This window comes from Oncorhynchus tshawytscha, linkage group LG21, assembly GCF_018296145.1.
Source record: "Oncorhynchus tshawytscha isolate Ot180627B linkage group LG21, Otsh_v2.0, whole genome shotgun sequence".
NCBI classification, from domain to species: Eukaryota; Metazoa; Chordata; class Actinopteri; order Salmoniformes; family Salmonidae; genus Oncorhynchus; species Oncorhynchus tshawytscha.
This window is the reverse complement of record NC_056449.1, coordinates 15,545,826-15,834,183: the sequence shown is the minus strand read 5'-3', so window position 1 is coordinate 15,834,183 and position 288,358 is coordinate 15,545,826. Positions and strand designations below refer to the sequence as shown.

The 288,358-nt window shown below is 42.4% G+C and overlaps 8 protein-coding genes across 17 annotated transcripts in view; 5 read left to right on the top strand and 3 right to left on the bottom strand.

Moving 5' to 3' along the window:
- Nucleotides 1-15,488, top strand: part of LOC112221032 (alpha-1,3-mannosyl-glycoprotein 4-beta-N-acetylglucosaminyltransferase B) — a 169,547-nt gene extending 154,059 nt beyond the window's left edge. The window contains exons 12-15 of one of the 2 annotated variants that reach the window (XM_042303147.1): nucleotides 7,268-7,331; nucleotides 10,678-10,765; nucleotides 12,943-13,055; nucleotides 13,276-15,488. In XM_042303147.1, coding sequence (XP_042159081.1) covers nucleotides 7,268-7,331; nucleotides 10,678-10,765; nucleotides 12,943-13,055; nucleotides 13,276-13,299 — 289 coding nt within the window. In that variant the 3' untranslated portion in view covers nucleotides 13,300-15,488. Of the gene's footprint in view, nucleotides 1-7,252; nucleotides 7,332-10,677; nucleotides 10,766-12,942; nucleotides 13,056-13,275 lie in introns of both variants that reach the window. The other variant, XM_024383097.2, reaches the window with a different exon arrangement.
- A 1,102-nt stretch (nucleotides 15,489-16,590) lies between these two features.
- Nucleotides 16,591-39,398, top strand: LOC112221031 (calnexin). Of its 3 annotated transcripts, none has more exons than XM_042303146.1 (14): nucleotides 16,591-16,694; nucleotides 26,557-26,787; nucleotides 28,020-28,093; nucleotides 28,411-28,469; nucleotides 29,417-29,640; nucleotides 30,369-30,561; nucleotides 30,764-30,953; nucleotides 31,425-31,538; nucleotides 32,192-32,348; nucleotides 33,295-33,510; nucleotides 35,566-35,685; nucleotides 35,919-36,039; nucleotides 36,209-36,345; nucleotides 36,568-39,398. In XM_042303146.1, the coding sequence occupies exons 2-14, from the start codon at nucleotides 26,560-26,562 to the stop codon at nucleotides 36,625-36,627; spliced, it is 1,893 nt and encodes a 630-aa protein (XP_042159080.1). In that variant the 5' UTR covers nucleotides 16,591-16,694; nucleotides 26,557-26,559; the 3' UTR covers nucleotides 36,628-39,398. The 3 variants fall into 3 exon arrangements, with proteins under 3 accessions (XP_042159080.1, XP_024238864.1, XP_042159079.1); XM_024383096.2 differs by having other exon boundaries at nucleotides 36,206-36,345; XM_042303145.1 differs by lacking the exon at nucleotides 16,591-16,694 and adding an exon at nucleotides 16,949-17,091 and having other exon boundaries at nucleotides 36,206-36,345.
- Nucleotides 39,399-44,404: 5,006 nt separating this feature from the next.
- Nucleotides 44,405-65,354, top strand: LOC112221030 (mastermind-like protein 1). 2 transcript variants are annotated; one of them, XM_024383092.2, is made up of 5 exons: nucleotides 44,405-46,126; nucleotides 58,423-59,814; nucleotides 62,301-62,513; nucleotides 62,939-63,077; nucleotides 64,032-65,354. In XM_024383092.2, the coding sequence occupies exons 1-5, from the start codon at nucleotides 45,809-45,811 to the stop codon at nucleotides 65,096-65,098; spliced, it is 3,129 nt and encodes a 1,042-aa protein (XP_024238860.1). In that variant the 5' UTR covers nucleotides 44,405-45,808; the 3' UTR covers nucleotides 65,099-65,354. The 2 variants fall into 2 exon arrangements, with proteins under 2 accessions (XP_024238860.1, XP_024238858.1); XM_024383090.2 differs by having other exon boundaries at nucleotides 44,411-46,126; nucleotides 58,417-59,814.
- Nucleotides 65,355-104,313: 38,959 nt separating this feature from the next.
- Nucleotides 104,314-125,253, top strand: LOC112221027 (protocadherin-12). Its single transcript, XM_024383087.2, has 4 exons — nucleotides 104,314-107,827; nucleotides 109,944-110,035; nucleotides 112,307-112,455; nucleotides 123,253-125,253. Exons 1-4 carry the CDS (start codon nucleotides 104,906-104,908, stop codon nucleotides 123,657-123,659), a joined length of 3,570 nt encoding a protein of 1,189 aa, XP_024238855.1. The 5' UTR covers nucleotides 104,314-104,905; the 3' UTR covers nucleotides 123,660-125,253.
- An 801-nt stretch (nucleotides 125,254-126,054) lies between these two features.
- On the bottom strand, nucleotides 126,055-141,566 carry guf1 (GTP binding elongation factor GUF1). Of its 2 annotated transcripts, none has more exons than XM_024383088.1 (17): nucleotides 141,083-141,566; nucleotides 140,643-140,754; nucleotides 137,469-137,617; nucleotides 135,824-135,904; nucleotides 135,630-135,707; nucleotides 135,476-135,559; nucleotides 135,326-135,390; nucleotides 134,897-135,100; nucleotides 134,516-134,655; nucleotides 134,236-134,359; nucleotides 133,824-133,956; nucleotides 129,946-130,089; nucleotides 129,662-129,795; nucleotides 129,177-129,278; nucleotides 128,773-128,892; nucleotides 128,632-128,668; nucleotides 126,055-126,425 (listed from the first exon to the last, which is right to left on the bottom strand). In XM_024383088.1, exons 1-17 carry the CDS (start codon nucleotides 141,284-141,286, stop codon nucleotides 126,291-126,293), a joined length of 2,046 nt encoding a protein of 681 aa, XP_024238856.1. In that variant the 5' UTR covers nucleotides 141,287-141,566; the 3' UTR covers nucleotides 126,055-126,290. The 2 variants fall into 2 exon arrangements, with proteins under 2 accessions (XP_024238856.1, XP_024238857.1); XM_024383089.1 differs by having other exon boundaries at nucleotides 134,897-135,034.
- A 23,935-nt stretch (nucleotides 141,567-165,501) lies between these two features.
- On the bottom strand, nucleotides 165,502-227,972 carry LOC112221026 (gamma-aminobutyric acid receptor subunit alpha-2). Of its 3 annotated transcripts, none has more exons than XM_024383084.1 (10): nucleotides 227,683-227,972; nucleotides 227,081-227,165; nucleotides 225,949-226,064; nucleotides 211,232-211,299; nucleotides 206,960-207,180; nucleotides 202,471-202,553; nucleotides 199,073-199,216; nucleotides 191,260-191,412; nucleotides 180,086-180,288; nucleotides 165,502-166,582 (listed from the first exon to the last, which is right to left on the bottom strand). In XM_024383084.1, exons 2-10 carry the CDS (start codon nucleotides 227,149-227,151, stop codon nucleotides 166,274-166,276), a joined length of 1,368 nt encoding a protein of 455 aa, XP_024238852.1. In that variant the 5' UTR covers nucleotides 227,152-227,165; nucleotides 227,683-227,972; the 3' UTR covers nucleotides 165,502-166,273. The 3 variants fall into 3 exon arrangements, with proteins under 3 accessions (XP_024238852.1, XP_024238854.1, XP_024238853.1); XM_024383085.1 differs by lacking the exon at nucleotides 165,502-166,582 and adding an exon at nucleotides 179,781-179,969; XM_024383086.2 differs by lacking the exons at nucleotides 225,949-226,064; nucleotides 227,081-227,165; nucleotides 227,683-227,972 and adding exons at nucleotides 214,758-214,846; nucleotides 215,030-216,133.
- Nucleotides 227,973-232,045: 4,073 nt separating this feature from the next.
- LOC112221025 (gamma-aminobutyric acid receptor subunit alpha-6-like) lies at nucleotides 232,046-256,407 on the bottom strand. Of its 2 annotated transcripts, XR_002948966.2 has the most exons (10): nucleotides 255,650-256,407; nucleotides 255,298-255,416; nucleotides 254,167-254,234; nucleotides 253,799-254,019; nucleotides 253,497-253,579; nucleotides 251,300-251,443; nucleotides 250,838-250,990; nucleotides 247,160-247,416; nucleotides 236,955-237,091; nucleotides 232,046-233,550 (listed from the first exon to the last, which is right to left on the bottom strand). XR_002948966.2 is itself a non-coding variant. In XM_024383083.2 (9 exons), exons 1-9 carry the CDS (start codon nucleotides 255,733-255,735, stop codon nucleotides 244,838-244,840), a joined length of 1,665 nt encoding a protein of 554 aa, XP_024238851.1. In that variant the 5' UTR covers nucleotides 255,736-256,385; the 3' UTR covers nucleotides 241,770-244,837. The 2 variants fall into 2 exon arrangements, 1 of the variants encoding a protein (XP_024238851.1); XM_024383083.2 differs by lacking the exons at nucleotides 232,046-233,550; nucleotides 236,955-237,091 and adding an exon at nucleotides 241,770-245,371 and having other exon boundaries at nucleotides 255,650-256,385.
- A 30,709-nt stretch (nucleotides 256,408-287,116) lies between these two features.
- LOC112221024 (AP-1 complex-associated regulatory protein) overlaps nucleotides 287,117-288,358 on the top strand; it is an 8,771-nt gene continuing 7,529 nt past the window's right edge. The window contains exon 1 of one of the 2 annotated variants that reach the window (XM_024383081.2): nucleotides 287,117-287,572. In XM_024383081.2, the coding sequence (XP_024238849.1) occupies nucleotides 287,502-287,572 (71 nt within the window). In that variant the 5' untranslated portion in view covers nucleotides 287,117-287,501. The remainder of the gene's footprint in view (nucleotides 287,573-288,358) is intronic. The other variant, XM_024383082.2, reaches the window with a different exon arrangement.

Here is a 288,358-nt window from a genome sequence, read left to right as displayed (position 1 = left end):
TCACCACTGTCTTCTAATGGTCACGCTGTCTCTCTGTGGTCACCAGTGTCCTCTAATGGTGACGCTGTGTCTCTGTGGTCACCATTGTCCTCTAATGGTGACCCTGTGGCTCTGTGGTCACCACTGTCTTCTAGTGGTGACGCTGTCACCACTATCTACCACTATCTTCTAGTGGTGATGCTGTGGCTCTTTGTTCACCAGTGTCTTCTAATGGTGACGCTATGGCTCTGTGGTCACCACTGTCTTCTAATGGTGACGCTGTTTCTCTGTGGTCACCAGTGTCTTCTAGTGGTGACGCTGTGGCTCTGTGGTCACCAGTGTCTTCTAATGGTGACGCTGTGGCTCTGTTGTCACCACTGTCTTCTAGTGGTGATGCTGTGTCTCTGTGGTCACCGGTGTCTTATAATGGTGACACTGTGGCTCTGTGGTCACCAGTGTCTTCTAATGGTGATGCTGTGTGTCTGTGGTCACCACTGTCTTCTAGTGGTGACGTTGTGGCTCTGTGGTCACCACTGTCTTCTAGTGGTGACGCTGTGTCTCTGTGGTCACCAGTGTCTTATAATGGTGACACTGTGGCTCTGTGGTCACCACTGTCTTCTAGTGGTGACGCTGTGGCTCTGTGGTCACCACTGTCCTCTAGTGGTGACGTTGTGGCTCTGTGGTCACCACTGTCTTCTAGTGGTGACGCTGTATCTCTGTGGTCACCAGTGTCTTCTAATGGTGACGCTGTGGCTCTGTGGTCAACACTGTCTTCTAGTGGTGACGCTATGGCTCTGTGGTCAACACTGTCTTCTAATGGTGACGCTGTGTCTCTGTGGTCACCATTGTCTTCTAATGGTGACGCTGTGGCTCTGTGTTCACCACTGTCTTCTAATGGTCACGCTGTGTCTCTGTGGTCACCAGTGTCCTCTAATGGTGACGCTGTGTCTCTGTGGTCACCATTGTCCTCTAATGGTGACCCTGTGGCTCTGTGGTCACCACTGTCATCTAGTGGTGACGCTGTGGCTCTGTGGTCACCACTGTCTTCTCGTGGTGACACTGTGTCTCTGTGATCACCAGTGTCTTCTAATGGTGACGCTGTGGCTCTGTGGTCACCACTGTCTTCTAATGGTGACGCTGTGTCTCTGTGGTCACAAGTGTCCAATAATGGTGACGCTGTGGCTCTGTGGTCACCACTGTCTTCTAGTGGTGACGCTGTGGCTCTGTGGTTACCACTGTCTTCTAGTGTTGACGCTGTAGCTCTGTGGTCACCACTGTCTTCTAGTGGTGACGCTGTGGCTCTGTGGTCACCAGTGACTTCTAGTGGTGACGCTGTGTCTCTGTGGTCACCAGTGTCTTCTAGTGGTGGCTCTGTGGCTCTGTGGTCACCAGGGTCTTCTAGTGGTGACGCTGTGTCTCTGTGGTCACCAGTGTCTTCTCGTGTTGACGCTGTGTCTCTGTGGTCACCATTGTCTTCTAATGGTGACGCTGTGTCTCTGTGGTCACCAGTGTCTTCTAATGGTGACGCTGTGGCTCTGTGGTCACCACTGTCTTCTAATGGTGACGCTGTTTCTCTGTGGTCACCAGTGTCTTCTAGTGGTGACGCTGTGGCTCTGTGGTCACCAGTGTCTTCTAATGGTGACGCTGTGGCTCTGTTTTCACCACTGTCTTCTCTTCTAGTGGTGATGCTGTGTCTCTGTGGTCACCAGTGTCTTCTAATGGTGACACTGTGGCTCTGTGGTCACCAGTGTCTTCTAATGGTGATGCCAGTGTCACCACTGTCTTCTAATGGTGACGCTGTGGCTCTGTGGTCACCACTGTCTTCTAGTGGTGATCGCTGTGTCTCTGTCTTCTAGTGGTCACCTGTGGTGTCTTCTAATGGCAACGCTGTGTCAATGTGGTCACCAGTGTCTTCTAGTGGTGACGCTGTGGCTCTGTGGTCACCACTGTCTTCTAGTGGTGACGTTGTGGCTCTGTGGTCACCACTGTCTTCTAGTGGTGACGCTGTGTCTCTGTGGTCACCAGTGTCCTCTAATGGTGACACTGTGGCTCTGTGGTCACCACTGTCTTCTAATGGTTACGCTGTGTCTCTGTGGTCACCAGTGTCCTCTAATGGTGATGCTGTGTCTCTGTGGTCACCACTGTCTTCTAGTGGTGACACTGTGTCTCTGTGGTCACCAGTGTCTTCTCGTGGTGATGCTGTGTCTCTGTGGTCACCAGTGTCTTCTAATGGTGACGCTGTGGCTCTGTGGTCACCACTGTCTTCTAATGGTGACGCTGTGTCTCTGTGGTCACCAGTGTCTTCTAATGGTGACGCTGTGGCTCTGTTTTCACCACTGTCTTCTAGTGGTGATGCTGTGTCTCTGTGGTCACCGGTGTCTTATAATGGTGACACTGTGGCTCTGTGGTCACCAGTGTCTTCTAATGGTGATGCTGTGGCTCTGTGGTCACCACTGTCTTCTAGTGGTGACGTTGTGGCTCTGTGGTCACCACTGTCTTCTAGTGTTCCGCTGTGTCTCTGTGGTCACCTTTGTCTTCTAATGGCAACGCTGTGTCAATGTGGTCACCAGTGTCTTCTAGTGGTGACGCTGTGGCTCTGTGGTCACCACTGTCTTCTAATGGTGACGCTGTGGCTCTGTTGTCACCACTGTCTTCTAGTGGTGATGCTGTGTCTCTGTGTTCACCAGTGTCTTATAATGGTGACACTGTGGCTCTGTGGTCACCAGTGTCTTCTAATGGTGACGCTGTGGCTCTGTGGTCACCACTGTCTTCTAATGGTGACGCTGTGGCTCTGTGGTCAACACTGTCTTCTAATGGTGACGCTGTGGCTCTGTTGTCACCACTGTCTTCTAGTGGTGATGCTGTGTCTCTGTGGTCACCAGTGTCTTATAATGGTGACACTGTGGCTCTGTGGTCACCAGTGTCTTCTAATGGTGACGCTGTGGCTCTGTGGTCACCACTGTCTTCTAATGGTGACGCTGTGGCTCTGTGGTCAACACTGTCTTCTAATGGTGACGCTGTGGCTCTGTTGTCACCACTGTCTTCTAGTGGTGATGCTGTGTCTCTGTGGTCACCAGTGTCTTATAATGGTGACACTGTGGCTCTGTGGTCACCAGTGTCTTCTAATGGTGACGCTGTGGCTCTGTGGTCACCACTGTCTTCTAATGGTGACGCTGTGGCTCTGTGGTCACCAGTGACTTCTAATGGTGACGCTGTGGCTCTGTGGTCACCAGTGTCTTCTAACGGTGACGCTGTGGCTCTGTGGTCACCAGTGTCTTCTAATGGTTACGCTGTAGCTCTGTGGTCAACACTGTCTTCTAATGGTGACGCTGTGTCTCTGTGGTCGCCAGTGTTCTCTAATGGTGATGCTGTGTCTCTGTGGTCGCCACTGTCTTCTAGTGGTGACGCTGTGTCTCTGTGGTTACCACTGTCTTCCAGTGGTGACGCTGTGTCTCTGTTGTCACCTCTGTCTTCTAGTGGTTTCGCTGTGTCTCTGTGGTCACCAGTGTCTTCTAATGGCAACGCTGTGTCTCTGTGGTCACCACTGTCCTCTAATGGTGACACTGTGGCTCTGTGGTCACCATTGTCTTCTAATGGTTACGCTGTGTCTCTGTGGTCACCAGTGTCCTCTAATAGTGATGCTGTGTCTCTGTGGTCACCACTGTCTTCTAGTGGTGACGCTGTGTCTCTGTGGTCACCAGTGTCTTCTCGTGGTGACGCTGTGTCTCTGTGGTCACCAGTGTCTTCTCGTGGTGACGCTGTGGCTCTGTGGTCACCAGTGACTTCTAATGGTGACGCTGTGGCTCTGTGGTCACCAGTGTCTTCTAACGGTGACGCTGTGGCTCTGTGGTCACCAGTGTCTTCTAATTTTGACACTGTGGCTCTGTGGTCACCAGTGTCTTCTAATGGTGACGCTGTGGCTCTGTGGTCACCACTGTCTTCTAATGGTGACGCTGTGTCTCTGTGGTCGCCAGTGTTCTCTAATGGTGACGCTGTGTCTCTGTGGTCACCACTGTCTTCTCGTGGTGACGCTGTGTCTCTGTGGTTACCACTGTCTTCCAGTGGTGACGCTGTGTCTCTGTTGTCACCTCTGTCTTCTAGTTGTTTCGCTGTGTCTCTGTGGTCACCAGTGTCTTCTAATGGCAACGCTGTGTCTCTGTGGTCACCAGTGTCTTCTAGTGGTGACGCTGTGTCTCTGTGGTCACCAGTGTCTTCTCGTGTTGACGCTGTGTCTCTGTGGTCACCAGTGTCTTCTAATGGTGACGCTGTGGCTCTGTGGTCACCACTGTCTTCTAATGGTGACGCTGTGGCTCTGTTGTCACCACTGTCTTCTAGTGGTGATGCTGTGGCTCTGTGTTCACCAGTGTCTTCTTATGGTGACGCTATGGCTCTGTGGTCACCACTGTCTTCTAATGGTGATGCTGTTTCTCTGTGGTCACCAGTGTCTTCTAGTGGTGACGCTGTGGCTCTGTGGTCACCAGTGTCTTCTAATGGTGACGCTGTGGCTCTGTTTTCACCACTGTCTTCTAGTGGTGATGCTGTGTCTCTGTGGTCACCGGTGTCTTATAATGGTGACACTGTGTCTCTGTGGTCACCAGTGTCTTCTAATGGTGACGCTGTGGCTCTGTGGTCACCACTGTCTTCTAATGGTGACGCTGTGTCTCTGTGGTCACAAGTGTCCAATAATGGTGATGCTGTGGCTCTGTGGTCACCACTGTCTTCTAGTGGTGACGCTGTGGCTCTGTGGTCACCACTGTCTTCTAGTGTTGACGCTGTAGCTCTGTGGTCACCAATGTCTTCTAGTGGTGACGCTGTGTCTCTATGGTCACCAGTGTCTTATAATGGTGACACTGTGGCTCTGTGGTCACCAGTGTCTTCTAATGGTGACGCTGTGGCTCTGTGGTCACCACTGTCTTCTAATGGTGACGCTGTGGCTCTGTGGTCACCAGTGACTTCTAATGGTGACGCTGTGGCTCTGTGGTCACCAGTGTCTTCTAGTGTTGACGCTGTAGCTCTGTGGTCACCAATGTCTTCTAGTGGTGACGCTGTGTCTCTATGGTCACCAGTGTCTTATAATGGTGACACTGTGGCTCTGTGGTCACCAGTGTCTTCTAATGGTGACGCTGTGGCTCTGTGGTCACCACTGTCTTCTAATGGTGACGCTGTGGCTCTGTGGTCACCAGTGACTTCTAATGGTGACGCTGTGGCTCTGTGGCCACCAGTGTCTTCTAACGGTGACGCTGTGGCTCTGTGGTCACCAGTGTCTTCTAATTTTGACGCTGTGGCTCTGTGGACACCACTGTCTTCTAATGGTGACGCTGTGGCTCTGTGGCCACCAGTGTCTTCTAACGGTGACGCTGTGGCTCTGTGGTCACCAGTGTCTTCTAATTTTGACGCTGTGGCTCTGTGGACACCACTGTCTTCTAATGGTGACGCTGTGGCTCTGTGGTCACCAGTGTCTTCTAATTTTGACGCTGTGGCTCTGTGTTCACCAGTGTCTTCTAATGGTGAAGCTGTGGCTCTGTGGTCACCAGTGTCTTCTAATTTTGACGCTGTGGCTCTGTGGTCACCTCAGTAGCTCTTTTGGTGGGTGTGGTCCAGACTGCTGTACTTGGTGGAACTTGCATTTGGACAAAGCAAAATGTAGAGGGAGTTTGAACTGGGTGACTGGCTGGCTGGCTGATGATGATGATGATGATCATATGAGCCTGAGCAATGGAGCAAAAGGACCAGCTGTATCCCCACTTTCAAAATAGGGGTGCACCCCCATTTTTTTCATCTTGAAAATGATAATGATCCATTGGGTAATTTATCATGTTCAATGATTAGTAGTGTTTTGAGCTAGTATATATTAAAATAGATATGGCCATTTTATATATGATATAATCATTAACAGATTGCTTTTAAAACCCTGTCCCCCGTTGCCTCAAGATGAATCATTTTGACCACTGGACAGTTTTGCCTATCTCACACGCGCCACTGTGTTGGTTCAGTGCAGTTAGAAAGCACTAGTTGCACCACTGGTGTATAAAATGAAAAACCACCTGCAAAAGAAAATTGTTAATCTATTTTGTTGTGCTGTTGTTACATGCATATCGTTGTTTCATGTCCGATGGTGTTGATTCAATGGTGTTGTTCCATATCTTTTGAGTTCCGTGCACCATGAGCAAATTCATTGTATCGTTTGACTTTGCCTGTTAGAACCATGATGAGCACGGGCATGTTTGATTAGGCTTCACTGTATCATAGACTCTGACTCTGAGTAGCCTTCCATCAGTCTACCAAAGGTTACACCTTAGCAGAAAACGTCAAGTTCTGTAGCTCGAGGCCTGTCAATGAGTAGCTTGCAATTGAGAAATAATCAGTAGGGCTAATATATCATGATTGAATCTGTGAAATAACCCCCGCCCCCGCCCCCATTCTGCATTTTGTCACATTTCTTTTCCCAACATCAATCAGTTAAGTCAAATAGTTCAAATGTTTTCATTCAGTAACATTCATTCATTCAGTAACATTCATTCATTCAGTAACATTCATTCATTCAGTAACATTTCTGGGTGAGCCCATTTGCAAGCACATCGTGGACGCTTTGCGGTTACATATGGAGCCAAGCTGTCTTTATGTGCCTATGTGCCAAATGAAAAAGCACAGGATAATATGTATTTCGATAAAACAAACAGCTCTGCTTGACTTGGTAAGTAATATTGAACAAACAAACCATTTCTAGTCTTTGCATCAAATATGTATGCTGCTGAGACTAGTTCATTTTAAACATTTTCATGGCACCAAATAAAAAAGTCCCTTTTAGAAGAAAAGTGTGCACCCATTATGATGATGATGATCGTGGTGGATCAATTTGTGTTGAATATCAAATTGACATCTCCCCATTTGTTATTCTCTCTCTCTATCTATCTATCTATCTATCTATCTATCTATCTATCTATCTATCTATCTATCTATCTATCTATCTATCTCTCTCTCTCTCTCTCTCTCTCTCTCTCTCTCTCTCTCTCTCTCTCTCTCTCTCTCTCTCTCTCTCTCTCTCTCTCTCTGTGTCTCTCTCTCTCGCTGTGTCTCTTTGTTCTTCTCTCTCTCTCTCTCTCTCTCTCTCTCTCTCTCTCTCTCTCTCTCTCTCTCTCTCTCTCGCTGTGTCTATCTATCTATCTATCTATCTATCTACTCTCTCTCTCTCTCTCTCTCTCTCTCTCTCTCTCTCTCTCTCTCTCTATATATATATATATATATATATATATATCTCTCTCTATCTTTCAAGGTATTTCTTCCGTAGCGGGAACATTGAGCACCCAGGGGACAAGCTGTTCAACACCACTGTGGAGGTGCTGCCTTTTGACGTGAGTCTCACCGCTATTTACCCGATTCAATCCCAGCACATTATTACCATTACATAACCTTTACCATATATTATCTTGCAATATGAGGCTCGCCACTATAAGCCTGATTCATCCTGTCCCAGGATTGTCAGTACATAGACCTTTACTATAGTAATATCACTGGAAATATATGTAATTACAGTGATTTATACAATGGGTGGATGTAATCCTGAATGCTGATTGAGCATTCCAGCCAGTGTCTATTCCACAAGTTACCACCGCTAAAATGCCTATTTACTCTGTGCCATCTGACTGCGCAATCCACTGTCTCTCAGCCCAGCCAGGCAATATGTGAACGTGATCTCCGCTATAAAAAAGCATCTAGACATTATCTCACATTTCTTTTAGACTAACATTTAGTTTTCAACACCAGAGATTTGTATACACCTTGCTCTCTACCTCTCTGACATTTGCAACATTATTTCAATATTCAAATTCGATCTCCAGCTGTCCCATAGTAATGAACGTATCAGGAGTCGGAACGAGACAGATATGCAGGCATGCAGCTTTTCTCAGTCAGTTGATATCATGAAACAGCTAGCATCATTTTCATGGATATATACAAAGAAATGTCAATTGAAAAAAGGTCAAACAAAACGAAGTACAGCTAGTTTACAGTCTTTCCAGCTTCGGTTTGAAGTGATTGTGTTAGCGGTACTGTTGGCTAGCTCCTCTGAACAACAGTGATTGTGTTAGCTGTGTTGTTGGCTAGCTCCTCTGAACAACAGTGTCCTGATGAGAGAGTCCATTTTCTATGCCAGGCTAAATCGTGCCTCATTGTTATGTATCCAAATAAATTTCACTAAGAAACAGCTTAAACTAATGCAAATGCAGCTACTTTGTTATTATTCTGTCTGTACTCTTTGACTTGACCGTAAGTTACCATAGTTAACTAGCCAGTATGGCAATTGAACGAACGAACGACTGGGTCGGGTCTCTGGCAACCGAACCGATAGAACGAATGACCAGCCGGCTTGAGTAGCAACCATGGTAATTATACCATGGCATTGTTGAATACTACTTTCTGATTGACTTGAAGGGCACTCTAGAGCGTGCATTATTTCCTTAAAACGCACAGAATATTTGCATGGTAGAATTCAACGGCTATAGTTCATTTTTACATGTTTTGTTTGAGCTGCTTTTGAAAGCAAAAGTCGAATTGAAAACAGTATTTTCGATGTTCATAATAGCCAGCTAGGACTGATGGTTTGGTTAGCTAAACTAGCAAGTCTGTTTGTTTAGTTACCAAGGCAACTACTGTAGCAATCTAGTAAACTTGCTAGATACTTCAGTGGATGTTGAACACATTTCTATCTGCAAATGTTCAAAGTTCTAGTGGCAAACGTGTTAAATTATAACCATGGTATGAAAGGGACAGTCAACTCGAGGCTCTATGCGTTCTCTGGAAAATAATGCAACTCCGTGGAAAGTCCGCTAACGCCTTGTTCAATATCCCTTACATATACCGAGTATACCAAACACTAGGAACACCCCCTTTGCCCTCAGAACAGCCTCTATTTGTCGGGCTATGGACTCTGCAAGGTGTCGAAAGCGTTCTACAAGGATGTACTGTTACATACAGGGTCTCAAGATCATATACTTTCAGGAGATCTCTATTCTTTTGTGTTATTTCTATTGAGATACAGCCCATCTCATGGAAAGCAACACTGGATACATCACTCTTCCTCAAGTGGAAAGATATATAAAGACATGTGAAGTCAGCTTCCATCTGGTTGACATAGAAGCACATAAGCCATGTTTTAGGGCGAGCACCCACAGTGTTAAGCCCCAGAGGACACAGAGAAGAGATGAGAAGAGATGAGAAATGACTCAAGACAGAGTGAGATTCTCTCTCTCTCAAAAAAAAGAGAGTACGAGAGAGATATTGTGGAGAAAGAAACAGAAAAAGAGGACTCCCGGGCGGTGGTAATCAAATCAGTCTCCCGCCGGCCACGGTTTGAGAGCTTTCGCCTTAAAGAATATTTCACCCGGCAGGGTGGCTAGGCGAGGTGGGGATTTCAGATTAGGTTCCGCAAACTGACGCTCGCCTTGACAGATTAATAGCTGGATTGTTTTCCCCCTCTCTCTCCTCCCGCTCTGTCTATCTCTATTTTATTATTTATTTTCCCTCCTTCACTCATTCAATCTCCCCCTACACCTGACTGTCATTGAGACCCTGTGATGCTGCAATAGGGTGGAGGTGTTTCTGTTTTTGTTGTTGTTCCTCCTATGGGAAGAAGAATATGAGTAGAAGTGTTGATGATGAGTAGAAGTGTTACATGTCTTTAGAGTCATAACAAGTTATGCTGGTCTTAGAATGGAGAAGAAAGGATTGAGGAAAGAAAGGTAAGGAAAGACAGAGAGAATAAAGATGAGGAAAGATAAGAAAACAAGAAGATGATGCGAGAGAGAGAGAGAGAGACGCTGTCAGGTGCAGTTAAACGGCGGGAAATGTCATATTTTTACAGTGTAGCGTACAGATGTACAGTAGGATCTTAATTTGATCACTGTTGTATTACTGAGAGTACAGATGAGCTTTGTGATTTACATAAATTCACTGAAAACCTACACTAACACACGGTTATACTAACAGTATTGCACTTTTTATGGAGCTTACTTTATGTAGCAAATAGCCTAACCACCGATCAAGCAACATTATGCACTAAACGTTCAAATCTTGTTGCTGCAGGATTATTTTGCTGTGACAATATAGGTCAAATTAAGATCCTACATCTGTAATTACTTGTGTGATTGGGCATGCATTGATTTCTATTTAGAGGACCAACAGAAAGGGAAAATCCTGCCACAAAAGGTCAGCTTGTTTTCCCTCCTGTCCTTTCTCCTTCATTGCTTTAGATAAGCGAGTCAAACAGATATTTCTCCAACAGTATCAATTGCTATGACCCAGCAGCAACACTAAAGAGTCCCGCTGTATTAATTATGATGACCCATTGATATCGTTCTCACTTTTATGTTGTAAGACGAGGTCAAAGTTGGGTTGATCTGAGTTCACGACTAGTGCGGTGAGGTGTGTGTGTGTGTGCGCGCATGTGTGTGTGTGTATGATTTACTAACTGAATTTGGAGATTAAAGGAGGTCAGTAGCAAGGAGTTTGCTGTTGTCAATGCATTGGTTGATGATGTATACAGTAGATTTTAGCTGTGATCTGAGTGCAGATCAAACAGGATTTCTGCCTGCATTGATCTTGGTTGTGTGTGTGTGTGTGTGTGTGTGTGTGTGCATTCGGCAAGCGTATATGTGTTCCTGTGTTGTGTTCCTCACACACCTCTCTCTCTGTCTCCTACAGAATATCCAATCAGAAAAAGAGGCCTTGAAAGAGGGGAGAGAGAAAACACCAAAGTACCACAGAACAGAGGACGGCTTTATCAGAATAGGTGAGTATTTTGCTTTCCGTAGCAAAAATGTTGTTACTGTACCCTCTAATGAAAATGACCCAGAATGAAATTAGCGCCGTGCTACCATGGACATGTTTCAATAGGTGGTTATTAGTACTGGGGATGTATTTACCAGAAGTGTTAAGAACTAGTACTGCAGAAAGAATCACCCAAAGCCAAACAAAGGACTCCACTGTCATAAAAATGATGTCATCTTTTTAGAGAATCCAACACTGTACTCCCTGCCAAAATATCCCTCCAAAATTCTTTCCCTTTTGTTTTCATCCATCCTTTCGTCAGTCCCCTTCATCTAACAAAACCTTGTGCCAGATTCTAACCGGTACTGGCAAACAGGAATAGTTCACATGGACTAACAGGCCCTGACAAATTACACACGCACAAACACAAACACAACACACATACGCTCATACACAGGCCCCTGACGAATCCATCTCACTCAATTACTGAGCGCTCCAACACATGATTAGCTGCTGCACCGTCTAGGACTTTCACAGGAGGACGGGAGGAGTAGATAAGGACTGCCTTCACAGTTTTTAGAGGACCTTAGGTGCTCTTTCTGAAATTGCGTGAAGTGCAAGACAAGTGTTGCACCGGTGCGATTTAAAACGATAGCATGGTACTCATTGAAAATAATTGGATTTAATGACACTACAGTGTTTTATATCCTATTGAAAAAGCAGGGTGGGTAAAATGTAGTTAACATGAGGTAGAAATAAGGGTTTGAGCTCAATTCCATTACAACTGAATCAGTGGCAGTGTTAGATACACCATCGTTCCTTCCTTCATCAGAGATCTGAGGAGTGGATTTGTTATGCAATAGGGCAGAGACCTTGCTTTCATGTACACTATTATCTATCCAATGACATACAGATGGTTGATTCATTCAATGAAGGAAGGAAGGAAGGAAGGAAGGAAGGAAGGAAGGAAGGAAGGAAGGAAGGAAGGAAGTAGACAGCGAGTGAGGATGCGTGTTCTGAGTAGTCAAACACGTCCCCAGGCCAGTGATTACTGTCCGTAACACAGAGACAGGCTTTCATCCCCTTGAAAGAGGTACTCCTTCTGACAGCATATAAATTACTACAAGCGCTCCTGCTCATTCATAAATATTTCAAGGGGGAATCAATATCAATCTGGCACAGTAGTCAATTAATTGTGCGATATTGCTATCAAATGTTCACCAGGTTCTTCTCCCTCCAGCTCTACTTTCAGGCGTAGTGTAACCTAAACCATAGAACTCACTCTATCACTGTGTCACTCTATCACTGTGTAAGATTGATACGAGAGAGAATTCATTGTGTATAGTTAGCATTTCAGTAGTAGATCAACAAAGAAGGCATAGCAAGCTGAATGCATGGTATGGTCATATTTGATACCAGCGCCTTGCCTTGAACCAATTGAAATGTCAACACAACATATCTTGTATCTAATGTGCTCTCTGTTAGAATTTAGGAGCACATGCAGTATTTATTGAGGTACAAATGAAATACAATGCTTCATCATGACTACAGTGTTTACTGACAAAGTCAATAGACCCTTTTTCAGTACACGACGCACAGATGCGTGCGACTCTTGGCTGCAGTAAGCAAGCCATCGCCATCTGCGCCCATTCAACATAGCCTAGATTTAAGTTGTTATTACTTCTAAACAAAATAACTTTTGCCGATTCTCGTACGCTTACAATTATGTTTTGATTCTTGCTTGAACAGTCACTAAGATTCTGTTTGGTTGTGATCTTTGCAAAATAACTATTTTGGATACAGCAGTTGTTTGCTAGAATGCCAACGCTCATTGATATACTGTAGCCTGTAGCAAAAGCTAGCCAAAGAGCCACTTTACTGGCTGAAGTTTAAGTGTTTTTTAAGTATAATGCAGCTGATTTGCGATGATGACACAAACATTACATTAAGCAGGACATTCAAACGAGCTTTAAAATCCAATTATAATCCAATTACAATCCATAAACAACATGTAAATGGAGGCTTTTTTGGCCAGTCGCTGGCATTCTATAAGAACTCCCCCTTGTTCTGCCACCAGCTCGCACGCGTCGCCCTCACAATGTTTGTAAACACAGAAATGGTTCTATAGATGTCCAGCCACAGTCTATTGGTTATGTTGGTCTGATATATCGATCCTCTCTCTCTCTCTCTGACCTCTAGGAGTGTTCCATAATGGGATCGCCGAGGGAGAGGTGGATCCCACATTCGGGCCCCTGGAAGCCCTTCGTCTCTCTGTGATCACAGACTGCCCCGTCTGGGTCATCCTGAGCGAGGTAAGCCGGCCCAGCCATCACCCGCTCACCACAGAGCCTTGGAAGCCTTGTCTTATAAAGAATCCCTTGTATTTTAGGCAACTTAAAGTGTTGGTTCACTGAAAAATCTAAAATGGTCAGATGTTTTCAGGCTTCAAAGTGGTCTAATGTAAAGTAGAATATATGCCTCAACCAGATAGAATATGATTTTGTCTCAAATGCTATTCCTCTTGCACTTCAGATATTCATCAAGAAAGCAGAGTGAATGTCAACACCCCGCAGCAATACCTCAGTCATCCGTTCGACCGTTCGACAGAGGAACGGAGCCTTTGAAAGCTATACTCATTCCCTGGCTTTTGGCAATTAGTTTCTCGAGCGTAGTCGGAGTGCGCCATCTGTTGGCGAGATCTTGCCATCGCAGGGTCCTTCTGAGACTGTCAACTCAATCCACGGTTGACAGACCGTGTGGGAAGATCTTCCCAGACACGTGTAATCGGAGAACGGGCCCTGCGTGAACGACACAAAGACGACGCTGTATTTAGGAAACTGTATTTATGTGTACATAAAGGTTTATGTTTTAAATAATTGTAATTACACTGGTAATTGTCAAATAGCTCGCAAGATTGTTTAGCTCCTTTTGATGACATTATGACAATGAAATGTTGCTGCTTCGGAATCAAAGACTTGGCCTACAACGTTACCAAGATACAGGTATGTCTGAATTGTGCAACTTCAATAACTGATAATCATGTTTGACAAATGTTACTGGTTTTACCCAAATGTATTCCCAGTAGGCAGAATCTACCGCACACTCATAGCTGATTTGTGAAGGTACTGGAGGCAAAAGGCAAAACTGGAGAAGCAGGAAATAGTCTCCGCACACAAAAATGTATTTAATTGTGGCTGAGCTTTCGGGCAGTCGATCAAATGTATTCAGAAAATACCTATGTATGTGGATATAGGCCTAATATGCATATTTATGTAACACAATCATATGAATGATCTCTATTATGTGTGTTGATATGTATTTAGTGAGTGTCCACAAAAGTCAGTCAGAAAAGTAGCCTAGGCCTATACAGTGTAGATGGAAATAAAACTTTAGCCAGAAAGTACACACATGTCTAATGTTTGAATAAAATATCTTTATATGGTCAATTCTAAAGCTAGAAGTCAATGTAGGCACATTATGATTATGGTTCCTACATCTGTTTGAGATTTTATTTCATGAACCATCTTCCCTAACATTGTTTTTTCCCCTTCTCTGCCTATCAATTTGCCTTAATGTGACATGAAGTTAACCAGGTTGTGGGGATAAATCAATGTAAGGCAAGGCCAGACACAAGCTACTCAATTGCATTAGCTAGGGAACTGGAAAAGACAGCGGCCTCCATAATACAGGAAACATATCTGATTTACAGGAAACATATCTTTTGGATTTTCTATGTCTGCCACATATCAGATACACAAGGTTAGTTGTAATCCAAGGAGCCACATATCAGATACACACGTGGAGTAATTGTCTGGACTAGTCGGATGTAAGAGAAATATGTAGCTCTAATCAATGCATGAAGAATCATCTTTACTTCTCAGTAGAATCTATGTTTCTCATAATGACCATGAAGAAGTCTAGGAAGGACCCCTCTCTTCCCCTCAAGTGAGGTCTCATGAGAGAGTGAAACTGTCCAATATATGACAACCCCTCTCATTCCACATGTTCTGCACTACTACTATAATGAATTGATGGTGGAATTTATTAAAGTACTGTAATTGTCCTGACACCAGACTTATACATCTTCCAAACAGGCTCTGTGACGGCAAGGGCCAAACTCAAGTTCTATGTATTGCTAGGTGCAAAGTATTTTGCAGTTAAAGGGACACATTCATTTGCTTTTGCATACTTGGATCCAAAAAACATTCCTTTATCAGAGCCCAACCGAAAAACCATTGAAAGCCCTTGACCGAAATCTAAAGAGTTGTCGGCACAGAACAGGAGTATGGGATTTCAGCCAATACAAGTGTACTGAAAGAGAAATTCAACTTGGGGACTTAACTCAGAAGCGAGGCCGCTTTTTTATCGAATACAGAATGCAACATTGATTCCGATTCTGCTCAATGTTAACACAGTTTCTCAGCAACAACTGACCTAAACTTGTTTTCCATTCATTGGGGTGTGCACTCCAGTAAACAAGCTGTTTTAGGAGCCCCTTCGTTGCTATCGGTATGGCCACTATACAGTAGCAGGTGCGTAGGTGCATTAAGTCAATGTAGGGCTATGGATAGAAAAATCTGAACTGTACCCAATGAGCTAAGAAGGAGAACGAGTTTTCTTTTCATGTAAGGTGCACTGGAATGCATTGCTATTATATGTTGTATTTTGTATAATTTAGATAAACTATATTTAATGATGTTATCTATCCATTCTGTGAATTGTAATAAAGACGGAATTTCAATTGACATGGGTTTGTTTTTGTTTCAAGTTATTTGCTCTGGTCAATTCAATAAAAATCAGAGTAATCTCGTGTGAATTAGTCTGCTTTTGTGAAAGTTAGGCTACGCTACTTTTCTGGTACCAAATCACATGTACATGGGTCACATTCCTAGCATATTTCATTCATGGACCATATGACTGCAAAGTCCCATTGATATTTTGACACCATAGGCTTTGGTGCTCGGTAGAATGCAAGTGAGCCTATGTGTAGCTATGACATTGGGCTAGATAGAATTGGAGTGCCCGTTTTCTGCAATTCAACTTTGAAAGGCAATGTCCACATTTACTGTAAACGCTGCATAAACTATGTCGGCTCAATCGGAAATTACTTTTAGAAATGTCCATTGAGCTATAGTTCCTTCCGCAGGTCGGATTGAATGCATCTCTAGGCCATAAGGTTTTGTGATAATATTGTAGGGTAGGCTATTTGATATTTTCATTTAGCAGCATACAGTCAGGGCACTTCAGAAAACAGGATGTATAGAACACAGCATTCATTTTCAAACATGATCATCCATACAATATAAAGCGCTTTGAGCACATGTAAAAGCACTACATAAATCCAGTCCATTATTATGGGGTTCAAACACCCCCAAATTTGACCAGGATGGGGGCATGCAATTAGCCTTTGTTGTTGTTTATGATCAGAAAAAAAGAACTGTATCCAAATGAATGCATCTATCAACAAATATGTAATTATATTGTACATTATTGAATAAGCCTACACCATATTCAATAAACCTCACATTCAGAATAATCACATTGGCGCTTTAGTTGATAAATTAATATGTAAAGAGTTTTACTATTTTATTTGAACTTCACAAAGTACATAAATCATTAATTGATCATAAACTACAACAATCATCAATCATTTTCGCTGCTGCAAATTTATATTTGAGCCTTGTCTGACTATAACCAATCGGCATGCATTTCCTCTTAGAGCTGGACAAATCATCGCCGTCCACGAGGTTGAGATTGGGGGCGGAGACCATTCATTGTGATGAGCGTGTAGTACAAGCAATCAAATTCCTATAATTCCCGGGAAATATCAACGTTTTCAAGTTAGCAACCAATCAGCAAGTTGAGAAGGTGGAGCTACTAATCCAGTATGCATGCCCCAAAGCCACACGTGATCCGGCTGTAGTTCCAAGTGGTCACATCGGAATCAGGAGGTAAGTAATGACGAACAAATATCACTTCTTACAAACATAAGTCGCTAAATTATAATGTCAGTCTAAATTGACATAGGATACTCAGCTGTTTGCATACAGGCCAGTATCGTTTAATTGCAATACTGAATAAGATCAAGAACCCATGCGTGGTCTTAGCATAGACCCACTAGCTGACGGCCAGCTAGCAAGCTAATTTAGCCTAGTTAGCAATTAAGATAACAAATTAATGTAATTGTTCCGTTTATTGTCATGTAACACCGTCAGTTGCACACTTTGCCCGTGTGTTCATTTTGCCGACATTTTGTGTAAGACAAGTTGGACAGGCTAACGTTACCTAACTTGGCTACATGGGAGGCATCGAACGTGGATAGCAAGCGATACCAGCCTCGAGTTAAAAGTAAGGAAAATGACATTGCCTATTAGTTACAATAACGTTCCGACATTTTCACAAACTATATTGTAGTTGACTAACACTAGAAATCAGTAAAAAAAGATGTGGTGATGCAGCAGTGTGTGTCATGGTGCGAAACCAATATGGCTATTTAAATATCGTACACAAGTAAATGAATGGACTCATGATAAGCATTCTGCCCTAACTGTAGCTATGTCCTTTTTCGTGTGGTAATTGTAATCGCGTTTCCTGTGTTGGATATAGTGGGTAACATTAGCATACTCCCTTCAAAAGGGGATTATCAAGATGAGTACTATAGCTAGCTACAGATAATATTATGTGAAATAATGTCCCTTAGGAGCATGAAGCCTGCTTGTAGGAATTGCTACGTGTTTTATAGGAAAACCTTGTTACCCCTGTTCTACCATGGAAACGGGTATTACTGGCAAAGCACTTAGAAGTCAGACCAGTTTTACAAACCCACTTCCGCCACTGAATGAAACCAGAAAGTGCAACGGCTAGATAGAGGTCATACAGCGCCCTCTTGGAAATGTGGCTTTTACAGTTTGCTTATCTAACGGAATTGGTTAGCTTTGGGACACATCAGAAGTCTTGTATTGGTTGGACTCCCTGAGTTGTGCATAGATCTGGTGGCTGGCGACCGAAAATAACCATATCACAACATTGCCAGCTTCACCCCTCCCCCCAATTTATGTTCTGCCACCAAGGCACATGTGTAATTTCTAGGAACTCGACTTACCAGATGTAAAGTGAAATGTTAACCTCGGTATGAAATAAATGTCTGAATCCAACTTTTGTCTGAACTGCACCATATTCCTCCTGTGTGTGTAGTGCTTGGTCTAATTGCAGGAATATGGTGCAGTTCGGAGAACAATTGGATTCGGGCGCTTATTTGATAGCGAGGGACACTTCACTTTATATCTGGTAAATCGAGGAAACGTTTTTGGGGGGTGGGGCCGGCTATATTGTGATAGGGTTATTTTCCGTTGCCACCCACCAGAAGGATGCAGAACTCAGGGTTTCCAACCAATACAGACTCCCGATGTTTCCCAAAGCTAGAATTGGTGTGTCTTATTGAATGGTTAGCTATTGTGAGAAATGTAATTGGTATTCTATATAAATCAATTATCTGAATGGGCGTAGGAAGTTGGACATTTGTTGTTATACCTTGTTAAATAGTAACTTCTCAGTTCTCTGGTGGGTAATATTTAAAACAGATCTGTTATGTTTTAAGATTGGACATAAGAAGATAATTGCACTTTAAATCCATACTTGTTGACAATTTAGTAACTAATGTTGAATGGCACAATAGACTGATACACATGCTTTAAAATATAATATTAGCTTTTACATAATCTTCTTACATCTTGCATTATCTTTTTTGAGATGGTCAAGGCCCCGAAAGGCACATTGGGGGGGGGGCCTTTGGGTCCTAATCTTATCTGCTTCAACCCAGGGCGCACCCCTTCCCAGATCCCTACAGTATGACCTAGACAGGGCTTCACAGCACAGAGTTTGCTTTCCAGTATCAGATGCTGCATGTTTCTTATCCATGAGAGGACACTCTGTGAAAGCACAGTTCGACATCTTGCACAAGATGTCTCCTACTTAGATGGTATACACTGAGAGAACCATATGACCTCAGCATTAGAAGACAGCATTGTTTTCCCCAAGTACAGCGTGAACTGGATGGAATGAATTCAGAAGACTGGCTGACAGATAACACTCCTTGCTGTGTTGCTTGAGCACTGATTGATTAGTCTACAGTCACCTCCCCTCCTTTTATCTATCTATCTGCTCTGCTCTCAAGGACATGTGACCACTGAAGCATGATGTGAATGGGGGAAGGCTGTCCACTTGGCAGCACAACTAGGGTCTCCCCTCATGTGTGTGTGTGGTGTTTTGTTTGCCTGCATGACGTCTCCAGCCTTTGTTGAGAAAGTTACATTTGGCACTACTCTCACATTTATCCTTCTGGCCCTCCCACCCCTGGACCACAAAACGCCCCGCACCTGTCCTAGGCTGCAAGCACCCTTCAAGCTCCTGTATCCCCCAAACAGAGCGACTGTGGGTTAGGGCTGGGCGATATATCGAATGAATTAGAATTTGTTTTTGCGCGATATTCCAAATTCTTGTATTGCAAGAATCAAGGTTATTTTCCGATTTTTATGAGTTTGGTTTGTCTGCTTGTTCTCATGTTGTATTTTTGGGAGTCATTGTCCCAAAGGCGGGAAGGCAGGCGAAAAGCTTAGATCCAAAATCAGCCTATAGAAACACATTGGCCTTATTTTGGACAGATCTTTATGGTTTACACATACACACCAGGCCCTTTCCCCTGCCTCTCACGTCAAACAATTTTAAGAGATCACATCCTTCTCTCTGACAAGTGGTTTCAACTTGCTATTTGAGGTTTGGTTAAACAGAATGGGTCATATGGACAATAACTCATTGAGATATTATTCTACTGTAATAGTAACTTTTCTAACAATACCCTTTGTCTGAACTGCTCAAATTATGCTCAGAGCAGACACTACTAAAACAATATCAATATCAATATGACAACCCCTCTTGTGCCACATGTTCTGCACTACTACTATAATGAATTGATGATGGAATTTATTAAAGTACTGTAATTGTCGTGACATCAGACTTATACATCTTCCAAATAGACTCTGGAAAATCAATGTTCAGTTTGTCGCTCACAGCATTAGGGTTACCGGTAGCAGCATTTTAGCCAAAGACTGTTATATTAGCTATCTAGTATGTGTTTTTATAAATATGCAATAAGCATAAAATACAATCCTATAAGGAATTGGCAACTTGTTCTCATTCTGAGAAGTAAAGTACACTACATGACCAAAAGTCATCGGCATTCATATGGAGTTAGTCCCCCATTTGCTGCTATAACTGCTTTTACTCTTGGAAGGCTTTCCATTAGATGTTGCAACATTGCTGTGGGAACTTGCTTCCATTCAGCCACCAGCATTAGTGAGGTCAGGTACTGATGTTGGGCGATTAGGCTTGGCTCGCAGTTGGCGTTATAATTCATCGCAAAGGTATTAAATGGGATTGAGGTCAGTCAAGTTCTTTCACACCGATCTCGACAAACCATTTCTGTATGGACTGCGCTTTGTGCAAGGGGGCATTGTCATGCTAAAACAGGGAAAGGTCTTCTCTGAACTGTTGCCACAAGGTTGGAAGCACAGAATCATCTAGAATGTCATTGTATGCGGTAGCGGTAACATTTCCCTTCACTGCAACTAAGGGATTTAGGCCGAACCATGAAAAACGGCCATATACCTGTATTCCTTCTCCACCAAACTTTACAGTTGGTGCTATGCATTCGAGTAGGTTGTCTGTTGGACTGCCAGATGGTGAAGCATGACTCATCACTCCAGAGAACATGTTTCCACTGCTCCAGAGTCCAATGGCGGTGAGCTTTACACCACTCCAGCTGACACTTGCATGCGCATGGTGATCTTAGGCTTTTATGCGGCTGCTCAGCCACGGAAACCCATTTCATGAAGTTCCCGACAAACTGTTGGTGTGCAGATGTTGCTTCCAGAGGCAGTTTGCAACTCGGTAGTGAGAGTTGCAACTGAGGACAGACAATGTTAATGCGCTACATTCCAACTCTGCGGTTCTGTGAGCTTGTGTGGCCTACCACTTCGCGGCTGAGCCGTTGTTGCTCCTAGACCTTTCCACTTCACAATAACCGCACTTACAGTTGACCGAAAATCTGGGCAGGGCAGAAATTTGATGAAAGGTGGCATCCTATGAAGGTGCCACATTGAAAGTCACTGAGCTCTTCAGTAAGTCCATTCTACTGTCAATGTTGGTCTATAGACATTTCATGGCTGTGTGCTCAATTTTATTCACCTGTCAGAAACGGTATATGGCTAAAATAGCTGTATCCACAAATTTGAAGGGGTATCCACATACTTTAGTGTATATATATATATATATATAAGTCTAGTTTACTTGATTTCAACATCTGAACAAAGTGGACAGGCTAACATGCTTTTCAAACAGAGACAACTTCAACCTTGTTGGCTAGTAAATAGATCCAAGTTGGCTAAACTTGAAATATAAAGATTAGCTGGCCAATCACTATCACGTGGGCTTGAGAGATTGTTGATGAGACCTGTGTTAATTTTCTATAGCCTAATGCCTGCTACAAGAAGTTGGGCATTATTAGTGAATGTGCATTATGCATGGTTCTGATTAAATTTGTAACAAAGGGCATTTTCATAGACTTGAAAGCCAGATCAGTGATATTGCCCAAGCCGAACTGTGGACCTTGCAAGTCAACTACAACCCCATTGCCTCACCCACTCCCAAAAGTCTTATATCTTAACCCCTTACTTGGTCATCAAGAAGATACATGCATGGTGCTTTGGTGGTGAGCTTCCCTCTGGTTATCCCCTCTCTGTTGGCAGCCTGACTTGTTGCAGGGAAACACCCTAGTCACAGTTTACAAACAGACGCATGGCAGAGCCCTCTGTTAGAGAACACACCAGCTGTCGTGTAGACAGACACCGCCAGGACCATCACCGGGCCTGAAGGTGTCCCTCTTGGCTAGTGAAAGCAAAGTGGTGACAGTGTTTCTTCTATGTATGAAAAGCTGTGAAGGGAAAGTTGAGATTAATATCTCTTTAGGCACTGCGTGGTCATCACTAGTTAACACAGCCACAAATTCATAATTATGCCTAACACCTCCTATTTCTACAAATGTTTTTTGTTTTCCAAAATGTTTACGATATAGCAAATTTTCTCTTTGTGGCTGTGCGAACTAGTGACAACCACCCTGCGTGGCTGTTGCCTGGCTACCCAAACCCCTTGCTACACGCTAGTGCCGATTTATGATTAAATCGAATATTGTGATATCTGACGTTGATGGTATATGTTGCAGCAAGACTAAACTCCATTTAAAATGTACAAATCCTAAACTGCAGTTTTATCAGCATGTTTAAATTTAATTAACTAAGCCTTATTTTTTTAACAACATGAAGATTATTTAATGAGAATGCGACTAATATTGTAAATACGCACAAATTGTACTTAACATTGTCATTAATGGAACAAAACGATTATATTGGGTATGGTGATATTGGGAGCAGCATATCATAGTAGATGTCCACCAACGGTTTCTTCTCTGGAATAAGTCAGGATTTTAGTACCTCCCGACGATTTGTACATTTCGCACGCGCACACACACAGGCTGTGTTCGCAGCTCCCCTGATTTGTCCCCTCAGGACACTCCTTAAGGGATATGGTTTTAGAGGTGATGTGTCCCTTGGGGGGGGGGGTTGGTTATTTGGACAGATGGGAGTTGATTGGGGGGATGGGTGTATACCTCTCACCCACCTTCAAGGATTTTTGTCCAGCTACTCCAGTGATTTTTCTTTTCACATGTATAATCGGGTGAATAATGTCGGCAGTCAAGTCTACAGCCGGTGGTCCTGTAAAAAACGGTGCACTGAACGATCGCCGTACCAACGTTAGGTCCACATTCGGTGCAATGTGTGCGAGCATTTAGAATGCACATATGACCTGCAGAACAAGCTCAATAGAGATACTGAATAGGAGTTGTGATGAGAACGGTAGTACTGGAGTATTAATCTTCATACCACATATGGACAGTAGTGCATTATAGTTATCTTGACCTAATAACCATTTTGTTTAGACTGTCTGGGCTAGTTACCACCATTACTGCTGTGCCATGGGAAGTGCTAGCCGGTGGTGCTACTGATGCTAATACCACGTGGGGTTAAGCTATGTACATGGTACGTATAGTGTGCGATTGCATGCAAGCGTGTAGGTGCTGGTAATCTCCCGACAAAAAGACAATTGGTAACTTTGGTTTGTGTGTTAATGGACTTCGGTTAGATCCCTCTATATTATGACTTGATTTTAGATTAAATTATGGTTGAAAAAAATACACTGCTCAAAAAATAAAGGGAACACTTAAACAACACAATGTAACTCCAGGTCAATCACACTTCTGTGAAATCAAACTGTCCACTTAGGAAGCAACACTGATTGACAATACATTCCACATGCTGTTGTGCAAATGGAATAGACAACAGATGGAAATTATAGGCAATTAGCAAGACACCCCCAATAAAGGAGTGGTTCTGCAGGTGGTGACCACAGACCACTTCTCAGTTCCTATGCGTCCTAGCTGATGTTTTGGTCACTTTTGAATGCTGGCGGTGCTTTCACTCTAGTGGTAGCATGACAACGAGTCTACAACCCACACAAGTGGCTCAGGTAGTGCAGCTCATCCAGGATGGAACATCAATGCGAGCTGTGGCAAGAAGGTTTGCTGTGTCTGTCAGCGTAGTGTCCAGAGCATGGAGGCGCTACCAGGAGACAGGCCAGTACATCAGGAGACGTGGAGGAGGCCGTAGGAGGGCAACAACCCAGCAGCAGGACCGCTACCTCCGCCTTTGTGCAAGGAGGAGCAGGAGGAGCACTGCCAGAGCCCTGCAAAATGACCTCCAGCAGGCCACAAATGTGCATGTGTCTGCTCAAACGGTCAGAAACCGACTCCATGAGGGTGGTATGAGGGCCCGGCGTCCACAGGTGGGGGTTGTGCTTACAGCCCAAGACCGGTGCTAGAGAACACCAAGATTGGCAAATTCGCCACTGGCGTCCTGTGCTCTTCACAGATAAAAGCAGGTTCACACTGAGCACATGTGACAGTCTGGAGACGCCGTGGAGAACGTTCTGCCTGCAACATTCTCCAACATGACCGGTTTGGCGGTGGGTCAGTCATGGTGTTGGATGGCATTTCTTTGGGGGGCCGCAGGTAGCCCAGAGGTAGCCTGACTGCCATTAGGTACCGAGATGAGATCCTCAGACCCCTTGTGAGACCATATGCTGGTGCGGTTGGCCCTGGGTTCCTCCTAATGCAAGACAATGCTAGACATTATGTGGCTGGAGTGTCAGCAGTTCCTGCAAGAGGAAGGCATTGATGCTATGGACTGGCCCGCCCATTCCCCAGACCTGAATCCAATTGAGCACATCTGGGACATCCTGTCTCGCTCCATCCACCAACGCCATGTTGCACCACAGACTGTCCAGGAGTTGGCGGATGCTTTAGTCCAGGTCTGGGAGGAGATCCCTCAGGAGACCATCCTCCACCTCATCAGGAGCATGACCAGGCGTTGTAGGGAGGTCATACAGGCACGTGGAGGCCACACACACTACTGAGCCTCATTTTGACTTGTTTTAAGGACATTACATCAAAGTTGGATCAGCCTGTAGTGTGGTTTTCCACTTTAATTTTGAGTGACTCCAAATCCAGACCTCCATGGGTTGATAAATTTGATTTCCATTGATCATTTTTGTGTGATTTTGTTAGCACATTCAACTATGTAAAGAAAAAAGTATTTAATAAGAATATTTCATTCAGATCTAGGACGTGTTATTTTAGTGTTCCCTTTATTTTTTGTGCAGTGTATATCAGTTGTATACTGCATGTGGTAATGTGGCCCTAATAGTACTCTTACATACTCACTCTCTCTGTGGCCAGCCCCACTTATTTGGCTAATGGTATCAGAACATGCTGAAGGGTGAGAGTAGGGGGGATTTATGAAGGCACAAATTGCAATCTCATTGGCTTTATCCGATTAGAGAAGACAACCCAATCCCGAATCAATCCTTTCCCCCTAGGCACTAGCGAAGATCTGAGAGGATTGGATAGGTATAAGGGCTCAGACACAGCAATAGCGTTTCCTGGCCGAGAGTACTTATAACCGCTGAACGCAATTTGAAAACGAATGCACACTGATTTAACATGCAGAATTGTTTGAAAAAAGTTGGCAGTCTACTGCGGATGGTCCCTAAAACGCGATTGGCAGACACAAGCTAGATCCACATTCAGTGCGACATGTGTTAGCCTTAAGAAACATTTTTATAATAATCTGATAATTCGGCAGAATATTTGCCATATTGCTTACACTTATGTAGTCCACTCCAGTAGATGGGTGGTAGGGCAGGATACGGGTTGATTTGGGACTGTCGGAGGAACATATGTCTGTGTGCACACAGTCTGTCCTAAATGATTTGTATTGTGTCGTAAATTGCCTGTGAATAATATGAAAGTTAAATATGTGTCGTGTATAAACTCAGTGGGTGTTATATGGCCTGCTAGTGTAATCTCATTGGGACTGATCGCATTAGGGGAAAGGCTAAGGCTGCATATCCCTCAGGCACCCCTCTCGTCGCTATGGCAATGGGTGCCAGGGAGGCTCTGGGTAACGGCATGGTGACCATGTGCCTGGAAACGGTCAGAGGGTGTGTGCATTCTGCAGGCATGGAAAGGATAAATGTTTAAAACCTTAGGAGGGAACCTAGTAGTATTAATGGACCATTTTGGTTCCAGGAACTTTCAATTATAGTCCTTATAAGACCGGGGTTGTCGGTTTGATTCCTGCATGGACCACCTATTCCGCTAGTTTTTTTTATGTTCTAATAGGATAAAAAGCTCTATGTAATTTGACACAATGGCCACCTGCTTTGGAAGTAACCTTTTTTCTCCAGCTCAGCGATATGTTGACTTGAATTGTCACTCGCCCACACATTTCTGGTGTCTCATGTAGTCCAGTCTCTCACATATTCTTCCTCCCCTGTTTCCTTCCTTTAAAAAAAAATCTTGTTTATCCCCTTTACTCTTTATTTAATGGCTGCATTTTCTCTGCTGTCATTTCCCTTTCTCCGTCACATCCCTTCCATCTTTCTTGCCCTACCCATAGCTTCCACCGTTTGAAATCAGCCTTTACTCTTCGTCATTTTGATGTGAAAGGAACGGATGGGTGTAACTAAGCAATAATACTTTAACTCCGCTCCTCCTCCCTAGCCCTCGAGGTAAGGTGGCTAGCAATCTGAAATGGCTAAGGAAGGAATTCAATAGGAATCAGTGTTTTCCCCCATATTCATTACCGGTATGTCATAAAAAAATATATATTTCTGCCAAGGTGTGCTTTTAAATGGATAATCTGTTAGAGGCATTCAGCTCTTACCCTAAAAGGTCTGAAGCCTGCTAATTTTCTGTTCTACCTGATGATTAATTGCACCCACCTGGTGTCCCAGGTCTAAATCAGTCTGTGATGATAGGTGAACAATTAAAAAATGCAGTGGAACTGACTTGGCGGTCCAGAGTTGAGTTTGAGGGGTCTAGGGGAACAGCTAACGCTAGTAGCAATGAAACCCCACTACCCTTGCCGCCACTGCAGAAAAAAATCCTAGGGTGAAACATTGGGAATCTGAATGTAGATGCAAACAGGAAGTGGGGATCTGTTAATTAGCCAAAGTAATTAGTAGGCTCGAGTCAGCAAGACTATCACTGTTATCTGCCATACTTATTAAAGCACTTATGGACAGCTGAGGCAACCGCTCACATTTTCTCCTAGTTTATGAATTGATCTCTCTCCTCTCCCCTAGACAATGGAGTTGAATGTGAGGTGTGTTGTGCTGCTGGCCGTGGGCCTGTGCTCCACCCTGCTACTGACCACAGTGGCCGCCCACCAGGAGGAGGAGCCTATCATGGAGCTGGCGGAAGACATGGGCGTGGAGGACGAGCTGGAGGACCTGGGCCTTGGGGAGGAGCTTCTGGATGGGGAGGTGGAGCCAGAGGATGCAGACACACCACCGGGACCGCCTCCAGCCCCTAAAGTAAGTATCCTATTGACCTAGACCAGTGTGTATGAAGTTAGAGTTTTAGTGGTTAGATAGTGTAGCTCCTCTCTTTCCCTCCAGCATACCCACATTGTGACAGCCAAGGAGGAGAGGTTATGCCAACATGGCTGCTCACTGTTCCCCTCAAGGATAAATGGATCATAATTTAGTGTACTGCTTGGATATACTCTGCATCGACTCAAAGGGAGTGCCTCACTTGTACACATACATACCAACCGACCAATTTTCACTAGTCAAATGTCCATTGTGAATGGGCTGTAGAGTGAATGGGAGGTTTGAGCTCATTTTTTTATGACCTGGGTCTTAACCAAAATATCACAGATGAGACGAATTGTTCACCTGCCACTTTAAGGGTGGGAGGTTACCGTGGTTGTGCAACTACAGTCATGTTTGTGCCTGTGAGATTGAGTCTGACTACTAGAAGTGTTGTCTTCTCTTCCCTAGCAGTTGAAACTCAAACATAGAAAAACAACCTAGCTTGTGAACAGAACAATGTAAATAGCCAATAAACACAAGGACAAAGTCTCACTTAAACTTTAGTTTAAATTAAATTAGACTAACTTTTATGCTTGTGCACAGAGCTTCTAAAAATGAATCTTTCACTCAGCTCTACACATACGCACAGCCCCCAGCCAGGCAGTGCTGCAGCGCAAGGTGGAATAGTCTATATTGGATTTGTAGTTCTTTGACTTTTTACAATTAAATTACCAACTAACAAAATGGCAGAAATACTTACAAAACAACAGCTTCTGCATTATTTATTTTACTATAAATTTGATCATACTTTACTATTTTTATTCACACATGCGAGTGAAAGGCTCACTGAAGCCCTGAACACCAGCCACCGTGGCTGGTGAAATAGACATCTTACACGCCAATGCCAAAACCTACCTGCAGGTGGCGGGTGTTCATTTTAGACCCTGTTTCTACATAAAGGATATGGCTAACGCCAGAGTCATGAGACATTTCCAGTGGTGAATATCTCTGACTAGCCTAACTTCAGTAGAGGTAGGGAGGCATTTAAAAAACTCTTGAGGTGATACATTGACTAGCAATGTGACTTGAAGGTTTGCTATCTGACTGACCCATGTCCTCCCATTGCTCTTGCATAGGACACACACACACACACACACACACGTGTCCTGGTTGGCACACTGGGCAGTGGACGAGCTGACCCACTGACCCCTCTGCTCTCCGCTCCTCTCTAGGTGACCTACAAAGCTCCCGAGCCCATGGGGGAACACTTCTTCGCCGAGTCCTTTGACAGGGGGACCCTAGACAGGTGAGAACTCATTAAACTTTGAAACAGTGCTGTTAAACACAGGCATTATTATATACAGTCATTTGTAATGCAAATTACATCTACACCAAGGAAGATATATTGAAATATGCTGTGCCGAAATAACATGGGTGTTTATAAACTGCATTTATTGTCTTCTATGCCACACTGTGCTGTTTGAGTGCTCACTATAGGACCAGCTGCCATTTTGACCTAAATACGAACCCAGCCCCAAGGTCATTCCCCCAGGGGCTGTCCCTCTGGTGTCCAGGTGCTACCCTGTTTACTTGACTCAAGTCAATTTGCTTCTCCTGTTTCAGCTGGGTCCTCTCAAAGGCCAAGAAGGAGGACATTGATGAGGATATCGCCAAGTATGATGGTAGGCACTAAGACAGTTATGGCCCTGGTCAGAGAGGACCTTTTTAGTCTAGCAGCCAGTGGTGGGTAGATAAAAAAAATAAAAAAAAAATTTTAAATCTACCAGCCACCCATTTTTTGTACTTTTTTTGTAAATATTTTTCCCCGCATTAATTGCACAAAAAAACAGCAGTTATTTTTTGCGGATGAGCGTGCTTTTTAATGTTTCTAAATCAATGAATGTGTTACTAGTAAGATGTCATCTGGTATATTGCTCAATTTAATTTAATATGTTGTGAACTGAGTCTCTTTAACCAAAATAGAGATGAGACAATTTCAGCTGCCCCTTTAAGGTGTGCCTTTTGAAAATTTGTCTTCGCTAGCAGTGGAAGCAAACTCAAACATTGAAAAACAGCCTGACTTGTGAACAAAACAATGTAAATATCCAAGAAACACATGTAGAAATTCTTATTGTAGTAGTTACACCAACTTTTATACCTGTGTAGATAGCTTCTAAAAACAAATCTTTTAGCACTTCACTCACAGCCCCCCAGCCAGGTGGTATAGCTATAACATTAGGATAAAAAAATGTTGGTGCTCTGCCAGATATGAAACAAAACGGCAGAAATACTTTGAAAACAGCTACTGCAGCAAATGCCCATACTTGACTTTTTACTATTTTTATATAAAATGCTCTCACTTTAGTGGCCCAAGTGTGACCACCTGCTAACATGGCTTGTGAATGAGAGATTCTTACCTGCCAATGCTAAAATCTACCTGCATTTGGTGGGCGGTGTTAAATTTAGGCCAGGTCTCTGACACATTGTATTAAGTAGGGCACAACATAGCAAATCATTTTACAAACAGAAACCAACAATTTGTGTTTGGTGCTTAATGAATACAACCTAGCTTTGGCTCCATTCAGGCAGTTATCAAGTGAGTATATTCACATATTTGACCTCCTTGCAGGTAAATGGGAGGTGGAGGACATGAAAGACAGCAAGCTGCCTGGAGACAAAGGCCTGGTCCTCAAGTCACGTGCTAAGCACCACGCCATCTCAGCCCAGCTCCTCAGACCCTTCATCTTCGACACCAAACCCCTCATCGTCCAGTATGAGGTCAACTTCCAGCAGGGGATCGACTGTGGCGGTGCCTACGTCAAACTGCTCTCCCAGACCCCAGACCTTAACCTGGTAAGCCACACGTCTGCACCAAAGATTTTTATAACGAACCCAAGATAGACCACAGCCTGTCGTTTCGGATGGGAACAAATTAGTCATAGTGGGCAGAACAAGAAACTAGGGGGACGACGCCAAGGACACGAAGCCAAGGCACGTTATAGCATGTTTTCGTTAAGGAATAGCTACTTTGCGAAGTGCGTGTGCAATAACTCGATGCACCCTTGGACTCATTCTAAAAACCAATTTTTGAATCATTATAATAATAAAATAAATAGTGTACTTTTCCAAATGGTTAAATCTACAAAACTTAGTCCACTCTCTTTGTAAAATATTATAGTTTTGGGAAACAGGAAACTGTATTGAGATCAAATGTTTCATCGGTGAGAATCTGCAGAAGATCAGCCAAAATCCATCTCGCTCCATCTCCCACTGCCAGCCACTTGGCTTCCTCTCACCACCATATTTGGTAGTAAGTGGAGATGCCAAGCGGATGCTTCATATTTATACATCCAGTGAAATATCTGGCTCATTATTCTATCCGTGCACCATGCAATCTAAGACACTCTCAGAAAACACAAAATAACCTCTCAAAAGTGCTCTGTTTATGTAGAAGACCCCTTAGCTTGGTCTTCATTTAAAATGTACCAATGTAGACGGCCTGGAAGTCCAGTAGCCAGTTACACATTCCATAATGCTCTAATCCAGAGCCACAGTAAATGTATATTTGTCCTTCCCACCAGGATGAGTTTGTTGACAAGACTCCCTACACCATCATGTTCGGACCAGACAAGTGTGGCGAGGACTACAAGCTGCACTTCATATTCCGCCACAAGAACCCCAAGACTGGCGAGTACGAGGAGAAGCACGCCAAGAAGCCTGACGCAGACCTGCGCACCTACTACACTGACAAGAAGACCCACCTTTACACACTGGGTAAGACATTTCAACATGTTCTCAGGCACCATTCAGGTATCCTTGCTGTTGTAACTGGTGCGATGTCACTTAACGATCACATAGAAATGTATTGTGTAGGACACACGATCGTATGCCTGTTAGATTAGGGAATAGTGCTCGTTTTTCTTGTTAAATTTCTATTAGTTCCTCTAACCATTTCTGTCTCTCTCCCGCCTCCTAGTGGTGAACCCAGACAACAGCTTTGAGGTGCTGGTAGACCAGACAGTGGTGAACAGTGGTAACCTGCTGACAGACATGACCCCACCCATCAATCCTGCCGCAGAGATCGAGGACCCCGACGACCACAAGCCAGAGGACTGGGACGAGAGGCCCAAGATCCAGGACCCTGACGCAGTCAAACCTGAGGACTGGTAAGGGCCTGTGTGTAAGCGGGAGAGAGGCTATTTCAGCAGGTTAGTGTAATGGATGTGAAACGGCTAGCTTAGTTAGCGGTGGTGCGCGCTAAATAGAGTTTCAATCGGTGACGTCACTTGCTCTGAGACCTTGAAGTAGTAGTTCCCCTTGCTCTGCAAGGGCTGCGGCTTTTGTGGAGCGATGGGTAACGATGCTTCGTGGGTGACTGTTGTTGATGTATACAGAGGGTCCCTGGTTCACGCCCGGGTATGGGCGAGGGGACGGTCTAAAGTTATACTGTTACATTAGCTTACATGTAAATTACACAGCATGTGCATGTTTCAAATGTAGTTGGATTGTTTTGACATGGGATAATAGGTGTGTGTCCTGTGGACAGTTCTATGTTTGTGCCAGGTGTGGGGGTCTGTGTTAGTGTGGGGGTGCTGTGTTAGTGCGTGTACCCTCTAATTCACCCGCCTGCCCCACAGGGATGAGGATGCACCAAAACAGATCCCAGATGAGGATGCAGTGAAGCCAGACGGCTGGCTGGATGATCAGCCAGAGTACACCAGTGACCCCGACGCAGTCAAGCCCGAGGACTGGTAACTACCATACCGTCGCATTCAGCTCACCCCGCTATCTTGAAACACTCTCAAACTGCTGTCTCTCTCCCCTCTACCATAGTACTCCATCGCTTCTGTCTTTCTCCTCTTTCTCTACCTTCATCTACCACCTCTGTCTTCTTTCTCCCCTTCGTCTGGTCTCTCCCCTTCATATACCACCTCCCCTCCGTCTTCTCTTCCCTCATGTTGTATCCTCATCTAGGTCAGCCCACTTGTGTGTTGGAAGCTAATTGCTAGCCTTTGCGGCAGCTCCTCTTCTCTGTGAAGAGAGTGGACTTCCTGGTGAGAGGAGCTAATTTCACAAGGCATGCTTTGCCTCAGGACAGCCAGGCCTGGTTTTTGGGCTGCGACGAGCTGCTTTTTCACTGCTTTGATGTCTCACTTCTGTGGCGGAAATTAAATTAGAGCCGGTAGAGAAGAGCTAGAGGAACGGGACACAGTGGAAAGAGGGCGGAGACCAATGTTGAGATACGGGCTAATGACCCCTTTTCGAGGTCCTCTAAATGCAGTCTCTTTTCTTTCTCTTGTTCTTTGCTTTCTTACACCCATAGTAACTTGCAACCGTATACCATCATTTTGTACACTGTATGACTGCGTCTGTGACATTGTCGTAACTTGTTCTTTTTCTCCAGGGATGAGGACATGGATGGCGAGTGGGAGGCCCCTCAGATCCCGAACGCCCTCTGTGAGACCGCGCCCGGCTGCGGTGCATGGCAACGGCCCATGATTGACAACCCCAACTACAAGGGCAAGTGGAAGGCCCCAATGATCGACAATCCCAACTACCAGGTAACCCTTCACACCTTCCAACGTGTACCATGTACCAAAGCATCAGCCTCTTTAGGAACATGCTTCACCCCAGTGAAGTGTGTAGCCTAAATAACATGCACACAATAGTTTCACTTGCTCTTCCAGAATTTGCCAACTATTTGTACACTATATATACAAAAGTATGTGGACACCCCTTTAAACTAGTGGATATGGCCATTTCAGCCACACCCATTGTATAAAATCGAGCACACAGCCAGGCAATCTGTAAAGTTTGGAGGAGGAATGATGGTCTGAGGCTGTTTTTCGGGCTAGGCCCCTTAGTTCTAGTGAAGGGATATCTTAACACTACAGCATACAAATATGCAGTTCTGTGCTTTCAACAATGTGGCAACAGCTTGGGGAAGGCACTTTCCTGTTTCAGCATTACAATGCCCCCTTGCAAAAAGCGAGGTCTATACAGAAATGGTTTGTCGACATTCGTGTGAAAGAACTGACTGGCCTGCACAGAACTGACTGGCCTGCACAGAGCCCTGACCTCAACTCCATCAAACACCTTTGGATGAACTGGAACTCCTAATGCTCTTGTGGCTGAATGGAATCAAGTCCCTATAAGAATGTTCCAACATCTAGTGGAAATCCTTCCCAGAAGAGTAGAGGCTGTTATAGCAGCAAAGGGGGGAACCAACTCCATATTAATGCCCATGATTTTGGAAGTAGATGTTTGACGAGCTGGTGTCCACAGACCTTTGGTCATGTGGTGTATGTATTGATGAGAGCTTATTTATATTATCTTGAATAGTAACTTTATTTCATGTGTTTAAGAAAATGTCCTACCCTTTTTTTTTTTTCTGAGCTGTCATTGCAGACAAATCCCAATGTACATACTTCGAATCCTAACATAATTGTAATGCACACAGTACAGTGTACTCTACTCTCAATGTAACTCCACCTCTCCTTCCCCCAGGGTGTGTGGAAGCCCAGGAAGATTGCCAATCCGGACTTCTTCGAGGACCTCCATCCCTTCAGGATGACCCCCTTCAATGCCGTGGGCCTGGAGCTGTGGTCCATGTCCAGCGACATCTTCTTCGATAACTTCTTCATCACCAACGAGCGGCACACGGCCGAGCGCTGGGCCAATGACGGCTGGGGTTTGAAGAAAGCTGCTGAGGGAGCCGCTGAGGTGGGTACAACTGCACATACACAGACACTGATATACTTGTACGCCTACACTTGAATGCTTCATGTGGATCATGAAGCATACTTAATTTGGATCTCACGTGAAACGTAACTGTTTTTGCAAGAAAAGCGTGAAGATGGTGTACACAGGACCCGTGTAGAGGTATGTTGAGAGGTCGCATAATAGTTAGGACGGGCGAGTACTCACGCCTCGTTGATAAAACAAAAAAATATGCTGACATTTGATAATGACACCACATACATTTCCTTAACTGGCAGGACCACTCTTCTATCCTAACCATAACACTTTCAACAGCTCTTTTGGATTCCTGTTGCATCTAAGAAGTAGAGTACAGCAAGATCTTAATTTTCCCAATGGATGTTTGTGCAACTACCGGACCTGTCCTTGTAGCCAGTGACTTCTCTGAAACCTCTCCATGGAGCTATGCAGATATTTTCTGCGTTACATGAAGTCTCTAGCCTCTGGGGTTAGCAATAAAGTAAATCCAGACTAAACTAGAGTTGACGTGTTGTCCAACCACAGACTTAGAATCAGGGGCCGTCTGTATGAAGTGTTGTCTCAGAATGGGAGCGCTGATCAAGTATTAGCCCCCGTCCCCGTAATCTTATTCATCTTTATTCAGAGAATATCAGTGGTTAGTGGTGATTTCTCTGCCTGTGTGTTCTCATGGGGACACCAGAATAGACACACTCCCCACACCCTTCAGAGGAATGCTACTGGTTAGCGTGGCTATCTGTTCCGTGTGACGCGTAAAAACCCTGGCCTGCTCCGCCCATAAGTGGAAACAGACATACACATGGTGTTCTAGGGAGAGAGAGAGGCCAAGCTGAGCAGTAACAGTGGAACAGTCACTCACCATGCTACAGCTACTCCTCTGTATGAGTTGGATTTAGTTGAAAAGCTTCCTGGGCTAGCCTAGCATGACTCTTACCCGGTCCCTTTCTTGAGGTAGCCTAGCATGACTGTTACCCAGAGGAAGAGTGTAGCCTGAAGTGGCTGGTGCATTCTTGCACCGCTAGAGTACACTGTTTCATAGAGCCAAACGTACAGCTGGGGCTGTGGACTATTAAGAAGCAGTGGCCCTGCTTCTCACATGCGTAGGTGGTCTCGCTCCATTGCAGTTGAGGCAAAATAAGCTTGTGTGCAGTAGAGTTGTGAGTCCAGTTGGGATGATGTTGGCTCGTACCCAAGGATTAGCTGTTAGTTTGGTTGCCTCTCGTCTAAATCCCTGCAGCCCCAGACCTATGCTGCCTTTTATTCCTAAAGATGAATTCCTGGGATGCCTGGCATGTTGGGCTTAATGGTCCTCTCTATACATCTAGGCTTCTCGCTCTCTCTTAGCGGTCTCCGCTCTCTCTTAGCGGTCTCCGCTCTCTCTTAGCGGTCTCCGCTCTCTCTTAGCGGTCTCCGCTCTCTCTTAGCGGTCTCGCACACGGCTGTACTAGCTACATACCCCTCACAGTGAACCGTTGGAGTTGGATGCACACCCTCCCGTGATCTGTCATTGTTCTCCCATAGTATGCAAGACTTAGGTTAGGACTTAATGAATGATCAAACTAAGGGTTTCTTTTGACTGAGATTGAACAAAAGCAAGAGTCTTTTTGTTTTATCAAGTGCACAAGTATGTTGCACAAGTATGCACTGTGAAACAGGAAACCCCTAGCCCTTAATGAAGACTCTCAGGAAGTGAGTGAGATGTGTAAAGAAACCCTCAATAACTTAAGATTCTTTTTTTTTTTTTTTTTTTTACACAATACATATTTAGGATTCATATGAAAGATACAGGAGTGAAGGTTTTTTTTTTGTGGTCGACTTGGTATTGACCTTTTCCGACCGTTTCTTAATGCCCCATACCCAACACTTTGGTATACCAGCCATATTGTGGCAAACTTGTTACAAAGAACTACTTTCAACGGCACCCCCAATAGTGCATATGTAATCCATACCCTGCTGGTGATGTAGTTAATGTTGGTTGGTTGTGGTCGTTGGTTCCCAGATCTTGACCATTCCGTGACTGTGTTCTCCCATCTCCTCTAGCCCGGGCTGGTAAACCAAATGATGACTGCAGCAGACGAGCGTCCCTGGTTGTGGGTGGTCTATGTGCTGACTGTGGCCGTGCCCCTCATCCTCATCATTGTCTTCTTCTGCACCGGGAAGGTGAGGGACCACAGACCATTTTAAGGTTTCATCTCAATAGTGTCTAATTTATTATGAAAAATTACTCCCACACACATTTACCTCTGCATGGTCATTTGTCAACAGTTCGGTCAAGTCGTCAAGACTTTCAGTAAATGTCGGGAGTAAAATCCTCAATGGATGACTAAGTGATGTCATCAGAGACAATGTTTTGATCTGTGTTAATGTGTATCTTTTTTCTCTCTCCCCAACAGAAGGCGGTGGCTCCAGCTGCAGCTGACTACAAGAAGACAGACGAGCCTCAGCCAGACGTGAAGGAGGAGGAAGAGGAGAAGGCTGAGGAGGACCAAGTCAAGGAGGAGAAGAGCCAGCCAGGTTAGGACTCATTGGCTCGGTCTTCCTCTCTGTCTGTTTTGTAGCTTCACAAATGTATGTCAAGACGGTGTCATTTCACTTGACAATGCGTGCTGCCTTGCCTCACCTGGGGGTATTTCACAATGGTCTCAGTAAAAGTGAACTCTGTGTTGGTTGGTTTCCATAGCAGCAGCGGGGAAGAAGAGTGATGCAGAGGACAGCCCTGCAGAGAAGGAAGGGGAAGGGGAAGGGGAAGAGGAGGAGGAGGAGGAGGAAGAAGAGGCAGCAGTGAATGAGGAAGAGGAAGAGGAGGCGGCAACTGATCAGGTACGGGACAGTAAGGCAAGTCTTGGTAAGCATGTGGTTTGTTGTGATGACAAATCAGAGCTTGCCACTTTTGTAGAAAGAGCATTGTAAAAGTACTGTTGGTAACTTCTGAGGTAAAAATGGCTTTAGAAATAATTGTGACTGGGTTGATTGTGTTAATTTAATCGTTCAGAGTAGAAATAATGATGACCCAAATCTCCCTCTCATTCCCGCTCTCTCCAGAAACAAGAAGATGATGTCCTCAGGAGGTCCCCTAGAAACACAAAAGGGAGAAAGGACTGAAGTGGCTGCCACAACCCTGGATCTTCTGATTTAAACCAACTGGCCTGACCCCCCCCAGCTCCCTTTATTAACCACCGCCTCTGGCTGTCTTCTCCACACCTCCCCCTCCCAGGACGATGAAGTGATCTCCCTCGTCAGGATCAACAGAAAACAATCATGACTGCCTCCAATATGGAAGTGTGGATTCCAGTATGGTGAAGACTGAGTTGTTGGTGTAGAAAGGGGCTTTTTTGAACAGCGAAGAAAGAATAAATTGATTTCCCATACCATTCTGTAACAGTGCAGCAGACACTAACCTAGGGACCCCACCTTGTCTCCTCTTCTCCTCCCACCCCAACACCCTATGCTTCTGCTAATCAGCCCCCCATTCATCCATCCCGCAGATCTAGACAGTATTTATCAACCGGTGAATCTGGGCAACACTACAGCTCGTAGGTTTTAGCCATTTTCCCCCTCAATGTCTTCTTGCTTGGTCCAGTTTAACAGTCCCATGTGTTTTGTATGTGTCAGAGGAGTAGATAGACTTAACATGAGCATTTCTGTTGAAGGTCGACAAAAAAAAACATGTAATTTGGATGTCTTGTCTGCTTTTAACACTGCAGTTGTGGTTTTGGGGGGGTTTCAAGAGACAAACGTTCCCATGATAAACAGGTCTCCTCGACATTTCATTCCATGTGGCTTCCACCACCTTCAAAAAAAAAAGTGTGTTTAGTTGTAGAGAGCTGGGATTAAGGGGGGGTCCATTGTACATGCTTAGTTCCCCGCAGAACTGTGGGGCGGGCAAAGTTTTTGAAACGGAGAGAGAGCTTAGTAAACGGGCTTCGATAGATTAGATTCTGTGCTGCGTTACACAGCCCTAGAGAGAAAGGTTTGCTGAACGTTTTTCTTCTGTGAATGTACTGTGATGTTTCTTTTAATACTTTGTACATGTCTTTTTTCATTTGTTTTTGATCTATAATGTAGGGATATAGTGTAAGTGTACATTAACAAATATTTGTGAGGGAGGGAGTATGTGAGGCTGGTGCTCGGAGGGGTGACAGTTGGTTGCCGGCAGGCTTCACGGAGATGCCAAGGTTTTCATACTGATGTCCTTGCTCCTGCTGACTCATCAAGAGAAGATGGAGAAAAAAAAATCCTGGCTCAGCTCACGCATCCTCCTTCCTCATTGGTGGGATAATTCAGTCTCCCGCCTGGCTATTGGTAGCTGAGTAAGTAAGCACATCCTGTGACTGCATTTCCTAAGTCAAAAGCAACAGCAGCAGAATATAACACAGATCTTTAAGACTTTTACTCTTATGTTTCTCATGACAGTTTGAGTCTTACAAGAGTCATAAAGAGTACTCTCAGGGTGTCAGACAAGCTTCCCCCCCTCACTACTTTCTCACTGAATGATTCATTGATGTCTTTTGCTTTTAAACTTAATCTCATACGACATGAAAAAGGAACTAAGGAGGAAAGATTGGAACTGCCTACAGTATTTTACGTTCCTTGTTTCTTTCTCCCATTCTTGTGAACCTGTCCATGCTGTTTTCAGAACATCATAAAAAGCAGTGGAAGTCAAAAGCCATTAGAGGTTTGTCTCATATACAAAAAAAAGAGTTGGCACTTTTCAAGGTAACTGAGGCTACCACAAACGCATACTAGGTCATTTGCTGTCGCTGTCTGTCTGCATGGAATCCTGGTCAAGTTTTGTGGTCTCAGATTCCTTAGTGGTGAATGTCGGTCAGTCATGTTTGGAATCCTACAATTCTTATTCTCCGGTGTCTGATCGAGCGAGGTGAATGGGGATTGGTTCTCCCGACAAAACTCTAGGCTGCATGTGATTGGGTGATGAGGATCCACAGCAGCTGTTGGTTGATTGGGCATTCATCTACTACAGTACATTTTGGAGGGCAGGGAGGAAAAGGTAGAACTTACGATGTTACTCACAAAACAGAAATAAACAGATTTCATTAAGAGATTGGAGGTTGGCAGTGTGTTTTTCCTGTATTGGTCTCATGGTTTTGTGTGGTGTGGCTGGGGGTCGTCACCTCTGAAATTTAGTTGGCATGTACAGCTTCCGCCTTGAGGAAATAGACCTCCATTTCTCATTGTTTTCTTTCTTATTGTGAAATGACCTGTGTCATGGGGTATATGCGATGTAGCTAGTTCCCACTGCAACCTGGTTAATGTTTCTTTATGGTACCATTGCTACAGGGTTTGTGTGAGGCTTAGATAAAATATGAGGTGGGAGACCGAGACACCTAGTTGGCGTTTTCAAGAAAATGAAAAGGTCAGAACTACACTTTTATGAATATTCCTAAAGACATGCAGCTTTCCTTTACACTCTTTCTGGCTACCTTTTTCATTTGAGTCTACAAAGTTCTTATTATTTTACCTTTTTATTTGGTTCTACCTAAAGCTGCCTAGATAAGACTCCTAGACTGAACAGTGCACTGTAATGTACCTTACATATATCTCAGCTTTCCTGTGTGACAATACTCTCTGATGGGTCACCGAAATGAATGGGTTTAACCTAACTTAATCCTGTACACTAGAGATAAAATGAACTATAAAGAGTTACCTTTGGTTATCACGGTTGAAATTTAATGTCACATCATGGATAAAGTTGAATAATTGTTTAGTGGTGGCTTTAAAAACTGTGATCACAAATAGCCATGTGAATATGGGTCACAGACTGCTCCTCTGACCCATGTCTGTTATAAATGCAGTCATCTATGAATGGGGACGCCATTTTCTTTTGATGAATAAAAAGGCCTAATAGAAACTGACTGGGAGCCCGAGTGTTTCATTGCTGCCTGTCACTTGGTATTAATCGACATTTCACCGAGCAGATATTATGCCCAGGCTGTTTGATGCTGCATATTTTAAAACTACAGTGCATTTGGAAAGTATTCAGATCCCTTGCAAACTTAAAAAATAAACTGAAATATTAGATTTACATAGGTATTCAGACCCTTTACTCAGTACTTTGTTGACGCACCTTTGGCAGCCATTACAGCCTCAAGTCTTCTTGGGTATGATGCTACAAGCTTGGCACACCTGTATTTGGGGACTGTTTCTGTGGACCTTCAATGCTGCTGACATTTTTCGTGACCCTTCCCCAGATCTGTGTCTTGACACAATTGGAGTTCTACAAACAATTCCTTTGACCTCATGGCTTGGTTTCTGCTCTGACAGCGCTGTCAACTGTAGGACCTTATATAGATGGGTGTGTGCCTTTCCAAATCATGTCCAATCAATTGAATTTACCACAGGTGGACTTCAATCAAGTTGTAGAAACATCTGAAGGATGATCAATGGAAACAGGATGCACCTGAGCTCAATTTAGAGTCTTAGAAAAGGGTCTGAATACTTGTAAACAATGTGTTTCTGTTTTTTATTTTCAATACATATGTTAACATTTCTAAAACCATGTTTTTGTGTTTTCATTATGGGGTATTGTGTGTAGATTGATTAAATAAGTTTAAGGGAAAGTGGAAAAAGGGAAGGGGTCTGATTACTTTCTGAATACACTACATTTTTTGCTCACTGCACATTTCTAGTTGGTTGTACTATTTTTATTTGCATGTGTGTGTGTGTGTGTGTGTGTGTGTGTGTGTGATTAATGTAATATGAACAGTATTCGTACATGTAATGAATATATGAACTATGTTCATATTTAAAGCTTGTCAGCTATAATTCAGTTTAAAATCTAATTCAAAAGAGATCTATGTTTTGAATCAATGGTCTCGCATTCAGAGCCATTTCTACATCTATGGCACTAGAGGTAAAACACATCTGCTGTTCAAGTAATTGTAACCTGTATTGTAACCAGACCGCATGATCACATGCTATCAGCGCTTGAAGACTGATTAGAGATGCTTAAGGGTGCATTTGACCCTGAACAAAATGATAAGGAGGCTTCTTTACAGAATCAATTTGCCACAACTTTTCCTGAATGGTTTAAAATATACCCTAGTGTAACAAACTGTTATGCCCTGTTGCCTCCAGTCTAGAGTCAAGCTATTTTGGGAAGCCAGATGAACATATTTCAATTGTGTAATCTAATCACTTTATTGGCTCATTCATCCCCCTCCTCTCCCCTGTAACTATTCCCCAGGTCGTTGCTGTAAATGAGAATGTGTTCTCAGTCAACTTACCTGGTAAAATAAAAATGTCACATAATAGGTGGTTCAACTGAGGGCTTGGCAGGGGTTGGGAGAGTTCTATCAGTGCTACAGTGACCTCCATAAAATAGCTTTGTTTCTGTTTCCTCTACAGATTTAGGATTTGGTTATAGTGGGGTTTTCCAGAGGGGATCCACATAGAGAATGATCACACAATGTAGCCTGGTTCCTGTCTCTGTACAGCTGGCCAATCCTGTCATTTGTAGAGGGGCAAGTTAAAAAGACTGGTATACAGACTACAATCAACAGTATTTTGCAATGTGACTAGACTATAACCTGGGACAAGAAACTAAGAGGAACAATATGATAAATATAGTCCTGGCCTTAGTCAATGTTTTTCTTCTTCAATTCAGTTGCATTAATAAGACGCAGTTGCATTAATTGTATTGCATTAGGCATGCTTTATTCCAAATTGCGCATGCGCATCCCCATTGGTAGTGATTGGTTGGCCTTCTTCCCGCCCTGCAGTGAAACAGAATTGAGCAATCGGGAAAGATGTATAATGTTGACCAGGTAAACATTTAATGCCACATGTTTCTACAGTTCCTTTTGATTTATTGTACATTATGTAATGTTAAGACCATAATACTGTCAGTTTATTTTATTAGTCTAGTTTTATATTTATATTTAAAATAATTCAAAGCTCGATATGAGTAAATCCCTTTGCTGATTATTAACACATTTTGGTAGTTACTGTATCGAACAAACAAGCAATGATTTTGTAGCTAAACCCAGTGATTAATGTGAGCCGGAACAGGATCCTGCCCCTCTCGGACTGTTTTGTTCCGGAACCTATTTATGCCGGATCCGGTACTTCTCAAGGCATGAAAAAATAATTGTCACTTTTTGCAATGTGAAAATTCTAATAAAAGCAATCAAAGTTCATTCGTGTTTCCTCTTCCTTAATTAGCCTGCCACCACAAAAAAATGTAATGTCAGAAAGTAGATTTTCAGCCCGGGCCTAATATTCTAAGAGTTGATTCGGTTTAGACAGGCCCGGGTTTATGGTTTGCGCAACATTTGTAACCTGTTTGAGACCAATGCCTGTTGGTGGCTGTGTGAGAAGCGCGCCAGTATCTCTCGCATAACTAGAATGAAATTCACTATTTAGGATCTTTCTCCCACTCTGCTCTGATAGACTTGAGCCTGCAACTGTCATCTTTCCAGCGTTGCACTTCATCATTTATTTCCTAATAGAATCATAGCCGCAGCACCTTTGATAAATTGAAATAGATTTGCCAAAGTTATAGAATTACGGCTGTCTGTTCAGAAATAAATGTAATAATTAATTAATAATAAATATCCCACTACACAACGAGAAGGCCTATCATTTTGCCAAAGAGTATCAATTGCTTCGTTCTTTTTTTAAATTGCCAAACTGTGGATTGTGGCCCAATAACAAGGAATAGCCTACAGTCGGGAACGCGCGTCGGGGAAAAAAATAGCATGCAGAGACAAAACAGGCCTTTCGCAATATTTCATACACATTCTAGGGAAAACACAGGTTGGAAAGCTAATGTCTCCTGCTGAAAACTGAAGACTATGCTGTAGGCTCCCCAAAATATTTTATCAACGTCCAAATATTGTTTTGAGAGAGAGAGAGGTTTTTAGCACGAGCGCATCGGCTATCACCAGCGAATGTGCTGCGCATCATTGGGTGAGTCAGTGAAACTGGAAAGCATTTTAAGGACTATAATTTCCTCCTCACATTGTAGCCACACGCCTAGGCTATTGATGGATTCAAGACATGGACGTTTTTATTGGTCTCAGATTATATTTGTCAGTGTCAAAGTAGCCTGCCATTTAAATTTTTGTGTTCATGAAAAAAATATTCTACCAAAGTCTCCAATCCCTAGGCTACTAAAAATGTTCACAATATGTGCAACTTCTGTAAGTGCCTCTAGTCGACAGCTCCATGCCACTACGCAAATGCGATGATTGAAGGTGTTAGCTACCCGGAACGCATTTCCGGTACCTCAGAAGTCCCCAGGTTGCACCCTCTCGCGCTCACTTTTTGTTCCCGCACCTCCCGATTTACAAATTAAGCACTGGCTAAACCTGTCATTGTGCAAACAAGCATGGTTTACCCGTGTGTGTGGCTCATAGAAAATTGTTTAAACATGGGTAGCTAACACCTTCAATTGGAATTCTAGCGCTCCGAATTTACTGATTATGCATGCATTGCGGATTACAAAAAACGACCTAATCAATTAGCTGCAATAATATTGTAATCAGATTATACATATTTTAGAAAAACTAGATTGACTTTTTCATGGATTCCTAAATTCAGAAAGGATGTTTGCGAAAAAAACACCTTTCTGTTTTTTAATGACATTCAATTCAGCATTGGAAAAAGGCGCAAATTAATGTTTGTTCCACCTAAACGAGACTGACCACAGGTTAGAGACCATTTTGATGACACCAAATGCATTTGATGGATACTTTTTGTCTTATTCTAATGCCTTTTAAGGGGAAAGTAATCAAAAAGTAACAAAATAAACTGATTACATTACTGAGTTTGGGTAATACAAAAGTTATGTTACTTATGTTACTGACAGATTACATTTAGAAAATAACTAACCAAATCCCGATTGTCAGACGTGCATAGCTGCCATCAAAGAGTGGGCCACCAACAAACAAACAGGAGCAAATATAGCCCACAACATTTACACAAATATCTTGACCATCGTTCAGGATCCAAGCACTTCTGCCCGTGCTTCCGATGGCCTCATTCCATCCCACTTTTGACACCAGTGTAGCGAACAATGAACTCTGGGGTGTATTAGCCGGATTCCGTTGCCAAACGTTTTTGCTACGGTCTGTGACTGATGAATACACCCCTGGTCTCGCAACCCGTGGGCAAACTTCATGTTTACCATAAGGGCTACTACATTATTGCCTTCTTTCAAATCAAATTGTATTCATCACAGGCTTTGTAAACAACAGGTGTAGACTAAAAGTGAAATGCTTACTTACGGGCCCTTCTCAACAATGCAGAGTGAATTTTTTTTTGAGAAGTAATAATAAATACACAATGAGTAACGATAACTTGTCTGTATATATACACGGGCCGATGTGCAGGGGGCACGCGGTAATTGAGGTACATGTACATATAACTAGGAATAAAGTGACTAGGCAACAGGAGAGATAATAAACAGTAGCAGCAGCATAAGTGATGTGTCAAAAAAGGGTCCGTTTTATGGCTTGGGGGTAGAAGCTGTTCACGGTCCTGTTGGTTCCAGACTTGGTGCATCCGTACTGCTTGCCCTGCGGAGAGCAATTCGCCACACTTCTCTATACCAAGTCCCTGACATTTACATGCCTCTCTGATGGACTCACAGGTGCCATCGAACTTCTGACACCAGTGTAGCGATTTGATGTACCTACTTATCAGTTACAACACATTCTTCCAATAAAGAGTGTGTATTCGTTAGTTGAGCTTACTTGAAGTCTGACTGACTGCCATACTTTCATAAGTTTTCAAAGGATACAAGGTTGTACATTTTAACTGTAAATTCATGCAAATGCCACGGGCTCTCTCTGTATTGTTTGTTTTCACTGTCAATCGTTACAATGAGGTGGGGACAGCTACAAAGTATCTTTGGCGACACTACTGTCTTGCAAAGCATAAGGTTAGAGAAAAAGTAAAGGAAAAAAACTTGTTCCAAAATGGCGACGAAGATCTGCCTGTCCATTGGAAAACAATAGAAATAGCAAAGAGGGGCAGAGTTTGATTGTTGTCGCAATTTGTTTTTGTTTTGCATTTGACCTAACTGCATCAGATTCGGGTTGTGTGTTTCTAGCTATATGCAGTACTGGACGAAGTAGTCTGGGTATCATGCTTTGTTATAGTTGGTTTTCAAGCTAGCTAGCTAACACCGTTACATCCGTATATTGTTGCAGTTGGCTGCTAGCTATCAAGTCACATTATTTGGATCTACACCGAGGATCAGCTCGCCAGGCAGAACACAGGAAACATTTGACTTGCAAGTCAAGTTGTGCGCACTTTTGTTATTACCAAGCAAACATTTTTAGTGTTTTGTAGGTCGGTGGTAATCGGTAACTTGACGTTTTATCCTGCCTAGCTAGCATAAGTTAATTGCCGGAGTAAGTTACTGTAGCTACAGTAGTTAGCTAGCTTAGTAGAAACACTCAGCGTCACTTGGTTTCGCTAGCTAACTTCATGGCTAACGTTAGCTAGTTAACGGTAACTGAATTTCACAATGAGACTGGTGTGTTTGTTGTAGCTAACAGGTAGCTAACCAACTACGTAAAGTTGGGTAAGTAGTCAGTAAGATGTTTTAAAATATTAATTGTTGGTAATGTAAACTATAATCTTACACGGTGAAATGTTTGTTCTAGCTAATACGGTTCAGTTTTGCGATGGCTAGCTAAATGTTAGATAGCTACTGTAGCGGCTAAAGTGAAAGTTATGGGCTTTTCTCGCACAAACTTTGGATGTTTGACCAGAGGAATGTTAGGAAGTCCCATACTAGCATTTTAGTGAGCAGCTAGCTCACGGTAACTTGGCTAGATTAGTGTCTCAACTAATGATATTTGACGTGCGTATCTGTGATACAATTCATTTATATACTATATTAAAGATACGTTAGTTTAATTTATACTTTTTAATTCATATAGACAAGGCGTGAATGAGCTTTTGCGAATTTGTCTAACTAGCCAATGTTGGGGCCTTTAGCTAGTTAGCTAGCTAACGTTAGCCAGACAGTTATTAGTGGCAATATTTTTCATGATGTGATAGATACGGTGCACTATCTACCTTGCTGGCTAGGCAGTTGAACAATATTTTATTAATCGTCTTTTTCGTGCGTTTTCCGACTGTTGTGACTGAAGTCTATTAGTAAGACAAAGGTCGACTATGGAAGCAGTAACGTTAGTTGACACTCTGTAAAAGGGTACCGGGTATAGACGCCCACCCTGAAAAGGAGCAAATTCAGCATTTTATCCGGACTGCCGAAACCTGAGTCCAGAGTTTAAAACACTCTTTATTGATGATGGCCGATTTTGTAGTGCCGCGACACAGTGCGGTGATGGAGCGACTCCGCCGTCGAATCGAGCTCTTCAGGAGGCATAACACCAGCTGCGAGAACCGCTACGACAACACAGCGAGGGAGCGGCTGGAGATGGAACGGCAGCAGACCTTTGCACTGCACCAACGGTGCCTGCAAACCAAGGCCAAGCGGTCGAGTAAGCACAGACAGCCAACATCCGACCAAGCAGTTCAGAGAGGGTCAGGGACCGGGGGCAACAACGCAGACTTAGGGGATGGTGGGACGCCCGAGCAGAGCAGAAACAGCACCTTGATTGCGGTAAGTGAACATTTCATAAAGTGGATGCAAATGCACCACAAATCTGATAACAGCTTCATGGCAGTTATTTTATTTGCCGCATTCATGCGTTAAATTAGTATTTTTCATGTGCAGTGATTGCAAGTCAAGGAAAGAGCATTATTTGCTATCATTTGCAGTGATTACCACGAGTTGTAGCCAGTATCATGTGTACTCCTGTGTGCATTCTGGGTGGCTGCTGTCACATGTTCTCATTGTTGTCCTGCTGTGTTTACTAGGCAGCCTTTGGCATGCTGGGGCACAATGTTCACATTTTTTTTTGCTGTGGTGAAACTCATTTTTCCCGCTATATTAGTTAAAACATAAATGTTAATATAACAAAATATGGAAAGGACTTTTTCAACAAGGCATACTGTCGAGGTTGTCTCACAGTGAGGTGTCCACTAGAGTTGTCCATGTATTGTTGGCACTGAAGTTCATGTTTAGTCACAGCCATTTTGTAGAGTTGTCATGGATCTCTAAGTTATCGGAATGCTGATAGCACAGCCAAAGTGGGATAAACAAGTCTCAAGAAGGCTGAGTCATATTAATGCTTCTCTCTCTTGTGGCTCAGAAAAGTAGCAAAGTATTCAGTGAGTGCTCACACAGAGAACATTCTCTAATGATATCTAGGCTTGTTTCTTTCTTCATCAATCTTCCAGTTGTCCAATGGACTTATAATCAACTATCGTGGGAAAAAAGCTGCTGCCTCCATTGTTTTCAGTGTTGATTAGGCTCTATCGGGCGTTGGGGGAAATTTCTGTTTGCTCAAGTTACCTCTACTGACCCTGTAGTAATTATCCCTGGCATATGTTATACTCGAGGGAAACCAAAAAGTGAAAAGGAACAATTGAATTACACATGGCAACTTAGCGACCTCTTGTATTTACAGTCTTGTATTTACATGTGTTGTGGAGATAAGGAAAGTAGGATAGAATACATTTTCATGCAGTTTGGTTGTCTTGTCAGTCTGACCTACCACAGCAGTATCCATTTGGACAGTTTTTTTGTTGTTGCCATGAACCCCACCTGAAGCATTTTGCCTCTGTGACCCCTCTTAACAATGGAATCTGCATTAGGGGAAACGGTGTCACTGTCCACCACAGCACATTTGGTATTGTTTTTGATTTGTGGACGAAACAGAGAAGAGTTCCATTGAGAAGTCTGGCAAAAAAATTGCTGTCCATATTCTGCTCTTCTATTGTACGTGCAATTAAGTCAGGGGGTGGGCAGTGTTTGTTGTTTGCAGTAACTTTGTTGTTATAATATTCCAAATTGACAGGACAGTTTCACTATTAAGGATTCTAGCTTTAAGTCTCTTAGAAATATAAACCGTTTTTTTTACACAAACCAGGCTTCAGTCACAGCCCAGTAGGAATTGACCGCCTCCCACCATTTGGGCAACAGCTGCATTGGGACAATATAACTACCCTCTGAATGAATGATGACTCAGGGGTATTAGAAAAAACAACTCCACCCCCAGCCTAATGCTCTGAGCCTCTGACTCATTGCTCTGTGCCCTTTCCTGATCCACATAATGCAATGCCACGGTATAGCTGTGTGTGTATCAAGCCACAGGGCAGAACTTGACTCTCCATTCCGTTGTTGATGAACCCTATAACCTAGGAGTAATGTCACTTACTAAAACTGATCTAAATTCCATTCATGAATAGCAGTGCTAGCTAGCCCACTAGTGACTGGCACTGGGTTAGCAAGCTACTTAGCCTATCATCACTCTGTGCCATATTAACAAGGCTCAGCTCCAGCCTGGCCAGTCAGTATGAGGTTAAAGCTTGTCCTATAAACTGTCCCCCCAGCCTTTAGTTAGACCGGCCCGCTGCTCCGTTCCACTCCTGCACATCCCAGGGAGGCCCATTGTGGCCACGCCGGTGGCTTCAAAGGCAAAACGGACGCTATATCTTAGCTCTGGGTCCAGGGTTTGGAATTCGGCATGCTCCCCTCCATGGTCCAGGCACTAGCTCTTTTGTTGTAGGGCTTCCTCTGTCTATACACATGTTAATTAGTTTCATGTGACTTGGGTCTGTGGTAGGTGGGGTAATGGCGATGATTGCTCAGAAGAAGAGGTGGGGGAGGCAGAGAGGTTGGAGTGAAAGGGTGAAGACAGAGACCAGTTTTTCAGGTTCATAAAGCACTGGAGTGAGTCACTAGACTGGCTTTTCTCTCCTCCAGGGGAGTGATGGGGTTAGAGACGAGGCTAGATCAGATGAGCCGCGCACACACTCCTCTCTCTCTAAAGCCAAACAGCTCGGCACAGCCAGCGCACAAAGTGTGAGAGACCAGATCAAAGGAGCGGTGAGCTGCCTATGTTGTCAGCGGTGGAACTAACATACTTTTAACTCCTTTGCAGATATGAAACAGACAATCCTATCAGTCAAAAATATAAAAATCCCAGTTTATGTTACAAAACCAACTTTATAGGAGGTTTTAAAGTAGGTTCTGTTTGACTCAACATTCCATGACATACATTAACGCATTGTTGGCAGAATAGATGGTTGCAGTTCAATGCCTGATTTTTAATAGAATTCACTGATACATTTCTTGGTAGTCCCAAAAAATATTACTGTCAGGTTGTAAATCACAGCTGGCCTGGTACATTGTTTGTTGCCTCCATTCGGGGGGGGGGGTGTAAGTAAGGCTGGAAAGTTAAATACAATCAGACTAGCAAGGGCAATGTGTCATAATGTGGCTAAAAGGCTACCCTATCTATTTATGTAGCAAGCTAAAAACACGTAGCCTAATGTTAGCTAGCTAGCTGCTATGAGGATGTCAAGTCATTGGAGGAGTGGGTGAGTGACTTTTTCCGCTCATATCATTTTTCGGTGGCTATACACAGCTAGAGATGCAGGTGTCATTTGGTTACCAAGTAAGAATTTGAACAACTGTTATCCAGTTAGCTAGCATATCTCTCGTGTTTGCAACTTCATTCTAGCTGCTCTGATTTCAGAGCACTCTTGTTTGAATGTGCCAGAGCGCAGAATAACTGATGAATTTGCAAATTCGCAACACCTGCTGAATATGACCGGTGTCAGTAAACGTAGGAAAAAATTAAGTTAGTCACAAACGCTCTAGCTAACATGTAAACAGCCTAACCAGCTCTGCTAGGGTGAGTAAAATTATCGGTGAGGTGTTCTCTCATTTGTGTTGAAGTAGCTTGCTAGCCAACTTTAGCCAGTTAGATTGGGTGCTTGGTTGGGACAAGCAGGCAAGCTGTAGAAGGAAGAGTAGGCTACAATTCCCCGTTATCAGTCCAATTTTTACGGCCAACTAGGTGAAATTTTGAGTGGGATCATCTCATGATCCGACGTTAGATTTGAGCACATCTTGCTTTGGCTAGCATTAGTTGTTGATGTGCATAACTGAGGGGGGGAAAGCCTACCTTTTCATGGTTGTTTGATGAATAGGACTGAAAAATGCGTTCTAATGCTCTAAAGTCGCAGCTGCCTGAAAACACAGTCAATTGTGTGATGGCGGGCTTGTGTGGCAAATGGCTTGTTTGCATAAATTCCTACTGTAGCTCTGATTGGCTATGGTGCACCGGTCTGCGTAGACCCTGGTCCTGAACATGTCTCTGCAGTGCGCATTGCATGGAGTGTGGGGGGGAAAGTAAGATAAAAATCAATACATAATTGTAAATGGTAGCCTAGTGGTTAGAGCATTGGGCCAGTAATTGAAAGGTTGCTGGATCGAATCCCCTAGCTGACAAGGTAAAAATCTATCGTTCTGCCCCTGAGGAAGGCAGTTAACCCACTGTTCCCTGGGCACCAAAGATGTGAAATGTTGATTTAAGGCAGCACCCGCACACCTCTCTGATTCAGAGGGGTTGGGCTAAATGCGTAAGACACATTTCAGTAGAATACATTCAGTTGGACTATCTGACTAGGTATCTCCCTTTCCCCAAATAAGGTATCCAAACAATAATGAAAACCCTGTAGCAGTAATATATATATATACATATAAACTCATCAAAAAAAGAAACATCCTCTCACTGTCAACTGTTTATTTTCAGCAAACTTAACAAATGTTTGTATGAACGTATAAGATTCAACAACTGAGACAGAAACTGAACAAGTTCCACAGACGTGACTAACAGAAATGGTATAATGTGTCCCTGAACAAAGGGGGGTCAAAATCAACAATTGGTATCTGGTGTGGCCACCAGCTGCATTAAAACTGCAGTGCATCTTCTCATGGACTGCACCAGATTTGGCAGTCCTTGCTGTGAGATGTTACCCCACTCTTCCGCCAAGGCACCTGCAAGTTCCCGGACATTTCTGGGGGGAATGGCCCTAGCCCTCACCCTCCATCCGAGCTCTTCGCTGGCCATGGCAGAACACTGACATTCCTGTCTTGCAGGAAATCACGCACAGAACGAGCAGTATGGTTGGTGGCATTGTCATGCTGGAGGGTCATGTCAGGATGAGTCTGCAGGAAGGGTACCACATGAGGGAGGAGGATGTCTTCCCTGTAACGCTCAGCGTTGAGATTGCCTGCAATGACAACAAGCTCAGTCCGATGACGCTCTGACACACCGCCCCAGACCATGACGGACCCTCCACCTCAAATCTATCCCTTCGACGATAAACGCAAATCCAACCATCGGCTGAACCAAAACAGTGACTCGTCAGTGAAGAGCACTTTTTGCCAGTCCTGTCTGGTTCAGCGACGGGGGGTTTGTACTAGAGGTCGACCGATTAATCGGAATGGCCGATTTAATTAGGGCCGATTTCATGTTTTCATAACGATCGGAAATCGGCATTTCCGATTGTCTGTTAACGCAAATGCCTGTTACGCAAATGCAGTAAGCCAAGGTAAGTTGCTAGCTAGCATTACATTTCTTATAAAAAAGAATCAATCATAATCACTAGTTAATTACACATGGTTGATGATATTACTAGATATTATCTAGCGTGTCCGGTGGTGCATATAATCTGACTGAGCATACAAGTATCTAAGTATCTGACTGAGCGGTGGTAGGCAGAAGCAGGCGTGTAAACATGAATTCAAATAGCACTTTCGTGCGTTTTGCCAGCAGCTCTTCGTTGTGCGTCAAGCATTGCGCTGTTTATGACTTCAAACCTATCAACTCCCGAGATGAGGCTGGTGTGACCGAAGTGAAATGGCTGGCTAGTTAACGCGCGCTAATAGCGTTTCAAACTTCACTCGCTCTGAGCCTTGGGGTGGTTGTTTCCCTTGCTCTGCATGGGTAACGCTGCTTCAATGTGGTGGCTGTTGTCGTTGTGTTGCTGGTTTGATCCCAGAGAGGAGAGGGACGGAAGCTATACTGTTACACTGGCAATACTAAAGTGCCTATAAGCACATCCAATCCAAGGTTAATGAAATACAAATGGTATAGATGGAAATAGTCCTAGAATAACTACAACCTAAAACTTCTTACCTGGGAATATTGGAGACTCATGTTAAAAGGAACCACCAGCTTTCATATGTTCTCATGTTCTGAGCAAGGAACTGAAACGTTAGCTTTCTTACATAGCACATATTGCACTTTTACGTTCTTCTGCAACACTTTGTTTTTGCATTATTTAAACCACATTGAACATGTTTCATTATCTACTTGAGGCTAAATTGATTTTATTGATGTATTATAGTTAGTTAAAATAAGTGATAATTCAGTATTGTTGTAATTGTCATTATTACAAATACATATTTTTTTAATCGGCCGATTTAATCGGCACCGTCCTTTTTGGTCCTCCAATAATCGGTATAGGCGTTAAATCATAATCGGCCGACCTCTAGTTTGTACCCATAGGCAACATTGTTGCCGGTGATGTCTAGTGAGGACTTGCCTTACAACAGGCCTACAAGCCCTCAGTCCAGCCTCTCTCAGCCTATTGCAGACAGTCTGAGCACTGATGGAGGGATAGTGCTTTCATGGTGTACTTCGGGCGGTTGTTGTTGCCATCTTGTACCTGTCAAACTGTGGTCCTATACACTGACTCTGTGTGCAATGAATGCAAGAGAAGTGACACAATTTCACCTGGTTAATATTGCCTGCTAACCTGGGTTTCTTTTAGCTAAATATGCAGGTTTAAAAATATATACTTCTGTGTATTGCTTTTAAGAAAGGCATTGATGTTCATGGTTAGGTACACATTGGAGCAACGATACACACCGCATCGAGTATATGCAACGCAGGACACACTAGATAATATCTAGTAATATCATCAACCATGTGTAGTTAACTAGTGATTATGATTGATTGATTGTTTTTCATAAGTTTAATGCTAGCTAGCAACTTACCGTGGCTTACTACATTCACGTAACACGCAGGCTCCTCGTGGAGTGCAATGAGAGGCAGGTGGTTAGAGCATTGGACTAGTTAACTGTAGATTGAATCCCCCGAGCTGACACGGTGAACATCTGTCGTTCTGCCGCTGAACGAGGCAGTCAACCCACCGTTCCTAGGCCGTCATTGAAAATAAGAATGTGTTCTTAACTTCTTGCGTCGAGCCATCCCGGATCCGGGATCGTGAATACAGCCTCAAGCTCATTACCATAACGCAACGTTAACTATTCATGAAAATCGCAAATGAAATGAAATTAATATGCTAGCTCTCAAGCTTAGCCTTTTGTTAACAACACTGTCATCTTAGATTTTCAAAATATGCTTCTCAACCATAGCAAAACAAGCATTTGTGTAACAGCTAGCGCAGCTAGCGTAGCATTTAGCATTAGCATCAGCAGGCAGCATTTTCACAAAAACCAGAATCATTCAAATAAAATCATTACCTTTGAAGAACTTCAGATGTTTTCAATGAGGAGACTCTCAGTTAGATAGCAAATGCTCAGTTTTTCCTGAAAGATTATTTGTTTAGGAGAAATTGCTCTGTTTGGTGTGTCACATTTGGCTACCAAAAAAACCCGAAAATTCAGTCTTCAAAACGCCGAACTTTTTTCCAAATTAACTCCATAATAGCGACTGAAACATGGTAAACGTTGTTTAGAATCAATCCTCGAGGTGTTTTTCACATCTCTTCATGATATATCGTTCGTTGAAAGCCTCCTCTCAATCACTGGATGACTGCGTGCAGCTTGTAGATTACGCACCAATTTAGACAAAGGACACCGGGCGGACCCCTGGTAAATGTAGTCTCTTATGGCCAATCTTCCAATGATATGCCTACAAATACGTCACAATGCTGCAGACACCTTGGAGATACGATAGAAAGGGCAGGCTCATTCCCGGTGCATTCACAGCCATATAAGGAGACAATGGAAAACAGAGCTTCAAAAATTCTGCCCATTTCCTGGTTGAAGTTTCTTCTTGGTTTCGCCTGTAGCATGAGTTCTGTGGCACTCACAGATAATATCTTTGCAGTTTTAGAAACCTTAGTGTTTTCTTTCCAAAGCTGCCAAATATATGCATAGTCGAGCATCTTTTCGTGACAAAATATTGCGCTTAAAACGGGCACGTTTTTTTATCCATAAATTAAAAGAGCGCCCCCTATATCCAAGAAGTTAACTGACTTGCCTAGTTAAATAAAGATTTAAATAAAGGCGTAAAAAAACAGATTGTTGTGAACTTGAAATCGGCCCTAATTAATCGGCCATTCCAATATAATTGGTCGACCTCTAGTTTAAACCCTTTACAATGAAGATCTGTGAAGTTATTTGGATTTTTACGAATTATCTTTGAAAGACAGGGTCCTGAAAAGGGGCTGTTTCTTTTTTTGCTGAGTTTACATGCATGCGTACGTACACCGATAAATAAATGCCTTTTACTCCGGTGTCTCTTAATTGTACAAACGCACTCTCTTTTTCCCACTCTATTTCTTGGCATAGAATTTTCGCAAATACTTTAGAATGTTTAGGAATTAAGTTTTCTAAGAATTTGTGGAAATGTTATAATTACCATATCTAAATGCTCACTTGTCAAATGTTTTTGTGTCATTCCTCCTGGGTCTATATGAACACATGTTAATGAAATGTCATGTTGTTAAAATGCTGTCAGTTCTACTTTAAAGGTGCACAGTACTATACAGGCGTGATTACACAATCTGCACAGATTGTCCCAGTACATTCAAATATCTCCGCACAGGAGGGTAAACCTGAGGGGATCTGGTTGCGTAGGATGTCAGTCTGGGGTTCGGCCTCTGCATTCGGATGAGATGAGCGTACATTTCGTTGGCTAGTGTTTCTGTCATAGCCTGGCAAAATAATGGAGAAATTACTCTAGTAGGGCTTTCCCCAACAAAACAAAAATCTTGTTTGACCGAAAGTCATCTGTTAAGCTTACTGTTTGATGAAATAAGACAGAAATGCCTCAAGAGGGAGCCAGAGATCTAGAAGATAAAAACCTTAACCTGACCCAACCATTCTCCTGCAGGCTTTCTCAGATTCTGCCATTACTCTCCTGGAGTTGCCTGTAATAAGCTACACGAAGAGTCGACAATCTTTCTCATGTGGAAGGGCAATTTATCATATGCACATTTTCGTGGAACAGTTCCATTTAATTTATAATAATGTCTTCATATCGCAATCATTGTCATGTGGTTAAATCAAAATTCTATCTAAATGAAAATGATACAAACCTATAAAGTAACTTCTATTGCCATTGTCAACTATGTAAAAATAGCCTACATAAAGCCAACAAGTAAAAACATTACAGCCTGTAGGTAGAAAATATCCTGATTTAAAAATATATATATATATATTACCTATCAATCACAATGGCTAAGCATGGCCTTTCTGCAATGAACTTGAAACATTGTATTAACTTTGGTCCACCCTAAGCTTGTGCTAGCGAACTTGCTATGTTGTTTAAAATATTCTGGGACCTCAGTTTCCTGTGCCAGTGAGCTCGGGACAGACACCGCTGTTGGCTATTTGCGCAAGGGATGAGAAGCAGTGTTTGACTTGGGAAGGAGCTTTCCGAAGCTGAGTACTGGCACCTCAGCATTTCTACTGCTTGAGCTCCTGTTCCTCTTATAGAATATGAACTAAAACGTATTGTGAAGCTCCTGCACCTAAATATAAACGGTACCAACAATTAAAATGAGTACCGGAACCTATGTCGAGCACTGATAAGTAAGCAGGTAGGCCTATTTTATGTTTCCATTGGATCAGAGCACAGCATTTTCCCCTTGTCATGCTGAGTGGTTGTCAAAAGGGAGAGAGCTGGAAATAGTTCCTCAATGTATTTTTTAAAATTATTATTTTATTTTATAAATATTGTCATTCTCAATGGCTGTATGTTAAAACAAACTTTTGTTTTCTTGCAGTTTGAGGTGAAGAAAACAACATTACTTTGAGAAGCTCCATAGCTCATTGGTGGTGGTGCATTGAGCCAATCAGAAATACTATCAGATCCCCAAATGTCACATTTTTTTATGCCTACATTTGCTTGCGGGCCTGGTATCCTATATGCCTACTTCTATCCGTAATCGGGTGCCCGTCAAACAAGACCATCACTAAATTGGCAACTCGGAAAAGGAATTAAATAAACCAAAACTTGTTTTTCACAAGTGTAGAATAGGTTGTGCGCTCTACAAACAATGTATCCATTCCGACAATGAGAACGGTAAAAAGACAGGAATAATATATTGAATGCGTTAACAGAAATTACCGTAACCAAACAAACCGTAACCAAACAAACATTGTAGATTAGGAATTAATGGTAAATGTAATACTGGTGATTATATGTAATGGGCAATTGATATACACTAACATTCAAATGCAAACAATTCACAAAATGAAGTTATGAAACAATGAATGCGCACAAATTGGCAGGAGAGTGCCCATTCTGGAGAGGGCAGCGTATTGTGCATCTGGGTGCTGCATGGTCTATCAGACGTCTGCATTAACCATGCAGCATTTGGTGATGTGGCCTCTGCGGAAGTCAGGGCATTCATACTACTTGCGCTTTGCAAAGAAGATGGAGCTGTTGTCAAGGAAGTGAGTTTGTGTTTTATACAGGATGTACAGCCCCCAACCTACCACCAATCAGTCATGTCAATGCGAAGCTATATAGAAACCTCCGCTTTGTTACAACATTTGGGAGTCGCATGGAGATGCAGAACGAGCATCTGGAGGCTCCACGATCGCATCATACACACAAAAACGTATTGAACCTGCTTTGTGAAATAGGCTACAACCCAGTGCTGCGATCAGGTCCCGCCATCCATGTAATCCTTATTAATTATGATCTAAAAAGCAAAACTGATCCTAGATCAGCACTCTTGCTGGATGAATATGAGTCAAGAGCTGCGTAAAGCTCTCCTAAAAACCCATGTCAAGTTTGACTGCAGACTGTATACCTTATGGCAAGCTGCCAGTCCAGTCACAGGAAGCTAACCTAAGCAAAGTCATAAGGTTGCATTACTGCCCTCATAAGGTTCTGTGTCTGAATCCATCAGAGACGCTTATACTTTGCACTCCTGGTCTGTTTCTCACCACTGGGGATAAGTAGCCGCTTAATTATTTGTCACAATTTTAATTTCTATAGACATCGATGGGCTTAATATTTTAAATGGGTAACTTGCCTCAACACAGTGATAAAAGTTGAGTGGGGTTTTATTTTCCTTGTGAAGCAGTGTAATGTTTACAGGACCGTTAAGCATATCTTCATGCTAGCTGTACCCATAGACTTCCAGTCTTTTTGGTAAGCTAGTTAGCAATGGCTTGCAAAACTGCTTCTAACGCAGATACATTAAGTTAATCTGACTCTATCTGTTTTTAAAGGGCAACTGAATGCACAAAACAACTTCTCTGAAGTTGAAAATGGCCTATGTGGCTTCGATATTAGTCAAACATTTACTCCAGTGTCAAAATTGACTTAAGTTTAAATAGGCTAATTTGTCCAAGTCAGTATTTTCCAAAACTGAGTTTTATGAGAATTTTGTTATGAGGTTGTCACAACCTAACCCACAAGATGGTTGTGATTGGATTACAACACCGATTGTAACGCCTATGGAGAATTGTCATGCATGGAGAACAGTCTGCGGTGATTGTGCTCTATCCAAACATAGCAGCACCTACCGTGAGACTCACCTGCCCATTTACGCGGTGGCTCGGATTGTTTGCATGAAACAACAGGTTGCCAAAGTTTAATAGTGATCCCTTGAGTCTGCCACTTTTGGGTAAAATGAGGATAGCGACGATGCGCACTTACATCCCAACTGCCATTTGTCAATATTCCAAAATTATAAACTCATTTGCAAGCATCTTGCGTCCCGCTGCAACATGTTCTATGACATGATTCACTATGAAACACTGCCATACAGAAGCACACTCTGGCAAAATACTTATTTTTCATGCAATTTAAAAATTTTAAACTTAAAACCACCTTAACTAGATGTAAAATTGTGCAACTAAAATGTCCTCGGCAAAATGTGTAAATTAATTTGATTTCTTGATTTGTCTTCGATTAATTATGACTATTTTGAGGAAGTGGTAGTGGCTATGTTGTTGCTACCGTACTTCAAGAGTGACAAACAACAGTAACTGCCAGGGTATGCTAAAGCCAACAAAACACACCCACATCAAACCTCACCCCCCCCAAGACTCATATCTCATATTTCATAATGAGCAGCAGAAAAACGCATGCGGAATCATTGAGTTCAGTGTTTCCCTTATGATTTTTTTTCAGCAGCGGAGAAAGCTAGTTTCCTACAATTCTACACATTTTGATGTGTTCTGTTATCTGTGTGACTCAAACATTATTCACAAAATTCATGGAGGCCCCCAAGCCATGACATTTTTAAAAACATTTTTCATTCTCCCTGACTGTAGTTTTACATTTTGGTGGTTATTAGTTCTCAAAAAGATGATCTTATAAATATATAGTTATAAATGTATTCATTTTAAAATGATAGTTTGAACCATGTTTTGAGGCTATACAGTCAGATTACATGTATATTATTTACAAACAGAGAAAAACAAGCTAATATTTTGGATTCTGTTGGGGTATGACAGTTGAACTAAGCTCATGATGCTTTTTATAAGTTATATTCAAGAATCAATGGATATATTTTGTTAATTTCGAAGTTTAAAAAAATGGATGTAACTAAGGATTCCTGCTTAAAATATATATTTTTTTACATCTCCGCTCATTTCATTTACATTTCAGTCATTTAGCAGAAGCTCATATCCAGAGCCACTTTCAGTAAAGAGTACATTTTCGTACTAGTCCCCCGTGGGAATCGAACCCACAACCCTGGTGTCGCAGGTGCCATGTTCTACCAACTGAGCCACATGGGGACATTATATATTTGTTGACTTGTTATTTACTCTAGTTGCAGGAGTCAGTGAAGAGGAAGCTGGAAAGCACTGGCTCCCCTGGTCAGGTCAACGGCTTCAGCGATGGCTATCCCCCGTCCAAAAAGGCTTGCCTAGACAACAGCTCGTCCAATGGCGGCATCCCCCCTCGCTCACCCCTGGACTCCAAGCATGGCATTGGCGCCGACTCTCTCATACCCAATGGTGGAGAACATGGTGGAACCGCCGCTGGGGAGCAGGAGTTCCGGCTCAAAGAGATGAAGCAGGAGCCCATGGATGACATTCTCCCCTGCATGTTGCCGTCAGGGGGCGGAGCCAGCAACAGCCTCTTCCCTGACCTCAACCTCAATGAGCAGGAGTGGACGGAGCTCATGGAGGAGCTCAACCGCTCGGTTGCCTATGAGGACATCCAGGACATCCTCAACGACGGTTTCGAGGACCGCAAGGACCCTCCGGATCTGGCCGGACCCACCCCTGGGACGGGCGCACAGTCTGGCGGTACGTCACAGGGAGGCCTCCTGCTTCCAGAACTGGCCAGTGTCAAGGCAGAGTTCTCCCCGGTCTCTACCGCCTTCGAGCAGGACTCGTGCGCCGGCTCACCCCACGCCAGGCCCAAGTCATCGGGGCCGCCCATGCAGCACTCCGCCAGCTTCCTGGCAGCGGCCACCTCCACCGTCTCCTCCCCGACCCTGCCCCAGCCCCTCAGCCAGCAGCCTCCCCCATCCAGGCAGCTCCCTCCCCAGAACCACCGCCTTCCCTCGGGGCCTGTCTCCAAAGACCTGTCCCCTGCCCAGCAGCTCCAGCAGCTAGCTGCCCAGCAGCAGAGAGCCCAGCAGATGCAGTCCCAGCTCCAACAGCAGCAACATGCTCAGAAACAGCAGCAAGCCCAAAAACAACAACAGCAGCAAGCCCCCAAATTCCACCCCCCTGTGTCCCACCCCTGCCGTCCATCTTGGCCACCCCAGTCGGCCCCGTCTCAGAGCCCCCTAGGGGGAGCTTACGGCCTGGAGAAGCCCACCAGCCCCTCCCTATACCCCCAGGACTTCCCAAATAACCCCAAGCCCCAGCTGATGATGCCCGGACAGCCCAACAAGGGCTCACCCAAAGCCGTGGCCGGCGGGTACCTGCAGCCCGGAGGCCCCCACACCAACATGCTGGGCCACACTGCTCAAGGACCAGGGGCTCCGCTTAGCCACCCTGCAGCAGCAGGCCCTGGGGGTCTGGGCTCTGCCATGCTCAACTACAGCAACACCAAGCCCCTGTCCCACTATGAGGCTGCGGCCCAGGGGCCACAGCAGGGCCCCCCCAGTGCCCAGAGCCAGAACAAGGCAGTGCTGCTGTCGCTCCTCAGACAGCAGCAGCAGATGAAGCAGAAGCAAGGCCTGTCCTTCAGACCACAGCTACCCCACGGGCAGGTAAGAATACAGCTCACCTTGAACTTTATCACAAGACTGCTCATTGTGTAACCATTACTTTTATGTGACCAAGTTTGATATGAAGCAGGCTTAAAAAGGCTTCATTATAAGAGTCCTGGGTGGCGCAACATTAAAGTACTGCAGTGCTGGGGCGCCACTACAGTCTGGGATTTGATGTCACAACAGGCCGTGACCGGGAGCCACAGGACGGTATACAATTGGCCCAGTGCCGTCCGGTGTAAGGGAGGGTTTACCCGGTGGGGCTTTCCTTGGCTCATCGTGCTCTACTGACTCCTTGTGACAGGGCCAGGCACCTGCAAGTTGACTCCGGTCGTCAGTCCAGCGGTGTTTCCTCCGACACTTTGGTGGGGCTGACATCCGGGTTAAGCGCGCAGTGTGATAAGAAGTAGGTGGTCAGATGGGTCATGTTTCGGAGGATGCATGACTCGACATTCACCTCTCCCGAGCCTGTTGAGTTGCAGAGATGAGCCAAGAGACCTAATTTGGGGAGAAAACAGGGTACAAGAATATGCTTGTGGTTATACCACTCTGAACACGCCTGTTCACAGTCAGGCCTGGTTAGAAACGGGACAGGAGATCACCTGGGAATACCAGGTGCCGCAATACATTTTATTTTTATAAGAGTCAAGGATCCACATGGAAAGATCAAGTGTTAGGCTATATTGGTATTCTGAATAACTGTTAAAAAGTTAAGAGGTCAACAAGTGCATATGAAAGGCTTACACTTACATTACTTGGTTATGGTCATCACCCAAGCCTAACATAATTTCACACTGCTTGACTGGGAGAATAGAGCTATTAACATTTCCAACAGGGGGAAGGCCCAAAGCATGTTTTATACTGGCATCAGCGAATAGCATTACAACTGAGGCACAAAGAACATTCCAAGGCCATGTTGTGTACAAAAACACACACACACACACACACACTACTCCAGTGCTACGACGCTGGTGAATGAGGGAGTATAATTTTGAAGCCAAACAATAAGGGCTTGTTAAAAATGAGCAATGGAGTCGTCTGGCTTGCCCTTTTAGTTTGAAAGAACGGCTCCAAATAAAGACTTGTCAAGAACCACACCAACCACACCATGTCAAGAACCACACCAATGGATAGCATAGTTTTAATTATATTTGGTAATATATATGTCAACATGTAATTTCTGGGTAACAATTAAGTACATGACTGTGACTACAATGGGAAACAAAAATAGCTTCTTAGCGAAGAGACATTTCTCAAGCACAAACTTCTAGGACTGTCTGGGAGTAGTAGGGAGGGGAAAACTGAAAACTAACTGTTATTGGCATAGCAGTTTGGAACTTTCTCTTTCTTATTTGTCTATTAATAAATGTACCCCCTGGTGATGTCACCAGGCAGCCCAAAACTCCATCCCACCAAAACATTGGTCTTTTCAAACAGCTCTTATAGTAAAAGGGCATTGTCATTTTCACAGTTTTATTCCAACCTCCATAGTGTGGAAATGTATATGAAACACAGAAAAATCGTGTTTTTGACTGCACTCGGCCTTTAAGGCATACTGCATGTAGGCTGATAGTTGATGGTGGATCTAAGGCCTAGCAGGCTTTTTATGTTAGTCAACAAACACAACCCACACACTGTCCTTGTAGCTTATATTTTGGTCCTACAAGTCTGGCATGGGCCCCACGGTTTGAGGGGACAGTGTGTGTGTCTGGGTCAAGCAGCTGGTTGCTAAGGAGCTGGCATGCAGTCTCCCATGGGGGGTTGGATGGTGGTGGAGGGGGGGAACCAGGGAGGGGACAACCACGACAAAGCAGCCTTTCATGCAGCCCCCTCTACCTCGCCTGTCCTCCACAATAGTATATTTTAGGAGCAGCCCCCCCGTACAGTTTCTTAACCCACTTGGGGTTTTCCCTCTCGCGAGAAGGGGCTCTCTGATCCATTCTTGCTCTTCCTACCCTCTCTTCTCCTCTCCCTGACTCAACTGTGTTCTGCGGTGTGTGTGTGTGGACCCAAAATATCCCCCGGCCGGAGCTAGAGGCCTGAGGCTAGCCCCTGAGAACTCTGGCCAACTTTCCAGATGTTTCTATGGCGAGATGGTTAGCACACTGGCTGAGGCTAACACTGCCAATATGGAGCTGTGGTTCTCACAGCTGGTCAAGGAAAGCACTTGTATGAGGACATAAACTAACTTATGAACTTTCAAACTGAAGTTGTACAACCGCGGTCTTCATTTAAAGCTGTGTTGATTAGGGACATAACTAGTTTTTTTTATGTAAAGCCTAAGCTTTTTATTTGAATGATTTTTTTTCCTTTGCGTTACATCAAACCTTGGTTTTTGCTTTACATCAAATGTTATTTCTGAACATATTCCCCCCACTTGTTTGACAAGGCCCCTAAAGCCTTACCTCAGACTGGACGCTGTCTCTCTTCCTCTGGTTGACATTAGTGGAATAACTATACGATTTTCCCCAATTTCAATTTTGCAGGAACAGAACGCATACCCTGCCGCACCGCACGGCCCTGGACCTGGCAACGCCATGGCCCCCCAGCTGGGGGGGCCCGGCAACGGCATGGCGGGAAACCTCGGCAACGTGGCCTACCTGTCGGGGCAGGCGGCGGTGAAGCAGCAGCAGCAGCTGATGGAGCAGCAGAAACAGTTCCTACTGGGCCAGAGGCAGCAGCTGATCATGGCCCAACAGGTTAATACCCGGGGTCAAGGGTCATCTACTGTTGGTAGAATTTGGGTCTTGGATCAGGGTCTAGGAGCAGCATACCCCACCCTCAATCCTAATGACAAAATACAAAGAGATCAGACTTCCTGGCTCATTCACATGATTGGTTTCAACTTGCCCATTTGCTATGTAAAGTCTGAGACAGGATCTCTGTCTGTTCTACCTGACTGGGCCTGCTAGTGCTGCATAGCCCTACATGTTGTCTATTAGTAACATATATACACAAGGGCGAGCAATTTGTTTGCATGTAGAAGTGGTTATATGACTGGCAGTTTCACAGTAGGTGTTTTCCATCTCTGGTCCTTGTCCAAGAGAATGTATGGGAGGAATTTCAGTCACCGGTGTATGCTTGTATGACACAATCATGCTCTAATATGTTTTCTGTGTTTCAGGAAAAACAGCGTCAGCAGCAAGAGCAGCAGCTCCAGAGGCACCTGACCCGTCCCCCTCCCCAGTACCAGGACCAACAGAACCAGCAACCTGGCGCACAGAACAACCCCTTCCAGCAGCAGCAGGCTGCCCAGTTTACAAGTAAATGAGAACCTACGTCAACACGTTACATCCAATGTAGCGTAACCCCCCCCAACCCCCCTAGACACTCCAAGGTCTTAAAATGGCTTGTAGGGCTCTAATCCAATCCTCTACCTGAGTTCTGGCATAAGTGTACAGACGTTCACTTCCCTTTATGGATTTCAGATTATTGAATTGTCTAATGTAGTTTCCTCATGTTTAGCCATATTGTTTTTATTCATTACACTAGGGCAGTGAATTTGTTTCTTGATGACCCAAAAAGTTTTGGAATTTACCTTCAACCCTGGTAAATAAACAGGCACAACCCAGTCGCTTTCCACAGCCCGAAACAAATCAACCATGACCTATGTAAAGAGCAGGTCTATATAGGTTAGGGGGTAAGAGGGCGATTTTGGAAGCACAGCTATACTCTTTACCACTGCTTGCACTTCCCTTTGCTATTGAATAGGCACCTTTTTTTTTACATGTCTGGTCATGGGCCAGAAGGTTTGCTTCGATGATGTAACTCACACAGAACAACTTTGTTTGGCAGTACACTAATATTACCTCGTCAATGCAAATGCTTCTTACCGTATGATTCATTTGAATGGTAAACCAGTAATGAGGTCTGTGTTCTCTCGTTGCTGAATACATTTGCCCTTTGTTCTGTGTCTTTGGAGAGAACAGCTGCTGTCTCAATGCTCGCTGTCCTTTTTACCTCATAATGGCATGAACTTATTGTGGTAGCTAGACCGTATCAGTTCCTTCCTGCTATCTGCATTCATGAAAACTAATGACACAGATATGGAGACATGGAAAGCCATTTAAGTATATTGAGAGAGACTTGGTCTTCTCCTATAATGAGTTTATTGATTAAGATTGAATTATAAAAACATGTGTAACTATTATGCAAAGGTTAGCTTTTCAATTTGTCACGTTTTTGTGACTCACTTCTTCTTTTGCTTCTCCCTGCAGGTTCGTCACAGCCATTGAGCAACGTTGGTACGCTGGGAGGCCCCGCCCCCGGAGCTCAGCGAATTTTCCCCCAGGCGCAACAAGGCATGATTGGTATGACCATGGGCCAACAGGGTGGTACTGGCCCCACCCCTGGTGTCCCTCCTCCCTCCAGCCAGGCAGACATGAGCCTCGCCTCCTGTGTGGGTGTTATGGACTCTGCCTTACAGCATCAGGTACTCTACAGCAACATGAACATGCACCCCTCCCAGCAAAGTTCCATGCAGAGGCAGCCTGTAGGTAATATGGGTGCCTCCTACCGACAGAACATGCTATCCCAGCAGCAACACCTTAAAAACCAGCCCAACGCCGCCCTGTTGAAACAACAGCAGCAGCAGCAGTTAGCCAGGCTACCCGGCTCCATGCCTGGCGGCAACATGCCCAGTGTTATGCCCAACGCCATGCAGAGCACCCAGAGCCAATCTTGGCAGCAGCAGGGCATGCAGCAAGCTATGGGTGCCCAGCAACCTCCCTCCAGCAACGGAGGTCTCCCGCCCAATGCCTTTGCCAACCCCAACGCCTTCCACATGCAGCAACAGACCCACATACCAAACAAGATGCCTGTTGGCAACACCCCCTTTGGCGCCAATGCCAACGGCAGGCCCATGGGCGCCATGAACCCTGCCCAGCAACAGATGATGCAGCAGGCCCAGCAAAGGACTGCAGCCAACCCTCAAGTTTCCCTTGGGCAGCCCTTAGGCCCAGGGCAAGTCTTACCCAATCAGCAACAGCAGCAGGGTTCCCAAGGCCAGGGGGTGTTGCCCGACCTGGGTGCCTTTGGTCAGCCGCAGGGGGGGCGTTTGGTCAGCCAGGTGCTCCAGTGCAGACAGCAGGGCTACCAGGTCAACAGAACTGCTAACCAACAACAACAGCAGCAGCAGTTGCCGTTTATCTACAACACTGGGTCAGGGGCTAGCAGTTTGCCCAGCTTCCCTGGAGAGAGTGACCTGGTGGACTCTCTGCTGAAAGAACGCAGCACGCAGGAGTGGATGGACGATCTGGATGAGCTCTTAGCTAGCCACCACTGATGAGTTTTAATGAACAGGAGAGTCTCAATAGTCTGTGGTGGCTTCCTCTTCTCCATCTGTGCCAATGTTAGAGCCGGATGGTTGAGAGCAAGTGTCTGCTAGGCATCCGTCTTCCATGTTGTGTTCACCTTGCCTTTTCAGATCAGTAGATTAAGACTGAGAGGAGCTGGGGAGAGGAAGCCTTCAGGCAAGTGAGATTCATCTGATGAGTTGGTGAGATGGAATGTTGGTGTATGTGTTCCAAGCCAATTGCCAATGAAAGGCAGGAACAGATAGGGTTACTAATGGAATCCTGTTACTTTTCTGACATGGTTAAGAGACGGTCATCCTCAGTATTGTGTGTACTGTGTATATAAGTTCAGGAGAATGATTGGATGGGAATAATGGTGTGCAGGACCAAAACCCCTGTGTGGATTCCTATTGGAGTATTTCCCCAGGACTGGGAGACAAATAGAAAGAACTCTGCTACTATTATTACTACTACTGAACCAGTGACTCAGTACTAAACCACTGAATCAAGGGTGAATCAAATGTCGCGCACACACACTTTGTCTACGCTTACCACAGTAGAGGTGCTTATTTTGGTTTCATTGCCCCCCTATCCGTCCTCTGCTTTGTTAGAAGTTGCGGCCTTAAATGCAAATGAATGCTCCTTAATGTAGTAGAGGTGACCTAGTAACACAGTCCTTCATGTCAAATGTTGGTATTGATATTGCTAATAAATAGACGTGTGTTGTTAACAGTTGTGCCAGTGCCCATGACTGTTCCTCTGTTAGTTGTGCAATGACCCCCCCCCCCCAATGGAGGCAGGTTACAAATGTAAAGTGACAAATGGGAACAGAGTCCCAACACCACCCAAATACACCTTTGAATGATGCTTGTATCATGTTTATAAAATGGTCTCCCTTTAGGTTCGTTACCATGTTTGACCAGGTTACCCTAAAATCACTGTCTTTAAACATTCGGTCCATTGTCATTTTAATAACCAAGCTATAAGATCATGTATGGATAGTGGACATTATTGCCTTCAGACACATTGCAGACAATCTTTTTCCATTCCCTTGAACGACAGTACAGCCAGATACTTAAGTTGAGATGTTTGAATTTGTTCATCCTCTTTTGTGTCAGGGGCTCCTTGTACATTTTTCGCTATATTTTTTTGTATGTATGCATTTTCTGATTTGTTCTGAAGATAGATCTTATTTTTATATGTATATTGCAGCGGATTTTTGTAAGTAATTCATACTTTTAATATGGTTCTCTGTAAAACAAGAGTATTATGTAAATATAGTTATTTAGAAACGGACCCTGTGTTTTGTCTTAGTTTTGTGTGTGTGTGTGTGTGAATTGTAATTGACAAGCATTATAATATTAAGTGCCAATGTAAGGTGTGAGTAGAACAGTGTGTTCCTATGTATCCCATTCCACTTAGTCATGATGATGATTTGACTTTCTTCCATCTGTTTTCTTGTCCTTCCTTGTAATTATTTTTGCATCCTATATCACAGGAATGGGCAGCTTCCAGTCTTCGGGGGCCTGACTGAGGAGCCTGACACATTTCTGTCCCAACCTTAAAACTCTGGACTCAAAATCAACTGTTCATGGTCTCCGGTTTAGAATGGAATTAATGAACTGAACCAGATGTGCTGGGGAAAGGTGTCACTGACACTAATCAGGACCCAGAGTACTGGAGTTGCCCATCCCTGATACACTCCCCTACGTATTTGTTTCTGAGCACTTCTACATTAATGTGGATGCTCCCATGATTACGGATCATCCTGAATAATGATGAGTGCGAAAGTTAGATGCACAAATATCATACCCCCACGGCAAACTTTTTTGGGGGGAGGGGGGTGTTTTATTATCTGTGCCTCAGACGTTCTCACTCATCATTATTTGTTATTTATTCATGGTTCTCTGGATGGTAGCATCCACATTAATGTAGAAGTGCTAAGAAACATACTCTACCCTTAGTGACAATGCATCCAACAAGTTTGTAGTCACAAACTTGATGTAGTCTGTGTGTTAGGAATATAGGCCCGAATACTTAAATTATTGACTAAATTTAACACCCTATGTGCATTTGTCCAAATAACTATGACACCTTAAAATGGGGGGGGCTGGATACATAATGCTTTAATTTCTTAAACGGTAAAACATATGTATGGAAATACCCTAAAATAAAAGGTGACATTCTTTACTGTCACCTCATGAAATGTTTGATCTCAAATTCTGGAGTACAGAGTGAAATTAAATGTGTAGGAGAGTATATAGCATTTACTCTATGCTGATATATATTCCATTTTATTGGTCACATTTACACATGGTGAGTAGATGATAATGCCAGTGTAGCAAAATGCTTGTGCTTCTAGTTCTGACTATGCAGTAAAATCTAACAAGTAATCTAACAAATTCACAACTACTACCTTATACACACATGTAAAGGGATGAATATGTACATATAAATATATGGATGAGTGATGGCGTGCGGCATAGGCAAGATGCAGTCGATGGTATAGAATACAGTATATACATATGAGATGAGTAATATAGGATATGTAGACATTATTAAAGTGGTTTTATTTAAGTGACTAGTGATACCTCTATGTGAACATTATTAAAGTGGTGTTTTTTTAATGACTAGTGATACCTTTTATTAAGTCTGTTTATTTAAGTGGCTAGAGATTTGAGTCTATGTTGGCAGCAGCCTCTGTTAGTGATGGCTGTTTAACAGTCTGGTCTTGAGATAGAAGCTGTTTTTTCAGTCTCTCGGTCCCAGCTTTGATGCACCTCTACTGACCTTGCCTTCTGGATGATAGCAGGGTGAACAGGCAGTGGCTCGGGTGGTTGTTGTCCTTGATTGTCTTTTTAGCCTTCCTTTGACATCGGGTGCTGTAGGTGTCCTGGAAGGCAGGTAGTTTGCCCCCGGTGATGCGTTGTGCAGACCTCACTACTAGAGGTCGACCGATTTTATGATTTTTCAACGCTGATACCGATTATTGGCGGACCAAAAAAAGCCCATACCGATTTAATCGGCCAATTTTTTTTTTTTTTTCATGTATTAGTAATAATGACAATTTACAACAATACTGAATGTACACTTATTTTTACTTAATATAATACATCAATAAAATCAATTTAGCCTCAAATAAAATGAAACATGTTCAATTTGGTTTAAATAATGCAAAAACAAAGTGTTGGAGAAGAAAGTAAAAGTGCAATATGTGCCATGTAAAAAAGCTAATGTTTAAGTTCCTTGCTCAGAACATGAGAATATATGAAAGCTGGTGGTTCCTTTTAGCAGGAGTCTTCAATATTCCCAGGTAAGAAGTTTTAGGTTGTAGTTATTATAGGACAATTTCTCTCTATACGATTTGTATTTAGTATACCTTTGACTATTGGATGTTCTTATAGGCACTTTAGTATTGCCAGTGCAACAGTATAGCTTCCGTCCCTCTCCTCGCCCCTACCTGGGCTCGAGCCAGGAACACATCGACAACAGCCACCCTCGAAGCAGCGTTACCCATGCAGAGCAAGGGGAACAACTACTCCCAAGTCTCAGAGCGAGTGACGTTTGAAACGCTATTATCGCGCACCCTGCTAACTAGCAAGGCATTTCACATCAGTTACACCAGCCTAATATCGGGAGTTGATAGGCTTGAAGTCATGAACAGCTCAATGCTTCAAGCATTGCAAAGAACTGCTGGCAAAACGCACAGAAGTGCTGTTTGAATGAATGCTTACGAGCCTGCTGGTGCCTACCATCGCTCAGTCAGACTGCTCTATCAAATCATAGACTTAATTATAACATAATAACACACAGAAATACGAGCCTTAGGTCATTAATATGGTCGAATCCGGAAACTATCATCTCGAAAACAAGATGTTTATTCTTTCAGTGAAATACGGAACCGTTCTGTATTTTATCTAACGGGTGGCATCCATAAGTCTAAATTTTCCTGTTACATTGCACAACCTTCAATGTTGTGTTATAATTACGTAATATTCTGGCAAATTAGGCAGCCCAAACTGTTGCATATACACTGACTGTGTGCAATGACCGCAAGAGAAGTGACACAATTTCACCTGGTTAATATTGCCTGCTAACCTGGATTTCTTTAAGCAAAATATGCAGATTTAAAAAATATACTTCTGTGTATTGATTTTAAGAAAGGCATTGATGTTTATGGTTTGGTACAGTCGATTGTGCTTTTTTCGCAAATGCGCTTTTGTTAAATCATCCCCCGTTTGGCGAAGTTGACTGTCTTTGTTTGGAAGAAATAGTCTTCACACAGTTCACAACGAGCCAGGTTAGCAGGCAATATTAACTAAATATGCAGGTTTAAAAATATATACTTGTGTATTGATTTTAAGAAAGGCATTGATGTTTATGGTTAGGTACATATTGGAGCAAGACAGTCCTTTTTTGCGTATAAGCACCGCATCGATTATATGCAACGCAGGACACGCTAGATAAACTAGTAATATCATCAACCATGTGTAGTTAACTAGTGATTATGATTGATTGTTTTTTATAAGAAATGTAATGCTAGTTAGGAACTTAACTTGCCTTCTTACTGCATTCGTGTAACAGGCAGTCTCCTCGTGCAATGTAATCAGGTGGTTCGAAAGTTGGACTAGTTAACTGTAAGGTTGCAAGATTGAATGCCCGAGCTAACAAGGTAAAAATCTGTCATTCTGCCCCTGAACAAGGCAGTTAACCCACCTTTCCTAGGCCGTCATTGAAAATAAGAATGTGTTCTTAACTGACTTGCCTAGTTAAATAAAGGTGTAAAAAATACAATTTAAAAAATCTTCCAAATCGGTGTCCAAAACTACCGATTTCCGATTGTTATGAAAACTTTTAATCGGTCGACCTCTACGCACTACCCTCTGGAAAGCCTTGCGGTTGAGGGCGGTGCAATTGTGTTTTAGATGACAAGCCAAATTTCTTCAGCCTCCTGAGGTTGAAGAGGTGCTGTTGCGCTGCCTTTACCAAGCTGTCTGTGTGGGTGGACCATTTCAGTTTGTCTGTGATTTGTACGCCGAGGAACTTAACTTTCCACCCTCTCCACTACTGTCCCGTCAATGTAGATAGGGGGCTGCTCCATCTGCTGTTTCCTAAAGTCCACGATCATCTACTTTCTTTTGTTGACGTTGAGTGAGAGGTTATTTTCCTGACGCCACATTCGGGAGGGCCCTCACCATCTCCCTATAGGCCTACCACTAGTGTCGTCTGCAAACTTGATGATTGAGTTGGAAGCGTGCATGTCCACGCAGTCATGAGTGAACAGGGAGTACAGTGCTGTGAACGCACCCTTGTGGGGCCGCAGTGTTGAGTATCAGCAGGGTGGAGATGTTATTTCCTACCTTCACCACCTGGGGGCGGCCCATCAAAGTCCAGGACCCAGTTGGACTGGGCGGGGTCAAGACCCCCGGGTCTCGAGCTTAATGATGAGTTTGCAGGGTTCTATGGTGTTAAATGCTGAGCTGTAGGCAATGAACAACATTCTTACATAGGTATTCCTCTTGTCCAGATGGGTTAGGGCAGTGTGATGGCGATTGCATCGTCAGTGGACCTATTGGGGCGGTAAGTAAACTGTAGTGGGTCTAGGGTATCAGGTAGGGTGGTGATATAGACCTTGACTAGTCTCTCAAAGCACTTCATGATGACAAAAGTGCAATGGGGCGATAGTCATTTAGTTCAGTTACCTTCGCTTTCTTGGGAACAGGAACAATGGTGGCCATCTTGAAGTATGTGGTAACAGACTGGGATAGGGATTGGTTGAATATGTCCATAAACGCCAGCCAGCTGGTCTGCGCATGCTCTGAAGACGCGGCTAGGGATGCCGTCTGGGCCGGCAGCCTTGCGAGTGTCAACACATTTTAAATGTTTTACTCGCGTTGGCCACGGAGAAGAGCCCACAGGCTTTGGTAGCGGACTGTGTCAGTGGCACTGTTGTCCTCAAAGCGAGCAGATAAGTTGTTTTCATTTGTCTGGGAGCAAAACGTTGGTGTCTGCAATGGGGCTGGATTTCTTTTTTTCTTTTTGTAATATAGCATAGATAAATATGCTTAGACATGAAACCGTCTGCTCCTTGACCATTGCACTGGGCTACCAGGGGTGTAATCATTATGCCGATTCTGTTGCAAAACTTTCAAGTGGAAGGAGCGTAATGAACCAGGGAGGGACATGCCTACATTTATCCAATAGAAACTCATTTTAGTTGCAAAATGGAGGTAACTGTTTGGACTAATGATCAAACCCCTGACGAAGCATTGGATAATAAATTACCCACATGATCCAGGCCACTCAAAGACCGCAGCCTCTCGCACAGAGTTGACACCTATCGGTCCCCTCAGTCAGGGAAAGAGCATCTAAACACCAGGCTGGAAAGACACACTTCTTAGCTCTTAAGACATGCAGGATCAGGTAGTGCTCATTGCAGGAGTAACAGTGTTGGGTGTGTTAGAGCAAGGTAATTTGTTCACTAGACATTGCACAAAGTGTTTACATTGTGGGCATGGCTACCTGCAGACTAAGGTGTGTGTGTGTATTTGGGGCAGCTTCTCACAACAGGTGACCTACGCCAGACGCACATATTTAGTCTCAGCGCCCAGCACCTCAGGACCGCCAGAGTTTCAGAGGGTCTTTAGAGCTCAGTCAGTCTGATAAAGCTGGTAGATCAGAAATATTTACTAATGTCTTCACCTTACCGACATATCATTTAAGCAATGACCTGACGTGTCATTCTTCACCACCACTCCGAAATTAATGGCACTTGAGAAATGACTTAGTGTTGAGAAATACCCTAGAGAAATGACCTAGTCTTGGGAAATGTCCTAGTCTTATCAAACACTTGGGGAGCATTATACTAGTGTGGGTTGGTATTTAGTTTTTGCAATCTTGGTTTCATCAGACCAGAGAATCTTGTTTCTTATGGTCTGAGAGTCTTTCGGGGAATTTTGGCAAACTCCAAGTGGGTTGTTATGTGCCTTTTTACTGAGGAGTGCCTTCCGTCTGGCAACTCTACCATAAAGGCACCTCAGTATAAGGCACATGACAGCCCGCTTGGAGTTTTCCAAAAGGCCCCTAAAGACTCACAGACCATAAGAAACAAGATTCTCTGGTCTGATGAAACCAAGATTGAACACTTTGGCCTGAATGCTAAGCATCACGTCTGGAGGAAACCTGGCACCATCCTTACAGTGAGGCATGGTTGTGGCAGCATCATGCTGTGGGGATGTTTTTAAGAGGCAGGGACTGGGAGACTAGTCAGGACTGAGGGAAAGATGAACAGAGCAAACTACAGAGAGATCCTTGATGAAAACCTGCTCCAGAGCGCTCAGGACCTCAGACTGGGCCGTAGATTCCCTTTCCAACAGGACAACAACCATAAGCACACAGCCAAGACAATGCAGGAGTGGCTTCGGGACAAGTCTCTAAATGTTCCTGAGTGGCACAGACAGAGCCCGGACTTGAACCCGATCGAACATCTCTGGAGACCTGAAAATAGCTGTGCAGCAACGCACGCAATCCAATCTGACAGAGCTTGAGAGGATCTGCAGAGAAGAATGGGAGAAACTACCCAAATACAGGTGTGCTAAGCTTGTAGCATCATACCCAAGAAGACTGGGCTGTAATCGCTGCCAAAGGTGCTTTATCAAAGTACTGAGTGAAGGGTCTGAATACTTATGTAAATGTGATATTTATTTTTTAAATTATTATTAAATTAGCAAGAATATTTAAAAAAAAACAGGTTTGCATTGTAATTTTCAGATGTTGTGTGTAGATTCATAAGGGGAAAAAACAATTATATAAATGTTATTTTAAGGCTGTAATGTAACAATGTGGAAAAAGTCAAGGGGTCTGAATATTTTACCAATGCACTGTATGCCATACTTATGATCTCTGAGTGAGAGTGACTAACAAATTAAATGGGGGCCCACTGTAGGTCAGCGCCCCTGGGCACGTGCACGGTCAGTATTCTGCCGTGATCACTGGCTATACTAACTTACCACTCTAAAAATGTTTAGCTGACATGGCTAATTGACTGACTGTCCATGACTGACAAAACAAGAAAAACTGCTGATGCGCAACCAAATTTCCAACTTCCACCTTGTGTATTCTACCAGCGGTATAAAGTACTTAAGTAATACTTTAAAGTGTTTTTACTTAAGTGTTTTGGGGTGAGGGGGGTATCTGTACTTTACTATTTATATTTGACTGCTTTTACTTCACCACATTCCTAAAGAATAATTAATGTAATTTTTACTCCATACATTTTCCCTGACACCTAAAAGTACGTGTTACATTTTAAATGCTAAAATGGTCCAATTCACACACTTATAAAGAGAAAATCCTTGGTCCTCCCTACTGCCTCTGATCTGGCAGACTCATGAAAAATGTGTAAATCATTTGAGTGTTGGAGTGTCCAGGCTGGTTTGCTTAATATAAGCAATTTCAAATGATTTATACTTAAGTATATTTTTGCAATTACATTTACTTTTGATACTTAAGTATATTTAAAACCAAATACTTTTTTACTTTTAGTGAAGTCGTATTTTACGGGTGACTTTCACTTTGACTTGAGTCATTTTCTAGTGAGGTATCTTTTACTTTTACTCAAGTATGACAAATGGGTGCTTTTTCTATCACTATTCTACTATTCTAACTCTCAACAGTAAGTTAAGATACTGACTGAGTTCCTAAAAATACATGTTTTTTTGGGGTCGGGCTAAGCGACCACTTATGTCGCTTATGCCTGGAGCTAGCCCTGAGCTGGAGGCTCAAACAGTTCCTCAAATGCCACTTTCCCCTTATCTTTCCCATAGGAAACTTTTAGAAAAGTTGTAATCTCATATTCTGTTCAAGACAAATAAATTTTGTCATGTGTTTAGTCAATATACTTCAAACACACATCATCCACTCATTCATTGTGCATTAATCAATATACTTCAAACACACATCATCCACTCATTCATTGTGCATTAATCCGGAGGCGGTGCTCCTAGTGGCCGGGGACTAATGCAGGGAAACTCAAATCAGTTTCTCACTGAGCTAAAGGGTAGAGCTGCCGTTTCAAGGAGTGGGACTCTAACCCGGAAGCTTATAAGAAATCCCACTATGCCCTCTGACCAACCATCAAATAAGCAAACCGTCACTACAGGACTAAGATCGAATCATACTACCCAGGCTCTGATGCTCGTCGGATGTGGCAGGGCTTGCAAACTATTACAGACTTCAAAGGGAAGCACAGCCATGAGCTGCCCAGTGATACGAACCTTCCACACAAGCTTAATTACTTCTATGCTCGCTTCGAGGTAAGTAACACTGAAACATGCATGAGAGCACCAGCTGTTGCGGATGACTGTGATCACACTCTCCGTTGTCTTTACTGTCAATTTCAACATGTCCCTGGCTGAGTCTGTAATACCAACATGTTTCAAGCAGACCACCGTAGTCCCTGTGTCCAAGAACACTAAGGTAATCTGCATAAAATGACTGCCGACCTGTGGCACTCACGTCTGTAGCCATGAAGTGCTTTGAAAGGCTGGTCATGGTTCACATCAACACCATTACCCCAAAAACCCTAGACCCACTCTAATTTGCATACCGCCACAACAGATCCACAGATGATGCAATCTCTATTGCACTTGTAACAGTATAGACTTTATGTCCGTCCCCTCGCCCCGACCTGGGTGCGAACCAGGGACGCTCTGCACATGTCAACAGTCACCCTCGAAGCATCGTTACCCATCGCTCCACAAAAGCCGCGGCACTTGCAGAGCAAGGGGAACCACTACTTCAAGGTCTCGGAGCAAGTGACGCCACCGATTGAAACGCTATTTAGCGCACACCACCACTAACTAGCTAGCCGTTTCACATCCGTTGCACACTCAACACTGCCCTTTCCCACCTGGACAAAAGGAACACCTATGTGAGAATGCTATTCATTGACTACAGCTCAATGTTCAACACCATAGTGCAATCTAAGCTCATCACTAAGCTAAGGACCCTGGGACTAAACACCTCCCTCTGCAACTGGATCCTGGACTTCCTGACGGGCCGCCCCTAGGTGGTAAGGGTAGGGTACAACACATCTGCCATGCTCATCCTCAGTCCCCTCCTGTACTCCGTGTTCACTCATGACTGCATGGCCAGGCACGACTTCAACACCATCATCAAGTTTGCCGATGACACAACAACGATGAGACAGCCTATAAGGAAGGAGGTCAGAGACCTGGTTGTGTGGTGCCAGGACAGCATCTCTCCCTCAACGTGATCAAGACAAAGGAGATGATTGTGGACTACCTGAAAAGGAGGACCGATCACGCCCCCATTCTCATTGACAGGGCTGTAGTGGAGCAGGTTGAGAGCTTCAAGTTCCTTGGTGTCCACATCACCAACAGTCTATCATGATCCAAACACACTGAGACAGTCGTGAAGAGGGCACGACAAAGCCTATACCCCCTCAGGAGACTGAAAAGCTCCTCAGATCCTCAAAAGGTTCTATAGCTGTACCATCGAGAACATCCTGACTTGTTGCATCACTGCCTGGTATGGCAACTGCTCGGCCTCTGACCGCAAGGCACTACAGAGGGTAGTGCGTACGGCTCAGTACATCACTGTGGCCAAGCTTCCTGCCATCCAGAACCTCTATATCATCAGGCAGTGTCAGAGGAAGGCCAAAAAATGGTCAGACTCCAGCCACCCTAGTCATACTGTTCTCTCTGCTACCGCACGGCAAGCGGCACCGGAGCGCCGAGTCTTGGTCCAAAAGGCTTCTTAACAGTTTCTCCCCCCAAGCCATAAGACTCCTGAACAGCTAATCAAAGGGCTACCCAGACACCTCTTTTACGCTGCTGCTACTTACTGTTTATAATCTGTGCATAGTCACTTTAACTTTACGTGCATGTACATATTACCTCAATTACCTCATCTAACCGATGCCCCCGCACATTGACTCTGTACTGGTCACCCTGTATATAGCCTTGCTTGTTATTTTACTGCTGCTGTTTTATTTATTTGTAACTTGCTTCTATTTTAAATTTTTTACGTCACTTATTTAAAAAAAACAATTATTCACTTCTTAATGCATTGTTGGTTAAGGGCTTATAAGTAAGCATTTCACTGTAAGGTCTACACCTGTTGTATTCAGCATTTCACTGTAAGGTCTACACCTGTTGTATTCAGCATTTCACTGTAAGGTCTACACCTATTGTATTCAACATTTCACTGTAAGGTCTACACCTATTGTATTCGACGCATGTGACAAATACAATTTGATTTGATTCTGAATTATTGTTCAATAATTCACTAAAATATATCTTTCTTGCTCTCCCTCTCCCCCTCCTTATCTCCCTCCGACTAGCCCCTCTGTATTTCAGTGCTAAGGTTCTGTGGGTTCTGATCGGGTTCTCCACACTGGCGATTCTGTATTCTGTGTGTCGATTCTACCTGGGTCTGGACCTTACCCAGCGCTCCAGCACTGTCCTCTGCCTCACTGAGGGGGAGCAATGAAGGAAGGGAGTGATGAGGAGAAGAGATTAAAGGATTGAGGCGGGAGAGATGGGAAGAGATTGTTACAGGGAGGAATTGTGTGGGAGATGTTTCTGTTCATATCCATTGACTGCCAGTTGGCAAATTTTAACAGAAGGTGGCGCCAAAGTATATTGTTTGAAACATATGTTTTTTGGATACCCTGTTTTCTGTAGGTGATTGATGTTATGTTGTATGACTTTGGTATGGATACCTGTGTGTGATATGTGCTGGAACTTAACAGTGACTAAAATGCTAAACATGAAGAAAGATTATATATATATTTGATTATAGTGTTGTGCTGATATTTATAATCTGCGAATCAGATTTTTTTCCCATTATATGCAAACACACTGACCAACAGACCAACAGGACTTGGTTGTTGTATGGAGGGAGTCTGATCCCCTTGTCCTAAAGGGAGAAACACAGAGAACATTCAGGCTGTCATCCAACAGTTGAATGGTTACAGCAGGGATTCCCAACCACTAGGCAATGGACCAGCCTGCCCTTTTTATAGTTTATAGCCTAGCTAATGCACAGATCTGTGATACACACACACACACAAGCAGGTCGGAAAACCATTCTGTCCTCCACAATATTCAAAACACAAACAATAAAGATCGATTTAGGGCTGACCTAATAACACGTGTAAGCATGGGTGAGCTGTTGGTCTGTATGGGTCGATCTGTGTTCACTGACCTGTAGTCAGTCATGTCCAAACGCAACAGCACTACTAGTTTGCTGAACAGGTATTTTCCATGAATGGCCTTGGATGCTTCTTACCTGTGTCGTAGGTTTAGTATGAATGGGTCTGACACAGGTTTTACCCACTTCAAATACACAGGGTAAAACACTGGTTATTGGTGTGAAAGGGGTATAAGTATATGCATGGGGGGAGGCTCCCATCACCCTCTCTGATCAATTCATGGTTGCGGCACTTCTAAAATGAAATATGAACTGAAGCTTACAAAGGTTCTACCTACTAGCTAGCACTTGGCAGTGTCAATATTACAGACTCGTCACATAAACAATATCAAAGAGCCGATGTAGTCTGGTGCTTTGGTCTGGTCAGATATTTAACTTTCTCCCCAAAATAATTGTAATGTTTCTACTGGGACCAAAAATTATGACGAATCAAGCAATACTTACCATATACGGAAAGTACATCATCATCTAGAGCAACCACAGTTGGTTCCTGTACCTCTTGCTTAGGGATCTCGACATCTACCACTTCGGTTATGGCATCATCCTCTGCTAATGACGCCATCTTCTTTGCATTGTTTGTAAGTCCTTTTACGTGACATTTTATGGATGAACAAATAACACATTTTCAGTGTAAACCAAAGTACTGATAAAAAATGTGTCATGCTTTCCAAAGGGAAGCCGTTATAAATGTGTGGGACATACAAACATGGTTTTCAGAATCACTAAGGGTCTAGCGAGCTCTCATCTGAAAAGGTACTGAAATTTACTTTTTTTGTAATTGCAGGTATTCATTCTTGCTATGGTTATTACAAGTGCAACACTGCATAATACTTCTAAAGCCAATTATATTAATTCATCAGGTATTACAGATATATCATATATGAGCTATTACTGTATATCTTCATTGTATATACTTATTGTAGTATTAGGTTATGACTTATGTGGAAATTGGTCTGTCACAACTAACTACGATGTTGGTAACAACTTCTAATGAGCTGGCTAGAGCTATGGCATACAACTAGCTAGCAAGCTAAACCAGCCAGCTTGTCTAGCTAACAGTAAATACCATCAAATGGTCACCACACTGACAGTAGACTAGCCTAGCTAGTAACATGAATCTTAGCTTATTAACTTAGGTTGCTAACTAGGACACTGTACAGGCTAGTGACTTTACATTTGCTTATTTTTTTATTTAACTAGGCAAGTCAGTTAAGAACATATTCTTATTTACAATGACCGCCTACCCCGGCCAAACCAGGACAATGCTGGGCCAATTGTGCAAGGCCCTATGGGACTCAGAATCACAGCTGAATTTGAACCAGGGACTGTAGTGATGCCTCTTGCACCACTCGGGATCCCCATTGAAGGACATCTAAGTTTGCCATGGTATATTGGCCATATACCTCAACCCCTCATTCCTTATTGATTAGAAATACAACTAGCTAGTTACTGTTTGTGTAAACAGCTCAATTCCAGCTGTGTCATTTAGACCTTAGCTAACGACAGGCTGGGACCGAGAACGAGATTGAGGCATCACTCGGGATCCCTCAAAAGGATGGACAAATCCACCGATTTATCAAGACAAAATCAATTCTACATTTTAACTACATTCATGTCTTACTATTTATTTACCTTGGTTGTCCTTGGTCAACGTTGACTGTTGTTCAACAACATGAGAACAAGTGAACATCTGTTTCTTTGCTGAATGATGTTACTACAATTTCCCGCACCTGGGTATTTCACGCAATTTCTATAATTACAGCTGGATACACATTCAAACTCTTAAACTGTGCGCCCAAATCCAATACTGTTTTTACCTGACCCAGGGATTTTGAATTGAACATGGCGTGTGTGCTATGTGATATATTGTCAGATAGATTCATGTGATAGATTAATCCAAGTTCTCGCACAAGAGAAAGACATAGCATTATCAATGTTGATGTAGTAACATGCATTATCTGGGCTTGGGCACAGAGATCATTTGTGGATGTATTTCACTTATGGTATTCAGTTGCCAAGTTAATTTACTCCTCAGTGGATATACTGATATGGATCAAAAATAGAGGGCTTGCCCATTTCATATACTGAATTATTTGATGAATACATCTCTGCTGTTTGGACACATCCTCAGTGATGTTTCCCAGGATCATGTTTCAACATTATACAACTTCACCCATCAGACCTGAGCTTGTGTCATAAGTGACATTAAGCTAGTTCCCATGGAGTTACAGATCCCTGCCATTCCAAGGCGCGACGAACCACTGGCCAACTCCCTGTCGCAAAATAACCATATGCACTTGTTCCTATCTTTCAGTACAACCGTGGAAGGATGGGACAAACGTGGAGAAGACGGGGTTTGGTGTTTGGGATGATGGAGGTCAAACACAACAGACTGCGCACAGTTCTTAAAATGGTGTAAAACGGCTCACAGGAAACCTTAATCCCTATCATCAGACGAAATGTGCGAAGGGGTTCCACCATTCTGAGTGACTGCTGGAGAGCGTATGTCAGGTCTCTGTAGACAGTCAACCACACAAACAACTTTGTGGATCCTCACACAGGATGTCACACACAACACATTGAAAGAGGGTGGTAGACAATAAAGGGGCAGATTTGGAGGCTAAAGGGAAATCGGACCAAAAAATGTTTAAGAAAATAAGAAAGGAGTGCTCTCTCAACTCTTCAAAGACATCCGATTAGAATATCAGCTGTAAGATCTTTCAGTCTTTGCATGCACCCCCTAGAGGAAATGTAACCGGGAGTACCCGGTGCCAGGTATTTTGCTGTGTCAATTTAAATAGCGGTCAATACCGGCCCTTTAAATGCAAGCATCCCCTGCAAGCTCTAATTTGCCAAAAACAGCAATCTCAACTTTTCATTTATATCAACTAATGCGATGTCTTTGGGACAACCATCCTACAGCAAATGAATGTTTCATGATTTTGACAGGGTTATAAGCATGTTTGGTTGCTATCTGTTTGGGTCACTCCATGTAACAATGTATATCACATGAAATGGGAGACTCTTGATTCCATTGCTTCCTAACATATCACTGTCCTATCAACAGGCTAAGCACCAACCCTCAGTGTCTTACCAAACTTCACCTACTACAATCAAAAACACGTAACATAGAGAATAAATCAAATGGGTTTCACTTTACATTGAGTTGCTTGTTCCTGCATAAAAACATGATTTACAATACTTTTCTTTATAACAACATTGTAATAACTGACATTTTGATGTATCCTGTGAAATATGTTATTGCATTGAAAGTATATTGTAATTACACTTATAGGTTGAGATGGATTCCCATTGATCACAAATACAAGTGCTTTATTGGGTGTCTGCCTAAATTGTAACATAGTAATTACATGAGTAACACACAATGTGTTTCACTTTACGTTACGTTGCTTGTTCCTTTGTAGAAACATTGTAGTTACGATACTTTTCTTTGTAACATTGTAATAATTAACATTTGGATATATTCTGTGAATTATGTAATTGCATGGAAAGTACATTGTAAACACATCGTGCAGAAATATTCTCCTGAAATTAGCAGGCACTGATGCAGAAGATAATTGTGTAGTTTATTTTTGTATTTTTTTTAAGCTTTTCCTTGTCACTGTGCATTTTTAAAAGGTCAACTACTTTTTGTTTTTTTGTTTACTATTGTTCGTCTCCATTGTTTTCAAGTGTTGGTGGGAAGACGGGTGGCAGTGCTGAAGTAGCCACTATATTTTTAAATCCTGGTTCGATCAGTTGTGTCAGAGGGTATGAACAATAAAGACTTTTGTATTTGTTCTGACTAGGACCCCAGATGTAATTGGACTGAAGGGAATTTGAAACAGACCCAGGGAGAGGAGTGTTTTTACTTTGTTTACTAATAGGTGCTGTGACAAGTTATTCTACATTGAAGTGTATTTTCCCAATGATTGTAATAAAAATGTTGGCCCTACTGTGTCTCACTTTACTTGAAGCTGCTTGCTCAAGAGTACCTACTTTAACATTATAGATTGTATTATTTTGAACAACGTTTCAATTACGTAACACCTTTGAACCCAGATAAATAAACTCTTAAATTCCCTTCAAAGCACTTACGTAGCAGCTAGCCTAGTGGTTAGCGCGTTGGGCCAGTAACCGAAAGATTGCTAGATCAAGTCCCCGAGCTGACAAGGTAAAAATCTGTCCTTCTGCTCCCGAACAAGGCCATTAACCCCCTCTTCCAAGGCTTTCATTGTAAATAATAATTTGTTCTTAACTGACTTGTCTAGTTACATATATCTACTAAGGTTATACCATTATGTGTTTTTCTTTATATTAAGTTGCTTGCTCCTGGGTAGGTACATTATAGTTACATGCATATCCATTGCTCTTACATTTAATTCAGTACATCCTTTAAGCCAATAATATGGAAATAAGATAACAAGCTGTAATTAATGATAGGGTTTGCATTGTTACAACAGCTGACGGAGTCCTAGCCTAGCTTATTTAGGTGGTAGTGACTTATGTAGTTACATGTAACAAGGTTACACAATAGGCTGCATTGCTAACATGGTGCTACACAGGAGACTAACATGTTAGTTACATTTGGAACTAGACCTCTTGTAATTACACATACATCAATCATGCGTAATTACACATGTGGAATAACCTTCAAGTAGATTTGTAATTACATATCCTTGTTACACTTGTGTAATAACACAAATAACACCTTATTACAGTGTAATTAGTAATGACATGTAACTATGTTATAAATAAATGTATTACTATTTAGTTACATATTAATTAATGTGCACTTAAAGTAAAGTGTTAACCAATATATTCATATTACGAATTTTAAATGTACAATTGCAGCATTGTTCGTTTTTTTTTATCACATAGAAGAGCTACTATCCCTCTCTCCACCCTCCTTTCCACATCTGTGAATTTGAATATGAATGTGAGATGCTCAATTGCGTTCAACTAAAATACTGGAATACTTTTGAATAAAAAAAACATGTATTTAAATGTTATCTGCATAAATAAAGCACCTTTAACAATATTAAACACGTTGATTCTATTTGCATTGAAGTTGTGTAGACTTGACAATCAGTATTTTAAATTGTAAACATTCATTTGAGACCAATGCACATCTGGGATACTTCTGTGTTTGGGCTCCCCCAAGCCTTCAGCTTTACCAGCTTGTCATGTGGGGAAAATCTGTTTTGGGAAAGGACTATAACCACAGACAGAACAGCATCTGGTTGCTTTAAAGACTTAATTGGAGTTGGGGGATTCAATTTAGGATGAAAGAGGGGCTCAAACGTTTCTGCCCCATCTGGATAGTGTTTACAGTAGAGTAGTACGACTCATATACATAAAATGGTACTACTATCCCAGAGTCCTACTGTACACTGTGGAATGATTCCAAATATCCTTCATGATCAAATCAAATTGGATTGGTTGCATACACATATTTAGCAGATGTTATTGCGGGTGTAGCGAAATACTTGTGCTCCAACAGCGCAGTAGTGTCTAACAATTCACAATAATGAAAGTAACACTTCCATTCCGCTGCTATGGAAACATGCATAGAGTCCATACCATAATAGAGCAGCATGAGAAGCATCAGAGAGGAGTGGCAGGAGGAGTGGGTACGTTTGTGTGCAACTGGACTATGATACATACTTAATCTCCACCTGTATCCTTCTGGAGGTTTTTAAATCTATTAAATGGCACCCCAGATCTTTGTTGGCCCCCCTACTCTTGAAGAGATAATAAATGTGCAGGTTTCTATGTAGTCTAATCAAGTCCTGATGAGCAGGTGCTTAGTGTGGTCAGGTGTGTTTAGAACAGGGTTGGATCAAAAGCCCTTGAGCGGAGGGTTGGATATCCCTGTGCTAGATGTTTAGGGACTATGGAAACAGTATGGTTTCCAGTTCTCTTCTGCACGGAATAAATGTTGTGGAATGCATCATGCCTGCATTAATGTTAGAAAACACATTCCCAGACAAATGTATTAAATGATTCACCAGGGGAAGAGCAAACCTGGTGGAGCAAACCCCTCCTCACCCACAGTTTCATCTTCCAGGAGGGCCTGTGGGTGGCTTCCAGTGTGGGTCTACTTAAAGAAAGTCCAACAGACGATTAAGATGACAGTAGTGTGTGGTGGTTAGTTTGACTGGGTGAAGTGGTTACTGATGGATTCATAAGCTGTGGCTAACTCTCGTCTTCTGTCTTACTGGACTTGGTGTTTTAGATTGACAGGTTTTTGACTGACTTTTCCAGCCTGTGCTAGAGCCAAGTATGTGTGCATTGGGGTGGCTTCACACCACTTCTGATGCATAGTTGTCTGCTGAGTGCTTTCGGGGGTGTGGTGGAGTGATGGAAAATGAGGCGGGAGCAACCTCATGCTGTTCCTTTTGAATTGGTTGACAGCTTCGTAGCCAGGATATGCTGCGTCAAAAATAGAAATCCTTCCACGGAAATGTAGTGCATCCCATTCTGTGCACCTTTGCATTGCCACAACGCATGGCTGTCATTGAACACCATTGGCTGTCATTGAACACCATTGGCTGTCTTTGAACACCCTTGGCTGTCTTTGAACACCATTGGTTTTCCTGAGTTTACGATGCATCATTTTGATCGGTTTGGAAGCACCCTTAGTCTACCGTTGTGTACTGGTTTGTCCAGGAACATAGTGTGGTGCACAGATGCTGTGGTGGTTACCCCATAACTGATGCCACATTAGCTTTTATTGTCCCTTAGAACTGTGGGTAAAAAGATGTCTGTGCCAATGGACTTCCTGTCTGAATTGAAGCTTTTCCACACCAAGTGTTCCACAGCTGGCTCACACTGGCCTACATGAACACACACACTAAAGCTCATGATCTACGTTAAAAGTATTCTATTCGTGTTTAGAAGCTGAATTCAATTCTCATTGATTCTGTTTGCGCATCACACTGGCCCTATTGATTCCATGTTTATAGCTTAGCAACATTCCAATGGGCAGCTTTCACAGGTCAATAGTTTAGCTTGCCAAAAGCACTTAATATGCTAACTGTCGTCTGAACCATTGCCTCCACAAGAGACTGGTAAACCCATATTTTTCTTTCCTTAAACAACCTAGATACACATGACGAAAGATGAAGTTGGAGAGAGGAAAAAGAGATAAAAATGTTTGTATCGTGTGCCAGCATGGAGAAAATCTGTGGAGCTTCCTTCTCCTCTGAAGTCCTGTGCGCCATTCACAGTAAACTCGGGATGAGCCTCGGGTCCTGATATGCCCTCAACAGCTCCGTGAAGGAATTGCTAATCAAATGCAGATAAAACTCAAGGTTGACTGACAACAAAGAAAGAATTGCTTCTAGAGACTTGGACATGTATCTTTATTCGTGGTCACTGTTAATACATGTTTTTTTGTGTCATGAAACACTGACACCAATTACACTGCAGCTTCTTGCTCATTTTATCGGTTATAAACATTTGCTTTCAGTTGGGAGATAACCTCACGAACCCATTCTCTCATCCTTAGTAGAATTGAAGGACTCCACTGAGGGAAATTGTGTAGGCATGTGAAGAATGCATCTGTTTGAGATGTCTGTGATTTCGCTATTGTCATCGAATCAACCTGATGCTGCCAGGTGGAATGCTCAACCTAGAATTGAACTCAAGGATTCACTGTGAACAGGACCTACGTACTAAGGGAGAGGACATGCGAGAGAGGAAGCCATTTTGAGATATTGGTACATGCCATGTACCAGTGCCAAACACTTCAATGAAGTGTCAGTGCATCATTAATTAACAGTGATTTTTTTGCAGCTTGTAACTTGAATAACCCAAGGAAGTTTAGGCTATACGTGTCTGTCGTGTGTGGAAGTAGCATTGCTCCTGGGGTTAATTGTAGCTTCCTGTCATTCTCAGGCCAACTGACCTTCTCCCCCCACCAGACACTACCGCCAAGGTAAAACCACTATAACAACTTTTCCTTCTGTCAATAGGCCACTATGTCATTGTACACATGCAATCACATCCCATTATTAAGGAATTACAGCAATGATAATTGTTGTAGAAATGACATTGCTGCACAGTTACAGTAGGTCTATGTTTGACACATCCACACAAAGTTGTGATGGGCTCATTGTCAATTTTCTTCCCTTGATTCCTCGTACCCTCCCCTTAATTATTTTCCAAACACATTGTCAGAGAACGTCTGAAGGTCTCTGGTTTCTCGTTTCCAGGACATTCGCACTTATATGTTAGTCAGACCAAAATGAGTCTGTTTGGAATGTTCCATCTCCATACTGCATGATAGCTGGATGGTGTATCCAGGTCAGCGGAAGTCAGTCAGTCTCTGTAAGGGGAAACTTCCCTTCCTTATCGTTGCATCGGGGCTAGAAGCCAACTGGATCAGTGTCTAGTGTTTACTGTCTTTAAGGCCTGGTTTCTGTCTAAATCACCACAGTGGAAGCCAGAAAGGAAGTGTTGACCCCCAGGTAAAAAGACAATGGAAAAAGTGTTTACTGTCAACGGCCAAGTTTTAAATTGAGACTGCGCGCGCAACTCAGACTGTCGTGCAAGTCCTCCATTGACATCAATGTGTGACTTAACGCAAGTGTGTTTCAATGTAGAATTTGGCCCTATGACAGGGTTCCACAGTAGCAGAGGATGGGGGTGGATAGTCTGTGTTAAGATTCCACCCAATCCTAATCAGCTCCTCCTTATCATAATTAATAGACAAGAGTTGGTGTAAACACCAAAGAGTGCCCATGCTGCATAACCATCATAAAAAAATAAGACATTTAGTAGCCTTTGTTCTCACTGTATATAGTGTCATCAACACCATGGGTTTGAAGGAGGCCATGGAAAACTCTTACAAGGCTGTTAAATCATTGGGAAAGGAAAGTGACCACTTCACCCTGCCGTTGACCACTTCACCCTGCCGTTGACCACTGCGCCCTGCAGGTGACCACTGAACCTTGTCTGTGACTACTGCACCTTGTCTGTGACCACTGCACTAACAGCTGATATGAATTTGAAGAATGCTGATGGGCTGACATCTGAGACAAAGCAGAGTGCTTCTCTAGCCAGAATAGATTCAGACCTTACACTTGCAACTGGAATGGCAGTGTCAGCCAATCAGCCCCTTTGTTGTTCAACGTGAGGTGTCATTCCATAATGGCTGCTGTGGCTACTGCTAGCAAGCATGAGAACGAAAACAGCAACAATCTTCTCCGTGTAACAGTTGGGATAATGGGACAAGTAAAGAAAACCTGTGGATGTCCCTGCCATCTTATTAGTGCATGGCCACAACATTCTCTCCCCTCTCCTCACCTCTCTCTCTCTCTCCTGTAACTGACATTGGTGTTTCAACACCACCATCCCGGCTCCAGGAAGTCTGTTTCTGGCACTGACCACCAGATGGGATTTAGCTTCTTCCTGTGGCAGGAAGCTGGTTCAAGGATGCAAGGAGATGGTGAGGAGAGAGGGGGCAGAAAGGTTGAACAAGGGAGGACAGGGTAATTGGGGGGAGGACAGGGGTAGAGTGGGACTCAAGGAGGGTTGGAGCTATGTCAACAAACAGCTCCAGGTTCTAACAAAGGCAGTGGGACAATGGTCGAAGGGTTAGTGGGTTCAGAACGCTGAGTGTTTGGGTGTAAACGGGCTGTGTCATTGCCTGTTGTTGTTGTCTATAGGCTAGCTACCCAATAGCTAGGGTGGAAGAATCACTAAGGAAGCTAAGGTAGAAGGGCTAGCATCCTCAGAGTTTAGCTTGGGGATTGGTCATGTGTGGTTGGGTTGGGCAGAATGTGTTAGGGATAGTGGTTAAACAGGTTGTTGTGGGAAAAGTGTACTGCCACTACCTTGCATGAATTTCAGAACAAGCGGAATAGATATCTTGAGTCTGTTGTACAGTGTGCATGTGTTGGTAAGCGTACAGACTCAGATTTAGGTTAAGAAATATGTTAATGTAGCAGATGAGTGACACAATCTTTTCCACACCCGCATCCTCTCTGGGGAGTGGTGTCATACAACCTCTATCCTGTCACAATGATCACTGCCATACAACCTCTATCCTGTCACAATGATCACTGCCATACAACCTCCATACTGTCCCAATGATCACTGTCATACAACCTCTATCCTGTCCCGATGATCACTGTCATACAACCTCTATCCTGTCACAATGATCACTGCCATACAAACTCCATACTGTCCCAATGATCACTGTCATAAAACCTCCATCCTGTCCCCGATGATCACTGTCATACAACCTCTATCCTGTCCCGATGATCACTGTCATACAACCTCTATCCTGTCCCGATGATCACTGTCATACAACCTCTATCCTGTCTCGATGATCACTGTCATACAACCTCTATCCTGTCCCGATGATCACTGTCATACAACCTCTATCCTGTCACAATGATCACTGCCATACAACCTCCATACTGTCCCAATGATCACTGTCATACAACCTCCATCCTGTCCCCGATGATCACTGTCATACAACCTCTATCCTGTCCCGATGATCACTGTCATACAACCTCTATCCTGTCCCGATGATCACTGTCATACAACCTCTATCCTGTCTCGATGATCACTGTCATACAACCTCTATCCTGTCCCAATGATCACTGTCATACAACCTCCATCCTGTCCCGATGATCACTGTCATACAACCTCTATCCTGTCCCGATGATCACTGTCATACAACCTCCATCCTGTCCCGATGATCACTGTCATACAACCTCCATCCTGTCCCGATGATCACTGTCATACAACCTCTATCCTGTCACAATGATCACTGTCATACATCCTCTATCCTATCACAATGATCACTGTCATTTAACATCTATCCTGTCACAATGATCACTTTCTCACTTCCAATATGTAGGTCAGTAGTCCAGCTACAATATATCCTGTCTTTACATATACCCAAATCACTCTAACACACACACACACACACACACACACACACACACACACACACACACACACACACACACACACACACACACACACACAACCTCACTTGTCTGAGTAGGCACTGAGAGAGACTCAGCCAGGTAGGACTACTTAACTGTGTGTGTGGATGTTTAGAAGAGTTCCTGGTCTTGTAATCATGGGGCCTTAGCAGGACAATAGGAAAGTATTGGGTGCTGACTGCACTCACTCTGCACTCTGAATGGGAGTGGAGGGTCAAAGGAAGAGCTTCTCTAAATGTAGCCTGGAGGTGACCCCTTATATTGAGGGCTGTGTATCCATTCAAATGTGTGATTCAAGGCTATTGTGTGTGTGGGAGGGGGTGGTGGGAGGTGGTGGGAGGTGGGGTGGGGTGGGGTGGGGGTTGGAGAGGAGTTTGAGGAGTTTCAAAACATTTTCTCCCTCTCCGTTCCTACTGAACAACACTGCTGGTTTGGAGTGTGGCTAGATTCTACCAATATGACTGGAAGTCAGAGAGATTCGGTTTTCCTATTCTTTCTCTAAGTGCGTTAGACCTCTCTAGGTCTCCCTGTCCTGAGTTGTTCCTGCCTTTACTGGGTGTCACACAGGGTGACAACCACACACACACTCAGCTGGACCACAAAAATACACATGCACGCACACATTTACATGCACACACTTGCATGCACACACTTGCTGGTTCAAGGATGCAAGGAGATGTAGTCTTGAGGTAGATTAAATTCCTCTTCCCAATTTAACATGTTTCATACAAAACAACATTTATCACAAGTGTTATTTCTGTATTGGTACACACTGTATCATCACTAAAAAATGAGGAGCTACTCTGATACAGAAACGAGGTCACAAAATCACCACATCCCACAAAAAGCTGGGAAAACTAGTGGGTGGTCACGAGGGGCGTGAAAGAGGCACTTAGAAAAAGAATAGAAAAACCGAATCTCTCTGACTTCCAGTCATATTGGTAGAATCTAGCAACACTCCAAACCAGCAGTGGTATTCAGTAGGAACGGAGAGGGAGATTTTTTTTTGAAACTCCTCAAACTCCTCTGCACCCCCCCCACCACCACCCCCCACCACCACCACCACCCCCCCCACCACCACTAGTACTAGTAGAGAGAAAACTACAGGCACAGTGGAATCATTAAACAAAATATGAAATTTGTTGATGAAATGCAATAAAATCACAACATAGGTTTCTTTGAATCAAAGCAAAAATAATTAGCTACAAAAAAACACAAAAAACGACAGTAAAACGTCAGATGCATTGTTCCTCACCTGGCTTACTGTAAAAAGCAAAACAAAGGATTGATTACTGTACTTCTATATTTCCATCAAACCTGTCTTGTGGATTTGGCCACAGGTTCTCATCCACATCACAATGGATGTTTTCATTAGCCAAACATCTTGGGAAGAATCTTCGGGCATGGCGAATCCAGGTTTGACATTGGTCTGCCGTGATGTCATTCCGTGCATCATCCATGGCCTGGAGAAGGGCGGCTTGTTCATGAGGGTGCCTACAATATACCTTCCACCTCCATGTGGAGAAAAATTCCTATTGGGTTAAAAGGAGAGTATGGGGTAAGTACAGGGTGGTAAATTGTGGTTGGGCCTGAAACCATGCTCGCACCATTTGAGAATGGTAGAACCTGACATTATCCCACACAATGACATAGGTCATGCCATCTGCTCTACAGACCTGATTTAGCTCATCAAGGAAGGTTACATTCGAACAGCGAATCATGTGGCTGCCTGCAACTCAATATATAGAGTATATAGAGTAGTTATCTTTAGATGTTGTTCGACCAAACATTAGAACAGGCAAGATGAGTGATCTAAGCAACTTTGACCGTGGTATGATTGTTGATACCACACATGGTGATTCCAGCATCTCAGAAACAGCTGCCCTCCTGGGATTTTGTGCACTACAGTCTCTAGAGTTTTCAGAGAATGGTGCGATAAACAAAACACATTCAGTGAGCGGCATTTCTGTGGGCAAAAACACCTTGTTAATGAGAGAGGTCAGAGGAGAATGTCCAGACTCAGTCAAGCTAACAGAAAGGCCACAAATCCTCAAATAACAGCTGTTTAAAACAGTGGTGTGCAGAATGGCATCTCTTACCATACAACACCATGAATAATTCAGGCTGTTGTGGAAGCAAAAGTGGGTCCTACCCAGCACTAGATAGGTGTACCTAATAAAGTGGCCGGTGAGTGTACAGTAATGTCAAATCTGAAACCATGGTCTGGAAAAGTGGTACATGGAACTATAGAAACATTGTCTGATAAAGAATGATGATGAACTATAACATCCATAGATAATGTAGTCCAATTGGTTCATGTTCCACCATAATTGATGTCAATGGATCTCGTTATCCTGAAACTTTCATGATCTAAACATGGAATATTGTTTGTCAGTTTCCATAAAACTGTGCATTAAGAGTAATGCAACAGTTACTTATCATTTTGAGCAGTTGTATCAATTGATAGATCATTGTAATGAAATGAATAGACAGTCATTTCAGATGTAATGTGTGAATTGCATTTTGAAATGGTAATACCTTGATGTCAAGTTGTGTCATTTTGAACAGGTGATTTTAGTTCAATGATCAAATGATCTTAGCTTTATGAGTATTGTATCCAAGCAATTGGAAAAAGTGTTAGAGTTTAGAACAATTTGCATTTTGATCATTGGTTGAGTTTTGTGTCTAGAGTTTTGAAAAATGACATCAAGGTTCCAAAATTAGTGCCAAAGTGATTGTAAAAAACTGTAACAGTCACCAGGCACAGCCCTCAATATATAAACACGTTGTGTCCAGTTAAGGGGTCACCTTCAGGCTACATTTAGAGAAGCTCTCCCTCTGACCCTCCACTCCCATTCAGAGTGCAGAGTGAGTGCAGTCAGCAACCAAGACTTTCCTATTGTCCTATACATTTTTTCTCACCCATCTATACACAATACCCCATAATGACAAAGTGAAAACAAGTTTTTATAAATGTTTGTACATTTAGTGAAAATGAAATACAGAATAAACTCATTTACATAAGTATTCACACCCCTGAGTCTGTACTTTGTAGAAACACCTTTGTCAGAGATTACAGCTGTGAGTCTTTCTGGGTAAGTCTCTAAGAGCTTTCCACACCTGGAAAGTATAACATTTACCCATTACTCTTTTAAAAATGATTCAATCTCTGAAATTGGTTGTTGATCATTGCTAGACAACAATTTTCAGGTTTTGCGATAGATCTTCAAGTAGATTTAAGTAAAAACTGTGATAATATGCGTCTTGTTGAGAGGTGTAGGAGTCAGGCGCAGGAGAGCAGGGATGTCTGAGAAGCGTTTTTAATAATATAGTCCACCAATACAAATGGCACAGGAAAAAATCCCAAAACTACGCTCTCGAATACTCGTGCAAACAAACGGAGGAACAAACACAGTTCCGACACTTTACATACACGTGCGTAATAGCGAAAAAACAACAAACATCAAATACAATCGAGCGCAATACACACAAGTCTAATCCTGCACGAATTACGGCAGGTAACAGGTGCCCTATATACCCACAGAAATCAAAGCAATTGAAAACCAGGTGTGAAAAGGAACACAGACAAAACAACCAGAAAAAGAAAAAGGGATCGGGTAGTGGCTAGTAGACCGGCGACGCCGAGCGCCGAGCGCCGCCCGAACAGGGAGAGGAGTTACCTTCGGTAGAAGTCGTGACAAAAAACAGTTGCTCAGCCACTTAGGAACATCTATCTTCTTGGTAAGCAACTCCAGTGTATATTTGGCTTTGTGTTTTAGGTTATTGTCTTGCTGAAAGGGGAATACATCTCCCAGTGTCTAGTGGAAAGCAGACTGAACAAGGTTTTCCTCCAGGATTTTGCCTGTGCTTAGCTCCATTCTGTTTATTTTTTATCCTGAAAAATTCCCCAGTCCTTAATGATTACAACAATACCTATAACATGATGCAGCAACCAATATGCTTGAAAATATGTTGAGTGATACTCAGTAATGTGTTGTATTGGATTTGCCCCACACACACACTTACAAACACCAACTGATTAATGGACTGCTGAATGCCATCCCTATATCTGTCTATCCTGTCCTGTTTCATGCCTGTTTATTCATTAAATGTTCACTGCCTGTACTTGTTTCGCATCTCCCAGCGTTGGTCCTCACAGAATGCTGACACCACAATTTGGAGCATCAGGGAGCTTTTGTTTTTTGTTTTTGTTGGTGACATCGGGTCTGGGTGCTGCTGCCGATGGAACCGGGGGTTCGTCGAGCTGGCTCGTCGGGCTTCCATGCCTTAGCTGGCTCGTCGGGCTTCCATTCCTTAGCTGGCTCGTCGGGCTTCCATGCCTTAGCTGGCTCGTCGGGCTTCCATGCCTCAGTTGGCTCGTCGGGTTTCCACGCCTTAGCTGGCTCGAGAGGTTTCCTTACCTCGGTTGGCTCGGCAGGCTCCCCGCTCCATTTTATGCCTCATCCTCAGCCTTATGCCAAGCACGCTTCAGCGGGATCGTCAGGCTTTCAGGCCTCAGCCGGATCATCAGGCTCCCACGCCTCAGCCGGTTCGTCAGGCTCCCACGCCCCTAGAGAGGGGGGGGGGGGTGGTACTGTCACACCCGCTCTCGCTCCCCCTCCCTGGCACTCGATGGCACCAGGCTGCCCATTATGACGCACACATGTCACCTTTGTTACGTGAATCAGCGCTTCATTGGACTCACCTGTACTCTTTCATGTTTTGATTGCCTTCTCTATATCTGTCTGTTACTCTGTTTCATCCCCGTGTCAGCATTAATGTTACGTTTTTCATGTCCAGACGCTGTCCTGTTTCATGTCTGTTTATTAATTAAATGTTCACTCCCTGTACTTGCTTCTCGTCTCCCAGCGTTGGTCCTTACAATATTACTCATTTCTGAGACTCACTTAGATAATTCTAATTCTGCTGTATTTGATGATACAGCAGTAGCAATACAAGGACATAACATCTATAGAAGAGACAGAAATGCTTATGGGGGAGGTGTTGCTGTATATATTCAGAGCCATATCCCTTTATTGCTTAGAGATGATCTTATGTCAAGTGTTATTGAAACGTTGTGGTTGCAGGTTCACTTGGCACTTGGCACATCTAAATCCTTCTCTTTTGGGATGTTGCTATAGGCCACCATGTGCTAACAGTCTGTATCTAAATAATATGTGTGAAATGCCTGATAGTGTATGTGATGTAAACAGAGAGGTCTACCTTCTCGAGGACCTGAATATTGACTGGTTTTCATCAAGCTGTCTGCTCAAGAGGAAGCTTCTCACTTTAACCAATGCCTGTAATCTGGTTCAGGTTATTCATCAATTTACCAGGGTGTTTACAGACACTACAGGAACAAGATCATTCAAATGTATTGATAACATTTCTACTAATACTGTAGACTTTGTTCTAAAGCTGTGTCCGTACCCATTGGATGCAGTGATCACAATATAGTGGCTATATCAAGGACAGCCAAAGTTACAAAAGCTGGGCCTAAAATAGTGTATACTACAGATTTTGCTGTGACTCTTATCTGGATAATATTAAAAATATATGTTGGTGTGATGTGATTCATAATTAGCATCCAGACGCTGCACTTGATTGATTTATGAAATTGCTTCTTCCAATTATTGATAAACATGCACCTGTTAAAAAACTCACTGTTAGAACTGTTAAGGCTCCATCGATTGATGAGGAATTGAAAAACTGTATGGTCGAAAGAGATTAGGCAAAAGGAGTGGCTAATAAGTCTGGCTGCACATCTGACTGGGTGGCTTACTGCATATTGAGAAATGATGTGACTAAACTCACCAAAAAGAAGAAAAAACAGTATTGTGAAGCAAAGATCAATGATATACAGTGGGTATAGAGAGTCACCACTCCCTTTCAAATTGTTCGCCTTCTGTTACATTGCAGCCTGAATTGAAAACACATCAAATGATACGTTTCCCGACTTTATTTACACACAGTAACCCACAATTACCAAGTGAAAAAAAACATCTTAAATTAAAACAGTAAAATACCCTATTTGGATTAGTGACCCTCCCCCTTGGAATTGCAATTGCAAACTTGCTGAGGTATAGTTCAGAATAAAAGCAGTTGTTCATAGAGGAATCCACTGCTTAGTAGTGCAATTCAAAGCAAAGAATCCACTACAGGCAGATCAGGCGACTGGCGACTTTGAAGGAGCTTCAAGCCTTTATGGCAAAGACAATGGCAATGTGTGCATGACCACAATATCACAAGTGCTCCATAAATCTGGCCTTTATAGGGAGGGTGAAAAAAAACACTCCTCAAAAAAGCCACATCAAGTCTCATTTGAGCTTTGCCAAAAGGCACATTATAGATTCCGAGGCCAAGTGGCAAAAGGTGCTGTGGTCTTTTTGGAACTTTTTGGCCTGGACACAAAATGATATGTCTGGCAAAAACCCAATACATCTTTCCACCCAAAGAACACCATGCCTACAGTAAAGTACAGGGTTGGCAGCATCCTGTTGTGGGGGGTGTTTCTCTTCAGCTGGGACGGGAGAGAAACTTGTCAGGATAGAAGGGAAAATGGACAGTGCAAAATACCGACATATTCTTGAGGAGAACCTGCAGCCCTCTGCCAGTAAGTTGAAAACGGAAAGATGGGTCATGTTTCAACATTACAATGACCCAAAGTACACCACCAAAGCAACCGTACAGTGTCTGAAGGACAAGAAGGAGAATGTCCTTGAGTGGCCTAGTCAGAGCCTTGACCTAAATACCATTGAGAATCTGTGGAATGACTTGAAGAGCGCAGTCCTTGAGTGGTCACTATGCAATTTTACTGAGTTTGAACAATTCTGCAAGGAAGAATGGGCAAATATTGGACAGTCTAGGTATGCAAAGTTAGTAGAGACATATTCAAAGGCACTCATGGCTGTAATTCAAGCATGGCTGTAATTATATATATTTTTCACTTGGATATTGTGGGTTACTGTATGTAAATAAAGACAGAAAAAGTCTGATTTTGTGTTTTTATTTTAGGCTGTAAGGCAACAAAATGTAAACATTTTGAAAGGGGGTGGTGACTTTCCATACCCACTGTAAGGAATTGTGGGAAAAAAACTTTGTTGTACTTGAAATGAAATGATGGGCAGAAAGACACATTCAACTCCATCTTTCATTGACTCAGATGCAGTGGTGTAACATACTTTAAGTAAAAAATACTATAAAGTACTACTTAAGTAGTTTTGATGGGTATCTGTACTTTACTTTACTATTCATATTTTTGACAACTTTTACTTTTACTTCACTACATTCCTAAAGAAAATAATGTACTTTTAAATACATTTTCCCTGACCCCCAAAAGTATTCGTTACATTTTCCATCCTTAGCAGGAAAGGAAAATGGTCCGATTCACTTATCAAGAGAACATCCCTGGTCATCCCTACTGCCTCTGATCTGGCAGACTCACTAAATACAAATGCTTCATCTGTAAAGTATGTCTGAATGTTGGAGTGTGCCCCTGGCTATCTGTCAATTAATAGAACATGAAATTTGTCCCGTTTGATTTGGTTAATATAAGGAATTTGAAATAATTTATACTTTTACTTTTACTTTTGATACTTAAGTATTTTTGAGCAATTACATTTACTTTTGATACTCAAGTATTTGTAAAAACAAATACTTTTACTCAAGTAGTTTCTTACTGGGTGACTTTCACTTTTACTTGAGTCATTTTCTATTAAGGTATCTTTACTTTTACTCAAGCGTTACTATTGGGTACTTTTTCCACCATTGATCAGATGGCTTATTCATCATAAAACCATTTGATGTTGCCAATTATTTGAATGATTACTTCATTGGCAAATGAGGCAGGAAATTCCAACAACGAACAGTGAGCCATTATACTCATGCATACAAAAGCTAATAATGAAAGACAAGCATTGCAAGTTTAGTGTAGGAGAGGTGGAACTTTTTTGTTATCGATCAATAATGACAAACTTCATTGCATTGACAACTTAGAGGGAAAGCTACTGAGGATGGTAGCTGACTCTATAGCCATTCCTATCTGTTATATCTTTAATCTGAGCCTGGAGGAAAGTCTTGGTCCTCAGTCCTGGAGGGAAGCCAAAGTCATTCCGCTACCCAAGAGTGGTAAAGCGGCCTTTACTGGTTCTAACAGCAGACCTATCAGCTTGCAGCTCTTAGCAAACTGTTGAGAAAAATGGTGTTTGACCAAATACAATGCTACTTCTCTAATCAAATTAAAAGCAGACTTTCAGCATGCTTATAGAGGGGCACTCAACAGACAAATTACTGATGATTGGTTGAAATACATTCATAATAAGAAGATTGTGAGAGCTGTACTGTTTGATTTCAGTGCAGCGTTTGATATTATTGACCATAACCTGTTGTTGAGAAAACGTATGTATTATGGCATTTCAAACTCTGCTCTTCATTGTAATCAGAGGGCTGATATAAATACTTTGAATAACAGTCTCTCTTGGCTGAGAGTTGAGGAGAGGCTTACTGCATCACTTCTTATTTTTACAAGAAACAATGTGTTGAAATTTCAATTTTTTTGCATAGTCAACTTACACACAGCTCTGACACACACACTTACCCCACCAGAGGTCTAGTCACAGTCCCTAAATCCAGAACAAATTCAAGAAAGCTTACAGTATTATATAGAGCCATTATTGCATGGAACGCCATCTCATATTGCTCAAATGAACAGCAAACCTGGTTTCAAAAAACAGATAAAGCAACACTTCACACCACCTCTCCCCTATTTGATCTAGATAGGTTGTGTGTATGTATTGATATGTAGGCTATGTGTGTCTTTTTTAAATTGATATAGTTCTGTCCTTTCGCTGTTCTTGTCTTTATTTGGTCATTTTTATGTTTTGTGTGGACCCCAGGAAGAGTAGCTGCTGCTTTTGTAACAGCTAACGGGGATCCTAATAAAATACCAAATTACCCTTTGTATTCAGGGCAAAAACCTAATTGCTTTGACACATTTATTGTAGTATTACTTTAGTGTCTTGTTGCAAACATGATGCATGTTTTGGAATACATTTATTCTGTACAGGCTTCCTTCTTTTCACTCAGTCAATTAGGTTAGTATTGTGGAGTAACTTTAAAAAAAATCCATCCTCAGATTTCTCCTATCACAGCCATTAAACTCTGTAAATGTTTTAAAGTTGCCATTGGCCTCATGGTGAAATCCCTGAATGGTTTCATTCCTCTCCTGCAACTGAGTTAGGAAGGACGCCTGTATCTTTGTAGTGACTGGGTGTTTTCATACACCATCCAAAGTGAAATTAAAAACTTCACCATGCTCAAAGGGATATTCAATGTCTGGATTTTTATTTTTCTGTTTACCTATCTACCATTATGATGTGACTTGTTAAGCACATTTTTACTCCTGAACTTATTTAGGCTTGCCATAACAAAGTACTTTAATATTTTTTGAACAAAGACATTTCAGCTTTTCATTTTAAATTATTTGTACAAATAATTCCACTTTGACATTATGGGCTATTGTGTGCAGGCCAGTGGCAAAGAAAATTCAGGCTGTAAAACAAAGGAATGATGAAAAAGTCAAGGGGTGTGAAGACTTTCTGAAGGCACTATAATTCCCTCTGCTGGCTTTCTTCATTTCCCTAATCTGCTATCTTTTCTCTTTCTTCATTCCCCCTAACTGCTTTGGTCACGTGTGCTCCCTCTCTGGCCTCTAGGTCACCAGGCTGCTTGTTAAGTCGCACACCTGTCACCATCGTTACGCGCATCTGCTCATAATGACACTCACCTGGACTCAATCACCTCCTTGATTATCTGCCCTATATACCGTGGGGCAAAAACGTATTTAGTCAGCCACCAACTGTGCAAGTTCTCCCACTTAAAAAGAGAGGCCTGTAATTTTCATCATAGGTACACTTCAACTATGACAGACAAAATGAGGAAAAAATCCAGAAAATCACATTGTAGGATTTTGAATTTATTTATTTGCAAATTATGGTGGAAAATAAGTATTTGGTCACCTACAAACAAGCAAGATTTCTGGCTCTCACAGACCTGTAACTTCTTCTGTAAGAGGCTCCTCTGTCCTCCACTCGTTACCTGTATTAATGGCACCTGTTTGAACTTGTTATCAGTATAAAAGACACCTGTCCACAACCTCAAACAGTCACACTCCAAACTCCACTATGGCCAAGACCAAAGAGTTGTCAAAGGACACCAGAAACAAAATTGTAGACCTGCACCAGGCTGGGAAGACTGAATCTGCAATAGGTAAGCAGCTTGGTTTGAAGAAATCAACTGTGGGAGCAATTATTAGGAAATGGAAGACATACAAGACCACTGATAATCTCCCTCGATCTGGGGCTCCACGCAAGATCTCACCCCGTGGGGTCAAAATGATCACAAGAACGGTGAGCAAAAATCCCAGAACCACACGGGGGGACCTAGTGAATGACCTGCAGAGAGCTGGGACTAAAGTAACAAAGCCTACCATCAGTAACACACAATATGCCGCCAGGGACTCAAATCCTGCAGTGCCAGACGTCTCCCCCTGCTTAAGCCAGTACATGTCCAGGCCCGTCTGAAGTTTGCTAGAGAGCATTTGGATGATCCAGAAGAAGATTGGGAGAATTTCATATGGTCAGATGAAACCAAAATAGAACTTTTTGGTAAAAACTCAACTCGTCGTGTTTGGAGGACAAAGAATGCTGAGTTGCATCCAAAGAACACCATACCTACTGTGAAGCATGGGGGTGGAAGCATCATGCTTTGGGGCTGTTTTTCTGCAAAGGGACCAGGACGACTGATCCGTGTAAAGGAAAGAATGAATGGGGCCATGTATCGTGAGATTTTGAGTGAAAACCTCCTTCCATCAGCAAGGGCATTGAAGATGAAACGTGGCTGGGTCTTTCAGCATGACAATGATCCCAAACACACTGCCCGTGCAACGAAGGAGTGGCTTCGTAAGAAGCATTTCAAGGTCCTGGAGTGGCCTAGCCAGTCTCCAGATCTCAACCCCATAGAAAATCTTTGGAGGGAGTTGAAAGTCCATGTTGCCCAGCAACAGCCCCAAAACATCACTGCCCTAGAGGAGATCTGCATGGAGGAATGGGCCAAAATACCAGCAACAGTGTGTGAAAACCTTTTGAAAACGTTTGACCTCTGTCATTGCCAACAAAGAGTATATAACAAAGTATTGAGATAAACTTTTGCTATTGACCAAATACTTATTTTCCACCATAATTTGCTAATAAATTAATAAAAAATCCTACAATGTGATTTTCTGGATTTTCTTTTCTCATTTTGTCTGTCATAGTTGAAGTGTACCTATGATGAAAATTACAGGCCTCTCTCATCCTTTTAAGTGGGAGAACTTGCACAATTGGTGGCTGACTAAATACTTTTTTGCCCCACTGTATGTCACTCCCTTTTGTTCCTTCCCAAGGTGTCGTTGTTTCTGTTTCATGTCTGTGCATTGTTCTTGGTATAATTTGTTAATTCATTAAATGTATTCACTTTCTGAACTTGCTTTCCTACTCCCAGCGCACATGTTGCAGAATGACACCTCACCAAAGGGAATCATCAGGGAGTGTTTTTGTTCTGTTGAAGATGTCAGGTCCGGGTATCAGAACCGGAGTAACCTGGGAGGCCTCAGCCGGTTTGTCGGATTCCCATGTCTCGACGGGTTCCCCTGCCTCAGCGGGATCGACGGGTTCCCCTGCCTCAGCGGGATCGACGGGTTCCCCTGCCTCAGCGGGATCGACGGGAGCCGCGCACCGGGGAGGGGGTACTGTCACGTATGCTCTCTCCTGAGACATGCTCCCGCGCCTCAGCCGGATCGACAGGTTCCCGCGCCTTAGCAGAGGTGACCGGTCCGCTCCTGATTCCCGGGATCGTCAATTTGGTCAGCGTCCTGCAACTGGAGCCGCGCATTGGGGAGGGGGTACTGTCATGTGTGCTCCCCCTCTGGCCTCCAGGTCACCAGGCAGCTCGTTATGGTGCATACCTGTCACCATCGTTACGCGCATCGGCGCATAATAACACTCACCTGGACTCCATCAGCTCCTTGATTACCTACCCTATATATGTCACTCCCTTTGGTTCCTTCCCCAGGCGTCATTGTTTCTGTTTCATGTCTGTGCGTTGTTCCTGTTTCGTTTATTCATTAAATGTATTCACTCCCTGAACCTGCTTCCCGACTCTCAGCTCACACGTTACAGCTATCTTTTCTCTTTCTTCATTGCCCCAGTCTGCTAGCTTTGAAGCTCTCTATTTTTTCACTTTGCACTTTCTACTTTAGGGCAATTCCGTGGTAACGAAATTACGCTGAGACTCAGATTTTTCACTTTAAAATGTATGCCAAACTAAACACTGGTTTAACAAACCATAGAACTCTGTGCACAATGACCACTTTGAACAATTTACACAGTATGTGCACAGTTCTTTCTGTAGAATGTGTCTTTGTAAAATGTTCAGTGGAAATTATTCAAAGTGGTCATTGTGCGTAGAGTTCTATGGTGTGTTAAACTTTGAAATCAATGGTTTTTTGTTTGGCATACATTGTAAGGTGAAAAATCTCTGCTCGACTCAAAATGTTTTCTTTAGGTGTCAGTTCAGTAAGTCAGTAATTCTGTCTTTAGAAAAGTGTGTGAGTGCTTATGCATGCACACACTTATGTGTGTGTGTAATCACTATGATCAGACAGAGCCTCTCCCGTAGAGACTCCAGCAGCTACTAAACTCGACTAGACAGAGGCAGGGAAATTGCACTTGGCCTTGTTGTCTTGTTTACCAGCGTCCATATCCTTTATCTATCTGGTAAACAACTCAAATAGCTGGTTTCTTCCTGGAACCCCAGTGTCCCTATTTGGCTTTGTCGACTCACTTTCCTGTTTTTCCAAGTATCACCAGCTATTGTTTTCACTTCACAATGATGTTTAGATTAGATACCCAACACCGGTCCGCACTAAAATGAGAATGAAAAGGAAGGTGTGTAGGAGGCTCTCTGTTGGGGGTCTCCAACGTGAGCGGTGGGAGTGAGAGGGATGGATGTATATGTTTAAGTGAGGGGGAAATGCTCTACACACACAAGAAAACATTCATCTTGACGGGATGTACACACACTCACAACAAATGTGGCAACCAAGACTACTACCAGCAGGAAGTCTCCCCCACATGAAAAGTCTTGTCAGATGCCAATTTACATTGGCAGACTAACTTAAGGGGGATGAGGAAGGAAAAGGAGGGGGGAGATAATAGTTCATCAGATGCTCTCTGATCTGTTGTTTTCACATGCTCTGCTTATCTGCATTGTGGAACAGAAGAGCACAACTCAAGCCAGAGCCAAATGTTACCGTCTCCTTCTGGCCCTACTGTGTTACACTCCCTGAGGCTGTCTGTGTTTTTGGCTGAATGTTTTCCTCCTCCTCCTTAGCTGCTGTGTATTTTTCTGTATTGACTAGCGACAGATGAATTATCTGAGTGCCAAAAAGGGGATTGAGCATTATTCTAAAGCAGTGTAGCAGTAGCTGCTCTGGAATGTGTATGTATGCTGCAATGGAGGCTGCTGAGGGGAGGACGGCTCATAATAATGGCCGGAATGGAGTGAATCGAATGGTGTCAAACATGGTTTTCATGTGTTTGATACCATTGTATTCTCTCCATTCCAGACATTATTATGAGCCGTCCTCCCCTCAGCAGCCTCCACTAGTGTGCTTGTAATGTACACTAAAGTTTAGGATCAGACTTTAACCTAAGAGCAGTGTTTCCCAAATGGTCACTCGGCAAGGTGTGTGTGTGTGTGTGTGTGTGTGTGTGTGTGTGTGTGTGTGTGTGTGTGTACTCCAGTGGTGAGGATGACAGGTGGCTCAGGATTGTTTGTAGGGAACGAAATGCTTCATTGGTGCATGTTATTGGAATGCAAACAAACCCTAAACAGGGATGGTAGACACACACACACACCACTACCTTGCTACATTTTTCTCTCCTTGATGTCCTCCACTCTATGAATTCTCAATTGGTCCTAAGAGTCCAGCTTTATGTCCACTTCTAGGTTTTCTTGACTGCTCGACTTCTCATGGAGCCTGCAAAATATCAAGACTCTTATGTCTGACAGTATGACAGCAGTTCCAATCAGAGCCTTCCCACCGGGCAAAAACTGGTTGAATCAACGTTGTTTCCACGTAATAAAAAATAAAAAAAACTATTTGTGATGACGTTGAATAACGTGGAAAACTGATTGGATTTGAAAAAAGTTAGCAACTTAAGGGAATTTAGTTGTTTTTTTCACCCAACTGTTAACAGAAATCCAATGACAAGGTGACACTTTATGATTTCACGTTGGATTCACATTAGTTAATAACTCAATCAAGTGTAAACCAAAACTAGACGTTAAAATGACATCTGTGCCCAGTGGTGGCTTATTCTTATTCTGAAATCTTTCAGGTAACAGTATTTTTTTGGTATAAACCATTTCAAAAAGTTTGTTTTGTGGAAAAATAGGGCTAATCATTACCACACACTAACCACATGCCCTCCCACAGATGTGGAGGTTGAGAATGTTGAAAGTTACAACACACCTTCATACACGGGGGTAGTGGTATGTTTGCCCCTGTGTGTGAACGTGCATGTGTATTTATACTTTGATAGAGAGACAGAACTGTTAAGGACTCCCACCAGCTCTCCAAATGGGGATAGGAGGAGAACAGCTTTATGTGTGAAACGGATCCCCTGTTTGTTTAGGAGATAGAACCTAATCGCATTGGCCGACCTCTGCTCTCTCTGGCCGCACAGAGACGGTCGCTCTGAGGGGAGTCAGCCTCCCCTTTTGGCTTTTTACGAGGTCTGGGGACCCTTAACTATGTCTCTGAAAACATACAGTGGAAAGGGACTGGTATCTTCAGCATCATCTTTCCCAGAGTTATCACCCTGCCCGGTGTTATCACTCTGTGAAAAGCTTTTATTGGCCCGCACAGTGATAGGTTTGTTGATGTCCAAGCTGAAAGGGAAACTTCCCATGCTATTGTTTCTGGTATAGGTTATAGGCCTACGGTTCCTTCGGTCCAGCTCATCAAATAATTGATAAGCATTGTGATAATACAAACAGGATATTTATATTAAAGTAAACATTGATTGATCAGGTTGATTGGTCAGGCTTTACATGTTGTGTTAACAGTAAAGAGTATAACAAACTTTGTCTATGTAGGCTATTAGATCATTTCCTGTCGCACATTCAACTTTTATATATACATGCAGAGCTAAGATTAGGCCATTTCACACTCCTTTATCATTTTCCTAATGTGGAGATCCATATAATTGGCAAGATGTCTGTTGTTTATCAGGATTGCTTGCCATGTTTGTTAGCATCTATATCGCAGTTTTGCATTATACACTACATTGTTGCTAGACCTTCAGTATGGATAGCTTCTACTTTTTACAACAGCAAAAATGTTATGTTCTTGACTGAGTTATGTGTGATAAAAAAAATAAAAAACTGCTCAACAATTGCAGCTTACTGCTGAGAAACCCAACAAAAACCACATCATATTACAACAAAAATATGTTTTCTACTGACAAGTTTGAAGTTGCCCACACATTTATCAGCAAGTGCTATCTAGTGTTTAGGATTTCTGTCGCGAGCCCAGACCGTAGATCATGCAGCTCTGAGTGGAGAGTAGGCCTGGTTACAGCTAAAAGTCCCATAGGGGCAGAGCTTCAAGCCGACTACTGAGTTAAAGATCCACAATGCAAGGCTCTGATGGTTTTTTGAATATTGCAGGAAAAAATGAACAAGGCAAAATGTGGTCTGGGGGCAGAGCGGGAGGATCACATTTCTTTAAAAGCACTCAAATGTTGTTTCAACTCCTGCTTAATTTCCTGAGGGCCCATTTTTTTCTTTCTGTTTTAGGTTGTGGAGTCCAGATTTGCATATGCTCCATGCCTCCTGTTCTGATTGGCTGGGTCCTCCCCTGCTTGTATCATCACAGATCCAAACTTCCTCAGTGTTCTCCTAACTTTACTTTGTAGCTACAAGCTGATGAACCGAGAGGCTGGGAGCCAGCAGCTGTGTGAGTGAGTGAGTAATGCAGTAAGCTATGAGTGTATGTATGTCTAAGAGAGGGAGGCAAGAGTTATAGTTATAGGGTTTGTAATTTGGTTCTCTGACTCAACTTAAGGGTTGTAAGGTTGTTGGTATAAAAAAGGATGTAGGGTTATCTTTAATTTCATTTTAAGTCTGTTTTGTTAGGAAATACATTCGATTGTTTCATTGATAGATTTAGCTGTAATTGTTGGTACATTTTGTGCTGATATTCAGAGCTCTGTAAAAGTGTAAGAATATGGGTGGATGAGCAGTTTGATTCATGGTTTTTACTGATAAAAACATAATTCTATGTTTTGTTGATTTATAACTCAGATATTGAACTATCAACATTTTACTGTAGCAGGCTATTTTCAAAGGAGATATTTTCTATCAAAAGGTTTGACTTTTTTTCATCAGTCATCAGTATTTAAATTGAAGAAGATCATTTTAGAGTAGGGGCAAAGAATTACACCACCTTATCTCAGTAGTTTATAGTGGGTGTTAGACATGCCCTTTTAAATGCTGGACAGGACAGTAATATCTCACACAGTCATGCTGCTGGCTCTACTGCTGGTTCTGTGTCTTGCTTCTGGGGCCCAGTGTTCAGACCCGGCCCCATTAACTGTTATGTACAGAGTCTGGGAGGAGCAGCCTGTGGGCACCAGGGTCGGCCATCTGGTCGATGACCTGCGTCAGAGAGGCGAGACAGAGGCATTGGAGGATTTCCAGGTCGTGGAGCATGGTCAAGCCCTGCCTTTCTCCATCGGAGCGAGCGATGGAACTCTCTCCACTCTGGGACAGCTGGACCGGGAGGAGCTGTGTCGAGGCTCGGACCTGTGTGAGTTGGCCTTCAGTGTCCTCTACAGGAAAGGTGGTGCTATCCACTTTCTGAGGGTGCGGGTGGAGGTGATGGACCTGAATGACCACAGCCCCACCTTCCCCAGTGGCAAGCAGGAATTGGAGATCTCTGAGACGGCCACGTTGAGGATGCGGATTCCCCTGGACCGAGCCGTTGACCCGGATGCCGGCCCCAATGGACTGCAGACCTACTCACTGTCCGTTAACCAGCACTTTGCCCTGGATGTAAGGAGCACTGCGGATGGGCCAAAGCAAGCAGAGCTGGTGGTGATAAAGGAGCTGGACAGGGAGGTGCAGTCCTCCTTCGAGCTGACTCTGGTGGCCTGGGACAAGGGGAACCCTCCCAGGTCAGGCAGTACTCTGGTCAGAGTCAAAGTCTTGGACTCTAACGATAACAGCCCCATGTTTGAGGATGGCACCCCCACCGTGGAACTAACTGAGGACACAGCCCGTGGGACTATCGTCATCAACCTCAAGGCCACGGACCCTGATCAAGGGGCCAATGGGGAGGTTGAGTACTCTCTAAGCAAACATGCTCCACCTGAGGTGCAGAAGCTTTTCAGTGTCCACCCCCAGAGTGGGGCAGTGACCTTAAAAGGCGAACTGGACTATGAGGACAAACACTCTTATGAGGTGGACATCCAGGCTCGGGATCTTGGGCCCAACGCCATCCCCTCTCACTGTAAACTACACGTCAAGCTGAGGGACGTCAATGATAATGCACCAAGGATCCACGTGACTTGGACTCCTCCTGATTCCCCAGTGGCAACTGTTTTAGAGGGTGCACCGGAGGACACGTTCCTTGCACTGGTGATGGTCTCTGATGCAGACTCCGGGGACAATGGGAATGTGCACGCCCACATCTGGCACGGATCAGGCCACTTCCGCCTCAAGAAAATCCATGGCGACAACTACATGATCGTAACCAATGGCACCCTGGATCGCGAAAAGGTCATGGAGTATAACCTCACGTTACTTGCCCAGGATTACGGTGACCCTCCACTGTCATGTGTTAGATACCTAGTTGTCCATGTGTTGGATGAGAATGACAATGCCCCTGTGTTCTCCAAGTCCCACTACAGGGCTTCCTTCAAGGAGAACAATGCCGTAGGCCTACAGGTCCTCAAGGTAGAAGCTAATGATGTGGACATTGAGCTCAGCGGCAGGGTGTCCTACTCCATCCGAGAGTCCAATGAACTGGGAACTCCCACGGCGTCTTTTGCCATCCACCCCATCAGTGGAGTAGTCAGCGCCCAGCAGTCATTGGACTATGAGGAGTCTCCCACCTACTCCTTCATCGTGGAGGCCATAGACCATGGGCATCCACCCCTCACCAGCACTGCCACGGTACTCATCGAGATCCAGGATGTCAATGACAACTACCCCGTCATCAAGGAGCCAATGCCAAAGAAAGGCATAGCCTTTGTGAGCGTCCCTGTTAACGCAGAGAAGGGGGAGATGGTGACAGAGCTAGGGGATGGTGCTGAAGAAGGCTCCACCTATCCTCCGATCGATCGCTCTGCACAAAATGGACTTTCAGGATTCCTGGCCACTACCATCAAGGCCAACGATCTAGACTCTGGCCTCAATGGAAGACTCAGCTACATGATCACAGATGGAAACCCCACAGGACTGTTCAGACTCGATGACACTACCGGACAACTGTATGTTAACACGACCAATGCGACAGAGCTCATTGGGAAGACTTTCAAAGTGGATATCGCTGTATCGGACAAGGGCTCTCCAAGGCTAGTGACAAAGGTCACTTTGGAGGTGACTTTCGTCAACTTGCGGGACCATCTGAAGAACTCAGCCCCTGGTAACCGTGGCCATCTGAGTTTCACCATGATGATGGCCATATGCCTTGGGGCCAGCTGCCTCCTGCTTCTCCTGGCTGTTGCCCTGGTGACCACCTTCTGTCGACCCACAAAACGAGATAACCATGCCTACAACTGCAGGATGGCTGAGTCCACCTACACACGTCACCCTCGCCGTCCACAGAAGAACATCAGGAAGACGGACATCCAGCTGGTGCCAGTCCTGAGGGGACGAAGGGAGGACCCTCCGGAAGATGAGGATGAAGCCCAGCCCCTCTCCCCTATGCCCCTGGTGGTTGAAGAGCAGCACACTGAAAGGCAATACAGCATAGCCACCTCCATGCACCCAACAGTCCACTCCCAGGCCTACCCTGATGGGGGCGCAACGCTGCCAGTCTCCCATACCAGAACACTCAGGAAACCTGGGAGCATCGAGCTGGACGGCACTCTACCTCGAACCCCCACCACTCCTTACCGAACCCTGCGCAAGGCAAGAAACCCTTCGTTGTCCTCCTCACTCTCTCAGACCAGCACCCTGAAGCGACATGGGAACTCTGAGATCCAGGCTAGGCCTGATGTTGAAGAGCCAGAACCATCCTCCCCAGTGTCCCAGGTAGCAACACTTAGAAGGTCCAAGAACACAGACACCAGAGGTGGACATGATGCTGAAGACCACAGACGGATGCTGAGGAACTTAGTCCGTCTCTCCATGGCTGCCTTCGGAGATAACTCCATCGAGCTGTCTGCTGCCTCTCCAGAAGTACAGGTAATAAACATTTTAGTTATAAATACTACAAACATGAATGCACATTTGGTATATATCATGCAATGCATTACCTTGATTTCCATCATTCTCATGTTAGATGATACCGTATATACATCTAACTAATAACAGACTTTTGTTTTGTAAATAGGCCTTCTTTTTTTCACTTAAAGAATTACTGTAAGTAATTAAGTTTAACCTACAGGAATATGAATGTAATGTCCTGAGAGCAAATATTTTTCTCCCTCTGTTCCTCTCTGCTATTTTGGCCTGGTGTTTAGCTTACATATAGGAAGCCTGAGGGGACAGCTGACAGATGATGCTGGAGCCAAAGCATTGAGTTTATTCAGGTGCTCATGTGTCAGCCACTGTAATCCTGTCTACTTCTGTGTCCCCGAGCAATCTCTCCTTTTACTCAATATCACATAACAGATTCATACAGGGGAGGAAAAATGCCAGGAAGAATCAGTAGACCACTCTTATTCTCTAAGGGGGAAGCCCAGCCAAAGTAAGCTCTGATATGTCTGTAGTGTAAGGTAATACTGCCTTGACATGTAAGGACCTCGAGTCGTCAGTTACAAATGGACCAAATTGCTATTTCTGAGCTCACTTTAAGCAAAGAAAAACAGCAACTGTAAAGGTCTGGTTTCCAACTACTCCAGAAGTGCTGTGCTAGTCAAACGATGCATCCTCATTGAGGGAGAATTCATGCAGTCGACAATGCCAAACACCCAATGGGCTTAGAACATAGAGTCTGGCAAGGTCTGAAGGCCTCATGTGAATTCCATTTTAACAGCAGGAAGAGGCCTGATTCTTGACCCACCTTTCCTGTACCCCCGCCCGCTCGCCCGCCCGCCCGGCCCGCCCGCTCGCCCCACTTGGCACTTTGGCTTTAGAGTCCCCCCGTCCTCCACCTCCACACGTTCATATTTCGGGGGTTCATCCTGGAAGGAAACGGGTCAGAGAAGAATAGTCCTTTATGTAAAAGCACTTTCCTGTCCACCCTCGACCCTCTGTGTGCAACACATACATGTGCCTACACACACACACACACACACACACTTCCCTCTCTTCACATCACAAAGCCTGTTTCCTCTCTGAGCTTGGGGCCACAGTTAGCAGCACATCCGGTCCTATAAAAAAGATGCCAGCACAAACCGCTCCAATTGTCTAATTGAATGACACCCATTCCCTCTCCCACAGAAAGTCACCTTTCTTTCACATGTTGCAACAGTTAAACCAACATATACCATGAACATAGATAAACAATGAGAACCACAGTACTTCATGGTATTTACATGCTGTTCAATTTAGTAGATTAAAAACTCTGACGTTTGTCGGCATTGCCTTTGTCAGGGAGTTAAACGATATCCCATACAGTTGGTATAAAACTGTCCAAACAGCCTCAATACACTACATTCCCCAAGCACTAGTTTGTTATTCTGACTTCTGTGTTATAATATCAGTAGCTGGTTTCCATACAATTAGTGACATATTTTCATGCGGATATTCTCAAATCTGAGAATTTCCTCACTAGAGGTGCGCTTCCATCAAACGGACTTTTTGCGAATAAAATGTTGTGCGTTATGATGAAGGGCACATAAAAAACACTTTTGGACTTATGTTTCCATGTACCGAATAAAAAGTTCTATGTGTTTCCAATCAATTGTTATCTTTGTCGATGATTTTGGCACAAAAAGTATTTGATAAAGAGCAAATGTGCCCACTCTGGTCTTGGCACCAACAGCTTGCAGATAGGCTACAGTGCAGACGGTACATGATGAGATTATGGATAAGAGCGAGATCATTTTTATTACTAAATTAGCAGCCAAGCACCGATTCCAACGCTTTTCCATTGTAATTGTTGCAGATTTCGTTTTACAGACACAAATGTATCGCACCATGTCCAACGAACAAAATGTCTATTGACATTTATGAAATTGTACCGACACTTAGTCTTTCCATCACACCTGTCCTGTTATTTCTTTTCATAAGGCATGACTTAACATAAAAAGGTTGGCTGGAAACATGGTTACTGTCTACTAACTCCTCTCTCCTCCTGCAAATTTAAAACAAGGTTACTGTCTCCTAACCCCTTTCTCCTCCTGCCAATTTACAGCAGATCTCCCAGCTCCTTTCCCTGCTACACCAGGGCCAGCTGCAGCCGAGACCCAACTTCCGAGGCAACAAGTACTCCCATCGCGCTGGCAGGTGAGTACATTTCCACTTTCTTTTTTTCTTTTTCTTCCCTTTTTCTTTTAATGATCCCTCCTTTGTTTCAGAGCCATTTGGCTGTTGATCACTACTACCGCTACATGCATCGTTTATGTGAGATTTTCATTATGTATTTTTTGACAAAATGTTGACTTATCTCAAAAGCGTATATCTTTACAACGTCATGTTTTCTATTTATATGTATCCTTTATATGTATGTACAAGTTATCCCATTAAGATGTTTTTCTCTGCTCGAAGGCACCTTATAAATAATTATAGTTTCAAATGCTCCTATGAATATAACTAGGCAATAGAGCTCAGGTTTGTGTCTGATAAACCGGAAGACCACCTCTGCCCTCAGTCTGCCAGTAACAGGAAGAGTGTCTCATAACCTAGGTGATCTGCCAGTCAGTCAATGTGTCAGGGGGCATGTTAGAGCATGACTCACTGCCCTGACTCATGCCTCTAGGGCAGGAACCAGCACATCCAATGACCACAATGTTATTATCATCTGTAGTGAGAGGTTTATATGGTCGTGAGAGGTTTATATCTGGTTTGGCTTCTTAGCTAACACGAGGAATGAAGAGTCTGTCATAGTGTTTTCTTTCATTGAGATCATCTTAAAACAAGACACAGGCACAATGCAGACTTTTCTCCTCTACTCGGGTATCTTTTTTTATGTGTCATCATGACACATAAAAACATGTTGACCCCCCCACTGAGAGGTGACATTAGTCTACCTGATTGGGTGAGACTTCCTGTCTCTGGCCTGATTGGCCTAGCCATCTCCCTTGGGTCCAGGTCTGTCTGGCTCTGACTGGCTCAGATAACGTCTCTGGCAGGGAGCATGTTCTGTTATCAGTCTATACCTCAAGTCTCTGGTATTTTATCATTAATCACTAAAACACCTAGAAGTACAGTGCATTTGGAGGGTATTCAGACCGCTTGACTTTTTCCACATTTTGTTACATTACAGCCTTATTCTAAAATCGTTTTTTTGCCCTCATCAATCTACACACAATGCCCCATAATGACAAACCAAAAAACGTTTTTTTTGAAATGTCCGCAAATTTGTTAAAGATAAAAAAACGGAAATATCACATTTACAAAAGTATTCAGACCCTTTACTCAATACTTTGTTGAAGCACCTTTGGCAGTGATTACAGCCTTAAGTATTTTTGGATATGACGCTACAAGCTTGGAACACCTGTATTTGGGTAGTTTCTTCTAATTCTTCTCTGCAGATCCTCTCAATCTCTGTCAGGTTGGATGGGGAGCGTCACTGCACAGATATTTTCAGGTCTCTCCAGAGATGTTCGATCTGGTTCAAGTCCGGGCTCTGGCTGGGCCACTCAAGGACATTCAGAGACTTGTCCCGAAGCCACTACTGCATTGTCTTGGCTGTGTGCTTAGAGTCGCCCCAGTCTGAGGTCCTGAGCACTCTGGAGCAGGTTTTCATCAAGGATCTGTTTGTACTATGCTTCGTTCATCATTCCCTCGATCCTGACTAGTCTCCCAGTCCTTGCCGCTGAAAAACATCCCCACAGCATGATGCTGCCATCACGATGCTTCACCGTAGGGATGTTTCCAGGTTTCCTCTAGATGTGACACTTGGCATTTAAGCCAGAGTTCAATCTTGGTTTCAACAGACCAGAGAATCTTGTTTCTCATGGTCTGAGAGTCTTTAGGAGCCTTTTGGAAAACTCCAAGCGGGCTGTCATGTGCCTTTTACTTAGGAGTGGCTTCAATCGGGCCACCTGATTGGTGGAGTGCTTCAACCTTATTAAATTGTAAAAAAAATAAATGCTTCTTAGCAAAGTGCAATTTCTCAAGCAATATTTTTGCCAGGACTGTCTGGGAGGAGAGAGGTTTGGAACTACCTTTCTTATTGGTCTATTAACTAATTTACCCCCTGGTGATGTCACAAGACAGGCCCAAACTCCATCCCACCAGAAACTTTGGGCAGTCTTTATTAACAGCTCTTACACTAAAATGGCATTATCATAATTTTCAGAGTATTGTTCCAACCTCTTGATGTGGCAATATATATAAAACACAGGAAAATGAAGGTTTTGACTGCACTGGTCCTTTAAACTATTATATTGAGCTCAGATCAGCATATTTCCAGAATGGAATCAACTTTCTCCCATCCAAATTTGGGAAAATTGAACAGGACAGTCATAATGATGGTTCCACAAGATGGCTGACGTTGGTTCTAAAATGTCCTCCCTCACTGTCCCTGACACTCCCCTGTCTGCTTCCCTGAAGGACCGGCGTTCAGGACACTGATTGTCAGAGCACCAAGGACAGTGGCCATGGCGAGAGTGAAGCCGGAGACATGGACTGGGACACGGGCCGAGACTCCCCTGTCAACCTGCTACTGGAGGAGGACCTTAACACCCTGCTCAACAACCCTGGTAAGAACCGTTTTTATTTTTCAATGAAACCTTTATTTTACTAGGTTGTCCCATAGACATCCGAAAACCCTTTCACCACTAAAGAGAACATATACTATTTTATAGTCAACAAACAACAATAACATTGAAGAAAACTTCAAACAAATAATGGTCAAAACTAACAAAGAGAAAATATATTTACTTGCATTCCTAGCTCTCTGTGGGGCTTCATTCTGTTCTGACAATTCATAGCTGACTTAAATGACTAACAATGGGTGTTTTCACTCAGCCGTAGAGATTCACATTGGGATATACTGTATGTGAAACAGTAGTGAGCGCAGCGCTCTGTACGGTCGAACAGACTAATATGTTCACATTCTATAGTCCAACATACACAGTGAATATATGTGTGGAGTTCCTTCCAGGTATTGTTCAGGTCATTGTCTCGTTCTGACTAGGGGCCCTGTCTTTGTTCTTTTCAAATCAAAGACACACCCCTTAGTTTTTCTCACTTAAGACCTCCGGGCAAATACAGGGATTTCTATCTTTCGGTTGATCTTCAGTGAGAGCAATATAGAGTCTATGCTGGTACAGTAATCTCACACAGGGGTGTTACAAAGACCTGCGTGTGTGTCTGTGTGTAATCCTTGAGTCACCCGTACCCAAAGGCAAAGGGGTCCTCCATTAGCGTTGTAAGTCACACTATATTTGTGAGACACGCGAATGGTGAGAAGCTCAGGCTCTTTGAGGATTCCTGACTACGTTTAAGCCGCCTGTTTCTCAGATGTTTTGTCTTCTCACCTGGAGAGTCGTTCTTTCTTGTATTTTGCTATGGTAGTCCCATTTTCTAAGCTGTATAGAGCAACCAGACAGACACACCCCGTCACCACCACCCACTCTTCCCTGAGGCAGTGAACAGATAGTCTCACCTCTGACATCATGTTTCAAATCCAATTTGTTTGCCACATGCTTCGTAAACAACAAGGTGTAGTGAAATGCTTACTTACGGGGCCCTTCCCAACGATGCAGAGAGAAAGAAAATTGAGAAACTAAGAAAAGTCAAACACATAATAATATAAGTAAAAATAGATACACAATAAGTAAGGATAACTTGGCTGTATACACGGGTTACCAGTACCGAGCCAATGTGCAGGGGTACGAGGGAATTTAGGTCAACTGCTACCTACATGTACAAATTACCTTGACTAACCTGTACCCCAGCACATTGACTCGGTATTGGTACCCCCTGTATATAGCCTCGTTATTGTTATGTCATTTTCTTGTGTTACTTTTAGATTTTATTGATTAGATTTTTTTTAACTTTAGTTTATTTAGTCAATATTTTCTTAACTCTATTTCTTGAACTGCATTGCTGGTTAATGACTTGTAAGTAAGCATTTCACGGTAAGGTCTACACCTGTTGTATTCGGTCTGTGTGATGAATAAAATTGGATAGAGTGACAGATAGTAAACAGTAGCAGAATAGTATGTGATAAGTAAAAAAAAAAAATGTAGTGCAAAAGTGGTCTATGCAGAGGGTCTGGGTAGCTGTTTGGTTAAATATTTAACTAACTATTTAGCAGTCTTATGGCTTGCGGGTAGAAGCTGTTCAGGGTCCTGTTAGTTCCAAACTTGGTTTATCGGTACCGCTTGCCGTGCGGTAACAGAGAGAACTGTCCATGAATTGTATGGCTGAAGTCTTTGGCAATTTTTATGGTCTTCCTCTGACACCACCTGGTATAGAGGTACTGGATGGCAGGGAGCTCGCCCCCAGTGATGTACTCCGAAATACCTTCTGTAGCACCTTGCGGTCGGCTGCCAAGCAGTTTCCATACCAAGCAGTGATGCAGCTAGTCAAGATGCTCTCAATGGTGCAGCTGTAGAACCTTCTGAGAATCTATGCCAAATATTTTCAGTCTCCTGAGGGAGAAGAGTCATTGTCGTGCCTCTTCACAACTATGTTGGTGAGTTTGGACCATGATAGATCCTTAGTGATATCGACACAGAGGAACTTGAAGCTTTCGGCCCGCTCCACTACAGCCACGTCAATGTGAATGGAGGCGTGCTCGGCCCTCCGTTTCCTGTAGTCAACACTTGTTTTTTTCCATCAGTTCCTTTGTCTTGCAGACATTGAGGGAGAGGTTGTTTTCCTGGCACCACAATGCCAGGTCTCTGACCTCCTCCCTGTAGGCTATCTCATTGTTGTTGGTGATCAGGCCTAGCACCGTTGTGTCTTCAGAAAACTTTAAAATGGTGTTGGAGTCGTGCGCTTCCATGCAGTCGTGGGAGGAACAGGGAGTACAGAAGTACAGATTTGCCAAATGGAGGGCGAGTGAGAGCTTTGTATGCATCTGTGTGAGTGGAATAAAGGTGATCTAGAGTTTTTTTCACCTCTAGTTGTATAGATGACATTCTGATAGAAATGAGGTAAGACTGATTTCAGTTTCCCTGCATTAAATTCACCAGCCACTAGGAGCGCCTCCTCTGGATGAGCATTTACAGCTCATTGAGTGCGGTCTTAGTGCCAGCATCTCCAACTTCTTAATCATAGACTCAATTTTGTCCCGCATATTGAATATAGTTGCGGAGAGTCCCTGTGATCCTAGATTCAGGTCATTCAGGTGAGAAAAAACATCACCCAGATAGGCCAGTTATGTGAGAATCTCATCATCATGCAAGACAAGTGAAAATCATGGTCAGTAAAGAAAACTTTAAGCTCGTCTCTCAATTCAATACTTTGCCCCTTGATAACCAGCACACTTCTGTCTGTTGTTAAAGCGTTACATGGTCGCTGCCTTTATCATTGCGTAGTGCAGAAAATACACGAGAGTTCAGGGGCCTTGCTTTAACAAAGTTAACCATGTTCACTGTAGTGCCCAAAATGTCTTTCAAGCTGTCAGGCATTCCCTTGGCAGAAAGAGCCTCTCAGTGGAGGCTGCAGTGTACCCAAGTGGCATCAGGAGCAACTTCTTGCATGTCATGGCTTTTGCACCATCACTAAAGATACCAACACATCTTGACCACCAAAGTCCATTTGATGTCACAAAGCTGTCCAATACTTTAAAAATGTCCTCTCCTGTTGTCCTGGTTTTCCAGTGGTTTGCAGAAGAGAATGTCTTCCTTAATTGACCACCCATAAACATAATGGACATATACCAGGAGCTGTGCCAGGCCCGCCACGTCTGTTGACTCATCCAGCTGTAACACATAGAATTCACTGGCTTGTATGCGAAGCAGTAATTGTTTCAAATCTCCTGCCATGTCACTGATGCGTCGTGAAACAGTGTTGTTTGATGAAGGCACTGTCTGTATAGTTTTTTGGGGCTTTTTCCCCCAGCATTGTCCCAGCCATATCCGCGGCAGCAGGAAGAATGAAGTCCTCCACAATAGTATGGGGCTTGCCTGTCCTAGCCACTCGGTAGCTCACCATTTAAGACGCTTCTAGCCCCTTCTTATTAATGGTATCTGTTGCTTTTATACATCTTACTACTTGAAAGTTGTCTTAATTCTCGCAATAGAATAATATGCATGTTCAAATAGGCTTGTTTTGCTTCTAAATGTCTGCGCAAGAGTGAAAGTTTCATTGAGTTGTGAGATAGTACTTTTGCACATATAACACACTGTGGCTGAGGAAAGGCACTACTCCCAATATAAGTGAACCCCAAATCAATCTAGTTCTCATCAGATTCACAACTGTCAGTGTCCATGCTAGCTGGGCTAACAACAAATGTATAATTACTGATGCTAGCGTTGGATGTGCTCATGGAAGCAGACCAACTTGTGTCATCAACAGGTGCAGGTGTAGTACTGCTGGTAGTAACAGTACTACCAGTAGAGCTGGTGTGTGTCTCTATGGACGCGGGCCTTACTTTCTTTTTGACCATTTAGCCATTTTAGAGCAAACCGGAATGAGCAGCAGCTATGTTTGGCTACATACGGACGATTAATGAAATTCCTGCTAGAGAAAAACAGTTAATGTGATTGAATGTTAATTATTCAACTAGGCTTCCTGTATTTGACATTGTGTTGTTATTTCGCTGAACACAAGATGGTTTCATTTTATTTTTGTATGTTATCCGTGTCGTCGTTCAGTCATGACTCAGTGAAACATAAGATATTCCGATTTTCAATGTCCCGTTGGTAGGATATTTGTGATCGTAGCTAGTCTATTTTGTTATCCAATGATTGTACGTTGGCTAATAGGACTGATGGTAAAGGCAGATTGCCCACCTGCCGTCGGATCCTTACAAGGCACCCCGAAGAACGTCCCCAATATCTCTGTCTCTTATTCATGTGAATGACAAGATTTGGGCCTTGTCGGGTGTCTGAAGTAAATCCTTTGCGTCTGACTCGTTAAAGAACAAATCTGTGTCCAGTACGAGGTGAGTAGTCGCTGTCCTGATATCCAAAAGCTCTTTTCGATCATAAGACGGTAGGAGAAACATTATGTACAAAAAACGTTTACAAATAAGGTGAAAAAACACAACATAACACAATTGGTTAGGAGTCTGTAAAACGGCAGCCTTCTCCTCCGGCGCCATTCTTCTTAGAAGATTTCTATGGGCACAAGCACTGTTCATGTCACAATCTGTTCACACCCCTCTTGTTGGTGGAGAGAATTTAGAATTCTTTGTAAAAGCTTATTTCCTGCAATTCTACACATTTTGTCATGGGGCGCAAAGAACATTTAGCCGTTTTAAAGCATATTTTCTTGCAATTCTATACATTTTGCTATGTCTAATGTGTATTCATGTTACGGTTTTCTAGTGGTGATGAAGGAGAGTCGGACCAAACTGCAGCGTGTCGATTTAGATTCATGTTTAATCAAACGAAGAAACACGAACACTACACAAAACAATAAACGTAATCGAAACCGAAACAGCCTATCTAGTGCAAACTAACCGAGAGTACACATAGGACACTAAGGACAATCACCCACGACAAACTCAAAGAATATGGCTGCCTAAATATGGTTCCCAATCAGAGACAACGATAAGCATCTGCCTCTGATTGAGAACCACTCCAGACAGCCATAGACTTTGCTAGATAACCCACTAAGCTACAATCCCAATACCACCACCAAAACCCCAAGACAAACACACCACAATTACAAAAACCCCATGCCACACCCTGGCCTGACCAAATACATAAAGATAAACACAAAATACTTTGACCAGGGAGTGACAATTCATGTGATATTTGAGTGACAAAAAAATTACAACTATATCTATGGGCTAAAAAACCTAAATAAAAAAACGTTAGCTGACATGGGCTTGTTGATCTGGACATTTCTGACAAGTTATAAATAGCTCTCTAATGTATGCAATGACTGACATGACAAGAGGAAAACTGATGACGCACGACCCAATTTCCAAATTGCACCTAGTGCATTCTACTATTACAACTTTCAAGAGTACATTTAAAGTCAGACTGAGTTCCTTAAAACTCAGTCTGACCCCCGCACCCCACCCCTGCCGACCCCTCACGCACCCCACCATTTGGGAACCACTGCTGTAGCGTACTGTTCAGATAGGTTAACTCACGTGTCCAACTCATTCCACGGAGGGCCGAGTGTCTGCGGGTTTTCTCTCCTCACATGTACTTAATTGATGAAATATGGTCATTAATTAGTAAGGAATTCCCCTCGCCTGGCTGTCTATTGACTGAAATCTGGAGACTGACTGTAGGTCTGTAACACGTGTCAAACTCATTCCACGGAAGGCAGAGTGTCTGCTGGTTTTTGCTCCACCCTTGTTCTTAACTGATGAATTAAGGTCACTAATTAGTAAAGCACTTCCCTCACCTGGTTATCTAGGTCTTAATTGAAAGGGAAAACCCACGGATGCTAGGCCCTCCATAAAATTTGACATTTAACATTAACTCCTACAGAACTAAGCATTTCTTGCAGTAAAATGAGTCACCAAATGTAGGCAACATTTTGACTCAGGAACAGGAGTGGAGAAATATAATTTCTTTCTTTCAGCATCTTGAATGTGAATGCGCAGTTAGATACCATCTGTAGAGTTGCTGTCTTTATCAGCATCATAAAAGCTGATCGTATTTCAGCTACATGACATTATGCTGGTGAGCAAGGGTTTATTTAGTCTTCTAGGGCAACATATAATGACAAAAGAGAAGCTGCATGTTTCTAACTATAGACAAGTTGACTAACACAGGGTTTCCCAAACTCGGTCCTGGGTCCCCCCTTGGGTGCATGTTTTGGTTTTTGCCCTAGCACTACACAGCTGATTCAAATAAATAACTCATCATCAAACCCTGGACTAACAAATAGCCTACCAAAATGTCGGAAATTATAAGCAGAAACATATCTAAATAAGGCAACAACGAAAAAACTTTCCACAGTTTCTGACTGCATTTTCTAAATGAGGGGGTTAGGGTTGGGTGCAGGCCTCAGATTTTCACTTGATCCTTTATCACATATAGTCAAGTCAGGCGGTTGTGGATGGTTTATGACCGGTTGTGGTTGGGTTATGACCGGTTGTGGATGGGTTATGACCGGTTGTGGATGGGTTATGACCGGTTGTGGATGGGTTATGACCGGTTGTGGTTGGGTTATGACCGGTTGTGGATGGGTTATGACCGGTTGTGGATGGGTTATGACCGGTTGTGGATGGGTTATGACCGGTTGTGGATGGGTTATGACAGGTTGTGGATGGTTTATGACCGGTTGTGGATGGGTTATGACCGGTTGTGGATGGGTTATGACCGTTTGTAGATGGGATATGACAGGTTGTGGATGGTTTATGACCGGTTGTGGATGGGTTATGACCGGTTGTAGATGGGATATGACCGGTTGTGGATGGTTTATGACCGGTTGTGGATGGGTTATGACCGGTTGTAGATGGGTTATGACCGTTTGTGGATGGGTTATGACAGGTTGTGGATGGTTTATGACCGGTTGTGGATGGGTTATGACCGGTTGTGGATGGGTTATGACCGTTTGTAGATGGGATATGACAGGTTGTGGATGGTTTATGACCGGTTGTGGATGGGTTATGACCGGTTGTAGATGGGATATGACCGGTTGTGGATGGTTTATGACCGGTTGTGGATGGGTTATGACCGGTTGTAGATGGGATATGACCGGTTGTGGATGGTTTATGACCGGTTGTGGATGGGTTATGACCAGTTGTGGATGGGTTATGACCGGTTGTGGATGGGTTATGACCGGTTGTGGATGGGTTATGACCGGTTGTGGATGGGTTATGACCGGTCGTGGATGAGTTATGACCGGTTGTGGATGGGTTATGACCGGTTGTGGATGGGTTATGACAGGTTGTGGATGGTTTATGACCGGTTGTGGATGGGTTATGACCGGTTGTGGATGGGTTATGACCGTTTGTGGATGGGTTATGACCAGTTGTGGATAGGTTATGACCGGTTGTGGATGGTTATTAGCATATTGTGTGCGGGTGAACAAACAACTGTACCATGCACCACTAGTGTGTAGATCAGTGTGTTTTCAGCACCCCTTGTTCAGAATGTGGCCTCACAATCTCTATCTGTCCTTGAGCTCTGCTATTTTCTTTCAAATCTGCATTATTTTGTTTGGTAGCCATATCACCCATTAAAGGGACAGTTCACTTGAAAATCTAAATTGAAACTATAGTCTTAGAGAGGATAGAAGATGAATCACATATCACCAATTGAGTTGTCAGATTTACTAAACCGATGATTATGATCGTTATTAAAGCTGAGCTGACTTTAAATAGATTTGTAGATCTAACGCTTGGTGGTATGCTTTAAACTGCTTCCATATTTGCGGGTGTTTGGTTGTGGTTGTAGTCGATCTACCACAGAAGGGATGTTCTCCACATCAAACCTGTTTGTGTGATGTGGTGTGTGGGGGTTCCTCTGGTTCCAATAAGAAGGTAATTGTTTTCTGAGGATTTAGGGGTTCCCTGCTGGTGGGTCCAGTCTAATTAAGTTTGCAAGGGGGCGAGCCATGGATCACGGAAGATAAAGAGAAGAAGGGAGTGGGAGAGGGAAATTAGATGTAGAGTGGGGGGTGTAGAGAGAGAGGGATGAGGTACAGAGTGGAGGGTGTAGATATAGGGGGATGAGGTATAGAGTGGGGGTATAGAGAGAGGGGATATAGAGAGAGTGTGGGTGTAGAGAGAGGGGATATAGAGAGAGTGGGGGTGTAGAGAGAGAGGATATAGAGAGAGTGGGGGGTGTAGAGAGAGGGGGAGAGCGAGATAAGGAAGTAAGAAGAGTTTGCAGACATAAAAACAAAAGGGGTTAGACCAGGGATCGTCAACTTTGATGGGGGCCACAAAAAATCACAAGGGGCCTTAGTGGCTCGCGGGTCTGCGTACCCACATTCATACCCACACAAGCAGTCAGAGTAGGCATTAGCCTTTTGGGGACCTAAGAAACATTTTTTGCTAAATCTTCTCTCCTTCCCATGGAAAAATGTGTGTAATTGCAGCAAACTTGCTTTAAAACTGCAACATTTTCTCTACTCCCCATGGCAAAATGTGTATAATTGCAGAATTTTAATTTTCTGAATACATTTTATTGCTTTATACACATTTTGCCATGGGGCATAGAGAAAATGTTACAGTTTTAAAGCAAGTTTGCTGCAATTATACACATTTTGTCATAGGGTGGAGAGAAATGTTTGTAGTTTTTAATATGATATTTGAGTGAGAGTGACTAACAAAATCAATCGGGGCCCCACGTCAGTAATTCAACCATGACTACTACAACTTTAGATAGCTGATATGGGCTAATTGAGTGACTGTCAGTGGCTGACAAGAGAAAAACTGCTGATGTACAACCACATTTCAAAATTGCACCCTGTGTATTCTACTATTCTAACTCTCAGGCCCAAATGAGTTCCATTCATTTTTTGGGAAATTGATCCGCGGGCCCAGTACCCCACCCCTGAATTAGACAGTAAGAGGGACAGAGAAACAGAGAGAGAGGGGATGGGGGGGGTTGGAGGGGGCAGAGGTGTTTGCAGAGAAAGCAGCCAGACAAGGAAGCAGCATTTTATTGAACCCAGGCAGTTAGCTTGTGAGTTAATCTCTCTCTCTCTGATGTGGTCTGCTGTGGGGCTAACACTGCCTCCCCAGCCTCCGTGTCAAAGTCAAGCAGTCGCAACAGACCATGTACAAGGGCCAGTCTGCCCCTTTAGGTACTGGCAGTTTATATGCATGCTAGCAATGTTAGCAACGCTCTCTTCTGAGGTCTCCGGGAGACGACAGACATGAAAGATGGCTTTAGAAGTAATGGCGGTTGAGTTGTTCAGGGCCACTTCGTTTGATTACCTGTGTGTGTGGTTTAACAACTCAAGAGTTAAACCCTCCCCCCTCCACAAATATGGAGCTTCCTCTCTTTCATTCAAAAACTCCCACATACATGGAGCTCAGTCTTTGAACATTCCAAACAAATACTGCAGAGGATAACTATCTAACAGGGATTTGGGGGCGAAACATGATATGCGTCTGAACGTCATGTGGGATTTGTGTAGGTTGCTCTTCACTGATGTGTAGGGTAAACACAGTGGGATAAGGATTTGTGTAGGTTGCTCTTCACTGATGTGTAGGGTAAACACAGCAGGATAAGGATTTGTGTAGGTTGCTTTTCACTGATGTGTAGGGTAAACACAGCGGGATAAGGATTTGTGTAGGTTGCTCTTCACTGATGTGTAGGGTAAACACAGCGGGATAAGGAATGGTTTAGTTTATGGATTGAGATTTAAGTCAAGGTCTGTCAGTGTCACAGTGGGGGGAGAGAGTATGAGTGTCTGCGTGTGTGTGTTTGAGAGAGGGAATTAGGGTGTGTGTACTGTATGTATGTGTGTGGGGAGAGATGCTAGCTGCTGGGGTCGTTCAGGAACTTCTCTGCAAGTGTGTGTGTGTTGCTGAGTGTGTGTGCACCAGGTCTGGTTGTGATTTAATGAGGGCCACAGGGTGAGTGATCCACAACAGGCGCTTTTTCTAGGCCACGAGCCTAATCAGATTGAAGTGAGGAAAATCAGGTTAAAGAGTTGGGGAGGCCAAAACAAGAGGAGTCATTCTGGTGTTTTTTATATTTTTTATTCCTGGGGTTGTAACCTGTAGCATGTTGCTTGTGTTTTGTCATTTAAAAATGTCTCTCGATAGTCTCTATCCATTTAGTTGAAATGTGTTATTTTTTAAACATACCATTTAAATGTAAATTATCAGTTATACTACAACTAACACCCCCCCCCCCAAAAAAAAATAGATAAGTTGGTCAAGATAATCAGGCATGGACATCCCCATAATGCCTGGAATGCTTAACTCTAGAGATTGGCTTAGCTTTAAGTGGATTTTCACCCGTTCTGAGTCTATTCATGCTCATTATGTGTAAAACCACTTGGCCACTTTACTTGAGTATAACTCAGGATATAGCCAGGAGATGACAGGAAATGCCAGATAAATATACTCCTCCTGTGATTTCCTCCATCCTGCCCCCCCCCCCAAAGGAAATTGTTTTTGAGCAAGATTGGACTTTTACCTCCATAAGCTTATTTTTTATTAACTTATTTTTCTCTTTGTTGTCTTTAACATACCAGATAATCATTCTCCCATCTTCAGATTTCATTTAATGTTGTTTTCACAGCAGGAAAGGCATTTTCTCAGGCGCAAACAACAACACTGGCCAACAACAACAAACACCATAACAAAGGACACCCATGTGGTGCTTTGTGTCACATCCAGCGATGTATTTCTGTAGAGCTGTTGCTTTGTCTTATATACATGTTGTTAAACTGTTAGTTTTATACTTTATCGACATGTTCTCATCTCTTTCCTTGTCTCTTATCAGATGACGTCTTTGCTGACATAGAGGACCCTGCATGGATGGCCCGCCTCTCCCTCCCCCTCACTGCAGACTACCACAAGAACATTTTTGTCCCCAACGGGCCACCGTCCTCAGACACCCATTGCTCCCCAGACACCCTTGACGACTCCTCCTTCTCCACCTTCGGCAAGACGCCAGAGAAGGATGGCCCGCTGGGCGGGGCCTTGCTCTCCGAGGTCAACACCTTGTTTAACATGCTCCTGACCCAGAAGGGTGACTCCCAGTCACACCCCTCGCCAGATGTGCTCTACAGATTGTCTGCCGCCTACCGGCGCTCGCTGGGGCTGGACGGAGCTGCCAATGCGCCACGGAACTCTGGGAACCCCGAAAAGACGTCCCCTCTGGCTCATTGCTCGGCCCAATTCCCTTAGGCCTTGTCTTAACATGGTTAGGTCATGGAATTCAGTCTAAAAGAAGTTGCTGTAAAAAAGACAGTCTCTACAAGCCAGAATGTTGAATACAATGATATTCAAACGTACGTTGCCGGTTGTCTGTGCTGTTGGTCCTGTTGGCGGTAGGAAGTGTAGATAGGGTATCCACAGGAAAGTGTTGTTTACACAGCTTTTTTGCCACGCCGGTAGTTTTTGTCACTTGTATTTTCCATCTCCTGATGCATTTCAAGTGATGCACAATATGTCAACATTAGCCGAATGTAACTGAATGTTGTTGACCAAAGCGCATTACTTTAAAAGCAGCTTGAAGTGCTTGTGAAATTTGCCAGCTGATTACGTGGGACAACGTTTGGTCTGTGGCATTTTTGACATATTGTGCATGTCGCTTGCGGATTTCGTCAGCATTGAAAATACAAACCAACATACAGACCAACGTACTGAAAGTTGGGTTAATAACACTACTCTGTGGATATTTTCTCTCAGATGACCTCCTACATCAGGACAAAATCAGCAGACAACAGGTAAATTACATTCAAATGAAGTTTATTCAACAGTCTGACTTGTGATGTGACTGTTCACAAAAAGGGAGCCTACATGTTAGAGACGAGAGTCGTCCACTCTTGGATTTGTAGAGGCTATCTTAGACCCAACTCCCGGTTTGAAAACAGTTGCATCAACTTCATTTGATTGGTTCCTGTGTGTTTGGGCTATTTAGAATGTCCAGTATGTTCTTACAATCCCCCCAAACCGGTGACTGTGTTTTCCTTTTTGCTGTGGTTGCAACAGCAACCTCTTCTCCTAACATATCCCCATTAGGAGACGTCAATTACACTATTAGCCCCAGACAGACTGCTTCCCTGTCTGGAACAAGCCAAGGCCAGAAAAGGGAGAGGAGTTAACCTAAGGTCTTTGTTCAGTGCTGGAACACGGTCAATGCACTATACAGTACTCCCTACATAGCACAGAGTGTACATTTAGCTTGAGATAAATGTTACACAAGTAAACTGTTTCCCTCATGTGGCACATTTTCCCCTGTATCATTCTGATTAACTCTCTCTCTCTCTCTCTGGTCAGAAGTGTTTATCAGTGGGAGCAACAACACGGTGCTATTCTTTGTTAGCGTTGTCCATGGTATGAATGGCTGAGTTTGGCAACCCAAGCAAAGAGTCCAAGAAGGAAATGGCTCTTTGTCTTTTCTTAAGAGAAAACACTAGCTAAACTAAGTCCTGTTCCTGAGGATGTCTGCCGCCATTTCCTTCACCTCCATTTTGAGAAATGTCTCCATTGTTGATTACTATTTGTATTTACTCAAGTAAATTCCTTAGCTACTGAAAAATGTCATATTCAGAGGTAAATATGCTGTTTATTGAGGTCTGTGTAAGAAAACATAAACAGGATTTGGTTTTAGATATTTGAATGGCTGTAAAAGTGTTATAAATTAACTTTTTTGACAAAAGGTGTAATTTGTAACTTTGCTTGGGAGAATATGGCATTTTTTTGGCCATAAATCAAACCAGCAGCACTTTGTACATAATATTTTCTAAAACATTTAAATAAAATTATTTGAAAACAGCATCATGCTCATTTCATCCTACAAATTCCACGATGTTGAGGATTTTGACTTTTGTTTTGAATGTTGCGAAATTTGATTTTCTTTGGGTGAGAACATGGAGACTCACTGCAAAAGAACATCTCTAGGAAAAACCTTTGTATGACAATGACCTCTGGTGCTTTTTCCATGTAATTTTTGTATATTGACTCGTGATGAACACTCTTTACATTTGCATTTACGCAATACGGATTGAATAGAGCCCTCAGACTAGACATGACTGGACAGGTGAACGCAAGTGTGCCAGTACCAGATGCTTCTCCTCTCTGTCCAGTCATTAATAATCTGGGATTTGACCAATCAGATTGGCTCTGAAAAAGATCTGATGTGATTGGTCAAAAGACCAATTAATTGCAAAAATAAAATAATTGGGCAGCCTTTGAAAGCTCTGCCCAAATGGTCTAATCAGTCAAACAGGACCCAGCTGTGTTTTGAGGGCGGGACAAAATGTGAATGGTTGATTGAAAGCTAAATGGGAAGAGATTGCAGTGACAGGTGAGAGTAAAACAAACACCATCAGGGAGGGCTGTGACCAATGACATCCCTGGTTCGAATCCAACCACTGTCTTTCTTTTCCAACTTAACAGTATAACTAATTAGACCCCCCCTCCCCCTGGATCTTCTTCCTCAATGTGTTTTTTTTAGGAGGCAAGTAGAGAGGACGCGAGGAATCAAGGAAATACAAGTACAATTAAGATTAAGTCAAAATGTTACAACCCCAGCACACTGGATCCATGGCAAAGGGAAAGAAAAAAGAGAAATGACAACATTTGATCTTGTTTTATTATTTACATCATTGATGTATTTGCACCTTGCACTTACAGTATTTCACTGAGTAATCGTTACATGTTTTCATAGGCAACGGGATCTACATTACAAGAATAAACAATGTTAAAATTTGACGTCTATGTATGGGACATTGAAGTTATTTTGTTGTTAACAATATTGTTTGTTCATTTGTTGAACAAAAAATACCTTCAATGACTAAGGTTACTGATATTCTACTTGTCTTTCCTCTTCAGAACATTGATGAAGGCATCCTTGGGGACTTGCACGGTTCCAATATACCGCATCTTCTTTTTACCCTCCGCTTGTTTCTTCAGGAGCTTCATCTTTCTTGTTATATCACCTCCGTACTGAAAGAGAGAAAAGCCCAGTTTATACCTGGTTGTAACATGCATTCTTTGTCCTGATCCTGTCCACATTCAGATTGTGCCCACATTTCCAGACAGGTGTAGATAATCAAAAGACACATTATGATCAGGTCTTCCTGCTCACCTCCAGAGGTAGTCAGACACACATTGTGTCTGGATATCTTAAGTGTAGCCGGATCTGGACAGTGAAACCACTTAACATACTATTATCAGCCTTCTAAAATCATTGAAAGGTGATCGCCATTGACTTATGGCATAAATATGTGTCTTGTAATAAATAAATAGTATTTTGAAAGATTGTTTGTCAATTAATTTGCATAAAGGGAGGGACCAGGAAATCTGGTCACAATGCAAACGCAGTGGACGGATAACAGACATATTTTGTTACCATGTGTAGACATCTGTAAATATGAACACAATCAGAATGTAAACAAGATCAGGACTAAGGAACTATGTTAGCACCAGTTATAAAATGGGGCTATAGAGACTCAAGGATCAGCTAACATACTAAAACACCACAATGTGGAATAATAGTGAAGACATCAAAACTATGAAATAACACATCGTAACCAAAACAAAAGGTTAAATTATAGATTCTTCAAAGTAGCCACCCTTTATGACAGCTTGGCATTCTTTCAACCAGCTTCATGGAGGTAGTCACCTGGAATGCTTTTCCAACAGTCTTGAAGGAGTTCCCACATATGCTGAACACTTGTTGGCTGCTTTTTCTTCACTTTGCGGTCCAACTCATCCCAAACCATCTCAATTGGGTTGAGGTCGGGTGATTGCGGAGGCCGGGTCATCTGATGCAGCACTCCATCACTCTCCTTCTTGGTCAAATAGCCCTTACACAGCCTGGAGGTGTGTTTTGGGCCATTGTCCTGTTGAAAAACAAATGATAGTCCCACTAAGCACGAACCTGATGGGATGGCATATTGCTGCAGAATGCTGTGGTAGCCATGCTGGTTAAGTGTGCCTTGAATTCGAAATAAATAACTAACAGTGTCACCAGCAAAGCACACCATCACACCTTCTCCTCGCTTCACGTTGGGAAACACACATGCAGAGATTATCCGTCCAACTACTCTGCGTCTCAGCGGCTGGAACCAAAAATCGCAAATTTGGACTCATTAGATCCAGTTTCATCTTAGAGCTTGATGGTTTTTGCAACAGCACTTGAAGAAACTTTTAAAAGTTCTTGAAATGTTCCATATTGACTGACCTTCATGTCTTAAAGTAATGATGGACTGTCATTTCTCTCTGCTTATTTGAGCTGTTCTTGCCATAATATGGACTTGGTCTTTTTCCAAATAGGGCTATCTTCTGTATATCACCCTTACTGTGTCACAACACAATTGATTGACTCAAAGACATTAAGAAGGAAAGAAAAGCCACAAATGATTAACAGGCAGACCTGTTAATTGTAATGCATTCCAGGTGACTACCTCATGAACCTGGTTGAGAGAATGCCAAGAGTTTGCAAAGCTGTCATCAAGGCAAAGGGTCGCTACTTTGAAGAATCTCCAACATAAAATATATTTTGATTTGTTTAACACTTTTTTGGTTACGACATGATTCCATATGTATTACTTCATAGTTTTGATGTCTTCACTATTATTCTATAATGTAGAAAATAGTACAAATAAAGAAAAATCCTGGAATGAGCAGGTGTGTCCAAACATTTGACTGGTACTGTATATAAACCCTGAATTGTTGACGGTATGTATTGTCCATTGAGAGGCCTTGAAGACACAGGTCGGCTATATTGGCACTCCCCAGTGGGAGCAGTCCTTCATAGGAATTCTACATTATTTCAATTAAATCTTTCAAGGACAAAATTACATGCATTAAAGTTTTTTTGTTGTTGTAGTGGGCACCGTAATATTATTCATCTTAAATTATACTTTAAAGGCAAATGGTTTTTAAAATATATTTTGTAATTTTTTATTTGATGTTTAGCTCACATAATAAAATTGAAAAGTATGCATTAAGGTGTCTGTAATATAATAAATGTGGCAAAAAACGAATGTAAACATTGATAAATGCATTTCTATTTTTTTACAATGGTGGGGGAGTGCCAAGATTGAGGCACCGTGGCTTCAACACAGCGCCCCCTATCAGTCACCTAGGGTATATCTAAATCATTGGTACAAACCAACATTTGAATTAAAAGAACACGTTTACTTACACATTTTGCGAGCACATTTTTCTTGTAAGCCTTTATTCTGCAAGAGAGAGAGAGCGGTTGTCGTGCAATCTGAAACGCTACCAACTTTCCAAATGACTTGGTCTTGTGTGTAAATCTTCCATGTTTGGCCACGACACTTACGTCTCCCTGGCGATGACTTTGCTGCCGATGGCTGCTTGTACTGCGATTTCAAACATCTGTCTGGGTATGGCGTCTTGCAGGCGCTCGCACATGGCTTTGCCTGCACTGTATGCCCGGTCTCTGTACATAGGAGAACAGAAGACACCCAAGGGTCACATCATTACGGTACTCAAATAGATCATACTATTAGTAGCCCTTGAATGATAGATACATTGAGCCAAATAATAATTTGTATAGTAGATACTGTTTTTTTTTACTCAAGAGTTGAATCACACAGTAATGTCGACGGGAGAGATTCACAAAAGTTTGAGTTAGGATTCAGTCAACACTTGTTTTTCAACCGTAGGGGTCTGAGCCCAAAGATTAGCTGATACAGGTCGAAGCACTAAGTATCAAAGACTTACTTGTGAACAATAGTGGTGAGTTCCTCCACAGGTTTCCCGTTCAGCAGAATATCCATCTTGATCACATGGGCAGGCTGGTACCCTGCATCCTCATAGTCAAAGCTGATGAACAATATTACAACATACAATGTCTCATGTCCTTCTAATCATCAGGTTACCAAATCAATCTGAAAAGTTGGGCCGGGGCAATACCAGTATCCCGATACTCGTTCGTATCCTGGCAAGGAAACAAAACACCAAGCGGATTTAATTTCTTTAGGAAAACAGGCATAATGTTGGAAACAAACATCATTTATGTTGTCATCCAGAGTCACATGAATTTATTTTCCAAGTTAAAGCACACTATTTTACATCCAGCAGGTTTTTGAAGGACCCAAGAGTTTGGTCTGCTTTGTGTTTTCTTTTTTTGCCATGAAAAAAAACTATTGCGATACTGGTATCGTCCCGGCCCAACTGAGAAGGTTCCCTATGCAACATAGAATCACCTGGCATATCCTGAAGACATGGATTTCAGGAGGTCATAGAAGTCCACGACAATTTCATTCAGAGGGAAGAGATATTTCATCATCACTCGGTGGTCGTCAATGTACACCATGTTCTTCTGGACGGCTCGGCGATTCTACACGAATGGACAAATTATGGTAAAAAAATTAAAAGATTTTTGTTTTGCAAAGTGAAAGTTATCAAAACACATTTTCTTAAATGTCTCTGTTACACAGTGATCCTAAAAACAAATAATTAGCAACACCTGAAAGCCAGGCTGGCTTACCAAGCAGATACTCATGATTTTCCCAATGTAGTCATCAGGGGTGATGATGGTCCCCATCACCATGGGCTCCAGGTACTCTTTCACTACGGACCTGTCTGGGAACTGGGCTGGGTTCACTATGGTGATCTCCTCCTTCCCATGCTCCTACAACACAACAGTTAGAACCTTCACCAAACAACGGTTATAATGTACATACATATATATTTTTTCACATGACAGTGTATGAAACAGTTTAGAAACAATTTTTTCACTGTTTGAAAATAATAGTTGATGTACAGTAACAGTCAAAAGTCTGGACACACCTACTCATTCAAGGATTTGTCTTTATTTTTACTATTTTCTACATTGTAGAATAATAGTGAACACATCAAAACTATGAAATAACACATATGGAATCATGTAGTAACCAAAAAAAAAAGTTAAATAATTCTACATTTTATATTTGAGATTCTTCAAAGTAGCCACCCTTTGCCTTGACAGCTTTGCACACTTGGCACTCTCAACCAGCTTCATCAGGTAGTCACCTGGAATGCATTTCAATTAACAGGTGTGCCTTGTTAAAAGTTCATTCCTCCTTAATGCGTTTGAGCCAATCAGTTGTGTTGTGACAAGGTAGGGGTGGTATACAGAAGAAAACTCTATTTGGTAAAAGACCAAATCCATATTATGGCAAGAACAGCTCAAATAAGTAAAGAGAAACGAAGGTCAGTCAATCCGGAACATTTGAAGAACTTTGAAAGTTTCTTTATGTGCAGTCGCAAAAACCATCAAACGCAGAGTTCAAGTAACAAGACATCTCAAAATCAACTGTTTTTATTTCTTTAACCTTTATATAACTAGGCAAGTCAGTTAATAACAAATTCTTATTTACAATGACGGCCTACCAAAAAGGCCTCCTGCGGGGACGGGGGCTGGGATTAAAAATATAGGACAAAACACATCACGACAAGAGACACAACACTACATAAGAGACCTAAGACAACATAGCATGGCAGCAACACATGACAACACAGCATGGTAGCAGCACAAAACAGGGTACAAACATCACAAAGGGCAAGAAAGTAGAGAAACCGATCTCACGCAAAGCAGCCACAACTGTTAGTAGAAGTGTCCATGATTGAGATAAAACTGTCCAGTTTGAGTGTTTGTTGTAGCTCGTTCCAGTCGCTAGCTAGCTGCAGCAAACTGAAAATACGAGCGACCCAGGAATGTGTTTTCTTTGGGGACCTTTAACAGAATGTGACTGGCAGAACGGGTGTTGTATGTGGAGGATGAGGGCTGCAGTAGATATCTCTGATAGTGGGGGAGTGAGGCCTAAGAGGGTTTTATAAATGAGCATCAACCAGTGGGTCTTGCAACGTGTACAGAGACTCACAAATTCACCCCCCTTCGCATTTTTCCTATTTTGTTGCATTACAACCTGTAATTTAAATGGATTTTTATTGGATTTCATGTAACGGACATACACAAAATAGTTCAAATTGGTGAAGTGAAAAAAAGAACTTGTTTAAAAATATTCAACAACAACAAAAAATACATTTAAAGTGGTGCGTGCATTTGATTTCACCCCCTTTGCTATGAAGCTCCTAAATAAGATCTGGTGCAACCAATTACCTTCAGAAGTCACATAATAAGTTAACTAAAGTCCACCTGTGTTCAATCTAAGTGTCAAATGATCTGTCACATAATCTCAGTATAACACACACATACTGAAATGCCTCAGAGTCTGCAACACCACCAAGCAAGGGGCACCACCAAGCAAGCGGCACCATGAAAACCAAGGAGCTCTCCAAACAGGTCAAGGACAAATTTATGGAGAAGTACAGATAAGGGTTGGGTTATAAAAAAACTCAACCCAACTGAGTTGGTTTGGGATGAGTTGGACTGCAGAGGGAAGGAAAAGCAGCCAACAAGCACTCAGCATATGTGGGAACTGCTTCAAGACTATTGGAAAAGCATTCCAGGTGAAGATGGTTGAGAAAATGACAAGAGTTTAAAGCTGTCATCATGGCAAAGGGTGACTACTTTGAAGAATCTAAAATATATTTTAGTTTGTTTAACACTTTTTTGGTTGTGTTACTTCATTGTTTTGATGTATTTACTATTATGCTACTATGTAGAAAATAGTTTTAAAAAATAAACTGGAATGAGTAGGTGTATCCAAACGTTTCACTGGTACTGTACATTTGCAAATATATGTACTCGTGTGCATTTATTTTGCTGTGATATCATGTCAAATTTCCAATGCAATATATGTACAGTTGAAGTCGGACGTTTACATACACCTTAGCAAAATACATTTAAACGCAGTTTTTCACAATTCCTGACATTTAATCCTAGTAAAGTTAGGATCACCACTTTATTTTAAGAATGTGAAATGTCAGAATAATTGTAGAGAGAATGACTTATTTCAGCTTTTATTTATTTCATCACATTCCCAGTGGGACAGAAGTATACATACACTCAATTAGAGTTTGGCAGCATTGCCTTTAAATTGTTTAACTTGGGTCAAACATTCCGGGTAGCCTTCATCAAGTTTCCCACAATAAGTTGGGTGAATTTTGGCCCATTCCTCCTGACAGAGCTGGTGTAACTGAGTCAGGTTTGTAGGCCTCCTTGCTTGCACACGCTTTTCAGTTCTGCCCAAAAATGTTCTATAGGATTGAGGTCAGGGCTTTGTCCACTCCAATACCTTGACTTTGTCATCCTTAGGCCATTTTGCCACAACTTTGAAAGTATGCTTGGGGTCATTGTCCATTTGGAAGACCCATTCGTGACCAAGCTTTAACTTCCTGACTGATGTCTTGAGATGTTGCTTCAATATATCCAAATAATTTTCCTTTCTCATGATGCCATCTATTTTGTGAAGTGCACCAGTCCCTAAAGCAGCAAAGCACCCCCACAACATGATGCTGTCACCCCCGTGTGTCACGGTTGGGATGGTGTTCTTCGGCTTGTAAGCCTTCCCCTTTTTCCTCCAAACATAATAGTCATTGTGGCCAAACAGTTCTATTTTTGTTTCATCCGACCAGAGGACATTTCTCCAAAAAGTACGATCTTTGTCACCATGTGCAGTTGCAAACCATAGTCTGGCTTTTTATTGGCGGTTTTGGAGCTGTGGCTTCTTCCTTGCTGAGCGGCCTTTCAGGTTATGTTGATATAGGACTTGTTTTATCGTTTCCTCCAGCATCTTCACAAGGTCCTTTGCTGTTGTTCTGTGATTGATTTGCACTTTTCGCACCAAAGTACTTTAATCTCTAGGAGACAGGATGCGTCTTCTTCCTGAGCGGTATGATGGCTGCATGGTCCCATGGTGTTTATACGTGCGTACTATTGTTTGTGCAGATGAACATGGTACCTTCAGGTGTTTGGAGATTTCTCCCAAGGATGAACCAGACTGGTGGAGGTCTACAATATTTTTTCTGAGGTCTTGGCTGATTTCTTTTGATTTTCTCTTTGTCAAGCAATGAGGCACTGAGTTTGAAGGTAGGCCTTGAAATACATCCACAGGTACACCTCCAATTGACTCAAATTATGTTAATTAGCCTATCAGAAGCGTTTAAAGCCATGACATCATTTTCTGGAATTTCCAAGCTGTTCAAAGGCATGGTCAACTTAGTGTATGTAAACTTCTGACACACTGGAATTGTGATACAGTGAGTTATAAGTGAAATAATCTGTAAACTATTGTTGGAAAAATGACTTGTGTCATGCAAAGTAGATGTCCTAACCGACTTGCCAAAACTCTAGTTTGTTAACAAGAAATTTGTGGAGTGGTTGAAAAACGAGTTGTAATGACTCCAACCTAAGTGTATGTAAACTTCTGACTTCAACTGTACGTGTGAGTTGAAGCCCCTAGAGGTGGTGCTGTCTATTACCTTGATGAGCTTGGCGGAGGACAGGATCGCCTTGTAGGGCACAGTGGGGGCTGTCACTATGACAGAGGCGTTGTACTCCTGTTCCAAGCGCTGGTTAAACACCTCCATGTGGAGCAGGCCCAGGAAGCCTAGTCTACAAAATGAAGGAAAGGAAAACAATAACAGTGTGAGTGTCAGTGTGAGGGAGCGAACAATTTAGGAGTCAGGGTCACACAGGGGTCTTGATCACAGCTGAAAATGGTATCCCTCAAAGCAAATGAAGAATATAAAGCATAGCAGTGCAGTCACAGACCAGTGTGGTTATGATGCATTGACCCAAAGCTATGTATCCTGTCAAGGTCCTCCCCGTCACCATTTGTACAGCTTTAAGTAGTAGATGATTGTAGTTTAGTTGGTCATGTTATGATCTGACCTCCAGCCTGCTCCCAGTGCCAAACTGCTGTCTCTCTGGACCGTCACACTGGAGTCGTTGAGCGTCAGTTTCTCCACAGCACTGCGGAGGGCGCTGTAGTCTGACTGGTCCATAGGGTACATCCCTGGAGAGAGATGCCAACAAGCACACTCAGGATAGAAATCAGTGACACCTGCTACTACTAATGTTTGCTTATAAACTACTGCCTATTGACACTTTGTAAATGCAACATTATGGGACCAGTTGCATTGTTTTCTCACTTATATGTCTGTCAGCGTACCGGCAAACACCATGGCCTTGGCTGGCTTGAACCCCGGCAAAGCTTCTACCAGATGTTTCTGATGGTAGAGGGTGTCACCGATCTGGGCCTCCTTCACTTCCTTCATACCTGCTATCACATAGCCCACCTGGCCTGCGTACCTGCACAACACACCCACAGTGTTAGGAATGAAAAGAAGAGTCATTGTTCATTTACAGCCATGTGACCAATATGATATGCCTATATAGCAATGTACCAAACAAGAAGAACCGATACAATTAGCATCTTGTATCTTACTACCACGAGGAAGGGAGAACTGACAGAGTGTGCATTTTATACAACAGTCACCACCAGTGATATGGAATCAGACAAGATGAATATTATGCAGGATAAGACACTCACAATCTGTCTGTGGGGTGCTCATCTGGCCTGAGGAGGCCTAGCTCGTTGACCTCGTAGCTTTTCCCCAGGTACGCAGATATGATCCTGTCTCCTTTAGACAAATAGCCTCCGAACAGAGCGATGTTCGCCACCACCCCTCTGTAGTGATCGAAGTTGGAGTCAAACACCAGGGCTTTGAATGGGTCCTCTTTTTTAAAGGTTGGTCTGAGAACAAAAAATGAGTATGTTGAGTGCATCCGAAACAGCACTCTATTCCCTACATAGTGCACTACTTTTGACCATATCTCTACAGGCCCTGGTCAAAAGTAGAGCACTACAGGGAATAGGGTGCCATTTGGGAGGCAGCCATGGATTCAAAGAGGAAGTGCATTACTTTGGAAGACATTTTTTGTTTTTCCAACAGGAAGTAAGGAGTCAAATAAAACTTACGGTGGTAACCGTTTCACCACCTCTTGGAGGACTTGTTCTACATTGGTTCCCAGTTTGGCAGAAATCTAAAGAGAGGAGGAATCATCATATTTAGACAGTTGTCCAAACTAAGATATTGGCAATTGTCAACATCTCAGTCAATAAACTCACCCTAATACATTCTTCAGTTGGAATATCAAACACCTTCTCAATCTGTTTTTCTACCCTCTCTGGATCAGCATTTTTCAAATCAATCTGAAAAAGAAACAGAACATGATCATATTTGTCAATCACTTATCTAACATAGATTCATTGGGAAATGTACCTTGTTGATGACAGGAATGATGGTCAGCTGAGCTTCGAATGCCAAGTAGAAGTTAGCCACAGTCTGTGCTTGAATCCCCTGATCCACACAAGAACACATCAATGACACTCTACCTTGGATACATTTCCCAGGTAATGTGTCTGTCAAATGCACATTATGCCGAAAATAAAGTTTTACCTTGCCGAAAAACCTACCTGATTGGCATCAACAATCAACAGTACACCTTGGCACGCTGAGATGGATCTAGACACTTCATAACTGAAGTCAACATGACCCTGAAAACAGAGAAGACCAGGAGTGCTGTAATTAAGACTAATACAAACAAACCCCTTGTGTCACTGACGGTACCTAGTCCCATCTACACTGAACAAAAATATAAAATGTAACATGTAAAGTGTTGGTCCCATGTTTCATGAGCTGAAATAAAAGATTCCAGAAATGTTTCAATTCACACAGAAAGCTAATTTCGCTCGAATTGTTTGCATCCCTGTTAGTGAGCATTTCTCCTTTGCCAAGATAGTCCATCCATCTGACAGGTGTGGCATATCAAAAATCTGACTAAACAACACGATCATTACACAGGTGCACCTTGTGCTGGGGACTATAAAAGGCTACTCTAAAATGTGCAGTTGTGTCACACAACACAATGCCACTGATGTCACAAGTTTTGAAGGAGTGTGCAATTGACATGCTGACAGCAGGAATGTCCACCAGAGCTATTGCCAGAGAATGTAATGTTAATCACTCTACTATAAGCCGCTTCCAAAGCCATGTTAGAGAATTTGGCAGTGTGTCCAACCGGCCTCACAACCACAGACCACGTGTAACCACGTCAGCCCAGGACCTCCACATCTAGCTTCTTCGCCCATGGGATCATCAGACCAGCCACCCGGACAGCTGATGAGACTGTGGGTTTCACAACTGAAGAATTTCTGCACAAACAGAAACATTCTCAGGAAAGCTCATCATCCTCACCAGGGTCTTGATCTGACTGCAGTTCAGCATCGTAAAAGACTTGTGGGCAAATTCTCACCTTTGATGGCCACTAGCACGCTGGAGAAGTGTTCTCTGCAAGGAAGAATCCCAGTTTCAACTGTACCGGGCAGATTGCAGACAGTGTGTATGGCGTTGGGTGGGCGAGCGGTTTGCTGATGTCAATGTTGTGAACAGAATGCCCCATAGTGGCGGTGGGGTTATGGTATGTGCAGGCATAAGCTACGGACAACGAACACAATTACATTTCATCAATGTCAATTTGAATGCACAGAGATACCGAAATGAGATCCTGAGGCCATTGTCGTGCCATTCATCCGCCGCCATCACCTCATGTTTCAGCATGATAATGCACGGCCCCATGTCGCAAGGATCTGTACACAATTGCTGGAAGCTGAAAATGTCCAAGTTCTTCCATGGCCTTCATACTCACCAGACATGTCATCCATAGAACACGTATGGGATGCTCTGGATCTACGTGTATGACAGCGAATTCCAGTTCCCGCCAATATCCAGCAACTTCTCACGGCCATTGAAGAGGAGTGGGACAACATTCTACAGGCCACAATCAACAGCCTGATCAACTCTATGCGAAGGAGATTTGTTGCGCTGCATGAGGCAAATGGTGGTCACACCAGATACTGACTGGTTTTCTGATCCACGCCCCTATTCTTTTTTAAAGGTATCTGTGACCAACGGATGCATATCTGTATTACCAGTCATGTGAAATCCATAGATTAGGGCCTAATTTATTTATATAAATGGACTGATTTCCTTATATGAACTGTAACTCAGTAAAATCTTAGAAATTGTTGCAATGTTCAAAAAATAGTTCAATGTACTTACTGGTGTATCAATGAGGTTGAGCAGGTAGGTCTGTCCCTGGTACTTGTAGAACAAGGAGGCTGTCTGGGCCTTCACAGTTATCCCTCGCTCTCGCTCCACCTGCAGCTTGTCCAACACCTGTTTGTTCTTATCTGTCGTGGCTATGGCACCTGTAAAATCCAAGCAATGAGCTGAGCCATATCATACAAGAAACGAAATGCATGAGTATTTGTGTGATCCATGTGTATGAATATGGTAATGGACCAGCATGGAACCCGAGACAAAGATGCAGAGTAGCCCACATTTTGTGAGAATGGAGAGGCCAGAGATGGCCGGAATAGTAAATTGGGCAATGGAACCGAAGTTGGGTATTGGAGAAAGGCCATTAGTGCGTGTTCCGCAAACAATATGGCAGATGAAGGCGCGGCATGAGTGTGGTGAGCGGATAGACATGATTATGGACAGACAGGAAGAAGAGCCATGTGCAGAGGGAAGATGTGTGTTGAGGAAGAATGGCGCCAAGTACAAACCTGCTGTCTCTGATGGCTCAGAAATTGAACCTGGCGAGAGTGAGGATGAATTACCTGCGGTGGCAGGTGTGGTGAAGAATTGAGTACGAGCCTCGCCCATATGGTCATGAAAAGGATCATTCTGGCCCAGCGGGAGTTACATTTTTGGAGAAAGTGGTTCCCTGCCTTTTGGCTGACACATATGTAGTCTCAGGCTAGGTAGATAATAATTTGGGTACTGTTAAATGGATTTCAAAGTGGACCTTTACTCTTTTCTGTGATGCCTGCCGTTTGGCGCAATGCGGTGGCGAGCATGGTGAAACTGAGAAGACACGGTCTGTCCTTAGGAGTTTTGAAGAGTCTTTACTTGACAAAGTCATGTTAGGATATGTCAGTTATCCTGTGAGAGCTTTTGTGCCAAACCCACTAAGGTGTTTTAGATGCCAAGTTTATGGTCATGTTGCAGCAGTGTGTAGGAGGGAGATTCTGAGAGGTCATAAGTGTGCAGGAGGGCATGGGACAAAATATTGCATAGTATCGCTGGAAAGAACTGTGTCAGTTGTGGGGGTGTCCATGTTGTTCGGAATCAAAAGTGCCCGGTGCAAGAGAGACATGTTGAGGTTGCCAGGGTCAGAGTAGAAAAAAAGGTGTCGTTTGCTGAGGCAGTGAAGAGAGTAGAACAGGGGTATTCAAATCTTAACCTACGAGATCTGAAGCCTGCTGGTTTTCTTTTCTACCTGATAATTGCACCCACCTGGTGGGCCAGGACTAAATCAGCCCTGATTAGAGGGGAACAATGAAAACAAGTAGTGGAACTGGCTTCGAGGTCCAGAGGAGTATAGGACGATGGGTCAAGGGAATAAATACAAATTTGTGCTTTAGTAAGGTTGGCTCCTCAGAATTCATTGCAATGGTTATGAACTGTACCACAAAAGTGGATATTAAATCACCGAAAATGGATGCGGTTGTGGAAACTGCAGGGAAGTACTTGGATGTACAAGGTTTTACTGCAGAATATCTAGAAGATGTGTTGAATGAAAGAGTCCTGTCTTCCGGGCTGTTGGCCTGGTGTAGGATCAGTTAGGATCACCACTTTATTTTAAGAATGTGAAATGTCAGAATAATAGTAGAAAGAATCATTTATTTCATCTTTCATTTCTTTCATCACATTCAGAATGGGTCAGAAGTTTACATACACTCAATTAGTATTTGGCAGCATTGCCTTTAAATTGTTTAACTTGGGTTAAACATTTCGGGTAGCCTTCATCAAGTTTCCCACAATAAGTTGGGTGAATTTTGGCCCATTCCTCCTGACAGAGCTGGTGTAACTGAGTCAGGTTTGTAGGCCGCCTTGCTTGCACACGCTTTTCAGTTCTGCCCAAAAATGTTCTATAGGATTGAGGTCAGGGCTTTGTCCACTCCAATACCTTGACTTTGTCATCCTTAGGCCATTTTGCCACAACTTTGAAAGTATGCTTGGGGTCATTGTCCATTTGGAAGACCCATTCGTGACCAAGCTTTAACTTCCTGACTGATGTCTTGAGATGTTGCTTCAATATAGCCACGTAATTTCTTCCTCATGATGCCATCTATTTTGTGAAGTGCACCAGACCCTCCTGCAGGATAGCACCCCCACAACATGATGCCGTCACCCCCGTGCGTCACGGTTGGGATGGTGTTCTTCGGCTTGCAAGCATCCCCCTTTTTCCTCCAAACATAACGATGGTCATTATGGCCAAACAGTTCTATTTTTGTTTCATCAGACTAGAGACATATCTCCAAAAAGTACACTCTTTGTCCCCATGTGCAGTTGCAAACCATAGTCTGGCTTTTTATTGGCGGTTTTGGAGCAGTAGCTTCTTCCTTGCTGAGTGGACTTTCAGGTTACGTCAACATAGGACTCTTTTTACTGTAGATATAGATACTTTTGTACCCGTTTCCTCCAGCATCTTCACAAGGTCCTTTGCTGTTGTTCTGAGATTGATTTGCACTTTTTGCACCAAAGTACGTTCACCTCTAGGAGACAGAACGTGTCTCCTTCCTGAGTGGTATGATGGCTGTGTCGTCCCACTGTGTTTATACTTGCATACTATTGTTTGTACAGATGAGCATGGTACCTCCAGGCATTTGGAAATTGCTCCCAAGGATGAACCAGACTTGTGGAGGTCTACAATTTTTTTCTGAGGTCTTGGCTGATTTCCTTTGATTTTCTCATGATGTCAAAAAGGCACCGAGTTTGAAGGTAGGCCTTGAAATACATCCACAGGTACACCTCCAATTGACTCAAATTGTGTCAATTCCAAGCTGTTTAAAAGGCACAGTCAACTGAGTGTATGTAAACTTCTGACCCACTGGAATTGTGATACAGTGAATTAAGTGAAATAATCTGTCTGTAAACAATTGCTGGAAAAGATTACTTGTGTCATGCACAAAGTAGATGTCCTAACCAACTTGCCAAAACTATAGTTTGTTATCAAGAAATTTGTGGAGTGGTTGAAAACAAGTTTTAATGACTTCAATTGTAGGTGAAGGGTTAGTTGGTGGTGCCATTTCTTCCCTTCCCTTTTATATCACAAAATATAATGTGATCCATCACACACTCCTGCAGTTGGTGCCAGCTTGCACAAAAAGTTACAAACACCATGATACCAATGAAGAAGAATATGGTCATTTAGGTGATAGCTACCTGTTAGTTCCAGAAGCCTGTCAGCCAAGGTGCTTTTCCCATGGTCAATGTGAGCAATGATGCTGAAGTTTCTGATCCTCTCCACTGGGAACTTTGACATATCTATGTTCTCCTTCAAGAAATAACCAAATCAAATTTTAAAAAAATCGAATACAACATGTGTAGACCTTACCGCGAAATGCTTACTTACAAGCCCTTAACCAACAATACAGTTTCAAGAAAATATTTACTAAATAAACTAGTCAAATGTAAGTCACACAATAAAATAACGAGGCTATATACAGGGGGTAAAGGTTAGTCGAGGTAATTTGTACATGTAGGTAAGGTTAGGGGTAAAGTGACTATGCAACAAAGTTAGTGCAGTTAGCTACAATAAAGGCCATGACCTGTAAGATAATGCATACTGCACGGCAAGCTGTCTGCAATGTAGAGTTCATTACTTTGTCAGCCTGTGTACTGATCATCTTGTTGGTGGTGTTGTGTGTGCAGAAAACAGGTGCCCTCTTCATCCATCGGTGTCTAATGACCGTGCAAGCTATTTTACAGCACTGGCTCCTTTGTCTTGTTTGATAAACCCTGAAGTCCAAAAGATGCCTTAAAAAAGGTGTTGCACACCCTTGATGTTTTATTAAAGACAGCTGCATGTTAATGTTCGTTAGGTAATCAATTCGTTAGCTGGCTAAAGCTTCTGAACAGGGCATTGACATTAGCCCTGATAGCTAGCCAATTTAACGCCGCAGACCCTGTTAAATCGTGTCAACATACGCTACATTTCTTTACATTTCAATCGCAATGTATGAATTCTCAGAGGTGTGATGAAAAATCCAAATCAGATAAATATAACTGTGTCTAAAGGAGAACTAAAGTTAATCAAATAAAAAACATGCTTGGTAGGGCGCAGCCATGTTGGGTTGTAAGGTTACTAACAATGCATCATGGGAAATGTAGTTTAGCACCTTGTGCTCTAAAAAGCCATTGTTGGTTCCACATGTTTATTTTCAAAATAACAAAAACCCAATTTTTTCTTTTATTAGGGGGAAATGACAAAGAATGGATTCAGATTGAGTGAGTAGAGTGTGATATTACAGGAATATCATACAAACTAATAATTTAGGAACAATTTAAATCCATTGACTATAACAGATGAGCCATCTAAAAATGAACTACAAATACTGTTCCACTCATTAACCAACTGGGCTAGAACCAGAATAAGAGGTGCCACCATTCCAGGAAGATAGCTTCATCCTGGCTGAAGAGGAAGAATACCTTGTAGCAGTTCCCAACCTCGTTGTCTCCACTGACCTGGATAAATCTCTCTGACTAAATTGCAGCAGGAATATTTCAAGCATGGTCAAAAAGCCAGATAGGCTACTGACACATCTTGTGAATACTGACAGTGTACCTTTCTTGTGTAGGGCCCACACATCTGACAGTTTCAATTATCCTTTGGGATGAGTTTGACACCTAATCAGAGCCTTAGAAGAACATTAGTAATCAAAATGCAACCCAGAAAAAGTGAGAAGGCTGAAAATGTGTTTTGGGGTATTTGTTTTTGTTTCTTATGGTAACCATTACAGTGAACCTTGAGACGAAACATTTATTATTGAGTTGCAGGGTGATGACAGATGTTCCAATAACATAATATATTGTGTAGCAGCCTATACTATGAATGGTGCTGTTTCTAGGCTATTCCATTATTTTCCACATGCACAGATAACAAGAATAGGGGTAGAGGGTGGAAAAATCATTGCCATGGCAACATAAGACAGCAGCCCGCTCATACTGAGTAGGTCCCCAGAATGATGTTCAGATAAGAAAGCAAATGAAATATCTTGCCACCGCTTTTCATCTCTGACTTCTGTGTGTGTGTGTGCCTCTTTCGCACGTTGACGTCGCTATTACAATTCTCCTTCCTTGCCAAGTGTGATACATCAAGGGCAATTGTACTGTTTTTCTAGGTATTCTACTAATATGAAAACGCTAAGCTTTTTCATAATCAGTTTGTTTCCAACTCGTTAATTGTAATAATCAATTAGCTCAATAGGTTGCTGATGGATGCAGGTTTTTCAGTGCCTGCACACTCATTAAAATTCTGATTAATTCGGCAAGCAGATAAAACGAGGATTCAGACTACGTGTCGCGTGAATTAATCAACATTTATTGATACCCTATGCTATGAGGTTACTCATTTTAATTTGTTGACCAACTACCCAATGACTCAGGCAAGACACTCAGGCACTTTATCTGATTTAATAAATTTGGGATTCAAACAGGTTCTGAGGATCTTTAATGCAGCACCACCGACCAAATAGGACTGGGAGAAAATGTGGGCTGATTTATTTAATTTAAATAATTAATAAGAGTTTAAAGCTATAGATTTTCACTCTTGAGTCCTCATTGTAGACAGTCTCAACTCATTCTTGATGTACCACAGTATTCTATGGCTGTACATTTCTAAATCTATTCTCATGCTTTTTTACAGCTACAATTGACATATTGAGTGATTTAGTTAAAGGTCCAATGCAGAAGTGTTTTATCTCGATATCAAATTATTTCTGGATAACAATTGAGTACCTCACTGTGATTGTTTTCAATTAAAATGGTAAAAATAAACAAATAGTTTCTTAGCAAATAGCAATTCCTCAAGCAAGAATTTAGCTAGGACAGTCTGGGAGTAAGGAGGGGAAAACTGAAAATGAGCTGTTATTGGTAGAGAGGTTTGGAACTCTATTTTTGGTCTATTAACTGCCCAGCGCATCACCGTGGGAAAACTACCTGCCCTCCAAGACACATACACAACCCAATGTCACAGGAAGGCCAAAAAGATCATCAAGGACAACAACCACCCGAGCCACTGCCTGTTCACCCTGCTATCATCCAGAAGGCGAGGTCAGCACAGGTGCATCAAAGCTGGGACCGAGAGACTGAAAATCAGCTTCTATCTCAAGACCATCAGACTGTTAAACAGCCACCACTAACATAAAGAGGCTGCTGCCAACATACAGACTCAATTCTCTGGCCACTTAAATAAACAGACTTAATAAAGGTATCACTAGTCACTTTAAATAACGGCACTTTAATAATGTTTAAATATCCTACATTACTCATCTCATGTGTATATACTGTATTCTACACCATCTACTGCATCTTGCCTATGCTGCACGCCATTACTCATCCATATATTTATATGTACATATTCTTATTCATCCCTTTACATGTATCTGTATTTGTGTGTATAAGGTATTTGTTGTTATTACTTGTTAGATTTTACTGCATAGTCGGAACTAGAAGCACAAGCATTTTGCTACACTCACATTAACATCTGCTAACCATGTGACCAATAAAATTTGATTCAAAGTTTTTTTTTTATGGAGCCTAAGCATTAGATCCCACTGTAGCACCAAGTTTCACACCAGGTGCTGATTCAGTCATCATCTTATATCATATCAGTTGTACCACAAGCAGATGTTGATATTCAGTTGTAGGTTTTTCTAATTATAGCCAGTAAGAATACAGCAAGAAAGGAGGGAGATAATATTGTAATTTGCACTGCATCTTCAGCATTGCATGAAGAATTTATGATGCGTACTTCAGTTTCACAATGATGATTCTATTTTTAGTACACAAAATAGTTGCCCCATTTGGAAGGATAATCAAAGCCATAATGATCTTGGATCGAAAACATTGACATTTTCTTGGATATAATGTCTTTGCCTTTGAATGGGAGAACCGAGGCGTTAAGTTTAATTTGTGCCAAATTGATTGGCATGTTAAAAAGATGGGAAAGCAATGAAATGGCCTGAAATGGTACACAATTATGTCATAGTTTGCTTGCTCCAAAATTGCAGCTTTTTTTTACATCTAACATAATTTGATATATGTGTAGTGTGGAGGCAAATGGAAAGCTGTCCACAGTAATTATACAGTAATTATCCATTGGCATGCCTGTTGGGAGCTGTGACAGTGCTCTGTAATTACATTTGAATTAAACCTGCAATGAATACTGATGGTCAGGTCTGACAGTGGATAACGGATACTACTATCCAGAGACAGATCTTTGTCAAGATTACAGCACCCCCTTCTGTTCTAATTTTGAGCTATCTATCAGCCATGTCCAGTCCAGAAGCTGTTTTATAAACTGTAGAGAAACTGCAGAAGAAAGAATGTGATAGAAGGAGGGAGAGTAGAAGAATGATACTCTCGTAAAAGAAGGTGCTATCTAGAATCTAAAGGGTTCTTCGGCTGACCCTTTTGAGGAACCCTTTTTGGTTTCACGTAGAACCCTTTTGGTTCCAGGGTTCTTCTATGGGGACAGCTGCAGAACCCTTTTGGAACTCTTTATTATTCTTTTTTTTTAAAGAGTGTAGAAGACAACTGGAATGTGATGTATTTCATCAGATGAAAGTGTGTTTTATCTACAGGTCGACTGTAGTATTCTGTGCACACATGGGATTTAGCCTGTGGTTGGTAGAAACTTCAAACTCAGGCTAGAAGAAGGACATCTAGATGTTAATTTCCTCTTCAGCTTACTGAAAGTCACTCACACCCAGCTTCTATTTGACTTCTGCCAAGCAGACCATGAAGTAATCTCTCTCCTCCAATTTCTGGAATGTTTTGACAGCAAAGTGAAATAAGGAAAGCACCAATCTCGACCGTGTGCTGGTTAGAAAAATGTGTCTTGTCCTTCTCTACTTCTCTAGCTTGCTGCTCCAAAAACCACAAAAAAAGTACAGTGGTATCCATGACCCTCATGACCAACTCTCTGTGATCTGTGCACTGTGTTAATACAAGATGTCTCTGCATAGTCACATTCATTGAAAGAATAATAATGCTTACAGATTCTTCTCACAGATGTCAACACAGCTGTGGATTGGGTCTGGCTCTGAGTGTTCACATTGTCTGCTGTTTGTCTCTCAATAAGAGGAGCCACAGACTGTGATGTAACTGACAAGTTGAGGCAGTTTGCCCGGTGCTTCATGACCCATGGTTCTAAACATCTGCTGCCATTGTACAATTGAAAAATGCATTGAAGAGGCTTTTGTAAATTGCTCTTGTTGTTTTACACAAGACTGACCCATAGGGAATTTCAGCTCTTAATAATGGACGGTTAATTGTAATTCTAATCTCAATTCAAGAGATATTCTATATCTACGCCTACACGTTCTCACTTATCATCCACTGGCAATATGAATGGTGACCATGTATCACTGATTGGTGACCCTGAAGCTACACTCTTAGAAAAAAGGGTTCCAAACGGGTTCTCTAGCTGTCTCCATAGGGGAACCTTTTTTGGTTCCAGGTAGAACTCTGTAGTATTCCATGCAGAACCCCCTGTGGAAAGGGCTCTACATGGAACCCAAAACAGTTATACCTGGAACCAAAATGGGTTCTTCAAAGGGTTCTCCTATGGAGACAGCCGAAGTACCTTTTTTGTTCTAGACGGCACCTTTGTTTTATAACAGTGTATGATTGGTGACCATGTAGCTCTGATTGGTGGGTTTGACCTCAGCCTCCTTAATTCCTTCCTTCCAGAGAGTGACTCTAGGTTCCTCTGAGTGACTGGAGCTCTTCCAACTTGAAGTTGCAGACTGTACTGTTGGCATGGCAACTACCAGGATTGTCAGTGACATGACTAGAATTTACATGAACTTTGGTTTCCTGTTCTAAGGATTATTAAAACCCCAAAAGAAAAGGATATCTTTGGATATAAGGGGTATTTTGTCTGAGGAACTTCAATGAATCAATGAACAATCGACAAATACATATGCATCTATCGATGTAGGCCTACTGATTATGGTTTAGATCAAAGAACTTGAGATAAATCCAGAGGATCATACTCACTAGAATATTCATTTTATATGGTGCATTATGGATGCCTAGCATTGTCAGGGAAACGGCCACTCTGCTAAGATCCTGTTTGGCTCTTCTCAGACAGCTGAGCATGGGCCATCTGGACTGTCTAGGCTCCAGAGATAGGCCCATCTGAACAGATAATGCCATCCATGCAAGATGCCAAGTCCAAAGGCATGTCAGCGATCATAGGCTCTTATGACCTTGGTCTTTCAAATCTGATGAAGATCGGGCCATATTTACTTCTCCCTTTTTAAAGGGATAGTTCAATTTTAAATGGTCCATCGTCATCATCCATTAGCAGTCGCTTAGACCTGTAAAACTGCATTATTGTGTTGTTTAAAATAAAATGTTTACCACAGTTATCAAAAAACAGCAATACATCTAACTTTTAACAATAAGTGACTAAATGTGCATTATAATTACACCATTTTACACGTGAAATGTGACTGTCCCATTTAAGTCTTGTCTTACAACTATTTCAGACATGGAGGGGCGTATAGAGTATACAGCATTCCATACAGAGCTCAGGAAGTTTATTAACCTTTACAGTGACAACTATATCTATCTTTTAGGATTTGTTATGACATGATGACAACCAACTGTGTTGGTGTAGCACACCTCAGTCACTGGTCAGTGACACAGAACTACACTTGACACGCTTTGTTTTGTAATTCTGCATCATCTAGCATCCGCAGTGTAACATCCAAGTATGATTCAGGACAGGAAGGGGCAAGTCCTCGTGTGCCTGATTGGCAGTGGTGGAAAAAGTACTCATTTGTCATACTTGAGTAAAAGTTAAGATGCCTTAATAGAAAATGACTCAAGTAAAAGTGAAAGTCACCCAGTAAAATATTACTTGAGTAAAAGTCAAAGTATTTGGTTTAAGTATCAAAAGTATAAACCATTTCAAATTCCTTATATTAAGCAAACCAGACGGCACATGTTTTTTTGGGTTGACGGATAGCCAGGGGCACACTCCAACACTCAGACATCATTTACAAACGAAGCATTTGTGTTTAGTGATTCCGCCAGATCAGAGGCAGTAGATATGACCAGGGATGTTCTCTTGATAACTGTGTGAATTGCACAATTTCCTGTCAAAATGTAACGAGTACTTTTGGGTGTCAGGGAAAATGTATGGAGTAAAAAGTACATTATTTTCTCCTGAATGTAGTGAAGTAAAAGAAAAAGTTGGCAAAAATATAAAAAGTAAAGTACAGAAACAACTTAAGTAGTACTATAGTATTTGTATTTAAGTACTTTACACCACTGCTGATTGGTGTCAAACCTTTTCCGAGGGCAGTGGATGAATATGAGTTTTGGTTTTTGGTGTCGACATGGTGATTTAGTGGCAGGGATGCTCTTTGTACAGACAAGCTCTTCTTCATTGGTCATATTATTAGCCCATGTACTGTCAAGGGAAGCTTGGCTGTTAAAAGAAAATCCCTTCTTTCTATGGTTGTCAAGGAAACTGTTTAGAGGCTATTTTCTCCTCACATTTTTTTACAGAGAAAAAGACAGATTCTGAGGGCAGTTGACCTTCAGCAAACAAAAACACAGTGAAGGATTCATAATCTTACAAATCCATTTAATCTTGTGACATTATGTCATAATAACAGTAAATTGAAATGTTGTATGATATTATTTCCCCTCAACCCTACAGTTTAATTATAAGCCATGAGCTTTATTTTTTATGCCTTGTATCGTGTTTATAACAGTTCAATCTGTGAAAGCAGGAAATACCTATCCATTTTTACCTTCGAAGACAAGACATGACATATTTTTACACAGTTGTTTTGTTCTAGCTAGCTTGTCAATGAAAATATGTAGGTGTAACTATGTGATATTATCGTGAGTTACATATGTAAAGTAAAAATATCATCAATTCCTATGGAAGGACACCTGCCAAGGAAGGTCACCCTGAAAGTAAAAGGTCATATTTAAATGAGAAAATGCCACAGCATGACCGAGGGGAAGTGTTTACATCGTCTTTGATAAGAATCCATTTGTGCTATTTTTGAGGTCTCTTTCGGTTGAGACCTTTGATATCACCAGTTATGACATCTGTTCAGCCCCTGCTCTGGCCCAAGCATGCTGAACTAAGTAAGCCAGCAAATATTAGTCTGGCCAAGCTTGCAGAGTGGTGAAAAGCCTGCAGCACTTAAGACATCTTCAGTCTACAACAGAATCCTTCTCAATTGTGGTGTGTATGCGGATTCCTGTGGAGCCACTGATGTATGAACAAAACAAGCAATTGTTTAATCTGCTCATTTAATCAAGCCCAGTTGTCCAGTGAAATTTCAGGCACTTATGGTTAACCTCTTTCACTCCAATAGTTCTGGGAGATGGGATTCCCCTGTGAGACTATAGGTGTCATCAGTTACCACAGAGTGTGACGTGTGACAAATGCTCTACTTCACAAATGAAATCACACCGCTCAATAAGGCTTCACACATTTTGGGGAAAAAAGCATTGCTTCCAGGAATGTGATAGATGGATAGACAATGTGTGCATACTGCTAAATGCGGCGCCGGTGAAGCCAACCATGAGTGTGGAGAGTCTTCCGCCTCAGTAAGGCAGCCACTGAACCAGACATTACATGGCTTCGAGGATATTGTTATAAAGTCAGGATGTTCTTTGTGATTTCATAGTCAAAGATACTACAGAACGAGTTAGTAATGTGTGATAAAAATATCACTTCCCCCTCCGTTTGCTGCTACATCAAGAAATAGGTGAAAATGTCCCCATAAAGTTACATTGTCTTCGGCCATTTTATCATTATCCAAACTTCGGTAAATCATTCATGGATATTTTTGTTCCATTTACACCCATATGGAGGACATCAAATTAGCAAACAACCAAGGAAAAGAGTGGTGATTTGCATGATGGGAGAGACATGTATTTCTAAAGAATCGCATCTAGCCATCAGGAGTCACTGAGGGTGGCAGCATGGGAGAATGACGATGAGAACCTGTCCCGATGAAGCTTGGGGACGGTCACATATGCTAGGGCTCAACTTCCACTTATCATCGTCTCTTACCAAAGCGGAGAGCCAGATGGGGAGGAAGCCACTGAGTGACAGTGTGCATCGGTAATCATATCCATGTAAACACAAGCCTTTTCTTAAAGCAAGCTAATTAAAAAATATGTTTTCATAGTACTTAATAAGGCCCGTACTACATATATTGAAATTAAAAAAAATATATATGTTTCTGTGTACATCAATACATTTTAAGTTTCTCAGACATACTGAACAAAAATATACAGTGGGGAGAACAAGTATTTGATACACTGCCGGCTTTGCAGGTTTTCCTACTTACAAAGCATGTAGAGGTCTGTAATTTTTATCATAGGTACACTTCAACTGTGAGAGACGGAATCTAAAACAAAAATCCAGAAAATCACATTGTATGATTTTTAAGTAATTAATTTGCATTTTATTGCATGACATAAGTATTTGATCACCTACCAACCAGTAAGAATTCCAGCTCTCACAGACCTGTTAGTTTTTTTAAAGAATCCCTCCTGTTCTCCACTTATTACCTGTATTGACTGCACCTGTTTGAACTCGTTAGCTGTATAAAATACACCTGTCCACACACTCAATCAAACAGACTACAACCTCTCCACAATGGCCAAGACCAGAGAGCTGTGTAAGGACATCAGGGATAAAATTGTAGACCTGCACAAAGCTGGGATGGGCTACAGGACAATAGGCAAGCAGCTTGGTGAGAAAGCAACAACTGTTGGCGCAATTATTAGAAAATGGAAGAAGTTCAAGACGACGGTCAATCACCCTCGGTCTGGGGCTCCATGCAAGATCTCACCTCGTGGGGCATCAATGATCATGAGGAAGGTAAGGGATCAGCCCAGAACTACACGGCAGGACCTGGTCAATGACCTGAAGAGAGCTGGGACCACAGTCTCAAAGAAAACCATTAGTAACACACTACGCCGTCTTGGATTAAAATCCTGCAGCGCATGCAAGGTCCCCCTGCTTAAGCCAGTGCATGTCCAGGCCCATCTGAAGTTTGCCAATGACCATCTGGATGATCCAGAGGAGGAAGGGGAGAAGGTCATGTGGTCTGATGAGACAAAAATAGAGCTTTTTGGTCTAAACTCCACTCGCCGTGTTAGGAGGAAGAAGAAGGATGAGTACAACCCCAAGAACACCATCCCAACCGTGAAGCATGGAGGTGGAAACATCATTCTTTGGGGGTGCTTTTCTGCAAAGGGGACAGGACAACTGCACCGTATTGAGGGGAGGATGGATGGGGCCATGTATCGCAAGATCTTGGCCAACAACCTCCTTCCCTCAGTAAGAGCATTGAAGATGGGTTGTGGCTGGGTCTTCCAGCATGACAACGACCCGAAACACACAGCCAGGGCAACTAAGGAGTGGCTCCGTAAGAAGCATCTCAAGGTCCTAGAGTGGCCTAGCCAGTCTCCAGACCTGAACCCAATAGAAAATCTTTGGAGAGAGCTGAAAGTCTGTATTGCCCAGCGACAGCCCCGAAACCTGAAGGATCTGGAGAAGGTCTGTATGGAGGAGTGGGCCAAAATCCCTGCTGCAGTGTGTGCAAACCTGGTCAAGAACTACAGGAAATGTATGATCTCTGGAATTGCAAACAAATGTTTCTGTACCAAATATTAAGTTCTGCTTTTCTGATGTATCAAATACTTATGTCATGCAATAAAATGCAAATTAATTACTTAAAAATCATACAATGTGATTTTCTGGATTCCGTCTCTCACAGTTGAAGTGTACTTATGATAAAAATTACAGACCTCTACATGCTTTGTAAGTAGGAAACACTGATGATTTTGCAGGTTATCAAATACTTGTTCTCCCCACTGTAAATGCAATCATTTCAACAATTTTACTGAGTTACAATTCATATAAAGAAATCAGTCAAATGAAATAAATTCAATAGGTCCTAATCTATGGATTTTACATGACTGGGCAGGGGCGCAGCCATGGGAGGGCATAGGCCCACCCACTTGGGAGTCAGGCCCACCCACTGGGGAGCCAGGCCCAGCCAATCAGAATGAGGTTTTTCTCCACAAAAGGGGTATATTACAGAAATAAATACTCATCAGCTGGTCTCAGACAATCCTGCAGCGGAAGAAGCCGGATGTGGAGGTCCTGGGCTGGTGTGGTTACACGTGGTCTGCGGTTGTGAGGCTGGTTGGATGTACTGCCAAGTTCTCTCTAAAATTACGTTGGAGGCAGCTTATGGTAGAGAAATGAACATCCAATTTCACGCTTCCTCAACTTGAGACATCTCTGGCATTGTGTTGTGTGACAAAACTGTACATTTTAGAGTGGCCTTTTATTTTCCCCAGCACAAGGTGAAAATGTGTAATGATCATGCTGTTTAATCTGCTTCTTGATGTGCCACACCTCGCAAAGGAGAAATGCTCACTAACAGGGATGTAAACAAATTTGTGCACACAATTTGAGAGAAATAAGCTTTTTGTGCATATGGAACATTTCTGGGATCTTTTATTTCAGTTCATGAAACATAGGACCAACACTTATTTATATTAATATTTTTGCTTAGTATACAAACGTATGCAAACTTTTCCAAAACATGTTAATTGTTTAAATGCCTTTACAGAATTACCAAAAACAAGGAATGCTTCCATCTGCTTGTGTTTAGAGTAGGACTGTCAGAGTTAATCAGTTCACCTTTTCAAGTTCATGTTCACCTTTTGAAATTTTTGTGCACTTTTTTTTATTGTGATTAATCAAATTGTCTGCAAGCACTCAAAATACATAATCTAATCATAATCATAAGCTAAAAACAAAAATGTGATGTCAAAACAAGTTGACATTGAGGTTAAAGAAAGTGTGTTCTATCAATTTACCAGATTTTGCTAACCGTTACATTGGACAAAATCAAGATGTCAATTTTCTTGTAATTCTTTTTGTGTACATTTAAAAAATAATTCCTCTTAAATGTTCATTTCCCATTTAGGGGCCTTTCGTTATAATTTAATTGGTTTATCAAGGCATATCAAGGTAATTAGCTTATAAATCAACTTCTGTTAGGACAAATCGTTTCACAACAGTTCTGGCTAAGCCCTATTCCCCTATTTTTCATGAATAGGTTGTTCATAGCATGTGGAATTGTTAAATGAATTCTACAATGTACTATTTTTCATATTATTTACTATAGCAGTGCATACTAGTGCATTATGATAGATAATAATAATAAGTACAAAACAATGCTGAACATCTGATCTTTCTAGCAGTATAAGGCATTACTAGGTACCGCTCATGACCCTCTCATGGAGATATGCTTTATACGGCCTTCCACTTAACATTACATTACAGTTCAATTTGAGCAAAATCTGAATTTGCGATTAATCGTGATTAATTAATGCAAATCCTGCGATTTAACTTGATTTAAAAACCAAAAATGTTTACAGCCCAAGTTTATAGATATTGATTTGTTGCCCAAGATCAAGGAAGTGACTTAAAACAGCAGACAATTCTCAAAAGACTGACATAGTCACTTCTTAGACGAACATAGCACCACCCACTTCTATGAATGGGTCTGGCCTCACATTACTCGTCATGCTTTATGAAAAGACGACTCATAAGTTGCTTGACGTATGCATATTTTCATTGACATATCTTCCCAAACTTCTCATATGAGAAATGGTGCAATTATCATGAGCAAATTCAGTTTAGGAATATCAGTGGAACCACATTGTATTGGGCTTGTGAAATTGTTAATCACATTTTCATTTGATAACCTTGGCATTGAAAAGCAAGTATAATGTAATCAATTAATTTGGTTGCTTGTTTTTATTTTTTTATTATCATTTATTATCATACAAGAACCAGCGCCAAAGACTGTCAATTGGTTTCCGGTAGATTCGCTCTCACTTCCTGATAAATTCAGCTATGACTTTTAATATTTTATTATTTGTTATCTTGGCTGAAGCTCACATTCCAGCGAAACATATATTATATAATTTAATCAAATACATAGCAATTTAAACATATCACATGACATTGAATACGTTGAACTATGAGATTGAGTAGTTGGCTCTTACATTGGTTCCCTATTCATTAAACTGTTTAATATTCATTTCTCATTCTTCCGAATTTAAAAACACATGGCAATGCCTACAGAGACTTTTGGGACACATTTACTGTCAGCCGATCAGCCCAGTACAGAACTACAATATAGTCATAAATGAGAAAGAAATCTCTCGATAGTCATTCATGATCTCCCGATTGTAACACACTTAGGCGTAGTGGGTGCGGAGTCAGGCGCAGGAAGCAGAAGGTACAGAACAATGTTTTAATCCGGCACAGAGAAAAATGGTCACGCCAATGCCGGGTGCACATACAAGACCGGTCCAAAACCAGGACCCAACCAGTCCGGAGGAAAAACGAAGGGAAACGCACTACCACAAACATACACAGAGGAAAAATAAGCCCGCACAAAGAGCAGGCGGGCCTTACTGGCTTAAATAGCCCAACTAAAACCCTAAACAAGAAACAGGTGTAACCAATAAGACAAAACCAACAGAAAAGGGAAAAGGGATATGTGGCTGCTATAGTAGACCGGTGACGACGAGCGCCGAGCGCCGCCCGAACCGAAAGTGGAGCCACCTTCGGGGGGGGAGTCGTGACACCGATTAAAGAGCAACTGAAGGTAATAAACAACTTCTCTGATAGAAAGCAGACTATGTGGCATCAATATTAGTCAGAAACATTTATTCTAGTGTCAAAATTGACTACAAAGTGTAAATACTGTAGAATTATTTTGGTCATAAAGTCAGTCTCCTCCAACACTGAGATTTGTGAGATAATTAGAATACAAATGTATGACACGGAATGAATGGTACCGTAACAGTCTTCCCTGGGTTGGGTTTATTTTATTTTATTTTAATCCTGCGCACAGCTGGGAGCACCCAAGTAATCATAAATTCGGTGCACATGACCTAATCGTAATGCCCATGGTCAATTTGGTTTGACATTCGATATTCCTATGGGGTTAGTTAGGGACCATCAGTAAATTACACAATGTAGATGGGACAATATTTTAAAAGGTCAATAGCTCCACATTTCAATGACTTAAAAACCTCAAATGAACAATGCATTTTAGAAATTGACATACAATTATTGAAACCATTTAATAAGACAACTAAAACATGTGCAACGGCAACTACTAGAAATAATACACTGCTCAAAAAAATAAAGGGAACACTTAAACAACACAATGTAACTCCAAGTGAATCACACTTCTGTGAAATCAAACTGTCCACTAAGGAAGCAACACTGATTGACAATAAATTTCACATGCTGTTGTGCAAATGGAATAGACAACAGGTGGAAATTATAGGCAATTAGCAAGACACCCCAAATAAAGGAGTGGTTCTGCAGGTGGTGACTACAGACCACTTCTCAGTTCCTATGCTTCCTGGCTGATGTTTTGGTCACTTTTGAATGCTGGCGGTGCTTTCACTCTAGTGGCAGCATGAGACGGAGTCTACAACCCACACAAGTGGCTCAGGTAGTGCAGTTTATCCAGGATGGCACATCAATGCGAGCTGTGGCAAGAAGGTTTGCTGTGTCTGTCAGCGTAGTGTCCAGAGCATGGAGGCGCTACCAGGAGACAGGCCAGTACATCAGGAGACGTGGAGGAGGCAATAGGAGGGCAACAACCCAGCAGGACCACTACCTCCACCTTTGTGCAAGGAGGAGCACTGCCAGAGCCCTGCAAAATGACCTCCCAGCAGGCCACAAATGTGCATGTGTCTGTTTCTGACCGTTTGAGCAGACTCCATGAGGGTGGTATGAGGGCCCGACGTCCACAGGTGGGGGTTGTGCTTACAGCCCAACACCGTGCAGGACGTTTGGCATTTGCCAGAGAACACCAAGATTGGCAAATTCGCCACTGGCGCCCTATGCTCTTCACAGATGAAAGCAAGTTCACACTGAGCACATGTGACAGACGTGACAGTCTGGAGACGCCATGGAGAACGTTCCGCTGCCTGCAACATCCCCCAGCATGACCGGTTTGGCGGTGTGTCAGTCATGGTGTGGGGTGACATTTCTTTGGGGGGCCGCACAGCCCTCCATGTGCTCGCCAGAGGTAGCCTGACTGCCATTAGGTACCGAGATGAGATCCTCAGACCCCTTGTGAGACCATATGCTGGTGCGGTTGGCCCTGGGTTCCTCCTAATGCAAGACAATGCTAGACCTCATGTGGCTGGAGTGTGTCAGCAGTTCCTGCAAGAGAAAGGCATTGATGCTATGGACTGGCCCGCCCGTTCCCCAGACCTGAATCCAATTGAGCACATCTGGGACATCATGTCTTGCTCCATCCACCAACGCCACGTTGCACCACAGACTGTCCAGGAGTTGGCGGATGCTTTAGTCCAGGTCTGGGAGGAGATCCCTCATGAGTCCATCCACCACCTCATCAGGAGCATGCCCAGGCGTTGTAGGGAGGTCATACAGGCACGTGGAGGCCACACACACTACTGAGCCTCATTTTGACTTGTTTTAAGGACATTACATCAAAGTTGGATCAGCCTGTAGTGTGGTTTTCCACTTTAATTTTGAGTGTGACTCCAAATCCAGACCTCCATGGGTAGATAAATTTGATTTCCATTGATCATTTTTGTTTGATTTTGTTGTCAGCACATTCAACTATGGAAAGAAAAAAGTATTTAATAAAAATATTTCATTCATTCAGATCTAGGATGTGTTATTTTGGTGTTCCCTTTATTTTTTTGAGCAGTGTAGAACATCATGAAGCATCTAAGAAGCCAGGCCTGGTATTTATAGCTGATTTTGAAAAGGCATTTGATAACGTAATACTCGATTTTATTTATAAATGCCTGGATTTTTTTTCACTTTCGGTGATTCTCTTATAAAATGGGTAAAAATAATGTATAGCAACCCCAGGTGTAAAATAGTAAATAACGGCTACTTTTCAGAGAGTTTTCAGAGAGGATTTCAAACAAAGGTGTCCATGTATGCTGATTACTCAAGTTTTATATTAAGTTCGCAATGTCTCATTGAAGATTGAGAACTTTTCTGTACTCTCTGGACTAAAACCTAATTATGATAAGTGTACAATATTACATATTGGATGTTTAAAAAATACAACTTTTACATTACCTTGCAGTTTACCTATAAAATGGGCTGATGGTGAAGTAGACATACTTGGTATTTATATTCCAAAATATATAAATAAGCTCTCCACCAAAAATGTCAATAGAAAACTTGTAAAAATAGACAAGATCCTGCAACCATGGAGAGGTAAATACCTGTCTATTTATGGAAAAATTGCCCTGATTAACTCCTTAGTCATATCTCAGTTTACTCACGTATGGCGCTGCCTACTACTGATGATTCCTTTTTCAAATCATGTGAGCAAAAAATCTCTCGCTTTTATCTGGGATGCTAAAGCAGACAAAATAAAGCGTGCCTATCTATATAATGAATATGAATTGGATGGGTTGAGATGATTAAATATAAAAGCACTAAACCTCTCTCTAAAAGCCTCACACTAAATGGTTCTCAAGTAGATTACCAAGAAAAGCTCATCCATTGTTTAAAAATGGCCTTTTAGCCTTTGTGCAGATTGCCATGACTAATTTTGGATTAATTGAAAATGATACGTTTTTCAAAGTATATCTATTTTTCAAACAAGCATTGCAGAGCTAGCTACAATTTCAATTTCATCCCCCTGAAAATATAAAACAAATATTATGGCTGAGCTCAAATGTGCTGGTTGACAAAATACCTGTATTTTTGGGAAAGATGTTTGAAAAGGGTATTTTGTTCTTAAATTATATTGTAAATTGGAATGTTCTTCATGGAGTTATCAGAATTGTACGGGGAAGGTCTGCTCAATCCAAGAGTACAACCAATTGATTACAGCATCACCCCAAAAATGGAGGATGCAGGTTGCAGAGGAGGTAGTAGGGAACTGGTCTGTCTGCCCAATTTTAAGGATCAAAACTGGCGGAGGAATAAAAATAGAATAAATTGGGAAAGTATACCAGTTTCATTTGAGGACCAGGATGTTGACAACTGTGCCATACAGATTGCAAAATAGTTGGGAGGAGATTGTTGATGTACAGATTCCATGGTACAGGGTGTATGAGTTGATATGTAAAACAACGCAAGATTCAAGACTTTGTGCTTTTCAGCTAAAATAATTATATAGAATTCTTGCCACCAACAAAATGCTGAATATTTGGGACATAAAATCATCGAAGCTCTGCAGATTTTGTTGTGAGGATACAGAATCAATAGACCATTTATTTAGGTATTGCCCTCAGGTAGCCTGTTTCTGGTCTCGGGTTCAGGAATGGCTGAAAATGCATAGCATATAAACATATACAGTTGGCATTGCTGTTATGATTTTAGTTGTTTTCATGTCCTTTGTTTTTATTATATATTTTTTTGCATTGTTGTTTGTTTTCTTCTGTATTTTTCTTTTTTCTCTTTAGTTCATTATCTTTCTTGGTTGTTGGTGCATTGGGGGGTTCTTGGGGGTGGGGAATGGAATTTATTGTATTTTGTATTTTTCTTTTTCTTCTGGGGGGACAGTGGGAGGGGTCTCGGTTGTTTGAGGGACAGCTATTGGGGAACTTCCCGGGGGGGATCTTGGAGGGTTCGGGTTCACGGTTTTTGGCCTGGTGGGAGATCTGTCAATGTGCCCTTGAGCAGGGCATTGACCCTGGATGCTTCTGTGTGTTGCTTTGAATGGGAGTCTGTTGGAAGACTGGTATGGTGTAGTTGTTGTTCGGCTTCACTACAATATACTTGCATGTTTCGGATATTCAATTAAAAAAAATATATTTTTTGCAACATTAAAATATTGTCCCAAAATATTGTTTTTTAATGTTGCAAAAAATATATATTTATTGACAGTCCCTAACTAGCCCCAGAGATAGGCTATCCAATGTCAAACCAACTTTGCCACAGTCACACACCAGCTGGCTGAAGCTAATTGGCAAAATAAGTTGGCAAGCACTAGCTACCCTAGGCGACTTCAAGACACAAGACCTGGTTAGACTGTTTCAAGTTATCTGGAAGGGTGAGTGACTGCAACTGTGTACTGTTTTGGCAGAGTGAAAGTACAAACGCTTTCCACATTCAAACGCACACGAGACATTCACATCAAAGCACACCTCCAAGACCCAGGCGCATTTCCTAATGAGGAGAATTGAAACCGAGGCTACATCAGGAAGTTCAGCCCCCCTTTCATAGAGAAGCTGTGGAGTGAAACCAAAAGACCAAATGTGTACTGAATGAATTGAAAACTTTACTCGGGTATTCTATGTCTTTAGCTTGCAGCTATGGAAAAAATGACAATTAGAGCTTTGTAGAAATTAGAAGATGTTTGTGTAGGAATGTCGGATGGATTTCTATTTACACCTGCAAACTGTATGTCCCTAAACAATACATACTGTTCAGTATGTGCTATCTTAATTCGATGAGCAGGAAAATAATCCTGCAGCAACAGGATAAATCAAGTCTGGCATTTTAAAGTAGAAATTACATTCCATAAGAACACCATGTTGAGAGAATTTCATCCATTGTCTTTAATGCGTTGACATTTCCAGATGAACCATGATGCGGAGTCTTTAAAACACCTAAAATAATCTGCACAGCACATTAGTCATTCTACCCCCATATCCAATCTGATGAGTAGAACCGTTTGGTAAACAGAGCAATCGTGGCAAGATCCCTGCTTTTGGCCCTGAAGTCATGTAACTGTAGCAAACACTGAGCATCGCATCCACACACTAATCTCTACATTTCTTTAGGAACTTCAACCGTTACAGAGGCTCCACTGAAGTCTTCTTTTCACCTGTCTGCATGAATTACATACAGTTTGACAGATCACAACATGGAAAACAAATAAAAAGAATTACAGTAAACTTGGATTCCCATGAGATATCACAGTGGAACATCTAATTAAATCGATATGACTCATCGGACCAAGTTCTCAAATGATGTGATATAAACCTTTTTAGAATGATATTGGATTAGACTAGCTAGAGGTGATGACAGAGAGGAGAGCCATATTATATCACATTTTACATAACACACTCTGGCTGATTGTGTTCCATACCATTATATGGGGATGCGTTGTTATAAGAAGACATCTTTTATGCTTTTTGCTCATATAAACACAATTTAATGGTGATTTGTTAGACAAACTTAATAGCAAAACAATTGAAATGGTTCTCTATGTCACCAATTTTGGTAATGTACAAGTCGTCCTACAGTACACATGAAAATGTACACTTCAATAGTTCATAATATATTAAAAACTCTTGAGACAAAATCTAACCTTTGAAGAATGAGTAAAGTGAATAACAAACATGACATGAAGATGAAGATGGTTGTTAAGGGATTTTTTATCAATAATGACTATGTATACATTTCAATCAGGACTAATCAGAATACTATTATGTTACTGTATAGATGCATGAATTTTCTTTTAATCCTAGTACTGAATATAATGTGTGTAAATATAATAAAGAATTAGAACTTAGACTGTCTGTTCCTTGGTAGAAATTAATGAACTTATTGTCAGACTGGCTAGAATGCTTATCTACACAGGAAGACCTTGGCTCGGTCATAAATTATATTAAATTGGTGTGGGATGATGTGGGAAGGCTTGTGATATTGCCTTTGTACCAGGGTGAAGAAGAGACGGGACAGTTCGAAAACTAATTATGTCATTTTCAGTTTATAACCTGTGGTAAACTGTATCATGTTCAGTACTCTCGAGAATAAACACTGCTGATTGATTTTGAGACTGGTCTCTGTCTATTTTATGCAAATAAGAGTCTTACAAATTCTTAGAAGTGGACAGAGTTTAATTTAATTGGGTATTAAAACATGTAGGAATTTAATTCCTGTAACAATGGTGCATGTTAATAATCAGTAAAGATAGGGCCTCCAGAGTGGCGCAGTGGTCTACGGCACTGCATCGTAGTGCCGTAGACCACTGCATCGTAGCCACTAGAGACTCTGGGTTCGAGTCCAGGCTCTGCTGTGACCAGGAGGCACATGGGGAGGCGCACAATTGGCCCAGCATCGTCCGGGTTAGGGAGGATTTAGCCGGCAGGGATTTCCTTGTCTCATCGCGCACTAGCGGAAGCCAGCTGCACCAATGTGTCGGAGGAAACACCTGGCGACCGTGTCAGTGTGCACTGCGCCCAGCTTCTGGGTTGGATGGGCATTGTGTCAAGAAGCAGTGCGGCTTGGTTGGGTTGTGTTTCGGAGGACGCATGGCTCTCGACCCTCACCTCTGCCGAGTCCGTATGGGAGTTGCAGCGATGAGACAAGACTGTAACTACTACCAATTGAGGTGAAAATATATATATATATTTTTTTTTTAAATGTAAAGATTTGATAAACACATTCATAGTTAGTACCCTTAGTATGAGCTGACAGGAAAAGCGCAGGGCCCTACAGTACATAACCATTAAAACACTGTGTTAATGATGAGCAGATTGGTAGAAAATGAACATATTTAACACAAACATATAACTTTATATAAAGGTAAACACATGTATTAATAGAGTGTACATACTGGTCCAATTTTACTTTGAAGCACATGTGGGTGTTTGGTCCATGATCAACCTGTGAAATATGGCTAAATTGATCTGAGGATTTAGAAGAAGGCAGCACCATTGTAGTCATCAAACAATGCATTGCATTGATTCCACTTCATACAAAGCAGGGGTTGGAACTGGTTCAGGGAACAACAAAACATTTAGAGGAAAAGAAACCGAACCGGGAACGATAGTAATCTATAATGTTCCATTATTTAAAATAACCATTACTTTAAAAGCATGGGAACGGTAAAAAAATGTAATTTTACGTTCAAAGCATTTTTTACAGTCCTACAAAAAAACTTTAGCAACAGACTGGAAAAAATACTGGAAAAAACGCCAGCAACAGGCCGTAAAAAACGCCAGAAATATGCTGCAAAAAACGGCAGCAACAGGCAGTAAAAAACGGCAGCAATTTGTAACGTTACAGCCTTATTCTAAAATTGATTCAATCATTGTTTCCCTCATCAATCTACACTCAATACACCATAATGACATAGCAAAAACATGTTTAGATTTTATTTTGCAAATATATCAAAATAAAAGACGGATCACATTTACATAAGATTTCATAACATTTACTCAGTACTTTGTTGAAGCACCTTTGGCAGCGATTAAAGCCGCAAGTCCTTTTGGGTATGACGCTACAATCTTGGCACACCTGTATTTGGGGAGTTTCTCCCATTCTTTGCAGAAGCTCTCAAGCTCTGTCAGGTTGGATGGGGAGCGTCGCTGCACAGCTATTTTCAGGTCTCTCCAGAGATGTTAGATTGGGTTCAAGTCCGGGCTCTGGCTGGGCCACTCAAGGTCATTCCGAGACTTGTCCCAAAGCCACTCCTGCGTTGTCTTGGCTGTGTGCTTCGGGTTGTAGTCCTGTTGGAAGGTGAATATTTGGCCCAGTATGAGGTCCTGAGCGCTCTGGAGCAGGTTTTCATCAAGGATCTCTGTACTTTGCTCTGTTCATCTTGCCCTCAATCCTGACTAGTCTCCCAGCCATGCTTCACCGTAGGGATGGTGCCAGGTTTCCTCCAGACGTGATGCTTAGCATTCAGGCCAAAGTGTTCAATCTTGGTTTCATCAGACCAGAGAATCTTGTTTCTTATGGTCTGAGAGTCTTTAGGTGCCTTATGGCAAACTCAAAGTGTGATGTCATGTGCCTTTTACTGAGGAGTGCCTTCCGTCTGGCCACTCTACCATAAAGTCCTGATTGGTGGAGTGCTGCAGAGAGAGTTGTCCTTCTGGAAGGTTCTCCCATCTCCACAAAGGAACTCTGGAGCTCTGTCAGAGTGACCATCAGGTACTTGGTCACCTCCCTGACCAAGGCCCTTCTCCCCCGAATGCTTAGTTTGGCCGGAAGGCCAGCTTTAGGAAGAGTCTTGGTGGTTCCAAACTCCTTCCATTTAAGAATAATGGATGCCACTGTGTTTTTGGACCTTCAAAGCTACAAAAAAATTTGGTACCCTTCTCCAGATCTGTACCTCAACACAATACTGTCTCGGAGCTCTACAGACAATTAATTTGACCCATTTGCTCTGACATGAACTGTAAACTGTGGGACCTTACATAGACAGGTGTGTGACTTTCCAAATTATGTCCAATCAATTGATTTGACAACAGGTGGACTCCAATCAAGTTTTAGAAACATCTCAAGGATGATCAATGGAAACAGGATGCAACTGATCTCAATTTCGAGGCTCATTGCAAAGGGTCTGAATAATTATGTAAATAAGGTTTCTGTTTTTTATTTGCAATAAATGTGCCTGTTTTCACTTTGTCATTATGGGTATTGTGTGTAGATTGAAGAGGAATAAATGTATTTAATCCATTTTAGATTAGGGCTGTAACATAACAAAATGTGAAAAAAGTGAAGGGGTCTTAATGCTTTCCGAATGCACTGTATTAAAGCATTTGCCCACACAAGACCACATTTATTTTTTACAGACTATTGGGTAATGACATTAACATATTTATATACATGTTATTAAAATTGCATTTATTTTAAATGTACAGTACCAGTCAAAAGTTTGGACACCTACTCATTCAAGGTTGTATTTATTTTAAACATCAAAACTATGAATGAACTCACATGGAATCTTGCAGTAACCAAAAAAAGTGTTAAACAAATACAAATATATTTTAGATTCCTCGAAGTAGCCACCCTTTGCCTTGATGACAGCTTTGCACAGTTTTGACATTCTCAACAAGCTTCTCCTGCAATCCTTTTCCAATAGTGTTGAAGGAGTTTCCACATATGCTGAGCACTGGTTGGCTGCTTTTCCTTTACTCTGGGGTCCAACTCATCCCAAACCATCTTAATTGTGTTGAGGTCGGGTGATTATGGAGGCCAGGTCAGCTGATGCAGCACTCCATCACTCTACTTGGTCAAATAGCCCTTACACAGCCTGGAGGTGTGTTGGGTCATTGTCCTGTTGATAAACAAATGTTAGTCCCACTAAGCGCAAACCAGATGGGATTGTGTATCGCTATAGAATGCTGTGGTAGCCATGCTGGTTAAGTGTGCCTTGAATTCTAAATAAATCACAGACAGTGTCACCAGCAAAGCAACCCCACACCATCACACCTCCTCCTCCATGCTTCACGGTGGGAAGCACAGATCCTCCGTTCACATATTTTGCGTCTCACAAAGACTCGGCGGTTGGAACAAAAATTCTCACATTTGGACTCATCAGACCGAAGGACAGATTTCCACCGGGCTAATGTCCATTGCTCATGTTTCTTGGCCCAAGCAAGTCTCTTCTTATTATCGGTGTCCTTTATAATGTTTTCTTTGCAGCAAAACGACCATGAAGACCTGATTCACGCAGTCTCCTCTAAACAGTTGATGTTGAGATGTGTCTGTTACTTGAACTCTGAAGCATTTATTTGGGCTGCAATTTCTGAGGCTGGTAACTCTAATGAACTTAACCTCTGCAGCAGCGGTAACTCTGGGTCTTCCTTTCCTGTGGCGGACCTCATGATAACCAGTTTCATCATTGTGTTTGATGGTTTTTGCAACTGCACTTCAAGAAACTTTCAAAGTTCTTGAAATGTTCCGGAATAACTGACCTCCATGTCCTATATTAAACGCATTAAGCGCATTAAGAAGGAAAGAAATTCTACAAATTCACTTTTGACATGGCACACCTGGCACACCTGTTAATTGAAATGCATTCCAGGTGACTACCTCAAGAAGATGGTTGAGAGAATGTCAAAAGTGTGCAAAGCTGTCATCAATGAAAAGGTTGGCTACTTTGAAGAATATAAAATATATTTTGATTTGTTTAACACTTTTTAAAAAGTTACTATATGATTCCATATGTTATTTCATAGTTTTGATGTCTTCACTATTATTCTACAATGCAGAAAATAGTCAAAATAATGAAAAACGCTGGAATGAGTAGGTTTGTCCAAACTTTTGACTGTTACTGTACATTATTTTCAACAGCAGTATTTGTGCAAACTTTCATAATAATCCTGTTATAAATAACAAAAACATTTACAGAAAATACATCAAATGATCAATGTATTTTTTCCTATGGTTGCAATGCTGTAAAACGATGCACTATTCCCAAAGTTTAGCATGTCTTTGCAGGGCGACTTTTTATATAATTTGTTTTTAAATAGTTTTGTCTTCAACATAATGATTTTTTGCTCGCAAAATGGAATTTTGGTTCCAACCCCTGATTCAAAAGCAGTTCACCTATATATATATTTCATGACAAAAGAAGTTACAGAAGCTTATCAAGTTAGCATTCAGTTCTAGGTGCTCAATACGGGGCGGCAGGTAGCCTAGTAGTTAGAGCATTGGGCCAGTAACCGAAAGGTTGCTAGATCGAATCCCTGAGCTGACAAGGTAAAAATCTGTCGTTCTGAGTTTTAATAACTCTCGCTAGTGATTGAGTAGCGTGTAAATGTGTGTGTGTAACGCATTGTCATGCTCCGGCACATAATATCGCCTTATCAAATACATGTATATCATAGAAGAAAGGTTACCAAATAAACCGCGCAGCAGATTATCATGCTGCAGTATTTCTCGTTGTCACGTTCTGACCTTTATTTCCTTTGTGTTGTAATTATTTAGTATGGTCAGGGCGTGAGTTGGGGTGGGCAGTCTATGTTTGTTTTTCTATGATTTGGGTATTTCTATGTTTCGGCCTAGTATGGTTCTCAATCAGAGGCAGGTGTCATTAGTTGTCTCTGATTGAGAATCATACTTAGGTAGCCTGGGTTGCACTGTTTGTTTGTGGGTGATTGTCTATGTCGATTGATGGTTTCAGCGCAGTTTGCATTAGCTTCACGGTTGTTATTTCGTTTATTGTTTTTGTATAGGGTTTCAGTGTTCAGTGTTTTCTGAATTAAAATGAATGATGAACACATACCACGCTGCATTTTGGTCCTCCGATCCATCTCGCCTCTCCTCTTCAGATGAAGAGGAGGACGACCGTGACACTCGTGGTCTTTCTTTTGCACAGTTCAGTGCTGTTTTGTGTGAGGAAGATGGCACCTGCCTTCGACGTAGTATGTATAAATAAAATAAAAATGATAATAATCAACTTGAAACATTATTACACAGTATGGTTTGTTTTGCTTATGTTGATGTTTTGTTTAACAATAATAAGTTACATTGCAATACAACAAAAGCATTAAAAAAAAGATAACTCTTTTTTTGCATTGGCTTGTATAGAAAAAGATAACGTCATACCATAAATGAGAAATCCCTGGTTAATGAGAAACATTAACTTGTTAGCCCACAAAAAAAAAGTTAACATAAGAAATATATTTTTTAAACTATAAAAAAAAACAACGTTTTGACTTAAATCTCTCGATTCTGCAAATAAACATCTCAAGGTTCCTATCGTAGACTTTTCAAACATGTAAACATCACTGGTCAATAAAACCATAAGAGAAATGTATTGTTCAATGATTTACATAACCAAACACAAGTCATGACTATAAATACATCTATATTTACAAAAGCAGTTGTTTCCAAAAGCACTGCAGAATGTGGTGTAGAAAAAACAGGACACAGGGGGAGAGAAAGCAATCCAGGGCTTGTCTGTCTTGTACCAACAAACCAAGAGTTAGCAGATACTGGTTATATTTGGTGAGTATTTTAGTTCCGTAATTCAGATGTATTACAATGCAGAAGGGAGAGACCTCTAGGTTGAGGGCACCATATCCTTTATATACGGTTCTCTGTTTAGGTACGTGGCCCAGTAGACTAAATTGAAGCTGCTAAACAGGACAGGGAACATAATCCTTGAAATCCTATCGATTTTGCTCACACTGTTGAAAGTCTTCTTTGGGTCCGTTTTGCCACCCACCTTGCCAACCGCCATGTTGGGGTCAACGGCGCCGCCCTTGGCGATGGTGGACAACCCAGAGTCCTTGGTGATGTTGGGCGCATAGTTGGCCACCGCCACGGCATACGCGTTGTTCTTCTTCATGGTGGACGGCTTCTCTTTTTTCTGTGGAAGGAGCCTAAGTTAGTAGCTAGCAGTCGTCAGACGAACCTGTCACTTCCGGCCAGCATGTGTTCCAGACAGTCCTGGATGATGAATGCACCCAAGGGGGGGGGGGGTCTTAATAATAATGAATGGGATCTGGGATAGGATAGTGCATCAATCTAAATGCAGAGAAGTGGTAACATGAAGGTTAGCCGGGCCTCCGATATGCTGTCAGGCACCACACTGTCAACACAAATTACTGTCACAGCTCACTCTGATGTCATTCATTCACTTGGCTATTTACAAGTTAAACATGTTTCCGAAGTCAGAATGAGTATTTTATACACTGCTCAAAAAAATTAAGGGAACACTAAAATAACACATCCTAGATCTGAATGAATGAAATATTCTTATTAAATACTTTTTTCTTTACATAGTTGAATGTGGTGACAACAAAATCACACAAAAATGATCAATGGAAATCAAATTTATCAACCCATGGAGGTCTGGATTTGGAGTCACACTCAAAATTAAAGTGGAAAACCACACTACAGGCTGATCCAACTTTGATGTAATGTCCTTAAAACAAGTCAAAATGAGACTTAGTAGTGTGTGTGGCCCCCATGTGCCTGTATGACCTCCCTACAACGCCTGGGCATGCTCCTGATGAGATGGCGGATGGTCTCCTGAGGGATCTCCTCCCAGACCTGGACTAAAGCATCCACCAACTCCTGGACAGTCTGTGGTGCAACGTGGCGTTGGTGGATGGAGCGAGACATGATGTCCCAGATGTGCTCAATTGGATTCAGGTCTGGGGAATGGGCATAGCATCAATGCCTTCCTCTTGCAGGAACTGCTGACACATTCCAGCCACATGAGGTCTAGCATTGTCTTCTTGCATTAGGAGGAACCCAGGGCCAACCGCACCAGCATATGGTCTCACAAGGGGTCTGAGGATCTCATCTCGGTACCTAATGGCAGTCAGGCTACCTCTGGCGAGCACATGGAGTGCTGTGCGGCCCCCCAAAGAAATGCCACCCAACACCATGACTGACCCACCGCCAAACCGGTCATGCTGGAGGATGTTGCAGGCAGCAGAACGTTCTCCACGGCGTCTCCAGACTCTGTCACGTCTGTCACAAGTGCTCAGTGTGAACCTGCTTTCATCTGTGAAGAGCACAGGGCGCCAGTGGCGAATTTGCCAATCTTGGTGTTCTCTGGCAAATGCCAAACGTCCTGCACGGTGTTGGCCTGTAAGCACAACCCCCACCTGTGGACGTCGGGCCCTCATACCACCCTCATGGAGTCTGTTTCTGACAGTTTAAGCAGACACATGCACATTTGTGGCCTGCTGGAGGTCATTTTGCAGGGCTCTGGCAGTGCTCCTCCTGCTCCTCCTTGCACAAAGGCGGAGGTAGCGGTCCTGCTGCTGGGTTGTTGCCCTCCTACGGCCTCCTCCACGTCTCCTGATATACTGGCCTGTCTCCTGGTAGCGCCTCCATGCTCTGGACACTACGCTGACAGACACAGCAAACCTTCTTGCCACAGCTTGCATTGATGTGCCATCCTGGATGAGCTGCACTACCTGAGCCACTTGTGTGGGTTGTAGACTCCATCTCATGCTACCACTAGAGTGAAAGCACCGCCAGCATTCAAAAGTGACCAAAACATCAACTAGGAAGCATAGGAACTGAGAAGTGGTCTGTGGTCACCATCTGGGTGTCTTGCTAATTGCCTAATTTCCACCTGTTGTCTATTCCATTTGCACAACAGCATGTGAAATGTATTGTCAATCAGTGTTGCTTCGTAAGTGGACAGTTTGATTTCACAGAAGTGTGATTGACTTGGAGTTACATTGTGTTGTTTAAGTGTTCCCTTTATTTTTTTGAGCAGTGTATATTCCCTATTTCCATAGTTACAGAGGTAATGCTGCTTTCCATTCTACCGTCCTAGCCACTGTCATTTCCCAGTGAATTCAGCTGTCATACTGTCGGTCGGTGGGAAAGAGTTAGTGATTCTATGGGCAAAAGCCACAGTGTATTTTAATTTCCTTTTATTACTATGAAGGAGCCCTGTAGCATCCACTATATTTAAATATACTACAGGGAACTGCCAAAATAAAGAAAGCGCCAACATAAGGTGTCTTAATAGGGTGTTGGGCCAACACGAGCCAGAACCGCTTCAATACACCTTGACATACAGTAGATTCTACAAGTATCTGGAACTCTATTGGAGGGATGCCACACCATTCTTCCATGAGAAATTCCATAATTTGGTGTTTTGTCTCAGGGGCTGCTCCAGAATCTCCCATAAGTGTTCAATTGGGTTGAGATCTGGTGACAGACAGCCATGGCATATGGTTTATATTGTTTTCATGCTCATCAAACCTTCCTGTGACCACTTGTGCCTTGTGAATGAGGGCATCGTCATCCTATGGGGTATAGCCCCAAAAAAGAATGGCCTGCACAGTATTTTTATACATGACCCTAAGCATGATGGGATGTTTATTGCTTCATTACACTGAACAAAAATATCAATGCAACATGTCATGTTTTGGGCCCATGTTTCATGAGCTGAAATAAGATTCCAGAAATGTTCTATATGCACAAAAAGCTTATTTCTCACATTTTTTGTACAAATTTGTTTACATCCCTGTTAGTGAGCATTTCTCCTTTGCCAAGATAATCCATCCAATTGACATGTGTGGCATATCAAGAAGCTGATTAAACAGCATGATCATTACACCAGAGCATCTTATGCTGGGAACAATAAAAGGCCACTCTAAAATGTCCAGTTTCACATAATACAATGCCACAGATGTCTCAAGTTGAGTGAGCGTGCAATTGGCATGCTGACTGCAGGAATGTCCACCGGAGCTGTTGCCAGATCATTTAATGTTAATTTCTCTACCATAAGCCGCCTCCAACATAGTTTTGGGAATTTGGCAATATGTCAAACCGGCCTCACAACTAGGGCTGTTGAGGTGACCGTATTAACGCCACACCGGCGGTCATGAGTCATGAAGGCAGTCAAATTCCAAATGAATTTGAATGATTTCATTATCCGTGACCACCTATATCTCCACATAATTAGGTTTCTCCGAGCTCTGATGCTGCTGATGGTCATTAGCCTACCAAACTTGCTAACTGCCTGGCACTCAGAGCTCAAGAATAGTCTGATGGGTGATATTAGCCTATCACTTGTCAATTATATATTATCACTTGTGAATAATGCCCAGCATAGGAAAATTATATTTTTTGACAACTTTTTCTAATCATAGTCGTACACCTCATGTAGCCTAGCCCATAGGCTTATGTTTTAATAAGGTTTGTATCACAACTAAAGTGGCCAAACAACTTAAAATTAAGCACATTAAACCGCTTTACAAGGGGTGTAGAGCCTAACTGGCATACACAACCAGCCTGTGAATTTCAAGTTTGGGGAAGAACATTTTCCCCATACAAATGCATCATTATAATAAAAGCATTACCGGCATAACTGCATTTGCAGTCACTTTTGATAATGGTGTTTTCTGCATTTATGCGCTTATAATGTGAATAAATAGCCTAAAAGTTTATCAACATTTTAAGCTAAACGTTCTGATCTGTTACGTTAGCCACATTGCGTAAAAATTGCGTTTTTTTTTATGCGAGTGGTTGAATTAATTTGGGATCTATCGCATCCCACAGCTGTCCCAGACTATGCTTGGAATAGTTATTTCTTGCACAGAATAGAATAGGTCCACCGTTGTACTATGGGGGATAGTAGATTGACATAGGCTAGTGCATTTGCTGTTTGTTAGGCCTACTCATCTTGTTGGCTGATGAAAAGTAAATGTGGAGAGTTCTTCCAACATCTTCAATATGCACCTCGGTCGGAATTGGATAAGGACGCGCGGAGTTGCGTTCATTTGAAGCCTGTGAGAAAGACCCTATCACGTGATGGAGCGCGCAGCACTCAGGGAGAAGGGAACATCAGCCACTGGCTGCAAAAGGCATGCATTTCTTTAGGGTGCATTGCGGCCACACAAAAGGGATGCCTCCGTGAAATTCTAGGTATTATCAAGTGCTTGTCAAATTGTGAATGAGTTACTGATGTAGTGTGTACAGCCTGCGCAAAAAAACGAAGCAGAGCTCATGCCTTCAAACTTTTTCAAATCATCATTAGAGTCACATCATGCAGCCTTACAATGTATTCAAAATCTAAACATATAGCCCAGCGTTTGGGAAACAACAAGTTACAACTCCAAATTAAGTATATAGGAATACCTATTTATTTGTTAACTGCTCAACACAGAATATGTGCGCACTACCTTAAATCGTTTGGAGAAAAGATCCTTTCTCTTTTATTCAGCTTTGTTCAATTGTGTTCTTCATACTATTAAAATAATGCCATGGAATTCTAAGCAAATGTTGTCTGCTTAATGAACTAGTGTAGACCACAGCCATTTGGCATAGCCAGATCAGGACCTAACATAAGGACAACTCAGAGTATGCTATTCTGTTCGTCTGAAATAGACTGCATTTTCTTCATATCATGCTTCTTAGACATGTCTAAAATAAATAATGGATTTATTGTGAAGGCTTAGGCTATATTACATGGATTTATTAGACTTTTTAAAATGTAGATGTTCCAAATGTCAGCATCAGTGGCTTGTTGGCACGGTGGAAGCCAGGAAATGCTAAATGTGTTTATGTTAATTAATGGTCAATTACCGTGAAGCCGACAGTTCTTTGCTTGTCAAACACAGGCAGACTAAATTTCGTGACTGCCAGTGCCCTACTCACAACCGCAGACCATATGTAACCACGCCAGCCTAGGACCTCCACATCCAGCTCTTTCCCCCTGGGAACGTCTTAGACCAGCCTCCCGGACAGCTGATGAAACTGTGGGTTTGCACAACCAAAGAATTTCTGCACAAACTGTCAGTAACCTTCTCAGGGAAACTCATCTGTGCGCTCGTCGTCCTCACCAGGGTCTTGACCTGACTGCAGTTTGACATCGTAACTGACTTCAGTGGGCAAATGCTCACCTTTGATGGCCACTGGCACGCTGGAGAAGTGTGCTCTTCATGGATGAATCTCGGTTTCAACTGTACCGTGCAGATGGCAGATAGTGTGTATGGCGTTGTGTGGGTGAGTGGTTTGCTGATATCAACGTTGTGAACAGTGCCCATGGTGGCGGTGGTGGTATGGTATGGGCAGGCATAAGCTATGGACAACAAACAAAATTGCACTATCGATTTGAATGCACAGATACCGTGACGAGATCCTGAGGCCAATTGTCGTGCCATTCGTCTGCCGCCATCACCTCATGTTTCAGCATGATAATGCACGGCCCCATGGCAAAAGAATCTGTACACGATTCCTGGAAGCTGAAAATGTCCCAGGTCTTCCATGGCCTGCACACTCACCAGACATGTCACCCATTGAGCATGTTTTGGATGCTCTGTATCGAAGTGTAAGACAGCGTGTTCCAGTTCCCGCCAATATCCAGCTACTTCACAACAGCGTGTTCCAGTTCCCGCCAATATCCAGCTACTTCGCACAGCCATTGAAGAGGAGTGGGACATTACACAGGCACCAATCAACAGTCTGATAAACTCTATGTGAAGGAGATGTGTTGTGCTGCATGAGGCAAATGGTGGTCACACCAGATATTGACTGGTTTTCTGAACCACGCCCCTAACTTGTTTTTGTTTTATGCATCTGTTGGTCACAGATACCTATCTGTATTCCCAGTCATGTGAAATCCATAACATTTATTACAATTGGCTGATTTCCTTATATGAACTGTAACTAATTGTTGCATGTTTATATTTTTGTTTAGTGAAATTCAAAAACCACACCTGCGTGGAAGCACCTGCTTTCAATATTGTTTGTATCCCTGGCAGTTACATGTACAGTGGGGCAAAAAAGTATTTAGTCAGCCACCAATTGTGCAAATTCTCCCACTTAAAAAGATGAGGCCTGTCATTTTCATCATAGGTCCAATTCAACTATGACAGACAAAATGAGAAAAGAAATCCAGAAAATCACATTGTAGGATTTTTTATGAATTTATTTGCAAATTATGGTGGAAAATAAGTATTTGGTCACCTACAAACAAGCAAGATTTCTGGCTCTCACAGACCTGTGACTTCTTCTGTAAGAGGCTCCTCTGTCCTCCACTCGTTACCTGTATTAATGGAACCTGTTTGAACTTGTTATCAGTATAAAAGACACCTGTTCACAACCTCAAACAGTCACACTCCAAACTCCACTATGGCCAAGACCAAAGAGCTGTCAAAGGACACCAGAAACAAAATTGTAGACTGAATCTGCAATGGGTAAGCAGCTTGGTTTGAAGAAATCAACCGTGGGAGCAATTATTAGGAAATGGAAGACATACAAGACCACTGATAATCTCCCTCGATCTGGGGCTCCACGCAGGATCTCACCCCGTGGGGTCAAAATGATCACAAGAACGGTGAGCAAAAATCCCAGAACCACATGGGGGGGACCTAGTGAATGACCTGCAGAGAGCTGGGACCAAAGTAACAAAGCCTACCATCAGTAACACACTACGCCGCCAGGGACTCAAATCCTGCAGTGCCAGACGTGTCCCCCTGCTTAAGCCAGTACATGTCCAGGGCCATCTGAAGTTTGCTAGAGAGCATTTGGATGATCCAGAAGAAGATTGGGAGAATGTCATATGGTCAGATGAAACCAAAATATAACTTTTTGGTAAAAACTCGTCGTGTTTGGAGGACAAAGAATGCTGAGTTGCATCCAAAGAACACCATACCTACTGTGAAGCATGGGGGTGGAAACGTCATGCTTTGGGGCTGTTTTTCTGCAAAGGGTCCAGGACGACTGATCCGTGTAAAGGAAAGAATGAATGGGGCCATGTATCATGAGATTTTGAGTGAAAACCTCCTTCCATCAGCGAGGGCATTGAAGATGAAACGTGGCTGGGTCTTTCAGCATGACAATGATCCCAAACACACCGCCCTGGCAACGAAGGAGTGGCTTCGTAAGAAACATTTCAAGGTCCTGGAGTGGCCTAGCCAGTCTCCAGATCTCAACCCCATAGAAAATCTTTGGAGGGAGTTGAAAGTCCGTGTTGCCCAGCAACAGCCCCAAAACATCACTGCTCTAGAGGAGATCATCATGGAGGAATGGGCCAAAATACCAGCAACAGTGTGTGAAAACCTTGTGAAGACTTACAGAAAACGTTTGACCTCTGTCATTGCCAACAAAGGGTATTTAACAAAGTATTGAGATAAACTTTTGTTATTGACCAAATACTTATTTTCCACCAAAATTTGCAAATAAATTCATTAAAAATCCTACAATGTGATTTTCTGGATATTTTTTCTCATTTTGTCTGTCATGGTTGAAGTGTACCTATGATGAAAATTACAGGCCTCTCATCTTTTCAAGTGGGAGAACTTGCACAATTGGGGGCTGACTAAATACTTTTTTGCCCCACTGTATATGCTTTTTTTGAAAATGAACAAATACATTCTGAAGGATGGGTTGAAACTAAGCACCAACCTTTCCACACCAGCTTTTATGTTTTTTGTTGTTGTTGTCATGAACTGATTAACAAGGTGCAAAGTGTCTTTTCCCCATCAAAGTCTGATTCACTTCAAATGTATCTTCCCACACAGAAAGAGCTCTTATCACTCTATGGCTCTTTCACAGTTTCCCTCTCCTTTTTGTTATATATTTTTTCATCTCAACCCATTTATCCTGGCTATGCTTCATGGGGTCTTCCTCCCTGAACATTTACCCATTTATCCTGGCTATGCTTCATGGGGTCTTCCTCCCTGAACATTTACCCATTTATCCTGGCTATGCTTCATGGGGTCTTCCTCCCTGAACATTTACCCATTTATCCTGGCTATGCTTCATGGGGTCTTCCTCCCTGAATATTTACCCATTTATCCTGGCTATGCTTCATGGGGTCTTCCTCCCTGAACATCTACCCATTTATCCTGGCTAAGATTCATGGAGTCTCCCTTCCTGAACATTAACACATTTATCCTGGCTAAGATTCATGGAGTCTCCCTTCCTGAACATTAACACATTTATCCTGGCTAAGATTCATGGAGTCTCCCTTCCTGAACATTAACACATTTATCCTGGCTACGCTTCATGTGGTCTCCCTCCCTGAACATTAACCAATTTATCCTGGCTATGCTTCATGGGGTACCAATTTACTCTCCCTCTCTGAACATTTAAGTAAAATATGCTGTGACCTTTTGTGTTTGTATCGCCACATTCATTTATCTGATCTGGCACCTGCTTGGTTTCAGAAAGTATTCATAGACCTTGACTTATTACACATTTTGTTGTGTTACCACCTGATTTTTTTTATCACACAATGCCCCTTAATGACAAAGTGAAAAGATATATTCAGTACCAGTCAAACATTTGGACACCTACTCATTCAAGGGTTTTCTTTATTTTTACTATTTTCTACATTGTAGAATAAAATTGAAGACATCAAAACTATGAAATAACACATATGGAATCATGTAGTAACCAAAAAAGTGTTAAACAAATCAAAATATATTTTAGATTTTAGATTACTCAAAGTAGCCACCCTTTGCCTTGATGACAACTTTGTGCACTCTTGGCATTCTCTCAACCAGCTTCAGATGGAATGCTTTTCCAACAGTCTTGAAAGAGTTCCCACACATGCTGGGCACTTGTTGGCTGCTTTACCTTAACTCTGCGGTCCTTAACTCAACCAAGGAGAGTGATGGAGTGCTGCAACAGATGACCTGGCCTACACATTCACCCAACCACAACCCAATTGAGATGGTTTGGGTTGAGGTCGGGTGATTGTGGAGGCCAGGTCATCTGATGCAGCACTCCATTACCTTACTTCTTGGTCAAATAGCCCTTACACAGCCTGGAGGTGTGTTGGGTCATTGTCCTGTTGAAAAACAAATGATAGCCCCAGTAAATGCAATCCAGATAGGATGGCATATCGCTACAGAATGCTGTGGTAGCCATGCTGGTTAAGTGTGCCTTGAATTCTAAATAAATCACAGACAGTGTCATCTGCAAGGCAACCCCACACCATCACACCTCCTTCTCCATGGTGGGAACCACACATGCGGAGATCATCCGTTCACCTACTCCGCGTCTCACAAAGACACAGAGGTTGGAATAAAACATCTAAAATTTGGACTCATCAGATCCAAAGGACAGATTTCCACCAGTCTAATGTCCGTTGCTTGTGTTTCTTGGCCCAAGCAAGTCTCTTCTTATTGGTGTCCTTTATCAAATCAAAGTTTATTTGTCACGTGCGCCAAATACAACAGGTGTAGACCTTACAGTGAAATGCTTACTTACAGGCTCTAACCAATAGTGCGAAAAAAAGTGTGTGTGTGTAGGTAAGTAAAGAAATAAAACAACAGTAAAACGACATTTGAAAATAAGAGTAGCAAGGCTATATACAGACCCCTTTTATTCAGGCTTATTGTGGTAGTATGTACATGTAGGTATGGTTAAAGTGACTATTATATACAGTGCCTTGCGAAAGTATTCGGCCCCCTTGAACTTTGCGGCCTTTTGCCACATTTCAGGCTTCAAACATAAAGATATAAAACTGTATTTTTTTGTGAAGAATCAACAACAAGTGGGACACAATCATGAAGTGGAACGACATTTATTGGATATTTCAAACTTTTTTAACAAATCAAAAACTGAAAAATTGGGCGTGCAAAATTATTCAGCCCCTTTACTTTCAGTGCAGCAAACTCTCTCCAGAAGTTCAGTAGGATCTCTGAATGATCTAATGTTGACCTAAATGACTAATGATGATAAATACAATCCACCTGTGTGTAATCAAGTCTCCGTATTAATGCACCTGCACTGTGATAGTCTCAGAGGTCCGTTAAAAGCGCAGAGAGCATCATGAAGAACAAGGAACACACCAGGCAGGTCCGAGATACTGTTGTGAAGAAGTTTAAAGCCGGATTTGGATACAAAAAGATTTCCCAAGCTTTAAACATCCCAAGGAGCACTGTGCAAGCGATAATATTGAAATGGAAGGAGTATCAGACCACTGCAAATCTACCAAGACCTGGCCGTCCCTCTAAACTTTCAGCTCATACAAGGAGAAGACTGATCAGAGATGCAGCCAAGAGGCCCATGATCACTCTGGATGAACTGCAGAGATCTACAGCTGAGGTGGGAGACTCTGTCCATAGGACAACAATCAGTCGTATATTGCACCAATCTGGCCTTTATGGAAGAGTGGCAAGAAGAAAGCCATTTCTTAAACATATCCATAAAAAATGTTGTTTAAAGTTTGCCACAAGCCACCTGGGAGACACACCAAACATGTGGAAGAAGGTGCTCTGGTCAGATGAAACCAAAATTGAACTTTTTGGCAACAATGCAAAACGTTATGTTTGGCGTAAAAGCAACACAGCCATCACCCTGAACACCCTATCCCCACTGTCAAACATGGTGGTGGCAGCATCATGGTTTGGGCCTGCTTTTCTTCAGCAGGGACAGGGAAGATGGTTAAAATTGATGGGAAGATGGATGGAGCCAAATACAGGACCATTCTGGAAGAAAACCTGATGGAGTCTGCAAAAGACCTGAGACTGGGATGGAGATTTGTCTTCCAACAAGACAATGATCCAAAACATAAAGCAAAATCTACAATGGAATGGTTCAAAAATAAACATATCCAGGTGTTAGAATGGCCAAGTCAAAGTCCAGACCTGAATCCAATCGAGAATCTGTGGAAAGAACTGAAAACTGCTGTTCACAAATGCTCTCCATCCAACCTCACTGAGCTCGAGCTGTTTTGCAAGGAGGAATGGGAAAAAATTTCAGTCTCTCGATGTGCAAAACTGATAGAGACATACCCCAAGCGACTTACAGCTGTAATCGCAGCAAAAGGTGGCGCTACAAAGTATTAACTTAAGGGGGCTGAATAATTTTGCACGCCCAACTTTTCGATTTGTTAAAAAAGTTTGAAATATCCAATAAATGTCGTTCCACTTCATGATTGTGTCCCACTTGTTGTTGATTCTTCACAAAAAAATACAGTTTTATGTCTTTATGTTTGAAGCCTGAAATGTGGCAAAAGGTCGCAAAGTTCAAGGGGGCCGAATACTTTCGCAAGGCACTGTATATGTGATGAACAGAGAGTAGAAGTAGTGTAAAAAGAGGGGTTGGCGGGTGGTGGGACACAATGCAGATAGCCCGGTTAGCCAATGTGCGGTAGCACTGGTTGGACGGGCCAATTGAGGTAGTATGTACATGAATGTATAGTTAAAGTAGTGGTTTCTTTGCAGCAATTCGACCATGAAAGCCTGATTCACACAGTCTCCTCTGAGGAGCTGATGTTGAGATGTGTCTGTTACTTGAACACTGTGAAGCATTTATTTGGGCTGCAGTTTCTGAGCCTGGTAACTCTAATGAACTTATCCTCTGCAGGAGAGGTAACTCTGGGTCTTCCTTTCCTGTGGCGGTCCTCATGAGAGCCAGTTTCATCATAGCGCTTGCTGGTTTTTGCGACTGCACTTCAAGAAACGTTCAAAGTTCTTGAAATGTTCCAGATTGACTGACCATGTCTTAAATTAATGATGGACTGTCATTTCTCTTTGCTTATTTGAGCTGTTCTTGCCATAATATGGACTTGGTCTTTTACCAAATAGGGCTATCTTCTGTACACCACCCCTACCTTGTCACAACACAACTGATTGGCTCAAATGCATTAAGAACGGAAGAAATTCCACAAATGTATTTTTAACAAGGCACACCTGTTAATTTAAATGCATTCCAGGTGACTACCTCAAGAAGCTGATTGAGAGAATGCCAAGAGTGTGCAAAGCTGTCATCAGGGCAAATGGTGGCTACTTTGAAGAATCTCAAATGTAAAATATATTTTGATTTGTTTAACACTTTTCTGGTTACTACATGATTCCATGTGTTATTTCATAGTTTCGATGTCTTCACTATTATTTTACAATGTAGAAAATAGTACAAATAAAGAAAAACTATTGAATGAGGTGTGTCCAAACATTTGACTGTTACTGCAAGTATTCACACGACTGATTCGATACTTTGTAGAAGAACCTTTGGCAGCAATTACAGCTGTCAGTCTTTCTGGTTAAGTCTGTAAGGGCTCTCCACACCTGGATTTGGCAACATCTGCCCATTATTCTTTTCAAAATGTTTCAAGCTCTGTCAAATTGGTTGTTGATCATCGCTAGACAACCATTTACAGGTTTTGCCATAGATTTTCAATTAGTTTCAAGTCAAAACTGTAACTCGACCACTCAGGAACATTCACTGTCTTCTTGGTAAGCAACTCCAGTGTAGATTTGGCCTTGTTTTAGGTTATTGTCCTGCAGAAAGGTGAATTAATCACCCAGTGTCTGGTGGAAAGCAGACTGAACAAGGTTTCCCCTCGGACAATGACTGTGCTTAGCTCAATTCCATTTATTTTTTTATCCTGAAAAAACTCCTCAGTGCTTAACGATTAGAAGCATACTCATAACTAATGATGCAGCCACCACTGTGCTTGAAAATATGGAGAGTGGTACTTAGTCAGTCGTGTGTTGTATTGGATTTTCCCCTAATATAACACTTTGTATTAAGGACAAAAAGTTAATTGCTATGCCAATTTCTTTTTTCCAGTATTACCTCAGTGCCTTGTTGAAAACAGGATGCATGTTTTGGATTTTTTTTTTCCTGTACAGGCTTCCTTTTCACTCTGTCAATTAACTAAGTTTTGTAGAGTAACTACAGTGTTATTGATCCATACTCAGTGTTCTCCTATCACAGCCATTAAACTCTGTAACTGTCTTAAAGTCACCACTGACCTCATGGTGAAATCCCTGAGAGGTTTCCATCCACTCTGGCAACTGAGTTAGGAAGGACACCTGTATCTTTGTAGTGACTGGGTGTATTGAAACACCACCCAAAGTATAATTAACAACTTCACCATGCTCAAAGGGATATTCTTACTTTTTACCAATCCACCAATAGGTTCACTATTTGACTGAGGGACCTGACAGATGATGGTGTTGGGTACAGAGATGAGGTAGCCATTCAAAAATCATGTTAAACACTATTATTGTACACAGAGTCCATGCAACTTATGTGACTTGTTATGCAAATGTTTTACTTTCACTCTTGAACTTATTTAGGCTTGCCATAATAAAGTGGTTGAATACTTATTGACAATTTTTATTTTTTATTATACAAATATAATTCCACTTTGACATTATGGGATACTGTGTGTAGGCTAGTGTAACAACGACTTGGAAAAAGTCACGGGATGTGAATACATTCTGAAGTCACTGTATGTAGACATTCATACGTATGCAGATGGTCTTCCAGGTACAGCACTGCCTGTGGCTGTCGAACAGGAAATGACCTGAATGCTGATGCAAACACAACACATGCAAAGGACCCCGGGTTGAAAATCATATGGAAATGGGTTGGCCACCTTCAAAACAAACAGATCACCATATACTATCTCTGAAAATGCTTCCATTACCTTGTCATTCACAATGCTCTTCCCATCCCAGGCCCAGCTGCGCTTTGTGAAGTAGTTGACGGTGGCAAACTCGATGAGGGCAGAGAAGACAAAGGCGTAGCAGACAGCGATGAACCAATCCATGGCCGTGGCGTAGGCCACCTTGGGGAGGGAGTTACGAGCACTTATACTCAGGGTGGTCATTGTCAGGACAGTGGTTACACCTAGGGGAACAGCAAACAGTTTCAGCTTGGTCAGTTCCCTTTGACTATCATTCAATTAGTTAAGTACCTTATCAACAGATACCATGTACAGCCAAATAATTACATTTGGGTTAGCAAAGTAGTTTAGGTGTATAGTAATGACACGGTATAGCGCAGACTTAAAGTGAAATGTTACTGTTTTATGTAATTTAGGAGAATGCATAAATTAACATGTACCAACATATGATTTACTGTAACATCAAAGCAAGATGACATTGAGGATGCTCCAGTGTTACAGGAAAAGCCTGGGGCACAACTTGAATTCATAAGGAGATACAGTGCCTTGCGAAAGTATTCGGCCCCCTTGAACTTTGCGACCTTTTGCCACATTTCAGCCTTCAAACATAAAGATATAAAACTGTATTTTTTTGTGAAGAATCAACAACAAGTGGGACACAATCATGAAGTGGAACGACATTTATTGGATATTTCAAACTTCTTTAACAAATCAAAAACTGAAAAATTGGGTGTGCAAAATTATTCAGCCCCTTTACTTTCAGTGCAGCAAACTCTCTCCAGAAGTTCAGTGAGGATCTCTGAATGATCCAATGTTGACCTAAATGACTAATGATGATAAATACAATCCACCTGTGTGTAATCAAGTCTCCGTATAAATGCACCTGCACTGTGATAGTCTCAGAGGTCCGTTAAAAGCACAGAGAGCATCATGAAGAACAAGGAACACACCAGGCAGGTCCGAGATACTGTTGTGAAGAAGTTTAAAGCCGGATTTGGATACAAAAAGATTTCCCAAGCTTTAAACATCCCAAGGAGCACTGTGCAAGCGATAATATTGAAATGGAAGGAGTATCAGACCACTGCAAATCTACCAAGACCTGGCCGTCCCTCTAAACTTTCAGCTCATACAAGGAGAAGACTGATCAGAGATGCAGCCAAGAGGCCCATGATCACTCTGGATGAACTGCAGAGATCTACAGCTGAGGTGGGAGACTCTGTCCATAGGACAACAATCAGTCGTATATTGCACAAATCTGGCCTTTATGGAAGAGTGGCAAGAAGAAAGCCATTTCTTAAAGATATCCATAAAAAGTGTCATTTAAAGTTTGCCACAAGCCACCTGGGAGACACACCAAACATGTGGAAGAAGGTGCTCTGGTCAGATGAAACCAAAATTGAACTTTTTGGCAACAATGAAAAACGTTATGTTTGGCGTAAAAGCAACACAGCTCATCACCCTGAACACACCATCCCCACTGTCAAACATGGTGGTGGCAGCATCATGGTTTGGGCCTGCTTTTCTTCAGCAGGGACAGGGAAGATGGTTAAAATTGATGGGAAGATGGATGGAGCCAAATACAGGACCATTCTGAAAGAAAACCTGATGGAGTCTGCAAAAGACCTGAGACTGGGACAGAGATTTGTCTTCCAACAAGACAATGATCCAAAACATAAAGCAAAATCTACAATGGAATGGTTAAAAAATAAACATATCCAGGTGTTAGAATGGCCAAGTCAAAGTCCAGACCTGAATCCAATCGAGAATCTGTGGAAAGAACTGAAAACTGCTGTTCACAAATGCTCTCCATCCAACCTCACTGAGCTCGAGCTGTTTTGCAAGGAGGAATGGGAAAAAATGTCAGTCTCTCGATGTGCAAAACTGATAGAGACATACCCCAAGCGACTTACAGCTGTAATCGCAGCAAAAGGTGGCGCTACAAAGTATTAACTTAAGGGGGCTGAATAATTTTGCACGCCCAATTTTTCAGTTTTTGATTTGTTAAAAAAGTTTGAAATATCCAATAAATGTCGTTCCACTTCATGATTGTGTCCCACTTGTTGTTGATTCTTCACAAAAAAATACAGTTTTATATCTTTATGTTTGAAGCCTGAAATGTGGCAAAAGGTCGCAAAGTTCAAGGGGGCCGAATACTTTCGCAAGGCACTGTATATAGGCACATTTCTTATTTTATTTATTTGCCATCTAATCAATGGAAGATGGGATTAAAAGGACAGGCTACAACACCAAGAGCCAACAGGTAGGCTGCAATTTAATAATCTGAATGGTGTTGTTGTTATTTACTGTAGGATTTGGAAGGGGAGAAAGTGGACAGTTAAAGTTATGTAGACTAAGTTAGCCTAGCTAACGTTAAACAGCTCATCTTGGTTTGATCAGTGGGGAACCATCGGGTCCTTGAAGGCCTAAGGATTTATAGAAATAGATCAATAAAAAATATATAAAAAACATTACAATTTATATTTTACAATATTGTAATAATTTTCTGATTTAATCTCTTCAGTTTGTGTTAGAAAGAGAATGATTAATACTGAATAGAAAAAATATCCAATCAGAATATTCATTAGTGGTATCTGGATAGAAACATTGAACCTGCTCAGCCAGCCATTGGCTTGGCCTTTAGAAGCTGGACAGCTTTACCATTGTATTACAGCAGAATTTTGGAGTGATAGTGAACATAGGGCTGTGGCGGTCACAAAATTTAATCAGCTGGCGATTGTCAAGCAAATAACTGGCGGTCTCACGTAATTGACCATTCGTTAATTAACACATTTAGCATCTCCTGGCTTCCACACGTTAAAAAGTCTAATAAATCCATGTAATATCAAATCAAATTTTACACATACACTACCTACTCATTCAAGGGTTTTCCTTTATATTTACTATTTTCTTCATTGTAGAATAATAGAAGACATCAAAACTATGAAATAACACGTGGAATCATGTAGTGACCAAAAAAGTGTTAAACAAATCAAAATATATTTTATATTTGAGATTCTTCAAATAGCCACCCTTTGCCTTGATGACAGTTTTGCACACCCTTGATATTCTCTCAACCAGCTTCACCTGGAATGCTTTTCCAATAGTCTTGAAGGAGTTCCCACACATGCTGAGCACTTGATTGCTTTTCCTTCATTCTGCAGTCCAACTCATCTCAAACCATCTCAATTTGGTTGAGGTCGGGGGATTGTGGAGGCCAGGTCATCTGATGCAGCACTCCATCACTCTCCTTCTTGGTAAAATAGCCCTTACACAGCGTGGAGGTGTGTTGGGCCATTGTCCTGTTGAAAAACAAGTGATAGTCCCACTAAGCACAATCCAGATGGGATGGCGTATCGCGGCAGAATGTTGTGGTATACATGCTGGTTAAGTGTGCCTTGATTTCTAAATGTCACCAGCAAAGCACCCCCACACCATAACACCTCCTCCTCCTTGCTTTACGGTGGGAAATACACATGCAGAGATAATCCGTTCACCCACATTGTGTCTCACAACGACATGGCGGCTGGAACCAAAAATCGCACATTTGGACATCAAGACCAAAGGACACATTTCCACCGGTCTAATGTCCATTGCTCGTGTTTCTTGGCTCAAGCAATTCTCTTTTTCCTGTTGGTGTCCTTTAGTAGTGGTTTCTTTGCAGCAATTAGACTATGAAGGCCTGATTTACACTGAACAATTGATGTTGAGATGTCTGTTACTTGAACTCTGGGAAGCATTTATTTGGGCTGCAATTTCTGGAGGCTGGTAACTCTAAACTTAACCTCTGCATCAGAGGTAACTCTGGGTCTTCCATTCCTGTGGCGGTCCTCATGAGAGCCAATTTCATCATAGCGCTTGATGGTTTTTGCAACTGCACTTGGAGAAACTTTAAAAGTTCTTGAAATGTTTCAGTTTTGACTGACCTTCATGTTTTAAAGTAATGATGCATGGTAATTTGTTTATTTGAGCTGTTCTTGCCATAATATGAACTTGGTATTTTAACAAATAGGGATATCTTCTGTATACCCCACCTACCTTGTCACAACACAACTGATTGGCTCAAATGCATTAAGAAGGAAATAAATTCCACAACTTTTAAGAAGGCACACCTGTTGATTGACATGCATTCCAGGTGACTACCTCATGAAGCTGGTTGAGAGAATGCCAAGAGTGTGCGAAGCTGTCATCAAGGCAAAGGGTGGCTATTTGAAGAATCTCAAATGTATTTTGATTTGTTTAACACTTTTTGGTTACTACTGTACATGATTCCACATGTGTTAGTTCATAGTTTTGATGTCTTCACTATTATTATACAATGTAGAAAATAGTAAAAATAAAGAAAAACCCTTGAATGAGTAGGTGTTCTAAAACCTTTGTCCGGTAGTGTATGTCAGTTAAGCTTCACACCCCTTGTAAATCAGATTCATGTGATTCATTTTAAGATGTTATTTTGCCACTTAAGTTGTGATACAAACCTTATCAAAACCTAAAGGCCTATGGGCTAGGCTACATGAGGTGTGCGACTATGATTAGAAAAAGTCGCAAAGTGATAGGCTAATATTGTCACCCATCAGACTATTCTTGATTTAATCTCGTCTTTACATACACTAAATAATATGTGTAAAATTTGTTTTGATTGAGATTGGACCATTATCATGCTCGCAAAACAGGGGCAGCGGGGAAAAATACATCTAATCTATGCACTTAAATAGCTAATTGAGGACACTTTTCCCGTGGTTAATTTTCATGCCAGCCAGGTAGGCTATTACTCTTGTTGTAAAGATAAACAATGCGCTTAATATTAGTAGAGTTCAGAAATAAATATAGTAGGCCTAGCCTATTGAAAACTGATGGATCCTCCTCTTTTTAGTAGAGGCCATCACTCTGTTTTCTCGAGTAATTGCACAGCATATAGAAATGTTGCGCAACATGAGCACATGGGCTCTCATGAAGTGTTTGATTAGATTTTCAAACACATTTTCACCGATGTCATAGTGATTAGAGGGAAAATAGAGTGCTGAGTACCAGGCAGTTAGCAAGTTTGGTAGGCTACTGATGACCATCAGCAGCATCAGAGCTTGGAGAAGTCTAGTTACCGTGACTAAACAGTCATGACTTGTGACTGCCAGTGTGGCGGTAATATAGTCACCGCAACAGCCCTAAATGAACCAGTTACATTTTGACTTGCAATGGGGGGGACCATTTATTTTTTAAAGTGACGTGTCTAGGCCTCACGACTGAGAGTGCAAGAGGTAATGAATTCATAATACAGAATAACAGTGGGTGGCGGCAATACACTAATAGTCTGCCATAAAACATTGATGAAGAAAGGGGGGCATTATAAAATAATCAGTGTCGCTAGTAGCGTTAGCTAGCTTGTGTTGTAGTAGTGTTACAAAGGTGACAACATCTGTAGCAGCTGTTCAAGGTGGACTTCAAGGTGGATGTTGCTAATTTGTTATAGATTAACTTTCAAACTTCATTTACAAAATGTCAATCATCTGGTAAGTGGCACTGTTTTTTGTTGCAGCTCGCTTGCTGTGAGATACCGCTTTGAAAATAATGACTGAAACATTATTGCATTTAAACTTTAGATCACCGGTTAGTGTGATGAACGTGATAAAATATATTTGCAATGGGAATTAATAGCTGGTTTGTTAATTTCATTTTGGAAATGAAATGGTTGTGCTTTTGTATTGTTATGATTTTATGGGGCCTACTCCAGTGAATGAGCTGCTTATTCTTTAACATTATTTGATGCTGTGTGTGACTGCTGTCTATGCGTTTCATTAAAAAGGGGTTCTCTTTCAGCACCATGGAACGCACAGGTATTAGGGTTGCTGTCCTTTCAGCACCATGGAACGCACAGGTATTAGGGTCGCTGTCCTTTCAGCACCATGGAACGCACAGGTATTAGGGTCGCTGTCCTTTCAGCACCATGGAACGCACAGGTATTAGGGTTGCTGTCCTTTCAGCACCATGGAACGCACAGGTATTAGGGTCGCTGTCCTTTCAGCACCATGGAACGCACAGGTATTAGGGTCGCTGTCCTTTCAGCACCATGGAACGCACAGGTATTAGGGTCTCTGTCCTTTCAGCGCCATGAGCCTGTCACCTTTGATGTGACACTGTTGTTGTCACCATTGGCGATAGTGGTGTTGGCTACAATAGGTTGTGTAAACGGTGCATTATTTTATGATGTGTGTCACATGTCAGTTCTGTCTGTGTGTACGGGAGCCCAAAGAGCGGCCAGGCTCTTTAGGCTCTTCCTTCTGTTTTTCAGCTAGAGATTTTTTCTTAACGTTAAGGATCCCAATTTTGTTTATAAGTTTTAATATTTAAACGTTAACACTCCTAATTGCAACATATGGTGCATTTGGTTTCTTGTAGGCGTAAGTAAAATACCATGTAAACTACTCGGTACCGGTGCCCCCTGTATATAGCCTCGTTATTGTTATTCTTATTGTGTTACTTTTTATTATTTTAGCCTACTTGGTAAATATTTTTTTCTTATTGAACTGCACTGTTGGTTTAGGGCTGGTAAGTAAGCATGTTCTAGTATTTGGCACATGTGGCAAATAAAGTTTGATTTGATGTCTTCTACCTGAACAGTGCACCTTGTATGTCAATGGTGACATTTCTTTTAAATGTACCTTTATTTAACTAGGCAAGTTAAGAACAAATTCTTATTTTCAATGACGGCCTAGGAACAGTGGTTTAACTGCCTGTTCAGGGGCAGAACAACAGATTTGTACCTTGTCAGCTTGGGGATTTGAACTTGCAACCTTCTCGTTACTAGTCCAACGCTCTAACCATAAGGCTACCCTAACCACTAGGCTACATTAATCGATGACACAAAATATATCAAAATAAATAACCATACTTATCTAAAATTTTCTCATGACACATTTGTGCCTGATGTTTTGATTTGAGGGCTGTATGAAAACATTGCGAGTCCCCACTGAAGTTCAGCTTAGCTCAGATTTCCTTTTATTTTAGTGAGTGGGAGGGGGGGAAAAGTATCTGCAGATAAGAGATGAGACTGTATTTACTCAGAGTATTTTTTAGAACTAAGGTCCAGAATAAGTTCTTTTGAATTTCTTTAACCAAGTTTTTTCTTAAATGTTAATTTGCTGCCCACTTCTCTGTGGCACTGAAATAATGAGGAGAATTAAAGGGACACAAAGAATAATAAACCAACTCCTCCTTTTCAGAGCATACCCAATCATATCTAGAAATGGCCTGATTAAAGCTTACACAGCTATGGGCCATTTCTACCGTGAACACATCAGCATTCTGTTTTTCAGTGCATACTATTTTGTGATGTACTTCTCCTTTATGTGATATACTGTGTTTATCATGTGAATGGTACTCACCTCTGCAGTGATATGATATCAACACCATTGTCCCGGAAACCAAAGACCCAATCCAATTTGCATACCGCCCCAACAGATATTCCCCACAAAGCTCCTCACTAAGCTAAAGACCCCGGGACTAACACCTCCCTCTGCAACTGGATTCTGGACGTCCTGATGGGCAGTCCCCAGGTGGTAAGGGCATGCAACAACACATCTGCCACACTGGCCCCTCAGTGGTGACATGCTTAGTCCCCTCCTGTACTCCCTGTTCACCCACGACTGCGTGGCCAAGCACTACTCCAACACCATCATTAAGTTTGTTGATGACACAACGGTGGTAGGCCTGCTCACCGACAATGATGAGACAGCCTATAGGAAGGAGGTTAGAGACCTGGCAGTTTGGTGTCAGGACAACAACCTCTCCGTCAACGTGAGCAAGACAAAGGAGCTGATCGTGGATTACAGGAAAAGGAGGACCGAACACGCCTCCATTCACATCGACTGGGCTTTAGTGGAGCGGGTTGAGAGCTTAAAGTCCCTCGGTGTCCACATCCTCAACAAACTATCATGGTCCAAACACCAAGACAGTCGTAAAGAGGGCACGACAATGCCTATTCCCCCTCAGTAGAATGAAAAGAGTTGGCATGGGTCCCCAGATCCTCAACAGCTGCACCATCGAGAGCATCTTGACTGGTTGTATCGTCGCCTGGTATGGCAATTGCTCGGCAACAGACCGTAAGGGTAAGGCGCTACAAAGGTTAGTGCGTACGGCCCAGTACATCACTGGGGCCAAGCTTTCTGCCATCCAGGACCTCTATACTAGGAAGTGTGTGAGGAAGGCCCAAAAAATTGTCAAAGACTCCAGTCACCCAAGTCGTAGACTGGTCTCTCTGTTACCGCACGGTAAGCGGTAACGGAGCGCCACATCTAGGTCCATAAGGCTTCTACCCCCAATCCATAAGACTGCTGAACAATTAATCAAATGGCCACCCGGACTATTTGCATTGACACCCCACCCCCTTGTTTTTACACTGCTGTTACTTACTGTTTATCATCTCCGCATAGTCACTTTACCCCTGACTACATGTACATATTACCTGGACTAACCTGTACCCCCACACATTTACTCAGTACCGGTATTCCCTGTATATAGCCTCGTTATTGTTATTTTTTTAAACTTTCGTTTATTTAGTATATCACATAAAATCAATTTATCAATGTCTCCCCATGTGTATAAAGCATATTTTGTAGTCTATATTCCCCCATGGACTACAATCAACCCCCTGCCTTTTGTAAACAGTCCAAGTCCTGTTGACACTGGTCACACCATTAAGCTAGCCTTCCTCTTGGCCACTAGCACTCGATTAAAATACCTTGCTATGGCAGAATGAAAATTAATTTGGCTTTTCAGGATGTCGCACAGGATCACATTTAAAGTGTTGCTCATTCATTGCACAGAAATACAAACAGCTATTGGAGCTGCAGAGTGGGTTGGAAGACAGGCTAACGGACACACAGGGCACATCCCCAAGGCTCCTGGCACCACAGAGAAACTCTGAACCGCAAGTAGACACGCAGAGGGGTTAGTCTAAGACAGTGGTTCCCAAACTTTTTATAGGCCAGTACCCCTTCAAACATTCACCCTCCAGCTGCGTACCTCCTCTAGCACCAATGTCAGCGCACTCTCAAATGTTGTTGTTTTCCATCATTGTAAGCCTGCCACACACATACTATATGATACATTTATTAAACATAAGAATGAGTGTGAGTTGTCGTCACAACCCGGCTCGTGGGAAGTGACAAAGAGCTCTTAATAAATAATAATAATCTATAATGTCGCTCTTTATTTAACGATTTTACTTATAAAACCTTATTTGTTCATCGAAAATTGTGAATAACTCACCACAGGTTAATGAAAAGAGTGTGCTTGAAAGGATGCACATAACTCTGCAATATTGGGTTGTATTGGAGAGAGTCTCAGTCTTAGATCATTTTCCACACAAAGTCTGTGCCTGTATTTAGTTTTCATGCTAGTGAGGGACCAGAATCCACTCTCACATAGGTACGTGGTTGCAAAGGGCATCAGTGTCTTAACAGCGCAATTAACAGCGCAATTTGCCAATGCAGGATACTCTGAGTGCAGCCCAATCCAGAAATCTGGCAGTGGCTTCTGATTAAATTCAATTTTCACAGAACCACTTGTTGCAATTTCGATGAGGCTCTCTTGTTCAGATATCGGTAAGTGGACTGGAGGCAGGGCAGGAAAGGGATAAGGAATCCAATGTGTCACCCGTACCTGTGTAATTGTCCACCCAACTTACTCAGGTGCTTCGCTATATCACCTTTGACATTGTCCGTAAGCGTGAGTTCATTTGCACACAAAAAATCATACAATGATGGAAAGACCTGTGTGTTGTCCTTATTAAATGCAGACAGAGAAGAGCGCCAAATTCTTAATCATGTCTTCAATTTTGTCCCGCACATTGAATATAGTTGCGGAGAGTCCCTGTAATCCTAGATTCAGATCATTCAGGGGAGAAAAAACATCACCCAGATAGGCCAGTCATGTGAGAAACTCATCATCATGCAAGCGGTCAGACAAGTGAAAGTTATGGTCAGTAAAGAAATCTTTAAACTTGTCTCTCAATTTAAAAAACTTGCCAATACTTTGCCCCTTGATAACCAGTGCACTTCTGTATGTTGTAAAAGCGTTACATGGTCGCTGCCCATATCATTGCGTAGTGCAGAAAATACGAGAGTTCAGGGACCTTGCATTTTCACTGTAGTGTCCAATACGTCTTTCAAGCTGTCAGGCATTCCCTTGGCAGCAAGAGCCTCTTGGTGGATGCTGCAGTGTACCCAAGTGGTGTCGGAAGCAACTGCTTGCATGCTCGTTACCACTCCACTATGTCAATGTGATTGGATGTTAATTATTTGACGAGGCTGCTGGTATTTGACATTGTGTTGTTATTTCACTGAACACTAGATGGTTTCATTTGATTTTTCTGTTGTTCTGGGACTGATTTGCACTTTTCGCACCAAAGTACATTCATCTCTAGGAGACAACTTGTCTCCTTCCTGAGCAGTGTGACGGCTGCGTGGTCCCATGGTGTTCATACTTGTGTACAATTGTTTGTACAGATCAACGTGGTACCTTCAGGCGTTTGGAAATTGCTCCCAAGGATGAACCAGACTTGTGGAGGTCTACAATTTATTTTCTGAGGTCTTGGCTGATTTCTTTGGATTTTCCCATGATGTCAAGCCAAGAGGCACTGAGTTTGAAGATAGGCCTTGAAATCCATCCACAGGTACACCTCTAATTGACTCAAATTATGTCAATTAGCCTATCAGAAGCTTCTAAAGCCATGACATCATTTTCTTGAATTGTCCAAGCTGCTTAAAGGCACAGTCAACTTAGTGTATGTAAACTTCTGACTCACTGGAATTGTGATACCGTGAATTATAAGTGAAATAATCTGTCTGTAAACAATTGTTGGAAAAATTACTTGTCATGCACAAGGTAGATGTCCTAACCGATTTGCCAAAACTATAGTTTGTTAACAAGACATTTGTGGAGTGGTTGAAACACTAGGTTGGAGTCATTAAAACTAGTTTATGTAAACTTTTGACATCAATTGTATGTATGTATGTATGTATGTATGTATGTATGTATGTATGTATGTATGTATGTATGTATGTATGTATGTATGTATGTATGTAAAATAAAATATTCATAACTTTTTTATTTGCCGTACCATTGACGGCGTTGCACGTACCCCAGTTTGGAATACCTGGTCTAGGATAACATTACTGTCGGATAAGGAGTCCCATACTCACCAAACACAGTCCTAGCTGGCACGGACTCTCTGTTCAGCCAGAAGGACACTTGGGAGAGGATAACGGTCATAATGCATGGTAGATAGGTCTGGATCACAAAGTATCCAATCTTCCGCTTCAAATGGAAATGTGCCGTCATGACAGTGTATTCGCCTGTAGAGAGAGAGTGCTTTATTAATTTATATGGCCTCGACTACAGTGCCACTCTTGAAGGATAGCGTTATTTATTTACGCCCGATTCTATTAGTTTTTCACCAGTTTTTCATAATAATATGGATGTGGATGCTTTGGGTTGGATATGCAATGTTCAAAAAACTATGGACTTTTCAGAGTTCAAACAATAAGCCTATTGAATAAAGCTTTGTACATTGTAATTGTATAACCGCAATGCAAAACTACACCTCTAACGAGGACATTCAATTATGCCAATGCCGCATGCATGACTTATAATGGGAGAATATCTCAAAGAGAACCCAAGATGAGAAGAGAAAGTTGTTTACCCACCTAATCCCAAAATATGTATTATTCCCTGTTATTTGAGAGCACTTGCAGTATTGCCTGCTTCCACCCCATTTACAGGGAGTCTTGATGCTCTCTCGCTCTCCTGTCTTCACACACAGGTTATGTTCTTCTATACTCGTGGGGACCTAAAATACATTTCCATTCAAAATCATATTTTCCCTAAACCTTAACATAAACTTATCCAGTAACCCTAACCACCAACTCCTTACCCTAAATCTAACCCCTAAGCTTAAAATAGCCATTGTCCTCATGGGGACGTGGGAAATGGGGGAGGATAATTTGCATGCCTGCCCTGATGTCTCTCTGTCGTGGATGGGGAGGGTAATTTGCATGCCTGTCCTGATGTCTCTCTGTCGTGGATGGGGAGGGTAATTTGCGTGCCTGCCCTGATGTCTCTCTGTCGTCGATGGGGAGGGTAATTTGCGTGCCTGCCCTGATGTCTCTCTGTCGTCGATGGGGGGAGAGAATCTGTAAGACGTGGTGGGATTTACTCCAGAGAAGCTTATGCGTGCTTCCCTGCGAGCGGGGAGACTGTAATTACAGGATGAAGATGATAATCACTCCACAGACATAACAGACTTAAGGTCCTCTACCGCCATTGCAATCAAGTGGCTCAAACACCAAAAGATTGTGGAGCATTTTGTGTAGATTGGTAAAACAAATCCCAATTAACTGGTTCTCAATATCCAGGCTCCATGTCAACAATTTGTGGAAATTGTGCAACGGGGTAAATACTTGTTATTGGCTCTTTATCCGTGGCTTAACAATGCCAAATTAAAAACCTCTACAGGATCGGTGTCCCTCCACTGGGACAGTTGAGCTAACGTGCACTAATGTGATTAACATGACATTGTAAGTAATATGAAAAAATTCCTAGGACATAGACATGTATATGTGCAGAAAGCTTAAATTATTGTTAACTTAACTGCACTGTCCAATTTACAGTAGCTATTATAATGAAACAATACCATACTATTGTTTGTGGAGAGTGTACAACAACAACTTTTATCATGGCAACTGGTTTGATACATTCACCTCTGAAGGTGAATAATGTACATACATTCAATAATCTTGCTCTGATTTGTCATCCTGGGGGTCCCAGAGATAAACTGTAGCATAGTTGTGTTTGATAAAATCCATTTTTATATTCAAATGTAGGAACAGTGTTCTACAGTTTGAATTCCCTGCTGTGTCTGGCTCCACACCCACCCTGCCATCTAGATGTGTGAAGGAGGTCCCGGTGGGAGGCCCTGGTGCACAACTGAGCAAGAGGACAAGGACATTAGAGTGTCTAGTTTGAGAAACAGACACCTCACAAGTCCTCAACTGGCAGCTTCATTAAATAGTACCTGCAAAACACCAGTCTCAACGTCAACAGTGAAGAGGCGACTCCGGAATGCTGGCCTTCTAGGCAGAGTTGCAAAGAAAATGCCTTATCTCAGACTGGCCAATAAAAATAAAAGATTAAGATGGCCAAAAGAACAGACACTGGACAAAGATATGGCTTTTTCTTAGTAACTTAAATGCTAATAAAATGAAATACATACTCTTCAACCAATCGCTGCCCGCACCCGCCTGCCCGACTAGCATCACTACTCTGGACGGTTCTGACTTATGTGAATATGTGAACAGAATATGTGGACAACTACAAATACCTAGGTATCTGGTTAGACTGTAAAGTCTCCTTCCAGACTCAGATTAAGCATCTCCAATCCAAAGGAGATGACGCCAGAGCCCCATATATTACTAAAAGCCAACAGCTACTTTGGCCGCCTTTCCTTCCAGTTCTCTGCTGCCAATTACTGGAAGGAATTGCAAAAATCACTGAAGTTGGAGACTTATATTTCCCTCACAAACTTTAAGCGTCAGCTGTCAGAGCTGTACACAGCCCATCTGTAAATAGACACGTTGGTGGTGAGGGACTCTTCACTGTTCTAAAGTGGAAGAAGGGAGGTGCCCTCCCCTATAGCTTGTTAAATCCGCCACATTTGATTGGGAATGGAGCAGACCAGGGGAAGGATGCCTTTCCAGCAGATGAGCAATGCACTCTCATTCCAGAAGAAGGCAGGAGACATGGCAGCTTGACATACTCCTCTGTGGGTGCAAATGAAGATGGAGAGCCTGGTTCTAGATAGCTTCAGCTTCCTGTCGGCACTGATGACGCCAGCACACCCTCACTTGAGATGCTAATGTCCAATGCATCTGATGGAATCTAGGCCAATCATTTGATTTCACATTAACTTTAGTCCTCTGAGCAAGTTGACCTTTATTGAGACGAATCTTGTCCTGGAGGCAGAGCTGTACGATTTCCACTAAATGGGCCATCTGCAAAGTCAAAATTGGCTGTATATATATATATATATCATTAAAAAAATAAGGAAAACAATGTTTATTTTTAATGTTTATTTTAAAGTTTTGGTTAGGATTAATGTCAGAAGTGTAGTTAGGTTTAAAATATAATTTTATGACTTTGTGGCTGTGCCAGCTAGTGACTAATATGCCAAGCTGCCTCCAGTACATGAGTCACCCCAATAAATGCCAACCTGTGTCCTCTGATAAAGGACAGAGGGAAGGAAGCATGGGCTACAGTGCCTATGTAGGACTGCTGCCATTGACCCAGGTGAGGGGGATAAAGACAAATAGATAAAGATGAATACACTTGATTGGTTAGAAAACAAACCCACAATATTTTCATTGAAGGTCCAATGCAGCCTTTTTAAATTGTATTTTTTATATCAAATCATTACTGGGTAACAATTAAGTACCTTACTGTAATTTCTTTCAATTAATATGGTCCAAAATAAACAAAAACAGCTTCTTAGCAAAGCATTTTGCTAGGACCGTCTGAGAGTGTTATGAATGGGGAGGGAAAAACTGAAAATTTGCTGTAATTGGCAGAGAGGTTTGGAACTCTCTTATTGGTCTATTAACCTAAAGAGGCTTCAAACAGCTCTTACACTAAAGGGGCTTTATCATAATTTTCACAATTTCACAGAATTATTCAAACCTCATAGCATAATATGACCTCATATATAATAAACACAGATTAAATTAATGGAAATATTTACTTCTAATGTTATTTTGTCATTTTCTGTCCACACATTCGCTTTGGCGAACACCCCTCTGTTCTCTCTATGTGAGTCAATGTAAAAATATAACAAAATAAAGTGATTTGCTAAAAGTATTTTGCTGTTATGCTCGTGGCCTTATTGCAAGATGTCCCTCGCACTCAAGCCTCAGTCACCCAAGATGTCCCTCGCACTCAAGCCTCAGTCACCCAAGATGTCCCTCGCACTCAAGCCTCAGTCACCCAAGATGTCCCTCGCACTCAAGCCTCAGTCACCCAAGATGTCCCTCGCACTCAAGCCTCAGTCACCCAAGATGTCCCTCGCACTCAAGCCTCAGTCACCCAAGATGTCCCTCGCACTCAAGCCTCAGTCACCCAAGATGTCCCTCGCACTCAAGCCTCAGTCACCCAAGATGTCCCTCGCACTCAAGTACAGTCACCCATGATGTCCCTCGCACTCAAGTACAGTCACCCATGCCAAATGACCTAGTTTACCCCCACGGTGGATGACACACTGACACAGTGCTGATGAACGATTCCTTTAAAGTCAGACAATCAGCAAATCTGTAGCGGGAAAATACAACAAATGGATTTTCAGCAAAGGGGGCTCCTCCGTATTTCACTTGGGAAATGTTCCTAGTGGGACTTGGGCCCAGGAATTAAATATTTTACTCACTTTCAGACTAGTAGCATCTCAGCTAGAACATTTGGTTCCTTGGAAGTTGTCGGAAGGTACGTTTTTGGTTTGACATTGGTTCTGGGAATGAAGACATACATTTTCTGACCAGAAACAACATTTGTTTAAATGTTCTGAGAACATTTAGCCTGTTCTAGGAATGTTTATTTTTTAGGTTATAGAGAGTTTGAGAACATTTTACTCTGGTTCCTTGAAAGTTTTGCTGGGAGATTTTACTAACACTCTTTTTTTATTTATTTAACCAGGCAAGTCAGTTAAGAACTAATTCTTATTTACAATGACGGCCTAGGAACAATGGGTTAACTGCCTTGTTCAGTGGCAGAACGATGTTTACCTTGTCAGCTAGGGGATTCAATCTAGCAACCTTTCGGTTACTGGCCCAACGCTCTAACCACTAGGCTACCTGCCACTCTGAGAATTTTGAATAACTTCCTTAATGAACTTTCACTGAATGTTTCAATAAGACTTCATAACACTGCTAGAGTGGCTTATTTTGGGTTAACTTAAAAAAAAACTCAAAGCACAGATAGGACACATGGAAATTCATTTCCATAGGCATGAATGATTTTTTATTGTGACACGGCATCAGCGAGATTCAAAACAATAATCTTATGTTCTCTCTCCATGGAATTAGTCCACTGCCCCCACCAAGGTGGCGCTAGCATGCAATGTTTTTTTGATGATAACAAAGCTGTTCATTTTTAGTAATTTCAAAGGAAACATGCACTCATTAAGATCAGGTGTGGCCAATTAGTGGGCGCGGCCAACACACCTGAACACATTTAACAAGATAGAGGATAGAGAGTTTTGTTGATGCTGAGAATGGAATGTATTGGTTTTTAAATACCACTTAAAACGCTCTGAATGTTAGTGTTGTGGTTTTTATAGAAAATTTTCTTAACATTCTAAACTGAATTTATGTATTTAAAAACTCTTACAACGTTATCTGAATATTAAAGTTTTCTTGTCATTATGGCAAGTTTTCTTAATGTTCTCGGAACAATTTGAGAACATGATTTTAAATAGAACCACAAGGAAACCTTTAGGAAACATTATACTTTAGTGCTAAAATTCCCGTAGACGAACGTTGCTAAAGATCTTAAATAATTTGTTAACATGACTTTAAATAGAACCATGTGGAAACCTGTAGGAAGCGTTATGCTTAAGTACTGAAATTCCCACAGAACAATTTGAGAAAAGGACTTTAAATAGAACCATCAAGAAACTGATGTACTGAAATAACCACAGAACTTTGTTTCTTAACATTCTCTGAACAATTTGAGAACATTCCCAATGTCAAACGTTCCTAGAACATTGCCAGAATTGAAATTCAATGTAATCATGTTTGAAGTTTTAGGAAACATTCTGTTTAAAGTAATGAAACTGGAGATGAAAGAAAGCAACACCTAATTAGGTGAGGTGCTGGCTAGCGGAGTAGAACACTTGGAGAATTAAAGGAGAGCCGCACACTCTAGGAGCTCAGATGCAATAATTGAATAACCTAAGAACCAATGTTTCCGCATCTGAGCTCCTAGAGTGTTGCTGCTCTCTTGATCTTTTTAAAGTAATGAAACGCCAAGAAAATACTTTTTTTTTTTGGTCAAGTTTCTTAAATGTGCTGAGAATGTTCCAAAGCAATTATCCTGCATCATTCCCAGAAAGTTGTGGGAAGATTGTATGCAAAATAACCATAGGACAACATGCTCTCACCAAGCTCTAAGAAACATATGGTTCTCAGAATGTTATGTGCTAGCTGGGATTATGACTGGAGCATTTAGTTGAGATTGAAGGGCTTTTCCTGAATGAAAATAGAGTTGGGATTGCAAATGGATGTTAAAACAGCCAACAGTAGTATTCTCTACATCGTTGAAATGTAGACTTCTGGGTAATAATGGAGAGTGGGAGTCTGTTTGTCTAAGTGAAGGAGAAGAAGAAGGGGAAGGAAAGAAGTGGGGAAAGGAGGAGGATAAGAGAGCATCCAGAGCGTTTCAAACATGTAGTGACTTGTCTGATGAGAGTGCTCCCCAGAGACGCATGTGGAGACATGCAGAGGGGGCAGATACTAATCATTGAAGACATGAGACACCGTATTGATCCACCTGGCTGATCCATGCCATGCAACGTAGCTGTGTTCTGTGGCTTTTCTGACCTATAATGAACTACTGTTCTGTATCTTCACAGGAGCTAGTACAGTTTGCTTTTGTTCCGATGGTGAATCATGTAATGTAGTTTAAAAAAAAGGAATATACTGTAATTCCACGAACCTTCTGCTTTCCCCTCAGTACTATATATATGTTGTAACTCCTCTTAAATTAGATGAGTAATTGCATTAAAAAATGTCATAATGTTCAATGATGAAAAACAACCTGTTAGCCATACTCCAGCATAAACAAGCCTGTCTGTCATCTCGATGGAGTGTATGTGTCACTGTCGGTTCCCTTTCTTTTTGCTAATGATTCCCCTCCATCTCCTTTGTTGAATGCTTTCCCCATCTGTTCCTATACGCAGGCTTCTTCCTTCCTGTGTTTCCGAGGCCCAGAACACCACAAATCCTAATTTAACACTCTGGTGCACTTTGGTGAGACAAGGCTCCTTTTGTGTCTTACGACAGCTCCAAAATAAGACCAGCAGCACAGCTCAGGAATAAAGAGGCGGCTCTCCTTTCAGAACGGAGCTCTCCTGTGTGTCTGAGTGAATGGCAGCTCCTACAGCTGTGCTTTTGTTTCCCATTAATGTTGCAATTAGGCACAAAGTGCTCACTCGCTCCCTCCCCTCCACTCTCCTCTCCAACCGACTGAGGAGAACAGGAGTTCTTGACTCCCGTAGGAGGCGGCGCGCCTGTGTCTCCGAAGCTTTTGTAGTCCAATGGGTTCAAAGTGGAAAGTCTCGTTTTCCGACAGTCAAAGCAGAATTATTGGTTGTTGTTTTGTGCTGTTGGTTCCCCAGTTAGACTAAAATGTATTTTGGAGAAATTCTAGTCGCAGCTCCTATGAATAAACTCAGACATGCAGTATCTCCCACTGAGAAGACATGGAATAAACATTCTTTCATCCTCTGTTATCCACTGGCTGAGTCAACTAACAGTGCATTGCAACCTGAGTTGTTAGTACTCATGAGGAGACTTGGCCTATCCACAGTGGGACCTTGGGAAGATTTCATAAGAACACAGACTTAGTCCTTGGTTGCACAAGCAGAATGGAAGATAAGAGTGAAATGTGATTGGTGGATTCAGTAGCCAAAACGGGTTGAGAAGCACTGAACAAACCGATGCAGCCAGTAGTAGCAAGCAGTGCCTCTCACTGAAGTGGGCATCAGGAATCTTAAATGATCTGTAGTAAAAACATCCACATCTGCTCCACTAAACTTTGGCCATCTACAAAGTGATCTTGGATAAATTATGTACTTTTGTTTCTCACTTTCTTCATTTGCTGGCAGCGGTGGGATCCAGGCCTGCAGGGAGAGCTTGTGCTCATGATCTAGTTGTCTAATTGGATGAATAACCAAGTGAAGTAATATCCTGAGCGTACCTGTGCTGGACTTGATGGTTTCTTGGCCCACTGTTTGGCCGAGAAGGTCGTACTGGTTCAAACGGGAGCTCTCTCCTTCCACCACCACAGAGTCGGCAGCCTTACTAGTCCAGACGTAAGTCACCTCTGACATTGTATAGGCATCTAAGATCACAAAGGGAGTGAGGTTAACACCATCAGCGTGGTATGTGAAATATAGGCATATGAAAATAGGGCAGTGATTCATTCTCTCTTGGGCAGTGATTCATTCTCATTTCTGATGATTCAAGAGAATAGTGTCTAATGTCATGTAACTGATTAAGGGTTGTATAATCCCCCCCCCCCAAAAAAAAAATCAACTCCATGACTATGTTGCCCATTGTAAGCAAGATCATTACATTTTGTTAGGCAAATGAAAGAAAATGACTACTGCCTTGAGAAATCAACACCGTATAAATGATATAAGATCCATATCACACCATATTAGTGTGTGTATATATATATATATATATATACACACTGCTCAAAAAAATAAAGGGAACACTTAAACAACACAATGTAAGTCAATCACACTTCTGTGAAATCAAACTGTCCACTTAGGAAGCAACACTGATTGACAATACATTTCACATGCTTTTGTGCAAATGGAATAGACAACAGGTGGAAATTATAGGCATTTAGCAAGACACCCCCAATAAAGGAGTGGTTATGCAGGTGGTGACCAGACCACTTCTCAGTTCCTATGCTTCCTGGCTGATGTTTTGGTCACTTTTGAATGCTGGCGGTGCTTTCACTCTAGTGGTAGCATGAGACAGAGTCTACAACCCACACAAGTGGCTCAGGTAGTGCAGCTCATCCAGGATGGCACATCAATGCGAGCTGTGGCAAGAAGGTTTGCTGTGTCTGTCAGCGTAGTGTCCAGTGCATGGAGGCACTACCAGGAGACAGACCAGTACATCAGGAGATGTGGAGGAGGCCGTAGGAGGGCAACAACCCAGCAGCAGGACTGCTACCTCCGCCTTTGTGCAAGGAGGAGCACTGACAGAGCCCTGCAAAATGACCTCCAGCAGGCCACAAATGTGCATGTGTCTGCTGAAATGGTCAGAAACAGACTCCATGAGGGTGGTATGAGGGCCCGACGTCCACAGGTGGGGGTTGTGCTTACAGCCCAACACCGTGCAGGACGTTTGGCATTTGCCAGAGAACACCAAGATTGGCAAATTCGCCACTGGCGCCCTGTGCTCTTCACAGATGAAAGCAGGTTCACACTGAGCACATGTGACATACGTGACAGAGTCTGGAGACGCCGTGGAGAACGTTCTGCTGCCTGCAACATCCTCCAGCATGACCGGTTTGGCGGTGGGTCAGTCATGGTGTGGGGTGGCATTTCTTTGGGGGGCTGAACAGCCCTCGATGTGCTCGCCAGAGGTAGCCTGACTGCCATTAGGTACCGAGATGAGATCCTCAGACCCCTTGTGAGACCATATGCTGGTGCGGTTGGCCCTGGGTTCCTCCTAATGCAAGACAATGCTAGACCTCATGTGGCTGGAGTGTGTCAGCAGTTCCTGCAAGAGGAAGGCATTGATGCTATGGACTGGCCCGCCCGTTCCCCAGACCTGAATCCAATTGAGCACATCTGGGACATCATGTCTCGCTCCATCCACAGACTGTCCAGGAGTTGGCGGATGCTTTATTCCAAGTCTGGGAGGAGATCCCTCAGGAGACCATCCGCCACCTCATCAGGAGCATGCCCAGGCGTTGTAGGGAGGTCATATAGGCACATGGAGGCCACACACACTACTGAGCCTCATTTTGACTTGTTTTAAGGACATTACATCAAAGTTGGATCCGCCTGTAGTGTGGTTTTCCACTTTAATTTTGAGTGTGACTACAAATCCAGACCTCCATGGGTTGATAAATTTGATTTCCATTGATAATTTTTGTGTGATTTTGTTGTCACCACATTCAACTCTGTAAAGAAAAAAGTATTTAATAAGAATATTTCATTAATTCAGATCTAAGATGTGTTATTTTAGTGTTCCCTTTATTTATTTTTTAGTGTTCCCTTTATTTTATTTTTTTGAGCAGTGTATATAAAGTCATCACATCTTCGTACCATGGGTGTTTTATACAGAGAGTCAGATCTCTTCCAAACCGTGGGGGTTTTATGCAGAGAGACAAATATGAAGAGGCTAAGACATTTCAAAGAGTAAACATTGACACAGTGAGTCATCAACGCCATTAGAGAATGATTTTCTCCCGCTGCCTGTCTTGCTGCGCCATGAAAACACTTAACATACAGTATTAACTACTCCAAACATTTAAAGTAAGGCTTGTATTATTAATTGGCATTGGCAATGGTTGAGTTTCTTTTAATAGGCTGAAGGTTTTATAGCCAGGGGACGGCTTGCAGTGCACTTCACAACATGCAATGACATACTGACTCAGGTAGCGTTTTATTTGATTTTAGGGGATGAAGCACTAGTTTGTTTTGTTTATCATCTGAACAATAATGCATCATGCAACTGAACGAACATATCCACATTGTGTATAACAATAATATTTTCAGATTCTACTTTTTCAATTAGCATAATTTCTAGAGCTCCTTCAAGAAAGTCTTTAGAATTGGGTTTTGTGGTATGGAGCAATATAAGTGCCAACAGAAATTGAATAAAAATATTTTGTTGTGCCACAATGTGCCACTCTAACTAACATCCAAGGGTAGTAGCAGCCAAAGGAGAGGAGAGCGCTGCATCGATACTAGGTTGAAAACAGAGAGCTCAACTCAGCCACCAAACCCAATAACACTACCTTCTTATCTTTTTCCCAGAAGCTCAGACCAAAGCCTTTCTAAATATGTGCTGCTACTGACAGCCTGTGTTTTAAGTGAAAACATGTGTGGGCGGTGGGAGGTAATTTTACACCCTTAGTGGTTATGGAATGGTTATTGCTGTAACAAAGTTGAAATTTAAAGCTCAGTGTTTGTAGCAGCAGAAACAGAGTCTATTCTTATCCTGTGTCTTGTTTGGTCTTGTATCCCCTGTTTGGTTTGTTTAGTTATGGTGTGGGACTTGAGAGTGGGACTGTATGCGGGTTTAGGCTCAAATCAAATGAAGCAAGAAGATCGAATTCTGCCTCTTGGAAAAGACTATGACAGTGTTGTTGACATGGAGCAGAGTGAGGAGCCGTGCTGAACGACACTGAACACAAAGGTCACAGTGGTGATTCATTCAAAACTGGTGGCCCCCCAACCAAATCAATGTGACCTACACACATACGACACATGACCTATTGTACGACTTAAACTAGACACATTTTGATTCCTGCACGAATTTCAAATCACATGTTCTTTTCATGAGAGTAATGCCCTGGCAACCCAGTGACACTGTGCGTCTATGTATTTGGTAGGCTTTACTCACAGCTGCCAAACTTCAGGGGACATGAGTGGAAGTCCATGGGGAAGTCCTCCAGATGCATCGGACACTCTGCGTGAACCGTCAACCTAGATACAACACAAAAGCCCAATGCGTCACTGTAGCGTCCCAAAACACAGATACAGTTGAAGTCGGAGGTTTACATGCACCTTAGCCAAATACATTTAAACTCAGTTTTTCACCATTCCTGACATTTAATCCAAGTAAAAATTCCCTGTTTTAGGTCAGAGGATTGCCACTTAATTTTAAGAATGTGAAATGTCAGAATAATAGGAGAGAATGACTTATTTCAGCTTTTATTTCTTTCATCACATTCCCAGTGGGTCAGAAGTTTACACACACTCAATTAGTATTTGGTAGCATTGCCTTTAAATTGTTTAACGTGGGTCAAGCGTTTTGGGTAGTCTTCCACAAGCTTCCCACAATAAGTTGGGTGAATTTTGACCCATTCCTCCTGGCAGAACTGGTGTAAGTGAGTCAAGTTTGTAGGCCTCCTTGCTCGCACACCGTTTTCCAATTCTGCCCACAAATTTTCCATAGGATTCAGGTCAGGGCTTTGTGATGGCCACTCCAATACCTTGACTTTGTTGTACTTAAGCCATTTTGCCACAACTTTGGAAGAATGCTTGGGGTCATTGTCCATTCGGAAGACCCATTTGTGATCAAGCTTTAACTTCCTGACTGATGTCTTGAGATGTTGCTTCAATATATCCACATAATTTTCCTCCCTCATGATGCCATCTATTTTGTGAAGTGTACCAGTCCCTCCTGCAGCAAAGCACCCCCACAATATGATGCTGCCACCCCTGTGCTTCACGGTTGGGATGGTGTTCTTCGGCTTGCAAGCTTCTCCCTTTTTCCTCCAAACGTAACGATGGTCATTATGGCCAAACAGTTCTATTTTTGTTTTATCAGACCAGAGACATATCTCCAAAAAGTAGACTCTTTATCCCCATGTGCAAACCATAGTCTGGCTTTTTTATGGCGGTTTTAGAGCAGTGGCTTCTTCCTTGCTTAGTGGCATTTCAGGTTATGTCGACATAGGACTCGTTTTACAGTGGATATAGATACTTGTGTACCTGTTTCCTCCAGCATCTTCACATGGTCCTTTGCTGTTGTTCTGGGATTGATTTGCACTTTTCGCACCAAAGTACCTTCATCTCTAGGAGACAGAACGCGTCTCCATCCTGAGCGGTATGACGGCTGCGTGGTCCCATGGTGTTTATACTTGTGTACTATTGTTTGTACAGATGAACGTGGTACCTTCAGGCGTTTGGAAATTGCTCCCAAGGATGAATCAGACTTGTAGAGGTCTACAATTTTTTTTCTGTTGTCTTGGCTGATTTCTTTTGATTTTCCCTTGATGTCAAGCAAAGAGGCACTGAGTTTGAAGATAGGCCTTGAAATACATCCACAGGTACACCTCCAATTGACTCAAATTATGTCAATTAGCCTATCAGAAGCTTCTAAAGCCATGACATCATTTTCTTGAATTTTCCAAGCTGTTTAAAGGCACAGTCAATTTAGTGTATGTAAACATCTGACCCACTGAATTATAAGTGAAATAATCTGTCTGTAAACAATTGTTGGAAAAATGACTTGTGTCATGCACAAAGTAGATGTCCTAACCGACTTGCCAAAACTATAGTTTATTAACAAGAAATTTGTGGAGTGGTTGTAAAACAAGTTTTAATGACTCCAACCAAAGTGTATGTAAACCTCCGACTTCAGCTGCATATGTTTAGTGTGTTTAGTAGTGTTAGAATGAACAAGCAATGCATTTGTACCAAAAAACATGAGTGCCTCTTTCAACCTATATGTGACTAAGGTTAAATCAATAATTAAGCAGGACCAGAGTTGATGGAAACCAAAGGTATACAAATGCTTATAGGGCACACTGAGCATCCCCAGATTATAGTGGGCAATTTCTGAAATATATTGCACTATGTGCAGTGAAGATGCTCTGTGTCTATTTCCATTCCTGCCAAATGTATTATTATTGTTATTGTTATTATTATTATTATTATTATGTTTAACTTTATTTAACTAGGCAAGTGAGAACAAATTAAGAACAAATTCTTATTTTCAATGATGGCCTAGGAACAGTGGGTTAACTGCCTTGTTCAGGGGCAGAACGACAGTTTCTTTTTACCTTGTCAGCTCGGGGGTTCGATCTTGCAACCTTTCAGTTACTAGTCCAACGCTCTAACCACCTAAATAACCTGACAATGCCTTTTCCTAAGTGATTCAATTCAAAATGGCCTCTGATTGGGCAATATTTTTCTTCTGTATTCTGAAAGCACTTGCTTGTCAAAATAATGGCCCTTTTGGCACTGAGTATAAACAATAAAGCCACTAGCGCATATTCAAACCTCTCTCAGCCTCATAGCAAAATGTGTACCTATAGATGAGCTATAAAACTGCAAATTTTTCTCCCTGCCCCATGGCAATATGTGGAGAATTTCAGGAAATTAGCTTTAAATCAGCAACATTTTCTCTAAGCCTCATGGCAAAATGTGTAGAATGTGGGGCGGCAGGTAGCCTAGTGGTTAGAGCGTTGGACTAGTAACCGAAAGGCTGCAAGATCAAATCCCTGATGTCATGACGTTGGCCTGTGGGTAAGGTTTATAACCCCCCCCATAAATACCTTTCTCCCTTACCTCTGACTCTGACTCTTGAATAGCCTTTGTTAAACATAGAGAGTCTGGGAACATCAAACAAGTGGGGGGAAAGCAACCATATTTTGGTAATAGAACCAGTTGAAAATGTGTTGGTACTTAATGAATATGATGTCAGTTCGGTTGTCATCTGAGACATTATGACTGATGACAGGACGACAAACTGTATCTGGGAAAGTCTACACATTCTAGTTATTAGATTCACATGGAATTGTTGTGCAATTGAAATTTTTAAATATGGCACTATTTGTGAAAAGATCCAATGTAATTTTAGCTTCCAAATGAGAGATTTGGGTTTTCATAAAGTTAGAGCTCTGCTCAATCAGTGGCCTGCCCCTGTGAAGAGACATGGGTTATAAACTATGAAACATACCGTTCTCTCCCTCCACTATATAAGCCCTTGACGAAAATGTAACCTCCTGTTCCGGGTACATTAGGAAGACGGTCCGATGTCAGAAGGATTCAGATAATAACTACAGAACGAAGCCAACCTCCATGTGAGCTTTGGTTGCGAATGTAATGAACTTTGAACTCTTATTCTCTACAGAAGTGATACCTCCTAGCCGTTGAGTTAGCAGCGGCCGCTGTAAACGTGGGCTAGGAGAGGACAGACAGAGTATCCTGTCTACCACACAACGACAAAACTACAACGTATCCTGTTCACCACCAGGGACACTCTTCAAAGGACAAAGGACTCTGTTGGGCAACACAGCCTTCCATCTACCACCAATCTATTGAAGCGCAGCTCAGAGTAAATATTTATTGCATTTTCCTTTTCCAAATGGGCGGTAATTTAGAATGCATAAGATTCTGTATTTATGATAGAGTAGCTGCCTACGGCCTGATAGAGACATAGCTTCTCCCTTTGTTCCTCAAGTCTTCCCGCTCTTTCACTCAAACCCAACCCCCGTTATTTGTGTAACCAGCTGTCAAATCTGTTCTGTCCGCTAAGGACGTTTTACTTTATGGCATAATTTGTAATCAAAGTATGATTCATTCCATGTATATGTAATTCTGTGTGATTAGTTAGGTATTTAGTAAATAAATACTGTAATTAAACCCAATTTTGTATTGCTGATTCAACATGTTAGCCAGGGTTCGTGAAGATAACCAAGAATTTACAACTTTCAGATGAGACTGAAATAAGGTGACGATTAATATTGACTCCTATTGATGTAAAATATTACTAGGTCTTTCAGAGTTTATTCAGAAGATAACAGCTCTATAAACACTCTTTCGTGGTGCCCCGACTTTCTAGTTAATTACATTTACATGATTAGCTTAATCAGGTCATATTAATTACAGAAAAAGGATTTTATAGAATAGCATGTCATATCACTTAATATCACTTAATCCGGCATAGCCGAAGACACGACACTGAGCTGACGAGGTAAAAATCTGTCGTTCTGCCCCTGAACAACGCAGTTAACCCACTAGTTAACCCACTAGGCCGTCATTGGAAATAAGAATTTGTTCTTGACTTGCCTAGTTAAATAAATTAGCTATAACTGAGATGTAATGAGATGTGTTTGGGTTGAGGTGACATTGGGGAGACTGGTACTCCTGTATTTTCCTGTTCCACATTAATTGTAAGGCCCTGAGACAGACTAGCCAGGGGGTGTACTTGTACATCAAGCTGCCTCACGCTACAGAAACAGGAGATAGGCTCCTATGAGCCATTCTGACTCCCACAAGACAAGGCTTTTACTTGAAAGAACACAAGCTAAACCTGCTACGTTAATAACATTTAATTAAACTGTATTTTCCCTGGCAACTCAGTGACCCTGTGTATTTGCCTCATGGTGTAAAGCAGGGTGCCATCGTCTTGAATCCTCAGTAGTTTATTGGGCATGGTCATGTTGTGAGCCACTGACTTCTTCCCATTGTGGAAGAACGTGTCTGGCGTCCATATTTTACTGGCCATCAAGTTGTTCAGCCGCAGTATGTTCATGGGCCCGTCGAATTTTAACCTCTCGTCTTTCCAGCTTTGCCGGAAGAACACGTCTATGGTGTATTCCTGTGGGAAGAAATAACATTGTGGCTACAATCGACAACAATCACACAGATGAATTTCACAAATGAATATCACAGGTACAGACAATGCCACCATAAATGAATCTCCACATAAACATAGCAAACGTAATATTTCTGCACTGTGAATATGGAATACCTGCTCCTTAATTTTTAAATAATGTGACATATACTATATACATGTTTTTATATGAAGCAGATAAACAACACAAGCAGCGCCTTGCGAGAGGCTTTGAAGATATCCTGTGGTAAACCAAGGTGGATTGCACCCTCTCTCTCCCTTCCACTCCAGGTTGTGCATCCCATATAACATCCATTACTGACTCACTGCGCCTCCTGCATGCGCTTGGGCCTGCCATTTATCCACACTGGATGTTTTTTCTCCTGGTGATTTATTTCAGAGTGGAGCAGCCTCTACAAGGTGAGGTCCCTGGTCTTAGTGTACTGTCTACCTACCACGCCTCTCCGACTCCACTGACCATGTTTACATGTGCACATTGTTCCGGATAGTAGCTCATATCCCGCTTAAGGTCTTATCTGGGATAAGCGGTTTACATGCACGTTTGATATCACACTCATGAGTGTCCCTGTATCCATGAATAAACAGAATATTCCTAATTTAAGTGTATGGGTTAAATTGAATAGTAATTGAAATATGGACACCTGCTGTAGGCCTATAATCTCTCACATGTAGTGTTATCTAATATTAACTCCTGCATAATTATGCATTTCTTGCAGTGAAATTATACAACAAATGTTAATTTTGCCTTGGGAACATATTATTTCTTTCTTTCAGCATCTCTTGAGAAAATGTGAATGTTTGTGTAATGTGTTCTCTTTGACACTGTTATGCAAAAAGGCACTTTTTCAACCACATAAAATATGCACCGAAGATGACTTGAGGTCTTATCAAGAAATGCGTTATCGTTTTCTCAGCTTTTCATTTCCTTAAAACTGGTCAAACTGATGATATTTTGGACATTTTGCACAGGACCAATCTTTCCACTGTTGCGTTTTTCCCCCACGGCCCCTAAACAAAACAGATAACTTCACCAGTGTTAACTAGATTACTAATGCATTCAGTCTATCGATGTAAGATATTATTCTGGTGAGCACTACTTTATTTAGTATTCTGGGGCAACAAGTTATGACAGAAGAGAAGCTGCATGAATCAAACTATAGTTGACAAGCAAATGTCAGAAATTGTAAGCAGAGACTTGTCTAAATTAGGGGTGAAAGTTGCCAGTAGTAAATTATAGTAGGCTAAATTATTCTGGTGGATCGAACTGCGCAGGTAGCCTACTTTTTGAACTGATTTATTTGACAATCAAATGAAAACATCACATAACACCCATGAAATGCCAAACAGCCTGTTCCGACTGCAAAAGTAACAGTAAATAGGATAAGATGTTTACATGCCACACTATCCTGTCTTAGATCATCATATCCCAGGAATCTAATCCGTCCATCTCCAAATCCTGCCCTCAAGAGGATACCTGGCTTGTTAAGGGCTCCAGGGCAAACGGTATTGGAAGAGGTGTGTGTTTTGGTGTGTTCAAAATCATATGAGCTGGGAAAAAATACAGTATAGGCCTTAGGTGTGAGGTCCAGTATATGACATCTTATGAGACCATATGGGCAATGCAAATGGTTAATTCATCATTCTAACTTTAACCACTAGCAATTTGATGGCAACAACAGATAATGTATTGTGTGCTTTATATCTTTTACATGCAGCTCGTGTAGTCCACTGGACAATATTTTGGAATTCCCTACTATGTTGAGTTATCGTTCATATATCCCAGCTACCGACAACCATGCACAAATCCTTATTGTATAAATGCTAAGCACAAATGTTAATAAATAGGAATACAGTTAGTCTCCCTAGGATTTTAAGTCGTGGCTGCATCAAGATCATCGTACACATCTTATATTATTGCTCCTTGCCATGATATGGGACACTCGTCTAGTGAATACTTAACAGTTGTCCGTAATGTATATTTTGCTATTCCATTAAATGAGCTTTTGAATTCTGCATTGCATTTCAAACATCATAAATGTTTCATCATTAGCAGCGGAACCATAATGTTCCTTTACAGAATGGCTTGCTCTGAATATTGTCGTTTTAAAGGGTGTGTGTTTTTTCAAAAACAAGCCCGATATAAATTAAGTAGTGAGTTGAATAAAGAGTAGATTTTCAATCATTCATAAGACAAAACTGTCGAAGGAAGAGGGAGATAGAGATCCAATCAAAAACACATATTTTGACCAATGGGTAAAATATGTTACTTGTGTAGATACTCCTCTAAGAAAATCAATGGTCAAAACCCCATGTCTATATCATAATATGTTTAAAAGTTATTGGAGCTTTAGGGTGCCCCAATTTAGGGTGACTAAATCAATGGAGGCCAGAGAGAAAAAGTGGTAAAAATTCAGGAAAATTGCATCGCTGAATTAAGGCTACCTGACATACTCACTTTCCCATTAAATTTGTCATCTTTCCTCTTAAATCCACAAGACATAAAACAATATAGAGGTAAGAAGTATATTGATTTTGAGACATGACATTTTTGTATACGCTTTTCATATGAACTTGAAATTCCTGTTATTATTTCAAAGATTTCTCACAAAAACAAGCATCTGCCTTCACCAAGCTTTTCTATTTTCAAAGCCTTTTACATGTAATAAATTTTGTGTCATGCAAATGTTGCTTTAAGCAATCCGCAGAAACAACTGAAGATGACAACCACAAAATATTAAATCCTCAAAATGTTGTTATGGGAAACCTGCCAACTGGTTAGGTTACGAAATCCGACTTTCTAGATTTAATGTTAATGATATGTTAGAGAAAGACCCAACTGAACGATTCAGAGCATGGATAATCATATTTGTCTGGGTAAATGTATTTTCTAACATAAGGAAGTGAAATTTCATCCCCAAAGTGTATTTTCACCCTAAAATGTGTCAATGTGTTTGTCACGAGGGGACAAAGATGCATGGGGATGAGCTCCAGGAAAGAAAAATTTACGGACAATTCTGCCCTTGAAAAAAAACTAAGAAAACATTAAAAGAAGGGAATGATAGGAGAATCTGAGATATATATATATGTTGCTGTACCAAACGGAGGCCGGACAGTGAAATAGCAGTCAGGATGAAAAAGAGTAGAACATTGTAGCTAAGGTAGAGACACAATGGGAATATAGACCAAATCTTAAGGAGTCAGGGTTACTGGGGCTTTGATGCTTCACTAGAGCCAAGCTAAGCTGCTTGGAACGAACACAAACACCGGTCCCATTCATTTGGCACCAAACTGAAGAAAACATACCGAAACAGGAATGGGCAAACGGAACATGTTTAATAAGAAATGCTCCTTTTCATTTTCAGTTGCAAAACGTTTTGATATGGTGTGCCCCAATGAATACGACCAAGACTAAGTGGTCCAAATAAGTGACAGAAAGGAAAATGGTGCCAAGGTTTTGCAATGAAGTGGTAAACAAAACACCTGGAATGACAAAATCATGATTTGTTTATTCTGTGTTGTTGTGTAGTATTTAAACTAACTGCTCAGTTCCACCAAAGTTCTGTGTAGTACCATATTATCCTGTTGTAAGAATGGTTTAGGCTATTTACTCCCTGTTTCAATTGTAAAACACTACAGAAACTAATCACAAGAACCAATTTGGTCCTTTACCCTCCTATCTTGTTTATCACAATTTACTTTTCATGGTTATCAGTTGCAGAGACTTCTGAATAGTGGTACAATGATTCAGATAAAACTGATTTCCCCTACATACAGATACGCTATTTTAAATGTAAAAGTTTCTCATAGCTGGAAAATAATCCGGCAGCAACAGGAAATGTTGCTATGTGGATTATAATTAATGAAGATTTTTGTTAAGTGGAAATTAAACTTTAGAAGCCTTTTTAAATCTCGAACACATTACAAGTTTACTTTCTATGATGAATGTGTAACCAGGCCAGCCCAGCACAGCTCAGTTTGGGAACAAGGTACTCGTAAGATTAGAATGTGGTCTCACCATGTCTGTATCTGAAACTGGGCCAAAGCTGGTGACGTAGACATTGGTATTCACCTCTGTTATACGATCTGAAAAACATAAAAGATAATTAATATAGAGCAAACAAAGGCTGAAAAAAATACTATTATTACAGATCTAAGAAGGACTGTAGCTCATCTTTTGAGTGGTATTTCCCTGCTGTGCAATAAAATATCACTTAGACTTTTACTCCTAACAACACCATCCTATCAGGTCTGCCTGTAACACCACCCTATCAGGCCTGCCTGTAACACCATCCAATCAGGCCTGCCTGTAACACCATCCAATCAGGCCTGCCTGTAACACCATCCAATCAGGCCTGCCTGTAACACCATCCAATCAGGCCTGCCTGTAACACCATCCAATCAGGCCTGCCTGTAACACCATCCAATCAGGCCTGCATGTAACACCATCCAATCAGGCCTGCCTGTAACACCATCCAATCAGGCCTGCCTGTAACACCATCAATCAGGCCTGCATGTAACACCATCCAATCAGGCCTGCCTGTAACACCATCCAATCAGGCCTGCCTGTAACACCATCCAATCAGGCCTGCCTGTAACACCATCCAATCAGGCCTGCCTGTAACACCATCCAATCAGGCCTGCCTGTAACACCATCCAATCAGGCCTGCCTGTAACACCATCCAATCAGGCCTGCCTGTAACACCATCCTATCAGGCCTGCCTGTAACACCATCCTATCAGGCCTTCTTTATTCAGAGTGAGTGAAAACAGTACACACATTTTTCTCTCTCTCCTGAGTTCTTCTTTCATTAAGTTAATCTCTAACATGCTTGGGTAATTTCTTTAAAAAGCTTTCAGACTTTACGACTATGTTATCCACTCTGTGCTGCACACACACACACAGTATCTCACACACACATAGTAACTCAGACAGACAGTAACTCACGTGTATTCTAAAGAGCTTCTCATTGGCCTAAAAATAACGTGAGTGCTGTCTAGGCGAGGCAAAACAGGCCAAGTGCGCTCACCACTCCCTGTTCACTGCGTCTGCTGACAAAATGCATCCAGACATGTAATGGATATGCTTAGTTATTTATGAAGTAGTGCATATTGAGAGGAAAAGGCGGATCGGTGGGTAATGTGTGCAATAAATGTAGCAATACATACACTGGATTGCATTATAAAGTAGGTGTTTACATGTGTAAACCAGACACGCGCAGACCCACAATAGATGAATAAATACATCAGAGGAGTAGAAATATGAAATATGACACCAGTGACAGTGACCCCGATGTACCCCATCTTAATGCACTGTTTTAATGTGAAGCCTTTACAATGCGGTGATACCATGTTTATCCTGTGGATAGAGATCCTATAATACACTGCTCTATGATTCTATGGTCATACCTACAGTCAAGAACTCCATAGAACCAGATCATCACCCATAACAGTGGACACAACAGCAGACGTGCTGCGTGTTCATATTCGATGGAACATTAAACCAAATCGTGAAAAAACAAAACAATTACAGTGTTACGTACAAATGATGCATAGCCCAAGTACAAAGGAGCGTCCCTTGGGGACAAATCACTTTATTACATAGAAAAGAATCCAGAGTGCATTTGAATCCTGAAGATGTGAGGCCACTTTATTTATCGTACCATGTAGTGCAGGTTCACTTCTTCAGCTCAGACGGACCAAAGCGAGTGGTTTAGTCATGTTTACTTATAGCTTGTCATTTATGTGATTTAGAGCTGTCAATTGTCTAACTAAACAACAATAGTAAACACCCAAACTGAAGATGCGTGCACAATTTATAGTTGAATACAAAAATAGCATCTAAAGTGAAATATTGTTCTTTCAATTAATGTAAAACAGGGTTGAATTAAGAGAAAATGGTTGACAATCATACCAAACCTTCTTTAACTCTATATTAAGGACAACTAAATGAACTAGGAAGCATGTATATGTGACCTGCCCGGAATGTACACTTTAGATATCCTCCAATATAGTTGCTCTGAATGACATGAATAGTTCCACAATACTGTGTTGACAGAGGATACAAATCATTAGTTAGGAGTGTCAGGAATTCAGGCGATTCCCTAGGTGCATATGTGAGGGGGTGGGGTTGTGTGCTCCTGACCCTCGTACGGACCAGTGAGCAGCTAGCCCTGGTTAAATAATCAGACTGGAAACCCAGAGGATTAAAGGGGCAGGTTTGCAGGCTATTCTGCTGCTGGATTGGGTAGTCTTCAACAACAGCTCACCCACACAGCTTCTGTTTTAGCGATTAGTAGTGACATTATTTCGGCTAGTGGTTACGATACATTTAAAGCAAACCTGGACACAAAGCAAAGAGAACTCTTGGAGAAATTATGTGGGGAAAATGTAATGCACTTTCTAAAGAAAGGCAGACACTATTAATCTGCATCATGAAAATCTTCAATTATTTATTCCTTTCGAATACAAGTTAAATGACTCTCTGGCATCCAACGTCTGTCAAACAGATGGCAAAACAAATGCAGCTTAGGCATCAATTCATATTTTCTTCATAAGCCACTCAATTTTGGGTTACAGAAGTCTACGGATGATTCCGTACCTCTAGGCATGAAGACATTTTTCCCCATAGAGAAAGTATGTCAGTGCTACTGTACCACATACTGCCATCCAGGCCTTTCCCCGACACCAAAGACTATCACCATATGGCTGATGCTGTTCTGGGCTAATGGCCCCTTGAATATCTGTTTAAATGTAAAATGACACCAGATCCTGTGGGAGGCCCAGTCTAATTTCACTTAGAAAAATCATTTAATGAATTGTTGTAGTAGCGGTAATAGTAGTATTAGCGGTAGTAGTAATAGTAGTAGTAGTATTAGCAGTAGTAGTATTAGCAGTAGCAACTCACAAGACACTACACTTCAAGCAATAACTACAGTATTTGGCCCTACAATTCCACTTCTTCTCAATGCTTCTAAATATAACATTTGATCGTAATTGTTTTTCTTTTCTTTCTCCAGGTCAGTTGCCACTAATCCACCCCATTGATTCATCATGTTCTGTGTTGTTTAACATCACACCTAGAGACTCATTCACCTTCAGCTCAAACTTCCTCTAGAAGGCAGCATGATCATTATGTGAAGGTTTCTGCAGACAGTGTTTGGCATTATGAGCTTGTTAAAGGCTAGAACACACACACACACACACACACACACACACACACACACACACACACACACACAGTTACGAACACCTCTCGGAGGAGGGAACGCAACACCCTGCTACACTCAACTCCCCGTGGAGTGAAAGAGGTATGTGACTGTAGGTGTGGGTAAGGATGACTGAGCCAGATCATTTTACCATTAACAGGGAATTTATTCCTTCACATGGTAATTTTGGGAAAAAGGGTCTGGATGAAACCAAAGCAAAGAAAGTGAAAGTTAAAGAGCCCCTCTACTATATTACCTACCTACCCACTACTTATCTATTCTTAACACCACATGGCGTGCTAACCAAAATACAGGGGGTGATCCGCCCAGGTCTTACCTAGTGTGCATAGACAAAGTACATACTATGGGTATGTATACACGCAGTCCTCTTGCCTAAGCACTCCCAAGGTGTCTTCCCCGTCCCCCCTGGGAACAAAAAATAATTACTAACGTAAGTAATCCATTTAAATAATCAAAACACAGTCCTTGTGACAAAAACATACCTCAGCAGGACTGGTTACAAAATACTTTACAAAAACCTATCTGAGCAAAAACCAACACAAGACATCAAAGAAGCTCTATTTGAGCAACAACCAACACAGGACATACCAAGAAGCTCCCCCTCCTAACAAAGGAACACTGGCTTGTAAAAATGCAGAAGGAGTCTGTAATTGAAGACAGCTGTATCCTTTGATGAGAGGGCGGGGTCAGAGCTCCAATTATCGATGGGGTCGACCAATCAGCTGCTTTGGGCTTCAGGAAGCCATCCTGAAACACATACATACAAACAAACCCACAACACAGAAACTGGGGAACGTAACGTCTAGCTAGCCACTAGCCCCATATATAGTTAATTACATGGAACGAGCCGGTGGTGGTCAACAATGAGATGTCTGATACATCAACCAATGTCCATGATGACGCCTGAGGGCCGGTGTTCCATCACACAACACCTCCCCATCAGAACGTGTTCCCCTTAAAGATCTTAGATTGGCACAGTGAAATTTTGGAGCTAAACTGTGAAAGTATGAACCCTTTGTGGTCAATTTTATTTATGAACAAATGACACAAAGAAAAACATGGATGTCGCAGTAGAGTCTTTAAAGACAATATCACCACAGCTATTCAGGTTACTAGTACTGTATCTCTGTTGACAGTAGCATGGTGTCAGGTTACTAGTACTGTATCTCTGTTGACAGTAGCATGTATCAGGTTACTAGTACTGTATCTCTGTTGACACTAGCATGGTATCAGGTTACTAGTACTGTATCTCTGTTGACACTAGCATGGTATCAGGTTACTAATATCTCTGACACTAGCAAGGTATCAGGTTACTAGTACTGTATCTCTGTTGACACGAGCATGGTATCAGGTTACTAGTACTGTATCTCTGTTGACACTAGCATGGTATCAGGTCATTTTGTCAACTCACCACCATAAGAGTTGTCCAGTACAATGTCCAGTATTTCTGTGTTAATATTTCTGAACATATGGATTCTTTAGACATTCAGAATAGTGAAAAAATGCATACTGAGGGAAAATAGAGACACTCTACCAATGATTACTAACCCAAACACAGTGGGGGAAAAATTAGCTTTCTAATCCATCAGAGAAGGGCTCAGGATTTATAAAATTATGATAATACAGTGCCTTCGGAAAGTATTCAGACCCCTTGCCTGCTTCCATAGTTTGTTACGTTACAGCCTCATTCTAAAATTTATTTTAAAAAACCCTCATCAATCTAAACACAATACTCTATAATGACAAAGTGAAAACTTTGAATTTTGCAAATGTATTAAAAACCTTATTCAGATAAGTATTCAGACCCTTTGCTATGAGACTTGACATTTAGATCAGGTGCATCCTTTTTCCATTGATCATCCTTGAGATGTTTCTACAACTTGATTGGAGTCCATCTGTGGTAAATTAAATTGATTTGGCCATGATTTGGAAAGGCACATACCTGTCTATATAAGGTCCCACAGTTGACAGTGGATATCAGAGCAAAGACCAGGCCATAAGATGGAAGGAATTGTCTGTAGAGCTACGAGACAGGATTGTGTTGAGGCACACATCTGGAGAAGGGTTCCAAAACATGTCTGCAGCATCGAAGGTCCCCAAGAACACAGTGGCCTCCATCATTCTTAAATGGAAGTATGGAATCACCGAGACATTTACTAGAGCTGGCCTCCTGGCCAAACTGAGCAATCGGGGGAGAAGGGCCTTGGTGAGGGAGGTGACCAAGAACCCAATGGTCACTCTGATAGAGAGCAAAGTACAGAGCAATGTACAGAGAGATCCTTAATGAAAACCTGCGCCAAAGCACTCAGGGCCTCAGACTGGGGCAAAGGTTCACCTTCCAACAGGACGATGATCCTAAGCACACAGCCAAGACAATGCACAAGTAGCTCCGGGACAAGTCTCAATGTCCTTGAGTGGTCCAGCCAGAGCCTGGACTTGAACCCGACCAAACATCTCTGGAGAGACCTGAAAATATCTGTGCAGCGTCGCTTCCATTCCAACCTGACAGAGTTTGAGAGGACCTGCAGAGAGAAATGCGAGAAGCTCCCCAAATATAGGTGTGTCAAACTTGTAGCGTCATACCCAAGAAGATTCGAGTCTGTAATCACTGCCAAAGGTGCATCAAAGTACTGAGTAAAGGGTTTGAATACTTATGTAAATCTAATATTTCAGTTTTTTTATTTGTATAGATTTGCAAAAAATTCTAAAAAAACAGTTTTTGCTTTGTCATTATGGGTTATTGTGTGTAGATTGATAATGGGAAAAAATGATTTAATACATTTTAGAATAAGGCTGGAAAATGTGGAAAAAGTCAAGGGGCCTGAATACTTTCCGAATGCACTGAATAATAATAATAATTTCAATGTGTTCTGATTTAATCTCTTCAGTTTTTGTTGGAAAGAAAATGACTAACACTGAAGAGAAAAAAATATAAAATCAGGATTTTTCTTTGTTGGTCTCTTTGGAGATAAATAGCTAGCTAAGTCAGCCATTCAACTGTATTAGGGCAACATTTTGGAGTGACAGTGGAATCAAGCGGTCACATTTTGACTTAATGAGTGGGACCGTTTTTACAGAAATGTATGGAAACTTCTACCTTCTTCAAGGCCAACAGGTCACTGCGCAATAGCGAGCAGTAGTTTTCCCACAGTCTAGCTAGCTAGCTTTTGTTATTGGCTAGTTTGCAGCAGGTGTTATCAAAGAGGATGTTGTTGCTAATTTGTTAGCTTCTCACTTTTCAAGAATACATTTCAAAAATAAGTTATTTTTAAATTATCATTATCTGGTGAGTGGAACTGTGTTTGTTTTTTTGCAGTGCGCTTGCTATTGTTAGCCATCTCTTTTAAAATAGCTTGTGTGTGAAACAATGCTGCATTTAAATTGGAACTGACAATATATTAGCAACATGAAATCTTAAAATCTGTATACATTTATATCCCCCCAGGAAGAATATGCAACCAAAAATAACCGACCTCTTAGATATGGTCATTTTTACGTGTTCATAAATTCTTACTGTATACTAAGGCATTTGTGAAATTCTATTGCAATATAGAATGGGAAAGTTGGCGTGCGTTTGGACAATTAATAGACACTGGTGTAAATATAACCAAATAAAAACATCTGTCTTGTCTAAGACAGGAGTCCACCAGACTGGTGCACTATAGTCAATCAGAGCTACAGTAGGCCTTTATACAAACAAGCCATTTGCCACACGGGCCTGCCATCATTCACTTTGAACTAGACTGGCAATCGCAACAGCGCAAATTTAGATCATTAGAGCGCATTCACCAAAAGCCACAAAATACACCTGAATGGATTTCTGTGAATGTGTAAACACCACGGGAGTCTTCTTACATTTGGGAACTTTACAGTTCTATTGATCAAACAATTATGAAGAGGTAGTCTCTCTCCCTCAGTTAGGTATATCAACAACAACTAACATTAATGCTACCCAAAGCAAGATGAGCTAAAATCGAACAAAGGAACATTACATAAACCCTCAAACTTTTTCAACTAGTTGGCCGTCAACATTGCACTGATAGACAATGGGGAATTGTAGCCCCCTTGTCCTTCTGCAGCTTGCCTGCCAATGCATGCTTGTCCAAACCAAGCACCCTAACTAACTGGCTAAAATTAGCTAGCTTGTTGGCTTGCTACTTCCAGACCCAAATGAGAAAACACCCACTCTGACCATTCTACTTGGCGTAGCAGAGCTGGTTAGGCTGTCTACATGTCATCTAGAGTGTTCTTGACTAACTATGACTTTTTTTGCAGGTGTTGCGAGTTCGTAAATTCATCAGTTGTTCTGCGCTCTGGCACACTGAGACGAGAGTGCTCTGAAATCAGAGTAACGTTAGATAGCCAGAGTAAATTTGCAAACACAAGAGATATGATATGAAAACAGTCATTCAAGTGTTTGTTAGCTACCCAAATGACACCTGCATCTCTAGCTGTGTATAGCCACCAAAAAATGATATGAGGGGTGTCTTGTTTTGTACAAAATAATGAAATAAAGTACTACAGGATAATTCTTAACGTAGCTCTTTATTAGCTAGCTATAACTGGCATGTTCACGTATCGCCAACCAGGATCAAACTGACCATGACCTAACCATTTGGGTGGTCTTAACCAATCATAGCATAGTATGATATGGCGGTAAAATGCATCCAATTACAATTCAGTAGGTTTATACATGAATATTACATCCCCCTTCTTTTAAAACAAAAGAAAAATGTTTACATATTCTAAGGGTTTCTTTTGAAAACATGCTCTGTAGGTGGACTCAAGGTAGGTACCTATTTATATTGCCTACTACACCAATTGAATCAACATAGACTGAAACAATAATCCAACATACTGTTACTTTTCAAACAAGGGATTCTCAGCAACTCAGCTTTCACTGTAGAAATAACATCTTAACATTTCAAACAAATACAATACCAAAGCATTTCATGATGCTGAGCATGCTTCTGTGTCAGTCAACAGTTCTTGTGGTGTTGCAGGTAAGTATGGTGTATGTTGTGCTGTGTGTGTGTGTTTAGTCCATCACGTTCTCTTTCAGGGGAACAGTTCATCTCATCAGTATGTTGTTCTTTTGTGTTCAGTAGGTGACGATGATTGCGGCGGTATATATGAACGTTGTATATGAACGTTCAGTGTCAGCTGGCTGGATGACGACTGCTGGCTTCCAGAGGCCATGCTCCTGGATTCTAACTGACTCTCCGTCGATCAGTGGTGGCAGTGGTCTAGCTGACCTGTCGTAGTATCGCTTTTGTTGTTGTCTCTGTGCACATTTTTCATGCATTTCCTTGTAGCTGACGACCTCAGGTTGCAGCTGATGGTTGGTGCGGGGAAATATTGAGCGAAGTGTGCGGCTCATCAACAGCTGGGCTGGTGATTTTAAGTTGTCAACATGAGTGTTGCAGTATTCAAGGAGACTGAGGTAGGGGTCTCTCTTGTCTGCTTTTGCTTTATCCATGAGTGATTTAGCAATCCGCACAGATTTTTCAGCAAGGCCATAACTTTGAGGGTAATGCGGGCTTGTGGTGACATGTGTGAACTCCCATGCTTTTGTGAAGGATTCAAAGTCATTTGATTTGTAACAGGGCCCATTGTCAGATTTTCAAGTCTCTACAATGCCATGCCTGGCAAAGGCTTCTTTCAGCTTGTGTATCACAGCTGCAGATGTGGTGCTGGGAAGCTTGTCGAGTTCAAAGTATCTGCTGTAGTAGTCCACTGTTACGATGTAGTCCTCGTTGTTCCAGGTGAACAGATCGGTTGCCACGACCTGCCAGGGTCGGTCTGGGATACAGCGAGGTAACATTGGCTCTTTGGTGTTTGAGGGGTGTCGTTCAAGACAGGTGGCGCATTTACCAACAATGTCCTCTATTTGTTTGCACATTCCGGGCCAAAACAAAATGTCCCGTGCTTTCTGTTTGCACTTTTCCATGCCCATGTGTCCAGCATGGATCTTTGTCAAAATCTCTTCTCTGAGACTGGTAGGAATAATGATTTTCTCTCATTTGAAAATTATTCTGTTGATCTGTGATAGTTCATCACGATGGTTCCAGAATTCTGAGACGCTCTGAGGGCATTTTCTCCTCTCCTCAGGCTATCCATCCTGTATGACTTTCCTCAGCAGTGTGAGTTGTGAGTCCTTTTCTGGTTCTGCTTGGATCTCCTTCAGTTTTGTGTCACTAACTGGTAAGTTGCTGTACACAGTGTGCACTTGGATGTCCATGCCTTCACTGAGGCTGCTGTCCTTATAGGTAAGAAACTTCCTGGAGAGTGTGTCTGCGACAGGGATGTCTTTGCCTGGACGGTGAGTGATTGTGAAGTCCTATTTTTGTAGTTGAAGGATCATTCTCTGTAGCCTTGGCGGAGCTGCGGCTAGTGGTTTCCTCATAATTGACTCAAGGGGCTTGTGGTCGGATTCCACAATGACTTGTTGTCCATATATGTACTGATGGAAAGGTTTACATCCAAACAGAATGTCATAGAGCTCCTTTTCGATTTGAGCGTAGTTTATTTCACAGTCTGTGAGAGATTTGGAGGCATAGCCAATGGGCTTTCCTTCTTACAGTAGCACTGCACCTAGTCCATACTTCGACGCGTCCACTTGGAGTCTGAGCTCTTTGTCGGGGTCGTTGTAGGGAAGGATTGGTCCTAGTTCTCTCGTGATCAAGTCTTTCACATTCTGGAAAGCAATGCTGTGTTGCTTGTCCCAGAGAAACTCACTGGACTGCTTTAGCAGTTGACGCAGGGGTGCATTAGCATTGGAGAGGCTGGGTGCGAACTTGACTAAGTAGTTGACCATGCCAAGCACTGTTTTCAGCTCTGCACAGTTCTTTGGTGGCTCCATTTCTTTTATGGCTGAGATCTTCTGTGGATCTGGCTCGATTCCAGTCGCTGTGAGAAGATGTCCGAAGTAGCTGACCTCTGTAGCGCCGACTGTGCTCTTCTCGGGGTTGAGCCGGACTCCTCTCTCGCAGGACCTTTGCAGCATCGCGCGGAGGTTTCATTCGTGCTCCTCTTTGGTTCAACCATAGACAAGGATGTCATCCACAATGGCCACAACTCCGTTGAGGCCTACGTACACTTCGTCGATCTTTCGCTGAAACTCGTCTTGGGCTGAGATAATCCCAAAAAGCAGGCGACGGAACCTGTAGTGTCCAAACGGTGTGTTGAATGTTGTGAGCTTAGATGACTCTTCTGTGAGCTTGATAGCCGGTTCTGTAACAGTCAGTTCTGTAATTCAGTATGTTTACACATATGAATATTACAAGGGGAAAAAGCCAGTCACTCACCCACTACTCCAATGGCATGACATCCTCATAGCAGCTAGCTAGCTAAAGTTAGGCTCTGTGTTTTTAGCTTGCTACATAAATAGATACGCTAACCTATTAGCCACGTTATGTCTGACTTGTGACCATCGCCCTTGCTAGTTTGATTGTATTGCCATTCCCAGCCTTAGTTACATTCGTCCGTTTTTGCCCAAAATATTGAGTCATTGAATCTGAACAAGTGCATCCTGAATGGAGGCAGCAAACAATGTACCTGGCCACCTGTGATTTACAACCTGATAGAAATATTTTTTGGACTACCCATAAATGGATTGGTGAATTATATTAATCATTCATTGAACTGCATCCATCTATTCTGCCAACAATGCCTTAGTGTATGTTATGTATGTATTAACCTATTTTTAAAACCGCTTTTAAACTTGGTTTTGTAGCATAAACTGGGAATTGTATATTTTTTAAATGATATTATGATTGTCTGTTTGTTTCATATCTGCAAAGCAGTTAAAACGCTGTCAGTTCTACTTTAAACTAGGTCACCGGTTACTCTGTGTGCTAAACGTGAAATGTTTTTTGCAATTAAGTAATAGTTGTAAATGTCAGTTGGGATATGCTTAATGGTTGTGTTTTTGTATTATTATGATTGGGACCTACTGGCTTATTATGTCCAAGTTTAAGGACTGCTCATCTTTAACATCATGCTGTGTGTGACTGCTGTCTTTCCATTGGTCCTACGCAGTGGTGTAGTGGTGCCAGGAAAAGTGGTTAAACTCTAATTTTGCCCAAAAGTTCCCAAAAGGCCTGCCTAGTGTTAAAAATCCTATATTTTCCTATGTTTTTTATGAGTTTTGCTATAGATTTGTCTGATTTTCACTCTCAAAATCAACTTCTTTTAATAGAAAAAAAAATACAAAAATGTGATGGTCTAAGTCCACAACAATGCTTAAACCACGTCAATCTAATTGGTTGGGCCTATCAGGGCCTGGCTCCCCAGTGGGTGGGCCTCTTGTCCACCCAGGCCCATCGATGTCTATGCCCCTGATGAAAAAAGCAAATTATGACAATTGCGCATCATAAATAACCTACTAACCAACACTTCGGACTAAACTTTTTCAATGCCTGATTTGCATACCCATTGTTGCCTTAGTTAGCATTTACTGTTAGATATCATAAATTGAAACGTCTTTCCTACCCTACCGGCTACCGATGTCATTCTGTGAGCTGCTCCATGCCAAAACCAGTTGAGAACTGCACGCTCTTGCTGCCTGCAGATTATATTCCGTTGAAACTAGGCTGTGTGCATGCAAATATATTTCACGTGCTTTGCGATTGTATAGGCTACTTTGGCCACGATTTCTCTATCGCACAACATAATTGATACAGTTGAAGTCGGAAGTTTACATACACCTTAGCCAAATACATTTAAACTCAGTTATTCACAATTCCTGACATTTAATCCAAGTAAAAATTCCCTGTTTTAGGTCAGTTAGGATCAACACTTCATTTTAAGAATGTGAAATGTCAAAATAATAGTAGAGAGGATGATTTATTTCATCACATTCCCAGTGGGTCAGAAGTTTACATACACTCAGTTAGTATTTGGCAGGATTGCCTTTAAATTGTTAAACTTGGGTCAAAAGTTTAGGGTAGCCTTCCACAAGCTTCCCACAATAAGTTGGGTGAATTTTGACTCATTCCTCCTGACAGAGAGGGTGTAACTGAGTCAGGTTTGTAGGTGTCCTTTCACGCACACGCTTTTTCAGTTCTGCCCACAAATTGAGGTCAGGGGTTTGTGATGGCCACTCCAATACCTTGACTTTGTTATCCTTAAGCCATTTTGCCACAACTTTGGAAGTCTGCTTGGGGTCATTGTCCATTTGGAAGACCCATTTGTGACCAAGCTTTAACTTCCTGACTGATGTCTTGAGATGTTGCTTCAATATATCCACATAATTTTCCTCCCTCATGATGCCATCTATTTTGTGAAGTGCACCAGTCCCTCCTGCAGCAAAGCACCCCCACAACATGATGCTGCCACCCCGTGCTTCACAGTTGGAATGGTGTTCTTCGGCTTGCAAGCTTCCCCTTTTTCCTCCAAACATAACGATGGTCATTATGGCCAAACAGTTCTATTTTTGTTTCATCAGACCAGAGGACATTTCTCCAAAAAGTACGATATTTTTCCCCATTTGCAGTTGCAAACTGTAGCCTGGCTTTTTTTTAATGGGGGTTTTGGAGCAGTGGCTTCTTCCTTGCTGAGCGACTTTTCAGGTTATGTCGATATAGGACTCGTTTTACTGTGGATATAAATACTTTTGTACCTGTTTCCTTCAGCATCTTCACAAGGTCATTTGCTGTTGTTCTGGGATTGATTGCACTTTTCGCACCAAAGTACGTTCATCTCTAGGAGACAGAACGCTCCACTACACTGATACCCATCAATAGGTATTAAGAAGCGAGTATAAAAATGCCCACTGAAAAAAATGTGGGTATACAGTTTATGCCTGCTTTTACCCTCCACTACACCATTGGCCCTTTGTGTTGGAGAAAAAGTGCACCCTCCTACAAGCTGGTATTACGGTTGCTGTCCTTTCAGAATCACGAACCTGTCACACACTGAAGGCCTGTAGTTCGCCTCATCGCAAACATGGCTCTAATAGATATAAAGGCTGTTAAGATATAGATTTTTCAGTAAAGGACTGTATACATTTGGCCTGGTGAAGTGGTTTAATGCACTGACTGGATGGAAGCTGATAATTATGAGTTTTTTGCTCCGCTGGTCTCACGATGAAATTACAAGTCCTCACTGTTGACACTAGCATGGTATCAGGTTACTAGTACTGTATCTCTGTTGACAGTAGCATGTATCAGGCTACTAGTATCTCCGTTGACACTAGCCTGATTATGATGTCTGATATTGGTGATACAGTAGCTGTGTGCTGGGCCGGGGTCCAATGTCAAAGTGCACAGGTCAACGTTTACTGAGGAGGAGGACCGAAAGCAACAAGGGTTAAGACATACTAGAGCAAAAAGGATGGGCAGGTGATTACCTCCTTTCACATAGGAGAACAGAACTGACAAAACAATATGGAGCTGATATACTGTTAAATCAACGGCCATTCATTCTTCTATTTCCAGGCATAATCGTAATCACAGATTGATGGAGTGGACTGCACTGATCTGTCCTTTATAAAACATGTATTTGTGTCTAGTGTAGATCCCTAACTAGACCATCATGCCACCACACAGAGCGGGTATTCCCAGGTGGCCAATGGGCTAGTGCAGCAAATAGCCCATCTGAAAAGACGCCAAACAACATCTTGATCGTGTGGATTGAAAGCAGCTGTAACAGGACAGGGCAGTTTCCTAATAAATTGTTAAGGGGACTCTTCTATGTGGTGGTGAAGGGCAGCTGAGTGTCGATGCTGTTTCCTCTGGGGAAACGTTGAAACGCCTCCTGCTGCCGAGACAACACTACTTTCAGCAAACAGGCAGGAGGGTAATCAAATAGTAATCTTCCCTTTATAGTGCTCTACTTATGACTAGGGCCTATAGGGCTTGGGTCAAAAGTAGGGCATTGTGTAGAGAAAAGGATACCATTTAGGACACAGATTTGTACTGAGGATTTGGGATAACAAGCCCACTGATGACCAATATGTTCATGCGCAGCACCATTAAATGTAATGAGAAAATATTAGCTTATTTTTATGACAATCACTTTGTTGTCATGGGGGAAACATTGTCTGAACTGCATTTTGCTTCTCCACACAAATGTATGCTGGGAACACAGCTACACTCTACATGATTTATGATCACACTATTTCACACATTACAAGACAAGTAGACGCATCGCTGGCACTATTTCTTCTGCATGCTGACGGAAATACTGTGAGGAATACTGCCACTAAACCTGACAGGAAAATGAATCAAATGAAGCCAAGAAAGTTAAAGTCATCACAATCTGTGATGTGAATTTATGCCATGTCTTTCTAAAATGTTTGTTCACAAACTGGAACCGTATTCATAGTGTTTCAGAGTAGGAGTGCCGATCTAGGATCAGGTCTCCCCCTGTCCATGTAATGTTATGAATTATGATCTAAAATTATAAACTTATCATAGATCAGCACTCCTACTCTGAGACCCTTTATGAATACAGGCCCTGAGCTTGTTTTGTCATAGTTAATGAAGCCAAGAGATATTCCCTACCCCCAAGGCCGGGTCGAAGACGATTATCATAGCCATCTAGAAGTCTGTCAAGGATCCGTGTGAAGAGAGTGATATTGTTCTTGAAGGCATCTGTTGTAGGATCAGCAATCACTGGCCTGGGAGACAGACAAGTCAGATTGATGAGGATTTTGCATAGTTATTCCGGAGGGAATGAAAGAGGAGATCAAGTCAAAAGGTAAAAGAACACTCCCCCTTTCCCAAGCACCCTCCCAGATGACCCAGTTATGAGCTGAACATTTGTGTGCCATCTGATCTGGGAGCAAAAACACAATTGAATATGCAAATGTCATCAAAGCTGTATATTCATGAATCCAATAATTGGAAGAGGCATAAATTCATTTAATGTGCTCTCATTGCATGTGATCGATGTGGATAATTACTTGGTTAATCAATTGACTGATATATTGGTTCCTTGATTGAATGTATACTAATATCAGTCTACAAGCTATATTCATGAGGGATCTTGATACAGTGACCCTAAGTGCAATGTGCCAAAAATGCTGGAACCATGAGACTTCCTGGTAAATTTGAGAATTACACTACCTTACTAAAATAAGCTGTGTTATAAACTGAGGCTATAGACACAGTATAGGCTGTACACTACATATACTGTATGTTGGCCATACAGTACAAAGGTCCCACTTTACAAAGTGTCCCAACACAAACGTATGCATTCCTATAGTAGTTACATAGGTACAATTGAGAGAACTGAGTAATCTCATGAAATGTCATTCCTTGAGCATTGAAATCAAGTGCTATTTACATATTAGTGACTCACGCTCAATGGCATCTGAAGTGAGCGCTGCTTTTTCAGACTGAGAGTAGCGACTGTACTTTATCGCCACCCACAGGAACATAATCAGAAAATCACCCACTTCATTAATCTCAAAGCCCCCCACGTCGACAAAGCCTGATTGATGTTCACCATGCTAAATACATAGGCTATTCATAGGTTAGGCTACTAAAACATAGTATCCCTACATTCGGTTATTGTAGTGTACAAAACGAAAGGAATTCAATTCCAAAACCCAGATATAGTGGTATACTTTCAGTCTTCCTGTGTAATGTGACAAAACATAATTGATCAAAAAAATATTTTTCAAGGACTTACCTCGTTTGCAAGAGGAGCGTCAGTGTGAGGCAGATGAGTAGACATTGAAAAATGTAGCCTCTATTCCTCATAGCTGCATGTACACCTACACACCAGGGAAGACAATACATAATGGTGCCATAATGGATCAGCTGTTGATTTTGCGTATCTTGTTCTAGGTGTAGGCCTATTTCTACGGGAATATATTCAAATTAACACACAATAAACACAGAATAAATACCTAGATACAGTATTACTGGAAATAATTCATTTGAATGCGCGTAGATATATATATATATTTTTTTACATTTACACCATGTTAACTAGGGAGACTGCAATTAGAATTCATTGACACATAGGCCTAACATGCCTCTGTTGAATAATAATTTCCACTGTCTAACGCTAAACATTTAGCGTTGTTCAAAAGAGCGTCTCCTTCTCAACCACCTTTCTAAAATCCCTTGCTCGTGTGCAGAAATGTTTTAGGGGTATCCCCACTGAGATAAACTCTGCATCATATCTAGGCTAGGCTACTTACGATGTATGAGATCAGCGGAGACACAGACAGGAACTCTCATATCTTTCTCATCACAAAACGACTTTTCATCAGCGAGGAGACTCACCTGGAATGCAGGACGTAGCCTAATTGCAAGCAATTATTCGTACAGAAATTGAGCCATATGTTAAAGTTGAACCCAATGGAACCACTACGATGTGCCGTCTCTCAAGATGGAATGAGCACGCCGCGCGAAAATAACGAGTGATACTTATTATAAATTCAAAGCACCAATAGATCACAGTTATGGCAAATCATGCACTATCTTAATAATTTAATAGCGGATACATGCATAGTCCTTGATGTCACTGGGTCTTGTTCAGCATGTCATATTTTCCAATTCTGCTTCCAATTGAGTTTACCTCGTGACAGGGGAAAGGCACACACGCTCCGCGACTCTCTCGCCCCCCTCTTTCGCTACACACACACACACACACACACACACACACACACACACACACACTAAAGATTGAATACTAACTAAGGTTTTAAACAGATGTAACAATTTTCCAATTCATTCAAAACCTTTAATTAGTTCGCATTAAGGTTGACCAATATTTGCGTATGCATTTAAAATAAATGTTCTTGTTTTATTCTTGTTTAACCCAGTAACTACACAACAAAAATAGCATAATACATATGTAATAACACAAGGGTGTTGCGTATACTGCGTGGCATTTTATTAAATCTTTATTTCTGTGCTAAATGATACACTATGAGATGAGCTGTAACCGCCCTTGGGAGAAAACGGCTTAGGAGGAGAAAGACCTTGTTTCTGCAACAAAAATATATTTAAAAAATATGACAATCTCAAGGAGGTGGAATTTTGATCCTATTCTAATTGAATTTTCCACATATCAGATCCATATTTCAGAGTAAAGAGGAATGTTGATACTTCAAAGAAGAAGAAGGGGGAAAATCAATGTGCTTGGGAACCACCTCCATCTGAACTACACATATTTGCACATGCAAATGATTCATTTATTTCTTGAAATGCATGAATTGCCTCATTCAGTCTATCTGATCTATAATACTATTGGATACATCGATTATGTCTCCAGTTTCTTATTTAAAACTACATTCAAATCAAGAGCAATTGCCATGGTGGCACAGTGATATGTAGGTGGCTAGTGAGTGGGCGCATGAAATCATTTGAATGGCGAGGAAGGAATATGAATGATGAACAACGTAAACATGGTTACCTTGACAAGTTTACAGACAGATTCAATTAGTCATAACTCCTTAGCTGAGAGACATCCCCCCAAAAGACTTATTGTTTCAACAGGGATAACTGGTTGCAGTAAAGGGTAAGGAATAAACACACCACCTCTCAATCAATGAATAAATACACTCATAGAAAAAAAGATGCTATCTAGAACTAAAAAGGGTTCTTGGCCTGTCCCAATAGGAGAACCCTTTCCACAGAGGGTTCTACCTTGAACCAAAAAGGGTTCTGCCTGAAATCAAAAAAGGTTCTCCCAGAACAATTTTGGAACCCCTTTTTTCTAAGATTGTACTTAGCCAAATCTCACAATTCAACATAGGCGTTGGGGGCAAAATAACTTCCATATAAATACATAGTGACATCCCTGTCACTACATTTAATGTCAACAAGCACATGCAATGAGGTAATCTATGTTCCAATGTGTCCATCCATACTGCTATCTAGATTGCACCACACAGTACACACTCTCTCCCTTCCTTACCCTCTGCCCTTTCTCCCCTCCTTACCCTCTGCCCTTTCTCCCCTCCCATCTGCTGAATAGTTTACCGCGCTTTCTCCTTGATGCCGCTACTTTCACCATTCTATCTGTCCTCTCCTTATTCTCCCTGTTGGTTACAGCTACATAGTTTGATGGACTGTTAAAATGGCCAGCAAACATGTGAGATTTGCTTCCGGGTTCCAAGATTAGGTTGTATTACAGCACATGTTCATTTGTGTAGTAATAGTACTGTGTTAAACTATGATATTACAATAACTGAATTAAAACCTTTAAACCTTAGAAATCCATACCCCGCTTTCATCACTAAATCATTCCCCCCCAGCACAGGAGACATTACTGCAGCTCATCACCCTGTTGTCATTCCAGACCAGGAGGCTGCTTTGATTGATCCCATTACTGGACATACTTGGGAGTCTGTGACAGGTAATCAATGGCATCTTCAGTCTCATTGCCATGACCTTTGAGGGTCCCAGTCCCACTGTCCAGTCAAGCCTGGAATGAACTGTGTACACGACCTCCATGGATGAAAGGGAGACCAGTCTGACAGAAAGTATACAGTTTGAGGTCAAGCAAATCTTCAAATTCACTGGAATTTGCTGCACAATGATATATTATCTCAATTTCTGTGCCCCTGGCAAAGAACACTTTATGTAGCCAGAAAAAAAGTGCTGCATCACATTAAGCTCACTGGACTGATGGGTGGATCTCTGGGAAAGATGACTGAGTGACACGACAAGATGATTCATGAAGTTAAAGGAATCTGGATAGGAATTGAAAGTGTGATTGACACGGTTTGGGAATACCTGCCAAAATGTGCCCTCCCTGTCCTGAATGATTTGTTCACAGTGCAGCAGTGGTACTCCTTGTATATACAGTAGCTTCATTCTTGTGTGTTTTATTTCTCATTAAAATATATATATATTATGTTTTATTTATTTATTTTCTATACTTTTCCCCCTACCATCCCTAACCTAATTGTATTAAACTAACGGACAACAATACTTCTACTGCTACTTACAGCAAATTTTCCCTTTAATTAATCTCTGCATCATTGAGGAAGTGCTTGTAAGTAGGCATTTCAATATAACGTCTACACCTCTTGTATATGGCCCATGTAACAAATACAATTTGATTTGTTTTGAACAATACTCCGAGTCAATATTCACATCATAAGAAGGAATTCCTCTCGACCACGCCAACAGGAGTTCGAGGTGGGTAAGATGCATTCGAGGGTTCGAATTCAAACTAGGAAGCAAAATAGAATCCATCGTTCTGTATTGGGGGAAGAGGTTTTAGCAACAACTCTGCTGGACTGTGGTTGACACGGATGATAGTTCAAATGGTATGGGTGGGGATGATGACAGTCATGGACCTGGATGGTCTGGTGAGAAGGAAAAGTTATGTCCCCGCTGTAAGCGCTGCTGACAGCAGTGGCACTTCTAGTGTTGAGAACATGAAGAGGGTGAAGGTAGTGAAAATCAAAAGTAACGATGTGTCAGAGTGGAAAGTTGAAATTGTATTTGATGTGACCACGGGGTCTCAAAGATGTGTCAAGTGTGGAGGGGAACATGATTATGGTGAATGTGGGAACAATGTTAAGGCAACATTTGGTGGATGTCAGGTGCAGAAAGAGGCTAGAGAGGCCCAAAGATATAAAATCATAAACTCATAATGTGGGCAGAACTGAAAAAGTGTGTGCGAGCAAGGAGGCCTACAAATCTGACTCAGTTACACCCTCTCTGTCAGGAGGAATGAGTCAAAATTCACCCAACTTATTGTGGGAAGCTTGTGGAAGGCTACCTGAAACGTTTGACCCAAGTTAAACAATTTAAAGGCAATGCTACCAAATACTAGTTGAATGTATGTAAACTTCTGACCCACTGGGAATGTGATGAAAGAAATACAAGCTTAAATAAATAATTCTCTCTATTATTCTGACATTTCACATTCTTAAAAAAGTGAAGATCCTAACTGACCTAAAACAGGGAATCTATACTAGGATTAAATGCCAGGAATTGTGAAAAACTGAGGTTAAATGTAGTTGGCTAAGGTGTATGTCAACTTCATGTGTGAATGGAATATAATGAATGATTCTACTGTTGGAAGTGATCATTTGGTATACTATGAATTGTGATGCTACTATTCCAGATAGAGTACCATTCATGAAGATGGCACTTTCATGAAGCAGACTTGGAAAAGTTTGGTGATCATTGCTTATAGTCTGTTGGACAGTTGTCTTTAGAGAGGCCGGTTGATGTATGTGCGGTCTCTGCATCCTCTCTGATTTTGAGTGCTGAGAATTTATATGTACCATTGAGTGAAGTGGGTGAGAAAAGGAAGGTGGTTCCTTGGTGCACTGAAGAGATCACTGTGGCTATTAGAGAAAGAAATAGGGCTTACAGAGTGTTGTGTAGGTATATGACTCCTGAGAATCTACTTGATTTCCAAAGGAAGAGGGCTTTAGTACAGGTCATTAAGTCTGTCAAGATAAATACATGGAGACAGTTCTGCTCTACAATAGGCAGGGGTACTGAGTTGGGAAGTGTATGGTCTATGTTCAAAAAGATGACTGGAAGAAGCAAGTCAACTCGAATTCCAGTTTTGGTTATGGGTCAAAAAACTGATGAAGGAAAAGCTGACTTGTTGGGGAAGACGCTTGCTAGGGTACATAGTAGTATGTAAGTAAGTATATAAGCAACACAGGTGTGAGATTTTAAATAATCATTTTAATATGTATAAGAAAAGGAATACAGTTGACTCTTCTTTGGATGCAGTTTTTAGCATAGATGAGATGTGTTAATAGGCTGTGGATATACAGCCCCAGATTGTGCCATGTAATGGTTAAGCATCTACCTGTGGAGGTCATACATGTTCTCTTGGGATTATTTAACAAGATTTGGAGTGAGAGGGTTCTATTTTCTGGTTGGAAACATGCAGTAATATTACCTTTTGTAAAGCCTGGTAAGGAGACTTCATGTGCTGATAGTTTTAGACCAAAAGCACTGCCCTCTAACTTGTGTAAACTGATGGAAAAGATGATTGTCATATTTCCTGGAACAAAGAGGTTTATTGAGTCATTTTCAAAGTGGATTCTGTAAAGGTAGATATACTTTTTATGCATTGGTAAAGGTGAGCAATGAAGTAAAAAAAAACTCTGGTCTTGAAAGAAGTAATGGCTACTGTCTTTTTTGACATTGAAAAGGCTTATGACACTATGTGGAGAGAAGGCCTACTACTACAATCAGATGGAATGACTTGGTATTTGGTGGGAGATTATATAACTGGGTTTTGGCCTTCTTATTTAAATCACTCTTTTAGAGTTAAAATAGCATCAATTTTATCTGATGGCTATGAAGTTGACAATGGTATTCCTCAAGGCAGCGCTATCAGTCCAATTTTGTTCAACATTATGATTAATGATGTGTTTTCGAATGTAGGCAGGGGTATTGGGCCATCCCTATATGCTGATGATGGAGCTATTTGGAAGAAAGAAAAGGAAAGTCTCTTGTGATCAAATCTATTCAAGAAGCTATAATGGATGTTCAAACATGGTTGATTGACTGGGGTTTTAAATTGTCAGTAGAAGAAAGTTTCTGATAACATACAGTTGTTTCTGTATGGACAGACAATGGGGAGGGTTTCTAAGTATAAATGTTTGGGTCTATGGTTCAATGAGTGATATACATGGAAACATCATGTCATAAATGTTGAAACAAGGTGAAAGAAGGTGGTTAATCTTATGCACGCAGTCTCTGGTTATGAATGGGGTGCTGACTGACAATCGTTGATGGATATTTAGAGCTCTGATTAGGACTAGAATTGATTATGGGTGTATAGTTTATGGAACAGCAGCCAAAACTTGGCTTCAGAGGCTGGATAGAATCCAGTATATAGCTTTAAGTATATGTATTGGTGCATTTAAATAAACATCTGTATAGGCCTTACTAGTGGAGGCAGGGGAGATGCCTTTGAATATACAGCGTAAAAACATTGAATTTGCTTATTGCATTAGGTTGAAAGGCTGTGAGATTGAGCATCCCACTGCTACTGTTCTAGATGACTGTTGGGAATATACTAGTGGGGGTGGGGGTTTTGGTTGGACAATTGTAAAGCTTGCTGATGAGGGGTTTGAGAGAGTTGGAGGTGGGCCCTTCTGTGGTGATAGGGGATGTTCCTCCATGATTGCTCCCAGATCCTTTTGTTGATCAAACCTTGGTTGAGAGAAGGAAAGATTGGTTAGAAATCAGCGATATAGGAAAAATGGTGGACAAGTTTTTCACAGATGGATCCAAGGATGTGCATATATGTAGATGACTAACAGATGAACTGTCAGTATTCTCAGTTGAACTGTTGGCGATAGTAATTGTCCAATTCACACACTTATCTAGAAAACATCCCTGGACATCCCTACTGTCTCTGATCTGTAAGATTATTAAACACAAATGCTTTGTTTGTAAATTATGGGTGTTGGAGTGTGCTCCTGGCTATCCACCAATAAAAATAATATTGTGCCATCTAGTTTGTTTAATATAAAGAATTTGAAATGATTTATACTTTCAGTACATTTTAGCAATACCATTTACTTTGATACTTAAGTATATTTATAACCAAACACTTTTAGACTTTTACTCAAGTAGTATTTTACTGGGTGACATTCACTTTTACCTGAGTCATTTTCTATTAAGGTATCTTTACTTTTACCAAAGTATGACAATTGAGTACTATTTCCACCCCTGGTCCCAGCACATTCGGGTGTGGAAGGGAATGAAATTGTAGACCAGTTAGCCTTTGAAATTAGATATGATTTATATTAAATGTTCCACTGGGTAGAGGTGAGGCCAAATGTAAGATCAAAGCCATTTTGATAGATGTGTGGAAGAAAAGATGGGACTCTGAGCCCTCCAAATAAAGGTTGTTGGATCAAGATTCAAACTCGTCATTATGTCTGGTTGGCAGCATGTGAATGGTTTGTGTCTGGAGGGTCGATGAAACGGTGGAGGATGTGTTGTTATATTGTTGTAAGTATTTTAAAGGGAGGGAAAGATTGGGGGAGGGGGTCTATGCGATTGGATGGGGTTGGGGGGGGGTGAAAGGGATTTTGGGGATGGGGAGGATCTATTAGAAGTTAGTACAGCTCTTTTTTTATTTTCTCAGAAGTACTGAGTTTGGTAGGAGGATTTAGAAATGTTGTAAACCGTGGATGACCACACACTCCAGCACAGTAGGTGGCGGCATGCAGCTTTAACGTTTATTTGCGGACCACCATTATGTCATGGAAGAAGAAGACCACACACACACACACACACACACACCACTTAGGGAAAACAAACATTCTTTCCCATTGTAAAAGAGACAACTTCGTAATCTATTTTTAATTACACAGAAATAAGAAAGCATGCCAAAAAGCTGCTGTATTGTTCAAACTGCATGTACAGTGCCTTGCGAAAGTATTCGGCCCCCATGAACTTTGCGACCTTTTGCCACATTTTGCCATTCTAACACCTGGATATGTTTATTTTTGAACCATTCCATTATAGATTTTGCTTTATGTTTTAGATCATTGTCTTGTTGGAAGACAAATCTCCGTCCCAGTCTCAGGTCTTTTGCAGACTCCATCAGGTTTTCTTCCAGAATGGTCCTGTATTTGGCTCCATCCATCTTCCCATCAATTTTAACCACCTTCTCTGTCCCTGCTGAAGAAAAGCAGGCCCAAACCATGATGCTGCCACCACCATGTTTGACAGTGGGGATGGTGTGTTCAGAGTGATGAGCTGTGTTGCTTTTACGCCAAACATAACGTTTTGCATTGTTGCCAAAAAGTTCAATTTTGGTTTCATCTGACCAGAGCACCTTCTTCCACATGTTTGGTGTGTCTCCCAGGTGGCTTGTGGCAAACTTTAGACACTTTTTATGGATATCTTTAAGAAATGGCTTTCTTCTTGCCACTCTTCCATAAAGGCCAGATTTGTGCAATATACGACTGATTGTTGTCCTATGGATAGAGTCTCCCACCTCAGCTGTAGATCTCTGCAGTTCATCCAGAGTGATCATGGGCCTCTTGGCTGCATCTCTGATCAGTCTTCTCCTTGTATGAGCTGAAAGTTTAGAGGGACGGCCAGGTCTTGGTAGATTTGCAGTGGTCTGATACTCCTTCCATTTCAATATTATCGCTTGCACAGTGCTCCTTGGGATGTTTAAAGCTTGGGAAATCTTTTTGTATCCAAATCCGGCTTTAAACTTCTTCACAACAGTATCTCGGACCTGCCTGGTGTGTTCCTTGTTCTTCATGATGCTCTCTGCGCTTTTAACGGACCTCTGAGACTATCACAGTGCAGGTGCATTTATACGGAGACTTGATTACACACAGGTGGATTGTATTTATCATCATTAGTCATTTAGGTCAACATTGGATCATTCAGAGATCCTCACTGAACTTCTGGAGAGAGTTTGCTGCACTGAAAGTAAAGGGGCTGAATAATTTTGCATGCCCAATTTTTCAGTTTTTGATTTGTTAAAAAAGTTTGAAATATCCAATAAATGTCGTTCCACTTCATGATTGTGTCCCACTTGTTGTTGATTCTTCACAAAAAAATACAGTTTTATATCTTTATGTTTGAAGCCTGAAATGTGGCAAAAGGTCGCAAAGTTCAAGGGGGCCAAATACTTTCGCAAGGCACTGTAACTAGGTCAAACATTCCAACCTAAGGTTCACAATGCACCCATGTAGGCAAATAGAGCCTGCGAGAAGAGCCCTGTGGCTTTTGGCTATACGATGTGGGAGAGTGGGAATTGTTGGGACTCAGTGTTCAAGAAGGCTACACGCAGCTGTGTGTGTGGAAAACATTATCACAGGACTTTTAATTTGTTTAGTATAGTCTGTTTGTAACTCCACTAAGTACTTGTAGCTGTATAGTTTGTGTTGTTGGTCTTTCCTAGCTTAATGGCTAGCACTCATTCTCTCAGGTTGCTTCTAGCGCCTTCATGAAAAGGGGCATACGGGTAGCCATACAATATTACGTTTTTCTAAGTAGTGTGAACACTTGGGAGCAGGCAATGTTGAAAAGTCATCTTTAGACATGTTGTACTTTTCTTAAATGGAGTTTTGTAATTAACCAAAACAAGCAGACAACTAAAAAAAAAAAGAGTTTCCAATGGGGTAACCGAGGTAACCAGAGGGGGCCATGCTATTCTCTAATAAAGACTGTGGGACTATCGATGATGACGGTGATGACAGCGTCCTCTGCTGGAGACACATTACTGTAACTCAACAGATCACTTCCCATGTTTGTTTTGTATTTTTATATAAAATGGTCTTTACTCTCAATAGTTATCATCTAAATTGTTTCTCATAATATAGGTATATCATCTGTGAGGGGAAGGTTGCAATGTTACCAGCCAAGATATGGTGCATTCAAAATAGGCGAATTACACATTCTCCTTACGTAATGATATTGGGCATTCATGCATTTACGTTATTATAAAATGGCAAGATAAGATATTACAGTAATTGTATCTAAACTATACATGTGGAAATATGAGGAAAATGTATAAAAGGCAATTGACATCAGTGATTTATGAGAACATAAATTATACACTTAAATCAGCTGTACATTACCATCATTTTGGTCAGCTGATCCCACACATGTTGCTGGAACTGCCAGACCTGTTTCACGCCTTGTTGCCTCGGCAACAAGCCTTGCAGAATACAGATGAAGAGGCTGTCGAGGGTCTGTGACACCGATAAAGACCACACTGCTCCATGGAGGAAAAGACAAACCGTGTTACATCTTTACAGGTAGCAAGGACTGTGTGTGTGTGTGTGTGGGAGTGAGAGAATGTGTGTGTGTGTGTGTGTTTATGTATGAGTGAGAGGGAGCGAGGGTGTGAGAGAACAACAATGAGAGAGATGGAGAGGTTATAAGGCTAATGGGTTCAATGAATTATGTATAATTGCTCAATTTGTTACAAAATTGGCTTATTAATTCAATGTACTATGTAGCTAGCTATATTATTACCATAATGTTACAGGATGTTCTCTGATGTCATACATTCATTTCTCACCATTTATTTTTTCCTTTTCCGACTACATTGGTCTTAAAATATGTCAAATAAAGAGAAATAGCTCTTATAAAGTCTTTGCCATTGACCACTGCCCCATCCTTTAGAAGTGTAATAGCACCACTGTACTGGACCAGCCACTCATCATGATCCCCCCCGGATTCTGGAGGGTCTCACTGTCATCATGGTATGTCTCATAAGATTCCTCTGATAAGAAAAAAAAGTGCTGTGTTTAGACAGTCAGCACAATTCTGATCTTTCTTCCACTAATTGGTATTTTGACCAATGACATCAAGATCTTTTTCCGAGCTTATCTGATTGGTCAAAAGACCAATTAGTGGGGGAAAAAATGTCAGAAATGGCCATTGGATAGATGTTCTCTGTCAAGATAATTAAGAAAAGTTTGGTCATTTTGTAACTAGTAATTAGACTTATTATCCCTGTCGATCACTGAAGGATTTGCTTTAGGAGGTCATAAAGGCAGTAGTGATGTCCACACTCTTGGAAAAACATTCTATGGCTTGTCCCTGTAGAACCCTTTCTAGGTAGAACCTGTTCACCCAACAGAGAACGCTTTAAGAACCCGTAATTCCATAGAGAAACCTTCTCTGATGAGAAAGGTTATATGTAGGACTCTAGTCCCTGTAAAAAAAAAAAAGTTAAATACAATGACATACAGGTGAGGGATAAGGTATATTGAAAGCAGGTGATTCCACTCAGGTGTGGTTCCTGAGTTAATTAAGCAATTAAAAACCCATCATTACTTAGGATCATGTATAAAAATGCTGGGCAGGCCATTATTTTGGCTACCATGGCTATGCCCCCCATTCACAGGGCACTGAATAGTTGCGCAATCAAATGATGTAAGCCATATGCTATGCCCTATATTGGTCACCAGATCTCAACCCAATTGAAAAAAAATTCTGGTGCGATGCCTGAGACAGCATTTTCCACCAATATCAACAAAACCCCAAATTATGTCATTTATCGTGGAAGAATGGTGTGGCATCCCTCCAATACAGTTCCAGATACTTGCAGAATCTACTGTATGCCAAGGCGTATTGAAGCGGTTCTGGCTCGTGTTGGCCCAACGCCCTATTAAGATGCATTATGTTGGTGGGGGGGATTCCTTTATTTTGGCAGTTACAGTACCTTGTTATTGTGTTGTTCATGAATATGTTAAACATTTTGCAATATTTAATAAATGCATATGATTACTGTGCCCTGACCGAGATGGTAACATGAACTCAGTCGTGCTTCACAAATGCATAGCTTTTCCTCAGTTGCAGGTGTTGCTTATTGCACTCCAATTAAGTATGCACTCTAGGAGGAATAAATACCTTCATTAATTAAAACAGGTTACACACCTACATGGATAGGTCTCGCTGAAATTATGATGGTTAAATGATGAAACATGTTTTGCACATAATTAGAAATAATGGAGGTGTAGCTTTTGAGTTGTTTGCTCAAGTGTAATGGCAACCCCAAATGCTTCCCCTGATATGAAACAGAATGATGAGGTACAAAATAAAGAACATGGATTACTTATAGACGCAACTAGGGAACAGGCTTGGCACGTGCCTGAAAATGACACTCCCAAACTTTCATATTTCTCCCCACTTGGATTTTCAGGTGAAATCATGAAACGATAAATCCATACAGAAACATATTCTGTATAATTGAACTCTTCTCTCCTCCAGTCTTATGTAATTCCGCAGATGAATCATACACATGTGAATTAACCTCTACGGGATCGGTGTCCACCCACCCCCCCAAACTTCAGTGTTTCCTTTCAAATGGTATCAATAATATGCATATCCTTGCTTCAGGCAGTTAGATTTGGGTGTCATTTTAGGCAAAAATTGAAACAAAAGGGTCCAATCCTTAAGAGGAGTCTATTGACGCACCTACGAGTCAATCGAATGAACATTTAAAAAAATCCCCATCAAAATTGGACTTTTAGAGGTTTGAGAATAACCTAAATATATGAACAAGGGAAAGTGTATAGGTGTGTGTGAACTTGTTAGGTGTCCAAGAACCGCAGGTTCCCTAGCCCTCTCTTGACCTTGAATCAATCTAGGAATATTCCCTAAGCCATGGGTCTCATGTCGCGAGCTACTCATATAGCTTTGAAATAGGACCATTCTTTTCTTCTCCTCTACCCTGCAACTCTTCCCTGGGTCCTTAGTGTATAAGATGTGTATTTTCTGTCAATATACCTGACAAAATAATGGTTAATAAACAGCTCTAATGGGGCCCCATAAAATTGCCTTTTGTATTTTTCCTGGTTTTAGATTTTCACTCTATTTTCAATTATTCATAGAGAAACAAAAGTTGATGTTCTGAGCCCATGTCAGCACTTAAAAATCACATCAGAAGACTCATTTAGATTTAAGTGTAATTTCCCTTTAATTACTCATTAAGCAAGAAAGAAACGTGTCTGCCTGGTGATGTTTCTGCTGTTAAACCTGCTGCTTCAGCATGTCATAGCAGAGTTTGCAATGGCCACACAATTGAGACAAATAATCCTAATATCTTATTGTCCAATATTGTCAATAGTGGCTAACCAGGGATGGGATAATGTCAATGTGGCTTTGATTGGATAGTAGCCGGGAGCTTTATGTTTGACAGTTTGATGGAACACAATTTTTCTTTATGTCCTTTTAGAATTGCTTGGATAGCTACTCATAGGTGGGCTGCGAGCTACTGTTATAGCTTGCGATCTACCGGTGTGAGACCCCCATACTTACATTTTTTTTTGGGGGTATCTACTTTACTATTTGACAACTTTTTACTTTTACTCTACTACATTTCTAAAGAAAGTAATGTACTTTTTACTCCATACATTTTCCCTGACACAAAAGTACTAGTTACATTTTGAATGCTTAGAAGGACAGGAAAATTGTCTAATTCACTGACTTATCAAGAGAACATCCCTGGTCGTCCCTACTGCTTCTGATCTGGCAGAATCACTAAATACAAATGCTTTATTTGTAAATTGTGTCTGAGTGTTGAACTGTGCCCCTGGCTATCTGTAAAATAAAATAACTAGAAAATCATCTGGTTTGCTTAATACAAGTAATTTTAAATGATTTATACTTTTGATACTTAAGTACATTTAAATACTTTGACTTACTCTAGTAGTATTTTACTGGGTGACTTTTACTTGAGTCACTTTCTTTTAAAGGTGTCCTTTACTTAAATATGAAAATTGGGTACTTTTTCCACCACTGGAGACCCCTGCCCTAGTTTCTGTTGTCGATTTCACCTGAAACTTTACATTTTTCTAAGAGAACAATGCACAAGTCTCCTTTTTTAGGTTAGACAGCAAGACAGAGAAAATTCTGACTGTATAAAATCTTGATAAGACTTCATAATGACCGCTCCCACATTATTTTAAGTTTGTGGTGTAACATCATTACATGTCGGCAGGGGGCATAACACTAAACATTTAAAGCAGGACAGACTAGTGAACTGACCTAAATGATATGCCTTTTTATGTACCCGGGGGAGGAGCGAGGAGGATGTGTGTTGATATTGGCAAAGGTAGGAAACAAAGTAGGATTCCAATAATTTCAAGTAAATGAAATATAACCCTTGATTATGAAACGTATAACAGTCTTAACAAAAACCCCCAAAAAATAAATGGACTACATGACCAGTCAAATCTGTTCTGGGTCAAGAAAAAAAAAATGCCAAGACTGTACTCAGACACAATACTCCACTAATTGAGAAATGTTCTCATTTCACTCCCGTTTGGAGTTGTTGTCGAGTTGCTTACACATCATTGACTGCTGTGACATGCTAACCAGTGAGATGTGAGTAAAATTGGGATAGCAGCAGCAGGTTATAACAAGCATGAGTCAGAGCCCCCTCAGCTTATTGCTTGGCACTTGTCAATGACAAGCCCTCAGCCAACCATCTATGAAGTCATTTTTCTTAATTATGCTTTAATTGCTTTGTGAAATTACCTCTCAAGTCGAGCACCAAAAAACTGTTAATGTTATTTACAGGCAATATATTATTAAATTAAGGCCAGGGCTGTCAATGCAGTTACTAACATTTTACCCATAAGGGTTAGGAAGTCCAAAAACAGAGAGAACTGAACTGGATGGTTGATGTTTTTTACCTGAGCAAGGGGTGAGGTTTGAGGACCATGACTGAAGTATAATATGGCAGTATTATTAATACTATTTTATAATACTAATATGGATGCCATTAAACATTTATACCAAGAGATTCACAGATTGTTTTGTGCACCACAGTAAAGCCTTTTTACCAAATAGGGTGAAGACATGTGGCTGGGAAAATGACAGCCTAATGACTGACCACATAACATATTCATTACTTTAACATTATAGAAAGAGAAGATCAAGAAACCAGACCCATCAGTCACATTATGCACTCTGTTTATTTGGCTGAGAGTGATGTCACTTCCTCTCAGAAGGCCCAGAATGGGCACCTGCACTATGTCACAATTTTAACATGTTCGTCTTGCATAGCCAATTGCAATGGTAAATATTATCTTGACTACAAAACACACGTCAGTATTTTGTACAAAGACATTCGGTTATTGTTGTGAGTATGTACAGTCAGGAGTTAACCATTTTGTGTAAGGGTTAACCTCTTGGAAAGAAGTAACAATGCCTTTTTTATTCCACCTACGTGTATGCCATCCCAATCCCTCTCGCAGTTTTACTCCTCGCCTGGGCTTGGTTCTGGAGGCAGTCCAAGGAGCATTTATGGATATTTGCTCACATAACTGCTTGTACAATGAAAAAAAAAATCTCCAGTTATTCTCAGAGACAAAGACTTACATTGCTAAGTCAATTACAAATCTGATTCTCTTCCAGTGGCAGTAGATAGGAATAGGCTGATCTAAGTCTGTGAAATCATCCCTAAAACAGAAAACAGCTCAGCATCTGAGTCCAGTATGACAGACATGTTCAAATTGGTCAAGGAAGCCTAATATGATTTCCAAGCTGAAATTATGCTTGCCACATAACACAAACCACACAAGTCTTTTGTGTAAAACACAATTACACTGAAAAGTAATCACATATTATTGACTTGAAAGTACATTGCTTTTATAACTAGCTTATGTCCCATCAATTGATCTACTGACCTTCAGGACCATGTCAGAGAACATCTTTAGGGGCCACATTTATTCAACCATTGGGCTTAAGCGGTGGACAGATTAGGCCTGGGTTTGCGGTGAGTTAACACATCATATCCGCAGGTCTTCTTCTAAGCAGTCTCATTTAGATATTCAAGACGTAGACCAAAACATACTGAGGGCCTGTATGAATAAAAGTGATGTCGATGTGTTCCTTTATTGGGCCTGCATAATGACCTCCCTCCCCCTCTGATGTACTGTGGCTGAACACCCAGGGGGATGCTTTTGTATCAGACGTAACCAGTCAACCACATCCTCTGCAAGTGCTCTCTGCATATATACACTAGACTCGCTACACTTGTTTCGCTGCTCCCACACAGCAACCAGGAGCTCTTTAGGGAAGACCCAACTTTCATTAGCCGGCCGCAGTCTAGCCTGAAATGATTTCAACAAGCAAGGCGAACTGCCCGTGACACCTGATCAATCACTAGGCAAGGTGTGTTATTGAGAGAAAATACTGGGGACAGCTGGGGAAAAGAACACAAAATGCATCAAAACACACCATTCCACCGGTTGCGAACAAGTTCCTTAAAGAGTGTGTGTTGTACTTGGATGTGTGATTGTGTGTGTGTGTGTGCGTGTGTAGTTGAGAGTGCAGAATCAATTTCACACGAGTGCATCAAGGAGACATGAGGCAGAGGCAGACATATTGAGCTGTCTATCAGCCTCTCTGTTTTGAGCCCCATCTGCAGGAACTTAATGCACTATTATGTCAACAGTGACTGAGGGGCCAACTATGTAAGACCTGTCTGGGTGATAGCCATTAGCAGGAAACCAGGCATTAGGAAAGTCACTAACCATGCCTCTGCAGATGACAATCACCTCAGCTGATAACGAGAGCGGAGCTGTCCTCAGGGAGACAGCAGTATACTTTTACTATAAGAGAGGTTGCATAGATGCCATGGACATAGCACATACAGGACTGAGAAATGTGGAACTTTGTACCTTCAGTGGAAAGCTATCCAAAGTTGGTATAGGACCCTAAAGACCCTCAGCACTCAAGGCTAATGCACTAGGAAACGCCCAGAGAGAATTGCATAGTCACTATACACGTTCCTCCCGATCTCTCAAGTCCCTAACCGACATAACTTGTGGTCTCTGATGGACTCATAGTTGCATTCTACACCAATGTAACAAATGATGATATGGGGAATGACCCTTCCTCTGACCTCATGATGGACAATAACAGGTACCGTACATGAAAGGCCCATGAAAACCCTCAATCAGGCCTCCACATATGCAAAGAAATTAACATCCCTGAACTCAGAGGAAATGTTCCCAAAACAAAAGGTTTCACCAGATTCCTACAATATATTCCTTTGTGAGTTATCAATATTCTTATTTCATGTTTAATGAATACATTAATACACGGTTCCAGAAACAGACTACGTAAAAGAAACACATCATTTCATAGTTGAACGTTCAACCAAAGACTCCCTAGAATGTTGTTGGAGGGAATGTACTCAGAATATTGAACTAATAGGGCTTAGAGGAACCTTATCCCCTGGAAACGTTGTTTTGTAGGGTACTGAGCAAAGTAGGCCAGCATGTATGGTAACCTCATTCTACTCTTGTTAACAAAGCTTGGTCGAGGTTCACTGTACAGGCTTGGGAGTGCAAAGTAGATTTGAGTGGACAAAAATGGATCTACATCTGATACCAGAACAAATGACAACATACCCAGATATCTACTGGTGTTTATCAGTAAGGGAGAAAATACACCCCAAATCTGCTTGTCAATGCATCTCTGTTCTTCTTGACACCTTGTGACTTGTAGCGTGTCCGGCTCACCCTCAGCGATATTGTGACTCCTAATCCTTTGTCATTGTAACCATGCCTGCTAAGACTAGAGGGATCTATTAGCCGTTTTCGCTAAGATCAGTAATTACTGTATTTTGCGTCAGTGACCGTACTTACTAACATTAAAACTAACCAATCCATCAAACCGTTACTGTATTGCAGATTGGATATGGCCACTCAGTGTATGGCCTAGTTGTGATTTGTTTGATTCAGACATATTTGGAATGGTTGTGTTACCATGCGCATTCTCAGAAGCCCTCTAGAAAATGAAACAGATGTTCTGAGATTAGTATTCCTAGGTGTAATTATTTAAGGCTCTTGTCCAGCATGTTTGGTTTCCTTGTCATGTCATCTTTCGTTTCTCCAGAGCTCCGATAGGATTCAAGAGAACCCATTATTGTTATCCCGTCACTATACAGTGTGGAGAAAATGATTCCCAAGATCACCCCTAGAGGAGCTAGAAACTAGATTTGGTCTCGAAATTTGGCCTCCATAGTGTCTTTGGACAAGTAAACCACCCAGTAGACCATGTTGAAGGCTCCGAAGGACACTGGGAACAGGATGCGAGCGTACTTATCGATTTTACTGGTCCCGCCCATACCGGTGGTGGTCGGCTGGGAGCATGGCGACTGCTTGGGCTCATTTTTACCCATCAGTTGAATGTGCTCCAGTCTAGGTCCTAGGAGGTCCTGGAGGGAGGAGTCAGTGGGCTGGCTCTGATTGGCTGGTATTGTCGGGGTGGTGGGTGGAGCCGGGGGCGTGTTCTTGACAGACAGGGTGGTGAAGGAGGTGTTCGGTTGGCTGGCAGGGCCGGGGCTGGAGTGGGGTAGGATGATGGTGTCCCCAGTCGACCCCGTGGATGAAGACGATTGGCCAGACTGGGGTTGTCTCCTGGTTACCCCTGTAGCTGCTGTGCTGTATGACTCAGCTTTCTGGATGTCTTGCTGGGACATATAGTTCATCCGTTTGCGAAGGTTCCCATTGGTATCAGGGTTATGCTGTGGAGGAGGAAAAATAAGCAAGAAACCCATATTGCAGTGAACTGTGCAACAACAAGAGCACACCTTGAAGAGGAGACATTTGACTGAAATTAGACATTCACTTATTTTACCTTACCACAAAGAATTATGACAATGGTATTGTGCTGATAAATATGAACTATATAGACCTCTCCGTGCTAGAGGACTATCAGGATAAAACAGCCAGAAACCTCCCATTCTAAACCTGGCCTATGGGCCTGAATATGACTGGCTTACTTTAGTCTGTATGGTAGAATAACCCAGCTCAAAGACGTTATTTGGGTAGGCTTTCGGTAATTTCACACAAACTTATGTCACAAGCACTGTTCCATGGGGTGGTATGGCAGTACAGTAAAACATCAAAAGAGCTCATCTCCTGAGAGCAATCATAGTATTTCAGGCTTGGCAACCCCAGTAGAGGGCGCTGCTGCACTCTAACCACAGCCTCACCAGTGATAATTCCCCCACTGACTCCCAATGGAATGTTTCTAAACAGCTAACCATATGGCCTCCTGTCTGAGAGATGTGAGGCGGAGAACTGTGGAAGTTTGACAACACTATGGCTGGAAGGTAATGCCACATCAATATACGCCACAGGTCCTAATGCCGAGCAGATTTCCCCACTGGGGCCATGGCTCTCTAGGAAAAGAGGCATCTGAAACCTATACACACACACGTGACCCGGCTGCGTTGCCGTGGCAACCTGCTAATCCATTGATGTGCCGTTGTCACTAAACTGCATTCAGGCGAGATTATTCCACACGAGGATTTGAGATCCACAGAGAAACTAAGTAGTCTTCGGCCACACAGGGGGAATGTATGGCTGTTTTCTGGTGGGTTTCAGTCATCAATCAACAGTTGGACTGTGACGCAAGAAATGCAGCACCGCACAATGTAATGCCCTCAAATGTAGGATTGTGTTCTTACTACAGTAGGCCTGTGTTTCTGATAGATCACATGCAATGGAGTAATGAATTCAATGAAAACATGTTTGGTCAAACCCCATTACACACGCTTTAGGCACGCATATGCTTTCAAGAGAACAGATTGTAAAATGCTGAACTACAACATGTTTGCGTCACATTGCAACTTGGTTCAATTATTACTATTTAACACGTTACCCATTCTATAACGCATGTCTTCAAAACACGTGTATCTTAAAATGCTGGAGAGTCTTTTTTAATCACAAGAAAGCAAGCACATGTAGGACATTCAGAGCACATTTAGAATTTTTAGGGATAATATTGCTAAGCCTCTACGCTGGATTACAAATGGCGTGCATTGATCTAAGCAGACAGCTGTACTCTAAACAGGCCAAACTTAATGTGTGTTCACCATTTACTATTCTTATTTGGCCTTCAGGAAGTGAATCGTCATCATGCTTCTAGCTCATGCTATCATGGAGAGGGGAAGAGAGAGAGAAAGAGGGGTACAAAGAAAGAGGGGGGGGCGAGATACTTCTAACTATCAATGATAAAGTAACGTTCAGTTATAGTATTGTCTGACATTTCCAATGCATTTCTTTGAATGGGTGATCACCATGTGATTAATGAGATGCCGGTCATTGTAAACGCTTCTTTAATTCTCATCTGTCACAAAAGAGTCTTTAAAGCAAATCGGAAAGTTTGAAAAACATGGCCTTTCAATATCGCTGATATTTTAGACTTGAAATTTAATCTGCATTTGATGAGCAAACAAATTAGCAAGGGGAGTGCACACGTCAGTCTCTGAAGGGTAAAGGGAATGAAAATAAGTCTTAAGTCTCACCTGCAGAACTTCCTCCATATCCTTCACTTTCACTGGGGTTGTTTGGGGGGCCGGTGGGCATTTTGCCGGCTTCCTTTTCAGTCTCTCCATCTCCGCGTTGGTAAAGTAGTTGACGGCAGCGAACTCGATGAGGGCGGAGAAGACAAAGGCAAAACACACGGCAATAAACCAGTCCATGGCTGTGGCATAGGAGACCTTGGGTAGGGAGTGGCGCGCGCTGATGCTCAACGTGGTCATGGTCAAGACTGTGGTGATGCCTGAAAATGAGAAAAAGTTTAACCTTGGCTGTAGTCAAAATAATACAAGTTACATCAACACACTAAACTTATACAACTAAAACAGTAGGCCTAACCATCCTCTATATCAGAATGACTCAAACCTTTCCTCAGGGACACCCCAGCTGTTCAATGTATTTGATCTGTTCCAGGGCTAGCACACCTGATTCAACTGATCAACTAATCATCAATCACATAACTAATTGAATCAGGTGTGCTAGTTCAGGTCTACAACTTCTTAGAAAATCTATGAAAATGATTTAGAAAATTCAGCACACAAAGCAATGCATGACAGCCTTAATGCTAAATATGAAAAACAGGAAACGGAATGTTTGTGACACTAGAATGACCTGTAAATCTCCAGTCGATGACCTATTGACCTTTGCTTCCAATGCGTTCCCTCTTAATGAGATTGCCCTAGCGACCCCGTAGTATACCTACTTTCCCTCCTCTGTAATTCCTTTTTAAACAATAACCAATCCGAACTGCGCCAAGGATCATACCATTACAATAACTGGGGAGTTACAGTAAACTTGTAGGCCACATGTCCTTGGGATTATTAGCAAATAGCTATAAATGTGATTTAGAGAAAATCACCTTTATGTTAGAGATATGACACAATATGTACCGCCAGGCCACCTGCTCTGACGTGACTCGCAGCATAATTATGTGTCTAAACTCAGCCGACCACCGGACGATTCTGTAATGTATGATTCCGAGGACGAAATATCCAGAGGTAGATATTAGCTTTAATATTAGGATATTAGTTCATATTTGTGTCTTTCATTGGGTTAATTGGCGAGATCAGAGGCACAATCGTACTTGATACAGATTAAAGAGGTGTGACTGATTTTAATCAGATGAGCTATTACAACCCAATGTTTGAGTAATGCCTGTTTCTATTGGAATACATGCATTTTCATTCCTTATCTTGTGACACATTGTTAAGATTAGAACGCATTGCTTTGGAGTTGCTTGGATTAGCACAGAATGGGTCTCATTGCTTTAAAATTGCTTGGATTAGGACAGAATGGGTCTCATTGCTTTAAAATTGCTTGGATTAGGACATAATGGGTCTCATTGCTTTAAAATTGCTTGGATTAGGACAGAATGGGTCTCATTGCTTTAAAATTGCTTGGATTAGGACAGAATGGGTCTCATTGCTTTAAAATTAATTGGATTAGGACAGAATGGGTCTCATTGCTTTAAAATTGCTTGGATTAGGACAGAATGGGTCTCATTGCTATAAAATTGCTTGGATTAGGACAGAATGGGTCTCATTGCTTTAATGAAGGTTGCTTGGATTGGAACAGAATGGTTAACATGATCAGTGCATGTTCAAGAGGCGGAGCCAGTTTCATTAGCCTGGTGCCAGATCTCATTGTGCTGTTTTGCCAACCCCTATGGCCTTTGTCATGCCAGACATTGATTGGACAAACATATCTGAGACCAGGCTAGTTTTATATGACGTCAATGTCAAATTCCAACATCACCAGACAATAACACCTTGAGCCTCCAGGGGGAGCTTTGCTAATCATCCCTCAAGTCAACATCTTTTTTCCCTCCTCTACAACCATTATATGTGCCAGGCTTGGAGTCCCAGAGTCAGAAAATGGAACGTTATATCGTGGGAAGAGGAGAGAAGGGAAGAAAATGCCAGTCAGCCTGTACGTTAGTGCACACTCCCACACACACGCGAGAGACGAGAGGTACTGTAACAGCCCCACAGCCCGGGGGATTGGCCAATGCAACAATATTTATGTTCCCACGACACCCTCCTGTCACATATTGGACAGTTTCATTAGCTTGCCACTGAGACGGGAGGGGACTGAGGGGATGCATTGGAGCGTTGTGTGAATCAATGTGGCTGTGGAATAACACACACTGGCCTCTACAGCTGCTGAGATATGAGTAGAACCCATTGAGTCAGCGCTATGTGTCCCTGAAAGAAAGTCAGCGGGCTAAATGAATAGGCCCACAGATGAAACAGATGCAGTAACCAACATTATGTGGAGTAGCATGTAACAAAGTGCCAAAAGTGGGTGCTCATAAAGAAATGTATATTTCCATCAACACATGCAAGAGCAAAAAGCAATTACCTTCTCATGACATTAAACCTACTGTATTTTCAACTACCAACCCCACTGGATCAGCCAAAACAGTACTTTTCCCAAACAAAATATCCTCCAATTATTTTACAGTGGTGCCCATGAAAGTCACACATCCTCATAGAGACCCATATAACAAACAACCCAGTAATCATCCATATAACCAACACCCCTGCAATCACCCACATAACCAACACCCCAGCAATCACCCATATAAACAACACCCCAGCAATCATCCATAAAACCAACACCCCAGCAATCATCCATAAAACCAACACCCCAGTAATCACCCATATAACCAACATCCCAGCAATCAATATTGAAGAAATAGAAGAATAGAAGAAGCTAGCAGGAGGACAACAGTACACCTCAGAAACCACTGACCTTACAACCACTGACCTCAGCCACGTGCACTAGATTTTTCTATACTAAAAGGACCCTATCCTACACAGCTAATCCTCTACAACCAGGCATGGAATTTAAGGATTTTGGGCACTGGCCAGCCAGGCTAGTAGTAGTAGACAGCAATTTTTACTAGCCCGTGTCCAAAATCTGTGCTATGGGATATTTCAAAAGAGAAAATTTTTACTAGCCGACAGGCTAGTTTGGCTCATTTTCTATTAGTCCCGTCTAAAAGGTATGAGTCACAAGCTAGCTAAAATTCTATCCATGTCTACAACTCACTAAGAAAAATTCCAGGAGAGGTTAATTAAGTGCTAAAGTTAATTCCAGTTCAGCAAACTAAATGGGCACGAAAAAGAATAAGACTGAAGACTATAATACAAGAAATGGATACTCAGTTATGCAATACAGAAATGCAGATTTACACAGAGCACTTGTAAAAGTCTGATTACGCAACGAAGGGAAAGGTGGTGTGGAATTGATGGGAGACCAGGCAAACAGACAGAGGATATGTGATGAACATCTGGTAAAGTACACTAATTCCATGAAAGGTGCACAATGTTCCCAGCCTTAGAGGTGTACTCTTTCATTTCTGACTCCACCCACAGTGGGGACCGAACACTTCTGTTTCTATACACGTGGGCATATTGGCAAATGCAACTGCCACTTTGATGGATAACAAAAATAGAAGTATAACACACATTTAATTAATCGTAGACCTTAATAGTTGTGTGAGAGGCTAAAGACAGAACGTCGAATGCTCTGGCTACACAGCTACAAAAAATGGAGACAGAGACGGCACAGAAGAGGCACTTCCCTCTTCACATTTGCATCTTCTCTGCCTCTCAACAGACGTATTCTACAGAATGGCGGGATTTGTGAGTAATACTTACCGAAGACTGTTCGAGCCGGGACTGATTCCTTATTTATCCAGAAGGACACTTGGGAGAGGATTACTGTCATGATGCAGGGGATATACGTCTGAATCATGAAGTAGCCCATTTTCCTCTTCAAGTGGAAGTGCACTGTCATCACCACGTATTCACCTGGCGGATAGCCATAGATATCACAGTTGATTAGTTCATGACTGGCATGAGACAATGAGCAAGAGGACAGGAAATAATGGACTTCTGGTAGCGTGGGGTTTTTATTGTGTCTTTCTCTGTTCTCTGAGGTAAATGGTGTCAAACAGTTATTTGGACAAAGCCACTGTAGAGAAAACATTCCAAACGGAAGTAAGAACTGATGAAGAAATGTAAATGATTATTGACAAAGAATGGCATCACCATCATCAGAGTTGGGGATATCTACTATATCTAACCCATGGTAAGTAGCTTTTCACCAGCTCATCATACCTGTGATTGACTTGACCTCTTCACTACTGACAGTGTGGCCAATGAGATCGTACTGCACTAGGCTGGAGGATTCTGGGGGAACCTCCACTGAATACTGTGGTCCTTTGGTCCAGGTATAGATCATCTCTGTTTTAGGGTATGCATCTGAGTGTGGAGAAGGAAAAGATTTGGATTAAACTCTCAAGTGGTGGGGTGGGGGGTTGAGGCCAATTCTAAATTGTAGAGTGAGACAGAGAGAGAGGAGAGGATTTATTATAGGATAGAGAGAATGTCACGTTTAAGTTTATGAAAGAATGACTACTGTAAGCCGGTGACATCCTCTTCATAACTCTAAGCTCTGTGAACATGAGGAATGTTTCTATCTCCCCCATTTAGTCAGGTGATCACAATGCATTTGAAAGAGACATATTGACGTGATGGTGAAAAGTCCAGTCACACCTGATTTCCCCACTTGATCGGCACTTCACTCACTGACTTAATACATGCAAATGTTGAAGATTACCTCAAATGGTACACTCTCTGGATTTTCAGATATCTTTTCCTCATAATTTGATTGAAAATGAGTAGTACAATAGCAATAGCAATGAGTTGGCTTTTAAACAAACTACCTGGTCTCACAAGCTCTTTGGTAACAATGTTTTTGCATATCCAACGTTACAAAGATGTCACGTTCTGACCTTTATTTCCTTTGTTTTGTATTTATTTAGTATGGTCAGGGTGTGAGTTGGGTGGGCAGTCTATGTTTGTTTTTCTAGGTTTTGGGTATTTCTATGTTTCGGCCTAGTATGGTTCTCAATCAGAGGCAGGTGTCATTAGTTGTCTCTGATTGAGAATCATACTTAGGTAGCCTGGGTTTCACTGTGTGTTTGTGGGTGATTGTTCCTGTCTCTGTGTTTGCACCAGATAGGACAGTTTAGGTTTTCGCACATTTATTGTTTTGTTAGTTATTTCATGTCTAGTTCCTTTATTAAAGAACATGAATAACCACCACGCTGCATTTTGGTCCATTTCTCCTTCACCACAGGAAAACCCTTACAAAAGATGTTGCAAAAACAGTGAAATGTGACATGAGAGTTCCTATAAGACAGGGCTGAAAGAAAAACGAGAACACAGGCTTGGGTTTATGTTAGGGTCTGTCTCCGGCTACGCATGCCCCCTTACGTTGTTCTCATTTGCCGTTTCCCACAGGGGACTCGAAGTCGGCAGGACACCAACTGCGCCGGGAAAATGGGCCAGCTGGGGCATGTTGTGGAGCGGAAAGCTGCGCGGCGCTCCGACACACACCAGCTCTGGAGAGAACCGGAATAGGTCTGAGCTAACCAGGGGCGAGTAGAGGGATTCTGACCTTTACACCATCGGGTCCAACATCTACTTCCCTGACTCTGGGCCAGGATGGGAGGATGGGAAGGTACTATCTTAAACCAAGAGTAATGTGACAGAATGATAACAGAGGAATCTATTTTGTCCTCTACCTCTACAATGTCACAATTGCTGATAACAGATTGGGGGAGGATTGGGAAGTGCATGGGAAAACCATCCTTCATTCCTCCTCCTTTCTTTAGTTTTCCCCTCAGCAGATGTTATCTTAAAATCACTACTGTTTTCTGACAAGAAAGAAGGCTCATTGGAGAGATCCTTTCATCGGAGATAAGTCACTGTTTTGCTGACCTCTCATTATGAATAATAGTGCTGATTTTGGGTTTCTTTGTTCTGTTCTTGGTACAAAAAGAAAGTAATGTATTATTAGCATTTTAGTCAAAAGTAATTACTTCTCACTCTGGGAATATGTCTGAAATCCTCAAATATGACAAAGCTGGAAGAATTTGACAATTCATATGGTAATGGTATTACAATAGAATGGTATATTTTTCTAACCCAATTAGTCAACTTCATTTATGTGACGAACTGGGACAGATTTAGTGCATTGAAGTATAAATAGGTTTTTTAAAACATTGCATACTAAATGAATTGAGACAAAGGACAAATGAGTTTACAATGAAAGCATGTAAGCACGTAAACAGTGTCAGGTTTAAGATCTACTAAGAAACAGTACAAGTAGATTTGCTTTGGGGTGTATGTCAATAAATACACACTGTTCCAAAGTATGCATGTCATCAGAACAAGGACTAAGAACCACTTCATCAAGTCACTCCTGATACAGTATTAGAATAGACGTACAGTGTCATATCATACTTACAGCTTCCAAACTTGAGAGGGCATGCATGTCCATCCATGGGGAAGTCAACCAGCTTCATGGGACACTCTGCGCTGATAGTCAACCTATTGGGGACACATAAACCCAAACATATTAGAACCAATGGGAGTTGGAGAGAGTTGGGACCCGTCTAAACAGAACTCAAACATGCATCATATCTATACAGTGGAGCCCTACTTTTATGATGGATACTGTAGGTAGGCTGAATAGCACTTAGCATTGTAACACTGGCATGCTGGGTAATGTAAGCATCAGGGTGTAAAGCATTTTGGCAAATGTATTACCTCATGGTGTAAAGAATGGTGCCGTTCTTCATAATGCGGAATAGCCTGTTGGGGGCAGTCATGTTGTGGGCCACAGACTTCTTGCCATTCCTGAAGAAGGTGTCTGGAGTCCACACATTGGAGACCATCATGTTGTTGAGGCGGAGGATCTCGATAGGCCCCTCATACCTCAGCCTCCTGTCCATCCATGTCTGTCTGAAGAACACATCCATGGTGTACTCCTGAGGAAGCAAAAGACAGAAATTGGCAAATGTCAGAAATAAACAGTTATGTTTGGGACTTCATTCTTATTTGAAACGATAAGTGCATGGTCAGTCAAACTTATTTTCGGGTACTCATCTGTTTCAAATTCTTGATTTGGTACATACCATTTCAACATCAGAGACAGGCCCAAAACTTGTCACATAAATGTCTGTTTTCACCTCTGTCACTGGACCTGTTGAGAGAACAATTTAATCAGTTTCACAATCCCTAGAATATCCTAGGCATATCCCATTACAGCCCCAATAGACCTTAGACTAGTAGTTCTGGTTTGCTAGTCCACCCTTTAAGCATCAACCCTCATTTGACCTGTATTCACCTGTAGGCCTGGAATAATATGTAAAACATGAAACCCCAGAAACAGCCTTACATGGGCCAAACGTTGGGTTGGTAGTGCTGTGTGGATGTGTGCCAAAACGACTAACCCAAATAGCCGACAATGACCTGTATGCAATAGCCTATAGCTTGTGACTACCTATACAACCTGCACCACTTTCTAAGCACGCATATAATGGAATGCAAAATAGCTAAATAGGTTTAAAACATAAACCTCTGGGACAAGCCGATCAGTATCTAACCTATGCTATGCACACTTGAAGGGTGAGTTCTGAAGTTTACCCGCCCAGAGTTAGAATATTTTTTAGGATTGAGTTGAAGAGCGTAGCTTAAGGTATTTTCAAGCACAACGACATGCATGTCATATGTCATTGCTGTAGGCCTAAGGAACGATAAAGAGGTTACTTCTCGTTAAATGCATAGTCTTTAAACGTGCGTCTGAAACTTTGAGCTCGTGGAGGATTTGACAGACACGAAAAGTACATCTGCACTCTTTCTACTTAAATTGTGCATTAAGCGGCTTTTTCCACAGCGATTACATAACTAAACTCGCTTAAACATTTGAAAGTAGCATACCGTTTTCAGTCGCACATAAGAGTCAAAGCAGTGAATATAAGAAAGTGTTAATTCAATTCATGACGACCAGCTTTTGAAACATGGAATGTCGTTGTACAGCTGTGGGAGGTAGTGATCGTAACTCGGTCAAGCAACATGTTTCACTTGAAACAGTATTGAACAGCTCTGGTTGAAAAATACAATGTAATTTTGATCGCAACCTCATACCCTATCTAAACTATTCAATAGCATTGGCACAATAGTGCTAATAATTTTCGACCATCTCTGAGCCACATAGAAACTCATTCGACAGCCGAAAACTGTCACTGCTTCAGATAGGTACCTACCACCAAATCCAGGTCGCAGTCTGTTGTCATACCCGTCCAGGAGTCGGTCTAAAATGCGTGTGAAATTCTCGGGATATATTCTCTCATCCTTTTTTATCGTTCCAGATATTCTCTTTACACTGAAAAACGACACAAATAATCAAAATAGTTTGTTATCGTGAAAGACAGCAGCTTCCCCGATACCCAGGCTATGGATGACAAAATTGGGAGTCACAACCATATGACACAGTTAGAGCACTTTTGGATTTCAGCACCTAGAGTCTTCAGGACCATGGACAGCGGCACCAGAGCAGCTCGCGCCAATCTAACAGGAGAAAATCAGCCCCCCAGATCATGTATTTTAGAAACTCACCAAGCAGTCAGGCAGAAGAGGTAGAAGAGAGTCGAAATATAACTGGGGTACATCGCAGTCACCATCTCCTTCTTGGCAGAAACCATCGTTGCATGCCATACTTTAAGCCTCTTCACATCTCCCTTAGGCAAATGTCTTGTCCCAAGGAAAGATTAAAGCCAGAGAGACAGAGAGAGCGGAACGGCACAAAAGCAACTCCAGCAGCATCTCCCGTTATCTCTCTCTTGCCAGGGAAAAAAGCCCGTGCCAGCGGAGCATCTGAACGCGCGCACCTTTCAGGCTGTCGCTCGATGACTTAACCAAACATCTTCTTCTCTCAGTTGTTGGCATCCATCCACCAGTCCAGTATGTATGCTCTCCCCCAGTCTCACACCATCGTTTGACTTGAGAGATGAATAGAATAGACGTGCACGGTGCACTGTTCTGCGCTGAAATTTTGTATGGCAAAATTGTGTTGTGCGTCTGCCGCGCAATAAATCCAGTGGTGAGACCAACAGCTTTCAAATCAGGATGTGACTGCTTGTATTTAGTTACACCCTGGCTCCAAAGCTATGGTGACAAAATTGCTGTTAAACTTTTTCATTTAGAGTGGACCATATGCTAAGCCATATACGCTGAGAAAACCCCCCAAATATGACTGTATGTGTGCGTGTGTGTATGTCAAATATTCAGTTTTCCGTGCAAAATCAACATTTTCTGCATCAGTCCATCACTTCACCTTATCTAAAGCAATTGATGAGACTCAAGGAGTCATGTTGCTTGTGGAAGACTGCATTCTAGATTCAAATGGGTCAGTCTCGTCGCAATATGCAATCACACACACGTGCACGCACGCACACAGGTAGAGTAGAGGAACTGGGACAAGCCGCATGCTGCTTCACAGATTTCTCTGGGATAGGAACTTCAGAGAGACAGTGTATGTGTGTGTGTGTGTGTGTGTGTGTGTGTGTGTGTGTGTGCGCCCAGGTCTGTGTGTGTGTGTGCCCAGGTCACTGTGTGTGTGTCTGTGCCCCTCTGAGCCTATGCCCCAGAAGGTGGGGTGCGGGTAAAATCCCTGCTCTGCAACCAGACAGAACATAACTGTCTAGGCTCTTACACAGTACTAGCTTTAACAGAGGAGAAGCTAATTAGAACTCTGTTTGTTGGGAGTCTGAACAATGTGCTGGCAACACAGGAGGTTGATTTGGAGCTGGAAATGTGCACACAATGAACAGTCAGAGTGAACCTGGTACAGTATGCATCCCAAATGGTACCCAATTCTCTACATAGTGCACTTATTTTAGTCTAGTCAAAAGTAGTGCACTTTATAGGGAAAGTAGTGCACCACATAAAGAATAGGGTGCCATTTAGGATGCAACCCTGGAATCATGTGGTTACAGCAGTTCCCTATGTTCTACCCACAACCCTCCCACCCACCTTAGTCCACCCACAACACACTGAAGCATCGCTGCTTTCTTTGTGGGGGATGAGTAATGCACATGCTCTTTATGGGGAGGGCTTTGTTCCAACTATAACACCTTATGCATGTTATTCAATTAGAATTTGTATGTTTCACATGAGGACTCTGGGTATGTACAGAAAAGAATTGGACATGTATGTAACAGTATTCACAAATGTATGCAATGGAATGTCTTAAAGTGTTTTAGTAAAAATACATGTAAAGCTTTTTATGCTATCTTGACCTTTCATAGTCTAACCTGACCTCTGTCTTAGAGAGGACAACATATATTGTAGCCTTCAAATAAGGGATGTTGTTTTAGTCTTAATTAAGATAATAATATGCTGCTTTACAACGAGGACAGGATGGTGATGAGAGAAATCAACATATTTTACTCTGTCTGTGTGTGTGTGTGTGTGTGTGTGGTAGTCCACGTCCCAGGACTCCTTGAAACAGGTTATCTTGCTCTGTAAGATCTATACCCTGCAGCAAATTTACTGCTATGATAACCTAGTTTCTCACCTGTGTGTGTGTGTGTGTGCGCGTGCCCATGTGTGTGAATACATGTTTGAGTGTGAGCATGTGTACAGTACGTGCAGGCGTGTGTGAAGGTTTGTGTGTGGTGTGTGAGTGGCTATAAGACTGGGTTTGTGTGTGTGTGTGTACATCCATGCTGAAATATGCTGGTTTAAAACCTAAATACCAGAAGAAAATAACAAAAACATTTGAATGATAACATTTTGCTCATATCCAGACATTTTCCTGACATGCTCAGTCAGTATCCCCTCAAATACAGATTTACAGTAAATGATGGCATTTTAACAGAAAACAAAAGCCATACAAATGCCATTGTAGCTGTATGTTAAGCATGTCATTGTGTGTAATTGTTTTAGGTCATTGTGTTGAGTACACAGAATGTAATGGGCAGGTAGAGAGAGAAAGCAGCCCCTTTGCACTGGGGCTGGGTTTGATGATGCTACACGTCGGTGTTGGCACATGAACCCAATGAGTCAGAACCGTGAGTCAAGCTGTCTAGTAATCACACCCCAGCCAAAGACGGACATCTTAGCTAAACAGAGGCACATCAAGCATAGGGAAAGAGATACCATGAAAGATGCAGCGTTTTACCTTCCACTGCATCAATGCCTAGGTGTTTGACTGAGTGAACAATGATTGATAGTCATCTTCCTCACCGTCATCATCATCAGTTAAAGCCTTGCTATTTATGTTTCTTGCTATTTTAGGCTTCTTATGCATTTCATAATGTGACGACATATTTAACAAAGTGACAAAGGTAAATCCCCAAACTTGGCACAAGCCCATGAGCTTTGAAAACAGCTGGCTGATATCTCAATAGAGCCACTTTATATAATGTTAATACATCTGGGAATGTATCCATACTCTCTGAATTGCAGCGCATCTTGTTGACTAGTGCATTTGAATTCTTTTACAAACGTTTGAAGGGATTTACAATTGCTGCAAATTACAGCCTGGCATGATTATTTGGCTAACTTATTTTCAATGATCGTTTCCGATCGGATCTGATGACAGGCAAAACATGGCTCCAGATGGTGCCACACATCATGGTGCTTCAGGAACCAAAACGATGACACAGTTATTGTAACATGCAGAGTTTGGTGTGTCAATGCTTTATCTAACGCAAGGTTATGGTGATGTCACTTGGTTTCAGTCCCATTTGCCTGCGGCTCAGCAAAAAAGGCCCAGCACAAGTGTTGTGCATACATCTGCTGCTGCTGGTGGGGGGCATGGGCTGCCGTGGCGACGGATGAGGAAGTGATGCAGGATGCAAACTGTGACTATCTTTCCATGATATCCTCAAGAGGGGGGCAAGGAGATGAGATCACAGAGAGGGAGAAAGGAGCAGCTTTCTGTGCCACAAAGCAGTCTGATAAAAGTACAGTACAGTATCAAAGGATAAGGATATTTGTTTACTTTACCCATAACCTACAACGCACAGTGACTTTGAACAAAGCACCGATCTAAATATCAAAATGATAAATTACGCCCTGGGAAGGTCACAGCTCTCAAGCCAACGGATAAAGGTCCATCATGAGCATCAAACACCCAATCTTCCAAAGAGGGGAGAAAAAGATGATCGTTAAAGTCCTAAATATTTCCTGAATCGAGCCCAAACTGAAATACTTAGTGGTGTGCGTAGTAGTTGCTAAGGGTAAAGGAGTGCATAGCAATATTCACATAGACACCCACACAGGACAAGTATCCTGCCAATGTCCAAGTTATAAAATAAGACATTTTGCAAACCCATGCGACCCAAATCCTTTAGTCTCTGTAAGAGGCTTTTATGAATCTGGGGTGGTTTCTTAATCCAAATAGAGGAACCACTGCATTAAAAGAGATTTGGGAATAAAGATGGGGATTGACTAAACCAGATATTGAAATGTAAGTAAATATGAATTCATCCTGCTAGGAAACTACTAGAAATTGTACACTAGAAATGCATGTTTAGAGTTATTGTCACACAAGTATTTACATGTATTGTAGGAAAACGTGAGTGAGATGCACTTGACCTCAATTCTTCGCAGCAGGATCGAGGCCATTGGTCAACAGTCTCTCCAGTTTCTCCCCTGAAGGGGCAAAGGTTACCAGATCACTGAAGGTGATCATCCTTCTCATGGTGGAGCCAGGAGCATTGCAGAGGCCATGAGGTAGTCTGCGGAGCTCATACAGACCAAACAGGAGTTGTACAAGGAGTACATTTCTTGTCAACTTCATGGAGAAAGGTGTTATGGATGCACCTTGAAAGCCCAAGGGACCAATACATGGTGGAAAAGCAGTAGTAGTCTCTTTATCATGAATTTTTAGAAATGAACAGTAACTGCCAGGGTATTTTTGAATTTCTGGGGAAAGGAGAAAGCTCAAACCGTTTTGCTTTTGCCTTTCACATTCTCCTTCATTTAAAAATTGAACTGTTACATTTTCATGATAGGATGACGAGGATCAAGTTATCAAGCAAGTAGACCATTGGACCATTGGACCAGTAGACCATCAAGCAAGTAGACCATCAAGCAAGTGTCACCAGTGGGGCATTGTACAGCCTACAGGCATCCACAGATGACATCATTTGGTGCCTCACATTCAAACCCCTCTATATCAGACTATATTCACTGGAGGAGAGAATCAGGGGCTTTCTTTATTTGACTGCATCAGAATGGAGAAAGAGAGAGGAAGACGAGACTGCATTGCAACAGTAGTCCGTTTCCAGTCTTACCGCTTCCAGTAGGACACCAATCGATTGGAGAGGGGGTGCTTCATAAAGAGCACAGTTGATGCGCCAGAGGAGTAATGTATTCATGAAAAGCGGAGAGAGAGAGAGAGAGAGAGAGAGAGAGAATGAGAGCACACTACACTTACACACACACACAAGCTCTGGGGCAAACGTTTTCCCACCAACGCACCAGCCCGTACCCCGGAGACGCATGCAAAATCATCACCAGAAATGGCTCATAAAAGAACGCCTAATTTCCACCCTTGTTTAAGAAATAAAGACCTGCTGCCTACAAGTGCCAGTGCATACTGTGTTAGCTTGTATGTACAGCAAACAAAGCATGCATCAACGAGGCTCATCAATGTCCATTAGACCAAGTAATGAGAGAGAGGACATGGGAGAAAGAGAAATTTCACCAGCTGCTCAAATGCCAGAAAACATTCTACTGTAATAACAAGCTGGATTCTGCAAGATTTTTAATGCATTTCATTGATTGTAAACTTTGTAAAGTTTACATTCTGGAAGTCTGTTTTAGCATCTTCCTTAATGCCTCAACATTAATGTTGTTTGTGAATTAGTGTGCACTGCATTCCATAACCTTGGAGGACTCCATCTCATTAGTATCTGTACCCTGAAGCGGCTTCAAACACATCCAGCACAGTTGGGGACTTGACACCAAAAATGACTACACACACACCCCACTCACAAACAGACACACAGCAAAAGGCTAATGAACTCAATCACTTCCTCCTGAAAAGGTGTTAATTTATCATACACACCTCCTGTTGTGGTACACTCCATTTGTTGAGGTGATCGTGATCTCACAAGTCTGAGGATTGAAACTGACCTGAACTATCAAAATACTCAACCAAGCCACGGCTTTGATTCAACAAGGCCCTTAGACGGACAGATTACTGGCCTGATTGCTTGAAAGATCCAGCTAATTTTGCTTCTCTATTGAGGCGAGCAGTACTGTATAAATAGACTAGTTCACTGGAAATAGCCCTCGGTTCTCAGAAGAGGATCTCAGGAGATGGCTGGACCCATGGCCATATTCCCAATTGCTGCCCTCAACATAGAGTTTTAGAGTTTACTGTAACAGTAAGACATTCAGATGCGAGACCCCTTTTTTCTTCATGAAGCTGTTTTTGATTATTACATATTTGAAGTGGGGTGTTGATATCTTTCAGGAATTGAGACACCCTGTTTTGTGTCATGCATAGCCTATATAGGGCATCTGGAATGAAGGGTAATTTATTCTAGCCTAGTTTGATGTTTTGAAGCTGGTGACAGAAATAGCCAAATGATGCATTGTTGTCCGTTTGTGAATGAGTGTCTTTGCCAGCTGCAAACCAAAAGGTAATCTACATGTACGTTTGGGTGTACGTGACATTTACTCTTGTCCACTTTAGGTTCTATGCCTCTCTTCCAGCTAACAGGCACTCCTCTCTAACTTCCTCTCTTGAATATTGTTGCTGTGAGTATGTCGAGCATTAATTGAAGGGAAACGTGAACGGACATGTTGAACATTGTCCCTCAAGCATTCCATCGGTAGGTGCTAATTAATGCTTATTTTCCCACTTTTATCGCAGGACACAATTTGCAGTCTTACTTTCGCCTACCAATTTGCAATGACCACACAACACCCAGGGATAACTTGTGAAGAGTCAAATCAAGCATCTTTTGTCTGCTGTCATTCTTGTCTTCGCTCACACACAGTGGTTCCGCTCATTCAATTGAGCAGGGCACACATTAATTAATGAGTAATGATTGGACGTGATGTCATTTATTTGCATGTGACGTGGGAAGTTTTCCACATGACTGCTGCCCCTGCAGGGGATGTGTTCGCTGACAGAGACGGGGGCTGTCGACACTCTGGGATGGCGATGACTTGGTGCATATTGACCTCATTTGATGCTGCTGAACTGGGGCCGAGGCATGAGAAGCACAGTGTCTGTCCGTGGTGTCCTTCATCCCCTGTGACAGGTCAGTGGCATGCAAGTGTGGCGCCTAAATATTTTTTTTACGTCATTGAAAAAAGTGTAGCTAAGTAGTCTGAAGCCATCGGGGTGTAATTCACATCGTTCTGCCTGTGATAGTGGGCTGAAGCTGCAGGAACCTGAGTCAAGCATAATGTAAAATCCCTCCTGTGGACTGACCGTCCAGCAGATCACAGCAGAACTGGATGAGCAATGACTTCTGATAATTGCCAGCCGGATGAATGAAAGCAGAACCAATCTTTCTGGAAAGCAAGGGACCACTGACTAGGCACTGACATTAGTTCTAGTGGGAGAAGTGTCAACAGTGGACAAGGGGGTTAAAGCTGAGTGGTCCACTTCACTTCATCACATTAGCATGTAACGCTGACATAAGACTCCTCAGTACCAACCATTTCAATCCTCTACCCCCCTAAACAGTCATCTTGAGTAGAATACATTACCACAATCTACAATATCTCCATTACATAAATAAGGCATCCCGATGCTGTACTTACTTAATGGTGACTCATAGCTAACATTAGCACAATGGCTTTATGTGTGGCAAAGGAAAAATCAAGGAATTCCAAAGGACTAAAATGGCTGCGGAGTAGATCCAAGCTAAATCTCCCTCATTTCCATCTCCTGGGTAGCACAACCCTTTAAGGGAGACTGATTTCCTCTGATGAAATCCCAATCTATTTTTACCACAGTGATGAAACAATCTTTGTGAAGAGTCCTCTTTTAAATAGAGCTGGAGGACTTTTCAGCTCCACCCCAATGCATCCAGAGCGACCGACGGTACAGTACAGTGGCAAAAGCTACACCGTGAAACCCTGTCCCTCTGCCTCAAGCAGTGGTTCCTATAAAGTGACAATAGAGTGTGTGTTTGGACCAAGCATATACTGTAGGTTTCCCATCGATGGGCTGATCTTTTGATTGGAAAACAGAAAGGAAAACGCCGCACACTGCTGCTCATGCTCCCAGGTGATATTTATTAACAACGCTTCCACCCTTAGGTCTTGATCAGGTATCTTTTGATTACCCAGCTATCACCACTCTATCATAAAGAATGATAAATGGTTCATTATATTCCAGAAGTAAGCTTTATGACACCATAATTGTAAAGGTATTGTCAATAACAGGCAGAGACCATTACAATTATGCACTGAGCTTTTCATCATTGGGAAAAATGATAATTGAGTTGGTGTCCTCGGATATAGTTTTTTGAGGCCAAGGTGAAAAGGTACATTATTCTTAGTAATTTCTCTCCGAATGGTGGATTGCACAGTACTCACAGTAAGTCTCACTGGCAATTCATTTTTGCAGTGGCATAGTATATAAATAGTTTCTTTCTTTATTTTGAAACCTGTTTTCTATGCCTCACATTACATTATTTTAGAGATTTTATTAGGTATAGTACATACTATATATAAGCCATTTTCAAGACAGAAGAACACAGCACAATCCAACAATGACATACTGTATATCGTAGCCACATACTCCACTACATAAAACTTGGCTTTCATATACCTTAAATCAATAAGACAGGACAATATACGTTTGACATACTACACTGCTGAAACATTGGGGCAAATTTAGGGAATTATGTGCTTCATGGCAAGCCTGGGATTCTCTCACTCCCAGCAAATGTAATAATTATTGCCTGTTAATTTACATTAGCCATGGTTCTGAATAGGCTATATTTGGCCTTTCTAAAAGAAACCTACATTTACTCCAATTCTTTCTGCGAAGCAAATTGCATAGACATATACAATGTCCCATTTATATAGTGGGACATGCCTTTCAGTTACTGACCCCGAATACTAGTTTAACCATATATGATCCAAATGTATGATACAAGTTGGCATAGTCTAGAAAACCAATAGGACCAATATGCCTACAGTCCCCACTGCTATGTGAAAGATGCAGAATTGTTCGTGTGCACAGACCGACACAGTTAACCACGGTTTGTGAATTTGCCACACATGCCTCTTAAAACCCCCTAGAGTTGATGTCTGCGACCTCGGCGGAAATGTAATTAGCATCAAAATCAGTTTACAGTAGAGATACTTGTTCTTTTGTATGGGCTGCATGTCAATCCACCACATCGGCCAATGGCGGCCTTCTGCATCTGCGGTGGAAGGTGACTGAGCTACAGCGGTGTTTGTTAGACCATGAGACTTCCCATCCCAAAAACGTCTGTAGCAGCCGAATGGTTTGGCTTACAATGGTTAGGTCTACTCTATGGAAAGAGGAAAATCTCACAAACACGATGCGGTTTTCCATCACAGGACTCACGAACACGATGCAATCTCAATAGACAAACATTGGCAGTAGAATGGCCTTACTGAAGAGCTCAGTGACTTTCAACAAGGCACCGTCATAGGATGCCAACTTTCTAACAAGTCAGTTCATCAAATTTCTGCCCTGCTAGAGCTGCCCTGGTCAACTGTAAGTGCTGTTATTGTGAAGTGGAAACGTCTATGAGCAACAATGGCTCAGCTGCGAAGTGGTAGGCCACTCAAGCTCCCAGAACGGGACCGCCGAGTGCTGAAGTGCATAGCACATGCAAATCATCTGACCTCGGTTGCAACATTCACTACTCAGTTCCAAACTGCCTCTTGAAGCAACGTCAGCACAAGAACTGTTCGAGCAGGTTTCCACATATTTTTGGTCATACAGTGTATATTATATGGTACGCTACATGTATAAGTACACTACATGGCCAAAGGTATGTGGACACCTGCTCATCGAACATCTCATCTTGATATTCTCAATCTCTCACTTACATTTGTACTTTGGCTCCCTCTGTTCACTCAAAAACAGCAGACTTTGTGAGGAATAGTCATTAAAGTGACAGATTGGGGGGGGCGGGGGTATACAGGAGGTTAGTAGTCTGTTAATTCACCTGACTGCATTTACTTAATATTTTGATGTATTACATGAATAGTCAGGAGGCGACAGTGAGCCTGCCATTCAGAAAGACCCGTGAATGTAAAATCATGTTCACCTTCTGTGTGATTTCTCTGAGGAAAAATCTATCATCTTAAAATCCACCGACAACAGTGGTACCTCCTAGTCAATCCACCATTAGCAATGGAATGCTGATAAGGATTCTAGCAGAACCTCATGTGCCGAGCTGAAAAATATAATTGAATATCACATTGAAAGCGTAGAGATTTGCCATTGTTATATTAAGTGCAGAATCATTTGGAATTGTTTGGAGGTTATGGGGATACTATGAAATGATTGATATTGTGAGTGAGTATGTGTGTTAATGCACTCACTGGGACAGCGGGACCAAATCTACTAGAAGCAATGGGGCCAATTATAGAAGCAGTGTGTGGAAATGACGATTCCAGTAAAGTATTGAGAGGTCTGCACACCACCACTGAGAATATTTTCCTAAAGCATCTGGTATGTGCCCCACTACCCCTGTTACCTGATTTGACAAGCTATTCAATAACTGGGAAACTGATTGAGAATCTTCGGCCCCCAGCTTCAATTTTATTCACCTTGGTTATTATCATCAACATACCTTGGGAGTGTAGCATCTTGCCTGGGTTGTATGGAACAACCATGTCTATCATGGAGTGCCTTGAAATTTAAAGGAGAACCTTGCTGTTAGCTCAATACTTTATGTAATGACAATAGACCTGGAGTTAGACGCTATCAAAACAGTAGACAAAGCATCTTGGTTAACATGATGTCAAAAGTGGAGTGGTGCCATCCCACTTCTGACACCAACGCAGCGACCATACAGTAGTGTTCTGCATGTTTTCAAGGTGCAGGCGAAAAATCATTATTTAATGTACTGAATCAACAGCTTATGGGTCCATTTTCAGTCCTTTCCCTTTTTTTCTAAACATTGCAACTTATTTTAGAACACAAGTATCAACTTGCTTCAAACATTCCCTACTTATGCAGCTAGCCCTCCATTTTCCTGCGGTGAGAATTTAAACTCCCTGTCACGGCTCTCGTCGGAATGAGGATCGGACCAAAGCGCAGCGTGTTAAGTGATCAAGATATTTTATTTCTCAAAAAAACACTCGAACAAAAATAACAAAGTGAAAAACCGAAACAGTTCTGTCAGGTGCGGACACGAAACAGAAACTAACTACCCACAAAACACAGGTGGGAAAAAGGCTGCCTAAGTATGATTCCCAATCAGAGACAACGATAGACAGCTGCCTCTGATTGGGAACCACACTCGGCCAAAAACAAAGAAAAAGAAAACAAAGAAATAAAGAACTTAGAATGCCCACCCTAGTCACACCCTGCCCTAACCAAAATAGAGAATAAAAGCCTCTCTATGGCCAGGGCGTGACACTCCCCCATATATGATATACAGTATGGTCTGGAATAATTGGCATCCTTGATAAAGATGAGCAAATAAGACTATTGAGTAAATAATACAAATATAATACAAATACTCTATGGGGGAAATTATACTACTACAATTTCTTAGAGAATTAAAACATATCAGTTTTTTTTCTAAAAAGAAGTTAAAATTATTGGCACCCCTGTTTTCAATAACTCACCTTGTGAGGATAACTGCACTGATACTTTTTCTGAAATGTTTTATGAGAATGAAACACATCGGGAGGTATTTTAGACCACTCCTCCATACAACATTTTTCCAGATCCTTGATATCCTTTGTCTGCGCTTATGGACTGCCCTCTTCAATTCAAACTACTTCAAACCATTTGTTTTTGGATTTTGATGTGTGCTTGGGGTTATTGTCTCACTGGAAGATCCACTGGCGGCTACGTTTCAGCCTCCTGACAGAGGCAAACAGGTTTGCCTGACAGAGGCAGATGTCCTGGTACTTGGTAAAGTTCATGTTGCCGTAGACCTTATAACAAGGGCTCCAGGACCAGTGGAAGCAAAATAGACCCATAACATCAAAGATCCATCTTTTCTGAATATGGATCTTTCTTTCGACGCCAAACCCACCCCTGTTGTGCGTGGCCAAAGAGCTCTAGAAACATGTATTTGTTGCTCATCTTTTTCAAGGGTGTCAATAATTTCGGACCTGACTGTGTGTGCGTTACATGAAGGCTCTTTGACCCATTGATATTGGGATTGCTCACAAGAGAGTGTGTGTGGGCTGTCTTGACGATTTAAGATGTGCAGGGTCATATGTGGATGGGTGGGAGGAGATACATGGTTCTGAGCATTTTCAGCCTTACACAAAATGCAAGAGAGTGTGGGTGATTCAAATCAACTTCGACCAAATCACACTTTGTTATCATGGCATTGTACACATGCAAATTGGACCCATAAAACACCAATCAATACAAATGCTTCTTGTGTCTTCCCAGAAACCCTCTTCCACCTTTTACGGTTAGACCACTACATTATTGGACGACTGTATCTTATTGTTTTATTGTAGAGAGATACTGACTTAACAGAAATGTGCAGAGCGTACCCGTATCTACGCCATCTGGTGGATCGCTATGGATCTGTGGCTGGGAGGCATTGCTGATCTGGGTTGAAGTACCAAGTTGCTTGTGTTCGGATTTCAGATTTCAGCATCTGGATGTAATGAAGACAGGAGGTAAGGCTGAGAAGGTATCCATTTCCAAAACGTTGACGCAATAATAACATTTGATGATACCCGGCCGGATCTACTTACTTCTTATGAACAGCAGTCCGAAGTTTACACACAGTAGAAGGGAGCATGAAATTAGATCACATCGTTTGGATTAATGACACCACCCTCCCCTCGACAGACAGACAGACAGACAGACAGACAGACAGACAGACAGACAGACAGACAGACAGACAGACAGACAGGCAGACAGGCAGACAGGCAGACAGACAGAGAGCATGTCCTAGTAGCAGGAAACTGGTTTGCACCCAGCACACTCCCAGAAAGTAGTGTATAACACCATTGGGACACCAGGGTCTTTCCACTTCCATGTCCTCTGAATTGAAATGGGGTTTTCCTGTGTAGCCCAATGAACCTATTACTGAAGGGCACAAAGCAGTAGTGATAATCTCTGATCAGGGATTGGCTAGAACAGATGTTGGATCAATGAAGCCATACTGTACATATCTATTACAGAGAGTGTTGAAAATGAAGATGAAGCAATTTACACCCATCACTCCCCATGGAGCTACAGAGGAGTCTGCCCTGCATAGGAAACTTTGCTAAATGACCTATATACAGAAGGAGTGGTGTCTGTCTTTGTCAACTTAGTGGACTGGGGCTTACAGGCAGTGCTAAAACTGAACACGGTTCCACAGGGGGCCACTCACACTCCGTCCCCCCACCAGACAGCTAAGGCAAATCGCTTCATTTGGACCTGCCACTAGAAAACCCACCAGCACCAGCCCAGTGTAGGTCCGACATTAACCATGGAAACCAGATTCTACTGACATGGCTACCGTACCACTGTTTCAAATGTACTGAATAGAGGGAGATGTTGCCCCAGGTTGAAGAGCTGGGCTGGCATTCAAACAAGTTATATAAACACCCAGGTGTAGTCTATAAAAGGTCAGGGCCATCTTGAATTCGTGCTATTTCGGCTTTTTAATTGCCCTTTTTTAGCTGTCATAATACTCTGTGTGTGTGTGTAAAACAAAATGAGACTGGATAAAATATGACCTCTTACCTTAGCTTTTGAATCTTTGATGATGTAGCCATACAAAAATGTCTTTACATAAATATAAATGACATTTGAAATATATAATGACTTTTATGGACATCACATGCGATCACGTTTTCACATGTGCAGTTCCATGTTATCACGTTGCTTTACATGTTGTCACGTTATCACATTATCTTCACACCAGATCGCGTGATCACATGAAAACATGTGTTTTTGGAACACTTGAAGAGTTCACGTGAAATTCACATGTTTTTTTCCATAAGGGTCAATTGAGATGGACGTGATGAATGAATGAATGAATGAGCACCTTACATATCATATCCATGAATGAATGGAGGATGACTCAATCCATTGTAGGGTAGTAAAATTCTGGTAACTTTCCTAAAATTCCTGGTTGGAGGATTACGGATTTCCTGCTTTCCCCTCACGGGAATCTTCCATCTGGAATAACTGAAAAAAATATGGGGAAATGTTCCTATAATGTTTCAACACTAATCCATTGTGATATGAAAGCACATCATTCCCATAGATAATCAACACAGTACCTGTGCTGAGCCTTTCTGCACTGTGCCTTTCTGCACTATCAACAGAATAACACTGAACAAAAATATAAGCACAACATGTAAAGTGTTGGTCCCATGTTTCATGAGCTGAAATAATACATCGCAGAAATGTTCCATACACAAAAATCTTATTTCTCTCAAATTTGTTGACATCCCTGTCAGTGAGCATTTCTCCTTTGCAAAGATAATCCATCCACTTGACAAGTGTGGTATATCAAGAAGCTGATTAAACAGCGTGATCATTACACAGGTGCACCTTGTGTTTTGGACATTAAAACTGCACTTTCTGGCTTCTATCAAATCAAATTTATTTATATAGCCCTTCGTACGTCAGCTGATATCTCAAAGTGTTGTACAGAAACCCAGCCTAAAACCCCAAACAGCAAGCAATGCAGGTGTTGAAGCACGTTGGCTGGGAAAAACTCCCTAGAAAGGCCAAAGGAACCAGGCTATGAGGGGTGGCCAGTCCTCTTCAGACTGTGCCGGGGGGAGATTATGACAGAACATGGCCAAGATGTTCAAATGTTCATAAATGACCAGCATGGTCAAATAATAGGTCTGGGACAGGTAGCACGTCTGGTGAACAGGTCAGGATTCCATAGCGCAGGCAGAACAGTTGAAACTGGAGCAGCAGCACGGCCAGGTGGACTGGGGACAGCAAGGAGTCATCATGCCAGGTCGTCCTGAGGCATGGTCCTAGGGCCCAGGTCCTCCGAGAGAGAGAAAGAAAGAGAGAATTAGAGAGAGCATACTTAAATTCACACAGGACACTGGATAAGACAGGAGAAGTACTCCAGATATAATAAACTGACCCTAGCCCCCTGACACATAAACTACTGCAGCATAAATACTGGATATATATATATCCCCCCCCAAGCAGACACATCGATGGCTCTGAACGAACTTTATTTAACTCTCTGCAAACTGGAAACGATTTATCCGGAGGCTGCATTCATTGTAGCTGGGGATTTTAACAAGGCTAATCTGAAAACAAGACTCCCTAAATTTTATCAGCATATCGATTGCGCAACCAGGGGTGGAAAGACCCTGGATCATTGTTACTCTAACTTCCGCGACGCATATAAGGCCCTGCCCCGCCCCCTTTCGGAAAAGCTGACCACGACTCCATTTTGTTGATCCCTGCCTACAGACAGAAACTAAAACAAGAAGCTCCCACGCTGAGGTCTGTCCAACGCTGGTCCGACCAAGCTGACTCCACACTCCAAGACTGCTTCCATCACGTGGACTGGGAGATGTTTCGTATTGCGTCAGACAACAACATTGACGAATACGCTGATACGGTGTGCGAGTTCATTAGAACGTGCGTTGAAGATGTCGTTCCCATAGCAACGATTAAAACATTCCCAAACCAGAAACCGTGGATTGATGGCAGCATTCGCGTGAAGCTGAAAGCGCGAACCACTGCTTTTAATCAGGGCAAGGTGACCGGAAACATGACCGAATACAAACAGTGTAGCTATTCCCTCTGCAAGGCAATCAAACAAGCTAAGCGTCAGTATAGAGACAAAGTAGAATCTCAATTCAACGGCTCAGACACAAGAGGTATGTGGCAGGGTCTACAGTCAATCACGGACTACAGGAAGAAACCCAGCCCAGTCACGGACCAGGATGTCTTGCTCCCAGGCAGACTAAATAACTTTTTGCCCGCTTTGAGGACAATACAGTGCCACTGACACGGCCTGCAACGGAAACATGCGGTCTCTCCTTCACTGCAGCCGAAGTGAGTAAGACATTTAAACGTGTTAACCCTCGCAAGGCTGCAGGCCCAGACGGCATCCCCAGCCGCGGCCTCAGAGCATGCGCAGACCAGCTGGCCGGTGTGTTTACGGACATATTCAATCAATCCCTATACCAGTCTGCTGTTCCCACATGCTTCAAGAGGGCCACCATTGTTCCTGTTCCCAAGAAAGCTAAGGTAACTGAGCTAAACGACTACCGCCCGTAGCACTCACATCCGTCATCATGAAGTGCTTTGAGAGACTAGTCAAGGACCATATCACCTCCACCCTACCTGACACCCTTGACCCACTCCAATTTGCTTACCGCCCAAATAGGTCCACAGACGATGCAATCTCAACCACACTGCACACTGCCCTAACCCATCTGGACAAGAGGAATACCTATGTGAGAATGCTGTTCATCGACTACAGCTCGGCATTCAACACCATAGTACCCTCCAAGCTCGTCATCAAGCTCGAGACCCTGGGTCTCGACCCCGCCCTGTGCAACTGGGTACTGGACTTCCTGACGGGCCGCCCCCAGGTGGTGAGGGTAGGCAACAACATCTCCTCCCCGCTGATCCTCAACACTGGGGCCCCACAAGGGTGCGTTCTGAGCCCTCTCCTGTACTCCCTGTTCACCCACGACTGCGTGGCCATGCACGCCTCCAACTCAATCATCAAGTTTGCGGACGACACAACAGTGGTAGGCTTGATTACCAACAACGACGAGACGGCCTACAGGGAGGAGGTGAGGGCCCTCGGAGTGTGGTGTCAGGAAAATAACCTCACACTCAACGTCAACAAAACTAAGGAGATGATTGTGGACTTCAGGAAACAGCAGAGGGAACACCCCCATCCACATCGATGGAACAGTAGTGGAGAGGGTAGCAAGTTTTAAGTTCCTCGGCATACACATCACAGACAAACTGAATTGGTCCACTCACACAGACAGCATCGTGAGGAAGGCGCAGCAGCGCCTCTTCAACCTCAGGAGGCTGAAGAAATTCGGCTTGTCACCAAAAGCACTCACAAACTTCTACAGATGCACAATCGAGAGCATCCTGGTGGGCTGTATCACCGCCTGGTATGGCAACTGCACCGCCCTCAACCGTAAGGCTCTCCAGAGGGTAGTGAGGTCTGCACAACGCATCACCGGGGGCAAACTACCTGCCCTCCAGGACACCTACACCACCCGATGCTACAGGAAGGCCATAAAGATCATCAAGGACATCAACCACCCGAGCCACTGCCTGTTCACCCCGCTGTCATCCAGAAGGCGAGGTCAGTACAGGTGCATCAAAGCTGGGACCGAGAGACTGAAAAACAGCTTCTATCTCAAGGCCATCAGACTGTTAAACAGCCACCACTAACATTGAGTGGCTACTGCCAACACACTGTCAATGACACTGACTCTACTCCAGCCACTTTAATCATGGGAATTGATGGGAAATGATGTAAATATATCACTAGCCACTTTAAACAATGCTACCTTATATAATGTTACTTACCCTACATTGTTCATCTCATATGCATACGTTGATACTGTACTCTATATCATCGACTGCATCCTTATGTAATACATGTATCACTAGCCACTTTAACTATGCCACTTGGTTTACATACTTATCTCATATGTATATACTGTACTCGATATCATCTACTGTATCTTGCCTATGCTGCTCTGTACCATCACTCATTCATATATCCTTATGTACATATTCTTTATCCCCTTACACTGTGTATAAGACAGTAGTTTTTTTGTGGAATTGTTAGTTAGATTACTTGCTCGTTATTAATGCATTGTCGGAACTAGAAGCACAAGCATTTCGCTACACTCGCATTAACATCTGCTAACCATGTGTATGTGACAAATAAAATTTGATTTGATTTGATTTGAGCATAAATACTGGAGGCTGAGACAGGAGGGGTCAGCTGACATTGTGGCCCCATCCAATGATACCCCCGGACAGGCCCAAACAGGAAGGATATAACCCCACCCATTTTGCCAAAGCACAGCCCCCACACCACTAGAGGGATATCTTCAACCACCAACTTACCATCCTGAGACAAGGCCGAGTATAGCCCACAAAGATCAGTGACTCAACCCACTCAGGTGACGCACCCCTCCTAGGGACGGCATGAAAGAGCACCAGTAAGCCAGTGACTCAGCCCCTGTAATAGGGTTAGAGGCAGAGAATCCCAGTGGAAAGAGGGGAACCGGCCAGGCAGGGACAGCAAGGGCGGTTCGTTGCACCAGAGCCTTTCCGTTCACCTTCCCACTCCTGGGCCAGACTACACTCAATCATATGACCCACTGAAGAGATGAGTCTTCAGTAAAGACTTAAAGGTTGAGACCGAGTTTGCATCTCTCACATGGGTAGGCAGACCATTCCATAAAAATGTAGCTCTATAGGAGAAAGCCCTGCCTCCAGCTGTTTGCTTAGAAATTCTAGGGACAATTAGGAGGCCTGCGTCTTGTGACCTTAGCGTACATGTAGGTATGTATGGCAGGACCGAATCAGAGAGATAGATAGGAGCAAGCCCATGTAATGCTTTGTAGGTTAGCAGTAAAACCTTGAAATCAGCCCTTGCCTTGACAGGAAGCCAGTGTAGGGAGGCTAGCACTGGAGTAATATGATCACATTTTTTGGTTCTAGTCAGGATTCTAGCAGCCGTATTTAGCACTAACTGAAGTTTATTTAGTGCTTTATCTGGGTAGCCGGAAAGTAGAGCTGTCACGCCCTGGTCAAAGTATTTTGTGTTTATCTTTATGTATTTGGTCAGGCCAGGGTGTGGCATGGGGTTTTTGTAATTGTGGTGTGTTTGTCTTGGGGTTTTGGTGGTGGTATTGGGATTGTAGCTTAGTGGGTTGTCTAGCAAGGTCTATGGCTGTCTGGAGTGGTTCTCAATCAGAGGCAGGTGCTTATCGTTGTCTCTGATTGGGAACCATATTTAGGCAGCCATATTCTTTGAGTTTGTCGTGGGTGATTGTCCTTAGTGTCCTATGTGTACTCGTTGTTAGTTTGCACCAGATAGGCTGTTTCGGTTTCGTTTATTGTTTTTTGTAAGTTCGTGTTTTTTTTAATATTAAACATGGATCGCAATCTACACGCTGCAGTTTGGTCCGACTCTCTTTCATCACCACTAGAAAACCGTTACAGAATCACCCACCACCAACGGACCAAGCGGCGTGTCAACAGGCAGGAGCAGCCGAAAAGGAGATGCTCACCAAGGATTTCTGGTCATGGGAGGAGATCTTCGACGGGAGAGGACCCTGGGCTAAACCAGGGGAGTGTAGCCGCCCAAAGGAGCAACAGGAGAAGAGGCAACAGAGGCAGCAGCAGCAGGAGCAGCAGCAGCTACAGTGGGAGAGGTTGCACCACCTGGAGTTATGGACATGGGAGGAGGAATTGGACGGTAAAGGACCCTGGAATGAGCCTGGAGATTATTGTCGCCCCAAAGCCGAGCTGGAGGCAGCAAAAGCAGAGAGGCGGCATTATGAGGAGCTAGCACGGCAGAGCGGATGGAAGCCCGAGAGTCAGCCCCAAAAATTTCTTGGGGGCTTACAGGGAGTATGGCTATGCCAGGTAGGAGACCTGCGCAAACTCCCTGTGCTTACCGGGGGCTGGAGAGACCGGGCAGGCACCGTGTTATGCTGTGGAGCGCACGGTGTCTCCAGTGCGGGTGCACAGCCTGGTTCGGTATATTCCAGCTCCTCGTATCGGCCGGGCTAGAGTGGGCATCGAGCCAGGTAAGGTTGGGCAGGCTCGGTGCTCAAGAGCTCCAGTGCGCCTGCACGGTCCGGTCTATCCAGTACCACCTCCACACCCCAGCCCTCCGGTAGCAGCTCCCCGCACCAGGCTTCCTGTGCGTGTCCTCGATCCAGTACCACCAGTTCCAGCACCACGCACCAGGCCTTCAGTGTGCCTCGCCTGTTCAGCGCAGCCAGCGCTTTTCTCCTCTCCTGCGCTGCTGGAGTCTCCCGCCTGTTTAACGCAGCCAGAGCCTTCCTCCTCTACAGCGCTGCCGGAGCCTCCCGCCTGTTCAGCGCAGCCAGAGCCTTTCTCCTCTACAGCGCTGCCGGAGCCTCCCCCGCCTGTTCAGCGCAGCCAGAGCCTTCCTCCTCTACAGCGCTGCCGGAGCCTCCCGCCTGTTTAGCGCAGCCAGAGCCTTTCTCCTCTCCTGCGCTGCCGGAGTCTCACGCCTATCTAGCGCTGTTAGAGCTTTCCTCATCTCCAGCGCTGCCGGAGTCTTCCGCCTGTTTAGCGCAGCCAGAGCCTTCCTCCGACACAGCGCTGCAGGAGTCTCCCGCCTGTTCAGCGCAGCCAGAGCTGCCAGTCTGCATGAAGCAGCCAGAGCTGTCAGTCTGCATGGAGCAGTCAGAGCTGTCAGTCTGCATGGAGCAGTCAGAGCTGTCAGTCTGCATGGAGCAGTCAGAGCTGTCAGTCTGCATGGAGCAGCCAGAGCTGTCAGTCTACATGAAGCAGCCCGAGCTGCCAGTCTGCATGAAGCAGCCAGTCTACATGGGAGCAGCCAGAGCTGTCAGTCTACATGAAGCAGCCCGAGCTGCCAGTCTGCATGAAGCAGCCAGTCTACATGGAGCAGCCAGAGCTGTCAGTCCGCATGGAGCAGCCAGAGCTGTCAGTCCGCATGGAGCAGCCAGAGCTGTCAGTCTGCATGGAGCAGCCAGAGCTGTCAGTCCGCATGGAGCAGCCAGAGCTGTCAGTCTACAGGAAGCAGCCCGAGCTGCCAGTCTGCATGAAGCAGCCAGTCTACATAGAGCAGCCAGAGCTGCCAGTCTGCATGAAGCAGCCAGAGCTGTCAGTCTGCATGGAGCAGTCAGAGCTGTCAGTCTGCATGGAGGAGCCAGAGCTGTCAGTCTACATGAAGCAGCCCGAGCTGCCAGTCTGCATGAAGCAGTCAGTCTACATGGAGCAGCCAGAGCTGTCAGTCCGCATGGAGCAGCCAGAGCTGTCAGTCTACATGAAGCAGCCCGAGCTGCCAGTCTGCATGAAGCAGCCAGTCTACATGGAGCAGCCAGAGCTGTCAGTCTGCATGAAGCAGCCAGAGCTGTCAGTCTGCATGGAGCAGCCAGTCTGCACGGAGCAGCCAGTCTGCACGGAGCTGTCAGTCTGCACGGAGCTGTCAGTCTGCACGGAGCTGTCAGTCTGTAAGGAGCTGCCAGTCTGCAAGGAGCTGCCAGTCTGCAAGGAGCTGCCAGTCAGCACGGAGCCGCCAGAGCGGTCAGTCTGTAAGAAGCCGCCAGAGCTGTCAGCCTATATGGAGCAGCTAGTGCCGCCAGTCTGCCCAGCGCCGCCAGTGCCCCCAGTCTGCCCAGCATCGCCAGTCTGCCCAGCGCCATCAGTCTGCCCAGCATCGCCAGTCTGCCCAGCATCGCCAGTCTGCCCAGCATCGCCAGTCTGCCCAGCATCGCCAGTCTGCCCAGCACCGCCAGTCTGCCCAGCGTCGTCAGTCTGCCCAGCGTCGTCAGTCTGCCCAGCACCGCCAGTCTGCCCAGCGTCGCCAGTCTGCCCAGCGTCGCCAGCTGTCGCCAGTCTGCCCGGCGCCGCCAGTCTGCCCGGCGCCGCCAGTCTGCCCGGCGCCGCCGGTCTGCCCAGCATCGCCAGTCTGCCAGACTCTTCCAGATCTGCCAGTCAACCAGACTCTTCCAGATCTGCCAGTCAACCAGACTCTTCCAGATCTGCCAGTCAACCAGACTCTTCCAGATCTGCCAGTCAGCCAGGATCTGCCAGTCAGCCAGGATCTGCTGAAACCACCAGCCAGCCAGGAGCTGGTAGATCTATCTACCTGCCTGAGCTTCCTCTCACTCCTGAGCTTCCTCTCACTCCTGAGCTTCCTCTCACTCCTGAGCTTCCTCTCACTCCTGAGCTTTCTCTCACTCCTGAGCTTTCTCTCACTCCTGAGCTTTCTCTCACTCCTGAGCTTTCTCTCACTCCTGAGCTTTCTCTCACTCCCGAGCTTCCCCTCAGTCCCGAGCTGCCTCGGTCCCGAGCTGTCCTTCAGTCCCGATCTGTTCCTCAGTCCAGTGGGGTTCTGGGTGAGGACTACTAGGCCATGGTCGGCGGCGAGGGTGGACTATCCAGGGACGAAGGGAGAGGGGACTAAGACATTAAAGGAGTGGGGTCCACGTCCCGCGCCGGAGCCGCCACCATGGACAGACGCCCACCCGGACCCTCCCTATTGTTTTGAGGTGCGTTCGGGAGTCCGCACCTTAGGGGGTTCTGTCACGCCCTGGTCAAAGTATTTTGTGTTTATCTTTATGTATTTGGTCAGGCCAGGGTGTGGCATGGGGTTTTTGTAATTGTGGTGTGTTTGTCTTGGGGTTTTGGTGGTGGTATTGGGATTGTAGCTTAGTGGGTTGTCTAGCAAGGTCTATGGCTGTCTGGAGTGGTTCTCAATCAGAGGCAGGTGCTTATCGTTGTCTCTGATTGGGAACCATATTTAGGCAGCCATATTCTTTGAGTTTGTCGTGGGTGATTGTCCTTAGTGTCCTATGTGTACTCGTTGTTAGTTTGCACCAGATAGGCTGTTTCGGTTTCGTTTATTGTTTTTTGTAAGTTCGTGTTTTTTTATATTAAACATGGATCGCAATCGACACGCTGCAGTTTGGTCCGACTCTCTTTCATCACCACTAGAAAACCGTTACAAGAGCATTGCAGTAGTCTAACCTAGAAGTAACAAAAGCATGGAATAATTTTTCTGCATCAGTTTTGGACAGAAAGTTTCTGATTTTTGCAATGTTACGTAGATGGAAAAAAGCTGTCCTTGAAACAGTCTTGATATGTTCATCAAAAGAGAGATCAGGGTCCAGAGTAACGCCGAGGTCCTTCACAATTTTATTTGAGAAGACTGTACAACCATTAAGATTAATTGTCAGATTCAACAGAAGATCTCTTTGTTTCTTGGGACCTAGAACAAGCATCTCTATTTTGTCCGAGTTTAAAAGTAGAAAGTTTGCAGCCATCCACTTCCTTATGTCTGAAACACAAGCTTCTAGCGAGGGCAATTTTGGGGCTTCACCATGTTGCATTGAAATGTACAGCTGTGTGTCATCCACATAGCAGTGAAAGTTAACATTATGTTTTCGAATGACATCTCCAAGAGGTAAAATATATAGTGAAAACAACAGTGGTCCTAAAAGGGAACCTTGAGGAACACCGAAATTTACAGTTGATTTGTCAGAGGATAAGCCATTCACAGAGACAAACTGATATCTTTCCAACAGATAAGATCTAAACCAGGCCAGAACTTGTCCGTGTAGAACAATTTGGGTTTCCAATCTCTCCAAAAGAATGTGGTGATCGATGGTATCAAAAGCAGCACTAAGGTCTAGGAGCACGAGGACAGATGCAGAGCCTCGGTCTGATGCCATTAAAAGGTAATTTACCACCTTCACAAGTGCAGTCTCAGTGCTATGATGGGGTCTAAAACCAGACTGATGCATTTCGTATATATTGTTTGTCTTCAGGAAGGCAGTGAGTTGCTGCGCAACAGCCTTTCCTAACATTTGAGAGGAATGGAAGATTCGATGTAGGCCGATAGTTTTTTATATTTTCTGGGTCAAGGGTTTGGCTTTTTCAATAGAGGCTTTATTACTGCCACTTAAGGTGAGTTTTGTACACATCCGGTGGATAGAGAGCCATTTATTATGTTCAACATAGGAGGGCCAAGCTCTTTCAGTAGTTTAGTTGGAATAGTGTCCAGTATGCAGCTTGAAGGTTTAGAGGCCATGATTATTTTCATCATTGTGTCAAGAGATATAGTACTAAAACACTTGAGTGTCTCTCTTGATCCTAGGTTCTGGCAGAGTTGTGCAGACTCAGGACAACGGAGCTTTGAAGGAATATGCAGATTGAGTCCGTAATTTGCTTTCTAATAACCATGATCATTTCCTCAAAGAAGTTCATGAATTTATTACTGCTGAAGTGAAAGCAATCCTCACTTGGGGAATGCTGCTTTTTTAGTTAGCTTTGCGACAGTATCAAAAAGAAATTTCAGATTGTTCTAATTTTCCTCAATTAAGTTGGAAAAAGCAGCAGTGGGATCGTCTGAGGAGGGGGGGCCCTTTTGTCCTTGCTCTCCAAGGCCCACCCATAGCTGTACCCCTGCCCAGTCATGTGAAATCCACAGATTAGGGCCTAATGAATTTTTTTCAAATGACTTATTTTGTTATATGAACTGTAACTCAGTAAAATCTTTTAAATTGTTGCATGTTGCGTTTATAGTTTTTGTTCAGTATATTTTAAAGGTTACTCTACAATGTCACTCCTCTGGGCTGCAGAGTGATTTCTTTATGACACTATGAAGCCCTGCAGGCTCCAGCACGCATATGGTTGAGGTGACTCCAACGTCAGTGTGAGGAAATGGGAAATTAGTAAAGTACTCTAGAGACATGTTGAAGGGGAGCATTTATTAGATGTCAATTACTGCTACTATTTGTGGTATAAAGTCACTTCCTGTAGTGTGTGTGTGTGTGTGTGTGTGTGTGTGTGTGTGAGAGAGTTTTATCTCATTAACTATTTATTACTGACAAGATGGCCTACAAACAGAAGATTTCCTTTTAACCTCAACTTCCCTATTTTCCATTTTAGTAACCCTAAGATAATGAAGGTCATTTGAGATGTGCTGTATAATCACCATAGCCATTCACTTTATTTGACTTATTTGAATGGAGAACCACTCATTGGCAGTATATCCTCTACAGGGTACTGTGTAAAAATTGGGACAGCAGTGATTTTTGTTTTGTTAACTCACTAGCATCATGGAAAATCTGTCTTGGCTCTGCTTTCAGTTTTCCATGATGATGTCAGACACCATTGTGAGAGGAAGGAGGGAAGCTGCGGAGGTAAGTCGGTGGATGGGGGGGATACTTGAGGATGTCCATGGGATTTTCTTGGATTTTCTGCATTGCTTTGAGAATTAAAAACACACACACAAAAAACAACAACAATAGGCCTATGCATACTGGACTCTGAGTGACTGAAGGGACACTGCTTTGCAGCATCATTCAATACCACGAGGGAGATAAATACAAGAAATAGCTTTAAGATAGAGGGAGATAGCTAGCTTTCATAATCTGTCACATTCAGAGAGGGAATGCTATAACAAGAGTGCTTTACACTAATTACATTTTCAGTAAATACATGGGTTGAGAATATGAAGTTATGAGAAAGGTAGCTTTTGATTTGTAAAGGTGGAAAGGTAGCTTTTGATTTGTAAAGGTAGAAAGGTAGCTTTTGATTTGTAAAGGTGGAAAGGTAGCTTTTGATTTGTAAAGGTGGAAAGGTAGCTTTTGATTTGTAAAGGTAGAAAGGTAGCTTTTGATTTGTAAAGGTGGAAAGGTAGCTTTTGATTTGTAAAGGTAGAAAGGTAGCTTTTGATTTGTAAAGGTGGAAAGGTAGCTTTTGATTTGTAAAGGTAGAAAGGTAGCTTTTGATTTGTAAAGGTTGAAAGTTACATCCTGGATCTGGATGTCTATTCCACCTAGTCCTATCTCCTTCCATCCATTCTGTAACACAGGCATTCCTAGCCAGTTAGGACAGCAACAAATCTCTAAATACCTGGCAGGATAAGAAGTAGTACTACTAATATACTCTTAGCACATACCACCCATTTTCTACTTTGAGCTTTATACTTACAACCCCTGTAAAAAATAATAAACCATGCCCTCTTGAGGACAGACATGGTGGCTGCCTTAAAAGCCTACAGTTTAGACTCTACCCAGATTGTGTAGAGAGCCCACAAGGAAGAATGGGCTATTGACTATATATATAGTACCAGTCAAATGTTTGGACACACCTACTCATTCAAGGGTTTTTCTTTGTTTTTACTATTTTCTACATTGTAAAATAATAGTGAAGACATCAACACTATGAAATAACACATGGAATCACGTAGTGCTAAACAAATCAAAATATATTTGATATTTGAGAATCTTTAAAGGTAGTCACCCTTTGCCTTGATGACAGATTTGCACACTCTGAGGTAGTCACCTGGAATGCATTTCAATTTACAGGTGTGTCTTGTTAAAAGTACATTTGTGGAATTTATTTCCTTCTTAATGTGTTTGAGCCAGTTGTGTTGTGACAAGGTAGGCGTGGTATACAGAAGATAGCTCTATTTGGTAAAATACCAAGTCCAGATTATGGCAAGAACAGCTCAAATAAGCAAAGAGAAATGACAGTCCACCATTACTTTAAAGACATAAAGGTCAGTCAATCCAGAACATTTCAAGAACTTGGAGTTTCTTCAAGGGCAGTTGCAAAAACCATCAAGCACTATTATGAAACTGTCTCTCATGAGGACCGTCACAGGAAAGGAAGATCCAAGTTCATTAGAGTTACCAGCCTCAGAAATTGCAGCCTAAATAAATGCTTCACAGAGTTCAAGTGACAGACACATCTCAACATCAACTGTTCAGAGGCGACTGCGTGAATCAGGCCTTCATGGTCGAATTGCTGCTAAGAAATCACTACTAAAGGACACCAATCAGAAGAGACTTGCTTGGGCCAAGAAACACAAGCAACGGACATTAGACTGGTGGAAATCTGTCCTTTGGTCTGATGAGTCCAAATGTGTGATTTTTGGTTTCAACCGCCGTGTCTTTGTGAGACGCAGAGTAGGTGAACGGATGTGGTTCCCACCGTGAAGCATGGAGGAGGAGGTGTGACGGTGCTTTGCTATTGACACTGTCAGTGATTTATTTACAGTTCAAGGCCCACTTAACCAGCATGTCTACCACAGCATTCTGCAGTGATATGCCATCGCATCTGGTTTGCATTTAGTGGGACTATAATTTGTTTTTCAACAGGACAATGACCCAACACACCTCCAGGCTGTGTAAGTGCTATTTGACCATCAGATGACCTGGCCTCCACAATCACCCAACTTCAACCCAATTGAGATGGTTTAGGATGAGTTGGACTGCAGAGTGAAGGAAAAGCAGCCAACAAGTGCTCAGCATATGTGTGAACTCCTTCAAGAATGTTGGAAAAGCATTCCAGGTGAAGATGGTTGAGAGAATGCCAGAATGCTTTTTTGGTTACTACATGATTCCATATGTGTTATTTCATAGTTTTGATGTCTTCACTATTATTCTACAATGGTGGTGGAAAACGCTCTCTGCGCCACTCCAGAATCTCCCATAAGCTTTCAGTTGGGTTGAGATTGGTGACAGATGAACATGGCATATGGTTTACATTGTTTTCATGCTCATCAAATAATTCAGTGACCACTTGTGCCCTGTGGATGGGGGCATTGTCATCCTATGGGGGCATAGCCATGGTAGCCAAAATAATGGCATGTCCAGCATTTTTATACATAACCCTAAGCATGATGGGTTGTTAATTGCTTAATTAACTCAGGAACCACACTTGTGTGGATGCACCTGCTTTCAATATACTTTGTATCACTCATTCACTTGAAGTGTTTCCATTATTTTGGCAGTTAGCTGTGCCTAAAGATTAATAGTGATGGGAAGAGCTCTATGGGAGAATCTCAACTGCATACTCCTCGCATTCTCTCTCCTTCTCAAAACCCATTCGATTAAAAAGTTAGAGGTTCCTCCCCTCTGACCTCCACCAATCAGTGTTAACAAGGAGATGAGGAAAGAGGACGTGAGTATGCAATTGCGATTCTCCCAATGGCATAATCCTTATGTCCTCTTTCCTTGTCTCCTTCTCAAAACCCATTGGAGGAGGTCAGAGGGGCGGGACCTCTGGCTTTCTCATCCAATGGGTTTGAGAGAGGCGAGGAGAGAGGACGTGAGGAGTATGCAATTGAGATCTTGCCCATGGCTTATGACGTGCCTGTCCAATATGGACACATGAATGTCTTTCCATCCTTCCTGCCAGATACCTGGTTGTCTACCTTACAGCGAGACCTACCTGTCAGTGCCTATGAGTCAAAGAAACAATAGCCACAGTCTCCAGGTAAAATCAACTTTTCATTAAGAACCTTGTCACTTTCTGTCTGGAGCAGGTGTGTGTGTTTATGTTTGTATAGTAGTGCTACATGCAGTTGAGGTTGAGTAGCGGTAGTGGAACGGTAAGAGGGGATGGGGGATAAAGAAGTACCTCTACCTGGCTCATAGTCTGGTGCGTCGCACGCTCCATAGTGTGAAATGGGATTTGCTCCCCGTGAAATAAAGTGTTGCAGTAACAGATTATCAGATTTTAATCCACTTCAATGTAAGGGCTCAGCATAGTGTCAAGGGAGCTGTGCCAGTGAGGACATTCATTTGCTGTCAAACATCAAATCAAATTTTATTTGATGTTAATGAGAGTGTAGCGAAATGCTTGTGCTTCTAGTTCCGACAACGCAGTAATATCCAACGAGTAATCTAATTTAACAATTTCACAACAATTACCTTATGCACACAAGTGTAAAGGAATAAGAATATGTACATAAAAAATATATGAATGAGTGATGGTATAGAATGGCATAGGCAAGATGCAGTGGATCGTATAGAGTACACTATATACATATGAAATGAGTGATGTAGGGTATGTAAACATATAAAAGTGGCATTGATATGCTGTCATGCTGGAGGATGTTGCAGGCAGCAGAATGTTCTCCACGGCGTCTCCAGACTGTCACGTCTGTCACATGTGCTCAGTGTGAACCTGCTTTCATCTGTGAAGAGCACAGGGCGCCAGTGGCGAATTTGCCAATCTTGGTGTTCTCTGGCAAATGCCAAACGGCCTGCACAGTGTTGGGCTGTAAGCACAACCCCCACCTGTGGACGTCGGGCCCTCATACCACCCTCATGGAGTCTGTTTCTGACCGTTTGAGCAGACACATGCACATTTGTGGCCTGCTGGAGGTCATTTTGCAGGGCTCTGGCAGTGCTCCTCCTGCTCCTCCTTGCACAAAGGCAGAGGTAGCGGTCCTGCTGCTGGGTTGTTGCCCTCCTACGGCCTCCTCTACGTCTCCTGATATACTGGCCTGTCTCCTGGTAGCGCCTCCATCCACACTACGCTGACAGACACAGCAAACCTTCTTGCCACAGCTCGCATTGATGTGCCATCCTGGATGAGCTGCACTACCTGAGCCACTTGTGTGGGTTGTAGACTCCGTCTCATGCTACCACTAGAGTGAAAGCACCGCTAGCATTCAAAAGTGACCAAAACATCAGCCAGGAAGCATAGGAACTGAGAAGTGGTCTGTGGTTATCACCTGCAGAACCACTCCTTTATTGGAGGCGTCTTGCTAATTGCCTATAATTTCCACCTGTTGTCTATTCCATTTGCACAACCACATGTGGCATTTATTGTCAATCAGTGTTGCTTCCTAAGTGGACAGTTTGATTTCACAGAAGTGTGATTGACTTTGAGTTACATTGTGTTGTTTAAGTGTTCCCTTTATTTTTTTGAGCAGTGTATATTAAGATCTATATCTATCTATCTATCTATATATATCTATCTATATATCTATCTATCTATATATATGACACAATCTGTTAGCGAAGGTCTCAGCTACAGATGACGTGCAGGAAATTGCAGGGTTTTGTCGTTTTGCATGATGCCTACTTTGATGCTAATTAGTATTAATTAGTATGTTGGTTCATATATATATATATATATATATATATATATAGGAACCAACATGTAATGGAAAAGGCAGCTAGAGCCCCACAGTGGAGGTGTCATAATACCCATAAAACCTAGCGGTCAAACAGGGAAATGGTCCCAATCGTTTTTCCACCATTCATTTTTCCCATAGGGGATTTTAGAAACACTTAAAATAAGGCCTGTGTTTCATGTAGGTTTACCCTAGCATGACGTTTTGATAACCATGTACAGTAAATCTCTCTCGGACAAGGGACTTATCAATATATTCGGCTCTATTTACTCTCAGATTTGAAAATACTATATACAGGTGAATATATAGTTAATTACCTTGTCCTAGAGAGATTTCCACGGTTATCAAAATGGCATGCCTACACGAAACAGACTTTATTGAGTGTTACTAAAATCCCCTATGGGAAACATTAATGGTGGAAAAACAATTGGAACAATTTCCTTGTTTGACCGCTAGGTTTTATGGGTCAAAGTAGTGGTATGTGGTGGTTGGCAGGGTAATTTTCTTTCCTGTACCCTTTTTGTGTCGCAAAAAAAGTGTAATGTATTTACACTCCAGTCCAGTTGGTAGTGGCAATGCAACTTTTTGGTTCTCAACCGCCATTTAAAAATCACACACGGGCTACCTGAGCGCGTTCACATCGCTTGAACATTTGCGGAACGTTTTGTACTTACAGAACGACATGTTTCCCCAAAATGTTAATCCAAAAAATTGTGTTTGCTACCTTCATTTTTATTTGCGACTAGGTTTTTGCTAGAAGGTTTTATTGACACAAGACCGTTCAATGGAACAGTAGCAGGCAAATGTCTCTTACATTTCTAAATGTCGACAAAAAATAATTGGACACATTCATGGAAACATAGTTATTGAGTGTTGAAATCCATAGTTTTAGGTAAGAATGACAATCTACGCAACCTGCCAAAATTACGCAAAGGGAGCCATTTGTCAATGGAGCAAACACTTTTATAAAATACATGTGGGCTACTTTAGTGTTGTACAAAATATATGCCTCCAATGTGAAAACAAAAAAATAAGTAATAAGCATCCCAAAAGTTGTTGATTTCTTGAAACAAGAGGCTTGTGCAGGCGACTGCTGACTGACTGATCAACATATCACCTTGAGGAGAAATGTAAGTGAATGAGGGCGAAGTATCGGAGGTGGTAGGTGTGGTGAAAAAGTGGACCCTTGCCTTTTGGCTGATCCATTTGTGGTTTCAGGGTGGGTGAAAACAGTTGTGTGCTGTGGAATCGGTGAGGGTAACCAGAAGTGGTCTTGGTATAATTGTTTGTGTTTCTGCTGGTCTGAGGGAGAAGGCGCTTCGCATTAAAGGAATGGGGGAAAGACATGTGAATTGTTTTGCTCTCAAGAAAAGGACGCCACTGAAAGGAGTGATTACTGGGGTAGCAGTAAATGTAAAAGTTGACCAACTGAAGCGGAAGATTGCCAGTGTTTCTGATGCTTGTCGTTTGGTGCGACGCAGACAGGGTGGGCGTAAGTGGTGAAACAGAAGAGTCATTGTCTGTTATTTTAGGTTTTGATGAGTCTGTGGCAACAGTGTGTATGGGGGAGGTTCCTAGGTGTGAGAAGTGTGCAGAAGGGCATGAGACAAAGGAATGTGTAGTATTGGGGAAAGTAGTGGTATGTGTTAATTCTAAGGGTGCCCATGGGGCTGGGGATCAGAAATGTCCTGTGTGAGAGAGGCAGGTTGAGGTTTCCAGGGTGAGAGTAGTGCAGAAGTTGTCATATGCTGAGGCAGTAAAGGAAGTAGAGGAAGATGGGTCAAGGCGGAGGGATCCTGAGAGGAGTGGTGTGACTTGTAGACATGTACCACTACAAAGGGATAGGCCAACAAGTGATATTATGTTTCAGTAAGATTATATTTTTAGCATTTCTAGCAGTGGTTATCAACTGTACTGCAGGGATGGAACGTAAGTCTTGGAACATTGAGGTTGTGGTGGCAGTTGCAGAGAGGTATTTGGGTGTGCGAGAGAGTTTCAGGGTGTGTTAAGTCTTGGTGTCCCATCCTTTCAGGTTGTTGGCCTGAGGAAGGACTAAATAGATTGAAATAGTGGAGTACGGTGGTGTTTTTTTATTAATTATTTTTTTGTGAGTGATGTGTTAGATGGTAGGGTATTTGTTTATTTATGTTTTCAAGCAAAGTATAAGGGAGTTGTACTCCAGTCTAGTAGGTTGGGGTAATGCAACATGTTTTGGTTGTCAACCGCCGTTAAACCTCATCGAAGAAGATGATGGCTATTGTGTTTTTGCAACTGTTGCATGCCCACGTCGTTTGAGCCAGATGAGTCTCCGTAGCTAAGTAAACATGAGTCACGTGCGAGGAAGAGGAAATATTGAATGAAAATTCTGAAAGCCCCAGCTGTCGCCATCTAGCCACATTTTTTCCTGATGAATATTGATGTTGCAACAAGCGTCTATACATATAAATATACAATGCGTATTTAAAGTCCATACTTTGATCGCTTATTAGCTGTCATGTCACCCTGTAATTGTATGAGCTAGCTACTAGCTAATACCTGTGCCTAACGGCGACGGGTCGAAGAGCGTACACCTGTGCTAGCTATCCATTAATTTGTGAAAATATCCAGTACGCCAGTAGCTTGTTAACACCCAACCCAAGGAAGGTATATCTTGACAGAATGCGATGGGAAACTGTTGGGCTTATTGTTCTGGAAACTTCAGAAGAGAAGCAAACATTATACAACGAGGAGGCGGGTAAGTGATACGCCCTTTAAACCAACGTTGGCTAGCAAAGGTTAGCTAGGCACAAGTATACAGTATCAGCGTAAAAAAAGATCCACGGTGTCAAGGCTTGTGCCGTGTTCAAAACAACTGGGAACTCGGACATCTCCGATTTTAGAATGGTGTTAAAAACAACTCTGGAATTCCAATTCGGGAACTGACTTCACGACCTAAAGATCACTGACGTTATGATTTCACCTCGTATTCCCAGTTGTTTTGAAAGCGAAATTATAGCTACGAACCAGAGTCGCATGTCATATAACGTTACCTTTCCCTGCGAACTAGATAGGTTTTCCCGCAGCAAGCTGAAGCGTTCCTCACACCACCCCTTCATGTGTGTTTTTCCATACTGACACACGGCTTTGTAAATGCATCGTGCATTTTATGCTGTATTCAATTACAATTGACTAATATGGAAAAATATTTTGTTGACACTCATTGCATCCAGCTTCCTTAAAGGAAAATGACATTTCTGAGTAGGTTATAAACTGCAGGCTTGATGTTATTGATATCAGTTAGGCCTATAACGTTAGTTGTGATGCCAGGCTGTATCTGAGCAATTCCATGGTAAGAATTATGCTGAGACTCAGATTTTTCCCATTAAAATGTATGCCAAACAAAAACCAATGATTGCAAAGCTAAAAAAAAAACATGCAACTCTATGCACAAGGACAACTTAACAATTTCCACTGAACATTTGACAAAAACACATTTATTTGAACAATGCAGATGCAAAGTTTGGTAACAGCATAACTGCAC

Coding starts and splice junctions, on each gene's coding strand:
- LOC112221031 (XM_024383096.2), top strand. CDS start 26,560: ATGGAGTTGAATGTGAGGTGTGTTGTGCTGCTGGCCGTGGGCCTGTGC. Junction 30,562..30,763: donor GACCCACCTTTACACACTGG/GTAAGACATTTC, acceptor CCCGCCTCCTAG/TGGTGAACCCAGACAACAGC. Junction 33,511..35,565: donor CTGCTGAGGGAGCCGCTGAG/GTGGGTACAACT, acceptor CATCTCCTCTAG/CCCGGGCTGGTAAACCAAAT.
- LOC112221030 (XM_024383090.2), top strand. CDS start 45,809: ATGATGGCCGATTTTGTAGTGCCGCGACACAGTGCGGTGATGGAGCGA. Junction 59,815..62,300: donor CACAGCTACCCCACGGGCAG/GTAAGAATACAG, acceptor TCAATTTTGCAG/GAACAGAACGCATACCCTGC. Junction 62,514..62,938: donor AGCTGATCATGGCCCAACAG/GTTAATACCCGG, acceptor TCTGTGTTTCAG/GAAAAACAGCGTCAGCAGCA.
- LOC112221027 (XM_024383087.2), top strand. CDS start 104,906: ATGCTGGACAGGACAGTAATATCTCACACAGTCATGCTGCTGGCTCTA. Junction 110,036..112,306: donor TACTCCCATCGCGCTGGCAG/GTGAGTACATTT, acceptor GCTTCCCTGAAG/GACCGGCGTTCAGGACACTG. Junction 112,456..123,252: donor CACCCTGCTCAACAACCCTG/GTAAGAACCGTT, acceptor GTCTCTTATCAG/ATGACGTCTTTGCTGACATA.
- guf1 (XM_024383088.1), bottom strand. CDS start 141,286: ATGCAGCTGTCTTTAATAAAACATCAAGGGTGTGCAACACCTTTTTTA. Junction 135,560..135,629: donor TCATTCCTGTCATCAACAAG/GTACATTTCCCA, acceptor TTTCTTTTTCAG/ATTGATTTGAAAAATGCTGA. Junction 133,957..134,235: donor GCACTGGGAGCAGGCTGGAG/GTCAGATCATAA, acceptor TTCATTTTGTAG/ACTAGGCTTCCTGGGCCTGC.
- LOC112221026 (XM_024383084.1), bottom strand. CDS start 227,151: ATGAGGAATAGAGGCTACATTTTTCAATGTCTACTCATCTGCCTCACA. Junction 191,413..199,072: donor AACCATCAAGTCCAGCACAG/GTACGCTCAGGA, acceptor CTCTCTCTACAG/GCGAATACACTGTCATGACG. Junction 180,289..191,259: donor GCCAGCTAGGACTGTGTTTG/GTGAGTATGGGA, acceptor CTGTTCCCCTAG/GTGTAACCACTGTCCTGACA.
- LOC112221025 (XM_024383083.2), bottom strand. CDS start 255,735: ATGGTTTCTGCCAAGAAGGAGATGGTGACTGCGATGTACCCCAGTTAT. Junction 254,020..254,166: donor CTGTCTCTGATGTTGAAATG/GTATGTACCAAA, acceptor TTGCTTCCTCAG/GAGTACACCATGGATGTGTT. Junction 253,580..253,798: donor ACCATTCTTTACACCATGAG/GTAATACATTTG, acceptor TGTCCCCAATAG/GTTGACTATCAGCGCAGAGT.